General features: G+C 34.1%; 10 protein-coding genes and 3 long non-coding RNA genes across 17 annotated transcripts; 3 read left to right on the top strand and 10 right to left on the bottom strand.

Annotated features, from left to right (window-relative positions):
• The first annotated feature begins 9,507 nt into the window (after positions 1–9,507).
• Positions 9,508–25,615, top strand: LOC138699923 (uncharacterized). 4 transcript variants are annotated; one of them, XM_069826122.1, is made up of 4 exons: positions 9,508–9,661; positions 18,083–18,392; positions 23,277–23,365; positions 24,641–25,615. In XM_069826122.1, exons 1-3 carry the CDS (start codon positions 9,649–9,651, stop codon positions 23,326–23,328), a joined length of 375 nt encoding a protein of 124 aa, XP_069682223.1. In that variant the 5' UTR covers positions 9,508–9,648; the 3' UTR covers positions 23,329–23,365; positions 24,641–25,615. The 4 variants fall into 4 exon arrangements, 2 of the variants coding, with proteins under 2 accessions (XP_069682223.1, XP_069682224.1); XM_069826123.1 differs by having other exon boundaries at positions 23,277–23,370; XR_011332132.1 differs by lacking the exon at positions 9,508–9,661 and adding an exon at positions 10,988–13,100 and having other exon boundaries at positions 23,277–23,370.
• Positions 25,616–37,677: 12,062 nt separating this feature from the next.
• Positions 37,678–44,782, bottom strand: LOC138699922 (uncharacterized). The gene is made up of 4 exons (XM_069826121.1): positions 44,582–44,782; positions 41,409–41,550; positions 38,839–38,892; positions 37,678–37,778 (listed from the first exon to the last, which is right to left on the bottom strand). Exons 1-4 carry the CDS (start codon positions 44,692–44,694, stop codon positions 37,740–37,742), a joined length of 348 nt encoding a protein of 115 aa, XP_069682222.1. The 5' UTR covers positions 44,695–44,782; the 3' UTR covers positions 37,678–37,739.
• Positions 44,783–49,146: 4,364 nt separating this feature from the next.
• Positions 49,147–69,518, bottom strand: LOC138699921 (TPR-containing protein DDB_G0280363-like). 2 transcript variants are annotated; one of them, XM_069826118.1, is made up of 4 exons: positions 69,104–69,494; positions 68,803–68,884; positions 59,337–59,473; positions 49,147–55,104 (listed from the first exon to the last, which is right to left on the bottom strand). In XM_069826118.1, the coding sequence occupies exons 1-4, from the start codon at positions 69,147–69,149 to the stop codon at positions 54,866–54,868; spliced, it is 504 nt and encodes a 167-aa protein (XP_069682219.1). In that variant the 5' UTR covers positions 69,150–69,494; the 3' UTR covers positions 49,147–54,865. The 2 variants fall into 2 exon arrangements, with proteins under 2 accessions (XP_069682219.1, XP_069682220.1); XM_069826119.1 differs by lacking the exon at positions 68,803–68,884 and having other exon boundaries at positions 69,104–69,518.
• Positions 69,519–72,338: 2,820 nt separating this feature from the next.
• LOC138699920 (uncharacterized) lies at positions 72,339–92,588 on the bottom strand. The gene is made up of 4 exons (XM_069826117.1): positions 92,444–92,588; positions 92,185–92,284; positions 75,675–75,811; positions 72,339–72,757 (listed from the first exon to the last, which is right to left on the bottom strand). Exons 1-4 carry the CDS (start codon positions 92,487–92,489, stop codon positions 72,486–72,488), a joined length of 555 nt encoding a protein of 184 aa, XP_069682218.1. The 5' UTR covers positions 92,490–92,588; the 3' UTR covers positions 72,339–72,485.
• Positions 92,589–104,963: 12,375 nt separating this feature from the next.
• On the bottom strand, positions 104,964–113,239 carry LOC138699919 (uncharacterized). The gene is made up of 2 exons (XM_069826115.1): positions 113,108–113,239; positions 104,964–106,919 (listed from the first exon to the last, which is right to left on the bottom strand). Exons 1-2 carry the CDS (start codon positions 113,116–113,118, stop codon positions 106,628–106,630), a joined length of 303 nt encoding a protein of 100 aa, XP_069682216.1. The 5' UTR covers positions 113,119–113,239; the 3' UTR covers positions 104,964–106,627.
• An 8,008-nt stretch (positions 113,240–121,247) lies between these two features.
• On the bottom strand, positions 121,248–136,072 carry LOC138699918 (uncharacterized). Its single transcript, XM_069826114.1, has 3 exons — positions 135,929–136,072; positions 133,217–133,329; positions 121,248–127,322 (listed from the first exon to the last, which is right to left on the bottom strand). Exons 1-3 carry the CDS (start codon positions 135,982–135,984, stop codon positions 127,126–127,128), a joined length of 366 nt encoding a protein of 121 aa, XP_069682215.1. The 5' UTR covers positions 135,985–136,072; the 3' UTR covers positions 121,248–127,125.
• Positions 136,073–138,942: 2,870 nt separating this feature from the next.
• Positions 138,943–152,754, top strand: LOC138699926 (uncharacterized). The gene is made up of 2 exons (XR_011332133.1): positions 138,943–139,079; positions 151,285–152,754. It is a non-coding gene; the product is annotated as an uncharacterized lncRNA (long non-coding RNA).
• A 4,830-nt stretch (positions 152,755–157,584) lies between these two features.
• LOC138699917 (cancer/testis antigen family 47 member C1-like) lies at positions 157,585–159,627 on the bottom strand. The gene is made up of 2 exons (XM_069826113.1): positions 159,468–159,627; positions 157,585–158,385 (listed from the first exon to the last, which is right to left on the bottom strand). Exons 1-2 carry the CDS (start codon positions 159,579–159,581, stop codon positions 157,726–157,728), a joined length of 774 nt encoding a protein of 257 aa, XP_069682214.1. The 5' UTR covers positions 159,582–159,627; the 3' UTR covers positions 157,585–157,725.
• Positions 159,628–163,127: 3,500 nt separating this feature from the next.
• LOC138699916 (uncharacterized) lies at positions 163,128–199,988 on the top strand. Its single transcript, XR_011332130.1, has 3 exons — positions 163,128–163,442; positions 189,142–189,357; positions 199,855–199,988. It is a non-coding gene; the product is annotated as an uncharacterized lncRNA (long non-coding RNA).
• On the bottom strand, positions 172,104–178,636 carry LOC138699914 (uncharacterized). Its single transcript, XM_069826110.1, has 2 exons — positions 178,537–178,636; positions 172,104–173,660 (listed from the first exon to the last, which is right to left on the bottom strand). The coding sequence occupies exons 1-2, from the start codon at positions 178,549–178,551 to the stop codon at positions 173,319–173,321; spliced, it is 357 nt and encodes a 118-aa protein (XP_069682211.1). The 5' UTR covers positions 178,552–178,636; the 3' UTR covers positions 172,104–173,318.
• On the bottom strand, positions 194,574–201,546 carry LOC138699915 (uncharacterized). Its single transcript, XM_069826111.1, has 2 exons — positions 201,397–201,546; positions 194,574–196,684 (listed from the first exon to the last, which is right to left on the bottom strand). Exons 1-2 carry the CDS (start codon positions 201,529–201,531, stop codon positions 196,379–196,381), a joined length of 441 nt encoding a protein of 146 aa, XP_069682212.1. The 5' UTR covers positions 201,532–201,546; the 3' UTR covers positions 194,574–196,378.
• A 46,694-nt stretch (positions 201,547–248,240) lies between these two features.
• On the bottom strand, positions 248,241–252,783 carry LOC138699913 (uncharacterized). Its single transcript, XM_069826109.1, has 2 exons — positions 252,624–252,783; positions 248,241–249,161 (listed from the first exon to the last, which is right to left on the bottom strand). Exons 1-2 carry the CDS (start codon positions 252,636–252,638, stop codon positions 248,829–248,831), a joined length of 348 nt encoding a protein of 115 aa, XP_069682210.1. The 5' UTR covers positions 252,639–252,783; the 3' UTR covers positions 248,241–248,828.
• Positions 252,784–266,769: 13,986 nt separating this feature from the next.
• On the bottom strand, positions 266,770–278,480 carry LOC138699912 (uncharacterized). The gene is made up of 2 exons (XR_011332129.1): positions 278,366–278,480; positions 266,770–267,638 (listed from the first exon to the last, which is right to left on the bottom strand). It is a non-coding gene; the product is annotated as an uncharacterized lncRNA (long non-coding RNA).
• Positions 278,481–279,461: the final 981 nt, after the last annotated feature.

Raw genomic sequence — 279,461 nt, 5'->3', positions numbered from 1 at the left:
GAATTTCGACACTAGTTATTCTGTCTACATGACTGGTTTACATAATCTCAAAGATTTATTTCGAAATTATAGTGAAATATGTCTGTATTGTCCTAACAAGAGAAAAACCTGAATTCATACTAAAAATTTGTATTAATTGTGTTAGAATATCTCTCATAATCATTTGAAATCACATTGAAATAGTTAATTTTACACCTTACTGTTCTGGATTATTCTAGTATAGTAGGAAATAAAGCAAATGAAGTAAAGTAAAATATATTAAGCAAACGCTGACTGACATGTTTACGAACTTGAGTTCGAAATTTTACTAGAAATTCTTCGTATATAGTTATGTAATTGGTATGAATATACGAAGTGAGTGTTGTGTCACAGCTGTGCTTTGTCAAGACAATATTTTGATAAAATATTTGTAAAGAAGCAATTAATAGACTACTAAAACATTACTGATTGGATCTAGTTCTTGAAATAATTTAGAAATAAAGAAAAAGAAAAAAATAGAGGATAACAAGAAGAAACAAGATATAATACCACCTGCTACTTGTCTTTGCCTCTCTCCATGGTTTGATGATGTGTATACATATGTGTAGATAGATATATATTTTATGATGAATGATCAGTGAAGCGGAGAAAAATTCTCTCCGGCACCGGGATTCGAACCCGGGTTTTCAGCTGTACGTGCTAACGCTCTACCCACTAAGCCACACCGGATTCCAATTCCGATGCCGGATTGAATCCTCTCAGTTTGAACTCCACCTCTTAGTTTCCCTTTAGTGACCAACCCTCATGCTCTGTGTCACAGATGTGTGACAGTGGCACAATGTCCAACACACTAAGGTGCAGACGTGCACTCATTACGAGTGACTAAGTGGCCAGGATCGGATGGAATGAGCGCCGTCTTAAATCACTAAGTGATTATTTACGCATATCATTATTATTGAGATGTACCGAAGTACGTATGACGTTTCCGTGCAGGAATTCTGCGTTATCATATGATGAAGGCTCCACCGATCTTTCATCATGTGATAACGCAGAATTCCTGCACGGAAATATCATAAGTACTTCGGTACATCGCAGTAATATATATTTTATGCTGGCGACATTAAAAAACTGTACAGCAACGTCAAAACAAAAGGTACTACCAATTATACCATGCGTGTGTGTTTGTGTGTGTATGTGTGCATGCATATATGTATATATGCATGTATGCATAGTTTGAAGTAATAAAATCGTATTTCATCATTTGCTTGCAGTAGCATTTTTGTGTCATGATTCTTATCAACGCAGTATAAAATAATAATCTTGACGTATTCTTACGACCTTTGCTTACTATTTATTCTATATTATGAATGACAATACATTATATTATCTGAAGTAGCTTTTCAGAGCTAGAAAGGCAATTGTGAGGAACTGAAGATACAGTTAAAGCATTTTCAGTTCATTGTAATACATTTTACATAGGCTGTAGATAATTTCGGATGCATAGGATACAGAGAAAAATCAATCAGTCACAACTCTCTTAAGGGTGATGTCATCATCTAATTCGGTATATTACTGCAAAATTTATTGCAGTTTTTAATGAAAAAGTAGGAAAGGATGATTGTATCCGTGTTGATAATTATTATTCTCTTTTGTCAGTTTTCATAACAAGAACACAAAAATGTTGCAGTAATATGATACTGAATTAGATGATGTCATCACCCTTATGAGAACTGTTACTCTGATTTTTTTTCTCTGTACTCTTAAATTATTTCATGATCAGTAACTATAAGAACTTGTGTAAGATAGTTAGGTTGGTCAGGAATAAATTAAGTAATAAAAATACAAGAAATGACTAATGATACAGTACGTATGAAAAGTAATATATAGCTTACAAAGACTCGTTTTAAAGTACTGGTATTTAGAGTTTTAAGAGTTGTGAGAAAATATTTGTCCTCTAGATATTTATCTACATAATTATAACGTTAACGAAGTAAATTTCATATAAGAATTTTGTATTCGGCATCCTGAATTAAATAAATACATTTTAGATAAATAAATATTTGACAACATAAACCAATTTTAAGTTTCTAAGGGACGATGAATTTGTAATGTATAGCAGAAACATTTTTATGTATACAATCTGAAACTTTCAAGAGCTCTGGCAATGTTTAGAATGCTTTAAAAGACGTGTAAAATAATATATAAATCAAGTTTCTCTATTTAATAAGAAAATATTATGTACTGTGAACATATTCACTTCTTCCTCACAATTTTTTCAGTTCTGGATATCGAGAAGTATACATTTAGCTTATATTAGGCTACTAAATGTTAGGTTGAAAAATGTAATGTTTAGAAATAAGGCATATTCACATGTCTGATCAGTATAGCTCATTGTACGTGGCTGTAATTTTACTAGAATTAAGTATGATACTGGTCAGAAAGTGTCATCAGTATCTCTTAATACTCACCTTGTTTCAGATGAAATAGATAATATGTCGTTAGATTGCTAGAAGCTTTCATTGATTAATTATTTCTGTTCAATAGTATTACAGTTGAGATATTGTATTTATATAAAGATAATACCTGTGACTTCGTTTTTTATTTCTCTCATTATCTTATCATGTATTATTTCAGATACATAATTTAGATTTTAATTCAGTTAATTTCCATTTAGTCTTATGATGATTCATCTTCAAATATTTCATTCTGACATCTTAAAATAAATTTAGTGTGAATTGTCTGTTCCAAGAATGCTAAGATTCAGTATAAGAGGAGGTATTTATACATTCGTAGCCTAACATAGAAAAGTCGTGTCTTTAAACAAATTTTTATTTATTCAACATTATCAATTCATTGTGGGCTAAAGCAAGGAGATGTACTATCACCTTTACTTTTTAACTTCGCTCTGGAATATGCCATTAGGAAAGTTCAGGATAATAGAGAGGGTTTGGAATTGAACGGGTTACATCAGCTTCTTGTCTATGCCGATGACGTGAATATGTTAGCTCGATGTAGCTCAGTCGGCAGACTCGCTGGGCTGCTGATCCGTAGCTGCGATCGGGCTTGGATTGGATCCCCCTTTGGTCTCATTGAATGGTTTCTTCAGAGATTTTCCCCAGGCGTGGGACTGAAGCCGGATGGTTTATGGCGAGTCCTCGGCATAACTTCATTTCACCCCTTTGATTTGTTTACCTGGTTGGGTTTTTTCCGAGGTTTTCCCCAACCAAAAGGCAAAGGCTGGGTAATCTTTTGGCGAATCACCTCACCTCATCTCACTACATCTCGCCAAAATATTGTAAAAAATTGCAGAAAATTACTAAATTGTAAAACTGTAAAATTTGTAAAATATTGTAAAAATTTGTAAAATTTGTAATTGTAATATTGTAAAATTTTGACTTTTTCCACATCTTAAAGCTTCATTGCTCATGTAAGATCTATGGAATATAATAAATGAATGAATGAATGAATGAGAAAATCCACAAACGATTAGGAAAACCACGGAAATTTTACTTGAAGCAAGTAAAGCGATAGGTTTGAAAGTAAACCCCGAAAAGACGAAGTATATGATTATGTCTCATGACCAGAATATTCTACGAAATGGAAATATAAAAATTGGAGATTTATCTTTCGAAGGAGTGGAAAAATTCAAATATCTTGGAACAACAGTAACAAATATAAATGACACTCGGGGGGAAATTAAACACAGAATAAATATGGGAAATGCGTGTTATTATTCGGATGAGAAGCTTTTGTCATCTAGTCTGCTGTCAAAAAATATGAAAGTTAGAATTTATAAAACAGTTATATTACGGGTTCTTCTGTATGATTGTGAAACTTGGACTCTCACTTTGAGAGAGGAACAGAGATTAAGAGTGTTTGAAAATAAGGTTCTTAGGAAAATATTTGGGACTAAGAGGGATGAAGTTACAGGAGAATGGAGAAAGTTACACAGCGCAGAACTGCACACATTGTATTCTTCACCTGACGTAATTAGGAACATTAAATCCAGACGTTTGAGATGGGCAGGGCATGTAGCACGTATGGGCGAATCCAGAAATGCATATAGAGTGTTAGTTGAGAGGCGGGAGGGAAAAAGACCTTTGGGGAGGCCGAGACGTAGATGGGAGGACAATATTAAAATGGATTTGAGGGAGTTGGGATATGATGATAGAGACTGGATTAATCTTGCACAGGATAGGGACCGATGGCGGGCTTATATGAGGGCGGCAATGAACCTCCGGGTTCCTTAAAAGCCATTTATAAGTAAGTATTCAACATTATCATCCTTTAACTCTGCATTTAGTAGAACGGTCGTAAAGAAATTCCAAATTATTTAAAAATATTTTTGTGGTCTATAAACCACGTTTTCACAATAGTTATTGTTTCATTCGATTGAAATTTATTTCCTTTCGATATTTTTTTTTGTTTCGGAAATAGGCTAAGTCTGGGTAATATGGAGGATGATGAATTAATTCAAAGTCAACTTCATTAATATTGTGCAATGCAATCAGGGACTTGTGAATGGGTGTATTATTGACTTCGTTTTTTATCTCATTATCTTATCACATATTATTGCAGACATATAATTTAGATTTCAATTCAGTTAATTTCCGTTTAGTCTTGATGATTGACCTTCAAACATTTCATTCTGACATCTTAAAATAAATTTAGTGTGAATGGTCTGTTCTGAGAATACTAAGATTAAGTATAAGAGGTGGTATTGATAAATTCTTAGTCTAACATGGAAAAGTTGTGTCTTTAAACAAATTTTTATTTATTCAACATTATCATCCTTTAACTCTGCATTTAGTAGAACGGCCGTAAATGAATTCTAAACCTCTTAAAAATAGTTTTTGTAGTGTATAAACCACGTTTCCGCAATACTTATTGCTTCATTCGATGAAAATTAGTTTTCTTTATAATTTTTTTTTTGTTTCGAAAGTAGGCTAAGACTGGGGAATTTGGAGGATGATGAATTAATTCAACGTCAACTTCATTAATATTGTACAATGCAATCAGGGACTAGTGAATGGGTGTAATATCTTGCAAGAACAGAAGCCTTTGAAAATATTACCATGACTATTACACTTTTACTACGTCACACTACTTTCGACCAATAAAACGGTACGAAAGGACGTCTTTCAACCAATCATGGCCGCTTATCGCACAATTTTATCGCGTCCCTAGCATTTGTTTAATTTTATCGCGTCCCTAGCATTGGTTTATTTTTATCACTACCCTAGCATTTGTTTCTTTGTTTGCCAACATTTCAAACTGCACTGGTCTGGCCGTCAAAAAATAGAAAATTACAAACCACTCCAGGCGATGCACATCACTTTCAAATATGACTCGCATTTTGGCATTCAAGAACAAGAATTAATAAAGATCACTGGTCATATATGAAGAGCACCATTCGGAAATCCTGAACGAGTTGAGGGATACACCATGTACACCAACGAGTTCACTTCTTTTACGCACACGTCCAATATAACATCAACTGAACCACCAACCACCAAAACATTCAAATTTGAAAATTGTACTTTCAAGAATTGTTTCTATTAAAATTATCCATGTTTATTTTTTATTTCATCATCGTTAATTAAAACGTTTCTTGTTTATTTCATCATCCCTAATTAAAACTTTTCTAACACTTGTTTATATTATTTAGGTTATGTTTGTTATAGCTTCTGCTATATATTATGGATAGTCACGTATCAGAGATTGTTTAATACTAAGATTTATTGAAAATCATCTGTCAAGTGACGTTGATTACTGGGATCCGGATGATTGAAATGGAATGCAAATGTTTTAATAAAAATGAAACTGAATCAACAAAGCCTTCTTGACTAGTAAGAGTCCACAGAGTTCAATGATGATTCCATAGTTGGCACAACTGATACCGGTAACAAGAAAACATCATAAAACACCTCTGCCATCTAGCGTAATGTTGAGATGGTACAATAATACATTTGAAGACAGTTGTATTTTCGTAAGCCAATTAATATTTTATTGTACACGTTGTTACTTCTAATCTTTATATAGCCTACTTTCTTCTAATCGTGTAATAGTCAATTAAATCCCACTCGAGTTTTGATTTTCTCTAGATAAATCAAAACCTCTAGTGAGATTACTGTTGATAATATTTCTCCGCAACTTTTCTCGAGGTTTAGTTAATAATGAAGAATAATACTCTTCCGTCACAGTTTGACTTTGTTCTAAGTTGTATATATCATGATTATTCAGTCTTTGTCCCAAGAAACTGATGTGTTTACTTTTCATTTCAATTTCTGAATGCAACGTTTCTTTGGGCGGAGGAAACCAGTGTTTCCACTCTCTTCATTTTTATTTTATTTCTGAACCGTAATTATGGATCAATGTTTCGTCCATAGTTACAATATCATTCAAAACTTTAGACGAATCATAATATTCAAAACGGCGGCAAAGCGACTTGAAAATTGTCACTCTGTGTCATTTCTAATCAGCGTTTAGGCATTTAGGAATCCATTTAGCAGATAATTTTTTCATATCTAAGCTATGATGTACCATGTGAAAGATACGTTGATATAAAATTGTTAAAGTGTTTGATATAGGCTACATTTGAGTCCTATTCCTTTATTGTCTAAATCATATCATCTACGGCAATAATATTTTCTGGAGTAGTTATGCCTTCTAATATGGTGTTCATTTTTGATCTCCGTTCTTCCTTCCTTAAATTACATACTCAATTTTTATGGTATAGTACAAAGAGAAATGGTCCCTTGACACTTTGAGGCATAGTGGCTTAAAGTGAAGCTATCTTCCAATTTGTATGCAAATTTATGAAAGCACAAATTGTTTGCAAATTTCATTTCTATTTTATGAATTTAATTTAATTTGACCAATATCCACCTCAAATTTGTTAATTAAGAATTTTGTGCCCCAAAGTGTTAATATATCCACCATATTCGCATAAATTCCCTTGCCAGTAAGGATTTACAAATAGATACTTCATTACTGACCTATAATTTTATAAAATTGGAATTCTTATCTGACACAATTTCTTTAAAAATTCGCAGTGTATAATCATATTAGATCTTTATCAGCAAATATGGAGTAATATTTACCAAATAACATGTTCTGTTCCACAGTAACCGCTTTCGCTTTTGTTTATTACGAAGATCTATGGTTAACTGCATACCAATACTTTTTAGTATTTTTACCAGTTATATTAGTCAGTGCTATTCTGATTTTGTAGTTCATGAAGTATTTTTTTCAAGATAGGTTTCCCCCACATTCCCTACTTTTCCTGATAACTAAGCCAAAAAATAGCTCCGAAATGTTGGATGTCTCTGCATCTAAAACGCGGTGTAAATATCCAATCGATGGTGAAGAATGGAAACTTCCTATGTCAAAAATCGTTAGTTTTCAGGAGAGCGAAAAAAACATTTTCTAAACATGCAAATATATCAATAAAATTAATTATAATTAAATTCTTTTTAAAAATTAATAATTTTGGAAGTGTGATATGACACAGGAAATTACCGCATCCGATCCGTGAATATTTTATGAATTGTTTGGTATCATAACCCAGGAATAGCAAAATTTGAAATAGAAGGTTTCCATTCTTCACCATCGCAATATTCTTTCACCACGTTGAACACTGTGGAAGACTCTAATTGTATCTAATTTTTTAACTCAACAGGATGCCTAGTTTGTCATAACTTTAATGAAGAACAATTGTCACAAAAATATCGATTGTTCACATGTAATAGTAAAGATCGAACCAGGTTAGTACGCACAATGGAAGCTGGCCAAAAAGAAAATTCACCCCAAAAATTAATCCAGCAATATTCGCCCAAAGTGATTACACCCAACGATTTTCATTCTCACACTCATTCACGGAAAATTCACCCATTGCGATAAAGTTTAGTTCATTTCATAGTAAATATATTTTTAGCAATTCGTTTCCGTGGTAACATTTGTATTCCGAAATGTGTAAGTGTATATGAATATCTATTTCATTTTCAACAATAAAGTGCATAAGATTTGTTGATATGGCGTTGTTAGAAGACTAAGAGACGATACTAAGGAACATGCCACTGGAGCTAAACGACATCTGTAAGAAGTATGGGATGAAGATAAATGCAAACAAGACTAAAACCATGGTCATAAGAAGAAAAATAAAGAAGGTAAAGGTACGAATTCTAAACGAGGCAGTAGAACATTGGACAGCTTCAAATCTCGACTTTGATCTAGGACAAAGAATAAAAGAACTAAAAGACGAAAATATAAAAGCTTATATATAAGGCTGCAAAATATTTTACAAAGGTATGATGAATTCAAAGACGAAGGACGTGTCGTTGAATATTTGCGTGGCTGTGGTTACAACATTCAAATCTGAAGAAATACATCCAAGACTCGGTTTCTGCAATAAAATAGGCCTACAGTTTTTCTTGAGATACGTAAACCATTCAAAACTTTGTTCCACCTAAATTATTGCATTATCAACTAAGAAAATTAATATATGTGAATTTTATTTGTTCTAATTTTCTCTTGGATCAATTTATTTGGGTGCATTCCCCGATGCGTCAATCGTCCATGTGTCAAATTTCATTTGGGTGAATATTCTTTGTGTGAACTACCACCGAACCAGTAAAGATGAAACTATACTACATACTTACTTGCTTTTAAGGAACCCGGAGGTTCATTGCCGCCTTCATATAAGCCCGCCGTCGGTCCCTATCCATTCTCCATCATCATATCCCAACTCCCTTAAATCCATTTTAATATTATCTTCCCATCTACGTCTCGGCCTCCCTAGAGGTCTTTTTCCCCTCCGGCCTCCCAACTAACACTCTATATGCATTTCTGGATTCGCCCATACATGCTACATGCCCTGCCCATCTCAAACGTCTGGATTTAATGTTCCTAATTATGTCAGGTGAAGAATACAATGCGTGCATTTCTTTGTTGTGTAACTTTCTCCATTCTCCTGTAACTTCATCCCTCCTAGCCCCAAAAATTTTCCTGAGAACCTTATTCTCAAAAACCCCTAACCTATGTTCCAAAGATAAAACTATACATCCGAAAGTTCATTGTAACGCTGTAAAAATTACATAAAACAATGGCTGCAAATTATATGCATATATACAGTTTAAATACTAACAGATTTATAATGGTTTCTACATGCGTTTTCTTAAATGTCACCTTAAGGAAGACATTCCCGAAGCACAGGTTTCCTTACTATCGAATGTAGCGAGCCAAATGATTCTGCTTATGCTGAAGAAATTGTGGAAGATGGTGCTTCACAATATTTTTTTGCAGAATACAATCCGCTTAAAATAAAAAAAATCTGCTGTTAATGTCAGCGAAATTGAAGAAAGAAAGCTTTTTTTTTTAGGAAAAGTTGCAGACTTAGGAATTTCCAATAGGCTACTTGTATCTGTTTGGTGCATAATCCCTATCTTGTTGGAAGGACCCAATTAACGAAGATTGATGGAGATGACAGATACTGTTTTAAAACAAATACATTTTCAGTGCACTTGAGATAAGAGATATGTATGTAGGTGTGCGGACAAGTGAAGCTACTCTTATCCAGTGCCATGGTTCATATGGTTGTATCGCAAACTCCGAGACAGTCGAAACAAAAGCTAGCGTGCAGTGCAGTTAATTCGTCGAGGGATCTGAAGAATGAGACAGCTGAGTGAGTGTGACCCCTAGGATCCGTGAAACGGTCCGCATAGTTTTTCAATTGAAGTTAATTAATTAAGATTACGTAACGCTGAAGTTAATTAATGTGTGAGGTATGGCATTTCATCGAATTACTTGAAAGTGTAATAAATCTTTACGGAGTGAATCAAACATGTATTTAAACAACCTAATTATATTTTGGATTTTTTATTTATACATTTGAAGTTATTTTAAAAATAGGAACAAAAACATTCAGGTAACCTTCACCTTCAATGCTGAAGTCACTTCTATAAACTAGTTGTGATACGAACACACAACTCCTGAGCAACAAGTTCGATTGAAAGTCTCTCTGAAAAAAACTAGGTAGCTCCAGTTTTACAAAGTTGCGGAAAATCACAAAAAAAAAACATGATAAAAATTCAAATTTTGACTCGGCTTCTTTCCTTTTTCAGAGTATTCCTAGGTACCTAGGAGTTTCACATCATCACTCACTAATTTATTACAATCAACAATTTAGGGATGTAAAATATAAACAAATAATGGTGCTACCCCGCTTTTGCAATAAAATTGGATATAATTAGCCACATTTTACACACATTAACTGTACGAATATCATAAACTATAACACGAGATAGCGCTTATTTAGGCTAAAATGTTTCGGGAAAAAAATTGTGTGAAACATTTCATACCGTGTTTTAGGAGAGTCACTGTCTTAATTCCTAATATGCTCAGTCAATTTAAGACAACAGTGTATTATTATAATACGTGATTGAAAAAATTTTATTTTTGTTCTTCGAATGTGCAGAAATTTGATCCGAACAAATGTAACATTTTAAAATTTCTTTGCAGAAAGAAAAGTTACATTTGTTCGGATGAAATTTCTACACATTTTAAGGGCAAAACTAAAATCTATTTCAATCACATATTATCATAATACACACTCTCTTATATTGACTGAACAGTCGCCCTCGGTAGCGTAGTTGGTATAGCGCTCGCCTTCTATGCTCAAGGTTGCGGGTTCGATCCCGGCCGAGGTCGATGACATTTAAGTGTGTTCAAATGCGACAGGTTCATGTCAGTAGTTTTACTGGCATGTAAAAGAACTCCTGCTTGTACAAAATTCCGGTACACCGGCGACGCTGATATAACCTCTGCAGTTGCGAGCGTCGTTAAATAAACCATAATTTATTATTATTATTATTATTATTATTATTATTATTAGACTGAACATATTGGGACTTTCCCAAAAGAAGCTTGAAATGTTTCATATAAAACAATGTTTATCTCGAAAAGGAAGCACAAGTGAGCAAAATTGTATTAAATTTTTGTTTGAAATATCTCAAAGAATAAAGGTAAAGGTATCCCCGTAACATGCCATGAAGGCACTTGGGGGGCATGGAGGTAGAGCTCCATGCTTTCCATGACCTCGGCACTAGAATGAGGTGGTGTGGTCGGCACCACGCTCTGACCGCCTTTTACCCCCGGGAAAGACCCGGTACTCAATTTTATAGGAGGCTGAGTTAACCTCGGAGCCGTTCTGAAAGTTTGGCAACAAGAAAAAATCCTGTCACCACCTGGGATCGAACCCCGGACCTTCCAGTCCGTAGCCAGCTGCTCTAGCAACTGAGCTACCCGGCCGCCATCTCAAAGAATAACTCCCTGAAATTACTGACATTACTTACGGTTCACTCTGTATATAGCTCCTGGAGCTCCCTCCTGTTTGCAACGAAACGATCGACAACTCAGCTCCAATTCCACTGTACCTTACTACCATATGCTCGGGATCTCACCGTTCTTGCACTAAAAGATCAGGCATATTTATAAAAAAACAAGCAAAACATTAATTTTACCAAAAAGTGGAGCCAACTCCTTTTTCAATTTCATAGATACGTCTTAAATTTTCGGTTGGTTAACATCTAAGGTTCAGCTTGTTATCAAAACCTGACAACTAAAAATTATTGGCCTCAAATTTCGTCGAAATGTTAAGAAAATCTGAATGTGCCTATGTCATAGCAAATAAAGCATGGCAACATTCTCTGCAATTACTCTATCTTTCTTATGCTGGGCTATCTGAAAAGCTGTAATATTAAAGAAATGGTCGGCATTTCGTGACTCGCGAGTCAACCCCTTAACACACAAGCAGGGCGGAGAGGTAAGGCATGATCTCCTTCCCTCGTCCATTCAACATTAAGCAGCCTGGGTATCATTCCCCTTTTACCTTTGCTGTGTATTGCAGGTTGCATTTTAAATTACGTAATCTTTGCCTACCACTGAACTAGGGTTATGCTGCACTGAAAGAGTAATTTTCGACATATTCTGCGGTAACTATTGTATTTTGAGGATGAAGTTTATTTTCAACTATCGTTCCATGTTTGCGCCAATGACTCTTCATTGTTTTGCGTGAATGAGCTAGTACTCGGCATTTTTGGTCATCGAAATCCCCTCGAAAAACACATTGAACTTGTACAATTCGTAGGTGTGCGGACAAAAGGGTATACGGGTATACGTCACATTTGAGTCAAAATTGAATTAAGTGAGCATTTCGGTAGACAAATGTGAGAAGAACATTGCGTAGAATACGTTAAGTAATAGCTTTGACATTAAAGATGAAAGAGAATTGTGCGTATTGAGTTAAAGAGTTTCAGCGATCTTACATATTTCGTCAAAGTGTTTTTTGCAAACATCTCAAAACTTAGTTTTGGTGACTTGTTCCCTTTTGTCCGTGCACCCACGAATTGAAGAGTTTGATCCCAAAACTCACTCAGTACATTTGGCAATTTTTATTAATATGTGATTGTTTGAGACCTCTGTCAATCCTTGTCTAGAAGTTTGTGTTATTGTGCTTGTCACTTGAAAACTCGCTCAGTCCGTAGACCGGTGGATAAGAAAATTAGCGTAGTCCTTTAAAAAAAATGGACTTAACACGTTTTGGGATCACACTCTTCAATTGATTCTGTTTTTATAAACTGTTCCACAAACAAAAAAACGGTTGTGGAATTTGCCAACGCACCATTGTAAAGCGAAATTCAAAATTATGAAACAATTCCAGCTTTCTGAACACCTGTTTCTAAAAATTAAAGAAAAATATTACAATTCTCTGGAATAAGAGATTTTAATTTATTGCGGAGATGCTATTAATCTTTTTAGGCGCTTCGTCTCTGTGATACAGATTTCTTCGTCATATACCTACACGAGGTTGGATGTTGAAAGGTTAGACTTTTCCCAATTGGGTGATTTATTTTTAAATTATTGAATAATAAACATATTGGATTTTGAGTGAATGCTGTACTACTTTCAAGATGTTTTCATTATTATATTTACGTCTATGAATATTTGAAACTCCAGATACACGTCATGGACAGTATGGTCCGCCGAAGTGGTGTGCAATTTGAAAATTGGCCTCAGTCCTGTCATCTATCCACAATATGCGGAACCTGAATCACACAAGTGAAGTGAGTAGGCAATGGATACACACGCATATTTGAAACTTTTTTTTATTCCCGCCAAATATGAAATAAAAAGAAAGCAAATTAAAAAAAAAGTTCCTCACCTGCACTGATTGGTCCAGGTTTAACACGCAGTCATTACATTTAACGTGACGAGAAGGAAAAGCTGGAAATTGGCAAATTCCTTTGCATGGCAATGTTGTCGTAAATAGCTTCATTTAGCACAATGTGTTATAAGTAGAATACAAATGGTGGGTACCAGTGGTGGTAGGCTGGTGGTATGGTGGTAGGGGGTTCCATGTGACGTCATTGTGGGCGTGGCCAAAGTATTACGTCATAGTGGGCGTGGCCAAATTATTGCGTCATGGGCGGGGCTTAAGTTATGACGTCACGGAGGGGGTGGGGGGCTTAAATTATGACGTAGGAAAGGGGCGTAACGTCATAAATGGCAATCTAAGAGTTCAAGGTTAAAGTGATGACGTAGGAAAGGGGCGTAACGTAATAAATGGCAATCTAAGAGTTCAAGGTTAAAGTGTGACGTAATGCGGGTATGTAATGGCATGACATGTTTATCTCCTCAATGTGGAAATTATGACGTAGGAAAGGGGCGTAACTTAAATTACGTCAAGGTTAAAGTGTGACGTCATGCAGGTATGATGTTTATCTCCTCAATGTGGAAATTATGACGTAAGAAAGGGGCGTAACGTCATAAATGGTAATCTAAGAGTTCAAGGTTAAAGTGTGACGTGCAGGTATGTTGTGGCATGACAAGTTCATACATGTTTATCTCATCAATGTCGCTATGTGTTGCTGAGTCATATCCGGCAATTGTTCTAGTTCATACATGTTTGAAAACTGCTATGTGTGCAAATATTATACATCCGGCGAAGAATTAATCTATCACACTTAAACACATACATTCTTTTTCTTAAGATTCTAATGTAATGGTAATTTAATTGATTGGGGAATGGGTGTTGGAATGTGGGACATAAATGGATAAAAAATTAATCTAGCACACTTGTAAATTAAACAGGATGTGGCTGAAGTGACGTTATAAATTTGTAATTAGAATTTTATCAAATCTCCCCCCCCATTTCCAACTTCAATTACTCCAACTTCAATTACATATTTATAACGTCGCACTTTAATCTTCTTTATGACGAATAATAATAATAATGAGAAGAAGAAGAAGCAATTACTATATTACGAACTGCTTCGGTAATAATGTATAACTTAAAATAAATCCAATAAATGTTACTTCAAAATGTATTAAATTATTAATCAATCCAATAAATGTTACTTCAAAATGTATTAAATTGGAATCATAATAATAATAATAATAATAATAATAATAATAATAATAATAATAATAATAATAATAATAATAATAATAATAATAATAATAAGGTGGCCATTATTCAGCACTTGCGTCTTCACCGGATGTGAATTAACAGCTTGCATATTATTTGCATCATGCCATATTTGTGTAATATGACACGTTGCAGGTGCTTAAAGAACATGCTTTTATCATTACTCAGCAATTGCATTGTCGCCGGAAGTAATTCAGCAAGCTTGCATAATATTTGCACACTTCAACATATACATCTACATTGATTTATCTGCTACAATTACTGCTCTAAATCATAATAATGTCACATTCTGAATGTTGGTAATAATGTACTAAATACGCTAAACAAACCACTCAAAATGTATTACATTGGAATAATATGAGAAGAATGTATGTGTTTAATTTACAAGTGTGCTAGATTAATTTTTTTGTCAATTGGCTTAAAGTACAACCATTTACGCCATCAATAATTCCTCCATTCCAATTTCAATTAACACTTGCAAATTTCCCTTACCCATTACTATTTATCAATTAAATTACTATTACATTAGAATTTTATCAAATTCCACCCCATTTCCAACTTCAATTACAAATTTATAACATCACACTTTAAGTTATGCCGTATGTATTTCAAATTATAAACAGCCCTCACCCATTTCCAACTTCAATTACAAATTTATAACGTCACACTTTAATCTTCTTTATGACGAATAATAATAATAATGAGAAGAAGAAGCAATTACTATATTACGAAGTGCTTCGATAATAATATATGGCTTAAAATAAATCCAATAAATGTTACTTCAAAATGTATTAAATTATTAATCAATCCAATAAATGTTACTTCAAAATGTATTAAATTGGAATCATAATAATAATAATAATAATAATAATAATAATAATAATAATAATAATAATAATAATAATAATAATAAGGTGGCCATTATTCAGCACTTGCGTCTTCACCGGATGTGAATTAACAGCTTGCATATTATTTGCATCATGCAATATTTGTGTAATATGACGCGTTGCAGGTGCTTAAAGAACATGCTTTTATCATTACTCAGCAATTGCATCGTTGCCGGAAGTGATTCAGCAAGCTTGCATAATATTTGCACACTTATGCATTACACAACATATACATCTACATTAAATGTATTACATTGGAATAATAATAATATGAGAAGAATGTATGTGTTTAATTTACAAGTGTGCTAGATTAATTTTTTTTTATAAATTGGCTTAAAGTACAACCATTTACGCCATCAATAATTCCCACATTCCAATTTCCATTTCCCATTACTATTTATCAATGTCAATTACCAGTACATTAGAATCTTAATATTTTTTATCAATTACTCAACAATTGGCTTAAAGTACATTTTTGCCCCCCCTCCCCCATTTCCAACTTCAATTACAAATTTATAACGTCACTTCAGCCACATCCTGTTTAATTTACAAGTGTGCTAGATTAATTTTTTATCCATTTATGTCCCACATTCCAACACCCATTCCCCAATCAATTAAATTACCATTACATTAGAATCTTAAGAAAAAGAATGTATGTGTTTAAGTGTGATAGATTAATTCTTCGCCGGATGTATAATATTTGCACACATAGCAGTTTTCAAACATGTATGAACTAGAACAATTGCCGGATATGACTCAGCAACACATAGCGACATTGATGAGATAAACATGTATGAACTTGTCATGCCACAACATACCTGCACGTCACACTTTAACCTTGAACTCTTAGATTACCATTTATGACGTTACGCCCCTTTCTTACGTCATAATTTCCACATTGAGGAGATAAACATCATACCTGCATGACGTCACACTTTAACCTTGACGTAATTTAAGTTACGCCCCTTTCCTACGTCATAATTTCCACATTGAGGAGATAAACATGTCATGCCATTACATACCCGCATTACGTCACACTTTAACCTTGAACTCTTAGATTGCCAATTATTACGTTACGCCCCTTTCCTACGTCATCACTTTAACCTTGAACTCTTAGATTGCCATTTATGACGTTACGCCCCTTTCCTACGTCATAATTTAAGCCCCCCACCCCCTCCGTGACGTCATAACTTAAGCCCCGCCCATGACGCAATAATTTGGCCACTCCCACTATGACGTAATACTTTGGCCACGCCCACAATGACGTCACATAGAACCCCCTACCACCATACCACCAGCCTACCACCACTGGTATCCACCATTTGTATTCTACTGTTATACTTTACGTTAACAGTTTAGTAATCCCGGCTTTAGTCTTATTTCTGATTTAGTAGCCAATACGTTTATTCATTTTGGCACCTTGGTATGTGCATTCTGTGAAGTTCATAGGGATAGCTGCGAATTTATGACTTTACTCTTGGGATCTAGAGATGAACAACGATGGAGAAAGCAAGACTAACATCGCCCGCAAAGCCGAAAACCCGCAAGACAATGTTGTATATGTCGCGTCGTTGACGTAAAGATTGCTTGTGAGTGTTTCGAGACGTCGAGATTGATCACTCCCGAAGTCCCGAACGTCAAGCAGCATTGAATTGCCACAGTTGTTTATATCTGACTGAACTTTTATCTACTTTGGCAACTGTTATATATGTATAAACAATCAAGTAGCCTATTTGAAACATCATCTCTACCTTTCAGTGTATAATAATCCGTTCCCCAGTCTTTATTTAATTATTAAAAGGCTAGGAATTTTCTTTTCATATGTTTGAGATCAAGTGTGCAATCTCAAGTAAAAAAGATATTAACGTTATGTTTTATATTTCTTAGAAATGCAAATTTATTTGAGAATTGTTTTTTTTTTCTATTTAGCCTATATAACCATAGGTAATATATAATAGAACCAGAACGTTTTGATAACTAAGATACTGTTCTGTTTTGTCTTTTTGTTTCATTTAAAGATTTATGTTATTTATTTCAATGATGTAAGTTATTCAAAGTTACGAAATGAGGGGTTGTGGGCAAGAACATGGTAACCCACATGAAGACGAAGTTTGAACTAACATGGCGATAATATGTTAGGGGACATGCTCTATCTAGTGACGAAGTAGTTTGCGTCTATCCCCAAGAGATGGCTTGTTATACTTGTTTCGATAACCCATATTTCTCTTCTTTGGAATATATAACACAGTTACTTTTCCTCATTTTTCTCAAAACCAATAAATTGTGGGTTACCATGTTCTTGCCCACAATCCCTCAAATCTTTCCACGCCGACCAAATGCTATTTCGAGAATGATGAGCGAGACTCGAAGCGCACGAGAATGACGAGACGAGACTCGAAAGACAAATGCAACGAACACAGCGAGCGAGAGCGACAGTTAGTTTTATTCATCTTTAGTGGGATCTGTTGTACCGAGATATCACTCAGGCAAATTCGCATCGCTCCTTCGTTTTCCGTATACTAGAGTGCGTCACAAAGTAGTTCTGTAGCGCCAATGAAAATTGAAAACAATACAGAATAAATATGCTTGATTGGCTGAGGCAATCATGTGAGTCGCGAAGTCAACGTACAGTACTCGAAACTGGCGTGAAGAACACATTATGTAGACGTAAGTAACTACGATTTACAGAGGGGCATCGTTAAAAATTGTGGAGTGCTGGCTGGATTTACAGGGACTGTGTGTCGGCAAGAGCAGCTGGGCGCCAGTGTGTACCTGCAGTGCCCGCCCCCCGATCAGCCCAAACTGGGTTATTGCTGCGACGATAACGGGAAGATCGAATGCTGCTCGTGGGACGATTACATGCACCGCACAGAGGGCCAGTCCAACGAGGCTATCACGTGGCTCATTGCTGCAGGATGCGCCACCGTCGCCGTCGTCGTCTTCCTCTGTTTCCTGCGCAATTTCAGGCGCCCCAAAGCGGCCCCACCGCCGCCGACGCCTGTGTCTGTCATTGTATCACCTCCAGCTAGTCAGCAACAGAGGTTAGTATATTTATACTTCCTAATGCAATAACATGATTTAGATTTGATGATCCGTACGTAAGTTGATCACCATCTACTTGTGAAGGGAAGAAAGAAGGAAATAAGGAATCTCAGAACTACAGTCTACGAAGTTGGTGCTTAAGGTGATAAAAGAGTGGCAAAATACACAGAAACAATTATTTGAGTGTTCAGGCAGTAACAGTAACTATCAAAATAATCGGAGGGAAAATGTATGAACGAATAAGTAGATTAGTGCCCAGAGAAACAATAGATGATAAAGAAGGTGAGCCACCAGGGTGGCTCAGTCGGTTAAGGCGCTTGTCTGCCGGCCTGAAGTTGCGCTCGGGCGCGGGTTCGATCCCCGCTTGGGCTGATTACCTGGTTGGGGTTTTCCGAGGTTTTCCCCAACCATAAGGTCGTAAGGTGAATGTCAGGTAATCTATGACGAACCCTTGGCCTCATCTCGCCAAGTACCATCTCGCTATCACCAATCTCATCGAAGCTAAATAAGCTCGTAGTGATACAGCTTCGTTAAATAACCAACTAAAATAAAAATTAAAGGAGGTGACTAGAGAAAATTATAAGTGTTTGTTAATAAGGATTGGTAGTGAAATGTTAGTAATATTGGAAGTGTCGACTAAGTTAGTGTACAATAGTGGCAAAAAAAAAAAACCGGACCGACCCTTGTAGCTTATTTCAGAGCCTTGTTCACTCCAGAGCACGATAGACTGGTAACTAAGACCTTCGTGGTTTGAAATTTGAATAAGGAAAAAAAATGTTCCATCCCAGGCAGGATTCGAACCAAGAAATTCTTAGTTACCAGTCTATCGTGCTCTGGAGTGAACAAGGCTCTGAAATCAGCTACAAGGGTCGGTCCGGTTTTTTTGCCACTACTGTACAATCAGAGAAATTGAAATGATAGGAAGAGAGGAATTATTTCAATGTAAGTTTACAAATGAAGGTTGAGTTGAGCATTGACTTACAAAAATAGTGCCTCACGAAAAATTTATCGGGATGAAAGTGAACAAATAAACATGTGATACAGTGACTAATGGAGAAATAGGGAATAAAGTGATGACAGAAGTGAGGAGAGGTAGAAGTGATTGTAAAGTAGAGATGAAAGTGAATGATTATGATTAAATAGTGTTAGTAAAAGTTAGTTTACAAGTTAGGGAAATTTTATACGATAGGAAGTACTTCAATATAAGTAAACAATAAGAGTGGTGAGGTGTTCACAAAATGGAAGGGAAAATTTCTAAGGTGAGAAATTAGAGAGAAAAATTGAGGGTATGTATTATAGTAATAGGAGTAGATGACTGCACACGTCGATGACAGTTTGTATGTGTTATTGTAATTAGAAGGTATTGGGGAGCACGAATACAGAGATGTGGTGGCGATACTAGATAAGAGCTGTAGAAATAAATATATTATATATCATGTTGATCTATGACAGGGATGGGCACAATGTTCCCGCACTGGCACTGTATACACCCCTTCATTTCTCCCTCCACATATATTCTACTTGTCTGCGTGTACGTCCAGCAAGGAGAGGTTTAAACTCGTACAGCTCATACATTTTGTCAAGACACTTGCGATGCGCAGTACGGGAACAACGTCTCTGTGAAGAGGGTAGGAGTAGAAGGAGAGGTTGGGCGTGGTTCTACCGAGTTCAAGGCAAAGGTTAACCCATTCTCCTATAATTCGTAAGTAGACTCATCCGATCTCGTGCGCAGCTCTGTAGGAAAAATTCATGAGCTGCACCATAGCATTCTAATCATGGATGTGTGAAGTGATGGAATATGGTGAATAATTGTAGGTTTCGTTTTAATTTACAAGAAACATGGGAACAAGATTTATGTTATTATGAATAAAGATAAAATTCAATGCTTCAACTGTTCAGTTGAGATTTATATAAAACATAATATCAGACGGCACTTCTATCTCGAACATAAGAAGGATTTTGGCGAATATAAACCTATAGGTAAGATTTACGTCTGGAGAATATTCCAGGAAATATTCAATATTCCCGATGGCAAAGTTCTGAGGAATTTGCCCATCACTAGTTAAAAGCGACGAGAAGGAAAAACAAATGACTTAATGGCCTTATTTATTGCTTATTTACGTGGCATCAATATATCTAACAACGGTCAAATATCGAATGTCTCGGTGCGATTCGGACCAACATTCGAGATTTTCAAGCAGTATTGACGCTTTTCCTTAACCACTGAGTGTACTGCGGGGGACACCAAATATTTTTCAAACCCCTCCCCCCACGTCTCCTTCAGAAAAGAAAAAGAAAAGGTACACGACCTGGCACTATGCTCCGACCGCCTTTAACCCCCGGGAAACACCCGGTACTCAATTTGACATGAGACTGAGTGGGCGTGAAGGCTGTTCTGAGAATTTTGTCGAAGAGAAAAATTCCGCCACCACTCGGGTTTAAACCTGTGATCTTCCAGTCAGTAGCTAGTTACTCTATCAGTTGAGAGTAATTTAGAATCATTTTAATTTTGGTATTTGTTTAGTGGAGACAGGCAGTTATGTGTTTAGTTCGTGATATACACCGTGTCCCATTTAGAGGGATCGAGAAATAAAGTGATAATTTCAAGTGTAAATAATGGTTTATTAACATAACTTTTTACATAACTTGATGTAAAAACTCTCCGAGTTTCTCATAATGCTGAATGCAACTCGATGTGTGCGCCTTGAGTTGCCCTGCAGACATCTAAACGACGGTATTCAACCTTCCGCCAATTGTTCTGTGGCATTTGTGGAGTCACTAGCGCACCTGCATTTGTGATGCATTGTCTCAGTTTCTCCAAAGTGTTGGCTCTACCTCTTTGGTACACAGTATCCTTCATAAAGCCTCGGAAAAAATTCCAAGGGGGGTCAGATCGGGTGACCTGATTGGCCAGGCAATGGGTCCTCTTCTTCCGATCCACCTATCCATGTACGACGAACACGGCATTGAACTCGCGTAACAGATTTTCCTTCTGCTAGCCATAGCACACACTGAAATTTCTGTTGTGGTGTCCACATGTTGACCATGACGTGTTCTCCTACAAAATGACGCCAGGTTTGTTTTAGCAACAAACAAACGAAAGCTACGCATGCATCTGTTTTCAGACTTTGTTTCGTAAACTTGGACATTTTCTCTATCTTGTCAGATGTAAATATCAACTATATCTTTATCTGGTTTTAAGTGGTGAGCATTTATTTCTCGATCCCTCTAAGCGGGACATGGTGTAAGGCCTCCCCAAACAGACGCGATATGGAATGCGTTACGATAGCGTTACGATTTCGCGATAACGCAATATCGCACTATCGCGAAGAGGTGCCCAAACTGACGCGTCCGCGATATACGATATTCTAACGTCCCCAGCCAATCAGATTATCGTAATGGGTGACCACATATGCAGACTTTAGTTTTCCAGCCACAGCGCAAAGACCAGTTACCTTCAGCAGGTGTATATCACTTTTCTCACAGATTGCGATTTCGGATTACTTGTAAACGAACGTGGAATTTTTTATTGAGTTCGTAAAGGAAAATCCGTGGCATGGAAAAGAGAAGAAATGGGAGGAGATAGCTTCAAAGTTAGATGTAAACAATAAGTGCAATTATTTATTTATAATTTGATGTCATACTGGCTTGGAGACTGGCGCGGGGTTCAAGCTAGAAAATAAATAACTGTCGCACAAATGCACAAATGAAAAAAAAATTATTTGTGCAAATTGGAAAATGCTTGTACAATATTATAAATAATTGTGCAGAAATATAAAATTAATAAAGTATGTGGAAACAAAAAAGTTATGTAATTTGTTTGTCGGAGTTTTATTATTTTCAATATCTTACCACACTCTAGATATACTTATGTAAGTAAATCATTAGACGTAGGTATGTTTAGAATAAATTACTACTGAATTTACTTCACATTAAAATTCGTTATTTTATGGGTACTCTAAACATAGAAATTATTTACTAGTAGGCTCTTCAAGGTTAGCAGAGTGCTAAGGTTAGTTGTTGAACTAAGGTATAAAATTAATCTTTTTCTTCCCTTGTGGCATTTAACTCGTGAATCCACAACCTCCTGCAACAAAAAGAGCAAATTAAAAAAAAATAAAGTTTATAATCGGGTAGGCGTACTTGTTATTTATTTCACGTTCTTGGCAAAGAAAAGCTAAATCATCACTTTATACCTTTTTATATTGTTTATCTTAACCATACATGACTACCATGGACTTACCTGCACCTGCTTTGCCTGCGACGATTCTCATCCAAGAAAGAGAAGTTCCTCTTCCTTTGAAGATGGATCCATAAATGACACACTTCAACCCAGCATCAAAATAAACGCGTGGCGTTCTCGCGATCTACATCTCCGGGAGAATAGAACGCAAAATCGTCGCGTTCTACTTGCTGCGATAATAACGCATATTGCGATAATCGCGTGTGTGTGAACACAATCATTGAACGCAATGAAAACATTTATCGCAAAATCGTAACGCTATCGTAACGCATTCCGTATCGCGTCTGTTTGGGGGAGCCTGTATAGTGGAATTAAAACAACTGACTTGTGACATTTGAAGGTGCCAAGGGTTTCCGTGAAAATATCCCTTGCCATGCCTTTGTGGCTAATACGCTACTGCTGTTTCTTCTCTTGTTTAGATTGTTGGTGAAGGGAAGCGGACGAGGTAGTGCTGAGAGAGAGAGAGAGAGAGAGAGAGAGAGAGAGAGAGAGAGAGAGAGAGAGAGAGAGAGAGAGAGAGAGAGAAGGGAATGGATGTTGCCATAAAAATACTTCGACGTATTAAAAGTCACAAGTCGGTTATTGTTTTAAGTACACTATAGTTCTCCCTCTCACTCATTTATGCTGTTATTGCTTCTAGCCACTACGCTCGGGCTTTGCAGGCAGTCTTAAACGAGGATGAACGCCACTGAACAATGCTGAACAGTTCCTGAACAAGATTGTCTTCGGGTAATGTAATTATTTTGATATGTTAAACTTGGTTCTTAGTTTTTTTTAATATAGTATCCATCAGGTCTGATAAAAGCTGATCTCTAACCAAATAGTTTGACAAGTAGGGAGAGAAGGTTAGGTCAAAAGAATGGTGAAAACCTCATATTTGGTTATAACCGGACAGCGGATTTTTGGTCCCTATCCAGCGACAAGACATGACGTCTTTGGTGTACGGAGGCAGCTCAGTAATGAGTTCAATGACCTCCCGGCAACTGCCGTATCCTAACGTCAGATCGGGACCGAAAATCCGCTCTCGAATAAATTGTACACCTTCATTGAAGGACAACCGCGTTATATTCAGAAAAAAAATGATTTTGTAATTTATACATGTAAAGCAAATAAAATTGTTACTCTTTCATTTATTTTGTTTTGTGTTTATCCTGATTTTCCTAGAAAATATGTTGTTAGATGTATCGCTAAAATAGGATGAATATAGCTTTAATTATATTTTGAGGACATATTCCGTTTTATTAGATACTGTTTAATTCACTTTATTAATTTCATCTTACAACACTTACCTCTTTTTGGTGAACTATCAAGTTTTGATTTCTCCGCTCTTGCTTACAATTTTTTTCTCTTACGTTCTCAATACTTTTTTAGTTTTTCTTCGATAGAAATTTCTGTATCATAGGGCCTACATATATAATTATGTGAAATAACTTGTTAGCATAACGTTAAGGCTATATATTTTTCTTCTCTCTGAGAGAAAGAAAAAAAGAAACTCTAGTAATTTTATAGTACTTTAAGTTCTCCCCAAAAACTTGGTAGAAATGATAAGTGAAAAAATAATGTTACACATACTCTTCGCCACGTCGCATCTAAAGCCATTTTAGCCATTTACTGAACAGTAAAACAATCAAACAGGGAAAAGCAATATACAAAAGAGTCATGTGATAACGTTCCTCTTTTAAAATTACTCCCACACTTGTGGCGAGGAGAAAATATTAGTCATTCTCTGTCATATTTAACTATTTCCGATTGTTTCGTGGGTTTAAACTCTTCGGGTGAAACAATTAAAACTGGCCTTCGTAACACTAGAAAATACTATAACTGCATTAGATGAGCAGAAAGGTTTTCATATAGGCTGGCTTGGAACTGTGCAGCGACTGAGAAAAATTAAAAAAAAAAAAAAAGGAAAATATTATTTAAAAAATATGTCCATTAACAGTGATAGATATTTTGTAGTCCATTGACTTTTTGTGCCCACTCTCTTACTTTTTACTTTGTTTTCAGCTTTGTCCGTCAGGCGCGTTTGCAGTGTTGCCAGACCTTGTGCTGCAGAGAAGCCTGTAGATTAATGGAGACATTCACTCTCAAATAACACCTATCTTCGAAGCAAAGAACTCCAGACGAGGAACAGATGGCTGGTAAATTTTGCCTGGAACCCTGTCAGTCAGTCGCAGCTCTACTATGTGCACCGTAATTGCAACACGCTGGATTTTATTTCCGTTTAGAAAAGAGCCATGTTAAGAATTTTTACCATCTTACAGAATTCTCGTTCATCGTTCCCTGCAGGGTTTTGTCTTGCGAGTTTCGGAGCTACTGGCATACATCGAGGATGTGACAAGAACAGCGAATACGCTTTCTTTCACTACTCAGATAATATGAAATGTTGGCCGTCTCTGTGGCTCAAGTGGTCTTCCACTTAGGTGCCACGGGATCGATCCCCGGCTAGGTCGTAATTGGTGGGGAAAAAGCAGAAATTTTAGAAAAGTTTTTGGGGATATTCTCATTTTACTGTATCAACACTCCTTCACCTTGCCCTTATTTTGTCTATCATTTGCAGTAGTTAAACAATAGGTTGGGATAGAGTCTTGGAGGTAGTACTGGTTTCTGTTGCTGATATAGGAATGGCTGGAGGCTGCGAGCCCCTGGGGTTATCAGGTATTCATCTGAATATGGGATTAGGCTCTGTCGGGGCTGTGACAGGATGACCCACATGTCATCATCAGATTAATGCCACGCAGGCCATCTGTCGGATTTCGACAATCATCGCCTATATATATATAGGTCGCACAATGGGCCAATGTTTTCAAAAATTGATTCCAGCCCTCAAGCCAAGCCAACATGAAAGTGTTTCTGTTCATCTAGTACAGATTGTTTCCAGTTCTGTATTCAAAAGACGTGTTTGAACTTATTATTTTATGTCATTATTTCTGGATTACAATTGTAATTATCCATTTGTGGAAAATAAATATTTTTATTATTTATATTTGTTTTATTTATCGATGGAAGTAGAAATGCAATTTAATACATTTTAAGATAAATTTTGATTTGACGTGTCTGATTGAAGACGAAATGCAGAGAGAGACAACAAAAAGTTACCACACAGTGCAGGGGACATCGGGGAACAGATTGCCCACAATTCGTTGCTCGATTCACAGATAAGCTGTAACAGCGCGGGCGGGCGTTCAGTTTCATCACGGTAGGCCTAAAATTTCCGAGTGGTGGGGATGGAGTTCACGGAAAGCGAGGAGCGTATGGAGTGTTTAGTTGACGAGTGGAGTCACAACATAAATAATGTTCAATAAGAAATGTAGTAGTGTAATAACATGCGCTCAACAAACACGTTCCCTGCATAGTGCAGTAACTTTTCGCTGCCTCTCTCTGTATATAAAACGCGAAATTTTTAAAATGAATGAACGAATATTAGGTGATCATAATATGAGTAGAAAAATGAATTGAAATCGTTCTTTATAAATTGTGGTGGTCTCTTGCTAGTATTAAAGTGCTGCGCTGCAGGCCGTAAAGTCGCGGATTTGATTTCCGATGGGGTCATGGATTTTCTTTATTGATATGCTAAAATACTTCTGGCCTCACAATTGTCCTTAGGTTTACTCTGCTCTAAGAGAAATGAGTATCAGGGGTATGTCCTTGGGGACAGGGACGAGAATCATGTACGACTGACATCCCTACTGCTAATAATGCTGATTGTCTAGAAAAGTTGAGAGCCTTAACACTTAAAATTTATATTGTAACAGCCGTTTTAAACGATAAAATTCGACCGATCTTTCTCTTCCTCACTATCATTTTAATCCTGAGATAGATTTGATAGATTCGGCCTTCGAAACGTCGTATTTTAATAAGCAATAGAAATAATTAATTGCAGTCTTTCTTGTGACGTGTCCAGATCAAGATGAAAACTCAGTATTGGGCATCATCTCCAAGGGAATGCTGAATTATCAGAGTAGAATGTACAAAACTAAACTTGTAAAATGACTGGTAACAGCTGAATAGAGAACAATTTAATGTAAAATAAACCCTCTTCATGTAACTGAATTAAGAACTTTACATGAGTGTAAAATTCTATTAGGTAAAATAAACGAAGTAATTTTTATTTTTTAGAGTTTATCCACTGTCGCGGCCCTGTAAGGCCCGTGTGGCGTGGGTCGTATAAATGAACCTAAAAAAAAAGGAAGAGGTTAAACTAAGGTAAAGAAAGAAAGTTTTTCCACTCTTCAGAGATTATCTGTATTCCACTCCACCATACTTCACTTTCCCGCCAATCCTCCTCCTGTAGACATCAGGTAAGCAGCATTCGTGCTGTTCTTGCTCTGTGTTGTCCTAGGCCGTCCACATATTCTCCTTCCTGGTGGCGATCACTCCAGAACTGTGCTGGGCCATCTCTGCTCCTCCATTATTCTCACATGGCCGTACCACTATAGAGCTCGCTTCTAAGTCCTATTAATTACTGATTCTTTGATAAACATGCCCTCATTTCTTCTCACCTTATCCAGCCTCGACATCCTAGCTCCTCTTCTTAGGCCCATGCCATCCATTTCTATATAGTCCTACCGAGTGTGTAAAAAGTTACGCCCGATTTTGAATGCAAGAAATACTATTTATTTATTTGTTTCAACACCATGATTGCCTGAAACGAACTATAACCATATCACTATAACTCTACTTAAGGCTAGTCCACAATAAACCGGGAATGAAAACGACAACGAGAACGAGAACGGAAATATTGTTAAAATAAATGTATTTAAATGTGAACATTCACAATTAACTATTATAAATGCTCACATGTAAATACATTTATTTTAACATTATTTCTGTTCTCGTTCTCGTTCTCGTTCTTGTTGTCGTTTCCGTTCCCGATTTATTGTGAACTAGCCTTTACACTCAACATCAGCTTCACAAAATAATAAAAGTAATTAATCATATAGGCTACACGGGGTTTACTTGCATGAATAAAAATCAGGCGTAACTTTGTGCACATCCGGTATATTAAATGAGGCATTCAGAAGCAAAGTAATATAAGTGACATTTTTTTAAAAAGTGAGATAAGTATATATTCTAAATCTTTAACGTCACTTCTGCTCAGAGAAAAAGTAATATAAGTGCAGTTCCAGTCATTGCTGCGCCATGTTGGCCTTACACTTATATTACAATGCATACAGAGTTTTGACTGAGAGGCAAACTAATACAAGTGCGTTGTTTGCATATTGTTGTTGCGTTTCTTCTGTGTATGACTAATTCATTTGCCATAATGGAGAGAGGTAATAAATTGCATATTCGAAACATCTACGTGGAAGGCCTGCACACATTGAGCTGGACCAACTATACAGTGATCCAATAAGGATAACTTTTGCTAAGTGGAGCAACTTGCAATAGCTAAAGAAATTCATCCCACTCATACACCACTCTTTCTTTGATGACCTTAAGCATTAGGATGGGCCTATAATAAGGACTGTAGGACGTGGAAAAGTGTGTGAAAGAGGAAGTTGAAGGAATATTCGCGGTAGGAGCACTACAGATGCACTTCATGACAGAAACATAGATGTTTCAGCAGAGAGAGATATGACTTCATTAGATGAGCCTAGTGACGTAATGAATAGCGACTAAGGCTGAATTTCATCTAAAATTTGAAATTTTCTTAGCCCTCTCTTTTCGGAGTACCAAAAACCACATCAAATGTTGCCCTAGAAATTTAATATAATATTCAACCAATAAGACACTATGTATTAAAAAAGGATCTAAAAATACATTTAAAATTGCAAGCCTCATCCAGATCTCAGATGTTCTTCAAACTGTCAGATAATATCCTATGTAATTTCTACAAAATAAACAAAGAAGAAATACCAGTCTATATCACAGACACACTCATTGCTAAAACTCCAGTTGTAAATGAAATTCCTCCATGAAAATGGATAATTCCAGAACATTTCCTACAAATTCCACGAAATCATTTCAAAAATGATCCTTCATACAATCTTAAGTTAGATGCCATGGAACTACTCTGCAGCTCATATAAGGATTACCTTCAAATTTATACAGGTGAATCTCTAAACCCTGATGATGGAACATCAGGAGCAGGGTATTATATTCGAAAATATCAAGAAAATTACTTCATACCATGTTCAGCCTCCTCCAGTCTTGACACTGAATTGCTAGCTATTGATGCTGCTCTTTAGTATGTTACTCAAATTTCTGAAAGATCTATTTGAATACTTATCGACTCCAAGGGGGCTATATTTAATATAATTAAATATGTACCACACCTATACGCACATAGAATTATTCCAATTCAGAAACAACTAAGTGAACTAAAAAAACTCCAAAAGAAAATAAAATTTCAATGGATACCTAGTCATTGTGGTCTACCTGGAAACTAGAAAGTCGATAACGTTGCGAAACAGGCAACATATTTGCAACCAAGACCTCTTCAAGTGATATCTCTATCCAATGCCTTTACTTCAGTAAAGTTTCATTTTATAAACTTATGGATCAACAATTGGCTCTCTTCTGACAAAGGAAAAATTTTACAGTCCGTTAAAAAGAAGCCGAATGACCTGTAAATTTACAAAAACTTGCCCAGACATGTTCAAACATTTTTAACAAGAGTCAGAACAGATCACATTGTCACATAATTGTACATACACCGATTTCACCTTTCTGATACTCCTACTTGTATGTGGTGTAATAATCATGATGAAGATCTGGAACACATTCTTCTATACTGTCCATTCTTAAACCACAAAAGAAGTCAATTAAAATCATCAGTATCAGTTGCAGAAGATACATCTCTGCAGTATATATTGACTACACCCTACTTCTGGCTAGTAGCAACAGGCGTCTATAATGAACACCGATCAAAATACCCCTAATTTACTACGAAAAAGAAGAACTGAAAATACTATAGTGGACTATAGTTGACTTTATGTTGTCTGCAAACAACTGGACACATTAAGAAGATTGATTGATTTATTCTTTCGGTTATACAGACATATGTATTGTTATATTATGATAATAAGAAAGCTCAAGTGCTGTTAAGACAGAAATGTTTCAATGTTGTAAGCAATGTCCTTGTTCTTATTTTAAATAATATAAAAATACCGAAAACCCTTGCACTTATATTACTTTTCCACAAAAATATTTTCGTGGCAAAATAATACAAGTGACTTTAGGATCCTATTTTACCTAAACAGTTTTAGAATAGATAATTTATATTTAGAAGTTAAAAAATATAGTTACCAACATATACAACTGTAAATTTATAGCAACGTAGTCCTGTAACTGATTTTTTAATTTCCGTTTCAACTTCAAAGTCACTTATCTCAAAACTTACTAAATGTCACTTGTATCACTTTGCTTCTGAGTGCCTCAAATAACATAATGTGATACAGGATTTATAGGATCTCTATAATAATTACGGAGTGAAGTTAATGATCTCGGTTGAGTGTTATTTTGATATTTAAATTGTTAAGGAACTGTCTTACTTATAAGGTTGTGGATGTGATTGAGTGTGAAATAAATTTAACATGATTTATGTGTTGTATTATGAAATGATTATTTTCATTTATTTCTTTAATGAATATGTATCATATATCTGTACAACTGTTTACAATGGAATAACTGCGTTTCTTCTGAATTGAATTGTTAGGACGCTGTTAGTATGGTTTATAAGAGAACTATGAAATATAATTCATGCAAGAAAGTAAGACCTACGTATATCTCTAGCAAACACCATATCAATGCAAGAGTCTGATCCGTTGCTAAGCAAGTGACATCAGAAGAATGTGACATAATTCAATGTCATTGCTAAGAAAGTGAATGTCAGATGTTGAAACTCTGTGATATTTTATTCATTTTAAAATGAATTGAAGAATGTGAGTCCAAAGCTCGCTCAGTTCATTTGATCATTTGTGTGATTTATACACACACATACACACGCACGCACGCGCGCACACACACATACATATATGGTTATGTTTGAGCCTTCTATCATTATATTTCAAAGACGTTTTCTTTCAAAATAATGCCAATCCTTGTCTAAAATGTTGTGTTATTGTGTATGTCACTTGATTTTCCCTAAGAGTTTGTGGAAAAATCTCTAACATATTCACGTCATCCGCATAAAGAAGTAGCTGATGTAACCCGTTGAATTCCAAACCCTCTCTGTTATGTTGGACTTTCCTAATGGCATATTCTAGAACAAAGTTGAAACGTAAAGGTGATAGTGCATCTCTTTGCTTTAGCCCGCAGTGAATGGAAGAGCATCAGATAGAAACTAGCCTATACGGACTCTGCTGTATGTTTTACCGAGACACATTTTAATCAATCGAACTAGTTTCTTGGGAATACCAAATTCAATAAGAATATCATATAAAACATCCCTCTTAACCGAGTCATATGGCTTTTTGAAATCTATGAATAACTTATGTATTGTGTGCTTATAGTCCCATATTTCCTCCAGTATCTGTCAGTATAAAAAATCTGATCAGTAGTCGATCTATTACACCTAAAACCATATTGTGAATTTATTCTAAGAAATAAAAGTTGATAACAGATGCTGTAGTCAATAATTCACAATAGTATGTTCATTTTATAACTCTTATATAAGGCGGTTGGTAGTAGAACTCTTCTGTACTCTCTCGTTTTTCTGTCACCATAACGTAGTTCCCTTGCAAATCTTTAGACGGCTTCCAATGCACACCTGAGATTGAAATATTAGCGATCATTTCTAGTACACGATAATTATCACCTTATCTGTAGATGATAGAACTGAACAAACAGATATGATAAACTTGGAGAGTTCTTATCCGTTTTGCAATTTAATACAAGTGCCCTGCGATCTAGATTCAAGGCCAACACACAAAGAAACAGATAGATATTTTTTCACTATAAGTATAAGCTAATGTGATATTTTTTTTTGTTAGAATTGTTAAAGTCACTCGCTGATTGAGATAAGTATCGCGTATCTTGATCAAAAATAACAAGTACTTTCAAAATATGTGTATGCGATTATTATGACTGTGTTGTACGTTCTGTGTTATTGACATAATATTGATAATTGCGTAGTTAATAAGCTTTAGCAGCCATTGAAGTATTTTACTGTTAAACATTATTTGGTCATATTCTTAAACAATATCAGAAAATCGTAAAACTGTAAATAGAGTGTTCTTTGTGAGGCATCTTCTTCTGTAGGCTATATTTTATTTAGAATTATCTTTTTACTTCTCTGCCTAACTCTTGTTACGTATTCATCGTACCGTTGCTCTGATGTGTACTTAGGTTTTAAAATTGTTATGTCAGCGAATCTCGAGAACTCAACAGATTGTGCGGAAGAATAATTTTAAATGCAGTAATGAAGTTTTAAATTACATAAATTTGCTGCTGAATCCCTGCACTCAGTGTCCGTTACCCCGGTAAAGAGAATGCACTTGTACGAAAAAGATATAGAGCATTGTGCGCATGCTGACTGTTCAAAGAAAACTTCGAGTTCTTTTCTGAATGGATGGTAATCACTAATCAATCTCGAATTAAAATCTTGTTTTAAGGGGAGGCAGAGGTGAAATTTTGAACAAAACTGAAGAAAATTCGTTTTTTTCCATTTTTATTATCTTTGTACACTATATTTTCATATTCCGATGTTAGTTTTTGATTTTGTGCCCTTTAAAGTATGAAATTAAAACAAAGATAACTGTATTACTATATTATTCCCATAATAAACTAGTACTTATCATTATTTATATACCTTCTCTGAACATATAAATAAAAAGGAATATTGAAAATTTGTTACAATATGGTGCATGGAGCATTTTATATCAAACGATATAAAGTTTAATAAAATTATTAATATTTACAGAACTATTGTACTTAGAAAGTTGAAAATTAGTATGTCCATTACTAATAACATACTTAGTATCCATGATCAATTTCAAACAAATCGGATAAATTTTGTGGATTTTGAAATATTCACCTCTGCCTCCCCTTAATAGCCTATCGTTAATGTAATTCTTATCAGTCAGTCAGTCAGTCAGTCAGTCAGTCAGTCAGTCAGTCAGTCAGTCAGTCAGTCAGTCAGTCAGTCAGTCAGTCAGTCTGTGTTCATTTCTTCCACCGTAACTCTCAAAATATTTCCAGCATGTTGGAAGTTTAACATAAATATATCGATCGTCCAATTCAAAAGTGCGATAACTCAAAAATTGCCATTTTTTAGTTATTTTTACTACTGAAAGCCCCTTTCGGAGCTCTTTCAGCTTCAGTATTGAGATAAGTCATATTTACAACCAAAAAGAATAAAACTAAATAAACTGCTTTAGAAATAATTATAACTATGGACTTTACCAATTCACTATTAGTAGGCCTACATTTCGAAATGTATTAATAATGAACTGGAAGATCGTGATATACTCGTCCTGAATACTGATTCATTTCTAATTGTCGTGGTTATGAACCAGAACTCTGTTCCTTTCTAAGTGATTTATTTGAAAGTTTCAACTGAAGATATCTCAAAACTTGTTTTTTTTTTTTAGTTGTCGCACTTTTGAACTGGACGAACGATATATAGGCCTAGATGTGCGCAGAAATTATTGTTTTCGCTATGATTTAATACAGTAAGCATGTTTTTTTCTTACTACTAAAGATCTGCAAAATACTGCTTCGGACATTTTGTCTCAGTCAGGACGGTTTTGTCTCGGACCGACCGATGTGACGGTGATTACACACAATCTTATAAGGCTAAACAAAAAATGGTGAAATAAAAAATTCAAATGTTAAAAAAATGCTGTAATGTATTAAATCACACAATAAAACCGAGAGAAATTCTTAATAATTGATGGGGTGGGAAGGATATAGTCCTAAGCCACACAGACAAAATGTTTACAGAAGTGCGTGTTAAAGGTTTAAAATCCAATGATATTAGGTGCGGTACCATAATTTCTTCGACGTATACTTATGTCATTTGTTGAGTAATTTTTATAATATTTTATTAGTATCTTTCTTATCTGTGTAAGAAATGAACATTTTTGTTAAGAGTGTGGCTTTGGACTATCTCATTCTCACCCCTTCATTTGTCTAAGTTTTTAGACTACTGTCCAAATTGCAGTACAAAAAGCAAAATTGCAACGTAAGGAGAATTAATGAAACAGTTAATAAATAAGAATATGTTTGACCTTTGAAGTTCAAATTTGGTGTGATAGCATGTGTGTGAATATATGTTAAACATTTCAAAAAACGTTTTCTTAAAAATAAAGAAGTTTCTAATCCCCTTTAAGAGTGAACCATTGCTCAGTATGCAGCGGATTATAAATTAGTGGTTAACTAAAGTGCTGGATGTTCTTGAAAAGGGAGGGAAAGTGATGTATGTTCCTATTGTCAGCGCATTTCGAACTGGCAGATCAAGGTCAAGCAATAGACTACATTTGCCACGCGTGCTTATCCCATTCCTGGACCATTCTCCTCAAGTAAAGTCAGCTGGGACAGCCGGGATTATCTGTGCTTCAGTTCACAGTTTTCAGTTCAGTGACCTTGATCGGCCAGTTCGAAATGCGCTCAGTATAGTGAGAGGGACTGACCTTAAAAGTGAATCATTAGAAAGGAAGTACAAGAAGGAGAAGAGAATGATGGGAATGAGGATTATTTTTAATTTGAAATTTTAGGCTTTTACAGTAATTGTATTCATTATTAGACTTCTGAGTATTCCACCGTGTCTTGGAACTTAACATCTCCTAGGGGTACACGGGGGTAGGCATCCTACTAACTAGGTATGCAAATATGCTGACATAATTATTTCATTATACTTGTTGATAATTATGATTGCAGTTTGTATATTTTCCAGGCCGGATAAAATTGTTTTACCCGCCCTGTATTTTCTTTTACAATACCAACTCTTGTTTTTCCTTACTTCAGTAACATTTTACACAATTCATTAGGAAACAAGATCATCACACTTTTAGACAAGTATAATCTGAATTTTATCAAACTGACTGATCTCTTTTTTGGTTTACGTGGTCCCATTCCTAAATTTTTTGTTGACTAGAGGAGAACTTATGAATTAGAGAAGTTTTTATAGAAGAATATTGTAACATGTATTACAAAGCACTCAGTTGCTATTTTAAGACACTATTTCTATGATATTCAAGATTCTTAGGCACAACTTGAGAGGAGAAATTTATTAAGTATTTCATAATTTATATTTAAAAAAATCAAAATTTGTGAATTATTCTGTCCCGTAATTTTATATGAATTCAAAAATTGTGTTATTCTGCATCAAATGGCAAGTCCGATTTGGGCCAGACTAAATAAATAAAAATTGCATCAATAACTATTGTATGTATAATAATAATAATAATAAAAATAATAATAATAATAATAATAATATTTTTTTTCCATATAACATCAATTATATCTTTTGTTATTTCTTATATAATTGTAATGCAGTTTCTGGATATGGATAATATTAATTTATTATTATAAAGCTATTATGATAATTGGAAACATTTCTTGCTGGTTATATTATGATTAAAAGATGGGAGTTTCCATATATGGCAATCAACAATGCATTATCTGAAAGGACAAATGAAAATCTTAGATGATTAAAATGGCTACTACAAATCAACAGCGGGCTCAATGTGTTCTTTAATATGCTAAATTTGAGAGTATTAAAAGAGTTCAAAGGGAATTTCTACTTGAGTATGGTGTGCATAATGTACCTAAATACGATTTCCTAATGTCGTGGTATCGACCATTTGTAGAAACATGTTCTGTGTTAAAAAAAAAAAAAATATATATATATATATGCAGGAGGTCGCAGGCGAAACCCAGTACGAGAAGCAGCTATCTCTTGGCTTAGTCCCCAAACTCCCAGATTTAACCCCTCCTAACTTCTTCGTGTAGGGTTTTGTTAAAGACATTATCTATTCACAGAAACCCAGGAACATTGATGATCTGAGAGTAAAAATTACTCAAGCTTTTCAACAAATCACCCCCCTTATGTTACAACGGACATGGGCTGAATTGCATCACCGTTATGAATTGTGCAGGGTGCGCAATGGAGAACATGTTGAGCTCTGAGGAATCTTCCATCTTTCAATGTTGTATGCACAAAGCTTCAACAAATGGAGTTCAGAGTAAATGTTTTACGGTGTTTTATTTTATCTGTACCAAAACGGGTCACCCTATATTTTGGGAGTACGCTAGCAAAAAAGATTGAATACTACTGCTCTAAACAACTAGTCCTGATGAGGAAACTTGTAAAGAGTTCCAAAACGTTGGAGATGTTAAGTTGCGGAACACTATGGAATACCCAAAGTCTGCTTCTGAATTATTTTTGTTTCATAATATCTTTACAAGAGTTCAGAACATTTTTTCAAAGAATATTTTAAATCTCGCGAAATTAGATGGAACTGTGTTGAAGTCTGTACGCTCACATAGATGTGAATTTCGGTATGCTTTGATGAAACTCGTGTCCCCTCTGACGGAATGTATTTAATTTATAGTCTTAAGAAGTCACAATATTGAAAGTGTGGCATGTATTATTCAACCCTACAAGAAGATAGCGTTGCCAGCATTTCTTTTAGTCGTCCAGTTGATTCTTGCAATCTGACAGTAAGTCAGAAGAAACGTAAGAACGTCGGTATGCAGAGGATACTCATAAATCGTAAATAAATGCCAAGTTGTAGGCAAGTACAAGAAATCTTAAAACGCTTGAAAAGGGGGACCATTTAAACAGCTCACTGACCTCCTCTTCTTGCACACCGAACGAACAAACTTTCACAGTGGTATGTACCCAATATTATGCTCATTGCTTCCAATAGGACTAAAGTACTCACAGCGCACTTAATCTGTAAATAAATTGTACAGTGACATCATTTTATTTTTACTTCAATTTTTATTGTACTTGAGTTTTTGAATGTACTTCAGTCTCACCTCTTCTACTAATGAAGTTCAACCGTCCTCCACACAGATCCAAGACCTCATATACAGTCATAGTATTCTTACGGTCATAGTAAACAGTACGTTCCAAAAATATGTTCGCGTTTTCCAGTGACGAAAGAGCTTTCAATATTGAATCATTTTCGCACAGGTACTGTCGTCCATTTGCCTACGTAGCATCCCTGTTTCCCCCACCTGCTTCTATTCTCCTCTCTGTAAAGGCTAGTGGCTGGGCTTCTTAACTTTTTTCTGAGAACATTAATTTCTGTTAGGAATTGGACGTCTACGTAATATTATACAACTGTTTAAAATAACTTAAACAGAAGGGCCTCGTTAAGTAATTAACTGTCACGTGATTTCCTCCCTTTCTACGACCCTGCGACATAGCCACTTGGACGGACAGTAGATAGCATGTCTGAGTAATTTTATCTCTTCGGATCGGGCAGAAGTGAAGATTGAATTTACAGTACATAAGGTACTATTTTATATATTAGGTACAGAATTATTTCAACATGAGTTACTGGTACGAAGGACGAAACTGGTAATTGGAATTAGGTACAATAGAGTATAGTGCGATAATATGCACAAAAGAACTGAAGTCTGTATCGAAATGAACGGCCACCATTTTAAAAAATGTGTTTAAATATCCATATTATGATTATTTTTCAATTTAACTTCAGTCTATATAGTGTACACTAATGTGCTGTAGTCAGTATAATATACACTACATAATGAATACGTCCGCATGGACAGCTCAGTTCGTGAGTAAAAACACACATTGTTAATGCTGTACTGTATTTTAATTAAACAAAAACCTAATGAAAATTATCAAACTCAAAGCGTGATATTTCGTAGTTTAGTAAATGGATGAACTACTTTTCTTCCCTCCTATACCTAGTAAAGTGATTTGTTTGTATTTTACGCCAGCATCATCGAACTCCAGTCGTGGAAGGGGGTAGTAAACGGTGTTTCCGGGTCTCAATCATTGAACCAAAGGTATAGCCAGGTTAATATTAAAAATGTTAGTAAAAATAAAATTATGTCCCTGTACTTTCCATAATGCATTTGTCATTCTTGCTCCCACATCATAATCTGAATTGAATAAGGAGTTATTGTGACATAATGATTTATTTATTTATGAGTGTAATATTTACATAAATGCGGTAGCAGACTAGTAACGTTGCTTTGGCTCGTCAGCTCTGACGTGTACCTGAAATGAAAGAAGATCATTACTATGCTGCTACAGTCTCTTACTCTGTATTCAGCTTAAGTCTATGGTTATGTATGGCTCCTGTGCAATGTTCCGTCTGACTAGGAAGACGAGCACTTCCTCAAGAGCTGTGATAAGGAATTTATGATGAGGGATTGCTGAAATTGTTAAAAATTCTTAAGAACTGTAACAAACCATCGACTTCTTTTGCCAGTGATCAGGCTTGTTCTGATTCCTAATCAACATTAGTCATAATCAAGCAGCGAGACTCTATGATTATGTGTAGGCTTCGCATTTTTGTCACGCTGAATTTATCGAGGAATAGGCCTATAGCCTTGTACGGAGGGAGTTCAGTCTGGCCAGGATGGCCAGATTTGGCGATATTTCGCCGTTTGGGATACATAAATAGGTATATAGAGACCTATTTTTAAGGAATTTGGACGATATTCGTCCCGAAAAACGTGATTTTTGGGCGACAATGCGATCTGTACTTTGAACATAATGTACTAGAGACACGATTTCTTCCACAACAACCGGCAGGTCTTTGATGCCTCGACAAATTAAACTATCAATGTTATGTTAATACATCCGGTACATACTTACTGTTTCTATGTGCAGATGTTATTGTCAATATTATGTGCACGCACTCATCTAATCTAAGATTTCCACCGTATATAGTCCATACTACAGAACTTCCTATGATAAAACGTCCATATTGTCAAAATGTCCATATTGTCAAAATGTCCATACAGTGAAAATGTCCATGTACTAAATGTCCATACGATAGAAAGCGTCGGTTGCTGGAACTGACGTTTCGACCATCTTGCTGTGGATGTCCTCAGAGCTCTGAGGACGGCCACGTTTCGACCATCTTGCTGTGGATGTCCTCAGAGCTCTGAGGACGGCCACAGCAAGATGGTCGAAATGTCAGCCCCAGCAACCGAGACGATGCGGCAGAAACCCGGAGACCATCAATCCATTCAAATGAATTTACTTTGCGTATTTATTTTTTAGTATTAAACATTAGTGTGACCTAGTAAAATTCAATTTCGACACTCACTTCAGGTATAATGATGCCAGGTTCAATTCTGGGATACCTTTTCTCTTGATCTTCCTGCAACAAACATTTTTAATTACATAGGTTACCATCACTTTCGACACCATTGTGATATAATTTTGATATAGGCTATTTAATACATATATATATATATATACATAAGTCAATAAAATTAATATTTATCAATTAATTTTCTACCCTTGTGTATGTGTGAGATGTGCGCAGACGCGAAAGTATATATATATATATATATATATATATATATATATATATATATATATACAGGATGATTCATGAGGATTTACCGTCCCTTTACGGAGCTTATTTTCTAAGACATTCTGAGCAGAAAAGTCATATAAACATTTGTCCTAATCTCAATACTTTCAAAGTTACACTAATTTGAAGTTGTTTGTAAAATACCTTTTTTCTTTAGTTTTGAGGGTAAAAGAATATTACAAATAGAGAATGAACTATTCAGAAGTATATCATTTCTTTAATTGGCTAGTGTTCTGAAGCTAAAAATGTGTTGTCAGTTGCTTTGTACAGATTTTGTTTTTCAATTTTTAACTAAAAATGAAATCATTCTTACCCACTTGTCACAAAAATTGTTACAAATCATACAACTTTAGGAACATCATAATGCATCATAATGTACAGTCTTGAAGAACTACAAGAGTGGCATGATTTGTAACAATTGTTGTGATAAATGCGTAAGAAAATGTAATTTTGCATTTAAAAATCGAAAAAAATTCTGTACGAAGCAACTATGGAATTCACAACACATTTTTAGCTTCAGAATATTAGCTAATTAAAGAAATGATGCTCCTGAATAGTTCATTCTTTATCTGTAATATTCTTTTACCTTTAAAACTCAAGAATAATGGTATTTTACAATGTACATTATGCAACGAGCCTATAATGATAGTGATTAAGACGCAAGTATGTTTGTTTATGAAACGAGCGCAAACGAGTTTCATAATTTTCATACGAGCGTCTTAATTACCATATAGGCAAGTTTCATACGACTTTTTATGCTCGACCATATTTCTAACTTGAAATTATTCAGAAGTATCATTTTATTTGTATCTGACTCAAGATCGGAAGTGACCTTGTGTATAGCTCGTGTGAGATGTGCGCAGACGCGAAAGTATTGATTTTTTCCGAGGAACAATAATGTCATTGACCTTGATGTAGAGAATAACATGAACTAATTTTGGTATAACCTGGAAATTGATTTAGAATTGAAAAACGAGATGACAAATTGAATTTATTTGAATATTATTTACAATTAACGCTAATTGTTATAGTAACGGAACATAACCTTCTGCGACAGTATTGGATTTCCAGCCTCCGTGACGTTTCCCTCGTTATCTTTCGATTGCATATCCGAGAATAATCGAAAACCTGAACTTTAATGAATAGGTGTACTTTAATGACATGCATTAAAGTACCGCTACCAGGTGTATAATTATTACATTTCGGCATGGTCGAGCATAAACAATTTTAAATTAGTGTAACTCGGAAAAACTTGAGATTCGGACAAATGTTTATATGACTTTTCTGCTCAGAATGTCTTAGGAAATAAGCTCCGTAAAGGGACGGTAAATCCTCGTGAATCACTCTGTAGGAAATAAATAAATAAATAAATAAATAAATAAATAAATAAATAAATAAATAAATAAATAAATAAATAAATAGGTAAATAGGTAAATAGGTAGATACGTAAATACGTAGATAGGTAGATAAATAAATACTAAATAAATAAATAAATAAATAAGTAAATAAATAAATGAATAAATAAATGAATAAAATAATAAATAAATGAATAAATGAATAAATAAATAAATAAATAAAATAATAAATAAATAAATAAAATAATAAATAAGTATATATATATTATTGAGCCTGATTTCATACTCGACGAGTAAATAGAGATTTATCCTCCATACGGACTTGATGTATAACCCCTTGACTTCGTTCTGCGCTCTCTTATGATATGGTCAATCACCAATCTACCAGCTATTTATGTCTGTCTTGTGATAGGTTAAAATTTTCACTATAGAGACAACAAAGACAAAAGAGCCCAATGTTCGAAATTGATGATGATTTTGGTTTTTATAGTTATCATAATGGTGATGGTGATGGCGACGTTATGATAGAGAAATATAAATCCAAGTTGTACGATCTCCAACTTGCTATTGCAGGCAGACTAGGTTTAGATCTCCACCGTCCGTGGGAGAAAGAGATTATAGCATTACTTAATACTTCGAATAGGCCTACGTAATTACGTAATAAAGTTTATTTTAAGCTTTGATATGATATGAAGGGTTTAGAGCCATAGTGGGCCAAGCGCCATTTATTAAAAATGGGAAAAGTAAGGGTTAAAGTTACGTGAATACCATAGTTTAATGAAGATTGACGTATCATTTACTTTTAATGTGCATACTTTATATTACTTGCTATATGTTTCATCCAATTATGGTAGTAAATTTTAATCTTTGTTTCCTCCGTTTTTAGTATATGGCACTTGGCCCATTATGGCTCTGAACTCTTCGTTTGATTATAAAACTAACCTGGTCGAGGAAACTGGTCTTCTTCTTCCTGTGCGCCCTGCGTTGCTGATGAAGAGGGCAGCCGGCTGTCTTTAAGCACACTAGCGCCGTTGCGCTCACCACTAGAACCACCAGAATTACAGCTCCCACTATTGTGAATAACCTGAGAAATGACAATAGCTATGTAAGTAAGGACTGGAAGGAAATTTAAGGTATGTTTTAGCTGTTGATAAACGATGTCTGTTAGGCAATCTTATTAACTTCAATTAACCCTAGCACTACTGACGTGCGAATGTATAAGGAAGGGGGCAAAAATTGCCAGCCTTTTGTTTTGAGTTTTTAATGAACTAGGAATACTTTGCAATGTTACTAAACTTCAGTCTTTTCTATATTAAGTAATCAACAAAAACATTATATTGCAAATCACAAATAGCAAAACTGAAAAACAAAGTCATAAATTGCTTAATTCTCAATAGCTTTCTTTTTCCACTTACTTTCACTTTCACAATTTGTGCATATGTCTAAAGAGGTTAAAAATTACCTGCACTATAAATAAAGAATATAGGGAGATTTAAATTATTCATAAAAATTATAAATCCATGTCATGTGTTTGAGATATTAATCTACAACTATCTAAAATCTTGCTTCTTCAGTTCAACAATTACACATATTACACAAATACGAGTAAAACCAATATTGCAGGCAATTTTTTCCGCACCTTTGGCAGTCCTAGGATTAATATTGTACTGTATAGGAAAATCTGTCAGAACTGAATATCGTCAATAAATTGGCATAAACGAAAATGCAAACGTCTTTTGAAGGCTTTTGTTGTAGTGGCAAATGATCACCACCACCACCACCACCACCACCACCACCACCACCACCACCACCACCACCACCACCACCACCACCACCACCACCACCGTCGTCATCAATCTACATGATCATCGTCATCATCATCAATTATAGCCTAATTATAATACAGACTTTCTATTGACTTGAATAATATATTTCAGTATCGCATTTTGAGATTTTTGTCTGTTATGAGTCAGTTTTCTAATCCAATCTTAAGAAAAAATTAAGTGGTCGTGTCAGCTCATATTATCATCCTCATTACCAGTCTGCTTTTTGGCCTGCAATTGAAGAGTGTGATCCCAAAATTCGTACAGTCCATTTTTATGAAAAGACTGATCTAGTTTTTTTTTTATTCTCCTGTCTACGGACTGGACGAGTTTTAAAATAACATGCACAATAACACAAACTTTTAGACAAAGATTGACGTTGTTTTTGAAGAAAAGACATCTAAAAAGTCATAAATCATAGAAATGGCCAAATGGACTGAGCGAGTTCTGAGACCACACTCTTCAATTGCAAATTTCATAAATATGCTACTTTACTATTGATTTTTTAAAATTTTTTGTATTGCATTTTTTATTCATTAAAACTATTAACTACATTAAAGTAATACGACTAACACATAAAATAAAATAAAATAAAATAAAATAAAATAAAATAAAATAAAATCAATTCTCCTCTTTATGAGCAACTCTCATATTTGGGGGTTCAATATTGCATTATAGATAGGCAGAAAGAAGAACAAAATAAACGATGAAGTAATAAAATAAAAATAGTATAGAGTAGAAACAACATGTGATAAAATAAATAATTACAATGGAAAGGGTTTTTATACATAAGTCAATAAAATTAATATTTATCAATTAATTTTCTACCCTTGTGTTAATTTTCTTAATAATGACCTTAATTGTAAGCTTAAATTTTACTATATTCATATTTTTCCGCTCAGGGTATTGAGAAATTAAATGATTATATAGTTATAAGCCATAGTTGAAGCCATATTTCATACCAGCATACAACTCTGTGAAATGAAATAATATGTACTGAGGCTTGTATTCTAATAAGATGCATCTGAACCCAAATCAAGACCTTAAATGTATTGCTATGACATTTTGGAAAACGTATTATATATCATTCAAGTGTTAAAATTTATGTTACCTTGATAACATGTTTCGGCCTGCTATCGGCCATCATCAGAACTGGTCGTTGCTAGTCTTGGCGACTTTTGTTTTGTTTCCTGTGGGGGTGTGTTTGTGTAATGTGAAGTGAAAGAGTGTGTGTGTTCTGAAATTGAGTTGTTTGTTGAGAATTTCATTTGGATGTGATTTTGTATGTGTTTGTATATTTCGTATTGCTTTAGCCGATAGCAGGCCGAAACATGTTAACAAGGTAACATAAAATTTAACACGTAAATGATATATAATACGTTTTCCAAAGTGGGTGGTATAGTGTTAAAAGTTGTGTAATCAAGATGTATATATGCTATGACATTGTTTTCTTAATAAGTCTCGCTCAGATATTGTTTAATTAATAGGATCTTTGAAGCAGAATTTTATTGGGTAAAAACAATAATTATTAAGTTCTTCCAATTGGGGGCTAACCTAGAAGAAGTAAGTCGCCTTTAACCGCTGGAAAATTACGGAAAAGTGAGACATCATTTGACAATATTGGACAAAAACTAATTAAAAAATATTAAAAATTGATCTGATTTTAGGAAATATTAAAAATTATAAAATCAAATGGAGATCACATGCCCTTAGAATAACTTCTGAAGGACTGCGTTCCTGCCCAATGCTAAGTTTTCATCCACAAGGATAAAGTTATTTGTGGCGTCTGCTAAAACAGTGAAATATGAACATAATAGGTCATTAGCTCTAATATATGAAACGAGGAAGGAGAAAAACAATAATAATCTTTAACATTTCCTTTCATGAATGCTATTATAATGCATACTCTTTTCGAACACATTATATGCATGCTATTAAAATATAAATATAAAATCGAAGTAAATTATTAAAACAGTAACTGCATAATAGATTGAAATAATTGTGACATCATTATAGTCTGTACAAATATTAAAACTACTGCCTATGATATTAGTACGACATACGAGAACAAACTTTCATTAAGCATTCAAGCACTAATATAATACAGAAAAAATGTCACAAATATCTAAATTGAAACAGAGTTTTTAAGGGTAATTTACCAGTGGTGTACAAGTCTGAAGTTAATATCACTTTCTTTAGCTTTTAAATTTGTTTCTGGTTCCGGTATGCCACTGGAAATCTCCAATTCCTTAAACTATTACAAGAGAAGAATTAAAATTATAGTTTACTCACCCCTGGGGAATATGGTAGTCGTATACACTGGAGAACGGGTGGGCCGTCGACAGGTCAAATGTTGCAGATTCAGAAGCTGAACCCGCAATCACAGCAGTGATATTAGCAATCATGTGACGTCAGTCTCTTAGCGGAACGGTTCACAGGGCACAGACCTGTCGTGTTATGCTGGAGTCGAACTATGTGTTCCCATATACCACTCATTACTTAATCTAATCAATCAGTTGCTCATGATAACTTTTTAACTCGTAGCGAATCCTAAAAGCAAGGCTGCCTCTTTAGTAAAAACATTTGTTGTGAAACTATTCAGTGAGTGGGGAGAGAGAATACGATAATTATCTAATGAATGAAATTTGTACCTGTTTGTTTACCCATTTTTAACACATATATTATATTATAATAAATAATATATTATTTAAATGCTATAGGGCAGACAGTTCGTAAACTATGTTCAAAATGCTGACCGTTTACTTTAGAATGCAGTTGATAGAGCAGTTGTTTTTTTTACTTCGTTATTTAACGACTACGAGGTTAATTAACGTCGATGGAATTGGTGATAGTGAGATGATGCCGAGGATTCGCTATAAATTACCTGATATTTGGCTTACTGTTGGGGAAAACCTCGGAAAAAACCGAACCAAGTAACTAGCCCAAGCGGGAATCGAACCCACTCCCGAGCGCAACTCCATATCGGCAGGCAAGCGCGCCTTAGCTGATTGAGTTACGCGATGTCCGATAGTTCTACTGAATGGCGAGTTCTTAAAAAAGAATCTGGAATATCGTGAATATCATAAAAGCAGCAGTAATGCTGGTCTTTAACTCGTTTTCTGTATTGAATGAAATTTCATGCAGTAAGTGTTTTTTAAAAGTACCTACTAAGAAAAATCCACAGGTATTAAGTTCGGTGAACGTGCTGGCCAGGGTGTAGGTTCTCATCTACTAATCCAGTTACCAGGATACATTACGTCAAGGAAAACATTTTCCCCACGATTATAATGCGCTAGAGTTCCTACGCCCCGAAACCAGATTTTCTGACGCATTCTCGATAGAAAACCCTCCAGAAGTGACGGTAGTTATACTGTATCTGTCTGAAGAAACGTCAGCATAAAAACCAGACGACAGTGGATTATACGAGTACATTCCCTATCTCAAAATGGGTCTACTCGTATTGGTTCCCTGAATAATTTCTTAAATATTTTCGGTGTTATTCTGATTCACCCTGCAGACATGACTGAACCTATAATAATAATAATAATAATAATAATAATAATAATAATAATAATAATAATAATAATAATAATAATAGCAGTAGTAGTGGCAGTAGTAGTAAAATAACGATCTAAACATTTATTTAATTTCGTTGAAAAATTTCGTAATTTTTCATGTAAAATTTTTTACATTGGTTAATAATATAGTTTTTTAAAGCTATAATTATTAACCAATGTAAAAAAATGGACATTACGACGAAGAGAAGAGAAGCGAATAGAAGCATTTGAAATGTGGATATGAAGAAGAATGGAACGTGTGAAATGGACAGACAGAATAAGAAATGAAACTGTGTTGGAAAGAGTGGGTGAAGAAAGAATGATGCTGAAACTGATCAGGAAGAGAAAAAGGAATTGATTGGGTCACTGGCTGAGAAAAAATTGCCTACTGAAGGATGTACTGGAAGGAATGGTGATCGGGAGAAGAGTTCGGGGTAGAAGAAGATATCAGATGATAGACGACGTTAAGATACATGGATCATATGAGGAAACAAAGAGGAAGGAAGAAAATAGGAAAGACTAGAGAAAGCTGGGTTTGCAGTGAAAGACCTGCCCTTGGGCAGAACACTAAATGAATGAATGAATGAATAATTATAGATAATAAAATTTAACCAACACCTAACATGAAAATGGATCATTTCAGCCTTTTCAATATGTAGAAAGGTGTTGCATTGTTGTGATATTGTATCGTTCAGTATTCTGGTAGATGAATTTCAGTTTGAATAGTGAAGTATGAGATTCCCAGTTCGAGAAAAAGCAGACAGCAACTACTTCTGTGCGCAAAATGTATTTAAAAGGATTTAAAAAGTAAACACGTTGCTTTAAAGTTACACGATAGTCAGAGAGTGAGAGCAGGAATTGGCAATTAAGAATGGCTGCGATTTCTTGACCTTCGCTCCCACTTAATTCAGTATTCAAGTGCATGGCACTTCAAACAGTCTACGTACCTACGTATTTTATCCTCCTGTGGATTCCTCCATTTTAGTTGCGTTTAATAAGTGACACGAGACAGATTATTGATTTCATTGTCAATTTGTTCGTGCAAATTATACGATAGCTATAGACCCTACTTGACTGCGTGTCTATAGTATCCACTCTTGACACTATGGTTCAATAATCATGTTATCCTACATAAATCTTTACTTGTGATTAAGTTTTACTTTTAAATTGATTCTTTTTCATTTGTTCGTCATCTTTCACTCCTCCTTTCATATCGACTTATAACCCAGTGTACTGTAGGTGAGAACATATCTTTTGAGCAACACTAGACATGTACACTTACCACTTACCACAGTTATATTCGGCCACAGCTGACACCCGCAACGTGACAAAAAGTCTTCCACAGGAAGAAATTGTACAACAACTTGCACAACGTTTTCAGGTTGATATTCATATTTATTCATATTCATATTTATTGTCATCATACAGCTTTCAGGTAGTGGTTTCCCTCACATTTCTGCATACGGTCCACCACTACCCTTGATTACATTCCATCATATATCCTTTATATTTCTCTTATCATCTATGTCTCCCCAAATCTTCCAATTACCTAAAGTTAAACCCTATTACTGTCTATTTCTTCCTCCATCCTTTCTGATGTACAGTATTTACAACTCTTAACCTTCTTTATCTTCCCTCAATATAATTCCCGAAAGCTATGCTAAACTGTCCACCTTACTCTTATATAGAAATATTCGCGCCTACATCTACTCTCCATCTCTACTACTATTATTGTCATCTTTCATTGCTGTTATCCCTACTTTTATGTTTATCGTTAAAACCTTTTTATCTCTGTCTAGTATTCACTAATATTTCTACTATCTCATCTACTTTATCTTATTATATTATTTTTCAAGTTGATAGTCACTTCATATGTTAATTTTAATCTAATGGAAATTTTAAATTGTAACTATATTTTATTCTTGTAATTTATATATTTATTGTTTATTGATTCCTAGCCAACTATGAATTACAGTGTTCACATTTTATGTGTTTCTGTATTTGGTCTGAAGATGGCAAATATTGCCGAAAACGTTAATCTTTTAAATGTACTATAGTATTTAATAACTATATTGTACTTGATAAGCATATAGATGGCTATTACACAAAATATTAATAAATTTTAGTTGAGTTTAATACAATTTTATCCACTATTTATCGGGTCCCTGAGGGAGGTATAAATTTATTTTTAAATAATATTAAAAATCTGTTGTCTTAGGTTCTTATAATTTATCAGTAGTTCTATGTGGAGATTTTAACATAGATGTCACAGAAAATTTTACACCTTAATTGAAATTTTTAAACTTTCTTAGGTCTGTTAATTATTGTTGTACTAATTTTTCCCCTACAAGAGGAAGAGCTTGTTTAGATGATTTAATTGCTATTTAACAGAGACATTGTGTAAACACTGACGCTTTGGAAAATTTTATTTAGTGCTTTGGCTATAGATATGATTAAAATTACCTCTGATTGAGGTTATGGCTGATATTTATATCTATTATCAGGTAGTACATCTCACTTGATGATATGTGTCAGAGGAAGAACAATTGTTTGTATGCATTTGAAGTCTAATTAGTGGAATATGTAGCTAATCGGCGATGTATGCATTGGAGGGGGAAAAGAACTGGTCACCTTACCCCATTATCTCCTGGCCTAGTTGCCTCATGAGTGATGCCTTATTGGTGTTACTTATGAGGTTCAAACCTGTCTTCGGACTAAACAAACAACAACAGCATGATTAAAATAATAATAATAATCTAAGGCGTCCTCTCAATTTGAGTGTGAATAAAATATGTTTTAATGAACTCAAAATCGCCGAGGACCATGAAAACTTGTGAGATATGTATCCTACTTCATATTACACCGTCACTAGATTGTACTATTAGCAGTAGAATATAACGTAGCACATTGACGTCGTTCTTTACACTCACAGTATGTCTGTCTACTATGTCCAAGGAACTCTATGTAGTCAAGTTGTGCGTACATTGGTTGCTAAAGTGTTTCGGATCCTAAGCCTGGTGATAATGCTCGAACCATGTTTACAGTTGCAAGAAGAAAATATTAGAAGCTGTTGAAACAAGCTAAATTTGACTTCAATGTTTCATTCATAAAAAATGGTTTTAATAAATGTAGGGCTACGTGGTAAGTTATAAGTACCACTGGAAATAATAGTAATGGTAATATTATGATTAGAGAGCGGAATTTTAGACCCTAAATAGTGGAATTTTAGGCTCTTAAACTCCTTTATTTAGGCTCTATAAAATAAAAAATAGGCTTTTTTGTTAAAGAATGTCACTAATATAAGATTCAACATTTATTTAATACAAAATTATAGGATTAAAAGAAACTTCTACACATTTCACATTTTACAAGGGTACACATGTATACACAAAATGAAGACATTCTGTCTTTAAGTTAGTGTTTTTCATTCACCAATCACATTTCCATAGTTTGCTTCACAGTAGATGATCAGCACATATTATGGCTATTGTGTCGCTCACTGCTGTACTTACAAATGGTGAGAAAAAAGGAAGGGGTTGTTATCAGTCTTGGAATGTAAGAGAATGCTTATTCGGGTACAATCCAGCGAGTTTGTTAAATTGCTGACATACAGAGGAAGTTATGATGTTGATGATGATGATTAATAATAATAATAATAATAATAATAATAATAATAATAATAATGATAATTTGTCCCGCAGGAGTTCTTTTACATGCCAGTAAATCGACTGACATGCGCCTGTCGCATTTAAGCACACTCAAATGCCATTGACCTGGGCCGGAATCGAACCTGTAACCTAGAGCACAGAAGCGCTATACCGACTACTCTAGCCATGCCGACTGAAAGTTGGAATTTTAGGATTGAAAGATTGTAAGAATGACAAGGGGTGGCCCGAAGGTACTTCTCTACTGTGTTATTCACTGCTAGGAAGGAGTTGTTGTTATCCGTCTTGGAAGGTAAACGGTACAGAATGTTAAGAAAAGCAGTAAACAGTTACGAAAAATTATGCAAAAATAAAAAAAAAAAACACCTAAAATAGGCACTAATGACGAAATAGGCATTTTAGGCACTATAAAACCCCTTTATTTATACCTATATTTCCATGAAAAATGTAAACATTAAATCTCAAGCCTGTACGTATCAAGGAAAAAAAATAGGTTTTTGCCTAAATCCCTCTCTCTAATTACGATGTTTGACTAAAGGCGGAAGATTATAATCAGTATTTTATTCAATCAGTAAAGGAAATATGTATTTATTAGATCATTGTGTTAATAAAGACATGTAATTAAAAAAAATCTAAATCTCCACCATACCCATTAGAATGGAAATTAATTGCATGTTATTAACGTAGTTAATGGTCTCAAAGCTTCAAATTGCATGGATATACATGGTGAACCGTAAGTAATGTCATTAATTTTGGTGGGTTACGCTTTGAGATTGCCTTTGATTGAAGTTCTGGCTGTTATGTACTGTACATCTTTTATGAAGCCTACATCTCACTTCACAATATGTGTCAGAAGAAGGACAATTGTTTGTATGCATCTGAAGTCTAACCCATTATCTCCTAGCCTAGTTGTCTCATAAGTGGTGCCTTGTTGGTATTACCAAATAACTTACTACTACAATAGTGGAAAGTGACGATAAAAATTGGCGACATACTCCATGACTGCTACCTAGCGGTTCGATAAGATAACTAACAGCAGCGTCCATGGCAGTTGATATGTTATCACAGTCTACTATATACAGTCACGAAGCTTGAGTTTTGAGGGTGCTAGAAACAATAGACTGTGACGGTACTATTTTGCATTGCCTGTAATGAGCGATATTAGCGATCCTAGTGGTGAGCAACTATCTAATGTTTGCATATTTACTACGTATTGAGCTTCGCGTCTGTATATACTGGACTGTGATGTTATGGTAAGAACGATGTTTTTCTCTTTGTTTCTTATGTCCTGTAATTTAAGGAAGTGGCTGAAGAGGCGTTATTTGTGCCATATACGACTGTTTTAATTTCCAGATTCAAATGAACGGAAATAATTGTCAGATTTCCGAAAAATAAGAAATTGTAAGAAACATATAAAGAGGTTATGATTGATTTGAGTATTCTAGCTATAGATAAACTCTCTCATCTATTAAAGCTATTGTTGACATTCAGTACAACATGGCCCATGTAAGTTGCACTGAATTTTACAAATGTATGTGCAGTGAAAAGAAATCAATGTATCTTGTCCAAGTAAAGTGAAAAGTGGAAATAAATTGTCTTGAGATGCCTGAAATATTTGAAAAAGATTTTCACAAGTTTCTGTGAGAAAGTCTTCATGGACTTAGAAATAAAATAACCAATTGCTTTCTAAAACACAGTGTAAATGTGGAAGTGCTTAGTAATGTTTGTATGAGATTGCTGGTAGACAAGTATTTCAGTGTCCTTAAAGACGCACATGTAAAAAAAGCAAAGAATTCATTTGTGACAAAGTTAATATATTAAACAAATCGTTTCTTTCAAATGACTAGATAATCATTATTTATTTTTCTAGTAATTTTTCTTTCTCCCATTTCTTTATTAAAATTCAGATTTTATTTTACAATTCATATAGATGACAAGGGTATAGCAACAAAAAGAAAGAGCTTTGAATTTATTTAGTTATTACGTTTCTTAAATACCAAACTACTCGTAACATTTTTCTCTTTAAGTTTAAATGTAGCCTATGTATTTGTTCTCATAGCGAGTCGCTAGATGGCATTGGCGGCGCTGTCGCTAACCACATGCATATTATTAATCATTACTTTCCACTATTGTAGTAGTAAGCTATTTGGTATTACTTGTGAGGTTCAGACCTGTCTTCGGACAGTTGACTAAAGAACAATAACAGCAGCAACAACAGCAACAGCAACAGCAACAACAGCAGCAGCAGCAGCAGCAGCAGCAACAACAACAACAACAACAACAAAACAACAACAACAACAACTCTTTGAGACATTTCAAACAAGAAAGTTAAATGCGATTTTGCTCGTTTTTTTGCTTCCTTTTCGAGATAAAAATTGTTTTATGTGAAACATATAACGTATTTTGGGAAAGCCATTGATTTAATTTCGAATATGCTCAGTCAATTTGAGAGAACAGTGTAATGTGGCAATAAATGATTGAAAGAATTTTAGTTTTCTGCTTTATATATGCAGAAATTTGACACTCAACTGTAACTTTTTGTTCTGTAAAGAAATTTTACAATTTTACATTTGTTCGGATAAAATTTCTTCACATTTAAAGGACGAAAATAAAATTTTTTCATTCATTGTTAAATTTACTGAGCATATTGGGAATTAAATCAATGGCTTTCCCAAAACACTCTATGAAATCTTTCATATAAAACAATTGTTATCTCGGAAAGGATGTAAAGACGAGTAAATTTGTATTAAACTTTTTTGTTTGAAATTTTATCTCAAAGAATAATTCCCTGAAATTAATGACATTACTTACGGTTCACTCTGTATATAGGACACTAGGGTTCAATTATTAGTTAAAGGTGTAATTTATATTACAATTGAGCGTTTAACACACTGCGTTAATCTGTGCTTGCCGGAGGATAAATTTCCTCTGCCGCTTAAAATTGTGAAAACTATACCAATTCGTAAAAATGGAGATCCTGCTGCCTGTCTTAAGAATTTTACCAGTTCTTTTTTCTAAAACCACTGAAAAAAATTATACGCATCCAATTAACCGATTATTTCTAGTGGAATAATTTATTCAATATGCCTCAGTATGTTTTAGAAAGTGATTACCATACTCGATGCAATTTATAAATTAGTATCCCATGTTATTGCTGAATTTGAAAATCACAACAGCAACTTTGCTGTTTTGTGCGATATTTCAAAAGCATTTGACTGTGTTTCGCATGATATTATTTCAAAATTACGGTTTCATGATATGGATGGCAAGGAACTAGATTAGTGGTTTGCAATTTGATAATGGGTTACAGTCCTGCCATCTATCCGCAATATGCGGAACCCGAATCAAGCAAGTGAAGTGGGTAGACACTGGATACACACACATGCTAACATTGATTCGATTGATTTTGCGGGTGACATTACCTTATTTTACTCTAATGTTGACAACGATGAATTAATTTTACTATGCTCAACTCTTTTAAGGATGCCTCTTATTGGTTTCGGGCAAACTCAATACAAATAAAAAGCAACATAAATATTATTTTCATTAACAAATACTTCAATAGATGTTTCAAGCTACTTGAAATTATTATTCTTGACTATTACACTTTTGCTACGTCATTCTACTTTTGACCAATACTTGGATGATAATAATAATAATAATAATAATAATAATAATAATAATAATAATAATAATAATAATAATAATAATAATAATAATAATAATAATAATAATATATTTAATACTGTACTGCCGCTGTTATTATATATTTAGTGGTATTAAAGCATTAGAAAAGTAATGGAACATAGTTACTGTTTCACTCTAAATTTATTTTGATTACTTTTGACATTACATACTTCAAATACAGTCCCCTACCATGTCAACAATACGTTGCCAAATTCTTGGAAGATGGCGGACTCCATCTGCAGCAGCATTTCTGGATGTCTCTTTCACTGATCAATGTAAAACTCTTCAGATATCAACTCTTTGATTGAAAGTGTAAGCTTGTAGTTCAGTATGGGAGGACTTCTCTCCCATAGGCTTCTTGTGATGGCCTAAAGCACTGAGTTGCATATTCGTCTCTTGCAACTTGGATTTTTATGAAGCATCTTTGTTCGTACCTTTAGGGCTGTATTGTTTACTTCAAATTAGAAACAGCCACTGTATTTACAAAATATGGAACTCGCTTCCGAGTGATGTAAGGGGTTGTTGGACAATAACTTCATTTATGTCAAAATTACATAAATACCTACTTAACAGATTAATTACTGATTAATGTTTGTTACTTATAATGAAACTAACATCTGTCCAGTCTTATTATTACCATTAATTTCTTTACATAGAATAGCCTACAAAACCTCTAATGGGAAAATTTCATTACATTAATATTCTCATTATGTAAATATATTTTAGACTTATATTTTTTGTCCCTATAACATAGTTCTAGTAAACTTATATTAAATTAATTCTCATCATTTTAACCAACTAGCTATCTCAAATTAATTATAACTCTTTAAATATTACATATAGACTGAATGGAATTTAATTAGCTCATAAATTAAGTTATTACATTATCTTACAGGTTTATCTCAATTTAAATAAACATGTACTAGTCGTTAAAACTTAACTGAAGAATACTGCTGGAGAATCTTTTAAGTGTATTGTAAATATTCATAATTTAAATATGTATGTAACTTCTATTGATTAAGCTTGGTTGAGTGGAAGAGAAGGCCTTATGGCCTTAACTCTGCCAGCGAAAATAAAACATTCTATACTATACTACTTCGAGACCTTCAATATTGCAAATTTATGAAACAATCGCTGTTCTATTACGTAATACAAGATCTCAATGGTCACCGCTAGAAGCACTGATTTACAGCATTGTTGCCATTATTTATCGAATGACCTAGTACTAGTAAAACAAACCTTTTTAAATGTCTTATATGAATTTATTATGCCTGAATTATTATTGATTAGGCGTAATGTTTTCAGAATGGTATTTAAATTCCTAAAAAATACATACAATTTTTCTCTGGTTGAATTAAAAAAATTTTGGATCGTCTGTGTCCCTTTTTTTTAGTGTAATTGCAATGCATAATTAATTTCCGTGTTCTTATTCGCTTGCATAATTTAAAACCGATCTCGCTTATAAGAAATACATTTTAAAAGAAAGCAAGTGATGTTATGATTTTTTTGGTGTAATGATATTGGCATTAAAAACAAACACACATTAATTGTTTGATTTTACTCTTCATATAGGGTAAAATACTTCACGATCGCTGTGCACAGTTCCTCGAACCGAGGAGGGCACTCCTACAAAATTAGTAATTCAGATATTGCAGATCTGTCTTCTGTTAGCGTTGCTGATTTTGAACTTCTTGATGCTGGTGGTATTGCTGTTGAAGAAGATCTTGTTGCTGCAGATTTGTGTGATAGGGGATACTTTGCTGCTGCTCCTGCTGAAGGCTCTGGTATTGATATTCTTGGTATGGATTGTGTTGCTGCTGGTAGACGAAGCCCGGATGCGTGTAGTACGGTGGTGGAGATGGCATGCTGTGAGGACTCTGGGTCGTCACTATGGCAGGCTGCGTGTCTGCAACAAATTGAATTTATCACTAAAATTGGCATATCTTACATCATGAAGTGGCTTCCAATCATGGGGTGTTCGGTTGAAATAAAAACAGGTCCGACGCACTGTTTGGGGTTATTTTACTATTTTAAGCTACAATATTTTCGACTACCATAATTATTTTGACTATTACACTTTTACTACGTCATACTACTTTTTACCAATAAAACGGTACGAAAGGACGTATTTCAACCAATCATGGCTGCTTATCGCACAATTTTATCGCGTCCCTAGCATTTGTTTAATTTTATCGCGTCCCTAGCATTTGTTTAATTTTATCGCGTCCCTAGCATTTGTTTCTTTGTTTGCCAACATTTGAAACTGCGCTGGTCTGGACGTCAAAAAAAAAAAATATATATATATAATTACAAACCACTCCAGTCGATGCACATCAGTTTCAAATATGACTCGCATTGGCATTCAAGAACAAGAATTAATAAAAATCACTGATCATACCTATGCATCTTCTGAAATCCGATTTACAAATAAGTGAAGAGCATCATTCGGAAATCCTGAATAAGTTGAATACACCATGTAGGCCTAAATCAACGAGTTCCACTTCTATTACGCACACGTCCAATATAATATCAATTGAACCACCAACCATATTTAAATTTGAAAATTGTACATTCAATAATTATTCCTTTTAAAATTATTCATTCGGAAATTCTGAATAAGTTGAATACACCATGTAGGCCTAAATCAACGAGTTCCACTTCTATTACGCACACGTCCAATATAACATCAATTGAACCACCAACCACATTTAAATTTGAAAATTGTACATTCAATAATTATTCCTTTTAAAATTATTCATGTTTATTTTTATGTCATCGTCATTAATTAAAAACATTTCTAACACTTGTGTATATTAGTTAGGTTATGTTATAGCTTCTGCTATATGATATTATGGATAGTCACGTATTAGAGATTGTTTAATATTAAGATTTATTGAAAATCATCTGTCAAGTGACGTTGATTACTGGGATTCGGATAATTGAAGTGGAATGTTGCATTTTAATAAAAATGAAACTGAATCAACAAAGCCTTCTTGACTAGTAACATTGCCATCGTGTATAATAGATCGAGAACTTCTCGGCATTGCTCACTACTGCCATCTACATTACAAATATTACGCATCTAGCGTAATATTTGTAATGTTGAGATAGTACAATAATACATTTGAAGACAGTTGTATTTTCGTAAGTCAATTAATATTTTATTGTATTGGAGTACTTCGTTACTTCTAATCTTTATATACTTCCTTCTAATCGTGTAATAGTCAATTAAATCCCACTCGAGTTTTGATTTTCTCTAGATAAATCAAAACGTCTAGTGAATTACTGTTGATAAAAATGCGAAGTTACTACCCAGTAGGCTACTTCCCATAACATGTTTTTAACGACTGAATAAACTAAGCAAGATAGAAGGGAAGGAAGGAGAACAGAAAGGAAGAAAATAACCAAAGGATGAAACAAATATAGAAACAATAAAGACAAGACAGAAGAAAGTGAGTTAAAGAAGAAGTAAGGGAAAACGAAGCAAAGGAAATGGAAAGAAAAAGGAAGCAAATTTATATAAGAAAGAAAGAATAAGACAGAAAGGAAGATGAAAAGAAAATTATGTAGGAATAAGTTAAGTAAAGACAAAAGAGCAGTGGTCGGCATTTCTTGACTCGCGAGTCATTCCCTTAATACACTTGCAGGGCGGAGGGGTAAGGCATGATCTCCCTTCCCTTAGCCATCACTTGTTCATTCAACGTTGAGCAGTTGCGTATCCTTCCCTCCTACCTTACCTTTTGCTGTGTAATGCGGGCTACATTTTAAATGACGTATTCTTTGCCGACTACTGCAAAAGAGTGTTTCACTGATTGTGAGATGACACGGACTTTCTCATAAAATGTTATGCGTTTCGTAATAATTCAGTTCCTATCTCATGGTGCGAATTGTGTTATTCCTTTTAGTGTTCTTTTTCGTCAGCACGATATTCTGAAATTAATCTAATGATACTTTAATTTTCTTTAATGATTTTATATTTATCTAAATCTGTACATATTTTGCTGAAAATAAGTTTTAGGAGGTTCATATGTTTTTCTACTTCTTAAAAAGTGCAAACTTTTATTTATATTTTAATCTTTTTGGAACTAATATTAATTAAGAATGTAGGGTGCTATTCATAGACATTTCGCAGCACGCCCTACGAGCGTACTAAGTTAGCCCCGGCTATGCACTGATTACTAGTACAGAATTCAAATCATATCCTATCGCTAACACTAGTTTACGAATACGAAGAACGTTGATCATCCATCGGAAGCCCGCGCTAAAAATGTCTATGAATACGGCCCGTATTGTTTGTTTTATTAGACAAGTAGAGAAAACCATTTTTAGTACTTCTTGCTTAACTTCTTAAGCGTTATATCAGTTTTTTTGTCAACTAGTGGTATTTATAGTGAGGATCACGTAGGCTAAGTGTAGTTTCTAAGGGCCGTATTCATAGACATTTTTAGCGCGGGCTTTCGGTGGATTATGTTTTTCGTATTCATAAACTACTGTTAGCGATAGGATATGATTTGAATTCTGTACTAGTAACCAGTGAATAGCCGGGGCTAGCTTAGTACGCTCGTAGCGCGTGCTGCGAAATGTCTATGAATAGCACCCTAAAAGTCTAATTTGATCACAGTATAATTTGGCCGTCTCTTCGGTGTTTCCAATTAATACCAGATATCACCAAAGAGGGTAAAATCGCAATAGTACGTACTGAAATAATAATTAATAATAATAATGATAATAATAATAATAATAATAATAATAATAATAATAGTAGTAGTAAAATAATAAAATAAAATAAAATAATAATTATTAACAATAATAATGTCTTCCTTATTTACCACATCTGATCTTTATGTTGTGAGGTATTTTCGAAATAGTTCATTAATTTATGAAATAGTATACTTTCCTACTAGACTTAGTATTAGTGTGATCTAATGTTAAAGTGTATTTTGTCTGGCAACATGAAATTCATTGCTTTGACTAAACAGTGAGATCTAATCTAAAAATGTAGTTTGATCACGTGATATGATTAGTACGAATTCCGAAAACAGAACACCACTTTGAAAAGTAGACTATAGCCTACTCAAAATACTTACAAGGACTTTCTTTCTTGGAGAAGTAGCTACCATTATATTTCCTCTTTTGGACATTTTAATAAAAATCTGAACACGAAAAAAATTAATTAAAATGTGGATTATATTTACGTGTATGTTTCATACCAAGTAGGTTTATAAGATATATCTTATTTAATTACACTTCTTATCTGAATATAGAGTCTAATTGGAATCTCAACTCAACTGAACTGAATTGTGTATTGCTATTAATATCAATATTGGTATTACTAATTAATTATTAATTCACAAGCCTAGGTACTTGCATTTTCATCAGTTTCCTTTAGTACAAACCGAAATTATTGCTGCCAACATAACAGTTAGAAAATAACTGCCAGTTGTAGTATTTGTCAATACCCGAAATGCGAAACGAAGTTGTGAAAAGAAAATTCAACCTGAGAGCTAGAAAAGCACTATAATTCACTAGTATACATAGTAATAGGAGAAAAATGATTAGGTTTCACCCTTAGGGTATTAAGTAGACAGATCCGAACTATATAACGAAAGCAAATCCTTTATTGATAGTGTCTTGTGACGTCCAAAGACCATTTTTACTCTTTTTAATGTTCTTAAGAGATTAATATGAAATTTCCTCAGTAAGGTGCCTTAAACGACAAGTCAACAAGTCAATGTAAATGTTATTACCGGTATATTGCATAGTTAAATGAATTTTTGCACATATTTGTATGCATATTTCAGTATTTTTTGTATACTTTTAGCTCTCTATAACCTCTGATCACATATATAACAAATTTCTCATCCCCATGTTAAAATTGGTAGCACTTTAAAGAGAACAACCGCCAGGGTCGCCACCCGTCCGCCTTAAACGAACACGAGATGGCAGTACAGTCGCTAATGCAATTCAAATGGGAGTTATGCCGTGACTCCTTATGTAACAACTAGATGGCAGCATAGTAAACCTGAGAAAAGTTGTTACCATGAAAGAGTAATGCTGGACAATCTGTTATACATGTGATCTGGGCTATAACTCACTTAAAATTATATTCATTTTTTATCGTAAAGAAATCTCACTTACTGGAACTAAAAATGATGCCAGGGGAACTTCGTTTGTGACGCATGTAGAAGGGGCAGCCTTTGCAACACAAGCAGGAGAACACGACGATGGTGGTGACCACAAACACTCCGATCCCAACACTTACGTATATGATAATCCTGCAATAAAAACAACGAACATAATTTGATAAAACAAAGACAGGCACAAAGATTATAATACACAGATATTTGTAGGCTACTCGTAAATTAATATTAGCCTCTGAACATTTTTCAACGTTTCGCAACTGCGTACAGGTTCTTTATTTAGATTACCGGTGTCTATTACAGCAAGATATGAATAGTCACCTACACTACTGAGTCTGTTATGCCTGCTACTTCAAACGAAACAACTTGACGTACTTGGAGTAGGTAGACTAGGCTTGCAGAACTGGGCGACAATTGTGACGTTGCGTCACTCATCGAATACGTCACTCATCCTTTCCTTCCATCCACGCGTCATTGGCTTGGTAGGTTTCGTATTCAGTGTCTGTCTTATATGATTGCTTACGGGCCACAGATACGTCATTCAACGCCGATGGACTGTGGACGGGGAACCAACGCTTTCCCCATGCTTTCCACCCCTCTCTCGTCAGTTCTGTATCCCTGAGCTAGACAAACAGACCCAACAGACACTTTACGTCTAGCTATGAAAACGCTTGGGGTGGAGCTCCATGTTTTCATGACCACGGCACTATAATATGGTCGCCACCAACGACAAACTTACAGGATACCTCCAACTTAAATATAAGCCTACTATCGAGAGACTATTGAAGTTTAAGTGAATGTTATTGTCACATAGCCAGTGGTGGCAAAAACCGGAACTACATTTCAAGTTACACAGCTCGACCGGTATTGCAGACATCCATTATACCAACAATATTGCTATTATTAGTAGCATTTTTCATATTATTTCCCAAAATACAAAATAAAAAATATATATAATAATCTCAGAATGATTGTACCAAAAATCGACACAGAACTAACGTCAGAGAACTTAACGTGAATATATGCTAACAGCACTGGCAGAAAATTATCAGAACCAAAACATATTATGGTAGAATTATTCCTAGGAAATACTTTGTCTATGAGGCCAAAAAACGATAAAGGCAACATTAAAAAACAAATATGTTACTCCTTCTAAGATGGTGTGGAACAGGGTTATTTTGACATACGTACAAGAGAAAGGTAACTATTTCTGTTTCTTATGTTCTGCGGTCCTCTGGAGAAAAAACTAAGGAAGAAACTAATGAAGTCCTTTGTGTGAAGTGTAGCATTGTATGGGGCAGAAACATGGGCATTACGACGAAGTGAAGAGAAGCGAAGAGAAACGAATAGAAGCATTTGAAATGTGGATATGAGAAGGATGGAGTGTGTGACAGAATAAGAAACGAAGCTATGTTGGAAAGAATGATGTTAAAACTGTTCAGAAAGAGGAAAAGTAATGGGTTGGTTCACTGGTTGAGAAGAAACTGCCTACTGAAGGATGCACTAGAAGGAATGGTAAACGGAAGAAGAGTTTGGGGCAGAAGAAGATATCAGATGATAGACGACATTACGATATGTGGATAATATGTGGAGAAAAAGAGGAAGAGAGAAAATAGGAAAGACTGGAGAATGCTAGGTTTGCAGTGAAAGACCTACCTTTGGGCAGAACACTATGAATGAATGACAGATGCACGGTGTTAAGTGTAGAGAATTAAATAAGGAAAATTATTTCTAGAACAAAACATGACTGAAGCACAGTAATGGTATGGGGTGTATGAGTGTAGTAGAAGTGGCATCAGTGCATTTCCTCAACGGAATCACGGGTCGTCAATACTATGCTAATTTATTGAAAAGTAATATTGTCGTTAGTGCAGAAAGAATAAAAATTAGAAAGAATTCGTCTTGTTGTATGATAATGATTTAAAGGTTACTAAATGAGAATATAAAAATATGGATCTTCTATAATACAATACAATATCTGCAAAATCTTTTAGATGTGGACTACGGTATATTAAACGCTTGAGAAATTTTAGAAATCGTCACATTTCTTCTGGAAAAGGTCTAAAATAAAAGGTGAGCCAGTCAAACGGAAAGATTTGATGGGAGTATACTGTTCCTATGGAGAGGGTGAGAATGAATAGAACAGTCTCTTCTCTACCCACTTACTTTATAATTTATGACACCTTAGGCGATGACGTCACTATCTCCGCGTTCCCTAGTAACCAAGTTGTTTGTCTCTACTATGTTTTGTTAAATGGTGCTCACCGTTACTGCAAACTGCAATTAACTGATTTCAATGAAGCGTTGGACCGGGGAACAACGCGGCTACGCACTTAAAGCGTATTATCTCCTGTTTTTTTTTTGAGAATGAGGTCGGAAATGTAGTGACTGTTAATTCAGTGCGTTGTGTTGAAATGTTACTGAAATTTTTTACACCACAACTCGTCCATTTTCCAGTGAATGAAAACACACTGTTTGAACAGTTCAGACCAACAAGCGACACCGCAAGAATTTCGATGGCTGCTGTGAATGCTTTGTTCCCGGGCCGCGTCATTTCTCGGAAAGGGATATCGCTTGGCCCCCAAAGTCACCTTATTTAACGGTATATGATTTCTTCCTATGGAGACACCTCAAAACGAAGGTGTTTGGGGGCAATCCACCCAGAACAATTCCACCCCTGAAACAACGTATACGAGAAGAAGTCGCTGCGATACCTGTGAATATGCTGAGAGGGGTTATGCAACAGTACGTGGCCAGACTCGAAGAATATGTGCGTTTCAATGGAGGTCACTTGGCCGACGTAATAATTTTTAAGAATTATTATTTTTTTCTTGCTGCATACCTAATGGTTATTCATGTACTTGTTATTTCTACTCATTAAATTGATATAATAGTAACTTTTTAGTCTTTTTCTGCGCCTTGAAGGCTTTCCGTTTGACTGGCCCACCTTGTACATTAGAAAAAGAATGGCGTAATACTACTTACTGTTTACATCAGATGCAATTTAGTGAACTCGATTAGCCGATGTATGACACTGTTCTGTTGAATTCTGAACATGCGAAACATAACAGTGAACTACGAGGAGAAAGAGTTTTCTAACATTTAATTGAAAAAATACTTATTGTGTTTTAATTTTTGTTGCAATAAAATTAAATTTTTGGAAGGTTACGAACATAATAATATTCTTCAGTTTTCACTAGGATCTGGCGCAGGCACTTAAGGATATATCTGGGTTATTATATATCCATTTTTTTTTGTAAGAATCATTATCATTCTGAAGTTTTGCGCACTTGCTTTAATTCTACAAAATGTGTAGTTATTGACGTCACCATCGGACTCATTGATTACGTAATTGAGATATATTGACAAGATAGAAATATCTTCAAACACTCTTATAAGTTACTCAGAAATTATGCATTTGGAAATTTGCAGTACACAAGAATTCCATGCACATTATCTGAAATGTTTCTGGAGAGAAAGTACGATGAATCTTTACTATGTAGCGTAGGCCTATGTTCTGGAGACTGATGAAGTTTGGGTAATCCTTCGAACAATATACAGGGTAACGTCATTAATTTCAGGGGGTTATTCTTTGAGATACTTAAAACAAAAAAGTTTAATACAATTTTCCTCGTTTTTATTTTCTTTCCGAGATAAAAATTGTTTTATATGAAACATTTCACAACGTGTTTTGGGAAAGCTATTTTATTTAATCCCAATATGCTCAGTCAATTTAAGAGAGCAGTGTATTATGATAATAAATGATTGAAAGAATTTTAGTTTTATACTTTAAATGTTCAGAAATTTGATCCGAACAAATGTAATTTTTCGTTCTGGAAAGAAATTTTACAATGTTACATTTGTTCAGATCAAATTTCTGCACAGTTAAACGACGAAACTGAAATTCGTTCAATAATTTATCATAATTCACAGCTCTCTTAAACTGACTGGACATATGTCCAGAATTAAATGAATAGGTTTCCAAAACCACGCTATGAAATGTTTCATATAAAACAATTTTACCTCGAAGAGGAATCGAAAACGAGCAAAATTGTATTTAACGTTTTTTATTTGAAATATCTCAAAGAATAACACCCTGAAGTTAATGATATTACTTACGGCTCATTCTGTATATACACAAAATTCAATCAGATTTCCCACGAAAATCATCCTGAATCCCTGAGATGTCCTTGAGCTAGTGGAAAAAAGGTGACGATCAAACACCAGAGTCCGTGGATATACCTGAGTAGCGCAATCACCCAGTCGGCCGCCATTGTTATTCCTTTCCAACACGCGTGGGATAGGAATATTTAAAGTAAAACTCAGATATTTTTAATTTGAAGGGCGAAAACTTCTAAAGGATCTTCTTACAGTTTAGAACATTATTGTCAGTCAACATACCAATGTATAAAAACTCCATTTAATAATTATTATAGCATAAATACGCATTTAAGTGTTCAATACACTCCTTCATAAACATCACAGTTATAGGTATTACAACAACATGAACTTAATAAATTACAAGTAACAAATGAAAACAACAATATTGCAAATAAAATAACAATAATCTAAACATTTCCAACTGCATTCCTCGTGCAAACTCTCCGCTTCCGCATATAAGGGGACACTATACTGAAATTAGTTTTAAGAGTTTACAATAGCGGAATCAATAACTACCACACTTACGAAGCTAGATTCACCAAGTTTTGATCACTGGTATATCTGCTTAATGGTAACAAATATATAAAATTTCATCCGCCTGTGATAAGTGATTTGCATTTCATTAATATTTTATTGAAATATTGAACCGCTTTATATAAAAACTCACTTGCATTACAATTTACATTATTAACATTCACTTGTATGGATCCTTACATACATGGAATCAAAGCTTACTATAGGGTTTTGCTGTAAAATTAATCAGTAAATTACTAGAATTTTTTATTATAAAATAAAAAATAAAATTAATAGCCATAAAAATTCCTACTAATTTACCCATTCACTGTACAGAAAATTCCAATAGTAATGTTTGTTCCAATGTATATAAAGAATCATATAAGTGAATATCAATTAAAAATAATGTAAATTGTGGCGCAAGGGACTTTTTATATAAAGCAATACAATATTTTATTAAGTCATTAATAAAATGCAAACCACTTACCATAGACGGACAAAATTTTGTACATGTGTTATTATTAACCAGATATACTAGTGATAAACATTTTGTGAATTTAGCTTTAAAAATATGGAAGTTAGTAATTTCAGTACCTGTATAGACTGATGTCCCCAAGGATACACTGATGTGAGATTTGGTCAAAAAAATCGTTTCTTTGTTTTTATCTTTAAAAATATGTTTGTGGTCTAAAGATGCCCTTTTCATGGCCATACGACCGGTCTGTCAGCTGTTTAGAGTCACATTTTTGAAAGGCTGAGGGCTCTGACTTAATTTAAATGCTCCGTCCACGCCCTCCACTCTGAATTCTGCGACCGTTTTGGAAATTACGCTGCATTTCATACATTATTAATTATATTAGATTTCCGATTGATCTTCTCGACTTATTTCTTCATACTGTAGAATCCAACAGATGTTAGGCCTACTTCAAAGGCTGCTTTCCTTTGAAAGATATTCAGTTACAAAGGACAGCACAACTCTTGTCTAAAGGAAAATTGCACTTGTTGCTAATAGCCATAACAACGTGTTTTCCATGCTTGGTTTTTGTTTGTGATACAAGAAATATTTGCAAGTTTCTAACAGTTCTATTATTAGCGTTATAATACCGTCTACAGTCTATAGTGATAGTGATTTGTAAATAATATTTATCTAGTATAGCATTTTCATAAGTTTACATCGATTTTTTTTCAGTCGTCATCTTTATTTACTAATGTAGGTTAGGTGTGCACAATGGTAGTGTATATAAGGGTAAGTTCTGCATATAATATGCTAGGTCTATAGGCTAAGTTTCAAAATGCCTAGAAAATAAAAAAGACGGAGACCTGATTCATTATTATCAGCCCAAACTTTGAAGTCAATTTTCTCCACTTTAATTTTCTGTAAATTTGCATTGCTATAAATGCTACTCTTTCTACAGATTTTGACTACATGCATGATTTTTGTAAATGTTTTTGAATATGTTTTTAACAAAATTTACCATCAGGATTATACCCAACACTCATATTTTTTGTTGTTGTTTAGTCAACTGTCCGAAGACAGGTTTGAACCTCATAAGTAATACCAAAAAGGCATCACTCATGAGACAACTAGGCCAGGAAATAATGGGGTAGGGTGGCCAGTTCCTTTCTCCCTCCAATGCATACTTCGCCGATTAGCTACATATTCCAATAATCAGACTTCAGATGCATACAAAAAATTGTTCTTCCTCTGACACATATCGTCAAGTGAGATGTACTGCCTGATTTTATATATATATATATATATATATATATATATATATATATATATATATAGGCCTATAAGCCAGAATATGAATAAGAGATGTTTTTAATACTAATTGTTTTACGCTAGAGTTTATGTCTTTTTTTCTGTTTTTTACACTTCAGTGCGTCAAATATTTTTTTAAGTAAAATAAAAAGGAAAATTGTATAGTAAGTTTTGTTTCTGAAGGTCTGACACGTATCTAGACAAAAATTCTGGACAAAATGTAGTAATTTTTGAAAACCTTAATTTACACAATTTAAAATTTAAAATAAAAAAGTACAAAATTTCATAGATCTACCTAGAATAGTTTAGAAAATTGAAATTTCACGTCAGTCTAACCTTAATAGGGTTTCTAGTTTCTACGGTCTTTGTATTTTCCAATCGAGCCAAACAATACAATCTTGTCTCAAGAATGAATTTAGAACTTCACAAATATATTATGTCATTCTTGCAAATAGCAAATAGGATTAAATTCAGAAATTCTTGACTTGAAAGGGAGAAGATGGTAAAAATTTGACACTGATCCTAATTGGTACGTGATTTTCATTTGTTTCGTGTAGAAATATCATTGCTGAAGCAACTTAAATTCTAGATTATTTTTATAAAAATATTTTGGGGCCCAAATTTTGAAAAAATAAATATCAAAATACAGTCATTCATTAATCTCACAATGTATGCTCGCTTAGGTAGCGGATCGTTCCTTTTCATATTTATAGTCACTTCTTTCCTTTTTCCTTATTTCTTTCACCTTGTCACAGACAAAACAGATGTGCGCTTTTTTCATTTCTCTGTGAACAGTTCTGAACACAGCAGCACTGCATTTTTTCGCATTTAAATTACATTCTTTCCCCATACAACTGTATACTGCATAGCGCGCGCTGGACTAACAATGGCGGATTTGTCGGCATTTGCCGGCTCAAACAATTGCGGTACTCTGGATATCCACGGACTCTGTCAAACACTGACTACCAGTGACATCTGTAGGTCTAAGTTAAGGGGAATAACGTATACCGCAGCCGTTTAACTGTAAGACTAAAATTTATAGCCCCAAACTTCAGCTGAATTATTACATTTGATAATGTCTTCGTACGACCTAAGCACTAATAAAATTGAACACTTTTGTTTGTAAATGATTCCGAAATAAATATTGTTGCGTTTTCCTGTAAATCGACTTTAGAAGCTCTGGAGGGAATGAACACTATTTTTGTTGATCGTACATTCAAGGCGTGTCCTAAATTATTCAAAAAAACTTTTTACATTGCATGGTGTGACAGATAATCATTACGTAATTTTTGTGTTCTTCCTGCTTCCAGATCAACATGCGACGTCATATATTTACGCCTTCAATTAAATTAAAACAATATGTGAATCCAGTCGTTGTTCATGCTGACTTCGAAAAAGCATTCCAAAATTGAATTTCAAATGTATTCCCTAAAGCCAAGCTAAAAGGTTGTAGGTTTCATCTTGCACAATCTTGGTGGAGAAAAATTCAATCCTTAGGTTCAAGTGCGGAATTTAAAATTAAGGAATCTGAAATTGGTCAGCTTCTAAACACTATATTCGTACTGCTTTTATTGACGCCACAAGAAGTTGAAGATCGTTTTTTAATGACTTAATGGCTGTCAAACCTATAGACGATCGACTGGACCAATTCTTTGATTACCTCCTCCATACCTACTCGTATATTGCACTAACAAATTAGAATCTATCTCCAATATGGGCTAAGTTTACCTCTTCTTCAGAGCGCACAACCAATTATTGTGAATCTTTTCACAGTAAACTTAATGCTCCACACCCAAATATACAGTATATTTGCATTAGGAGATGTTCAGTGTGATACTTATATTAAGCTTAGAAGTAAAAGTAAAGGTAGGTCTAAAATAATGCAACAAAAGGTAATTTTTGTGGAAGGTTTGATGGAAAAACTTTCTGATTGCAAAATAAGTAAATATACATTCCTGCGTTACAAATTTTTACCAGTAAAGAAATAAAATGATGAAGTTATTCGACGCAGCGTGTCCGCCAAGAACAAATCATTTTTAACTTATCTACTACCGTAGACAGTAGTTGATAGTCCTAAGTCTGTATAAAATGAGAAGGGAAATGTTTCCTAGCTTGATCTAGCGCGGAAACCAAATGCAGTACAGTACACTGATGAAATCAACTGGAACCAATTCGGGTATACTTCTGCGACGAACTGGGAACCGATTCACAGATTTGGGAACCAATTGCAGCACGCCCATAAAAGAACAAGAAGTAGAAGCCGTTGAACGGTGGTTAAAGCATGACTTTGGATTCTCTGTGGACGAGAATGTTTCTATTCCGTAAGATTTCCACGTGCTGTCGCCCACACACCCTGCGTGAGATAACAAAGCCATGCTTCAACTGCGGTATAACGACTTCTAAAAGGAAAACACCGAATAGTTCATGAGACAATAAGAAAATCTTCATATGTTTTGAAATGAGGCACTGGGATGTAATAAAACTCCCTCGAAAAGAATTCCTAATCTCTCTGAGAGATTATAGACGACGGCTGATACAGTGATAACCTTTCTTGGCAAACAGTATGGGTAGAGAAACTCTAATTTTCATGTAAACTTCATCTTACGATGTTGGATGACGTATATATGTCCGTTGATGTGACATATTAATGAATTTTTAAATACTTATATAGTCACAATCATGCCATGGTATGAAAGACATCATCCAACATCGTAAGATGAAGTTTACCTTTACAATTTTCTTTCCACCCATAAGCAGTGCTGACTAGATCAGACGCTATGGACAGTACTCTATAACAGAGTCGCCAGTATGAGAGGAGAATTTCAAGCCTTTAGCGTCAGACGAGCTCGATAGCTCAGTTGGTAGAGCGCCTGACCGGAGAACAGGAAGTCGCAGGTTCGAATCCCGCTCGAGGTTGTGAAGTTTTTCTTTCATACCATGGCATGATTGTGACTATATAAGTATTTAAAAATTCATCTAATTTTCATTCCTAATTGCAGGCATTACTTCACAAGTAGACACTTACAGTCGTTCTGCGTTCTTCCTGCTGTTCTCTAAATAGGTGTGGTAGTCATCACTCCACTTGTCGTATCCAGAAACACTTCCAGCTACAATGGGCACAGAATTCAGAACTTTGTGAGGTTTATATTCTTAAAGTGAATGTAAGTTACAGATATTTACACAAGTATAGGTCACTTTTAAATGTATTTACACAAGTATACATAACTTTTAAAGGTATTTACAGACGTATGCCTAAATTTTAATTGCTTTTACAATAAATGTCGTTAATGTGTGGTATATAAAATATCCTTGAAGACAGAACTTACCTGCAATTGCTAGGAAAAGCGCCAAGAGACATGTCTGCACCGCCATATTGTCGCAACTGAAGAGAACTTATCTGCTAGGTTTACGTACGTTACGAATTTGCAATCTCCGTTGTCAGGGAGATAAGAATTTCGTTATGAATTTTCTGGGATATGAACTGATATCCGTTCTAATTCTAGTTTAGCTGTTGTTCAACTGACTCACCTAAGTACTGATTTGTGATCAATTCATTGAATTGACAGATTTTCACAAAAGGGGACCTGAGTTCGACCTGTGGAGATTATGAAAGGCTTCTGGTAAAAGAGCTTCTGTGTGACATATTTCTTTCCGTGTGTTCAGGTTTTCCCTGTCATCATTTCATCGTTGATACAGTATATCACCTCCGTATCGTTATCAATTTTATTAATACCCTCTCAATCTTGAAAATAGATTTTAAGTAAAGGAAATTCAGTGATTTTAAAATTAATACGTTGAGAAAAATATCTTCATACAGTGTAACAGTCGGAAATTATTTTGCTAATATTCTTTTTAGCACTAACCTACAGCTTGCCCATAAATATTTTAATTCAATGAACTATTCAATCATTCACTAATGGCCAGTTTCTCGAACGATTATCATTAATGATAATGAATCTGTAAGCAGATAAAGTTCGTTTCTGGAAAGTTTACTAAGCCTAACGGGTTCTCATATCGCTTAGTAACTTAATATATCGTGTTTGAGAGTGGGCACACAAAATATGCTAATGTTATTTATGAAAGAATCGCAGATTACAATATCACTTTTAAAATCTATACTAATAATAAATCTGTAGCCGAAATTTTTCTGGTAATTTTCGCTTTTCCAAAAATAATTGGTCCTAACATGTATAATTAACCATCCTGAAACCGAAAATCGCTTTTTTGAAATTTTTGTTTGTACGTCTGTCTGTCTATCTGGATGTTTGTTACCTTTTCACGCGATAATGGCTGAACCGATTTATATGAAAATTGTAATATCAATTAAGTTCGTTCTAACTTAGATTTTAGACTATATGACATTCAAAATACTTTATTTAAAGGGGGGGGGATTATAAGGTGGCTTGAATTAAATAAATCGAAATATCTCCCTTATTATTAATTTTCATGAAAAATGTTATATAACAAAAGTTTCTTTAAAAATGATTTCCGATAAGTTTTATTCTATACAAAATTTTGATAGGACTGATATGTAATAAGATAAATGAGTTTTAAAATTAAGATAACGCCATCTAAGTCGCTGTAATGAAATAAAAAAATAACTTCGTCTATAAGGGGCCTTGGACAACAACAATCGGAAGCTATTAAACATAGCCTACAGAGAATGTTTCTGTGTTTGTATGAAGTAATATCAGAAGCTAAATTAACCGATTTGTATAATTAATTATTATTTCACCATTGCAAAGTGTAGTTTCTCTAGATGGACATAATGCTATAATGTTATTACAGTAACTTCTGAGTGAATCCAGGACAGGTAAGATTAAAATACGTAGCTTCTTATGCATAGAAAACTTGATAATGAATTAATTTCCTGTATTTCTTAAAATAATATTTATGAACACATACGGTAAATTTTCATCTCAGAGAATTAACGATTGGTGTTAACATGTATAATTATTCATCCTGAGACCGAAAATGGCTTTTTTGAAATTTTTGATTGCATGTCTCTCTGTCTGTCTGGATGTTTGTTACATTTTCACGCCGAATGGCTGAACGGATTTCGATGAAAATTGGAATATAAATTAAGTTCGTTGTAAGTTAGATTTTAGGCTATATGGCATTCAAAATACTTTATTTAAAAGAGAGGTTATAAGGGGACCTGAATTAAATAAACCAAAATATCTCGCTTATTATTGATTTTTGTGAAAAATGTTACATAATAAAAGTTCCTTTAAAAATGATATCCGATACGTTTCATTCCAAGTAAAATTTTGATGGGACCAAATTGCACCAAAAACGGATGTTCTCTGAACCAAATGATCATATTTTAATTATTTGCATGTAATAACAATTAAGAAACGTGTTAAAGGAATTATCATTGCACTAAATGAGTGGTCTCTGGAGCAAAATGATCGCATTTTAATTATTTAAATACAATTTAAATTAAGTGACATATTAAACGATTTATCCTTCTATCAAACACGAATGTTCCCTGGACCAGATGTCCTATTTTAATTATGTGCGGAGAGCACGGGTACAGCTAATCTTAAATAAAAACAGGAAATCAAAATTGTAGCATTTTAAAATATAAACTGTGATATTTAAAACAATTTCAATTTTTCTTAGAAATTTTTTTGGAGTTACTGGACAGAAATATACGCGAACTTTATGGTAGGAATTTGAATTAGATACTTTTCTTTAGTTTAGCCGAGTCAGTAGTTGTAACAGAATTCCTGACTACAGATGCATATTCAAGTTTCGGTCTAACTAATTTAAAGTACTGAAAGTGAATCAGGCTTAGAGAAAGAATACACTATTTACCGTATTAGATCCAATATTCTAATGGTATGATTATATACCTATAAAATCCACACGTTTGTGAAAATAAAGATAAGTCACAATATGACGTCCAAGAGATTGACAGTCAGCATACTTTTCATTCAAAGAAAAAAGTTTAAATCGTCAACGAATAAGAAACAATATTCTCAATATTTTGAGAGGACGTAGTATTCATAAAAAAGACTAATAAATATGAGTTCTAAAACCATAATTTTTTAGTCGATTTACGTCCCTGTATTCTATTTGTTTACGACTACACGACTAATTTCGTTATTATTTGTTCCTTGCGCAATTTACAAGCAATCTCCTTTGTAGTAAATATATTTTAAAACGTGGCAAGAAGTAAAAATTGTGAACTTGGCATTGTAACAACAGCATATCTCTTAACTATAAGCTCTTTGCTAGTTTCTCTTCGGGTATGTCATATTTGCCTGTTAACTTTTTTATTTGCTGCGTTGCAATAAGAAACAAGTAAAGAGCTCACATTAGAAGCTAAGCTGCTGTTACGATATCGATTTCAAGTCCTTGTTTCTTCAAAGATATAGACATTTTATTAGTTTTTTTTTAAATATTACCTTCTCTTAAATCATTATAACCTTTTTCTTTAACTCACGTTAGAAGATAGATGTTACAATATCAGTTTCATAGTTCCTGTTTCTCCAAAGATGTTGATTTTAGGATACATGATACATATTTATTAGCAATAAAATTAAAATAAATTATATCGTTTTATTTTCTTTTTATTCCGGGTATCACTATTTACAATTCCTCGACTTGTATATTTTGGTGCCATGTTTCAACACTTACAAAGTCATTACGATTCTGCAGCATATGCAGTTAATAATTGCGATGCCGAAGATCTTTCTGGTGTTAGCGTTGCTGATATTGAACTTCTTGGTACTCAGGGCTTGGCTGAGGGTGATTATTTTGGTACTGCTGATTGTTTTGATAGTACGGACTTTGATACTGCTGTTGGTGCTGGTACTGATGAAGATTTTGATGTTGATTGTGTTGTTGCTGGTAAACGAAGCCCGGATGCGTGTAGTACGGTGGTGGGGGCTGCATGTTCGGAGGGGCAGAGCTCGGGGGAGCAGTGCTAGTCACTGCGACAGTCCGCTGCGTAGGCGGCACCCCAGACGTGTCTGCAACAAATTGAGTTTATTAGTCCTGCATCATAGATCATGAAAAGACTTTCATCCCTATATTTGTGACTTAAATAAAAATGAATCCGACGTAAAGTTTGCTGTTATTTCCCTGTTTTAAGCTAGAGGTTTCAGACAGTCTCTTTCATAGTCAGTTGTGGCTCTCACTGGAGCAGTGCTGCCCCCACAAGAGACATATCGACGGGTCAGTTAAAAAGGGAAATAAAACTTAAAATTTAAAGTTTTAAGAGAACATTTCTCCTGATGTTCGCTCACGTATGTAATTCAAATCACTTCTGCTTTGTCCATTACGGTCGCGCCCACGGAAGTGTGTGTTACCTAAACACTGCCTATCTACCAACTGATTCGGCGTAACGCTCCTGTCTGACATGACTGTTTTAAGTTATGAGTACATAGCGAGGAAAAATGACTGTCTAGAAAACTGCGTGTAATACCTAACACTGTTTAAGAAACAAGAAACCAAACAAGATGGAAAGAAAGGCAAAAAGATAGGAAGGAAAAATGAAGAGAATCAAATAATAGGCCTATAACAAAAAAGAGAAACAACAAAGAAAAGTATAATGAATTTAGAGAAAAAACAAGAAAGAAAGGAAGAACTTTATAGAGAAAAGGAAGGGTGAAAATCAGAAAGTTAGAAGGACGAAAAAAGAAGCAAAGAGGTTAATTCAGGAATAAATGAAGTAATGAAAGAAGATGACATATATTTCCTCATAGTTTTATGCGTTTAGTAACAATTCAGGCCATTTATTATGACTAAATCGCGGAACTTCATGCATTTACATATTTTTATTGATTTTGCATATTGAAAAAGTAAAATTGACTCTTTGTTGATCATGATTTTTACGTTAGAATGAAACAAACTTTATTTTGTATAAATACATATTTCAAGAATTTTCCTTTTTAAATGCATATATTAACATCTTTTCTTGTTTTTTTTCTATTTTTTAACTAATTTCAAAAATTTTCTCTGAAAAAAAATAAGAATAATTTCCAAGAAATATAAAAATTATGCGAGAAAACAAATGATTACTTAATTTCTGTTGAAGATATGAAATAACTGCGACGATAATGGATATTTCTTTCTAGTACTTACTTACTTACAAATGGCTTTTAAGGAACACGCTGATTCATTGCCGCCCTCACGTAAGCCCGCCATAGGTCCCTATCCTTTGCAAGATTAATCCATTCTCTATCATCATATCCCTCCTCCCTCAAATCCATTTTAATATTGTCCTCCCATCTACGTCTCGGCCTCCCCAAAGGTCTTTTTCCCTCCGGCCTCCCAACTAACACTCTATATGCATTTCTGGATTCGCCCATACGTGCTACATGCCTTGCCCATCTCAAACGTCTGAATTTAATGTTCCTAATTATGTCAGATGAAGAATATAAAGCGTGCAATTCTGCGTTGTGTAACTTTCTCCATTCTCCTGTAACTTCATCCCTCTTAGCCCCAAATATTTTCCTAAGAACCTTATTCTCAAACACCCTTAATCTCTGTTTCTCTCTCAAAGTGAGAGTCCAAATTTCACAAACATAAAGAACAACCGGTAATATAACTATTTTATAAATTCTGACTTTCAGAGGACCAAATTATCGTATTTTAATTATTTAAATACAATTCCAATTAAGTAACATATCAAGCGATTTATCCTTCTATCAAACACGGATGTTTCCTGGACCAAATGTCCTATTTTAATTATGTAATTATTTCATATTTATTTCTAACAATTGCAGCAAAGCTCAAGGGAATAGCTAGTTTATTAAACCCCTAATAGTTGTTGTTTATTCAACTGTTCAATATATATATATATATATATATATATATATATATATATATATATATATATATATATATATTGCATAGTTAGGCTATGTGAATTTTTTGAATATAGGCTATAGTACTGTTCAAAAGTTTAAGACTACACTGAAATATCATGTAACAACATTTAGGACTGAAACTTTTGCTTCAAGAAGGCTATGGTTTTTTCCGACCACATATCTATTAGTATATACGTCGCTAGACTTCATTGTTTTAGGCTATGTCTTGTGGAAGTAATGAACTTTTAAATGTTGGAAGATTACACCAAAACATTATCATTTTTAGATATATAATGTGCTGAGTGTTCCCAGTCGTTGAAATTATTACCACCAAAATTATTTGGTACGTTTAGTAGTAGATGAGTGTCACTGCGGTCAAAAAAGATAAAAATTCCGAGAAAAAAATACTGTCCTTTTATATATATTTAAACCTTTGTTAAACAATAGACATTTTTCTTTTCTTTCCTCACATTAGCATCACTAATGCTGAGTGCGCTCCCAAAGTCGGTCTTGGATAGCGGATTTTACGATAAACTCAAGACCAACTTCGAAGGCGCGCTCAGCAATCTCGGTGCTAATATGAGAACAATAGAAAAATGCCTATTTTAACAAAGATTTAAAAAGTATATATATGCAAAAGAATGGCAATATCCTTTAGTTTCTGAACTACTTTGACACCCATCTAGTGAACTTACCACATAATTTTGATGGTAATATTTTCGATCTCTGGGAACACTCAGCACATATTCTAAATGGCGATATTTTGGTGCCATGTTTCAACACTTAAAAAGTCATTACTTCCACAATAAGGGGCTGAAGCGACGTATATATTAATATATATAAGTGCTTAGAAAAAATATTAGTCCTCTTGCAGCAAATATTTTAGTTCATGATATTTCAGTGTGGCCTTAAACTTTTGACCGGTACCGTACTATATATGCATACCTATTTCAGTGCTTGTTGTTGTACATATATTCTGGCTCTATACATGAATATACGAGTATGAGTGTGTATATCATGTTAATCTTTCTATTAAAATTGCATTAATTTCTTATGGTAAATAAATGCCACTTACTTGAAGTATAAATAACGCCGGGGCCGCCGCGTCTGTGGCGCATGTAGAAGGGACAGCCTTTGCAACACAAGCAGGAGAACACAATGATTGTGATAACTACGAGTATGCCAAGTCCAACACACACGTAGATGATAACCCTGCAAGAAATACAACGGGCATAAGTTGATAAAAAATCAGACATGCCAAAAATTGTGAAATGAAGTCAGTGTACAAGTACGGTTGTATATGACTTCATTTGGTTTCAAAGACAGACAACTCCATGACTTAGTTTCAGAGAAGGACAACTCCACATTTTAAACTTAGATTTCGATCTGAATATTAATTTTACTCACATTTCCAGACTTAAAAAATATTTCTATGACCCATTAGAATGTTGAAAAAAATGTACATATAACAAATCAAAATTGGAGTTGTCCAAGTTTGATACCAAGCTCCTCATATATTATGTATATAATAACACACGTTTTTTTCTCAGAAGTAATATTTTTGACTTAATGTACAGTTGTCAAAAAAAAAAAAAGTGGCCGCACTCGTGAACAGCGAATATTTTCTAAGTCCACTTCGGGTCACGGTGATGTTACACGATGCATGTGCTTGTAGAAGTAGTTCCGGAACTAAGGAAGAGTTCCATATCTGTGTCTTGTAGACCATCGGTAGAATGCTTGTTTAATGATTCGAAAGTTATGGGTTCGGGCCTTGTTCAGTTTTTCATTTTATTTTTTAATCGTTCTTTAGCGAAATAAATAATATTCAAATTATCATTTATATTCTGTTACCGTTCTTTATCGATATCAAGTTATTTATATTTTGTTATCATCCTTTCAGCAATATAAATAATATTCAAGTTATAATTTTTTTTTTGTATTCTGTTATCGTTCTTTATAGATATAAATAATATTGAAGTCATCATTTGTATTCTGTTATCGTTCTTTAACGATATGAATAATATTCACGTTTGTTACATTCTGTTTTCGTTCTTTAGCGTTATAAATAATATTCAAGTTATTTATATTCTGTTATTTTTCTTCCGCGATATATCTGTATTTTATGTAAGTAATTATTATATTACAAATAACCATTTTTCTTTGTAAAATAGGTTATTTTATTTAAATAATTAAATATGTATTATATTAATTAAACAAACCGACATTTATCATTTACTGTATATTCTGTTATTGTTCTTTAGTGATACTGTATAGATAGTATTCAAGTTATGCAAATCTAGTCTTTCAGGTAAAGCTCCCTGTAAAGCAGATTTGAATAATTTCAAGGGAAAAATTGTTCCGCGACCGGGTATCGATCCCGGGACCTCTGGTTGAACGAATCAACGCTCTGCCAACTGAGCTATCCGGGAACTCCACCCGACACCGTCTCAACTTTTCCCTTTATATCCACACAACTCGCGTGGGCTGACGAAACGCCAGAGACCCACATCGAGTGCACATAATCTCTGTGTAGGTCAATTGGCATAGCGCTGGTACGTTCAACCAGAGGTCCCGGGATCGATACCCGGCCCCGGAACAATTTTTCCCTTGAAATTATTCAATATTCAAGTTATTTATATTGTTATCGTTCTTTAGCGACATAAGTAATATTGAAGTTATAATTTATATTCAGTTATCGTTGTTTAGCGATATAAATAACATAAATTTATTATTAGGTTTGGAACAATACAGTTGCATAATACTGGTGTTAGTTTTTCTTTTTATATTATTATATTATACTATCTTGAACCACAATAAAATAAAAAGGAGTGACGAGGAATTGAAACTGAGACGTTGACATCTAAATTCCGACGGTCTTCCGCTAAGCTACGAGGGCACAAGTGTGGAAAGATTTGCGGAAAAATTGGCCCAATCCCCCTGCAAGATTTTCTAGTCTAGCTAGTCTAAGATGCGGGGGGGCAAAGGCTAATTACGATTTCTCGGTCTCTGATCGGGTTAAACATCCTGATAGAACTTCTTCTTCTTCTTTCCCTTAGTTTAACCTCTCTCTTTAGGTTCTTATCCTGATAGAACTAAAATACATAAATATATTTAATACTTGCAGGGGCATGGGCGAATCCAGAAATGCATATAGAGTGTTAGTTGGGAGGCCGGAGGGAAAAAGACCTTTGGGGAGGCCGAGACGTAGATGGGAAGATAATATTAAAATGGATTTGAGGGAGGTGGGTTATGATGATAGAGACTGGATTAATCTTGCTCAGGATTGGGACCAATGGCGGGCTTATGTGAGGGCGGCAATGAACCTCCGGGTTCCTTAAAAGCCAGCAAGTAAGTAAGTAACTAAGTATCCCTTGCGGTGAATTTCTGTGAAGTCCGGAAGGCCCAATTAGTCAAATCCACTCTCCTCATCTTCACGCTTGGGCCCCCTGGGATGTAATAAGATGCGAAAGAGACAGTGGTGTGCGGAAAGTAACGGGAAGTTAACGCATTTATCCTTCCGAAGAAAAACTGCAAACATGAGCAAAGGAAGCTTTTAATAGAAAAAGGACCATCTTCTGCGGATCTCTGGAGAAAGAACTAAGGAAGAGACTAGTGAAGTTCTTTGTGTGGAGTGTTGCATTGTATGGGGAAGAAACATGGACATTACGACGAAATGAAAAGAAACGAATAGAAGCATTTGAAATGTGGATGTGGAAAAGAACGGAGCGTGTGAAGTGGACAGACAGAATAAGAAATGAAGTTGTTTTGGAAAAAGTGGGTGAAGAAAGTATGATGCTGAAACTGATCAGGAAGAGAAAAAGGAATGGGTTGAGTCTCTGGTTGAGAAGAATAATAGACGATATTAGGAGACTAAGCGGAAGGCAGAAAATAGGAAAGATTGGAGAATGCTGGGTTTGCAATGAAAGACCTGCCCATAGGCAGAACACTTATGTAGGTATGTTCAGAATGCCTGGAATGTCGTGTCTAAGAACAGTCACTATTTGCAAAGACTAGTCGATTCCATGCCCACTTGACTGCTAGATGTGATCGAGATAAGGGGAAGGTAGACTAAATATTGAACCGTGAATTTTTGTTTTGTTTTTTGAACGCTTAAGTGTTTGAATGTTCTAAGGCAGACGCCAGTAAGTTTGTTTTGTGTATGCCACGAAATATATTTTTGTTGAGAATAAAATCTTTTTTCTTTCCATTTATAGCCACAATGTTATAATGAAAAAGTCATGGCATAATACATTAATGAACCTGATGTTAATTATTGAAATAATCGTAAAAGAGAATTGATCAATTATGTATATTTTGTATATCTCTCTTAAAAACAAAACAAAAAAGAACATAAATAGCACGAGATTGTATTCGAACGTAGGACCTCACGAATGAAAACCCAGAACGCTACCATTACGCTATTAAGTAACACACAGATTACTTTAATTATAACTTTAGATATCAATCAACGTGGTCCAACAGCATGTAACATCGCCTGTTTCCGAATTGTAGCGAAGATACCCGAAGGGAACTTTGCTTCATGAGAGCGGCCACTTTTTCTTTTGACAACTGTACTTTGATTGTAAGCCGAAGCGTACTTACAAACCGAAATGAATACGTAATATATCTGTTATTAAAAATGAAAGTAATATTATGTTATTCCATCATATGCACATTCTATTAAGGCCGCAGTTTGCCACTTAATTTATTCGTTAACATTAAATGTAAAGACTGATTTATTGTGGCAAGATATAGGCGTCTTTTCCTATATTTCAATTTCAGCATGTGGATGTGAACACATTTAGCGCTATAAACCTGCGAATGCTATTATTTTGAAAATAGTGGGAATAACAGGATAAGATAATTTATATGAATTTAATATATTTATAATGTATTGTGTTATCATGCATTATTCGGAAAAAGAATGATTACTGTCATACAGCGAATCTTACGATATCTGATTATATGTAGTTTGTGTGATAATAATAGACGTACTGAAAAAAAAAAAACCGAAGCGCTATGTTCTCTTTTCGGACGGGCAAAATATGCTGGCCCGCGTTACCTTCTCAAGACCGCGAGAGAGCAGAACTCAAGTCATTTCCGTAACTATGAAAGAAAACCTCCCTTAAATGCCGCCAATAGCTTATTAGATATTTGTAGGTATATAGGTAGAGGAACGGAGAAATACTTGTACTTGAGGGTTCCAGAGAATTAATAATTATACGAATGGGCCAAAAATAGGAAGTAAAGAACGAAAATAAATTTGAAATATAGTTGGACAAATTTGTAAAATAAAACGCCAATGTATATCAGCATTTAAAGTAAGAATGATGGAGAAATTTAGTTTAAAATGTTTATAATAAGTATAAAGGACGATTGCTACTATCTACCGTTCAGGCAGAGTATCTAGAAAACGGAAGGAATACGCAATCAGTGAAGAGGTATTTGGAGTCATTAATTGGTGTGCTTGACCTAAACTTTTGTTCTACATGCCTAGAAATGTTATCGATTGCAAAGAACCTAGACTGAGAAAGATATATTTGAAGACAGTTCGTGCACTTGGCTTAAACGTATGTTCTACAAGACTCAACTTATTATCGATTGCACAGTATGTAGAATCTATGTTCGTTTCTCCTATCGGGAATATACAATGTGTGAGGATGTACTGGAGGCTCCCGACGTAAACGTGTGTTCTACAAACCAAGAAGTGTTATCGATTGCAAAGTAGAATTTTATATTTGGTTCCATTATCAAGGTAATGTCTAATACCTCCTCTTTCATTATACTATCCTATTACCCGGAGACAAATTCCATAGGAAGTCCCAACCACAAAATTTTCGAAATTACACAGACATCTATCAGAGGAACAGCAAAATGAAAACGGTAATGTAAGGAGAAACTTAATCTTCAAAATATTATTTTTAGTAAATTGTTTTTATATATGTGTATTTAATTGTGCAATTATAGGTTTTCTACACATATGAGAAGAACAGTAACAAAGTTAGCCAACTCCATTTTTTGCGATTTCAAGATATTGATTGTTTCTCATTGAATTGTATGTGCTAAATGCGATTCTGAAACTGTTTAGGTTAAAAAGCGGTCAGAACATAGCGAAAATAGCACTTAATTGTGCTCTTCAGAATCAAAATGTAGACAAATACACTGTGGCTTGGCTTCAAATTAGGACAATTTCTTCAGTAGCCAATGAGAAGCTCACATTCGTACCATCTTTTCCAATCACGCGTTGCGAATCCAACATGGCTGATTAATATTTAAATAATCGCTTTGTCGATGAATAATTAGACTACCGTTTTACGTAAATTTTCTTTGAAATCGCGTTAGATTCAAAAGTAAGTGATACCAAGCTCCTCACATATTATGTAGGCTATATAATAATACACTTCTTTTTCTCAGAAGTAATATTCTTTACTAAAGTATTTTACTAAGGTATTGTGTAATCATGGATTATTCGAAAAAAAGCGATTAATGTCATCTTACGATATGTGATTAAAATGTGTGTTATAATAGACGGACTGAAAAAACAGAAGCGTTATGTTCTCTTTTGGAAGGGGCTAAATATGCTGACAAGCGTTACCTTCCCAAGACAATGAGGAAGGAGAGCTTAACGATGAGTCTACTCATTTCTGGCAAGTGAAACCCCCCTTGACTTAGCTTAGTCCATATTTCTACGTATATAGTAAAGGAACGGAGAAATACCTGTGAGATCAAGATAATTAATAATTGTACAGATGGGCGAAAAATAGGAAGTAAAGTACGAAAATAATTTGAAATATAGATGGACAATCTTGTAAAAGAAAACGCCAATGTATATCAGCATTTAAAGTAAGAAGGATGGAGTAATTTAGTTGAAAATGTTTGTATAAGTATATAGGTTGATTGCTGCTATCTACCGTTCAGGCAGGGCATCTAGAAAACGGAAGGAATACGCAATCAGTGAAGAGACATTAATTGGTGTGCTTGACATAAACTTTTGTTCTACATGCCTAGAAATATTATCGATTGCAAAGACCCTAGACTGAAAAAAAAAAAAGTATTTTGAAGGCAGTTCGTGAATTGGCGTGAATATACGTTCTACTTGTTTGTATCAAAGCATGAGCCCAAGCTTCCGCTATCAGTTACTTATGAATTGAGTTGGTGCGGGTTTGTGCTTGTATGTACGGTTCGATCAAAGATCAGCTACTGTTTCAAACATTTCATTTCTGTTTTTCAAGATGAGTTCAAATAATGGTGCATCGCAAAGAAAATACAGTCTCTGTGAGGCTGCTATTACACTATCAAAATTCTTTGACAAAGAATATTATGCTAAAATATTACATCAAAAATCTTTGATAAAAGATAGGATTTGGGGTATATTACACTACATGAAATCTTTTCAGAAGATTTTATCAAACATGACCTAAAATTAGGAACAAATCTCTCCTAACACGTCTTGTTCCACAACAATGAACATGCGTTCCGTGGATTTGTTGATACTAATATTTACGCGTTAAGTTTACGATTTGTTTACACTTATTTACGCGTTAAGTTTATAACACCATGAATAAATATCTGGACAGGGCTTAAACCATGGATTGTAAGACGTGATAAGAGAGGTATACATCTAAACTTATTGAAAGAGCTACAATGAGAGGACTTGAAAAGTTATACAAATTATTATAAAATATTATTTACTTACAAATGACTTTTAACGAACCCGCAGGTTCATTGCCGCCCTACATAATCCCGCCATCGGTCCCTATCCTGTGCAAGATTAATCCAGTCTCTATCATCATATCCCACTTTCCTCAAATCCATTTTAATATTATCCTCCCATCTACGTCTCGGCCTCGCCAAAGATCTTTTTCCCTCCGGCCTCCCAACTAACACTCTATATGCATTTCCGGATTCGCCCTAATAATATTAATATTATATTATAAAAATTATTTATTTACATTTCATTTGCTTCATACTCCGATATCAGAATTTTTGTGGTAGCAACAATCTAGTTATATTTGCGTTCCGCCATATTTGTTTCAAGGTATAGAAATCTTTTATCAAAGATAACAAGCTGCACTTACATTTAATAAAAGATCTTTTATCAAAGGAACTTTTACAAAAGAAAACCCATTACACTGTCATATATTGTATAATAGGTATATATTTTATAAAAAGATCTTTGCAAAAAACTTTGATAGTGTAATAGCAGCCCGGAAAAACTTCATCACAGACACCGGCCGTGAAAGCATACTTTCTAAAATACAATCTCTCTAGATAAAAATTAGTGAAGGAGAAAATCGCTGCTAGAAAGTTAAAAAATACAAAGTCGGATGAAAATTTCAAAAAGTACCATAGGGACAGTTTTTAAATCTGTGTTCGACAGCAGTGGAAAATATTTTAATTTTTTACTGTGTCCTGTATGCTTATGCCACACGCCAAGCGCAAGCAGGAAAGGAGTAGAATGCAATCAACTGGTGGGATGACGTCACCGCACTGCTCAGTGCGGTGGGCTAAGCTGGGCTGCGTAACCCAGCGTGAAGGGCTACGAAGCGGCCGCGCCAAGCAGTGTTGGTCTTGGGTGGGCTGGGCTGCTTAAGCATTAGGACTGACAGTGCTGCGCTGAGGGCCAGTCTGCAGGACTCTGTATCAAAGTTAAACAACTCCATTTTTTGCGATTTCAAGATATTGTTTCTCATAGAATTTTGTGTGCTGAATGCGATTCTGGAATTGTTTAGTTTAAAAACGGACTGATCCGGAGCTGCGTTCGGGCTTGGGTTGGATTCCCCTTTGGTCTCATTAAATGGTTTCTTCCGAGGTTTTTCCCAGCCGTGGGACTGAACCCGGATGGTCTACGGCGAGTCCTCGGCATCAACCCCTTTGATTTGATTACCTGGTTGGGTTTTCCGAGGTTTTCCCCAACCAAAAGGCAAATGCCGGGTAATCTTTTGGCGAATCCTCGGACTTCACCTCATCTCACTACATCTCGCCAAAATATTGTAAAAAATTGAACAAAATTGTAAAAATTGTAGAAAATTACTAAATTGTAAAACTGTAAAAATTTGTAAAAATTGTAATTGTAAAATTGTAAAATTTTGACTTGGTCCACATTTTAAAGCTTCATTGCTCATGTAAGATCTATGGATTAAAATAAATGAATGAATGAATGAATGAATGAATGAATGAATGAATGAATGAATGAATGAATGAATGAATGAATGAATGAATGAACAGAGCGAAAGTAGCACTTAATTGTGCACTTTAGAATCAAAATGTAGACAAATCTACTGTGGCTTGGTTTCAAATTAGGACAATTCCTTCAGTAGCTAATAATAAGCACACATTGGTACAACCCTTACCTATCACGCATCGCGCTTCCAACATGAATTATTATTATTTCATCATCATCATCATCATCATCATCATCATCATCATCATCATCATCATCATCATCTTCATTTCTTGGTTTAGGCTTAGTGCCTGTTCCGTCTTCACATTTTATTCAGTTCCACCTCTTCCTAGGACGTCCGACATCTCTTTTGCCTTTAGGTTGGTACTGTTGTATCAGTGCTGGAATTCTTTCATTATCCATTCGAGATAGGTGTTCTTTCCACTTTTCTTTATAATCTTCAACTTTATCGTTTATGTTGTATATATTTAATTCTTTACGGATATCCTCATTTCTTATCAGATCCCTTCTTGTACATCCCTTTACTCTGCGAAGAAACCTAATCTCTGCAGCCTGTAATTTACTTTTATCTCGTTCTTTAATTATCCATGATTCGCTTCCATATGTGATACTTGATTATTTAGGTTGTAATATAACTTATGATATAGATAGAGATATTGACAACAAAATAAGCAAATTCCAGTGGATATTATTATTTATAGGCCTATAATCGGTTTGTCGAGGTATAAGTAGACTACTGTTTACGTAAATTTGCTTTGAAACTGAGTTAGAAGGGGCTTAGATACAAAAGTAGACAATTTAACTTTAAATATGGATTGGTATGGTTTCAAAAACAGACAACTCCACTTTAAATATAACTTATTTGATTTGAAAAACAGACAACTTCATGACTTAGTTTCAGAGATGGACAACTCAACATTTCAAACTTAGATTTCGATCTGAATACTAATTTTAATCAAATTTCGAGACTGAAAAAATATTTCTATGACCCAAGAGAATGTTTTAAAACGTATAACGATGATATTGGTTTCCAAGGATCTAGTTTTTCGCGTCTCCTGTAAAAAAATTGATACCAAGCTCCTCATATATTATGTAACTTATATAATACACGTCTTTTTCTCAGAAGAAATATTTTTGACTAAATGCACTTTGATTGTAAGCCGAGGTGTACGTAAAAACCCATATGAATGCGTAATATGTGTTATTTTTTTAGTAGGTTATTTTACGACGCTTTATCAACAGCTTAGGTTATTTAGCGTCTGAATATATGTTATTAAAGTGAAAAAGATATTATGTTATTCCATTATATGCATATTCCATTAGGGTTGCAGTTTGCCACTTGCTTTATTCGTTAACATTATATGTAAAGGCTGATTTATTGTGGTAATATATAGGGGTCTTTTCCTATATTTCAAATTTAACATGCGGATGTGAACACGTATAACACTATAAAACTGCGAATGCTATTATTTTGAAAATAGTAGGAATAACAGTATAAGATCTTTTACGTGAATTTAATATATTTATAAGGTATTGTGTTATCATGCATTATTCGGAAAAAGAATGATTAATGTCATCTTACGATATGTGATTACAATGTATGATATAATAATAGACGGAGAGAAAAAAAATCATGAGCGTTATGGTTCTCTTTTGGGAGGGAGGCGTTACCTTCCCAAGACCGTGAAGAAGGAGAGCTTGAAGTTGAGCGTACTCATTTATGTAATAATTAAGCTAGCAAAGCCCCCTTGACCGCCGCCAATAGCTTAGCTATATTTCTACGTATATAGGTAAAGGTACGGAGAAATTCTGCGAGATCCAGAGAATTAATAATTATACAAATGGGCGAAAAATAGGAAGTAAAGTACGAAAATAAATTTGAAATATAGATGGACAATCTTGTAAAAAAAGATCGCCAATGTATATCAGCATTTAAAGTAAGAAGGATGGAGTAATTTAGTTTAAAATGTTTGTAATAAGTATACAGGACGATTGTTGCTATCCACCGTTCAGACAGGGAATCTAGAAAACGGAAGGGATACGCAATCAGTGAAGAGGTATTTGGAGATATTAATTGGTGTCCTTGACTTAAACATTTGTTCTACATGCCTAGAAATGTTATCGATTGCAAAGAACCTAGACTGAGAAAAGATGTATTTGAAGACAGTTCGTGAATTGGCGTGAATATATGTTGTATAAGACTCGACTTATTTATCGATTGCAAAGTATGTAGAATCTAAGTTCGTTTTTCCTATCGGGAAGAGAGAATGCCTGAGGAGGTATTGGAGGCACTTTGTGAACTCGACGTGAACGTGTGCTACAAGCCTAGAAGTGTTATCTATTGCAAAGTAAAGTTTTATATTTGGTTCCATTATCAAGGTAATGTCTAATACCTTCTCTATCATTATACTATCCTATTACAGCGAGACAAATTACATAGGAAGTCCCAAGCACACGATTTTCGGAATTACAGAGACATCTATCAGATCAATAGCAAAATGAAAACGGTAATAAGGTGAACCATTAATGAAAAACTTGAACCTTCAAAATATTATTTTTAGTGAGTTGTTTCTATTTATGTGTATTTAGTTCTCCAATTCTAGATTTATACACATATATTATGTGTATTTCTTAGAAGTAATATTTTTGACGTAATGTACTTAATGTACTTTGAGCCGAAGCGTACTTACAAACCTATGAATACGTAATATATGTGTTATTAAAGTGAAAATGATATGTGATTGTATCAAATACATGTTCTATTAAGGCCGCAGTTTTGCATTTGATTCATTCGTTAACATTATATCTAAGGACTGATTTATTGTGGTAACATATAGTCGTCTTTGCCCATATTTCAATTTTAGCATGTAGATCACGTATAACGCTATATTAGCCAATGCCATTATTTTGAAAATAACTGGATAAGTTCATCTATATGAATTTATTATAAGGTAAGGTTGTGTTATCATGCATTATTCGGAAAAGAATGATTAATGCCATACAGCGAATCTTACGATATGTGATTGTAGTGTGTGTTGTAGTAATAGACGTATTGAAGAAGGAGAAGTGCTATGTTCTCTTTTCGGACGGACTAGGAACACTGCCTCGTATTTGCTTTTGAAAACAGTAAGAAAGGAGAATTTTAGAAGAAGAATATTCTTCCACTATGCCTCTGCAGAAAAGTTACATAACTGAGGGAAGCGAGAGTGATTAAGTGATAGGTAAAAGGTAACAATACCCTTCTCCTTGTATCGTTGTTCCAGTTTTCTTTCACACACGAGACGAAGTTTGGTTAGACATGACTTTAAACTAAAAGGCATGTGTACTCATCCCCTGCTATATAAGACCCTTGTCGCCACTGTTACAGCTGCGGTAGGGGAAGCGACATGTGTACACACCGATTATTTAGTCGTGACAGCTCGGCGACGCGAAAGAGGGGAAATAATAGGAGTAGTGGGAAGAGCTTCGGAGTAGAAATAAGGGCGAGCGGTAGGAAAAGGAATGCAGTAGAGCTTAATTGTACTAGAAACATATCGTTCTACCGCACGCATGACATCCGATCGCTCCGAAGACAAGCTAGTGACTAATCAAAACACCCCTTGGCGTAACTAAATGGACTCGCCTGACCCAAGCGCACATCGCCGGCGACTGTCAGCTGTGAGCAATGACTGGATAGAGCGAGCAAGTTGCTACAGCGAGTATTCGTTGACATAGCGCGTCTAAGGATTCATGCTTAGGACTCGCATTATGAAACGCGCTCTGGTTTGAGTCCTCATGGGAAACGAATTTTCTCATGAAATTTTGGCCAATATGAGGAGGAAGGTGCTACCCAGCATTGTGATGAATTTGGGGAGCTAATATTGATAGCAAAATCCGGTTATTAAAACCAGCTATAAGGGCTGGGGATATCATCGTGCTAACCACACGGTACCTTCGTTGTGGTTGGAGCATCGTTCACCTTTGCTGAGCCATGTGGACGTGTTGCCAGTAATCGGCTGGTCGTCTGTGTTCTTCATAGATTGTTGCGTCACGAATATTTTAAAACCCGAATCCTAGATATCATTTGTGTCCCATATAAATTTTATTAATACAAATAAACCGATCGTTAGTAATATAACATATATTTAATGGTGTAAGACTAATAGGGTAAACTAGGGTCTGTTGGACAGTCGGGCATGTTGGACACTCTGTACTTTAACGTGTTACCTCGCCACTTGTGGGCACCACATTCTGCTAGAAGTCAATGACGTAAGTAGCCACGAGTGGGGTTACTTCCGTCATTGACTTCTAGCAGAATGTGGTGTCCACAAGTGGCGAGGTAACACGTTAAAGTACAGAGTGTCCAACATGCCCGACTGTCCAACAGACCCCAGTTTACCCTATAACTTTCCCTTAAATGTACTTTAGTATGCTAATATATGCTCGTAGATGGCGCTTATAGATTATTTTCTTTTTTTCCCTCTTAGAAGTCCCTCGTATTTTCCTCGAATGAAATTTGTATTCTGAAAACCTGGCAAACCTAACAGAGAAAGAGGAAAGTGTAGGCTATATATAAAACCATAATGGGTCACAGGGCTAATTAATTACATTAGATGGAAAGAAACATACTTGTTAGACTGAATTCATTAATTTAGATCACTGTGTGACATTTTGAACATGATTTATTGTAGAACGAGTCCCTACAATATTGACGTAGAACTGAGAGCCCTTAATGCGAATGTAGAGGATGAACCGTAAGTAACGTCATTAATTTAAGGGGGTTATTCTTTGAGATATTTCAAACAAAAAAGTTTAGTTTAATTTTGCTCTTTTTGCTTCCTTTTCGAGAAAAAAATTGTTTTATATGAAACATTTTATTGCGTGTTTTGGAAAATGAACTGAGCTCTATTTATATTTATGCTGTACGAAGTATAATTTTGATCTTACATTATGTGAAATTGGGTTAGTGCTGGTCTAATACCTCAGAAATACTTGGCACGAGAGCAAAATTTGAGGTTAAATCGTGTTTACAGCGAATGATTTGTTCTGTATTCAATTGTCTTCTGTATCATGCGTAACCAAAATAATAAATATGGTACAAGAAGATAAAGAAGAGAATGCGTCCAGGAAACTAAAAAAAAGGGGGGAGGAGATTTTGATGACATAAATCAATTACATTATAGAGATTAAAGTATCACATTCCTTTATCGTCAAATAAAAGGAGGAGGTTTGGAAACAAATTGCTGCAGACTAATAATTCGAATAAAATTAAATTAAAGTGAACAGTTTTAATAGAAATTGCTGAACTGGCGACCTCCAGCAGTGATACCACAGCCTAGTATATACAGTCACGAAGCTTGAGTTGTGAGGGTGCTAGGAACAATAGACTGTGCCGGTACTATTTCGCATTGTCTGTAATGAGGCGATATTAGCGATTCTAGTGGTTAGCAACTATCTATGGATGCATATTTACTACTTATTGAGCTTCGTGACTATATACTAGACTGTGATGATACAGAGACGACATCGACGTAAATAAAGTTATCGTACTGGCATATCAAGAATAAATTCACAGTCTATGTTTATGATAAATATCTCGCTATACTAGGAAAATAGTAGAAACGCAACAATTTATTGTTAACAAATGAGTTCCGAATATAATACTAATGCAGTAACGTTCAATCATGTGATTAGTCTGTGTATTTCGCAGATTATATTAACACTAAATTATAAAAACGCTCTTCATGAGTTATTATTAGCAGTGTGGTTTCTCTCGGTCAGTAAGAACGAATGAAGTCATTCTAATACAAATTGTAACCCTATTTCTCTTTACTACTGATTTATGAGTACAAAATTGTAACTAGATTAATGTCTGGCACCATAGACATTTTACACCAGTAATCATGGGTTTCTTCTCTCAAGTTGCTTGTGTTGGACTCTTCTATACTGAGTGGAATATTTTGGTGTTGTTCATTAACACTCGGGCCCACTCTTTTACGGTCAGGCGTGCTAAGCATTACTCCACAGCGGTGGAGGGCCGTATTCATAGACATTCTTAGCGCGGGCTTCCGGTGGATGAGATCAGCGAACTAACGTTTTTCGTATTCATAAACCAGTGTTAGTGATATGATATGATATGATATGATATGATATGATATGATATGATATGATATGATATGATATGATATGATATGATATGATATGATATGATATGATATGAATTCTGTACAAGTAACCAGTCGATAGCCGGGGCTAGTTTAGCACGCTCGTAGCGCGGACTAGCGAAATGTCTATGAATGAATAGCACCCGTTTTTATTCTCGGGAAAGTTCCGGTGCTCAGTTTGACAGGAGGCTGAGTAGATCTCGTGACCGTTCTGGAAGTGTGGAAACGAGAAATATTCCGCAAAAAACCCGGGCCTGAACACGGGACCTTTGGACTCTGTAATCGATGTTCTACCATGTGAACAACCCGACCGCCGAAGGAATAATTTAGGTACTTTCTAAAGGGTATCACAAAACCAAATCATACTGAAGAGTAGAGATATGCATCAAAAGTTGTTACATTCTGAGATATCCTTAATTTGTCTTAGGCCCAGTTGTATGATGGCGGAATAAATCTTAGAATAGCAATTCATGAAATAGCGAAAATATAGAATAAATGAAGTAGCGTGTTGTATGACGTTCGTTTATTCCAAGCTTATATATTCCATAGTTAGCAGAATTGGAACAGAGGTTGGCAATAATTTCGATTTACAAAATGCATTCACAATACCAGTATTTTTAAAAATATTTCTGGACATATTATTGCTATCTTGTCTAAGAAGTTTATTATAAATAAATAAATAAATAAATAAATAAATAAATAAATAAATAAATAAATAAATAAATAAATAAATAAATAAATAAATAAATAAATAAATCGAAATTAATTATAAATCAAAACTATAAGCTAGAATATTCACTTAAGCTAGCTGACCTAATGAATAGTATAAGAACGTGCTATAAAAAACTTAAGTACGTCATGACACCTATCAAAAGGGAACAGCATGGTAGTCTGATGTTAGGTTATATGCTCACACTACTACCTACAGGAATGGAGAACGACAGAACGTGATACTGATATTATAATATTGTCTTATAAATTTGGCTAAAATGTAATTTTATTTATTAAAAAAAATGACCATTTCTTTACAACGGTGATAATGTGAACTATTTTTGCCTGTCTGTTCTGTGTTTCAAATCATTTATTCCAGCACGCTTAAAACGCTGTTTTCAGTTTAAATCTTGGCAGAAATTGTTTATCGTCGTACTCCTTTCATAGATCAAGTCTATTAGGCCTACACCTTATTTTCGTTTGTTTGTGCGTTCTCAAAAATGCATTATTTTAGCAATTCATCAACACAATCAGAAAGATTCATGTCTAATATTGCTGCCATTTTATAATTTATTCTCTAGATACGAATTTAACGAAAGCGACTGAAAGCCTGAAATAGTTTATTCGGAAGATATCCTCCGGATAATGCACTATTCCGACTTCGTACAACACATTTCTAGTGTAACCTGATTTTAAAAGGACTTTATTTCGTGTCCGTACAACTGGGCCTTAAGGCTCATTCACAATGAAAATTAAACATAACATAAACATAACACGTGTGTGGAAACAAACATACCGAATCAACAAAACTACAGAATCTATTACATAAAAATGGAGAATTGCACAATGACTGACGATGTAGCTATTCAATTTATGTTTCTAATAACTACAATGGCATCAGTATATGGCTTTCAATACTTGAAATCAAAGAAACGGAGATGTAAAATAATCAACTTTTCGTCATATGATTCCATGTTGCGCGCCTAGCTATCATCACGGCCAATAGATCAAAATATTGCCTGTAGGCAAAGCCCGTTAGATGTTAAACAAAAAGTGAAAACACGCTTTCCGCTTGTGTACTGTTTCCAAATCGCATAAACATAAGCATGAAAGTTTGGAGTTTGCAAACTTTCATGTTAACGTCTTATGATTAAGATTAAGTTTATGCTTATGTAAGTCATTGTGAATGCTTTCATTAAATAACATGGACACAAGGTTTTATGCTTACGTTATGTTTATGTTTAATTTTCATTGTGAATGGGCTTTTAGTCTTTCAGATTTTGTGATGTATGTGAAAAGGACAGGAAATTCTCCTAACGGAAAACACTTCACGTTTCGTGAGACACTGAGAAAAACTTCACTTGTATTAAAACAAAGCCTTGAAATATGATGGAAGCGCCCTCAGAATGCATCACTAATCCCTGTAGAGATTAAAGGCGACACATCATAAAGGTTACCGTAAACTAACTAGAGAGCTTCCAGTTACACCTAGACACTCTTAATAATTATTCTTCATTTTAAGCATTACATTATACGTAGATACTTACAATGTTTCTGCTCTCTTTCTAGCGTTTTCTGCATGTTCGTAGAAATCATCATCGTAATCATCATCCCATGATTTTTTGTCTTTTCCAAAAGCACTTCCAGCTGTAACAATGGACATAGAATTAAGAACGTTCAGAGGTTCATATCCTTGGAATTAATGTAAAGCTGTTTACAGAAGTTTACTATATATCACTTTTAGTCCCTTTAACAATTAGTTAGTTTCTATGTGGTATATAAGATATCCTTGAAGTCAGAATTTACCTATAATTGCTAGGAAAAGCGCCAAGAGACATGTCCGCACTGCCATATTCTCGCAACTGAGGAGGACTTATCAGATAAATTTACGTAGGCCTACGTAGCGGATTTGCAATCACAACTGTCAGGGAGATAAGAATCAAGTCAACGACGTATGTGTTATCTGGAATGTGAACTGACGTCCATTTTATTTCTATTTTATCGATTGTTTATCCGACTCTTCGTAAGTATTAATTTATGATTACTTAATGGGATTGGCAAATTAGCACAAAATTGGACCTGAGTTTGATCGTGGAAGAGCTTCTGTGTGACATATATAGGGTGTTTAAAAAATACGGGGCATAATTTCAGGTATGTATTTCCCACATGTATACAATCAAAATAGTTCACTACAACATGTGTCCGGAAATGCTTTATTTCCGAGTTATAGCCTTCACAACATTGAAATTCACCGGAACATTTTTCTTTCCGCAGGTCGTTGCCGTCAAAGGAGACATTAAGAGGGCACTCTGACAGTTCATTCCGAGGCGAAGGTTACATTCAGTGTTGTGTAGGCGTTAGACTGTGCGACATGTATTCAAATCAAGAGCTGGCAGAGATACACTTCATGTACGGTAAGGCGGACGGCAATGCTGCGCTGGCTCGTCGTTTGTACCAGGATAGGTACCCACAGCGACAATGTCCAGATCGGAAGACATTTGTACGTCTCCATTACCGTCTGTGCGAGTATGGAAAATTTAACTCTCCTGGTTTGGGAAGGGGACGACCAAGATCTATAACTCCAGAAGTACAGGAGGAGATTCTGGAGGCTGTGAACATGACTCCTTCTATCAGCACACGAAGGGTAGCGTTGCAAGTTAATGTTCCTCATACGACTGTCTGGAGACTGTTGAAAGAGTATCAATTGTATCCTTATCATTTGCAACGTGTACAGGCCCTGCACGAGTTAGGTTCTGTCAGTGGTTCTTGCAGCAGTGTGGTGTAATTCCGAACTTTCCTGCCTTAGTATTATTTACAGATGAAGCACAGTTCACACGAGATGGCATAACAAATTTCCACAATCAGCATGTATGGGGATATGAAAACCCACGTACAACTGTTCCATCTCATCACCAGGTGCGGTTCTCCCTCAACATGTGGGCCGGTATCATTGGTGATCGATTAGTTGGACCCCATGTACTTGTAAACAGACTTACGGGGCAAGCGTACACAAACTTCCTGTAAAACACCATACCTCATGTTTTAGAAGACACTCCACTGGTCAATCGTCAACACATTCACTTCTTGCATGATGGCGCTCCTGCACACTTCAGTCGTACGGCTCGCCGGTACTTGGATCGAAGGTTTCCTGATCGATGGATAGGTAGAGGTGGCCCAATTGCTTGGCCTCCACGCTCACCTGATCTGAACCCTCTCGATTTCTACTTGTGGGGATATTTAAAAGCATTGGTTTATTCGTCTCCGGTGCCTGATTTGGAATCCCTTCGGAATCGAATTGTGGCATGTTCTGAGGACATACGCAATACAACTGGAGTTTGGGATCGTGTTGGCACGTCAATGAGACATCAATGTGAGGTCTGTATTCAAGCAGGAGGTGGACATTTTGAACATCTTCTGTAATGACAACGACCTGCGGAAAGAAAAACGTTCCGGTGAATTTCAATGTTGTGAAGGCCATAACTCGGAAATGAAGCATGTCCGGACACATGTTGTAATGAACTATTTTGATTGTCTACACGTGGGAAATACATACCTGAAATTATGCCCCGTATTTTTAAACCCCCTGTATATCTCCGTGTGTTTAGTTATTTCCTGTCATCATTTCATCGTTTGTGTAGGCTAAATATCTCGTATCGAACAGCACTGTGGAGTAACGGTTAGCATGCGTGACCGTGAAACAAGTTGGTTCGGGTTAAAATCCTGGTTGGGAAAATTTACTTTGTTGAGGTTTTTTCCAGGGTTTTCCCTGAGCCCATTGATTTTCGGCGCTGGACCTTGAACTCATTTCGCTGACGTTATCATCTTCATGTTATTCAGGCGCTAGATAACCGTACCAGTTGATAAAGAATGGTAAAAAATCTTCGTAACATATCGTCATCTAGTTGTCTGCTAACACCCTCTGCATTTGAAGATATATTTTTAAATGTGGAGAAACCCAGAGGTTTGAAGACTAGTATGAGTCGAGTAAACATAATCATACTCGTACATTGTAACAACCAAAAATTAATTTTGTAATAGTCTTTTTAACACAACGCTTAAACTTTCTTACGAATAGAATTGAATTTGATGAAGTATTTAGGCGTTTACTAAGTAAGGCATATTTTAGATGTTATGTAATATTTCTCTAACAATGAATTTTACTTTTAAATTGCCTCTCATTTATAAAATTGCGTACCGTCGTCATCGTCAACATCGTCAGTACCATCAGCATTATCATTTTCTTCATTATCGCCGTTATCAATATCTTTAATGTGAAATAAAATAAATTCTGATCCCGCAAATCATCTGCACATCTTTCTCAACGCTCTACATAATTATAGTACCTACATTCCACAACGTAGATCAATGTAGATCATTCCTTAACAACTTTCAATTACAATCATTTTGTTCCGTATGTCTTCGTTCCTTGTTAGCTCAAGATTTAGATTACGTATTTTATTCTCCCGTCTTATATTGCGCATTTAACGTCTTAAGACATAATGTGCAACTCATCTTACACACTTCATTTCTGTCAATATATTTCCTTATTATGTATTGTTACCTTTGATTGAGGTTTGTCTGAAATGTACCTCTATTATCAGGCAGTACATCTCACTTGATATGCGTCAGAGGAAGAACAATTGAGACGAAGAATGCAATAACAGCTTAAGTTGAAAACCTATGTTTTGAGAAACAATATCAAAGTTTTAGAACAATGTAGAAATTTTATTGATATATGTTCTCGTATCATTTGTTTTGTTTAATATTTTAGGCTGTATAAATTATTCAAATATAATTTAAACACAACCCATTTTGAAAAATTTAGAAATAAAGTATGGAAAACTTAAGTTGTTGTTGCTAGAAAGTCTGACAAGGTACATTCGCCTGACTGATAATGGTATAAAATCAAATAGAATGGAAAGTTCAGCTGTAATCAATGTTTATGGTATCAATTGTAGCTGCCCATAGTGGTAATTATGCAATGTTTATGAGCCTAGATAGATATTGCTATAATAATGATTACGGAAGGAAACTCGGCTATAAATAATAATTGAATCGTTTCATAAAGAAAGGGCTTCAGTCCAGTCTAGCTAAGTTGTGGGAAATGAAGAAAAACTGTCCGGACCGATGCCTCTTCCTTTACAATACGCTCACATTCCGAACACAATATCACGATGAAAGAAATGTTGGGCTGGTTTCTTTTCTTGATAAAATGATGTGTTGAGCATTCAAGATGGGAAATTCAATGTTAACTCAATTTCGAAAGAAATGTGACTGATGCCCTTCCTTTATGAAGAGATTCAATTATTCTACTAATTTTAGCTGTCCTTACATATACTTAAACATGTTTGTGGAAGTTGATGTAGAAATCCGTTAAGTACAATTGTTGTAAACGACAATAAGCACATTGGATGAATGATGCATTTCTGGAGTTGGGACTTTTTCTCTTTCTAATCAGTTTCAGCATCATTCTTTCTTCACACACTCTTTCCAACACAGTTTCGTTTCTTACTCTGTCTGTCCATTTCATACGCTCCATTCTTCTCCATATTCACATTTAAAATGCTAATCGCTTTTCTTCACTTCGTCGTCCATGTTTCTGCCCCATACAATGCTAAACTTCACACAAATCTCTTCACCATTCTCTTTCTCAGTTCTTTCTCCAGAGATCCGCAGAAGATGCTCCTTTTTCTATTAAAAGCTTCTTTTGCCATTACTATCATCTTTTGAATTCCTGGCTACAATTCATGTTACTGCTTATAGTACATCCCAGGTATTTGAAGCTGTTCACTTGCTCTACTGCCTCATTTAGAATTCGCAAGTATATTGAGGGATTATTGTCCTTTATAGTCCTGCATTTGGGTTACAGAATTTAAGAGAGAAAGAACGGAGATCGATGCCGTGTATGATATGATTTTAGAGAATCAACGAATTGGACTCAAGCGTATTCAGAGTCTTTGAGAAGTTTCTATGAAAGTGTCTTTCACATAGTACATCATGATTTGGATATGTGAAAGTGATATATTAAATGAACCCCTAAATGAACGCTAATCAGGGTGACAGCTTTCAAATTGGTTTGCCGCTGTTTTGAAGAGGATTCTTCTAACTTTTTGGATCGTATTGCAGCTATGGACGGAATAGGGATCCATCATTACGATTCAGAAGCAAAAGAACAATAAAAATAATGTAAACACTTCCAAAGAAATTTCTCTTTCAAAGCTCGGCAGTAAAATTCTTCACAGTTTTTAGTACAGAGAGAATAATTGCAACAGACTACTTAGTAAGACCAGATAGAACTGTGACGGAAGCGTATTATTCTTCATTATCAACTAAGCTTTGCATAAACATTATGAAGAAACGTAGTGGTAAAATTTCCAAATATGTTCTATTCTTTTAAGACAATGCAACGACCCACATAGTCTAATTGTTTCCCTCAGATTGTCAACTATTTCCGAAACTAAAAGAAATCATTGATAGGAAAGTTTTCGTCGAATGAAGCAACAGTAAATACTGTGGAATAATGGTTTCTAGACCAATACAAACAATTTTTTAATTCTTAGAATTGAATTTTAATCGTTGCATTAGATATATAGAGTTAAAAAGTTGATCGTGTTGATAAATAACAACTTGTTTTGAGATACTTACAGCAGCTTTTTCATGTTAGGCTAAGAACTTATCAATGTCACTACCGTTACTACATTACCATTTATATTTTGGCATTGATGATTGTATTGGGTTTGCATTTCTCTGGATGTTTTACTAAACAATTCCTGTATTTAATCTTTTTGTCTTTCTAAATTATTCTGTAGTGCTTTTATTCTGGATCTTTATGGTCATCCTCATTGAGGGCAGATTATTTTGTTAAAAATAGTTGTTTGTATATTAGGCATATCTTGTAATACAGTAAATAGATACAAGTTACAGAGTTTTTTTTTTTAGTTAATGGTGCCGACCACCACATCATCATCTCATCATTCTACGAGTAGTACCGAGGTCATGAGAACTTAAAGTTGTACTTTAATGCGACGTCATGCGCCTTCATGTCGTGATATAGCTCATCTTTATCTTTCTATTGCATTTTTGAACTTCCATCCGTTCTGCGTCCTACCGTCTCTCCTTCACTTATTATCAGTGCAGGCAATCTGTTTCCTTAGGTCCTCTTCGTACACTTCTACCTAAGACAACAAAACTTATTACACTGGCAATGGAGTAATGGAGAGTCCACGCTTCACAACCATACAGAACAATCGATAATGTAATTGTTTTATAAATTCTAACAATGTTGCATCAATTTTATTGTATACCATTACTAAAACTAAATTTACTTTATTATAACCAAACAAAAAAGTTTCAAAGTACATAGAAACCAAGTGCTCCTACCGGTCGGACTTGAATGAGTGATAAGTCATTTTTTGTATTGAGTCAATTGAAGAGAGTGGATCTGCTCCTGTGAAGTACGCTTTACTCTAGTGTAATAGACATAGCATTGTTCTATTCCTACTACCTTACAGTATTTCAGAATAGTTTTATTGCAATGTGTAAAATGGCCTGCTTCTCTGCCACGCCTGGTGTGATCGTTTAGTGGATGTCAAAGGATGACATCATACGAAACTCAAGAACGGTAAACTGTGTTTCGTCTGTTGCCACACTATATTACATAAAATATTTAAAAAAACTGGAAGCGTCACGGCATGTGTCACGTTTTCATGTCCTGTTTCGTTGCGTAAAATCCTGCTTTTTCAAATAAAATACCCTGCTTTTCACTTTTTTTCATCTGGCAACCCTCATTTTGCGTCACGTGTAAATTTCACACGATTGCCTCTTTAATGTCTCTCGTCATCCGTTTTGTGACGTGAGTGGAGGAGCAATGGCTTGGGAACGCCTCGCTGAGTCAGATAAATTCTTTATCTATTGGCACTATTGATAAGCACAATGAAATGTCTTTGTAGATTCAAATGAAGATAAAGACACGTCGCAGCGCAATGCTGCCAACTTCAACGCCAATGGAACAAAATTCTTAAAGTGGTACAATTTCATCGTTGCAACATGTCATAAGCATAATGACTATTAAATGTGATGATGTATGTTTTTCAATGCAGAGAAAGTATTTAATAAATAAGTGATAGGGGCTATAATTGAACGGAAATTTATGTTATAGGTAGGCTGTTATTATGATATTTAAGTTTTTAATGAATTGGTTATTATCAGGGAACGGATTTATATGGACTAAAAATATATGAAATATGTAAATATATATGTAGTTATTTTTACCAAAATATGGAATTAAATATGGATTTTTACCAAAATATGGAATTAAATATGGACTTAAAATTATAAAAAAATGACTATGTACGTTAAATATTGGTACATTTTAATCAAACTAAACAAAAAATATAATGGACGTACCTTATCTTCCAATGTAGTTTCAACAAAACACAATTTTTATTGTCTGTTACCATAACAATAGGTTACAAACATTTCTTTCAAGTGCTGAAAAGTGAATCTTCTTCTATTGTCTCTGAGGATAGATTTATACTGACTAAAAGAGCGTTCGACGTCACAAGAAGTAACTGGTACATAATTCAATTTCACAATGTCTGCTGGGGATAAGTCCAAGTTAATCTTCACTGTTGATTCACCACTCATCACAGCAACAACCTTTTGTAGTTCTTCATATCCAGGGTTTTTTGAAAGTACAGTGTTCACCTTAGCTCTTACTGCATCTGCAACTTTACCTCTACCACGATTCAGTTGTTCCACAGTATTATTTATAATTTCAAAACTTTCAGATAGTGAAAGGTGCCTATTTTGGAGACTTTTGAGCGTTTTTATGATGCATGAAAATGTATGCTGAATGTGAGCTAAGTCATTCTTCACACTTATGTCACAGGTAACTGTTTTCGCAGTATCAATTGAGACTGCATCTTCAGAGTCCAATGCAAGGAGAACATTGTTAATAGAGTCTATATGTTCGGCATAATATTCAACTGCTTCTAGCCATGTACCCCATCTAGTTAAAATTGGCTTTGGTGGCAATGGAATTTCAGGGTACATTTCTTTCAACACGTTAACTCTACTGGGAGCTTTGAGAAATACTTTTTTCACTGATGAAATCAACAAATCTACTTTAGGGAAATTGTCTCTGACCACTTCTGCCACACGATGAAATGCATGCGCCACACAAGTAAAATGAGTCAATTTAGGATATACAACAGATAATGCTTGTCCAGCTTTGACCATATAAGGGGCAGCATCGCTAATAAAAAATAACACATTATCGTACATAATACCCTTTGGCCACAGGATACCCATAGCTTCGTTGAACAGTTTAACTATAGTTTTGTTATTGCACTTTTCTAGAACATCACAATGTAAAAGAATTCGTTCAGAATATTGTTCACTTAACAAACCGATAACTACATTACCAACAAGTCTACCTTCTTTGTCGGGAGTCTCATCAATGGAAACCCAAATTGAACTATCTTTAATTTCATCTCTTATCTTCTGTATTGTCTCATCGTAGATGGATGGAGCATACGTCTTCCTAAGTGTTGACTCATCCGGGATTGTATGTTGAGTATATTTTTCAAGGAATTCCCTGAAGACCTTATTCTTTAGTTTGTAGAGAGGAATATCAGCAGAGATGAGAGAACGGCACAGGTCGATGTTAAACTCAGATCTTACATTCGATGTTGTTGGTTGTGTTAAAAACAATTGTCTCTGCTTGGAATTTAGTTGTTTGTTGGCCTGATGTTTACTAGTTGTAATGTGTTGTTGCACCAGGAACTTTTGTGTAGATGATACTGCACACTGACACAAATTACAAAATAATATTTTATTGTCAGTTGATAAACCATCTTCTTTAAATTCTGAAATGTAACTTGTTAGTTTTGATTTTAAATTGACTGAATGACGTACTTTTGGCATATTTACCGTCTTTATAGTATGATTTACAAAACTGAACCTATGTGTACTCTGACTGGCATTTAACTGTTGAGCTGCACAACTGAAGTCTGTTAAAAATTTTAAATTAAATTAATACAGTTTTGTAACTTACTTTCCCATTGTTGATAGGACTGCTAATTTTCAAATAACTCTGATGTTAAAGGGATTACTGAACATGTGTTTAAATCTCTATTGTTGAAATGTATTTTTAAAAGTTAATGGAATTTTGTTTTGTTTTATTGTTAAACCTAATATAATATGGACTGTTTTATATGAAATATGGAAAATATATGGAAATTAACGAAAATATGTACTAAACTCTAAAATATGGAAAAATATGGAAAATAAAAGTAGGATTTTTCAACCCTACACATTGTGAAACATAAAGATAATGCAAAATATAAATTATATTAGCTTTATAAGTAAATATGTATTTACATATAAATCCTTTCCCTGGTTATTATTTATAAGGACTCTGAATGTGATTTAGATTAAAATAAATAAATTTGTGTAATTTATGCAATGTACGCGCATTAATTTTCCTTTATTTCTTCATTGAATATATATTGTATACCATATACTGTATATAATATACAGTCTAGGGTAAATTAGGGTCTATTGGACAGTCGAGCATGTTGGACACTTTGTACTTTAACATGTTACCTCGCCACTTGTGGGTATCACATTCTGCTAGAAGTCAATGACGGAAGTAGCCCCACTCGTGGCTATTCCGTCATTGACTTCTAGCAGAATGGGTGCTCACAAGTGGCGAGGTTACACGTTAAAGTACAAAGTGTCCAACATGCCCGACTGTCCAACCCTAATTTACCGTATGTGCAAGTATTTGCAATGTAATTTCTGTGGTTTATCTGAATGATCCCTTACTGTGCACGTGACGTCAGGATAGTTTGATGACGTAACTCATTGCCGTTGTTAAGCAAGTGACGTCGAATGTTGAGATTTTCTTAACATTTTGTTCAGTAATCATTTACACTTGAGCATTAACGTTTCACGTAAAAAAATGCGTAAAGGTTCGAAAAGATAGTAAGGTCCATTTGAAAATTAATAATTTGTGCTAGAAAGTATATTTCGTTAATAATGCCCACCTTTATATGACCGTTCTAGATATCCGCCGATGAATATTCATTAACCAATTATGAAGAACTGGTGGAATGATATCACAGAAATCTGAGGTATCCTGAGAAACCTCCTACAGTACTATACTTGCAAACTACTATTTCACTTGAACGTCCGGGTTTTGAATAGGTTCTCCAGTATGTCAAACAAACTCTCCAGTTGTTCGACAAAACATTTCAGCCTCTTCATTAAAGCAACATTATATAGAATCTTATTATTTGTATAGTAACGGCACGAGATATTCTAAAACAATTGAGGCGGTCAGAAACAAAAGATTGTAAGTGCACTTACGTTATTTTTTCATAAAATGTGATTAAAAATTACTAAACATTCGTAAATTCCGTGAAGTCTTAATTTTAAATGTTAATGTACAATGAGGTTAAGGATATACCCCTTTACTACTGAAATTTTAAATGCTTTAGTTTACCCTAGACGCACTCAAATCACTTTTTTAGAAATGTCACTTACACCCCTTTGCTTCTAACTGCCTCAATTGATAGGTAAATTAACAATATTAGCACTGTTTGACGGTAAGGTGTATAGTAAATAAAAATAAATTACAGAATAACCTCAAGTTCACTGATATAGCAAAGAAGAACTATGAAGGAAGTATATCCCTATTTTTTAAATTAAAATTGCTAGCACGGTCTATTATGGAAATCGAAATTCATTCACGTTATTTTAATTGATTAGTAATTTATTCAGTTCCTCGTCTGTTCGTTAATTTATCAATAATTCAATTCAGGGACATTAAACCATTTTTCCCATCGTGCCTCTAGTTATGAATTCATTCAACCATTATAATAGTGATATTTCCTATTTCTTTCCATAAAATTATTCCGTAGCAACATGTTATAGAGATATAAGCTAGTGGAATAGAGATAAGAGAGTTTGAGGAGCAGGAAGAACGTGATCGATAAAGTTTCAATATAAAGTTATACCTTGTTTTCAGCGATAAAACATACAACACAGTGACAATATTAGCATCACACGTGTACCAACCGTAACATCACGCAGAAAGTAGAGAGGATTCTATCCCCGGGATATGAAATAGTGGATACAGGTGCAAAAATTATTTGGTTTCTTTTCTTCATAACTCTTTTTATCGAAATTAACTTTACCGCCTGTTTGTTGTATTGAAAGGTTGTCTTATGTTAGTTGTTATGTAACCTACACGAAATTAACAATATCATCAGTTTACACATATTTTCTCGTTGTGCATGCTATGCCACAATTCAAATGACACTCATTTTAAGTAAAGATAAGTTGATTTATTCATAATCACATTCTTACAGAGTTCTTTATTTGGAACGTCACAACTTCGTGTTAATGGAGTTCCATGTTGGTTTAATACGTAGTTTAAGGATATGATAACAAAGGGTAGGCCTACCTCTTCAAAGGCATGACGTTTCCCTCCTCAACATTTTGGTTTACTGTCACCCACGTAGCTAGTGTATAATTTTATAATGGAATTTATTACTTTTAACGAAAAGCATTTGACTACATGCTTTATACATTTTTTGTCTTTTTATTTTATGAAAGAGGAGTGCCACGAAGATGAGGCACATATGTACTCAATGTAGGTATGGTTAACGCGTTTTAACACCATTATCATGTTGCGAATGATATTACTGGTTATAGTTTATTTTCTTAAACTTTCATCAAAAGACTTAGCCTACTTAAATAATTTATTAACGCCAGAATAAGAAGGGACACTTCCTTCTACTGAATTACTTACTTACTTACTTACTGGCTTTTAAGGAACCCGGAGGTTCATTGCCGCCCTCACATAAGCCCGCCATTATTCCCTATCCTGAGCAAGATTAATCCATTCTCTATCATCATATCCCACCTCCCTCAAATCTATTTTAATATTATCTTCCCATCTACGTCTCGGCCTCCCTAAAGGTCTTTTTCCCTCCGGTCTCCCAACTAACACTCTATATGCATTTCTGGATTCGCCCATACGTGCTACATGCCCTCCCCATCTCTAACGTCTGGGTTTAATGTTTCTAATTATGTCGGGTGAAGAATACAATGCGTGCAGTTCTGTGTTGTGTAACTTTCTCCATTCTCCTGTAACTTCATCCTTCTTAGCCCCAAATATTTTCCTAAGCACCTTATTCTCAAACACCCTTAATCTCTGTTCCTCTCTCAAAGTGAGAGTCCAAGTTTCACAACCATACAGAACAACCGGTAATATAACTGTTTTATAAATTCTAACTTTCAGATTTTTCGACATCAGACTGGATGATAAAAGTTTCTCAATCGAATAATAACAGGCATTTCCCATATTTATTCTGTGTTTAATTTCCTCCCGAGTAGCATATCATTTATATTTGTTACTGTTGCTCCAAGATATTTGAACTTCTCCACCTCTTCAAAAGATAAATTTCCAATTTTTATATTTCCATTTCGTACAATATTCTCGTCACGAGACATAATCATATACTTTGTCTTTTCGGGATTTACTTCCAAACCTATCTCTTTACTTGCTTCCAGTAAAATTCCCGTCTTTTCCCTAATCGTTTGTGGTTTTCCTCCTAACATATCCACGTCATCCGCATAGAAAAGCAGCTGATATAACCCGTTCAATTCCATCACCGTAAAAAGCAGCTTGTTACGACTCCTTCAAATAAGCCTCGGAATGGGACTGATTCTCTTCTCTACTGAATTACATAGAGAAAAAATGTATTATAATTCCAAAATATAAGATGTTTCTGTTAATTTATAAATTTATTGTTGGTTTGAGATATGTAAACAATGCTATCATTCAGATAGATCTTTGGAAATTCATCTGCCTATAAGATGGGATTTTACGAGAAGTGACCATAAACCCTTCAAGAAAGAAAGAGGTTAGTATTGGGCTTAGCTGGCCATATTAAAATGAATTATAAAAAAATTCCTTCCAGTAGTTTAGGATAAAAGACTGTGAAGAGATGGACAGAAAGGAGCAAATATTTCTATATTAAGAATAGCCTACTAAATTCCTTCCAGTAGTTTAGGATAAAAGACTGTGAAGAGATGGACAGAAAGGAGCAAATATTTCTATATCAAGAATAGCCTACTGAAAATACTGTATGATTTTTGTAGAAACATCAAAATCGTTTCTAAAATCTCATAAAATGTTCTTTATATTCTATATAATGAGGATTAAAAACTTTGGATATTAACAATGGAACATATCACATTTGAATAAATTATTTATATTTCTTAAGATAATAATAGCTCTAATAATATTTTTTAGAACAGCCTTTATTATAAATCTTAAAAGAATAGATATTATTAGCATAAAATGAATGTTTATGTACAGATATGCTACATACCATTTAAATCACATCAGATATATTCTGTCACAGTCTACAGACATAGTTTTTCAACTGTGTTGTTTAGAATCATAGTTACAAAAATCTAAATTTGTTCACCTAGTGTCATGGTTTTGTATTTTGCATAACAAAATTTCTTATGCCTTTATTATTTACAGAGATTTTTAGATTTACACTAATATAATATCATTCTTATTTTAATAAATGTAACAATTCTATGACAAATATATTTGTAATTCTTAAAATAATTTATGCTTTTATATACATATTCCATTGTCATGCATGTTTTCAGAAATGTTATTACTTATTACCAAGTCATTAATAACATTTTGTTTACGATTTCTAATCTAATGTCACATGTTTTCCTTCTCAACATTGAAATCCAACACATTTGAAACAAACAAGAATTGCATCTGGCGTAATGGCCCTTAAAATTCAGCCAGTAACTAATTGCAAGTTCTGTCACTCACTTACAGAACTGTTTGAACACTAGAACATGTTGGCCTGACATATTTGAAACATCCATGAACTATATAAGGATGATACTTCAGATGGAAACAGTATTTTCCAAATGTTGGAAATTATTTTAATATATTTGAAACATCTACGTAAGAACTATACAAGCATAACGTCCCTCAAGTTGGAACCAGTATTTAGTTTAGCTAAGGACATGTAATTCATTTTGCTGCATTCGTGAATGCGCAACGGATTGATATAATAATAATAATAATAATAATAATAATAATAATAATAATAATAATAATAATAATAATAATAATAATAATAATAATGATGATAATAATAAAAATAATAATAATAATAATAATAATAATAATAATAATAATAATAATAATAATAATAATAATAATAATATCTAAGGCACACTTTTCAGTGTGTTTCACTTTCAGAGGTTGTCTCTATCTTATCAGTGGTATTTCCACATAGTTTATATTCAATTCTCGTGTATGTGGTATATATTTGGCCATATATTACTGTCTGTTTTGATCATAAAATTGACGTATTATTAATATTCATATTTCTATATTTTACTTTGTATATTCAACATTTAAAACTGTTGGTTTCTTTATTTCTGGAACCAAATGGCAGTTACAAAACTCAGTTGAAGATAATTCATTTTTGCTATAGGTACATCCACAGCTTGAGCAATTAAACAATCATATCAGTTCCGGTACGTTGGAAACTCTTTATTTCAACAAAAATTTGAAGCATGAGAAAGTATCGCGCACGATATATCCCAGTAAGTGGTTCAAATATCTTTGAAAACGTCCTACTTCAATACACTTTTGAAACTCCTAAGAAGTACCAAGTACAAGATCTTCAACTGGAACCAGTAAAAGGTTCTGTTTCAGCATACAGTTGAAATAACTAAGAAAAAAAAATATATGTTCTTGAGAATGGAATCAGTACGTAGTTCTGAAATGTTGGAAATATCTTATTTACAACAAACTACAATATTTCTATCCACAGCTTTCGAAGCGGGTGATCAGATCTTTTCTGATATATTATGCTCAGGCGTTTGAGGACACTAACACTTCCTTAATTTGCACTACAACAAATAACTTCACACTCTCATTCGCTGGGTCGCCATTCTCAACCGTCTTTGCTGCCGCCGCTCTTCTCTCGCGATGGACGCATAGGACGGGGGCGGCTCGTCAGGGAACACCGGGGGCGGCACCTGCGGCATGGGCTGGACGCTTTCGTACAGCATCTCCTCTGCAGTGATGTCTACAACTGCGATTCCACTACGTTGGCTGGCCTGAGAGCCCCGGACCACAGCGCACCACCGGTAACAGGCTGTCAGCAGCAGTAAGAGGGTGAGACCGGACGCTGCAACTAGTACCACAGCCATGGCGCTGAAAATACAGAGTGGAAGTGAAATAACCCTGTAGATTTTCAGAGCAAATAGCTCATATTGTATGTAACAAAAAAGAGTAATAGCATATTGGTGGAAAGTACATAGTTTTGTTAGAAAAATGTTTTTTCCCTAATGTTTAACACCCTCTTATTCGGTAACTATTCCGAGTAGGATCGTAATTTTTATCCCTATCGAGAGAAAATCTAATAAAGAATCATATATTTCTTTAGCGTATTTCAATAGCGTGAATTGTTTTCGTGTAAATTTAATTTAAAAACCACCGAACGATGCGAACAGATTAAACGTTGTAGACAAAGAGGGAGCTGAAAAGTAGGGAAACGGACCTGAGTTCGTTGACCTCTTACTTTTGTATTACGAGAAGAAAGAGCAGTGTGTTAGTGGCGATTTGCCAGACTGCTGGAACTTTCATTTTAATTTTCTAATTAACCGTGCATATAATTGTAATTTTATTTGTAATTGTAATTGTAAATTTAATACTAATTGTAATTTTATTCTTCATACTATAGTTGGAATCTCCTGGTAAAGGGGCAGAGAAGGCCTGACGGCCTTATCTCTACCAGGTTAAATAAATACTAAATACTAAAATAATCACAAAACGTAATATAGGTTTTCTATTCATTTAAGTGTACCCTATCTCCCTTTTCATTTCCATCCTGTATAGTGCCGCAGTGCTAGGGTTGCCATGAGAAGAAATTCTATAGGACATGGCATCTAAAATAAGAGGACATTGCTGAAGAAAGGAGGACTTTTTAAAAATTGGTATGAAGAAAATTAAAGATAAAAACAATGGCTCACCTTAGTTCTCTCACTAGTTGCTGGATCAGTATTACATCTGTACCCTACTTATCGGTGGAGCCCACTTTGTGTACAAGAGCCAGAAGGGACCAACTTATATCGTGTAAGAAATAAATAACTATGTAACTGTTCACAGGACATACCCATGAAATTATATTTCACCATGACTCTCTCCGTTAGCACGCGATTTCGTTCTTTATTTATTTAGTAGATATCACGGAAAATACTCTCTCAGCACTTCCATTGTGACTTGGGATAAATAAATAGAATTGACATATTTTTAAGAGTTCTGAGAAAGTTTCAGTGCTCGCAGAACTATTGAAATTGAAGAATTTGCACCATTTTTAACTAAAGTTAAATCATTGTCGAAATTAACTTGATTGGCATATTTTTGTACATTGCAGAATAAAATTGATAAAATAGCTTAGAATCATGAATAGTGACATTTTTAGAGTGTAAGAATTCAGTGCATGTCAATAGGTCATCATATTTTATGTTTTTATGTGCTCCAGCTTCAACCATTGAAAGCAGTTAAATTCTTTCATAGGTTTTCATCATTTGTTTAGATATTCTATGCATAATATCGCACATTATTCAATATTAATATTAATTCTAGTTGAAATGCGAAATGCCGGACATTTCAATTTTTTTTAAATGCCTGCCGGATAGGATAAAATGATTAAAAGAAAGGGCATGTCCTCCTTTTGCCGGGCGGATGTAACCCTACGCAGTGCGAACTTTCGATCATTCATACTACTTATCATAATATGGAAATACTGTAAGTGGTAAAGTCAAATATTTCATGGACCGGCGAACTAAGTACTATGATGCTGTACAGTTGTGCATTTTATTTCACAACTAGCCGTACCCGTGCGCTCCGCTGCACCTGTTAGAAATAAATATAAAGTAATTACATAATTAAAATAGGACGTTTGATCCAGGGAACAACTTTTACAACAGCGCAAGATAATCTGCTTCGCTCATTACCCAATTTTTTTTGCATTGCATTTATTGCATATATATTTTATGTATTTTAACACGATTCAATTGAGCATAGTTAAAATTTGAATTATAAAATAATGGATTGCTAAGCTAACGTACTATTACTGCATACTAAATCAATACACTCTCGTTGTTCGTTAATTCTCTGAGATTAAAATGAGTGTACATAAATATTATTTTAAGAAATACAGAAAACGAATGTACAAAATAGCCTATCAAATTTTCTGTGCATAAGAAGCTATTTTAATCTTACCTGTCCTCGATTTACTCAGACGTTACTGTAATAACATTATAGCATTATGTCCATCTAGAGAAAGTACACTTTCCAATGATGAAATAATAATTAATTATACAAATCGGTTAATTTAGCTTCTGATATTACTTCATACAAACACAGAAACATTGCCTGTAGGCTATGTTTAATAGCTTTCGATTGTTGATGTCCAAGGCCCCTGTTTCGATTGTTGTTGTCCAAGGCCTCTTATAGACGAAGTCATTTGTTCTTAATTCATTGCACCGTCTTAGATGGCGTTATTTTAATTTTAAAACTCATTTATCTCATTAAATATCAGTCCTATCAAACTTTTGTAAAGAATAAAACTTATCGGAAATAATGTTTAAAGAAACTTTTGTTATGTAACATTTTTCACAAAAATTAATAATAAGCGAGATATTTCGATTTATTTAATTCAGGCCTCCTTATAACCCCCCTTTCAAATAAAGTATTTTGAATGCCATATAGCCTAAAGTCTAAGTTACAACGAACTTAATTTATATTCCAATTTTCATATAAATCGGTTCAGCCATTATCGCGTGAAAAGATAACAAACATACAGACAGAGATACAAACAAAAATGTCAAAAATGCGATTTTCGGTTTCAGGGTGGTTAATTATATATGTTAGGACCAATTATTTTTGGAAAATCGAAAATTACCAGAAAAATTTCGGCTACAGATTTATTATTAGTATAGATATATTTTACTGTTTGAGATTTAGTAGGTCTAGAGCGATCCTGAAAAGAATTTGGAATAGTGGCTCTGTAAAATCACCCAATTCGCTGTTACGAGTGAAAGGAAGTTTCTATTACTATGTTACCAGTAACGAAAATATCACAAAGCAGTGAAACTACTAGCTGCACAATAACGAAAAATTGCTGACCTATTAAATTAATATGTTTGTTCGTACTACGCAACTCTGAGCGATGAACCATCAAAATCATACTTCCTCTACCCAGACTGAGAAGAGTGGTTGTTGCAACCCCAAATTTATCCAGCATCCAGACTAGCAGATATCAGTCATACTTGACAGTGTCACATGTTCAGCGACGGAAAGCGTTTAGTATTTTGTCGTTTAATTCCTAAAAGTCTGCAGTGGAATATAGAAACAAAATAAGATAAAAAGGTAACCGCCAAAATGGCTCATTCCTAGAACGCTGAGCTAATAAACCCAGGGGGGACTGGATTCAAATTCCGCTTTACTTTGAATTTATAACTTGTGTTGGGAAAGCCCGTGGTTCAGGGAACACAAGGGTTTTCTCCAGTTCCCCTCTGACATCCGAACAATTCTCAATCATCATTATTCGTTAAAAGTGTAATGTGGATAAAATTTTATACATCGCCTTTGATGCACTCTGGGTCTTCTCTGACGAACTAAGTGCAGTAGTGGCATCTAGAGCCCGCTCGTGAAGTCGAGGAGAATAATGACAAGTTCGTGGGAGGGGGGGACGGCACGTTTGGCTTCTTCCATATTATTTTTACAGTTCACAGAATATTTAATTACAAACGCATGACGTATTCGCGCCTAAAATGTTATACAATTCCTGTAGTCATGACTAGGGACTATATTCTGTCCCAGGGCGTACGGAGATAATGTTAGTTGTTCATAGACTATATTGCCGTGACGTCACAAGTATGTATAATACTTTCTATCGGAGAACACACATTTGCTTTGCAGTTGATGTTCTATTCATGGTTAAAAACTGTACCTCGCAGACTCTTCACAATGCATTCTTGTGATAGACTGGTTCTACGATGAACATAGGCGGAGAGAGAACCATTTCCTTGGGGGGGGGGGGCGAAGCAAAACCATAGAATCCCCATTTAACGAGGTTATGGGGAACATCATTTACTTCCTTTCCCCCGTTACAGCTTGATCGTGGCACAGTATATCGGAATATGATTATTTAATAAAGGTATTTTCGGGGGCATGTTTCTTACAGTGTTACATTCACACCCGCGATGTTTCGGACCGACTTGTATAAGGCTGCAATTTTAGGTTTATTACAAATTATAATAGGGCATAACTTAAAACAATCTCGCTCTTTTTTTCCCCTCGTACAGAAACACATACATATATCAATAAAACTATGTAACAGTGCTAACAGAAACTGTTTTATATAAAGTTTTCCCTCCTGAAGATATAATTATGAAATGCAAACTATAATTATTTTACTTAATCTCGTCTTTAAGTTTACACATTATACCGGGATCACTTTTCTTTTTTCTGCATTATTGTGCAGTATGTTATTCATATTTCTCCAAGTGGCGGCGTGAACACCTGCAGACTTATACAGGCTGTTACAAAAGAAACATTACAGTGCTTCCATTCCTCAAATGAGGTATAGAAATTCTTACAGAACCAGAAATTTAAAATAAATATTATAGTCCAGATATTGTACATGATCTGAAGACATTGATTAATCAATTTAAGAACAGAAACTTAAACATAAACAAAATAAAAAAAAGATCTTTTGAATTCAATATTTTCTAACATTAGTAGGAAAAAACTTCAGACAAGTTTGGGGGGCAGAGCTCCCCCACGCCCTCCCATAACTCCGCCTATGACGATGACTTTTCCTACAATTTAAATTATTTATTCAATTGATTTATTTTTACTGACAGAGTTAAGGCCATAAGGCTTTCTCTTGCACTTAACCAGTATAAAAATACAGAGCAAATATAAATAGCAACAATACAGAAAACAATGCAATAATATAATATAATATAATATAATATAATATAATATAATATAATATAATATAATATAATATAATATAATATAATATAATATAATATAATATAATATAATATAATATAATATAATATAATATAATATAATATAATATATTATAATATAATATAATATAATATAATATAATATAATATAATATAATATAATATAATATAATATAATATAATATAATATAATATAATATAATATAATAATAGTAGGAGCAAAATTTATATTTTTTGTTATAATGTAATTCTAGGAGTTGAACAAATAGGCCTACAATTTAAAGTTTAATAAAATAATTTGGACTAAAGGAATGAGTAACATAATGAAAGAAAATTGTTATATGAAAATAAAATTCATATTCTAAAAATGTAGTCTAATATTTGAAGACAAATCATATTTAGAAACGAAAAGCAGTCTTTTGGACAATCGGCGTTTTGAAAGTAGTCAATGTCTGAGAGTCTCTTTACATTATGTACACTAGAATATGCTAGATTTATATTGATCAAACATATTTACACTATTGTACACTATTTACTGTATTATGAAATAAAGTATCTTTTATTACAATGCACAACACTATTCATAATAGTGTAAACAATGTTGTCAAGAGCAATGTAGGCTTAAATTTTTTTTATGATAGTGTAACTAGTAAACATAGCGAATTCCAGTGTACAAAATGTAAATAATTTAAATTGTAAATATTAGTGTAATTGTTAACTGGTCCATATTTTGTTATGTCCAACTTGACCAAACAGGAATCGCATAAGCAATCAGTCAAGTACTTCGCTTGAGAGATACACGCTCGTCGTCTGCTTAAAAACTCCAGTAATACTTACTTTTGTAGTCTCGCGGGACAAAATACGGTCACTAGCCATGACACTCATATGAATAAATTTATTTCTTGCTAAAAATCTGCAGTGCCTGGGAAAAGTGACATAAGTCAGTTTCCACAAACCTTTTTTGATAATTTATTGACAACTTACACTGGTTTATGTCGATTTGATTTTTTTCTGTATGAATTATTGTAATGGGGGAAATACTTATGTCTCTTTTTCCAAGCGAGCAAATGTTCCTCAAGTTATCAATAAATTATCAAAAAAGGTTTGTGAAAACTGACTTATGTCACTTTTCCCAGGCACTGCAGAAATTATATTACTGGTATGAATTAATTTAATTTAATATGAAAATTAGTTTCGAGATGAATTGTTGGAAAGCTTTAAAATTTTACTGACAGGATGAGAAAATAAAGCCGAACATGGAACTTTCACATTTTGCATCGGTATCGAAAATCGAGAAATCCTTGCTACATCCCACACAGTGACCCAGTGTATTTAGAGAAAGCAGAAACTCACCTGAGAGCCATGTCGATGCTTTCCCTTGACAGTCGTCTGCTGATTGTTGCTATCGAACCGATAACATCTTGGTATCAGTAGATAAAGTGACGTCATAACTTAGGTGGGAGCTCTTAGAGGCCGCCTTCAATTAACAGAAGGCGACATACTGTAATCCTATACAATATGAATGATGACGCCGAACTTTAAGTACGTTTGTATAGCCCCCTGAGTGCTGAGATATTTGTTGTTTTTTTAAGTTCAATATAATTGTGCACTTAAAAAAGTCACAGATACGAGGAAAAATGCTGAAAAATTCTGCACGTTATAGTTATGGCACAAATGCAGGTATATTATATTATACTATAAAACATTAAAGCTATAACAATTATGTATGCTGATGACACTACATTCTTATGTACTAGTTCTGCGCTGAATGAATTACATGCTCCAACCAAGGATATTCTATCACAGATGGCTTTATATTTGAATCTAATGGTTTTTTGCTTAATCAAGTAAAGACTATCAACATAACTTTTAGCGTAAATCATCTAAGAAAAAAGAACAACATACAAAACTATACCAAATTTGTAGGACTTTATATAGACTCCAGTTTAACATGGGAATATATATGCACAAAGTTATCAAGAGTTATATATTTATTAAAGAAATTAATGACTTGCGTTTCTCAAAATTATTTAATATGTATCTACTTTTCGTTCTTTCAGTCGATAATTCGGTACGATTTAATTTTCCAACTAATAGTTTCAAAACTAGATTTTATAATTGGCTTTTAATTAATCATTTCTACTCTGTAGATGATTTTCTTAACATAAATTCATACGAAATTGTTTTTTAATAAATAAAATTGTTTACATTTAGTTAAAATAATACATTAAGAGTGAAGTGTTTTCATTAATTTTAGAGTTTCAAAATGTTTTGTGTTTTCATTCTAATTAAGCTTTACTGTTTTCAATTAGGGTAAACTAGGGTCTGTTGGACAGTCGGGCATGTTGGCCACTTTGTACTTTAACGTGTTACCTCGCCACTTGTGGGCACCACATTCTGCTAGAAGTCAATGACGGAAGTAGCCCCACTCGTGGCTACTTCCGTCATTGACTTCTAGCAGAATATGGTGCCCACTCGTGGCTACTTCCGTCATTGACTTCTAGCAGAATATGGTGCCCACAAGTGGCGAGGTAACACGTTAAAGTACAAAGTGTCCAACATACCCTATGTGCATTTTCAAATGTATGCTTTTTTCCTTCTGTATTTGTGACGAAGCCTATCACTATATGTTTAATGGCTTAATAAATTGAATTGAATTGAATATACTTCTCTCCATATACATCTTGAATTGAATTGAATATACTTCTCTCCATATACATCTTATATCATAGCCATGACATATGAAGTATGGTATAGTATACTATACTCTCAGGACTCAGGAGGATATACTTGGATAAATTATACAGTGCACTTATTCAAGTCCGCAGAATGATGAGAATAAGAATAGATTTTCTAAGAAGATTCCAAGCAAAACAGCTGAGTTCAAATGACAATGGGTACCGCCACCATACCTCATCCCTAGAAGGCCTACCGGTACTCTAGACGCACGCCAGGACAATCTCGAGGACTTGCTCCTGGCGGATATGGACTGTCAGATCAAACGTTTGTATTATTATTGTATTGAATTATAATGCATTAGTAGCATCTTCCTGTGCCTATAATCTACATTCTTATCTTCTGTTCTCAGTCATCTCTATCTTCCCATTTCCGTTCATGTAACCTCTTTTCATACTTTTTTAGTATTTTGTCAACAGTACCTGCCCATTATATTGTCTGTCTTCACATAGAGCAATGGCGAGCATTCTTGGGGCATTTCCGCAGTGATGTCAGACCTCAGCGAAGCATCAAACGTACCCCCTACCTTCCTCTTCCCCCGCTCCATGAAAATACTGCGCGTGTACGTGGCGGATTATACTGGATTGCTGTACTTCGGAGCTTCATTAGTGATACAATGTCTTTCGCAGAATCATATGAATCGAGAGGATATCACACTTACAAGAAAGGCGGTTTTTTCATTTCTCATGTTTAGGATCGGTTAGAAATATTCAGGACGCGAACTTAAATATGTACATTCTTAAAATAGATCACCTGTTATACGAGTTGAAAGAATACAGATTCAGTGATTTTCAAAGGATGGAGAAAGATTTCAATATTTTTGCCACTCCTTTTCATGTTTAAATTGAAAATGTTATCCCAGAATTGCAGTTAGAGGTACTGGATTTGCAGAATGATGGCTTCTTGAAAGCAGAATGTGAAGGTCTACTGGGGGCTAAAATTTGTTAAAAGATGTCCAGTACTACATATCCACTGCTTAGACAGTTTGCGTCATAAATAATGAGTACCGTCACTTCCCATAACTATGGTCCTGGAACATAATTATTTTCCACGATACAACTATTCAAATTTTGTACTCCATAACGTAGTATCTCGTTGATCTATATTCTTGCTGTACTGTAGTTTGAATTCAAGTCACTGCAGCTGTCAACGAACGGTCTAAGTTACTTCTACAATGATCTTTGAATGGTTGTATCGTGGACCATAGTTGTGTTCCAGGAAATGACGGTATGCATTCATCAACCTACCAGTGCAAACAGCTGTTTTCTAAAATGAAATTTATAAAGTCCAGCCACAGATCCCGCTTAAGCGATGCTGATCTCCTTGCGCAACTGAAAATAGCATGCACAGATATAAATCCCAATTTCCAAGGAATTGCTTTGAAAAATTATTAATTAAATATCACGTGAATGGACTATTCTACTTACATATTGTAGGTAGGAGTGCAGTTGCGCAACTGGCTGTAAATCCGTCACTGCGCTGTAGAGTGCAACCCCTCCCACAGCATGTAGTTGCCATTTAAATCCTGTCTTGTGGGTTGCGTTCATTTTGCCCATCACTGACATAGAGATATCTGAAACTTCCTTAAAAGCTTAAATTTATCTTGAGACTCGTAAGAGAATTACTCTCCTATTTTAGGCTAATAGTATTATTTTCTACTTCCTACAGGCACAAAAATCTTATGGCTAGAGTCCTGCGTTTCGTTACTTTGAGTACAAGTTACATGGACATGGATCATACTAGTTTCGTTCACAAAGGAGAGCTCTGACTCGTCTTTCCGCTCCGTTTCGTGTGTTTACATGTGCTTATTCGTGGTAAAGGGTAAGCGATCGACAAGTCCTGTATTCTCTTATTTCAAATTCTGCGCACCGCTATCCCAATCGACTTGGGTTTTGTTTTCAAAATTTATCCGCATATCATCAGCTAAGTATCTGGTCTCATCATAACAATTTACTCATTATACCTTACCACAAGAAATCTTTATATTCTTCATCCTATACAGTTTCAGTTGCTAGAAATTAGAACTGGCTTCCGAGTGATGTAAGGGGTTGTTGGACAGTAACTTCATTTAGGTCAAAATTACATAAATTCTTGCTTAACAGATTAGTTACTGATTAATATTTGTTGCATATAATGAAACTAATATCTGTCTATTCTTATTATTACCATTATTTTCTCTAAATAGAATACAAAACCTTTAATGGCAAAATCTCAATACATTAATGTTATTCTCATTATTTCAATATATTTTAGATTTATATTTCGCTCCATATAACATAGTTCTAGTAAACTTCTATTAAAATAATTCTCATTATTTAACCAACTAGCTATTTCAATTTAGTTATAATTCTTTACATATTGCATATGGACTGAATTGAATTACATTAGCTCATAAATTAAGTTATTACTTTTTCGTGAATAAATAAATAAATAAATAAATAAATAAATAAATAAATAAATAAATAAATAAATAAATAAGTAAATAAGTAAATAAATAAATAAATAAATAATTGAGTGAGTGAGTGAGTGAGTGAGTGAGTAACTAAATAAGTAAACTGATGAATTAATGAAGACAGGAAGAAAGAGATAAAGAGATAAAGAATGATTAAAGAATCTAGATTATACTATTCACGTCATAATCAGAAAGATCTACGAGTGGAAACGTACTGTGGAAGATCTCAGAACAGAACTTGAGAGCAAGGAAGATGATAATAAATTCTACCTTCGACTTTTCAGGAGAGCCCAAGATACATGCAATTATCAGGATGCTATGTAGGCAATTGTAAGAAAGTATAGCAGATCTGACCGATTTGTTACATTTACTTACAATCTTGTCCGCCCTGAGATCGTGAATGCATTGGAAGGAAAGCAACAACTTGAACACCAACCAAGTATACTGTAACTGCGCGAGGATTCAAAATAAATCTTGCAAAACTGCTTGACGACAGTCTCAAGAGAAAACTTTTTGGTACTGTGATAGCCTTCATCTAAGAGACAGAGTTCCAGAAACATGAAATACCACATTCACATGATACTCCTCACTTTGTATACAGATTCTAAAACACCTACTTTGGACTCAGGAACAGTTCTCTGAGAAGAACGAGATTGTTAATTGTGTTTACTATTAAATATATTAATTAAGAATAAAATGTGCTCCATATTTACTTTCATTCATTCATTTAGTGTTCTACCCAAGGGCAGGTCTTTCACTGCAAACCCAGCTTTCTACAATCTTTCCTATTTTCTGCCTTCCTTTTCATTTTCTCATATGATCCATATATCTTAGTGTCATCTATGATATGATATCTTCTTCTACCCCGAACTCTTCTTCCGTTCACCATTTCTTCCAGTGTATCCTTCAGTAGGCAGTTTCTTCTCAGCCAGTGACTCAACCAATTCCTTTTCCTCTTCTTGATCAGTTTCAGTATCATTCTTTCTTCACGCACTCTTTCCAACACAGCTTCATTTCTTACTCTCTCTGTTCACTTCCACTCTCCATTCTTCTCCATATCCACATTTCAAATGCTTCTATTCGCTTCTCTTCACTTCGTCGTAATGTCCATGTTTCTGCCCCATACAATGCCACACTCCACACTCCACACAAAACACTTCACTAGTCTCTTCCTTAGTTCTTTTTTCCAGAGGTCCGCAAAAAATGTTCTTTTTTCTATTAAAAGGTTCCTTTGCCATTGCTATCCTCCTTTTGACTTCCTGGCAGCAGCTCATGTTACTGCTTATAGTACATCCCAAGTATTTGAAGCTGTCCACTTGCCCTACTGCCTCATTTAGAATTCGCAAGTTTATCTTCTGTATTTTTCTTACAATGACCATGGTATTCGTCTTATTTGAATTTATCTTCATCCCATACTGCTCACAGCTGTCATTTAGCTCCAGTAGCATATCCTTGAGTATCATTTCCTCTTCTGCTAACAAAGCCATTTCGTCAGCAAATCTTATGCACTTTATTCTTCTTCCTCCTACTATTACTTCTCCCATGTTCTGAAAATAGTTCTTTAGTAAATCCTCCAAGTAGATGTTGAACAGGATAGGTGATAAAGGACATTCTTGACGTACTCCTCTCCCAATTTCAGATATTTATTTAATACCGTTTAATATCTGGTAGAACGACGATGTTACTCTGGGAATAACTTAATAATAATCTTTTAGAGCTAGAATACTCATTGTTTTTATTTTATGGTCTCTCTGTGTGTGTATTACTACTTACTATTAATAATGAAAAGTATAAACGTAACAAATTCAGACTCGGTTGTATGTTAGCATTAAGAGCATAGACTTAAATCTGATGCCAAACACACGTCATCTCCTCTTCGATTAGATTACGAGGAGATTAGATTAGTTTAATACTGTACATAATGTCAGAGGCGATATTCAACATAATATCTTAAAGCTGCCAATTTTTGCATCATTAGGCGAACTTTTGAGCTGTCGAATCTTCACGCTGAATGTCCACATTCTAATCCCGGTGGAATCTGTGAAGGAGAGAGGCTTTGTTTGGGCAAGTTTTCAAGAGACATTCCTCTTTTTCTGTCACCATTTTAACTTCTAACTAATAATCATGTTTGTTAATAATACAACTGGGACATATTGCATCATACAGTCTTCCCAGAACACCAATTCCACAGAATGTTCTATAGAGCAAGCAACCACAGACAATCTTTGAACTGGCGCCGATGCTTCAATGTTTATGTATTGCAAATACAAGCAGAAACTTCTACTTTAACATCTATTGTTTCCCTCCACTTGCATTCTACTATGAAAAATAATTATTTTCCTGAGTCAGCTTTTTTTCAAGGATTTTTCAGGAGCTTTTCTTCTAAATTTAATTATAGAAGGTTAAATTTCCAAAGACTATATCAACGCCTTTTAAGATAAAGACAGAGTCCATTTTCCCTTCTCATTGTATAATTTGCAAATTGTATCTTCTTTGAAGATGTGACTTATATGCGAGTTCGTCAGAGTGTAATTTCCCACTTTTAGACCTGCTATTGGCCTGAATTGAAATGTGACAAATTGAATATACAAAATAATTGGTAAGGAAAAAACTTCCATCATAAATTTTCTGCGGTGATAATCTTTTATATGAGTATAATATGTTTAGTATACAGATCTATGTCGCAGGAAATTTTTTTTCTCGGTTATACTGAAAGAAAATTAAAATATAATAATAAACTTGTATGAAATGAAAAATATTACAATCTAACGAAAACAGCGGGGTATGTAATAGAACAGTCACATAAACCGAATAGAAGACAATAATTGTAAACGGAAACGTAATTCTACGAAAGATGGATTCAAACATTCTTTTTATCTACCGAAGCATTTTAACAGAATTGTTACACTTTGCTTTTTAATACATAATATTTTTAGATTTGTTTTCCTTCGTCAGTTGTGCTAGTGGTTACTATACGGTACTTGCCATTCGATCCAGAATTCGAGGAATTTAAACTCCACCTAGGGCAATGAATTTTTATGGGCATTAACAAATTTGGACATCTTCCTTCCGGGTCCTTGGGGTATAATTGCGAGACGTACAAGAATAAAGTAGGGGGAGTGAGGTTTTCGTACGCAGTGGGTGATGGTTCGCACCTAAGCTTTAGGATATGGCAGCACTCTATGGCCATGTGGGCCGATGTGAGTTAGTTTAGCGGCAACATCAGTAACGTCAATCGAGTCGAGTGTTAGCGCAGTACTGTTGATTCAAAGGCTCCAGTATGCCAGTCGATTTGTTTGCAGTTTTCTTATAATTTTGTAGCTTCATTGTGTTTGAGATAAATAATATGTTTCTGAGTGATCTGGATTTTTTGTAATGTATCCTAAAAGTACAACTAATTACCTGTAATTCGAGTATAAAGATCTTCTGTTACTCGTACTTTGCTTTCATGACCATTCACAGCTAAACTATCCTAATGGCGATTCTTGGGGTATTCGCACACGGTTGTGCTTCCCAATATCTCTCCTGCATTTCGACATTCAATCAGAAAAAAAAATGAATCTAACAGTAAGTGCCTGTTTTGTGGTGAATTCGGTAAAGACAATGAACTCTGGTATCGATGTGTCCTGTGTTCAGGATGGGTTCACTCAGATAACAGTGCTTCTGAAACTCCTCAAAATTTCATTTGTGACGTTTGCTAATCCACATGAAGGAAAATTTAGTGTTAGGTTTCTCTAATTTTTGCACATTATTGCTGAATGTTGATTATACACCTATTAATACATATTCCAATTGCATTTGTATGTACGTACTACTACCCCCATCTGCCTGCGTTCCATTTCCCAGTTGGTAAGTCAAAGGCACGCATTAAAACTTTTTCATATGTCATCACTAGAAAATAATGTTGTTTAAGAATACATTTTGTAAGTTGTAAATGTTATTAGAACCTTAATTGTTTTATTGTCTCTGAAAGTTTCTAGCAGATTTTGGAGACGCAGCGACGAAATGACTGTCATTTCATTGTTCAAGTTACCTCCTGATAGATATCTCTGTAGCTTCTTTGAGATGGCAATAATCTAAATGAAAATCTTGAAATTACAGAAAGCAGATCATAACATTGTTTGGAAAGTTCTGAACACTTTTACAGTGTTGTTAAAGGAAATGTTAATTAAACTCTGTCCACTGGTTGTGAAATATAATTACAAAATTCCAAAGCTTATACTTATGATCATATTTAGGAAAAGGAAACATGTTTAGGACAAATACCTTCTTTGTTAAGGTCATTATAAATGACTAAATCCAATATCCTGATGATAAATCGGTATACATTTTGTAAAAGAGCTGTACTGCTTAAAAATGTTAGGTATCTGTTGTCATAGGAACAAGATATAATGTATCCATCGAAATGCTCTCGGTTTAATTAATCCTCTTACATGTACAATCTACTAATTCCGGGTGAGCAAATTATCTCTCGTTCGAAAAACGGCAAATTGGCTATAGGCAGACATGTTTCGACACGCTAGATAAGGAACCAGCGTAATATCGGTGATTCGACAAACCAGAAACTATATATGTAAAATGTTATTAAATATGAGAATTTAAAATGTTATTTATTCATCGAAATAAATACATGATATCCTGAAACTGCCTGTCTTTTTGTTTCAAACAATTTGGCACATACTTAAGAAATGAAGAATAACTTATACAGTTCCTTTTGAGAAATGGAGGCATTGTGTCCCAGGATGCTATTTATTATTTATTCCAGATTGTGTGCACTGTTTTTAATACACTTAACCTTTTAAAGTTTCTCAGAGATAAAAGTCACACAGACAAATACACTTTATTTCTCAATTTGGATGAGTAAATGACATTCGAAATACTTATATTTAGTAACATTTTACATGAATGATTTTGGTTTGTCGAATCACTGCTAATACGTTGTCTCCTTACCAGAGTGTAGGGGCGTTCCCATCCATAGCCAAAGCCGCCACTTTACTGGCGGCAAATAAATTGCTCACCAAGTACATGAAGTTCATTGATCACTTAGAAGCAATAATTTGTAATATCACAATTATAGACAAGGGACCCTCCATTAATCGCAAAGGTTAATTTGACATTATCAACTGTGTCTTGACATTTATTGTCTCCAACGTTTCGTAACTACATGGAGGAGTTTTCTACTGGAGTAATTCTGAACAGCAATTGAATCGAAACTGAATTGTAGTTGTAGTTTCATTGCGTTGAAGATTCAGGTCTGTTCGCACCAGAGCAACTTTGAGATTAGTGGCTACAAATTCGATATCATCTTTAGCTTGTGAGTACGCCATTATGTAAATGCAAACAGCAATTGTCAACTGCTGTCACCAAAATTCACAATACACCCAGTTTCTATTAACTCAGTTGACTAACAAAATCGAAGTTGAATTGAGATTGAAAAAGTGAGAACGTATGAATCTTATTCCCATTGCTGTATTAACATCAACTGTAGTTGCATTGAAGTAGCGGTTTAGAGTTGCTTCAGTGAAAAACCTCTCTTACAGGTTACAACATCAGAGTCGCATTACCCAAGATCTGATGACTCATATACTCTGTTCGGTCCATTATGTATAGCTCGAACGGAACCTGGTAAAGCTTGATCTTCATGGCGAAACCAGTTCTACGGGCGGTTAGGAGTGGAGGGGTTAATGCTTGTTCAGTCTCGCTTGCATCTCGATTCTCGTCCCTGTAATATCAGCCGGTAGCCGACTCCTCATCACACTACTGCTTTCTCCCTCCAAGCTTCACCAGGTTCCGCACAAGCTATACGTCGAGTTGCTTGGGCTAGCCAGACGTAACGGACCCACCAATCTTTACCGATTTTATGTAATACGACTCTGTCGCTACAACTATTAAGAAGTTCCAACACATCATCATCATCATCATCATCATCATCATCATCATCATCATCATCATCATCATCATCATCATCATCATCATCATGTAATTTTCAAGGAGTTGGGCGATATTGGCACGTTCCGGTCTCGTATCAGAGGTCGAGAAGTCTCTTCAGTGGTCTCCGAGGTGTAATTTTTTAGTAATTAATGGAGACAAATCTCTGTTGATAATGCAAATATCCTTCACAAGCGAATCATTATATAAGTATAACATTATTTCTTCGATTAATATTTACTTTTCACCACACATTCTGAACATACATGCACGTTTCACAATCTTTACACTTTTACGTAATTCACAAAAAGCTGCTCTCATAACATGAATCATGTTTCCCGGCTTAACACAGCACAGTCTTGTAATCTTCACTCCGTGAAGAAATTAAAAAAAAATGCACTCATATATTACACACATTCTTCTCGCTATTCACTTCGTTTATTTGTGTCTAACTGCATTGTTTTGTAATATCAAATAGTTATCACTTCAGAGACTCTGAATGTAAGAGTTGACGTAAAGTGGCCATGCTCGCTTACTGGGAACGATAAAACAAAACCACATCACTTGCATTTCGTAATGTGCACAGGATATGTTGCATAGATCACCCTTACAGGTAAAACATTCTTCTGAGCAATTTGATTATGTACAAAGTCACATCCTTAGTCCGCGTATCTTACATGACAAAGCACTTAAATCACTTATCAGGCACGTTCACACATTTGTTGGATCAAATACTTTTTGTTTTGTCTGAAACTTTAGAGAGAGTTAACGAAACAAAATTGTTATTATAGACCTATATTGCACCGTCTTATATAAGCTATTACATTACTTAATTATAATTTTCAATTATAATATAAAACTTAGAAGTACTGATAGCAGAAAGGTTGGAGTATCGGCTTTTACAATACAGACCAAACTTAAAATATCTTAGAGACAAAAGACAGTTTTTCTCGAAGTACTCAACTTCTGCCACAGTTTTGCCACTTCTCCTTAACTCAAATTCAGTCATCTTAATAACAAAATAGTGAATACGACTTGTGACTAACTTCATAGAAACTGACGGTGGATGTTCCACGTAGCAAGTAAACGCTTTTATTCACACGACATAATGATGATAAATATGTATAACTATCAAAATTATTAATTATCTTTCTCACTCTCTGGTATTTTGGACAAGTTAATGTTATCGGAAGATTGGTCTATGTACGTATGATAAGGAAAGTAGTGTCTTTCCATATAGAATATACCTATATATCACATAGTGTTTGTCAGGAACAAATTTCGCTCAAATAAATTCCGTTGACCTTTTATTGCTATAGATCGAACACATCTGCGGAGGAAATAGTATATACATTTCCCCTGTACCGAGCGTGCGAAGGCTTTGTGAATACATTACCCGACAATAGTATATATTTTCTTTATTTTATTAATTATTATTTGTTATTTTGTTTGCGAAATAGTCTTATTAAATATTATGCAAGTTAATAAATTCACTCACATCTAAACCTTTTATGATATTACAGATGATAATTAATTGTTATAAAAGAGACAGACCTCAAGTATGTTTCTATAAAACAGAGAACAATTGAAATACATTTTTCTGTTATTGTTTCTCTTCCATAATATGAACATTTTTGCAGCAAGAAATTTGTGGTGGACAAAACAGATGTTGCAGAAGGTTTTCTCGGGATATTCCCGTTTTCTCTTCCATTCCATCAACATTTTCCACCTCATTCATCTATCACCTACAATAGTTAAAAATAAGTTAGGATGAAGTCGTACGACGCTCGTATAGAAAAGATCTGGAGCTCAGTACCCTTGAGCTTATTTATTTTTTTTAGAAAGATGTGGTTTTATACAGAAATTATACGTATAAATGCATTATACTATCCGAATTTGCCTTTAAATCCATTGCACGGGTCTTCTGACCGTACGTGATTTGTAAACCAGGTCCTGCACCTTGGGTTTCTTAGGTACTCGTCTGAGAATGGGACCTGGCTCTGTCGGGCTGAAGCAGAATGTCCTACCTGTCAGCGTTGGAATCACGAATGACACCAAGGCGACCTGTCGGACTTTGGACAATCATCGCATACATATGGCGCGCAATGAACCAATGTAAGCCTAAATGCAAGTATCCGTTCCGAATTCAGCCCTGGAAAAGCAAAGCCAAGCCGAATCTGCATGTGTAGCAGAGTCCATTAAAAGGAAGTGTAACAATGTTTTTTATAACTGTAATATTTTCTGAATGTATAAAGTAGGCCTAGTTCTTTAATATGCTACATTTTTGTAAAATTGAACAAGAACGTTGGGTTTAAGAATTTCATCTGAGCAAGGCCAAGGAACATGAACCAATAGACAACATCAGCAGCATTAAACTGCAAAAATTAATGAGTAACATTGAGTTTGCCGCTTGAATTTGTTTAAGAAACTCATTTGGGCAAGGCCGGGACATGAACCAATAGGCAACAATACCGGCAACATTAAACAACAGATATCAATCAACAATTGAGTGTCGCTTGAATTCTGCTTACAAACTCGCTTGGGCAAGGTCACGGAATATGAACTAGTACGCAACAATACCGGCAGTATTAATCAGCAGATATCAGCCCATTAATGAGAGTATGTTACCTGAAATTTGGTGATATACGAACAGAGTTTCCATGATTAAAGTGTAGGTGTAGAGAAAGTTGAACATAGAGATCTGAAAACAGCTGAATCAAATGACACGCCAGTAGAGATGAAATGTTTACAAATCTTTCATTATATCTCTGCGTATGTGCAACCTCACAGTTCACGGTGAGGCAGAAGAGAGATAGCAAAAGGTTTGTACTAATTAATCTGAGAGAAACAGTATGTCTACAGTCTCAGGCAAGCAGTGACGAGAGGATCGAAATGAAGGAAACCAAACACCTTTCGTTTTGCTCCTTAGTACTCTGACGTCCAAGACCAAAACCAGCCACTTGAGACTCAACGGTCAGTGATCGGGAGAGATAAAATGCACCCTCTTTACCCGGCGAAAAGAGCGTTGAGGTTCTCCAAATACAGCTGTTTCATACGGTGATTCTCACCATTTTGTCGAGGTTTTTCGTATTGCGTAGTCGCCATAGTCAATGTCAATACTAAAATAACTAGTATTGAATTAACCGATCGAGGAACATCCACTAGTATGTCGTATAGAAAATAGGACCCTAAATTCGTCTGGCACGTTCTTATGAGTCAAGAAAGATGGCTGAATGTTATACAACACAGGATGGCACCTGGACGACGCAAGAGAGATAGGCATACAATAGGCAGCAGTTGATTCTGACGAATTTCAGCATGCTGTTCTAAAGTGATTTTAAGGTTTAGAAAATATCAAAATAATACAGGATATGACAATACAATTTATTGACATGTCATTATTTTTTGAAAATGGTACATTTCAAGTGAACTATCGGTATCTAATGTTTTTTGCAATCACACCCGAAAATTGTTCGTGTTGGGTTGCAATAAAACTGGAGTTTAGTTGATTTCTTGGACTTCTGTCTGTATCCTGTCTTTTAGATCCTGGATACAATGTGGCCACGTTTAAATATCCTTTTTTGAGGGATCATCACAGATAATATCAGCAGTTCTAACGTATGGGGATCGTGCCGGCAAGTCGAAATCGCCAAACTGAGAAATTAAGCGTCCAAGGAAAAGATTTCTCAAAGCCGCAGTGTGTGTCTGGTAGTATGGACCTAGCCCCGTCTCCTTGAAACAAATTCCATCACTGTTTAGCGTGTCTCTGAATAATGTCTGTAACATTTGCGATACCTTTCATCATTCACTGTAATAACTCTCTTATTTTAATTTTGAAAAAAAGTAGGGACCAATGATGACTAGCAGAAACAGCATGCCTTACAGTTGCCTCTTCACAACTGTTTATGCAATGCCTAGACAACATTTAATTGTTACTGCTCTCATTTCATTTTAAAGTTCCTCCAAACTTGTCAGAATCAACGTGCCATGAACAATTTCCCATAACAAACCATACCGAGAGCGTCACTTGAAATGTGTCATTTTCAAAAAAAAAATGGCATGCAATAAATTGTATTGTTCAAACCATATGTTGTTTTATTTTGATATATCAAGACCTTACCGTCACAGGAACATTGTGCTGAAATTCGTCTGAACCAACTGCCGGAATCTGTTTTAATAAAGTTAATTATATATAATTTGCCTAGAAAAGTCATGCGCTTAAATGCGAACGAACGTGACTGATGATTTAAGTTGGTCATGATGTGCTTTCCTGATTGTTGTTGTCAATAACGATGCCCAGGGTCATGCCATCGATCACAAGTGACGAGTACGGAGGTGGTGGCTCCTCGACGACACTGTTGTATGAAGGCGGGTCTTCCGAACATCGAGGACAGGACATTGGCTCCGGCGCTGCGGAATCGATGATGGCGATGGTCGACAAACTGCGCGCCGCTGAAAAGTTGAAATTGAAATTGTAATTTTGTGGTGATTTAGTCAACTGTCCGAAGACAGGTTTGAACCTCATAACTGACACCAATAAGGCATCGCTCATGCGGCAAGTAAGTCAGGAGATAAAGGGGTAGGATGGCCAGTTCCTTTCTTCTCCATTGCATACATTTCTGACTAGCTACATATTTCACTAATCAGACTTCAGATGTATATAAACAAATGTTCTTTCTGTAACAAATGTCAAGTGAGATGTACTGCCTGATAATAATGTACATATCAGCCAGAATCTCAATCAGAGATAGGTCTAATTGTCATTTTAAATTACAAAATATCAACCAATCATTCAATTAAACAATTAATCAATCAGTGAGACTGCCTGCAGAAGTGCCTGCCCATCCATCCATCCATCCATCCATCCATCCATCCATCCATCCATCCATCCATCCATCCATCCATCCATCCATCCATTCATCCATCCATCCATCTACCCATTCATTTTTCATCCCTTTGTCTACTTCTATGTCCGTCTACCCAATTATCTAACCATTCATTCATTCCCAGTTTTTGGGACTTGCATGGATTAGACAATGAAACTCAGGGAACGGATTTAAATGTATAAAATATGTAATTTATATTTATTTTGTCTGCATTTCGTCGCTTAAGGTGCAAATATTCGTTAGCTTCAAAATTTTTGAAATTGAATTTAGGTATCGTTGAATTCGTCTAAGTGATGCGCATCTGCCTGCAAAATCTCGTAAGCCGCATTTTAATATTAATAGCGAAAAAATTAAAAATGTCAGTACCATGTAAGCCCGCAATTAATGGTGACAAAAACAGTTTCTTCATTCTTCTGTAAAATTTTGATTTTGTGGGATGCGAGCATTTGCACCTTAAGCGACGATATGCAATTAAATAGTCTATGTACTTAAAAGTTATGAAAAATTACAGTTTTCACTTCTATATTTTACTTATAATACATTACTATTGTTTTGTACCCCAGCATTGTAAATAGTCTTTATCATTTGTGAAAATCGTGCATAATATGCCACATTATTTTAACAGAGCCGTAAAATATTACCATGCCAACTAAAACGTCTTGACTTATATTATGACGACATAACTTGTGCCATAACGTTAACATTATGAAACGATTTTTCATATTATCTACATCACTGTTACTGTTACCATAGCAACCTCTTTCTTCATAGACTATGATATCAAACTACCCATCATTACAAATCTCATGTTATTTCTTTATTAATATTGATTTGTAATGCTGTCGTACGAAAAAATAACATATGAAACATGTTTATAATGTTAAACATTTATTGTACTCGTAAAAATTATTAAATTCGCTTCGCTCGTTCCCTAAACATTGACTCGTGCCATAACGTATAGCAATATGAACTTAAAATAATACACAGTTACCAATACAATGGTTTACGAAGTAAATACCCGTATTTAGTTATTTTTACCTGAATATGTAATAGTTAAAAATTACAAAAACGACAATTTCTACTTAATCGTTTAAAGTATATAATGTTATACTTCTCGTTCATTAAATATGAAATTCAAATATCACATAATCTTTTATTCCTTGCTTCCAAAACAAAAAAAAAATATTTCAAATGATGGGTCCGGTCATGCGGGCAGAGGCGATACGACCAAGTGGACAATACTCAGTTTAAAATAATGCAAAGGATAAAAATTCGAAAGCATCGAACAAATCCGTTCCGGTTTGTGAGCTATTCCTTCATACTTTCGTTTGTCTACCCATTAATGTCCAAAGTACGAATATTAAATTGGCAATGACAGGGTTTTGGGACCCATACTAGTAGTGTATTTATAAAAAGTTTTGTACCCGGTATTTATTTTCGTCCATAGAATATGTTCTTACTATTGGCACCTATTCCAGATTCACTCTCTAAAGGAATAAGATTGGTTCTTTTATATGATTCGTTAAATAGAGAGAGGAAAATTCCTGATAACTGTTTATGAAATATAATTAGTTTCTGATCTACTACATAGATCTGAGAACTGAATAATAAGGAGGGACGATAATGCAAACTTTAAGCAAGTGAAGTGATATGCTCAACAGAAATCTGGAAGAAAAGTAGTGTATGAAAATAATATGATCTTGCAAAAGTTACTATAAAATGTAAATAATTATGAATATTGTTAATTGGAGTCACTTTGCTCTATTTTTCTGATATTTTCATTAAAATAGACTTAGAAAATGACATGCTTACGGAATTATTTTTTTGATAATTTTTTAACTAATTTGAGTTAAATAGAAGGTATTGGTATTACTATGTTCAACAAGAAATATTTTGGTTTCTCCTATTACATTTTTTAAAAAGTGGGACAAAGTTACCTATATGATGGAAAAGCTTTGCACCAGCCTTCAAATCTAACACTTAAGAAATGGAATATTTGTTATGGAGCATTGTATATCTTCTGTTAAGATTAAATATACAGTATTTGTCAAAATGGAAACAAATTTTAATACAGAAAAATGGTAAAATATTCTTATTTATGTCAGAATATTCATACATGTTTAGAATGATATTCCATAGTGATACATCAGTTGATTTGAAACCTAGACACCGATGAAACTTTTTATTTAAGTGGAGCAGTGTATGATCTCCAAGAAACAAAGTAACCCTAAGTTACGGTATTATAATATTTAAGGCTAATATAACATCACTGTATTGGGAAAAAATGTGATTTGCTTTTTATAAAACATTGGGAATAAGTTCGCCGTTCTCTTGTTCAACAAACACTATTCTTTCGGCGATATCATGCACACGATTGTCAGGCAATTTCTTGGAATATTCCGAATTTCTTGCAAGTTAGTATCTTTCAATTGCTGTAGAATTGTTGGCTGTACCGCGAAAACTAAAAAATCGGCCGAATTCAGATCTGGAGATCGTGGAGGCCATATTGTTGGAAAATGCCTACTATGACACGACCACTAAATATATAGTCATGTACTTGTTTTGCAGGGTTTAGGTATAGGGCTGTGCGCCATCTTGCATGCAGATTATGTTTTCCAGGTCATGATTCTTCGGGTTAGGGGTGACGAAGTTCTATAGCAGACTGTAGTAGCGCTCCCCGTTTACTGTGACAGTTTCTTTATTCCATTGTTGTTTCTTCGAAGAAATTTGGACCAATGATGAATTACCAAGTGAAGGCATAGGCCTACTGTACAGTGATTTTAAAATCATGAAAACCTTGTTGAATTAAAACCTGGGGGTCATTTTCAGAGCCAACTCTGAAATTACGTGTGCCATCTTCTCCATTAAGAAGGAAGTGTGTTTCGTCTGTGTAGAAAACTTTGTTTAGCCAACGATTGTTAAATTGGATCTCTGCTAGCTGCAATATATCTTTTCTGCTTGTCAATTTCTTCTAGAGCAAACTCTGGTTTTAGTTTATTTGGATATGGAATAAAATGTTTTCTTCAAAAGTGCTACAACTCATTTGAAATTGCCTGGACACCTGACTAACACTAGGCCTACTAATTCCGTAATAATTATTTCTACTTATTTAATTACTTGTCTGAAGCATTTCAGCAACAATGACATCATTCATACATGAAAAGCATGGGAACTCCATTTTTTTTTTCAAAATTACTAGAATTACCTATAAAAAGAAGACGCACACTTGAACACACGATGTGAACTTTGTGTTTGCTATAATCTCACCTGTCCACCACACATAAATATTTTCCTTTTACATTGTAATTCTACAAATCGAGATAGACTGCAACATCATCTTGCGCTATCAATTTTTCGGCGCTACCAGTGTATGCAGAGGATATGCCACAACACGAATACGCATTGTACAAGCGTAATGGGTATTATATTTTGTTGCAAGGGAAACATTCGTCTTTTACGAAAGCTTTTTCGTATTCTTGGTCAAGGGAATACTTTTCTTTTTTACGAATGCACTTTCGTATTTTTGTTTGGTCTGAAACTTGTCTTTTACGAAAGAACTTTCGCTCTTTCCATCTTTCAATTGTTGCCACCACTGGTATTTGGTTCGCCAGCGACCCTGGTGCAATATTCTGCAACTCGTGTGAAAAAGACAACATGGCTTTCTACGAATATAATATAAACTTAACATTTGTGTTTAATATTCAACATTTCCTTTCTTATGATCGTTAGTGACAAAGTTAATTAAGATAATGAAACAAAGTGCCTTCTTTAACCTTCTTTAATGTTATTACAGATGTTATATGTGATTTGTGTGCTGTAAAGGTGATATTGTGGTGATATTAAGTCTTGATGCATTCTCATAGCCATTTGAAATTTCTTCCCCAAGCTTGACAATTAATCCTTCGGTCTTCCAGATGTCTTTTTATCAGCAACACAACCAGTTTTCTCAAACCTCCTGATTAAATCCCCATAATTACGTATGGACATTTTGGTATTATATGTTGTAAATTTTCTCAGGCATTCAGAAAGACTTCTATTTCTTTCTTTACAGCATTGCGCCAAAATAATTCTTCTAGCAGTAGGCCCACCAGTAAAATCGATAATGTTTTAATCAACAAAATGGTAACTACGGAAATGCAAAAAAATAACAAATGAAAACGCCGTTGTTTGCTCAACATAGTGATGTTAATATTTAAAATATTATGCTTTAGAGTTTGAAATGACTTTTGACTGAACTTACAAATTGCAATAATATTATGTAAGAATTAGGATTATTGAGGAAATTTTATGATATATAAATTCTAAATTATAGACATCAGCTCAAAGAATTTGAGTGACCACAAGGGTCCTGAATACAATAAACATGTACAATATAATGTGATGTGATACGTTAAAGAAAAAAGAAAGTTAATTGTTCAAGGCAAATATAAGTGGATTAATTGAAATGCAGATGATGATGTAATATTTGAAGAGAATCCTTGATAATATTTATAAGGACAGCCATTACATACAGTAATCAAAAGGAATGTGAAGTTTCTTAAGATAATTCCATGTGAATTTGGAAATAGAACCTCTACTGCCAAACAGCAAACCAATGACAGACCATTGTTAAGATGGACGTTGTACTTTTGAGAAAGATAAGGCAGACAAGGTTCATATATGGACTTCTTCTCAATATCAACTTCGGTGGCCTGATTTAGGTTTCTTTCGAAACGGATAGTAGGGTCAAGAACAAGAGCCCGTTTTAAGTGTCCGTTAATAGCAATAATGTCTGCCCGTTGAAAGAACCATCTGATGATACACAATGTACTTCCTCATGAATTTCCCAATTTAAAGTTTTTAACGATGTCGCTAAAGCATGTCGTACACGATGATGTCTAGCATTGATCAGCAGCTCGCCTTTAGGGCATTGTCCAAGCACGTGTCCAAGTGTTTCAAGCTCACTACAGTCTGGATGACGGCAGCGGGTTATGCTTAGAGTTCTGCCCGGTATTGCGCGAACTGCCGAAATATTGCTTGACATTTTTAAAGCATTGGTCCATTCTGAGGAAGACAGGCCCTTTCGATTGCTTACCCATGAGTTAGCCTTGGGGAGATCACTATAAACAATAACCCCTCTACCACGCAAGGTATGGATTGTCAAAGTTTGGAATGCGTCATTTCTTAAGTGTTTACGAATTTTACGATCTGACCAGTTGATAGCATCAATAGTTGTGATATTCAATTTTGACACATTGATACAACATTGTATCCTGGGAATGACGGGATAGAAACCAAAGCCAAACAAATGTCTTGAGAACTGCATTAATATCTAAAAATAATAACGTAACGAAATATGAAACTTTCATAAACCAGTTAAAATACGAAAATAGGTGAACATAGGCAAATTTGAGTAACATGAATGTAACATAATATGCAGAGAAGGGAAATGGAAGAAGTGGGATTATTATTTGTACTTACGAGTATCACTGTTTGCTCTATTCTGTTCTGCACACCAGGAGCAGCATTTGAAGAGGAAGGCCACCACTATGATCCCCACGATTAGCCACACCCACATCTGTACCATATCTATGCTAAACACATTGAGTTTGAAATATATTAACATACTTTTTTTTTTGTTAATTATTGTATAACACACACAAAAAATGTCTTTTGATTTTAGTTTACCAGGTTATCTGTCCTGTCCATTAATACCTTCTCGGTTCTACATCTATTTTTATTTATTTTTATTTCTGTTTACTTATAAATCCTTACGTACATACACAGCAACAACATCAATAATAATAATAATAATAATAATAATAATAATAATAATAATAATAATAATAGCTATTAGTTTCGGGTTTCAAATAACCCGGAGGTTCTTTGATGCCCTCACATAAACCAGCCATCTGTTCCTATCCTGAGCAAGATTAATCCAGTCTCTACAATCATATCCCACCTCTTTCAAATTTATTTTGTTATCCTTCCATCTACGTCTCGACCTCTCCAAAGGTCTTTTCCCTCCGGCCTTTCAACTAATACGCCAGATGCATTTCTGGATTCTCCCATACGTGCTACATGCCCTGTCCATCTCAAACGTCTGGATGTAATGTTCCTAATTATGTCAGGTGAAGAATACAAATCGTGCAGTTCTGCGTTGTGTAACTTTCGTCATTCTCCTGTAACTTCATCCCTCTTAGCTCCAAATATTTTCCCAAGCACCTTATTCTTAAACATCCTTAATCTCTATTCCTCTCTCAAGGGGAGAGTTCAAGTTTCATAACCATACAGAATAACCGGTAATATAACTGTTTTATAAATTCTAACTTTCAGCATTTTTTGACAGCAGACTGGATTACAAAAGCTTCTCAACCGAATAATAACAGGCATTTCCCATATATATTCAATAATAATAATAATAATAATAATAATAATAATAATAATAATAATAATAATAATAATAATAATAATAATAGTAATGAAACAGAATCGTAGTATTAAACACATTGAACAAATATTTTTTTTATTCTGGAGTGACAGTAAAGTTAATGAACTTAAATTGCATAGGTAGACAACTTTATTTATTTTCATTTCTTTCAGTATTTTGCATAAGATTCTGACCAATATACTCTCAAAATAAACACAAAGAAGATCAATTAATTCTGACTCCATATGGAGAAGCATTTTCTTCGTGTATGTGTATACATTTTCAGTTGCCTGTAAACTTTCAACCCTTCTTTTCTTATCCGTAGGAGCGTTGTAAGCAATATATATAATAAAATACAGTACTTTGAAGGCAAAGTTTTATTTTTTATGAAACAATCAAAGTGTAATATAAATTAAACTAAGTAAAATGAGAATAATAATTTCCTTTGCCGCATGTTCCTAACGTAGTTATAGAAATATAGCTATTAAACTTTTACCATTCAGATAAAATGCCTGTATGACACAAGAAAAACAATAACAGATAGTGTTGAAAGTATGAATTTGCATAGAGCATGAATTACATGGATACATGGATAGAAAAAAAATGTTATGTTTTATTTAACGACGCTCGCAACTGCAGAGGTTATATCAGCATCGCCGGATGTGCCGGAATTTCGTCCCGCAGGAGTTCTTTTACATGCCAGTAAATCTACTGACATGAGCCTGTCGCATTTAAGCACACTTAAATGCCATCGTCCTGGCCCGGGATCGAACCGCAACCTTGGGCATAGAAAGCCAGCGCTATACCAACTCGCCAACCAGGTCGACTACATGGATAGATGTATACATAATAGTACAATGCATACTTAGTGGGCTGCAGAATACAAAATTTAGGACGTTTTTGTCGTTCCTGTAGACAGCTTATAATAAAATTATTACGTTTAGTCTATACAGTAGCAATACCTGGGCATGATGAGCGTTTCAGTTTGTGAATTAACACTGTCTGACTCTGAAATTTGGATGTACACGTATTTAATTAATATTTAGCGATTTCTTACGTTTTACGTCTATGGCCAATTCCTACAATTTAATGAGGCTTTTTCTCCAAAGTTCTGGAGTTCTTTCTAATGTATATTCCATGGAGAATTAATATAAAAAGTCGTATCTCTGTGTTACCCAGCATTCTGCCTATATGGAAATTCCATTAAAATATTCGCACTTTCATCCACTTGATTATATCTTGTATGATGTTTTATTCCTTATCTCGTCACTTTTTACTTTATCGCATATTTCACCGTGAATTTCTGTTAGACATCTCTACATATTTATATATGTCTAAAGATGTCTGCATAAATTACATTTGTTATTGTTTACAACCCTTCTGCTCGAATTAAGCATTGAAACACATTTTTAAAAGCTTTGCACTGAATATTATCAATTTATTTTTACTAATTCGGCGAGAACCCATGCTAGCCATATAGTAGCCTACATATGGAATGGAAAAAAGTTATTTATTAAATATAAAAGTGTACTTTTTACATTTTTGACATAATTATGTTATTATTTTTAGATTATTAATTATGTAATAATTACACTTCGATATATATATGATAAGCGTGTCCATGTATAACAAATGAAAGTAGTTATGTATCGACATTTTAAAAATCAGTCAATCCAAATGCAATGCTATGGTCTAGTTGGGACTTGTAAAGCAGACTATTTCTGTAACCAACCTTGACATACAGCTCAGACTGGGCGAGTTACCTCTTAGCGTCATCCGAGTCTTCACCCGGCGTCTCTGCAGTGGTGTGCTGGTGCATGCTGGTGGACGTGATCCTTCCTTCGTTCTTCTTGCTAGTGCCTGGTCAGTGAGCTGTGTGCTATTCTGTGGTTTATCGGTCTTATCTCTATCAGTTCCGCGAGGCAGATAATTGCAGATATGACTGATTGCGTGCTGCCTTCTTGCGCATCAGATTATCATTGTTGTGTTTCTGCTGTCTCCATTCTACCTTTTATTTTTCTTTGATCTCGTTGCCTTGCTTCTTCTTTCAGCTGTTAATCGATAGCTACTGACTGACGTTTCCAACGACAACAAAACGAAACTTCAACGTGTTCATAATTTGTGTGTACGATTTGTAGGTATAAGCAATGTTCGCAAATATGATCATATTACTCCATCCCTGGAAGCAATAGGTTGGCTTAAATTAGATAAGAAAAGAAATTTACATTCACTTCTCCATCTCATCGAAATCATGAACTCTTCTATTCCTTCGTACCTGTCGTCTCACTTCACTTACCTTTCTTCCCACCATAATCTGAACACACGCTCTCGCCATGAAACAATACTAACAATTATACCAACAGGAAACGGAAGTATAAACTCTTATCTACATAAATATAAAATTATAGATAATCCATTACGTCCATGTAACAATGATGAACAAACGATAGGTCATTTGTTATACAATTGTAAATTACTTCAGAGAGAAAGAGACATTCTGAAAGCGGCAGTTTTCAAGACTGAAAACTGGCCAGTGAATAAAGACAAACTAGTGCAAAAATACCATAAGAACTTGATCAAGTTATACAATTTGACAAATTACAATGAAAGAAAAGTACAAAATTCATCCATCTATATTGTCTACAACATATCTCTTATAATATTATAAAGTAATTATACAGTACATACATAGTTTAAGATAAACCAATGCATGTGATATTACTCCACAGTAATGGAGCATGCAGGCTGTAAATATAAAAACAACATCGCACCTCCTCATACTCATCCTCTTTCACAATAGCCCTGCCAAGACTCTGGAATTCGCTTCCTGCTAGCATCAGGGACTGTCAAAATAAAATTGAATTCAAACGCAAACTCACTAGGCACTTTGTCAGTAATTGATACTCGCTCAGACATGGTTTCTTGTAAGTAGTTATCTTAATCTATCACAAAATATTTCAATATCCGGTCATTTCATCACTATACAATTTTGTTATTGTAGGTTTAATTTGTAATTCAGTAAATACAAAAAAAAATATTATCTTTCTTTTTAACTTATATAATAAATTGTCTAGCTTTCATTAATCAGGTAATCTTTTCGTACTCTGATTTTTATTGTAATTTTAATTGTAAATTTAGTATTAAATGTAATTTTATTCTTCATATTGTAGTTGTAATCCCCTGGTAGGGAGGCAGAGAAGGCCTGACGGCCTTAGCTCTACCAGGTTAAATAAATGAATACTAATATTTATTATCTGATTATGATTAATTAAATTTCTTGTTATGGTGAATAGTGTTCTATTTTACCCTCACTTACTAAAGAGACATTTCGAAAGGTCATTACTGAAAGATTCACGGGAGTCCTAAATAAGACGGGCAGGCCCGCAGGCTGTACAGTCTGCCGACTAAACACACAACATAATAATGATAGTGATTAATATTCATCGCCAAGCCTCGGATTCTTAGGTTCGAACCTATTCTCTTGCTATCTCGTTGCTCTTGAAATATCACTTTTCTTTTTCGTTTTATGTACCAACGAATAACATACTTAAATTTTATAGGACCTATAAGACCTAATTCGTAGGTTAGGACATAAAATGAACTATTTTTCTTACCAGAACCTAAAAAAACCTAATTCGTTGTATTTAACCTACACGTCTATATTTTATTTATTTGAAAGCAACTGTGGAATTCGCTGAAATAGGACTGTCTTTAATTACAGCTTAAATATCTTATTGTAGGCTGCTTTCATTGAAAGGAAAGCTCTACCAATGCGGCGACAATATATAAAGAAGACAACAGTCTGTAGAAACGTCTAGCAATCAGTAGTGAACTAGTGATGCATATTTCCTTTTACTAATGGCAGGTACTTGTCAGTTTGTCATTCACCCATATGAAGTAGTTTTGTAAACCAATTTACCGACAGAGACATTGTCCATTTAACATTGTTATTCGGATAATATAATTCGATTTGCTTAATTAAAGAAATCATCATCATAAATTCTCAAGAACTGATCTACTGCGAGAGTGGATTGCAACCGACAAGTACTTTTCTGCAGATGGGAAAGTTATGTTCTGTCGAGCATATGAAAAACAAGTAAGGATTATTTTGTTGCTTGTATATATAGGCCTATATATCCCTTCCCCTTACATCTTTGCGCGTTTTAAATTTTGGTATGCAACTTAAACTTGTCCGTAGTGGAATAGTCTCTGGACCCAAAGTTATCAGGGTCAGACATTAAATAACAGGTGAGCTTGAAGGTTGAATTCTCGTCTCTTTTACCATCTGTTTCATTATTATGAAAACGCAGACTGAAAAGCTTCTAAAGTTTTTGATATTCCGTTTAGTCGTCTTGATCCGATCATACATGTTGTAGAGTACATGGAGGAGGCTTATCTCTGTAGAGTTATCATAATTTATTCGATCTCCCGTCTTGAAAAATGGGTTGAATTAGGGCTTCTTTCTATTTTATTGATCTTGTACGTGTCATCCAACAGATATTTAAAATTTAGAGTCACATCAATTTTAGTTCATGTGATCCACATTTCAGATTCTCAATATTTATGTCCTCAGTACCTGGGTATATTTTATTTCTGTTCGTTTCTAGTGCTCTTTCTAATTCTTCCACTGCCACAAACACAGATACATTTAAGTCCCTCTTTTTCTTTCTCGGTACATTGATGCACGATAAAAATTACGATACTTACACATTTGGTTTAGTTCTTGGAACAATGATAAACTGTGGTCATTGAGGTCTCGTGTCATGTCCGGATCATAAAGGAGATGACAAAACAACCGCAACACTTGATCGGCATCACAGGAGATAAATAGCACGCGCTGTATGGAGAGATACAATTCATTGTCTACCTGTCTTTGTGAAAGTGTGGCTAGCACTCAGCACCGTTTCCAACATGGTGAGTATTTAAACACTAGTAATATATTTCGCTATACCACATAAATCAATTTACAGGAACTCTACGCGATCGCGGCATAAATTTGAGACTTTATTTAAAATATTTCACCTGATTAAAAGAACTTAATAATTATACAGGGTAAACCTAAGTAATGTCATTAATTTCAGGGGATTATTATTTGAGATATTTCAAACAAAAAAGTTTAATACAATTTTGCTCGGCTTTGCTTCGTTTTCGAGATAAATATTGTTTTATATGAAACATTTCATAAGTGTTTTGGGGAAGCCATTGATTTAATGCTAAATATGCGTAGTCAATTTAATAGAGCAGGATATTATGAGAATATATGATTGAAAGAATTTTAGTTTAGTCTTTTAATGTGCAGAAATTTGATCCGAACAAATATAACATTTTAAAATTCATTTTCTGTCTTAAATGTTTGTGTTGTATCGGAAGCGGCCTTGGCATAGAGCTGATCCCTCATCTGGGGAGGCCCTCCATGTCCTTGTGTGGTCAAAAAAGTATCTATGTGATCCATAGCTTAATTCCTCTCCCGACAGGTCGCGGCCCTGTAAGGCCCGGATGGCGTGGGTCGTGTAAATGTACCAAGAAGGGAGAGGTTAAACTGAGAGAGAGAAAGAAAGAAAGAAAGAAAGAAAATTCATTTTCAAAATGAAATGTTACATTCGTTCAGATCAAATTTCTGCACATTTAAAGGACAAAACTAAAATTATTTCAGTCGTTTAGTATCATAATGCACTGCTCTCTTAAATTGCTTTATTATATTAGGAATTAATTCAATAATTTTCGCAAAATACGCTATGACATGTTTAATGTAAATATTTTTTTTCTCGAAAGGAATAAACGAGCAAAATTATATTAAACCTTTTTTGTTTGAAATATCTCAAAGAATAACCCTTTGAAATTAATGACATTACGGTTCACTCTGTTTATGTCAAGTAGTTGAAAGAATGTGTAAACATTTGCTAGTAAAAATTGAGCAAAATTCAAAATTCAGTTTACATATCATGAATTAATTTTTAGAACTCAAAGAAATGTATGTAAACAAACTTCCCCTAAAATAGGGGTTACCCTGAAGGACAAAGTATACCAAATATACTAGCATTAATAAATGCGTACAATTTTATGAAAATGTTTTCGTGAGAAATATAATTATTATTACGGTATGTTATTGATTTACTTTATATATGTGATTTCTCAGAAGATAGATTGAATATTTTAGAGATATCAAAGAAACAGTTTTGACCAAAGAGGGTTCAAGATTGAGCTCTTTGAAGAAATTAATATATATATATATATATATATATATATATATATATATATATATTACTGTTAAGGGTAATTATGTTCTTAAATTGGAGGTGCAATTTGTGCAAGGAAAATTGGTTTCGCTGATGTCTAATACAATTTTGAATATTTCTTCTCTACTTTATTTTATACATAATGAGTATGTTAATAAATTTTGCCATTAACTATAGAAATAAGAAATATTTTTTGATATTTGTGTAAAATTTAATTATTTTTATATGCATAACTTTTAATGAAAAATAACTTGAAATGACAAAGCAGTGTCTGTTCTCAGGTATGAAATACACTTAGGGCCTACATGCAGAATTTTGTGAATTTACCTAAAAAATGAATTTATGAGGAAAGCTAATTTTGAAAACGTGTCAGCCATGAGAAATGAGCTTCAAATTTACAGAAGATGAAAAGTTTTGTCCATATTTAAATAGCCAATCAATTGACACAGTCTCATGTTTTTCGGCGTAACTCGGAAAGTATTAGTGGGTAGTTTATACTTCATATTTACAATAGAAGAAGAAATATATTTTTTTATAAACATGCGAGAATGTTATGTTCGTCTAATTCTTTTTAAAATTTTAACAAAATTATTTCAAAATAAATATTAATAATTAATTACTAATGTCATATTTAAACATTTTTTCACGATGCTATTGAGGGAAGTACACTAAAAAAATTGCCTCACCAAAGAAAATAAGTATTATGAGCCTTTTTCAGTGAAGATGATAATACGACTGTACCTTATTGTGTCACTAACACGCTTCCTCCTTGTAGTGAATTATATAGCGGATAGGATTATAAATGTCGAAGTGAAACGAATTCAGTAGGATTTGGTAGCTTGATTTAAGGGCTTCAACATTTTTGATTACCTGTATTTTTGCTTAAGTTTTTCACGAGAAAAATACTATTAGTTCTTATGATCGAGGCAAGTAAATTCAGGTAAAAGGTAAACAACTAAAATATTAAGGAAGTGCGTAAGAACTACACAGTTTACATTTAACTAATCCTCGCTGATTACGTTGGTAGCGCTGTAAACAGAGATGGTGTGATAAAGGCAGACGTCAGGAATAGTTTTCAAAAGCTAGTAAGTCCATCTCTCGAGTGGGCACTTCTATTTATAAAGTGAGTAAATTTGTTATGAATTTAATGTTTTTATTTTCCTTTGAAAATTGAAAGTCCTAGATCTTTGCTTCTCTATTGCTGCAGAAATCGTAGTGAGAATTTGTGTTGTTCAGTGCGAAAGCTTAAAACAGCAAGTTGAAATAACCTAAGACAGGTCACTCCTGTGCATAAAATTGGCCAGTTCGTATATATTTTTACACACATCCTTTTTTTAATATTTGACACGATAGATCAAGTGTGTGGCACATAGTATCATACTTGTGTCAGGAATATGTAAAGATAAATTCATCTTCATTTTAGGCCATGGTAGCCCACAGAGGAGGTTAACGTTCTCACTGTAGCGACGTTCGGTATTGATATGATATAATTATATTTACGTCACAGCACTTCTTTACATGTAATGGTGTACCTCACATATTTTGTATCCTATGCCACTATTAACACATTATTTATTTATTTATTTATTTTGCTAATAATTGTGACATAAAATATAATATATACAGAAAAACTGTAGCTCGCCCCTGAAAGAGTAGAACTCGTGCTCACGGGCGGATTTTTGAATTGAAATTAAGAAGTATATAATACAATGTGTCTTATGTCTACTACGCAATAAGAATATATCGATTTAAATTTACAATTTTTAAATTTTTATAAAATCCATACAAAACTTTTTAAATTTAATACTAGAACTATTAGAATTATTACATTAACACATTCTTTGCAGTACACGTCTAAACAGATAACTCTAATTTACATTATGTATCTTTTTATTATTCGGACCAATCTTCCATTCAATATTTATCATATATTTTCTTTGCTATTCTTTATTTATTCACTAATCCTAATCTTTAATATTATATACTACTTTCAATTCCACTTTTTTCTAACCGATATTCAATAAATTCTCAATTTTACTTTTTATTATTTATTATCATTTTTATTATTTACCCTATTTTATCCATTGACATTTCCTCTTATATTTCTCATATATTCATTTACTAGTCTAATGTTCAAATGTTAGTACTACTTTTTTGCTGTCATTTATTCAATTCTCTTAACACTTTTTCACTATTATTATTCACTTTTCCAATTTGCGCTCACTTTCACTTTCTCATTACTCCACTTACACCAATTCCTTTCTCTCCGTTCTCACTCCCTGTAAATACTTCACTCTTTCTCTACACATTTGACTATTCATTTCCTCTCTCCCTGATACTTTTCGATCTTTTTCCAGTTCCACTTTAGTTGCACTTTTTAATCACATCCCCACTTTTTTAATCATATCTAATACCTCTGAAATTTTAATATCCAAATCCTTCTAACCTTTCTTTACTGTTCATCTCAGTCTTATTTTTATCTCTGTATTTCTTCCTATCTATTTCTTATTTTCTTTCAATTTCATTACTTCTAAAACTCACTGAATCTAGAAATGGGCTATCTATGCTGGTACTGTTTTGAGACTCGGTATTATTGGCAGTAGGGTTGTCAGACATGTGCCCGCCTCCATCACCCTCAAGGAATAACAGACATATGATCATTGTTGTCTGAAGGATATAGCCATCATCAATGTCCAAAATATCTGTGTGAAAGAAACAAATCAAAATATAAAGAGAAGGGTTCTCTTGAAAGAATTGATATTTTTCACACGAAACTGCAACTCGTGGAAAGAGTTAGAATTCTTTCACTTTCTGTTAATGTCAGATACAACACTTCTCCAGAAATACAAAGAACCTCCAGTTGAGGAATTTTGAAAGCCGATTAGAAAAGTGAAAGATCGGTGTATGACATGAAGATGCGTAGGTAAACTTCAGCCACAGTACGGTGCTAATCGTGTCAATGTTTTGTGTGAAATATTTATGTGTAAACAACGTAAATTATGCGACAAGTGTCGAATAGTTTCTGAGGTGAGGAAGACAAATGACTTTCCAGGTTTCGAAGAAGTGGACATGTAACTGATGACAAATCAATATAATGTGTAATTGTATGTGGTGATTAAAGTGCATTCATTATAAAATGTATGCATTTCATTGGATGTTACTTAAGCTCATGGTTACAGCTCTGGAAATATTAATTTCAACCATGAAAACACAGTTATTCCTAGACGTGAACATAGTGCGCAGTGCTCCCATAGATATGTAGAAAGGAGCAAAGCCCCTCCATAAGTTCAAAATGTAAAACATGAATGCACTTTATTTCCATGGAAAGCAGATTCATTTATGATATAATCTCAAATTATGTCTATACGCGACAATTTTCGAAAATTTGTTGTTTGTTGTTTGATACCGATTAAAGTAAAAATAGAACATGAAAGTTTAATGTTTCGTGACTCGAGAAAACAATGTAATAGGTAATCAAATACATCATATTTACTACCACTTTTTCCGAATAAAGCGGGATGAAACTTTTCAGATCTTCGTAGTTGTCTGTTTTCTATCTGTTGCATAAATTTATTATGGCATCAGTTCCTACTGAAAAACTGCACACGAATAAATCTTATTACATATAAGTTGTGTCAGTATAAAAAATACATCTCTCTCATCAATTGTGATCACATTACTGTTTTTTCTTTTCTAGTAAACTGGTGTTCAAAGATAATTGAGCCCTACTAATCGATAGTAATTCATAATTTGTTCGTGTAATTATGGCTTCATTAATTATTACTTCTACGAATAGATGCCGCACATGATCCCATATGCCCAAAAAATGGGCTCTCGGGCGATTTTGTAATATAACTATAGAGTTTATAACATCAGGTGGAATAATGAAGATGCATATGGATGTTACACTTCTTGAAACATCTCCAACCATTTATTTCTCAGTATTTAGTAGAGTTTGTCATGGATAAATAAACAGTGCAACTTTATCTTTTGTTACCACTCTATTATTTTATGTATTTGAATATTTTATAATTTCAGAAATCTATTATTTAAAGAATAAGTTCTGATTTTTAAATTTGGTTTAGGGGTAAATATCTATTTCAGAGGTTAGTTTCCTTTAACATAAAGCTATGACAGCTGAGTGTATGATAAGTGTCATCCATTGAGAACTAACGGAATTATTTCAAAGTTTGTCTATTTGTTATATTCTTTGGTTCTGTCTTATCCCGTGGTTAGTAAGTTATAGAGACCTGTAAAACTGCGCACACAACCGGTTTAGATTCGACCGGCTGGAGCTCAACCGGCTACGATGAACATCGGGCCGAATAACTCAGTTGTCGAGCGATTACGCCTGATGTATTGCAGAGTAGATAGAACATCAGGCGCATTTACATGAAAATAACGTTTTTCGAGTACACAATCGGAGTACAGGAAATTTACGTTGTCTTATTGAAAAAAAAAAAGTGTTTGCAAGTATTCTTACAGTTCATTCGACACTATAACACACATATTTTCTTTATTATTCTGAACTTGCAGTAACTTTATAAGTATCGTTTATATTTTAAACTTTTAGGGTTTTACTAATGAAAGTTGTTTATAGATATGTTAAACAATGTTATAGTTTTTCACAGAACAAGACGTGCACAAGCCATGTATATTTTTCTTACCAATAAACGCTATATAGCTGGCGTTTTTCTATACCAGTGTTAAACAGTATACGTCATAACTTCATCATTTGATTACGTCGTAACTCTTTCTCGTCACATATTAACTGAATGTTATTCGATTTGTATAACCCAATGATCGATATTACATAAGTTCATGTAAGATCGCGAATTATTTAGAACACAAATCTCACACAGAAATAAATGGTAAGGAGGAAGAAAATACGATCTCCAAATAACACCAGGTACATTTCACCATACAATAACTCTTTAACATTTTCTCAGTAGGCTATACAAACAGAGTAATAATATTGAAGGATATTTATTTTGTTTAATTACAAAAATATGTTTGATTCAAATAGGAATACAAATAATTTGACACTTTAATACATTTATTTTTGTATTTTGAACTTGCAGTAATTTGACTAGTAACAAATAAATGAACAATGGACACAGAGACATCGAAGGAAATAGACGTAATGTATAATGTGAAATATCATAATGTAAACATATTCAAAAATATGATTACAATTCATTATGAAACTAAATAGATAATAAGTACATAAGTCCATTATGACGTTTGTACTTTAAACTAAAAAAAATGTATAGGCCTACATCTAAAACAATAGTTGCATGCTTTTTAATTATTCTAATCATTTGCAATATTATTTATTAAGAAATCAATTTAAAAAGAGAAACAGTAATGTTATTTTCAACAATACGATTACTTTGGCTCCCAATGGTTGTTGTTCTGTACAAAATAAGTATAATTTACACATTTCTAAACTACGAATAACAAAAGAATAGCAAGATTTAGAAAAAATCATTCTGTACATAAAAGATCTACTTCAGAGAAAACAAGTGTCATTCAAAGAACTATTTTATTACACACGTGCTAATATCAACTATTTGATGTTCACAATTATTATTAGGGTCCATTATCATAGACTACATGATCAGAGTTAACTTCTTGTGTTTATGTATTAATAAATCTCTTTTACTAGTCTGAAGTTATTCTCGGTGGAAATACTTGTTCATGGAATGGCCAATATTCGTTTCACAAGTGTTGCTAGAAAGGCTAGAGTTGTTTGGTGATCTTTCCATCAATTTAGTATGTAGAAAATGAAATTAGCATAATGTATAATGTGAGATAAAATAAGTAAATAAATCCAAAACAGAATTACAATTAATTACAAAACATACAATTAAATAATTATTAACTCTAAATGCATTCCTCCAAAACAGTAGCTATTCATATACAGGGTAGAAGTGAAATAACCCTGCAGATTGTACGGGGCGATAAGGTTCACTTAAATGGATGGAAAACCTATATTACGTTTAATTCTCTAGTCATAGTAAACATACTAAAAGCATTGGTTGTAGTAGGTTTCAAAAGATATAAAGTTATTTTTGTTTTAGTTTTACTATTGATCGATTTTCCTGTTTTTTAAGTGTGTCATTATTGTAATATTATAATTCAGTTTTCTAGTGTAAGCAAAAATTACAACCTTGGTAATTTGTGGATACCCAAAGTTTTTTTCTACAATTTACGCTTTACAACGTCTGTAGTTTCACGCTGCATGCTGTGTGTTCCTCTTGATGATCCGCAGCTATAATATCTGCATGGTTCACTGTGATCTTCATTTTATACGCCAGAGCCGTCCACTCACAGAGAGATCGGATCAACTCGAATACACGTTAAACCGAATACTCAGGCAGTACGCAAGCAGATGTACTTCGCATACTGCCTATAAAGCCAGGCGTTCAGTAGCGTTATGCAAGTTTGTTGGGCTTTCAACCGGTTTTGCAGGACTCTAGTAAGTTAGCTTACACGATCAGAAAACTGTAGATCAGTTATCATTGAACGCCAATATATAACGAACAATATTGAACATAGCAAATAGTATAACCAGACAGTTTAAATCGAAGAATGGCCAAATGTAACTTGATTTATCTGCATAAAAGTGAAATTGTGTTTCATGTTACCCTAGATCATATATACCCAGATTGCTCGGCCTTATAGGCTTTGACGGTAACAACTTTTGTCAGGTTTCCTATGCTGCCATCTAGTTGTTACATGAGGGGTCACGTCATAACTCCTATTTTAATTGCATTTGCGACTGTACTGCCATCTCGTGTTCGTTTACGGCGGGCGAGTGGCGATCCTGGCGGTTGTTCACTTCAAAGTGCTGCGGATTTTAACATAGGGATGAGCAATCTGTTATTATATATGATCTAGGATGTCACGTCACATCCGTTTATTAATCCCTCACGGAAAGAAGCAAAATGCATTATTATTTGCATAAAAATATAAATGACTAAACTACATATTTTTTTTCTTTCTAAGGACCGAAGAATACTGTATATTAAATAATAAGTCAAATTGAGTGCTGGGTTCTTCCTGGGGGTAAAAAGGCGGTCGGAGCGTGGTGCCGGTCACACCACCTCTTCTAATGCCAAGGTCTCAAAAGCATAGAGTTCTGTCTCCAGACCTTTATGCGCCTTCAAAGCTTATAAAGGAATACATATTTTATTAGCTGATAAAGTGAAGTTTCCCATTGTATCCTATCTGGAGAAGTACTCATAATGGAACAAAACAAAACGAATACGAAATCTGTGTTCTTCTGTACCTTGAATTGTGGTAGGTAACTATCTCAATAAACAACAGCACTTCATTATTAACATAATATAGCCAGAAAAGATAAGATATGAACTGTGACTGCACACAAATGATCGAGCATAATCTGAGAAGACCAGAAGTGGCAATAAAGAAAATAGTACTGCACGTAAGTCCGCAGGGAACTAAAGGAAGAGGGACACCAGAAACGGGGATGACTTTTCTGTAGATAAGTTAAGCAAATATCTACGGATTCCATCCTACGAAGAAATTTGGAGGAAACCAAGCCCAATGTTCTACGGAGAAACTGAAATAAATTAATAGGATTTTAAATAGTATACCCAGGTAGAGGAAGCTCTCATCTTAGAACGTAATTTTACGTGTAAAGGAATTGTTTAAAAATAAGTTTGAAGTGAATGCAATTTTGAAATATAATCAATGAGAAGGATATGAGTTACGTTTTAGGCCCCTCCAAAATTGGTGTAATGTATAGGGTTATTCAAAAGTCACGAAAGATGTGAAACCTCATTAATTTTGTTAAAAAATTACTTCACGAAAAGAAAATAATAAAATGTTGTTCATAAAAGTTGGGGTACATAGAGAAGTCGGGATGGATTTGAAAGTGCTCTAATATCTTTTAAGAATTAAGTTTGTACAAAAATAGTAAAACGGGTTTGTTCATAATAGGATGAGGTTTATTCCGGTGTAAATCAATTTCAAAACAAAACAATTGCCGCATTCACATCATTTTCTACGAACTTAGGTTTACCACAATGTTTTTTTTATGTACTACTGAAACTGTCCCTTCAATTTTTTTTTTTACAAACTTCCATAATGACGAATAATTGCAAGATTCATACCTTAATCTATTTACAATTTGTAATATTCTTAATGCCTTCAGCAAATTATATTACATTCATAGTAACAGAATAAGGCTAATTTGAATTTTATGATGCATTACCATTATTTTCTGGTATGAATTTGAAAGAAAAAAAACATCAGCTTATGCCTGAATAACCTGAGTTGCTGTATAATTATTGTGTTTGTCACAGAAACAATTCAGACAAAAGTTTATGTGAAAATAAAACCTAACATTTAATGAAAAATAACCGTATTTTTAATAAACTTACTTCTTAACAAAGTCGGTGAATTTGAATACTACTATGTTACTATAATTAAATAAGGTCTAAACTGAATGCTATGGAAATAAGAAAATAATATTTAAATTAAATTGCTTAACAAAATATTAAATAATAAAACTAAGATTAATTAATTTAACGTGTGTAATGTTGTTATATGTATTCGATATTCTTCAGGAACACAATGGAAGTCCCGTCTCGAGGCAACGGTCAAGAACACGTTTGATGTTTGAAACATTTCATGCGGCCATCAAGTACACAGAAACAAATGTGCGATATAAAATTATTATACATAATAGTAAGTGTGCAATATAAATTTTATTATGATACATAGAAATAAATGTGTAATATAAATTTAATATGATGCATAGAAATAAATTTGCAATATGAATTACGATACATAGAAACAAATGTGCAATGTAAATAATGATACATCATGGAAATAAATGTACATAAATGTACAATATAAATTATGATACATAAAAACAAATGTGCAATATAAATTATGATACATAAAAACAAATGTGCAATATAAATTATGATACATAGAAAAATGTGCAATATAGTTTATATTGCAGATTTGTTTCTATGTATTCTATGGTCGGATGAAATGTTTCAAACTTCAATCTTCTTGACCGTTGCCTCCAGATAGAGATTTTCATCGAGTTTCTGAAGAATATAAATCGAACACTTCATTCTCATAATTAACTATAGATGGCAGAACATACCAGATAGAGCCAAGGTCGCTAGATGTCTCTGACGAACAGCTGTTAGTCGACTTAGACTTATCGACGGACCTTGGATAGAGCTAGCAATGATATATGTTACCCGCAATACGGATGTGATGGAGAAGTTGCCGCAGTAGCACGGCACTCTCTACATTATTATTCTCATACATAAAAATGACACGTACAATACATGTAATTCAGACTGCGATGTATTTAGGAGTAACTCATATCTATTAAGCATTTCGTTATGTAAGTATTGGTTCACATACCTTTTAAAAACTATAAGTATAAAGATGGCAACCAAATTTTAACTGAAAAACTAAAAAAATAATTTTTGTATTACGTTACTGTTCTGCGTCATATGAGAAGAGAAGATGAATGTGCAATAAAACATATTATAAGTAAGCGCTTTTTTCAATATAGTAAGGTCCAGGTTAATTATTTTCGACATATTTCTAATAAGATCAGAAATCTTGATCGTTGTGTTTTGAGAAAGAAATATATGTTGAAATTAAAAACCCAGAGAGTTCACTTATGAAATAATTATACCAATTATTGGTAATGGCAAGGAAATTAATACGTGAAAATACTTTTCTCGAGAAAACCTCCCCTTCATTATTGCTTTAATTGTCCTTTAGTACGTCATTATAACGCGACAAAAGTAATTTCGCGACTTTAGCACATCAGACTTTCATCCGCCATGCGATATCCCATGTAGGGTCAAGGTCTATTACCCGACTGCTGGCCTCACGTCCATATACCTCGGCAAGGATGAACTATCATTCAACCAGTACGGCAGTAATATAAGGTTAGCATGATGATTTCCCAACCGTTACAGTTGGCTTGTGATATAGAATTTTGCTACTCAATGTAACTTCTCAAATTTATCACATTGCTGGGTAAACATCTAATAAATAAATTGGCAGAATCTTCATGACAAAATTTCAAATTTGATCCCTGCTTTTGTATTAATTCACACACGCGTAACAATTATAGTTTTGAAGTAGTACATTAAAAAATGAATGGAATACAAAAGTCTTTTCTCTATAAAATAGGTATATTATAAACGCCGTTAGTCTTAATTAAATGAATGATATACAAAATGGCTTTTCTCCATAAAATAACAATGTTCTTCAACGCTGTTAGTCTAAATTAAATTAATGGAGTATAAAATATCTTTTCTCTATAAAAGAGGTGCATTATTAAACGCTGTTAGTCTAAATTAAATGAATGGAATGCAACATGTCTTTTCTCTATAAAATAGGTGCATTCTTAAACATTGTTAGTCTAAATTAAATGAATAAAATACAATATGTTTTTCCTCTGAATAATAATTTAATATAATGGTAACAACATATTACCGTAAAAACAGCTTGTTACGAAATCACACAATAAAATCTTGCACAGAATAGGGACCGATGACGGGCTTATGTGATGGTGGCAATGAACCTCCGGGTTCCTTAAAAGCCGTAAGAAAGTATGTAAATAAGTAAGTAAGTAAATAAAATGCCAAGTTTTTGAGAAAAAAATGCATTTATGTATTTTTTTTAACTAAATATGGCATTTCAGAAATTATGTCAATTTCCTTTGGTGTAATTCTTAAGATATTAGTCGCAAATCATATAATATTGCAAATGTAATATAATATTGCAAACTTTCCATTTTCTTGATGAAGTCCGACTTGTAGTTCGCATAATGGGCATACGTCTAAGAGTTCACATTTTCTTGTTTACAGATGAAGACCTTCTTATTCTTCGCTCTGCTTCTGGTTTGCGTTGTTGCATGGGATGATCTCAGCTACTGGAACTACGGCCGAGGATATGGTCATGGATACTATGGTGCTCCGAACTACAACTACTGGGATATGTACCGTGGATACGGCCGGTACGATCCCTGCGAATATCACGACTGCGGCGACGGCCTGGACATCGAAATCGAATCCTACTGACTTCAAACCGTTAGCATTAGCATCGTGCTAACATAATAAAACTCCTGGTGGAGATGGAGAGAAAGAGTTACCAACACTTCATAAAATTCGGAACAGTTTTGTCATTATTGTCAGTTGTTTTATAAAGATGCTCAAGGAAAATGACAAGATAGTATAAAATTGAACAATTAATAATACTATGGATAAAAGTTACAATTATTTCTTTTCACATTATTATTATGCCTATTTCATAAACCTTCTACTTTTTCTTTACAAATTGTGAATAATGTGATAATTTCTGTCACCTTCTTGGCAAGCTTTTCTCCAAAAATTCAAACTTCTTGTTTGTATCAACTTCGGTCATATACTCCTTCTTCTGTGGTTTATATCGAAGTCTATTTCTTCATCTGTAGGACTATATAGCCTGAGTTTTAGATTTACCCGGTGGTTAGCCTGTTTCTTTATTATCCTTTTGTTGGCCAGTATCAAATATTCTGTAATTTACAATACTGTTACCGCAACTAAAGAATCGACTTCTATCTTCTATGGAGAAGCATGAGGAAATAACCAGCGTACGGCTTTGCAGTTAGAAGTATTCTCTTCCCCACCCCAGAAGCAGACAGCATGCAGGAAGGCAGACAAAGATTTTGTGTTCCATACTGGTAGCTGAGCTAAGGATCTATGAAGAAAAGTCTTCTTCTCTTGCCTTATAGCTCAGGAAAAGCAAGGGACGAATCCAATTAGCTAGCCGATGAGTTTAGCACATAGAAGAGTTGTTATGTTAGAAGTCGGTTCTTTGTTGCAAGGATTTAATAGCTAATACTTTCCTTTATTTTTCTATCTATAAGCGTTTTCATCTCAAGATAAACCAATAATTTTGAACTTTTAACTTATATTTGTAAATCTCAGTTATAATTTGTTTATATCTTGCAAAATAGCCTTCCAAATTTGAGATTTATAACGACAGGACTACTGGATATTACACGGAGGAACTTTGGTTAAAATATTGTCTAGCCTAAGTGAAATACTAGATAGACAAAGACAAGATTGTCTTCATATAATCCCACTACTCTGTCATTATTACTCTAATTATTTTTATTAATAAAACAAACAAACAAACAAAAGCAAAGAATGAAAATAACTGGACAGTCTCTTTGTACGTACATGTAATAAAATGACAATTATATCAGTGTCCAATAATTTTGACTGGTTTAAAAATTATATTACATTATATTGTATTCTTTGTCAACATAAATAAAATATAATTTACAATTGAAAGTTTTCATGCATTTTTAGTATGTATTTCCAAGCATAATTTTAGCAGAGATGTCGCCATGTAATTTGTCCCCGACGCAGAAATCAATTTCTGGTCAGTCACTTCTACCTTCAAATCATGTGACGGGAGTTTTGCCTTTTCTACACTCCTCTCCCCAATACTGCTCCCAGCCGCTCAGACACGCTCAGTTCGCATGCGGTAGATCAGGCTGTAAGCTCCACCCTCCCAACTGCCCGCCTCCCCGCCACCATCTGCGCATTTCGCGGGCAAATTACATGGCGACATCTCTACAAGAAATTCTTAAAGATTGAGGTAATATGAGATATTTTTAATTGCGATGTATTCTCTCACATCTAGGCCAATATAGTGTTAATTATCGAAAATGAAGGAATATGCATTCTTAGAAATCTTAACATTTTAGCCTACTTATAGTTAAAGATGATAAATCAACATATCTATCGTTTTAGTTTTCCCATAAAAGTTAATATCTTCCTTCTACAGAACCTAGTTAACCACATGTATGATATCACCATGGACAGGTGCGACTGAACGTTTTCTTTCTTCGAGTAATTAGGTTCGAAAGGAAGAATGGAGTAAAAAGTCTTCGAGATGGGATTCTTATACAGACTCAGCTGATTATGGTAATGATGATATTTGCGAAGATTTAGTGAATATAATATATCGAGAGCATCATACCAGAAGAGTGTATCAACAAATGTTGTGTTACTGAAATATTTTAATGTAACACATTACAGTTTGAAAACAATCGTTTGGGAATTACAATGGACATGACTCCAAGAAAATACCTTGTTATGTATACAAGGATATGAGAAGACATTCCATATTTATACTGGGTATTCATTTCAAAGTGTGTCATGACGTCACTGTTGGTGAGTCAGCGATTTGAAGCGAGTTTCAGCTTTTATGTCAGAGAAGTTGCCTATTAATCAAGGCGTTCAATCTGAACTTGAGAACGCGTACGATATAACTTGAACGTTGTAGCAACAGATGGCGGTCTGTACGGTCTTTGTGCTACCATAACCTCTTTGGAACTGTGTTTTGCGCGGGCAAGTCGTAAGCAGGGTATTTGTTATCATCGGTTGCGTACCGCAACATTCCACAACACAAAACAAATACTCCGTGTCCATGTTGACCGTCGAAGTTAATGTCAACAAATACTGTACGTAAGTAATCGTCTTAACCCTCTCCCCATATCCCGACAGTAAGAAAAAACTCACCTCAGTACGTGTTTCCAATCAGTTCACATTCCTGCGACTACCGGCGTTACGGTACGTATCGGTAAGTACTCTTCTGAATGAACGCAGTACTTGCTAGACAACTTCTCTGGCACATAGGTAATACGCCTCTGCGGAAGTGTAGAAAGATTGTATTCTCTAGGCTCATCGGCTAGCCACATGACGACATACAGCGAGCCGTGATACACTTTGAACTGAACACCCAGTATTTCTATAAAGTAAACTTGCAGTTTTCATTACACATCTTTCTGACATGATGCCTTCGATATTACGTTATATACATTTTATATCTTAGATTTTGAATTATTCTACATCGACTTAAAAATTGCACAATAGTTTTTATATTCTCCTCAGCTTTGTGCATAAACTATGTCTTCTGATATGGTTATTAATTCTACACAATAATATTCTAATAATTGAAATGGTATTTTTATACATCCAGATCTGGAATAATATTAAATCTGAATTTTCTTTCCTTAGAAATATTTGCTCACTTCAGTTTTCCTTCTAACTCTGTATTTTACTTTCCACAGTTTTATCTCTTTCTTTTTCAGTAAGGACTGAACTTCGGAACGCACTATAGATATAACTTTACTATTGATAAACCATGAAAGTATTCCTTTGTTGTTGACAATATGGTACACGTCATTGGTTTAAAGTTACTTAACATGTTTTCAATCCATTGCAGTGTCCTCAAATCTATCGTTCTCGTATACCGTTAGAAGACTTTGCCCAATACAACATTTGAGAAAGGCACGTGATAGGGGACAAGCACATGGGTATATCTCGTCTTAAAATAAAATATCCTTCCTTTGGATTTAAGTGAAAAGAAAAACGTTTACTTGTCTTGAACAAAGTTTATTCAAAACGTTTAAAATAGTCACTCAGCGGACGAGCTTACGTAAAGTTTTCTATTTCACTCTCATGATCAATGTCACTACATGACTCTTCTTAACGGGAGTTTTACGTCAGGCATCTTTCAAGTACACGTACGTACGTTTTTAGAGTAATGAGATAAGCTAACACTACATTTAACAAGAAAATGACGTCAGGAAGGACGTATGTCCTCTTAACTATGACGTAGGCTATAACTTATGTTACAGTTACTGCAAATATTTGTGTATTTCATCATGTAAAAAAGAATAAAATATATTAATAAGAAATATATATATATATATATATATAATTAATAAAAATTAATATAAGGTTATTTATATGAATGAAAATTTGTGAAGTACTTCTTTTATACATTTCTATGATTTCTGAAAAGAGTACACAAGCAATAATGTATTCAATACGTATTACAGATAATGACGAAAACACAATTCTTACTGAGGTACTAGTTGTATTGTATTCTTCAAAATTTACTTAGAAGAGGTACGTGTTATTCATTTCAAGAAATTTATTTTAGCGCTTAAGTTTAACGCGAACTACATGTCTGAAATGCCTTTCAGTTCATAACCAATACGTATGATTTCAGATAAAAGAATTAAAATTATTGTTACATTGTACGTGAAGCTTCCTATTATGACTCCGTACTGTAGTATGTACTCTATATGTACCTGAAATCAAGTAAACACACATATTTTATATATATATATAAGTTATATACATTATTATTATTATTATTATTATTATTATTATTATTATTATTATTATTATTATTATTATTATTTTGCTTAATGTTCTGTTACATATTACCTTTTTTGAAATCAAAGAGGTGAAGTAATTCTAGTTTATACCGTAAATTATCAAAAAATATTTATAGATGGAAGTTTTACATAAAATTTCACTAAAATCAGTAATTTGTGTTAAAGTTGAATGACGTTATTATTCGAGGGTTAGCTGAAAGGGGTATATTTTTGCGTAATACTGACGCGACTCTGCTTTGGATGCTATTAACTTAATATTTTTGGCGTTCTTATAGAAATATGATTTAGATGAAGGACTGAAGACTTATCTGTCTAAAATGATGCTTATTTTATTTCCAGAATAATATTTTACGTACATTGTTTAAATACTAATCCAAAATCACTTAATTCTATTCAAAATTTTACAGACTTTCAATCGCTTGGTACGGCTAAACCGTAAAAGATGGATCTTGACTCATTGTGAGCGTAATGCATTAATAATGCGACCTTATCACAAATGCAAAACATTTTGATCCATCTCGTACGGTTTAGTCCGAGTATTTAGGGTCATTTTTGTTTGCCATTACGCAAAAGCTACGCTGAAAGCATGACGCAGTAACTTTACAACGGACAGAGTATGACGTCACACACAACTCAACATGTCTACAGGAAAGAGTCGCCGTGAATATATGACATTTTATAGGGAAAGAAAATGTGAAGATTAAATAATTCCTCCATCTTACGATGTTTGGTGACGTATACACGCCCGTTGATGTATTTAAATTCATAAAATAATTCCTAATCAAATAATAATGTATCCAGACGAAGAAAGACTAAAGCTGAATAAATACTTAAGTATAAACAACGTAAAACTGAATCAATGACATTACAAATGTCTGCGTCAATCATACCTATGTGATTTTAATGCCAAGATAAAGTTGTTTTAATGCAAAATCTAATATTTAAAGTTATTCAATGTTAATCCTGAATGCAGGTTCCCTAAGCATTATTTCCCTCTTATATTTGTCGAAAAATGTAATTGAATTAATGTTTATAGATTACTGTTTTATGTAACTATATCTTGTACTGAATCTAAAATGTTTAATTGCAAGAAATATGAAATGTTGAAGTACTTTCGACGTACGAATATTATTACTCGTTATGGTACTGTTTATGCACATGTTTGGATACGCCAGTTGTTTTGCCTTGAAGCTTTGTATCATTGACCATGTATTCGTCGTCTTGGTGTGAAGCTGCCTTCTTTCTTGTTTTCAGTGCCAAGTTAATTAAGTATTCCTTCCTAATATGTTGGTTAATCCTGTTTATTCCATTTCCAGGCACCAATAAACCATATTTGTTGGAGATGCAAGTGTAAACAAGTTTCAGATAGAATTTTAACAGCGCAATATCTTGCTAACATTGATAAAATAAAGCAGTGATTTAAAATGTTACTAAAATCATTTCATCTGAAAGACTGCTTATTATGCATCAACGCAAGTTGAACAATTCGTTCATACACGTTAAAGTGTACATAGATTCAGAAGTTTCAATTAAAATAAGGAAGCATCACAGTTTAGCTTCTATAAAATCGTGAATAGAAGCGGGACCTGGACAATAATAGGAAAATAATTGAATGTAATAAAGGCAAAGGAATTAAGGTTTTTAGGAAGCATAAAAATTTGCATAATACGAGGTAGAGTTGCGATTGTTGGGAATGAAGATACAATAAATTATCTTAACGTATTTCAAATGCATTTTAACACAGTGCAAAGAAAGTGATATCTTTAGGATAGCCTATATGTATAAATGGATAACCAGTTTTAAATAGGGAGCAAAGGAGAGAGAATTAAAAGTCATACATCAATGCGGCAGAAAATGTAAGGCGGAAACAGATATAATATTTTTACTGTTCAGTACGATGCCGAAATATGAAAAATGCTTTGAATACATTATATACAAAAATAAAACTTTATTACTGAATATATTCATACAAAACAAGTGAAAATATAAAAATAAATAATTATAAAAAATTAATGTATTATAAAAGGCATGATCATGAAAACAACTCAAAGTATATTACTGTCCCTTAGTCATAATCATAATCGTACGTGGGAATGGACCTAGATACGTCTCTGGAGGACCTTCGACGAGCAGCGCTGTCATGCCTGTAGCTGAAGAGTGGCCTGAAGATAATCGTCTCAGCCACTGCCATCTTTTCGTCCTGATCTTCCTCTACTTTTTCGTCATAAACTTTCTCGTCGTACTGTGCAATTTGTCGTTTGACGACTTCCTGTTGAGCAGCTTCCATTGTCGTGGCTGGATCCTCACTTGATGGTACTTTCCTGACAGCATATACCACATCGTCATCACCTCGGAGCTTGAGAATTCGTATCAGGAACACCAATTCTTCTTCTTCTGGGGCTTCCTCGGTTGTGGATGGTTCTTCAGAAGATGTTTCTTCTGGCACTTCACTGGAAGATTCTTCTAGTGTGTTCTCTGTTGTGGCTGGTTTCCCAGATGGTTTGTCTGGTATTTCGTTGGAAGATTCGTCTGTGCTTTCCATATTCAGTGATGGATCGGTTGTTACTGAACGTGGTTGCCTGTTTGGATTGAGGGCCTCCATATCTTGTGGAAGTTTCAAAACTTCAACGAAAATTCCCATCTTCTCTCGTTGTGGTGTCTCGATAATATCCAGTGGAAGGGCACATGCCAAAGAAGCCATTGTTAAGGCTGCAACAACTGCGATCTGTAAGCAAGATGAAACGAAACATAAGTAATTGTATTGCAAGCAGCAACATGATTTACCTACTAAGTTACACTTATGTGAAATGAATTAAAAATTGATGACCAATTTAGAAACTTTTTAAATAAAATATTTAAAGTAAACATTTCATCTAAGACTGAGTATGTCAGTCCTAGTCAATTCCAAGTTCATAAAGAATACGTAGATTATAGGGGGAGCTAATATTTCGAGTACAAAAAAGCTAATTAAGATATTTCATATTTATTCTTGACGAATGGTAGATATACGACTATAACACCAGCAAACAGTGTATATTTATTTTCAACCCTAACATAAAGTCTAACATGAATAAAACTGTAGCGAGTTATTTCACAAAAGAGACTAAAAAAGAGAATTTAAGACAAGAACAATATTGGTGTAGAAGAATTGTAGCGATAGTAAAGAGTAAAGCAGTTTATTGAACAATAATTGGTAATAATTTTGCTATTATGTGTACTTCCTCCTGAATAAAAACCAGAAAAATAGCATAATATTGCTCAAGTTACTCCTCATCACTTTGAATTATGTATTTATATTATATAAATTAATAGATTATAAGTATTTTGTCACAGAAAATATATGTTCAACGTATAAGATGAATACCTGAAGTTAAGTGAACAGTTTTAGAGTTAAGTGCTGCGTTATATCTGTTGTGTAGTATTGGTTCTAATATTCTCATTACAAATTGGATTATTTCAATAGTAGAGCAGCAGTTAATAGATCTCATAAATTACATTTATGTTTCTCTTAGTGAGCTGAAACAGTTCAATTTTCTTAAGTGATATGAAAAATTTTAACATGGGGAAGTGTAAGTATCGAACACAACTTTCTCATTTAAAGTGAAGTTAAAAAAATGAAATTTGCAACGCCCGCCCTGCACAAATCCGGACTACATGAGAGATTTCTATAACTGGGAGAAGCAAGATCTGCGCACCTAGTAGCTATAGAAACCACTCAGTACCTCTCGTGTAGTCCGCATTTGTGCGAGGCAGCGTCGGTTCAGAAAAACAAAGTCTCTACGGATTCTTGCTCCGCAAAGTACTCACCGAGTATCGGGCCATGCTGTAGTAGTAGCTAGCTTGTTCTCTGTGACTGGTTGAGTCTGTATGCGAAGAAGCTCTGATGCCCTGCAATGGCTCAGTCTCATATTTATACGACATCACCACAAATTAGTGCAATCATTCTGCATTAGCACCTTAACTCATATGACGTATGTTGCAATCACTGAACGCAATTGCCTGACAAGCACAGGTGATAATTACTACGGAAGCATATATCTGGAATAATGTTGCTCAAAAATATCCAAATATTGTCACAAGATGTTGCAAAAGTTGTTGATGTTTCCCATTTATCTTAATTAATTTAAATATTGCGTTTTTCCCTCAGCATATTGTCAATCCACTTGTGCCTCTGAAATGGCCTTAACGTAAGATCCAAGCTACGAGTACATTCGATGTACATATTTAGTTCGGCTATACTCGGCTTCCTGTGCTAAGAACATAAACAAGTTGACGTCGGAAATGAGTTGGAGGTGTGAACATTTGCACTGAAAAATATTTATTTATCTGTACTACCTGTAAGAATCATCATGTAGATCCCGAAGTTGTTATTACGGTTCACTCAGGAAATTTCTCGAAATCTCTAAACACCCAAACGTACTGTTTTCTATATTGTATTTCATTGTCTGACAGGCGTCGTAAGCATTGCAGGCAGGGAAAAGGAGAAGGATAATTGTTCATCAACCAGTGGCAGAGGTCAAATACCAGGCTTATCTTGAATTTGGACGGAGGTAGAACGCTACAGACCAACCAACACGTTCCCGACCAAATTGTCGAATCCATTTTTCAGGACCGTAAATCCGCAGAATTAACATTTTTCCGATTCGGTTATCCCGAATCTAGTTTTCTGAATGGATATTTTTCCGAATCGGTTATTCCGAATCTACTTTGTATTATTTATTAAAAAATAAGTATTTAAATTTCTATAGTAGGATAATAAATAAATAATATCTTAACGTTGCTACGCATTTAACAAAATTAATATTTCAAAATCTTGAAGTAAACGTGACACAGTACTAAAAGTTGAAATGGTCAATGAATCTAGATTATAACCTACTGAAAACCAGCTCTAAGTTATTATTAAATGGTTACATTTGTTATAAAAGTAGGAAAGGGACAGAAGGAAAAACTCGCTAGGTTTGTAACAAACTGTGTCAGAGGAAGTGCAATGCGAGAACCGTTACAGTAAGCTATGGTACAAGAGTAAGAGTTATTGAAGGCGATGTGGACTGTTTCACGCACCCAATGGAGAAGAGACTGATGCTGAAATTGTAAAAGCAAACCTGAAACGTATGGCAGACGAAAATTCTGAATTAAATCCTTGACAAATTTTGAGAAATAAATTACACGAAGTTCCTTCACGTGTTTTAACATTGCTACTGGAATGTGAAAATTTGAAGATAGTTATTACTCGTATAACGAGGGTGAGACGAAAAGATCTAACAAGTTAATCCAATATCGTTGACACAATGAGACACATTGGATATAATTTCTCGTTGTAGATGTCCTCTTTTATATAAAAATAGCAATAACATTCTTTTCATTTTTTTTTTCGGGAAATTTGATTTCGGACAAAATCATTCGGGAGGGAGTCTTTCGGAAGAATGGGTATTTGGAAAAAATGGAATCGGGAAAATGTCCTGAAATCCGTCCAACATCAAGACAAGCCTGGAATGTGACCTCTGCCATTGGTTTATTAGCAATTCCTTGTCCCTTCTTCGCCTGTCAACATTATGGATCGCAGTATAGGCAGCGGTCTTTGGCTGTTTGGTGGAATCTGTTTTCCAGTCCTGTTGTTCGTTTTCCTTCATTCTTTATCCTGTGGGATACAGCTCAGAATTAATGTTTAGGCTTTTTTCGTTTATCACAAGTTGAACATGTTCGTACCATGCAATTAAACAATGATTTTAATAAATAAAAGAATAACTTTTTTATTTTGCTGCACGCGAAGATTGAGTCGAATTTTCGACGCAGTAAAAACCCACAATACCTGATAAGAATTGTTCCGAAACATTTAGCAATTCTCTGTAGTTTATGAGATGATTTTTATTTTTGTCAGGAGGAATCCTAGAGTCGTGTAGTTCTCGCGTTACTAGAGTAGTGGGTGAGTAGATAAAACATGAAATAGATTTATAGTCGAATGGTTAGGTGAAAGTAGATAGGCTACATAGAATAAAATAAAATATAAATAATGTAATCAGTAGGGAGATAAGAAGTGCAGTGAACAACTAACATAAACTAAGCTTGAAAGATAAATGGATAATATAATGGAATGAAACAAAAACAGAATAAAATTAGCACATAGAAAAGTCTAAATAAAATATAATCAAAGGGACAGATAGAACGTTTTAGTTAAACAAATACGCATAGGACTATGGGTATAATAATTTAAAACAGTAGACAACTGAAGTAAGTGATAGACTATTATTACTCGACCAAGGCCAGTGGAGTCCTGCAGCTCGGAGCGGTGGCGCTATTGCTCCTGCGTTCGCAATACCGCATTGCGACAGGTCACATTACGCCCGCGGCTCCACTTACCTTAGTCGAGTAATAAATATATCGATATACAAAATTGAATAGAATAAACTATAATTAACACGAGACTAGCTGAAAGAAAAAAGTTTAAATATATTCAATTAATTATAAGAATATACAATTTGCACAAGAGAGTAGCTAGATAAAAGAAAATAAATTATGTCGATAAATAGAATGAAATATAATAAAAAATTAATGAATTCAAGAGAATAGGATATAGATAAAGATGGGATAGATAAAGGTATGAGATTAAGTATGTCGATAAATTCAATTAAATAAGGTAAAATAGAATGAATGAGTATAGATAAAATTGTAGTAACCTTTTGAAAGAGGATGAAGGAACATAAATAAGGAAAGTATCTAACTGCGTTTCATCCTTAGATTCGAACAGAAGTGCAGATGCAAATCTAGTCTTTCAGATAAAGCTCCCTGTGAAGCAGATTTGAATAATTTCAAGGGCTCCGGAACAATTTTTCCCTTGAAATTATTCAGAAGTGCAGATGTTGTAGCCATCCACAGGACTCAATCTAAGGGAATAGTTCTTGATCCCATAATCCGTTTTGAGAGGGATGCCCTGCAGGCGCAGCACGTTGATGAGGAGAAGAGATCCTTTTATGAGTCCTGCATCCCGTACCTAAATGAGAAATACATAACATTCCCACTAGTCAGTGGAGTGTTTCTGGTCTTTTATTTGGTGTACGTAGCATACTTCCTAAATTCATATGGAATATTTTAAAAGCGCTCGGTCTCCGATTTTTAAATTCAAAAAAGTTTTATTGAACATTCTTACGGATTCAATCAAAATATTACATTACCATTTATATTTTGGCCAATAATTCTATTGAATTTGCATTTCTCTGGATCGTTTTACTTAATTCCTGTATTTAATCTTTTTTGTCTTTCTAATCATTCTGCAGTGCTTTTATTATGGATCTTTATGGTCATCCTTATTGAGGGCAGATTATTTTGTTAAAAAATAAACCCCCTAATAACATCGATTAAATAGAATAGGTAACAGCGATACCAATATTTATGTTTAGGAGAAATAAATTTTCTTTCACTAGGAAAATTTCATGTTACTTTAATATGTTGGCCAGTAATGTTGTGTTGGTCAACCTGTAAGAAGAATCAAAATGGCGATAAAAGTTTGTTTTGTTCCGAATGAGTGAATTACACGAAGAGTAATCGAAAACAAGATTTACATTTGTTAAACAAAGTGCAAAAGTGAGTATACAGTATATATACATGATGTGCGATAAAATGTTTTAAGTAAACTTGAAATGAACAGTATGATGTACATGTAAATCGATGTTGTCGGTGGGTGAACAAGGAAGCTTCGGTTTGACAGTTACACCGAGTGTTGTTAATGCACTGGTATCTGAGAAAAGATCAACTACAATACGAAAATGATCACAGCCCAACAATAAGGTAGGACAAGCGATTTATTCCTGTGACTTTATTATTGTTGTTCTACTTGTTCCTACCTAACCTATCACATGGCACGAAGACCACCGGTATAACTTTCTGTTGGTAAGAACGTTTGCCTACTGATTCGGAACTTTGCTCGGCGAATGTTAAATTAGGGTACACCATTTTGTAGCATGCATGAAATCATTGGGATAACTTAGGGGCTACGTACCACAGACTTTGGGACTATATGTCACAGATATCGAGGCTATGTTTCACAGACATCTGGAATATCTGTAACAATTCCTGTGACTTTATTATTGTTGTTCTACGTTCCTACCTAACCTAACACATGGCACGAAGACAACCACCGGTATAGCTCTCTGTCGGTAAGAGCATTTGCCTACTGATCCGGAACTTTGCTCGGGGAGTGTTAAATTAGGGTACATCAACTTGTACAAAGTACTACAGTCCAAGATGACTTACCATATAGTTCCCACAAGCAACATTAATCAATTCTATCAAGCATGTTCTGATGAGTCAGATTAAAAGACAGTACACTAATACTGTGGTTATTAAAAACTTGGTCCTTTCTACATCAAGTAAGATGGACGAAGTAGAGAAGTTTGGTTAAATACAGTATTGTTACCTTTGTTTGTAGACCCACAATCCCACACAACTCAAACACCAACAACAATCTCAACTCTCTCATTCATTCATTGCTGCATTAAGATTTTGTTGCAAGACAATGGTTATAGTATTATACATAAACCCAAACGCTGAGATGAATAAACTGTTCAACTCAATAATTATTACTGGAGATGAGATTTAACTGGACATAAAATACTTAATTACTTTTCCTCGTCCCTCCTTGTCATAACAAGGTATCATAGAGACAGAATACAGTAATGAGTTCACCCCTACAAAGAGCTGTATGAAAAGTAAACTGAACAATCGAAAAAAAAATACACAGCTCTTCGTCAGACTGAGCCTTGTTAATTCAAGACCGTATAATGATTATTTAGTTTGTCCTTACTCCAAGCCATTTCCTTGTTGGAAACTTTCTGTTAGAGCTCCTACTCAGAACCTAGTCCCAAGCACTTGTCTATGGCAGTATGTACAACAAATCGTTCAGCAGTTACAGAAAAATAATGTTCTCAGACTCTCTTTATAAGCTGCAGCAGACACATAAGTAGAATACATTCCAAGCTCAATTGCCGTAACATCATAAAGAAGATGTTCCCCCTTCACCCCCCCAAACCACCACACCCCCAACTGTTGAAGTGCTAATGGATTAGTGACTAAACAAACCAAACAATAGAAAACTACTAAACAATAAGAAAAATACAATTAAAAACTTTAAAACAAAAAGATAAACAAACCACAGACATAATCATATTATAACTTCATTATAACATAGTGGTTCTTTATCATTTTAACAAAATTTCTTCTACATAATTATTGAAACACTAGTGATATTCACATTTATTCATTAAGTTCACATGTTTGTTTGAATACTGAATTGTGTTAATTTTACCAGTTAAAATATTATTTACAGTCACAGGTACTAAAAGTAACTGCAGTAACAATAAGTGTTATTCATGATATTAATTAAGTGGGTGGGGTGTTCAAGAGAGGTAATGGAATAGAAGAAATGAAATATACTATATTATAGGTACAATAGGTTAAAATTGTTATGAATAGCTGTACATGCATAGTATCCAACAGATTAGTTTATCTATATAGGTAGAATGTAATGTAAATTGTGTCATTTGAAGGAATAGAATGATGAAATTACATAGGTAGTTGAATATAGAAAATAAAATGAAAAATGATAATGTTTTTGCAGAATTGAGTAAAGAGAGAATATAATAAATAAATAGATGGATAGACAAGCAGACGGACGGACAGACAGAAAGACAGACAGATATAGATACAGACAGGCAACGCAGAAAAAAACAGACAGATAAATAAATAAATAGGTAAACAACAGAAAAAGATAGATAGATAGATAGATAGATAGATAGATAGATAGATAGATAGATAGATAGATAGATAGATAGATAGATAGATAGATAGATAGATAGATAGATAGATAGATAGATAGATAGATAGATAGATAGATAGATAGATAGATAGATAGATAGATAGATAGATAGATAGATAGATAGATAGATAGATAGATAGATAGATAGATAGATAGATAGATAGATAGATAGATAGATAGATAGATAGATAGATAGATAGATAGATAGATAGATAGATAGATAGATAGATAGATAGATAGATAGATAGATAGATAGATAGATAGATAGATAGATAGATAGATAGATAGATAGATAGATAGATAGATAGATAGATAGATAGATAGATAGATAGATAGATAGATAGATAGATAGATAGATAGATAGATAGATAGATAGATAGATAGATAGATAGATAGATAGATAGATAGATAGATAGATAGATAGATAGATAGATAGATAGATAGATAGATAGATAGATAGATAGATAGATAGATAGATAGATAGATAGATAGATAGATAGATAGATAGATAGATAGATAGATAGATAGATAGATAGATAGATAGATAGATAGATAGATAGATAGATAGATAGATAGATAGATAGATAGATAGATAGATAGATAGATAGATAGATAGATAGATAGATAGATAGATAGATAGATAGATAGATAGATAGATAGATAGATAGATAGATAGATAGATAGATAGATAGATAGATAGATAGATAGATAGATAGATAGATAGATAGATAGATAGATAGATAGATAGATAGATAGATAGATAGATAGATAGATAGATAGATAGATAGATAGATAGATAGGCAGAGAGATGGATGGATAGGTACATGGGTAGATAGATAGGCAGATAGGTGGGTGGGTGGGTGGATGAATGGATGGATGGATTAGTAGACAGACAGACAAACTAGAATAGGACTGATAGAATAATGGAGCAGGAAAGATACAAGTTGGCCCGAGGGGTGTGTGTGTGTGTGTGTGTGCGCGTGCGTGCGTGCGTTCGATTCCTTAGCATAGTCGATGGTTATGTTATTATCAACATTGCTCATTATCTTAGTTTTATTGAGATTCTTACTGATTATGAGATCTACTTACTTCCTAGCACTGATGTTATGGTCTGCTCTTTTCTATGTCTTTATATGTCCTGCTCTCAAATTTATATTTATCTTTTTATATATCTACTATGCATCAAACATGATAGACTATAATGGAATAAATAGAGTGAAGAGAATGAAATGGAGAGATAAATGGAATACGATAGGTAAATATAAGAGAAGAATGCAAAGGTGCGCAAGTGAAAGGTGGCAGTAATGACGAAGAGGATATGGTGATGTTCATGATTAGAGTACTGCAGTGAAACTTCATTTAATTAACCTTTTAATATTTCACTGCTAATTGTAATTGATAATACGATAAACTGAAGGATATATAAAAATAATATAGTGAGAATTACATAAGAAATCAAAGCAATTGGAGAGAACCGACATCCACGTCTTTCCACCACCAACTTCGCTGTTTACTTGTAAGAAACAGTCACCTAACATAAGCTACAACGCTGTTGAAATAAAATTAGATCTAGAAGCTGCGTGTTGTTTCTTATGTAACCTACTAATTACACAAGAGACAAAGAGTATCACCATTCATATTTACGTTCAAGGTTATCCGTATACAAAGTAAACAAGTCAGAAATTTGTTTATCCATAGAATTAATCTAAATTCTGACATAATATAGGGATATATTGGTAGTTTGACTTGCACGGTATATTTGATACTATTATTAGTTTAATTTTAGGGAAAACAATTGGGAACAGAAAACACCTCTTTCTCAAATACGAGCAATTGAAGAGCGCCTTGTGGTCACGTCATCTTCCAGCGTGATATGTTAATTAAACAATCGTGACGTTATTTCTGTCGTAGTGATGAGTTTAATACACGTGACTTTGTCGTAAGAAGATCCATGGAAAGAGTCTAAAGTGAGACGCTTTTGTGACGTGAAAATGATGTAAACAAGCGAGTCACATTTAATGACATAGGCCTAACAAAAATGTGTTCTTACTACTTTTAATGTATGTTTAAGTATGTTTAGTCAACAGTCCGAAGACTGATTGGAACCACATACGTGACACCAATAAGGCATTACTCATGAGGCAACTAAGCTAGGAGATAATGGAGTAGAGTGGCCAATTCTTTTCCTCCTCCATTGCATACATCGCTGACTAGTATTATACACTAATGAGACTTCAGATGTATACAAACAATATATCGTCAAGATTCCCGTACATTTTTTGCAATCTGTAATTCCCAATGACAATTTTTCTCAATGTCTTTTTCCCAAAGATATTTTTCCCAAACTGCAATTTCCCAAGACTAAAGTTCCAAATTCTTAAATTGGCCACTTTTCCTCAAAGTAATTTGCATTTGCATTCCCAAAAAATTCAAACAACACATATTTTTCCAAAATTGTTTACTTATAAATGAAAGATGATCAGTTACAAATAGAAGTCGTGGCCAATGTGGATCTTAGATAATTTAGAGTTCTGCTGTTTTCTTTGTACTGATTGTAATCAAGCACAATATTTCTTACGATGAAAGAGTAATGGAACGGAGAAAAAATTTCTCCGGCACTGGGATTTGAACCCGGGTTTTCAGCTCTACGTGCTGATGCTTTATCCACTAAGCCACACCGGTTCCAACTCTTGCGTTCCCTCTAGTAGCCGCCCTCTGCACTACATCATATATGTCTATGAACGTAGGACTAAAGTCCACACATGTGCTGAGGTGCACTCGTTATGAGTGACTAGTTGGCTGGGATCCGAGTTCAAATCCCGGTGCCAGAGAGAATTTTTCTCCGTTCAATTACTCTTTCATTGTATGATGACGCAGAATATCTGCATGGAAATATAATATATGTACTTCGGTACATTAAAATATATACAATATTTCTTATTCTTTCGTTCATACGAACCCACTTTTGCTTAGGCTTTGTTTTAACAGACTGACCCGGTGACAGTTGAGCAATGAATGCTTCGGTGTCTGCCTGTTCCTTTTGAAACTCACTAGCTTGTGTCATCTCATTTCAGTTTGGGATTTCCTCTAAATCTTCCAAATTAATTGGTTCTGTAGGCAGTTCCCTTTTCCTAAGACGCCGTAAAGTTTTCTTGAGATTTTCTCTATCTGGGAGCTGGTATAAAATTCCCCATTCAACTCTTGTAAGTTCTTACGAAGAATTTCTGCAGGAGGTTTTTCCGGGTGTTTAGTTGCAATTCTTTTTATTTGTTGAGCCACTAATTCTGCATTGATCTATTTTTTGTTTGGGGCATGAGAACGAATACTTTCTTTCAGTATGGTAATTTGTTCTCCAATCAGTAGCTCTTCATTCCTGTCTTCGATATCAATATCCTTAATCTTTGTTAATTTTTTAGTATATTCTATAGTATATGTATCCATTAAGTAGTAATTTCTTTCCTCCTGCAGGTGAAATTATAATCTGCACCATAAATTATACTAGAATTTTGTATTACACTACACCTAAATAGTATTGCCATGGATACTCGCTACAATATGTAGGCCTACTTGAAAAAATGGATTGGCAGAAATAGCCATTGGGATAATTTAACAGTGGGAATATTAGATTGGGAAAACTGTTCTAGGTGCAAATGTTTTGAGAGAAATGGCCATTGGGATAATTTAACAGTGGGAATATTAGATTGGGAAAACTGTTCTAGGCGCAAATGTTTTGAGAGAAATGGTCATTGGGATAATTTAACAGTGGGAATATTAGATTGGGAAAACTGTTCTAGGTGCAAATGTTTTGGGAGAAATGGGCATTGGGATAATTTAACAGTGGGAATATTAGATTGGGAAAACTGTTCTTGGTGCAAATGTTTTGGGAGAAATGGCCATTGGGATAATTTAACAGTGGGAATATTAGATTGGGAAAACTGCTCTTGGTGCAAATGTTTTGGGAGAAATGGTCATTGGGATAATTTAACAGTGGGAATATTAGATTGGGAAAAGTGTTCTAGGTGCAAATGTTTTGGGAGAAATGGTCATTGGGATAATTTAACAGTGGGAATATTAGATTGGGAAAACTGTTCTAGGTGCAAATGTTTTGAGAGAAATGGTCATTGGGATAATTTAACAGTGGTAATATTAGATTGGGAAAACTGTTCTAGGTGCAAATGTTTTGAGAGAAATGGTCATTGGGATAATTTAACAGTGGGAATATTAGATTGGGAAAACTGTTCTAGGTGCAAATGTTTTGAGAGAAATGGTCATTGAGATAATTTAACAGTGGGAATATTAGATTGGGAAAACTGTTCTAGGTGCAAATGTTTTGAGAGAAATGGTCATTGGGATAATTTAACAGTGGGGATATTAGATTGGGAAAACTGTTCTTGGTGCAAATGTCTTGGGAGAAATGGCCATTGGGATAATTTAACAGTGGGAATATTAGATTGGGAAAACTGTTCTAGGTGCAAATGTTTTGGGAGAAATGGCTATTGGGATAATTTAACAGTGGGGATATTAGATTGGGAAAACTGTTCTTGGTGCAAATCTTTTGGGAGAAATGGTCATTGGGATAATTTAACAGTGGGAATATTAGATTGGGAAAACTATTCTTGGTGCAAATGTTTTGGGAGAAATGGTCATTGGGATAATTTAACAGTGGGAATATTAGATCGGGAAAACTGTTCTTGGTGCAAATGTTTTCGGAGAAATGGGCATTGGGATAATGCATAACTGGGACTATCAGATTGGGAAAAATGGTTTGGGAAAACTGTCCGGGAACGTATTGTCACATATCACATATCAAGTGAGATGTAGGCCTACATATCAGCCAGAACCTCAGTCAGAGGTACTCTATTTAACTACTATTTATCTTGAATATTAATTAAATTTTTATTTTTATGTATGAATACAATTACACAATATTACAAAGCATATAAAGTTGTAAAATAAATGTAATAACTACCTATAGTAACATTATATGACAGACATAATGTATTAAAATGTCACAACAGAAATTTCTTGCAAATGAATAGCGACAATGTTTTCTTACATTTGTATGTCAATTTGAAATAATAATTAGCATAACTGTGACAATATTTTCAGATCAGTTTCTCTTACATTGATGTATGAATAACAGAATATAGTAAAGTTTATAAAGTTACAAATTGATGGAATTAATTATAAATTCTCATCAGTAATTTAATTAGGCTACTAATACAGCTTTTCTCTTTCAGACTTCTTTAGTTATTGTGTTTTAAAATCTCCATAAGATTATAAGTTTACATCTCTGTTTTAACTGCCTTTCAGAAGTCAATTTGTAACAAATAAGCTTACATTTAGTAAGTTACCGTACTCCACAAAATTATGTATGTAAGTCTGCCTGTGAAATCCCACCTTAAGTAGAAAATATCAATTTTCTGTTTTTAATTTATTGGAAAGAAGAGAAATTGCTGAACATTAAAAAAAATCATGTTTCTAGGGCAAAAATTACATTTTTTATTGAATTCTGAAAACTTTACTTTTCAAATAAGCATTTTGAGTAAATTACATTTAAAGTTGGACTTACAAAATTGGACGCTAATATAATATGTTTCCACATCGTTGGCAGCCTTGGAGCTGTATTTTATATGTAGTTCATGAAGCAAGCTAACAGATGGCATCAAGATCTCAAAATCGATTTTTTTTGTCCTGTTTGGCTTTATTATGCTCTAATGACGTAAGGTGGGATTTTCCAGGCAGTCTCACATGTATACATATTTAAAGTTTCAATTTAGAAAATTTAACTGGGAATTGAAATGACAGAACGTAGTTTCAGGCTACTCTATTGATTTATAAATAAAAAAATACAGATTATGAAACGAAAGAGAGAGCATCTTAAAATATCACCGAAAGCTATTAATCAATCCCAAAACACTTTGAAACGTCACAAAACCTTAATCAAGCGTATTGTAAAACATTTGGCAGTAATTATTTCTTTCCCCGAAACAATAAATGTAAGGAAATAAATTCAAAATACCATGTTCATAAATTTTATCAAAGTTAAAGGTAAAATAAGTACAGGGTAGAAGTGAAATAACCCTACGAATTTTTAGAGCGAATAGCTCATGTTGTATATAACAAAAAACTATAATACAATATTGGTGGAAAGTTGGTAGTTTTTCAGAAAAAATGTTTTTTTTTCTTCTCCAAATGTTTAATACCCTCTCGGTAACTATTGCGCATTAGATAGTGACTTTTGTCCATATCGATAGAAAATTTAATAAAGAATAATTTATCCCTCTGTCGTATTTCAATAACGTGGGCGGTTTTCATGTAAATTTAGTTTATAGACTTCTAATATCAAAGCACTGAACGATAAAATCCATATCGCAACGTTATAGCTAGAGATTTAGAGAAGGGAGCGCGAGGCAGTACACGTACGTTGAGTTCGTTGACCTCTTACATCTGTATTGCGATACGAAAGGAGACTTTTAGCGGCGAGGTTGCCAGACTGCTGGAACTTCCAACTAAATTTTCTAATTAACCGTGCATTTAATCACAAAACGTAACATAGGTTTTCTATCCATTCAAGCGTACCCTATCGTTCCTTTCAACTTGCAAGACTATTTCACTTCCACTCTGTAGGCCTATATCGTATATATATCTACACACCTGGCATATAATCTCGAAAGATGTAATCAAAATCAATATATTATTTAGTGTCTTCTGTCCAGCCCTTGATTTGCTGTTTACGACATTTACTATTTTGTTTTTTTCTGCCAGAGCTCTCTAAAGTCTACAGGACAGATTTTGCAGAAATATTAGGTTTCAATCACGTCAAAAAATAGGATAAGAACAGAAGAAAATAAGATGGTTTCTATTGGTTCAGAGCAATTTAAGGAATGTAATGAGTTTAAATACTTGGGTTCAGTGGTTACATGGAGCAATGATTGCAGTTAAGATATAAAAGCTAGAATTTCAGCAGGAAATAGATGTTATTATGCCTTAGGCAAAGTCATGAGAAGAAGGTATATTTCTAAGCAGACAAAATTACTATTAAACGGAACAATAATTAAACCCATAGTGGTTTATGGGTGTGAATCATGGATCATGACTGAACAGAAACAACAACAACTTAGAAGATGGGGAAGGAAAATGCTGACAAAGATTTATGGCCCTGTTAAAGAACAAAATAATTGGAGAATTCGCAGTAACTTGGAATTAGAACAAGTATATAAGAAACCTAATATAGTAACTTCGATAAAAATTAGAAGACTTGAATGGGTAGGCCAATTAATTAAAATGGAGGACGAAAGAATGGAGAAGATGATCTTCACTGGAATACTGGAGGGAAAGAGAGATAGGGGTCGTCCCAGATTGAGATGGTTAGACTGTATTGAGGAAGATTTGAGGAAAGTGGGAATAAGGAGATGGAGGAAGAGGGCAGAGAACAGAAGTGATTAGGCTATTGTTTTAAAGGAGGCTTTAGCTAAACTATAAGAGCTGTATGCTAAAAGAAGAAGAAGAAGATGATGAGGTTTCAATAGGAATTTTGGCCTGCAGAGCAGTGAAATAACGAAATAGCTGGCTGGTGAATTTAGTTGGGGGCTTCTCATTGTAAGGCAAGAAGATTACGTCGAGTAAATATGTCATGGACTTACGGGTTCACTTCTCATACTCCATTTAGTAATATTAGTAAACAATCAAGCAGTCAAATATAAGATTTGTCATTTAAATGCATTTTTAGTGTAAAGATTTGGTAGACCAATGTTAAACTATTGTTGCTGAGGATTCTGCTTTTACAAACAGATTTAGGTCTCACGCCTAGTGCTTAGGATCGAAATGATGATGCCCACAATCTGACGTCAATATTGTCGGTATGGATAATATGGGTAGCCGAGAGCTCGACGTCGAGCGAGATTTCTTTGTTGATTTCGTCGACGCGCAGCCTGAACTCTCCTGTAGCTGAAGAGTGGTCTGAAAACCAGTACCTCGGCAGTCTCCAAGTCATCGTCGTCAGCATCCATTGGCTCGTCTAGATCTTCTTCGGAGGCCTCTAGATCGTATTCCTGTAAGGCATTTCGACCACCATCAAAAGTGTTGTCAGTTGGTGTTTGCTTATTGTTGTCCAAGGATTCTCCACCAACAGGCAGGGTCGGGAGGGACAAGGCTGCAGTTACCAGGACGAGACACAGCAGTGTTACCACCTGATTAAACAGAAAATATGATATGAAAACCATGAAGTATAATTGCAAAGTATATTCAAGATTATATTCAAACTGCAATGTGTGTCTATTGACGTTAAAACAGAAAATGTGAGACACGCAATACTTTATTTAAAGACATTTCTATCTAAGAGAGCCTAATTACATTCATTGCCATTACCAGTATGGAAGAAACATACATAAAAGTGTCTAAATCAGAGGCTCTTATTCCGCTGTGCATGCACTCCTGGGATGCGTTTTAAATCTGCGCTGTATCAAGGGATAGACTGACACACAGAATACACTGCTCCGCCGATTTAGTAGAATGCGTTTGAGTATAAAGAAAGAAGGAGAACAGTACAACGTGGTCTGTTGTTTTGACGAGAATTCAAGCCTCCGCATACAGTAAGATATCATGTCACAAGCACGTTCACGTCTGAGTATTTCTTACACAGTAAAATGGCGCAAATATTAAGGATATTGCTAGAGAGTTTAAGGTAAACCTTCTTTCTTTCTTTCTTTCTTTCTTTCTTTCTTTCTTTCTTTCTCTCATTCATTCATTCATTCATTCATTCATTCATTCATTCATTCATTCATTCATTCATTCATTCATTCATTCATTCATTCATTCATTCATTCATTCATTCATCCATCCATCCATCCATCTTTCCATCCATCCATCCATCCATCCATCGATCGATCGATCCATTCATTCATTCATTCATTCATTCATTCATTCATTCATTCATTCATTCATTCATTCATTCATTCATTCATTCATTCATTCATTCATTCATTCATTCATTCATTATAATTTTATTCATTCATTCATTAGTGGTTGATTTATTAATTTATTATTGTATTTTATAGATATATTGTTGGAACTAAAATTAATTTGTACGAGAAAGTTGTATCAGATTCACTTTTTTTTTTAAATTTATTTATTTATTTATTCTTTTGCTAATAATTTTAACATAAAATATAATATATACAGAAAAACTTTAGCTCGCCCCTGAAAGAGTAGAACTCGTGCTCAGGGGGCGGATTCCTGAATTGAAATAAAAATGAATTGACAATTCTTAAATACCCATTCCCTTTTGATCGACTTTTTACTGTCCATAATATTCCTGGATTTTCAAGTTGTACCCAACCATGATGCTTGTCGATTGCAGAGGACTTGCTCTGCGTGTTATATCTAAGTGAATGAATGAATGAATGAATGAATGAATGAATGAATGAATGAATGAATGAATGAATGAAGTGGATTTATTCATATACAATTATACAAACTCATGTACACAAGATTCTTCGCACGAGCCTGTACGGCCATTCGTGCTGTTATATCTAAGTGGTAGACATTGACTTTCTTCTATATCGACGGAGCAGTGCACATCGCTCAGTTTCGGGAATGAAACTACAGTTGTGTTGGTTTGAATGTTCTATTTTTTTTTTCGGTTTACAAATAATCGATATTTTAGGGAAATGTTAGGAAAGAACACAGAAAAATAGTGGGTTTTGAATGGCGAGTGACATACGCAATAGTCTGATGAAATAAGAAGAAATATCAGACAATAGGAATTTTATTATTCTCATGTATCAGGTGATACTGAAAGAAGTTTCTCGCGATATAAAATCATTTTAAGTGATATCTATAGAAAGTTCAAGTTCCGTAACTTGTGAATGCACATTATTATTCACTGCAAAGATCACGAGGGAAATGGAGATCAATCAGGGCTCTACCATGAGTTTATATGTAATATAGTTGTTACATAGCTCCAATTGATCACGCTTTATTTCATAGTTGGTCAGAACTTTTCAACAGCGCTCCACTATATTGGGAGTTGACTATCCTCCACGAACACGAAGCAACGACCTGTTTGTTTCTATCTTTATCTGTTGCATTACCTGTGTTCGAAGTACTGTATACCTAATGTGTCTTTAACTTCAGTCTTTAGTTAGCGGGAATACTAAGCCTAGAATTTAATTAAGGATACTCAATATATTTTCTCTTCATATGAAGGAACATTTCGAAATTAGTGCCAGCTCACAACTATGGTTCATTCAAAGTGTACTTATTAGTACTTTAATATCATAGAGCTCGCCATTACGAATCGAATGAGTGGTGACACAATTCTGTAGCTGCTCTCAATGCCGAGATATTAGTGATTACGAAAATTTAACGCCCTCATACCTTTAGCAAGAAGAGGTGGCGTCATTGCGTGTGGTTACACAAGTTACATTGGTTCATGACCTAACTATTTATAACATTGGCATTCAGCTATGGCTTACACCAGGCATGTCAATTGATGCCCACAGGAGCAAGCGCGCGCTTTAGAGTCCAGGAGAGCCTGAGCGCTTTACATAGGAAAGGAAAGAGACAGACGAAAGAGGTGGTATATGCCGCTAGGTCGAGCTATATTCAGGGATGGCCAGCACTGATTCAATAGATAAAGAGAAGAGAACTTATTAAAACTGTATCCATGTTAATTTTTAGATTTGCCTGAGAAGTATAAGTGCATTATAAGAATGTAAGTTTTAATTTTAATGCTCATTTTTCACAAGTTTAATTTTTTTATTCTAAAGAAATATTTTCTCAGCTTCTTTTTTTATAGAAAAGTGAAATTTTCAGATATAGGCCTGTTTATTTAGTAGCCTTACAGAATGTTTTCGTGAATCTAACGTACCGTAAATACGTATTACTGAAGATAGTGTATTGAAAATTTTGAAAATATATGCATGGAAATTGCTTGTAAGGAAATGAATTAACAAAGCAACTACTGTTACATCATAAGCAAAAGATACGTGCCCATGTGTTGTAAAAATGTCAGCTCTATAGCTTCAGCACATTTCGAGAAAATAATTTAATATTCTGATGATAGGAAGTTGCTCACAAATCTCACCTTAAAAGCATAATGCGATAAGAGTTTTGTTATGTAATATTAGTTACACTTAAAACAAATACAGTACCTAGGTAACTTTGCTTTGTACTGTAATATTGTTTTGATTAGTTTATTGATTACTTTTGTAAGGCTAAAGATACCATCAATATAAATTCCAACTTATCATGTCATACTCAATCTCTTTCTTTGGAATATCACTTTCTTTATGAATGATGTGTCTCATCCACTTAATACAGTATAATATTATACTACTATGGGATTTAAGTGAATATTCCTTCTTAACTCTCTATTATGTTATTAAGATTTAAAACACAAGTGCAATATTAAGACATTAGTGTTAGTACTTTTGTTTTACAGACAATATAGATAATATTAAACAGAAAGAAGCCATATAAAAATAACGACATAAAATTTCACGTTCCGTTTGAAGTTTGTGCACCACTGTTTTCTTAATCCAACAGGTTGCTTATTCATATACATAACCCTTCCTCTTTCCATACTTAGCGCTTGCTGCCCGCGCAAGACGTCAAGGTCAGAAAAATGCGCTTGCTTTGACATCACTGGCTTATACTGTTGTTACAGTAACCATTTGAAATTCTGCAATTTTTTGTTTCATAATGAATCAGGGAAATAACAATTCGTATGTCTAAGAAGAAATGAAAAGTAAATTACTATTTCTTCCTTTCCACCAAGAATAGCCCACTTTGGTCACTTTTTTACATTAAGTGCGATTCTCATTTTGGGTAGATTATAAAAATAGTAGACCTAAAGCGGAATCTTAAAAATGATGAAGCACGCTCCACTCTCTATTGAATAAAAGTAGATAATATAACCTAGAGTTTGAGAGTCATTGTTGTAAGTTTTGAAGAAACTCAATTTATTAATAAAAAATTATGTTTTATTTAACGACGCTCGCAACTGCCGAAGTTATATCGCCGTCGCCGGTGTGCCGGTATTTTGTCACGAAGGAGTTCTTCTACATGCCAGTAAATCTACGGACATGAGCCTGTCGCATTTAAGCACACTTAAGGCCAGCACTGTACTGACTGTGCCACCCAGGCAGACTGAACTTACTAATAAACATATAAAGAATATACAGAAAAATTTGATCTTAATTCCGAAAAAATCACCTCCAAAGCCCAGAAATTAGTCACACTAGAAATTTGTATTATTATTGTTTGTGCTATGTCGAACATATATAAATTATATATGTGGAATAAGTTGCTTCAATTGCCCTTTCGAATTCTGAATACTACACATAGAAATTCCAAGGAATTATTATTATTATTATTATTATTATTATTATTATTATTATTATTATTAATCTACCTCTCCGGTCTCCAGATGTATTAAACATGCTAACTTACATTTCGATCCATTCAATGTATAGAAGTATTAGAATATGGCAATGTCATTCCTAATATTATTTGCATAATCCCTATACACAAATTGGTAGTAAGAATCAACTCCTTTCCCTAATATTTTTTAGTATTAATTCTTGTAAATTAATTATTTTAATCTATATTCTTTATTTTGTTGTTAACTCAAGTATTTAATTTGTATCATAGTTGTTCATTTTTATGTATTAATTGTATCACTGTGCTGGACTTTTATTGGCCAATGGCTGTTGTCCAGCACATAAATATCAATAAATATCAAATATTACTATTATTATTATTATTATTATTATTATTATTATTATTATTATTATTTACTCAAATAAATTTTGAAGTCAGGGCAAACCGACTTATATTATGAGGTAGTCTCATTATGGTGACAATGATGATGATGATGCTGGTGGTGGTTATGATGATGATGGTGATGGGTTTCAAAATGGGTAGAAAATGTCGTAGCCTATTAGGCCTACTTAATGAAGATCCATTACAAAGTTTCTGTTCATTCAAATACGTCTGGCTCGATCCATGCATTTACAGATTACTTTCTGAAAAGTTTACTATCTATTATTCTGAAATACTTACACTAAAGTTCTTCATGTTGACGATGTTTTCCCGTTCCTCTGCCAGTTGCTTATCAGTCTCTGGACTTGTAGAGATTTGATTCGCTCATGGCGGACTCCACATATTTATACAAATACGAGAAACAGGAAGCATTATTCAAAATGGTGCAAGAGGTCGGAATTCACAATCCTGACCATTCATCAGGAAATGATTCCCCTGTTTTCCGGCGAAGACACACTTACGCACTAGAATTTTGTGGAATCCCCTGAACAATAGTGCTAATTGTCAAATCACTCGTCTTTAGTTCTTAAGAGCTTCGATTCTCGTCATGGAAGTGCAACCACAAAGAAGTGTTAATTTGTATTAATTATACAGTACAAGGTAGAAAAGGTTCATTGTATTGCTTCTGGCGCCTACTGAAACTAAAGATCCGATAGAATTATGAGTGTCTTGTATATAAAACTATAAACAGACAGCGGATTTTCGATCCCTACACAGCAACAAGACGTCACGTCCCTTGGTGTAAGGAGGGAGATTAGCATTGAGTTCAGTGACCTCCCCGCATCTGACATACACCTGACGTTCAGTATCGGGACCCAAAATCCGCTGTTTGGTTATAATAAGATTCTGATATCAAGCAAACAATAAGTAGGTCCAATGAACGAAGTTTAAATATGATTGTAAGAATGTAGTGAATTATTAATGCACATATGCATAAAAATTCATAACATTTGCTCTCATTCATTCATAGTTTTTCGATCCAAGAGCAGGTCTTTCACTGCAAACCCAACATTCTCCAATGTTTCCTTTTATCTGCATTCTTCTTAGTCTCCAAATATGATCCAAATATATTAATGCCGTCGATCATGTGACATTTTCCTCTACCCCAACTTTTCTCCCCTTGACCATTCCTTCTAGTACACCCTTCAGTAGGCAGTTTCTTCTTAGCCAGGGACTCAACTAATTTATTTTTCTCTTCCTGATCAGTTTCAGCATCATTCTTCCTTCAGCCGCTCTTTCCAACACAGCTTCATTTCTTATTCTGTCTGTCCATTTCACACGCTCCATTCTTCTCCATATCCACATTTCAAATGCTTCTATTCGCTTCTCTTTACTTCCTCGTAATGTCCATGTATCTGCCCTATACAATGCCATACAAACATTTCACTAGTCTCTTCTTTAGTACTTTTAGCAGAGGTCTGCAGAAGATACTTCTTTTTTATTAAAAGCTTCCTTTGTCATTGCTGTATTCCTTTTGACTTCCTGGCAACAGCTAATGTTACTGCTTGTAGTACATCCAAGTATTTGAAACCGTTCACTTGCTCTACTGCCTCATTTAGGACTCGCATGTTTACCTTCTTTATTTTTCATCCGATAACCATAGTCTTCGTCTTGTTTACATTGATCTTCATCCCATAGTACTCACAGATGTTATTTAGCTCCAGTAGCAAATCCCTTAGTATTGTCTGCTCTTCTGCTAACAACGCCAAACACTTTATTCTTCTTCCTCCTACTATTACCCCTCCTATGTTCTGATTTGCTCTATCAATATGAAATATTACAATTATTTTATTCGTGATAATAAAACTGAAGTCCTTGAGTTCTGTTTCGCTATCAATATGAAATTGCAATCAATGTACTAATTAAAATAAAAATTTAAGTGCATGAGATCTGTTACACTATTTCTTCTTCTTCTCCTTTCCTTCTCGTTTTACTAGGCTCCAAGCCTGTTTCAACCAGAAATGAGGAGATTTTCTATCTTTTTTTTCTGTCTTCCAGGTAATTTCTTTCCTCCCTCTAGGATGTTATCCCGTGCCACTCGTAGAATCCTATTCTAATGCCATACGAGGTATAGGTTGGAGGTTAAAATGTCCATTTCAATACGTCCGCAAAGAGAAGTGTCCATTAGCAAAATATCCTCTTACATAATTGTCCATAAAATTAAATGTCCATAAAATTAAATGTCCACTTAGTTAAATGTCCATAAATGTAAAATGTCCTATACATGAAATCATAATTTTTTATGTATAAACACACAGAAATCTTCGATTTACGATGAATTTTTTTATGTAAAATGTCCTATGCATGAGACCATCATTTTTAATGTATAAACACACAGAAATCTCCAATTTATATTGAATTATTTTATTCCATCTCTTGATCTTGACCTTCCTCTTCTGGCTGTCCATGCATTTTTAAGTGATAAGATGTTGCACGAAGGTAGCGCTTTATATCATTCCTGTCTTTGAATTCATGATATCTCCAGACGATTGCCTCTATTCATTGTTGGTTTCTTTGGTATGCTTATTAACTGGAGGCTTAATATTTCGATGACGTACACGAATTTGGTGTATGAGAGTTTCATTCTCATGTTCTTAATCATTGATGTTTTGAATTAACCTCCAAATACTCACATGATGACCAGCGACCATCTTTTGAAATTTACTATGAAATGCTTCCACTGCATTATGTTATTTTGTGTATTCTTAGATACTTATGCTTACGGTGATGAATAGGGACCGAATTTTTATGCAATATCAAGGTGTGAAATATGTACATATTTATGTAAGAAAAATAAGCTGAATATGTACCAAAATATGTAAAATCATGAAAATATTTAATATCAATATATGGCAGGTATAGGATATGTAAGACTCTCCAGTTGTGATTTCATAGAGCACCCAATTTTTTACCGCACACTTGACACATTATTATTTTTCCATCTGTAGTGAAAGCTTCGTCCATCGCGATCCATGATTTTATTTTTGTCGTTAGGGTTTGTAGATACAGGGGCCATTTTAGCTAGTTAAAAGCAGTAGATAAACTCACTTGCACTTTATACTGTAAGTACTAAAACTAGAGAACTGAGTGAAATGAATGACACAACAGAACTGCAAGTACTGTTTCGCTTTACTGGATTACGAGAAAATGAGATGCATTTTAGCTGCTCCCTTTAAGAAACAAAGTACCTACTAAAACCTCAAACTATAGGCATTTACAAACTGTTTGAAAAGTGACATTCCTGTCTCAATCAGAAGGGTAGGATTATTCCAGCCGAGAACTATACTTTCTAATTGCTCGGAAAATCCCATTTCCGTATAGGTCTACTAAATTTAAAGTAAAGAGGTCAAGCAATAACCTGATCTTTCAACATATTTCCAGTTTGTTCCTTTACTCCAGCTTCTTTTCAAAATTTGGCTACTTTATTGCGGCTCATGTCAGACTTGACACGGGTTTTCCCTGGAAGGATTAGGAAGAGGGTGGGTAAGCTTGCAAATTGCATGGAAACGGCTTGTTAAGACGTATGCAGAACAATATTATATCCCTTCTTGGGTAAGTGAAAAGGTTTTTTTAAATCGTTGTATTTCAAATTGTAAACTTCCCCAGCAGAAGTTTTTTTTTCTCCTTTTAGAGAAGTAAAAATGAATAAAACCCCTAAATATGTAGATTTATGTAATACCAAGTCATAATATGTAATGTGGGGTAAATATGTAAAAATATGTAGTATAAAATTTTAATATATTAATGGTAATTACAAGATTCGCAAAGATTTGTTATATATATATATATATATATATATATATATATATATATATATATATATATATATATATATATATAAATTTAGACCGGCCAGAGGCCGTTTACCAAAGTTATCTTTGTTTTATGTTTTCCATTTGTTTCCTTTGTTTTACTTATACTAATACAAACACAACGCCCAAGGCGAGACTCAATCCACAACCCTTCCATATTCTGTTAGGTTGAAAGGAATATAATATGTAATTACATAAAAATCCGTTCCCTAGTAATGAATATAATTTGCTTGGTTTTTATAGTAAAATATTTTGAAGAATTCTGTGAAAGAGTAAGCATTTATTTAACTTTGTATTAAAATTATTGTTATACTATACACGCATTTGTCTACGTTTAGATAATGTAAATTTACAGAGATCTGTGTCTTATTCTTGTATAAAATTGTAGCAAGTGGTAACTATTGGCTGTGAAGAAAATTTATCAATTAAAAAGAGTGACACGTGACTAATCGAATTCCTGTAATTTCGCAAAACGCTTATACTGTTCGCGATTGTTACTGTGAACATGGTTTGAATTGCAATGATATTTGGGACTTGAAATAACATTTTGAAAATTCTTTTCCATTCTGTCTTTATTCTCCCCGTGTCTGAACTTAACACGACGGAGCCTTCTCGTTGATTACTTCGTAATTTCTTCCTCAGTACTTTCGGCCTAATCTAGAGACAACAATGCAGTTCATAGCTGAATATAATGTCACTGAGTTGTTTGAAATTTTAATGAATATTAATATGTCATTGTCATTTCAGAGAATTGGATTAATTTGGAAGTTAAGACCACAGTTAAGTACCGTACTTTAGAATTAGACTTTGTTAAATTAAGTATTTCTGTTTTTATACCCCCTGCATTTATTAATCAAACCTATTTGTTTCGAATAATATATATGTATATATAATTAAATTTAAATTGAATACTTAGTTGAGTTTTTGCACATTAAAAATGAGTTCATTATGATGTCACATTCCTTTGTTTTCCTTTTATGTTTTATCTACTTTAAGGGGATAGGTACAGTTTACAGCAATAAAATTTAGGAAATATTCAACATTTTTTCCTCCATTACTGTATCTTGTACAATAATGAAAATTGGTATGTGTGATGCATTGTCCTTCTGCTATATGTAAAAAAATATTTTCACGATTAAAAAAAAAATATTTACATTTTTTTTTTCAAAATTCAGTCCACTGTGCAGTGATAAAGCGTTTCCCACATAACTCAAAAACGATACAACATTCTGCGATGAAATTTTTTGTGTGTATTTATGCGTGTCATATCTACAATATGATACAAGATCACTTCTCTATCTTTGATAGATTGTCTGATAAAATATAAATTCATTTAAAAATGGTCAAATATCAGTATTTTCTTCTAATACAAAATAAAAAAAAAATATTATTTATCAAGGAATGTAGTAGAAAGAGCATGATATTGTAAACATGAGTTTCAACAATAAAATAAAAGAGAGAGAACATAAAAATTTAACAAGTTCATGAGTTATGAGGGAAACGCTTCATCACTGCACAGTGAACTGCCACCATTTTGAATTAAAAAAAGAATATAAATAATTTTTTTTAATCGTAAAAATAATTTTGCATACTATAGCAGAAGGACAGTGTATTACACATCAATTTTCATTATTGTACAATATACAGTAATGGAGGAAACAAATGTTGAATATTTCCAAAAATTTTACTGCTGTAAGCTATATCTAACCTCTTAAATACATTATAATTTCAGTCAGCCAAGACAACCGAAATTAATGACGTCACTGTATTAACAAAAAGTGTGACTAGATTTTTCGAATGCCAATTGCATAAAGGTTTCACGTTAAACCTTGCAGCGATGTAGCATAAGCAAATTCCCAGATTAAATATGTTTAGAAGATGCATTCGAATTTGAATGGATGTGCAAATAAAACTTAACATTTTTCTGACAACAGAACCTTTACGAAGTTTAAGTAATGATTAATGAAATCAGCTTCAAAGTCATCCTAAAATATGTTGTATAAATCATTGCGTAAGGTGTTAGAAATGACTATTAACACCACATCAATTAGCAGGAATAGGATAGGTTGTGCCTTTCCGGAGAGTGAGTGAATCATTATCAAAGATTCTGGTGAGAACCAGTTTAGTCTTCAACTGTAAACAGAAAACTCCAGAATTATTACAAAGAATAGTTTGGTTTCCAGTAAATCAATGTTATTATGTTGACTTAATATACGCAGTTTTAACACTGCATTGGAATGTTAGTCGTGTCTTCGACTTTCGTTTCAAAGGTGGGCCTAGCGAGCAATGATAAGCTCTTTTTTTAATTATTGTGCAGAATGATGTAAATAAGATTAAGAGTTAATTAGTTGCAAGTCTCTTCGTCAGGACATAAAGATGCTGTAGGTTTCAGATGCCTGTTTCTAAATTCTTCTTAAAAAAAAGGAAACCTTCTTCCTCACTGAATGAAGTTCTAGAACACTCACGACAGCATTACTGCGAACGTTGCCGAATGTATAGTATGTACAACCTATTCTCATCTCTGGTCAATGACATCTGCTTTTCTATATCAACAGAAGTACAATCTGTTTCAAGAAAGTAGTCATCACTCCCCCCCCCCCTCAAACATAAGATAACGTTATAACATTAGCAGCCATTGCGGACAACTGGGAATTCCAATGAAAAAATATTTTTCAGATATATTTGTTTATTATTAGTGTAAGACATAGATGAGGTTCTAAATTTAAATATTCAAATTTTTTATTTTTAAAAGGAAAATATTTTACAAATTTCATGGGCATTGAGTCTCATTTGTCTTGGCTCTTTTCTTTCCCTAAAGTTTGCAGCACTTAGGGGAGAGTCGGGTAGTATCGGACATCGGGTAATATCGGACAGTGCGTTTCTTTCATCTATCACCATATGGTAGTACCTGAATGACATGGTTACGTTTCTCTATGCGACATCACAGAAACGTAACCATGTCAATCAGGTACTATCATCGTGTGGTAGAAGAAAGAAACTCACTGTCTGATATTACCTGATGTCCGATACTACCCGACTCTCCCCTACTGATAGAGAGATCAGCTGTTAATATATGTTTTTCAAGGAGCTATTGTTGAAGAAATATTTTGAGAGTCTGCACTGTTAATTCCAGAGATCCAGGATCAAGGAACTTTTTACTCTCTACTGTATTATTTCTGCCACTTATATTCAATAGTTTGGGTTAATAACAATTAATCTTGCAGTTCAAGTGAATATTTTGGCTTAGAAATGTCACAGTTGTTTTGATACTGGAATAGTGAAGAACATTAACTCATCTGTTACAACCGTGACAAAATGTGTATAACATCCGTGACATGGAAGAAACAGTTATAAAATATTTATCAATTATGTTTTTGTAAAGTAATTGGATGCTATGAGATTTGCATAGCTTTCACATGGACAATATCAAAATGAATCTCTTTTTGCTTCAGGCAGAGACCTGAGTTTTGCAATTTTTTTAATAAGGTGTGATGTGAGTTCAGAAATTTGTAACATTCGTGACGGAACCTTTTCTTTATTTTCTGCAATAGTAATAAATTTTATTCAACAACATTTTTTTCTGTAAAATGATGCCGATCTTCTAAATTGACTCTAGTAATAAAAGTTGACAGAAGTCATTTCATTTTCAATATATAGAGTTTGAAAAGAGTAAAAATTTAACATCCGTGACAACTGGAATGGCTATTAGCAAGTAACTAAATTTATACACAACCTCGTACGCGTCCTTCGTTTTACACACTGAAATTTCGTTACTTGTTTTTTGAATGAACTACTTTTATGAAGAAGAGCGATTCAAGAAAAACTGTAACGAAATCATCCTCTTAAGTTGTAACAAAATGTTACGCTGATTTCAATGCAAGGAACAAAAACATGCAGCCAGGCTTTATAATATGAAACGGAAACATCTATTTCTAGCCGAAAATATAACCTCAAACATTTTAGAATGACGCATTCATTTATCTTACAATAGAATTCTTCCCAGTCGGATGATGGCTTCTTACCAAAGGAAACCCAGATTTGATTCTGAATATGTTTTTGTGATTCATGGTAGATAATTCTGCTTTAATCCGAATACTTACACTCTAATCTCATTTCACCATTATATCTTCAAAGTTGCATCATCGTGATATTACCTGCAAATAGTTTTTGTGTTAAAAAGAGTACAAATTTTAATTGGCATGCGAATTCATCCGGCGTAATCTCCCTGCCAAAAATACTTCTTCATGCGTTCCCACAATCATGTTATATAATCATTGCGGTCCAGGGAGAACATAGTAAGCCCCCTAACACAAACACATCTCCGTATTTTGACATGAAATTAGCACTGCAGCTGCCACAAGTCTCTGCAGCTCTGTCACGCCGATGTTTACACATCCCAAACCTGGCCTTCACTTCTCTCCTCATTATCAGGGACACACAGTACAAATAGCTTCAAGTACATAGAGACCGTACTTGTAGGTACACGTTAAAATTTTAGTTGTTAACTATCAATATTTCTATGCTGTGACTCATGATATAGCGCTTTTATCGACAACCCCTTGCAAAATTCAAGATCTATTCTCCTTCTACAGGGACTAGGGTGTTTCCTATTTGTGCTCATGTATTATCTTGAGATATCGTTGTCAGTAATGTGCATGGCCTGGTAGTAAATAATAGTAATAATAATAATAATAACAATAATAATAATAATAATAATAATAATAATAATAATAATAATAGTAATAACAATAACAATAATAAAAATAAAGTGTTGAATTTAGGTGAGTGCAAAAATAGACTGCAATTTATGTATCAGAATTGTAAGGGCAATAAAGGATTGGACTTCATACCTGACTAGTTCAAACAGAGCGCAGATTTAAAACTCAACATACGGTTGTAAAATTCCTATTTTAGCCACAGTTACCGTGAAAGTCTGAAATATTATGTAACTGAACAAATAACTGATTAATTTCCATCGCTCATAATGTTTTTATTTTCTGGTTATTCAGCGCCATCTTTCGCTCTATTCTATGCTCAAGAAAATTATACAAGGTGGAAGTATGACTGTAGGCCTATAGATTTTAAAAGCTTATTCCTTGTATAGAGTGTAGGCTTACAACAAAAATTCTAATAACATATTAGTCTCAAATGAATACTTTCCTAAAAAAATAATAATAATTTTGCCTTAAATGTTAACACTGCTTTACTCGCTAATTACTATCCGTATGATTCTGATTTTTATTCATATCATTAGAGAAACTAACAAGGAATGACTTATTCTTTTAACATTTTTTTAAATGAAATGGACGGGTTTCTTGTAAATTGAATAAAATGATTATAGGAAGTCTGGCAACCCTACTGCGGTGACTAGGGACGGAATGCTGTTATTCAGACCGTGCGTGTGTGTTTTCGTACGTGAGCTGGCAGTGCGATGTTGCCTAACTACGCAGACTTTCAGCCTAATTTTCTAATAAATCGTGTACTTAATTACAAAACGCATAATAGGTTTTTAAATATATTTTAATGTATTCTATTACCCCTTCGAGTCAGCCTGGGTAGCGCTGGTCTTCTGTGCTCGAGGTTACGGGTTCGATCCCGGCCAGGTCGCTGGAATTTAAGTGTCCTTAAATGCGACAGGCTCATGTCAGCAAATTTACTGGACTGTAAAAGAACTCCTGCGGGACAAAATTCTGGCACACCGGCGACGCTGATATAACCTCGGCAGTTGCGAGCGTCGTAAAATAAACCATAATTAATTTTTTTTTACTTCTTCGATCTGTACACTTCAACCTGTAAATTGAGTCTATCCGTTGTATCCTCTACACAGTTTTATTATTTTTTTTTATTGGTCCTCATATTTTTCTCTTCATTAATCTCACATTTCACGACCACTTCGTTTCATGTCGAGCACTCTAAACGTAATTAAAAAAAAATGTAGGTAGGATAAAGGTTGATAATATTGTGATATGAGTAATACTGTGATAGTTCTTTTTGAAACTTTTTTACAATTTTACTGAGCGAGAGGAAGATAGTTTTTTTACGTCAACGTATTAATGGAATGTTCATGGACAAGTTTCTGCACAAAGCCGATCCTTCTCTCGCTCAGTAAAACTGTAATAAATTCTCAAAAATAACTATCACAATATTACTCGTATCACAATATTATAAACCTTTACCCTATGTAATAAATTGTCTATACAGTACGTTGTTGTTCATGGTTTTGAAATACCTGAATGACAACGGCTCGTCAGCAGCTAGCTTCCCTTGTTGTGTTGTGACTGTCCACTCACTGTTCAGGACTCAACATGATCTCTTCTTCAACCCTCAATCAATATCAATAAAATTATCTCAAAATAATAATGGCCCCCCCTTCAGCTCTCAATAACTTTAAAGAATGAACGAAACAAAACAGAAAGTAACCGTAATATTGTTGTTTATAATGTCCTACTTCACGATTAATTCACAAAAGATAAATACACACAGAAGACCAGTCATAATTCATTCCATTTGGTAAGTGGCTTTTGTGTCACACAGTATAGTATTGACTAAGATATGGAAATCTATTTTAAATGCTCTTAAAACACACAGCGAAAGAAACCTAACATGAATTAAAAAATAACTTGTAACTTAGTAACCTGATAAACTCCAATCATTCAGAATATCTTTAGTTTAACAGTAACTCTATTATTATTAATGTATCCTCTTCACTGTTACTGCAACGACTTTTTGCCATAGTGATTTCCACTGCAGTTCTGGTCACTGATTGTCTCATGGGTACTACTAAGCTGATAATAATAATCCTCAATCTTGTTTCCGAGACTTGAAACCGAACAGGTAGGCCTGTGAAGCTTTTTTTATAAACCAATGGGGATAATCTTTGCAGAGCAGTAAAGCTGTTGCACACTCATGAGGCCGATTATACGTGAATGATAGTGAAGTAATGATGGAATTAATTAGCAGGATTAACTGTACCATACGTAGAAAACCTACTTCAGACCTGGTCATAGGAGCTAATAATTTTTATACTTCTTAGGGACAGAATACGGAGGACCGGCATAAAGAAGGACGGTCATTGCTGACGTGGTGACGGCAGCACAATGACAACAGTGGAAGTGGGGCAGACTTCATCCCGACGAGGTGGGCACCGACAACAACATGGGACCCGAGGTTAGGAAAGAGGAACATCGGCAGACCACGCGGCGTTGAGCGGACATCTTCAGGAAGAAGGCAGGACAGTGGACCTGAGCAGGTAAATGCAGTATGGTACATCTTGAAGACTATTGGAAGAAAGACGGACAGCTTAAAATACAGTATGTTAGAAGTCACAAAAATACTGAGGAGACTTACAGACTTAGTTGAAGAAAAGTGAATAAGTCTGATTTTTGCTAGGAGTAGCTTCCCTGGCAATTACCAAAGAAAGCTAGTCCTGCGCATGCATGAGGTCTTTGACCTAAAGGGATACTATGGGTTTATCTTTATTTTTAATTTTTCGAATTTTGTCTTCTCTGTGCCAACAATATTATCAATTACTTTTATTAATCTCAAGAAAATTATTTATTTTTATATTTTATGTTTTTTGGGACCAGTACTTATTAGCCGACTCTGTAGTCATGTGTGGAGTTGCAGGTTACTGCGTATGACTGGCTATTCGCTGTAACATTCTCTTGCTAATGTTACGGTTACATTTCGACTTTTCTTTCTACAAAGCTTACTTAAGTCCCATAACTGGAACGATGTAATCGAAGTGCGAAAGGTGCCTTTAGACTAGAAGCTCACATAAATGTACATTTTCTTGTATAATTCTTATGCATGTATGGTGTTTATTTAATATTCATTTTCTTGTATAAATCATATGCATGTAAGGTGTGTATTTAATTCATGTTATTGCATTCGTACAAGTATTATGCATATGTGCTTATGTAATGCATTATTTTGTATAATTCTTATGGTAGTGCTCTCATTTACAAAAGTATTTATAACTTAATTTGTTTATCTTACCCTCATTCATCACTGCTTCATAATTTACCGGTATCTCAATAATTAAATTTCAATTCTTCACGATTCAGAAGTGTGAAACGTCATTGATTTCTTTTTTTAAGGTTGTACCACTGTTATAATTTACAATTATTTGTTGGCGTACTAATTCTATTTACTTTAAGAAGTCTAGAACAAGAAGAAAAACAACATAGACATTTGTGGATATTTATATTTTACTATCTAGTTGATTTAAAATTTCACATATTGAAAAAAGGGAGATAAAATCAGTGCTTTTCAATTTATGGATTTAAGGTTTTGAAAAACATTTCAGTAATTATATAGGGGAGACTGTTGTACCTTTAAACAATTTTCACACTTCATTTTTTTTTTTTAATTTTGGGAAATGAAATTTTTTAATCAAAAAAATGCTTGAAATAATTATTGAAGATTCCTTTTCAACTGCCTGTATCTATGTTCCTGTTTTACATATATATTAAGGATGGAAAAAATAAAATGAAGGGATATGTAATGTGTTCAAAGATACAACAGGATCATGTACCTTGGAACATACCCTCTTATAAGTTGGAACACATGGAATATAGGAGGGAATATAGCTGCAAAAACTGACAATCATATTTAAAATGTATTTGCAATCATAAACCAGAGCAGGCTTCTCTGATTTAGATTTTATTTCCTGGAGAAGGAATAACTGCTTCAACAGCTTTCTTCAAGGCATCCGAATCAATTGGGGACCTCTTTAATTCCAGACTTACTTCGTGACATGACCTTAAATAAAAGAAAAACAAAAACCGATAGTATCGTGTAATTTGGAACATGTTCCATGGTACAAGATATTTTGTGTTCAAAGGTACAAGAGGGTGCACGTTTAAACAAATATGGCTCCGAAAACTAAGAGAGTAAAATAAATCATGGAAATTAAAATATGTTATTATTCACCAGATGATAGGGAACACACCGTACTTGAAAGATATTAGCAAATGCAATCTCGTTTTTTGTTAGAAAACATACATCAATGAACGAAATGTTTACATTTGGTACTAAAAAACTTCTTTTGTCTACGGAACTCACACTTTGCAATAAATCAAACTGAAACTACGACCAGAGGTACTTAGCGGCTTTCTCTACAATCTACTTCATTTTGAGTCCTCTAGGTAGCAGCAAAAATTAAAAAACAAAAAATGTTCAAAGGTACACTATGCTAAAGGTACAACAGTCTCCACTAATATATAGGCTCTACAGTACTTATACTGATATATATATATATATATATATATATATATGCATTATTTGAATAGTAAATAATAATAGCATGCAAATCTCTAATAAAATATTAATTTGGAATGTATACAAAATTATAATATGATATTGAAGGGAAATGATAAAGTTTAATAGAACAATATTATTTTCATGTCATTACAACAAAATGTATTGCAATGTTTTATGTAGAAAATTTAGATGTACAAAAGCAATACAACACATTTACAGAGATATATTATGCAAGTTGAAAGAGATAAATAAATTTAATATAACAGCAATATTATTTTCAAGTCAGGAAGGTAAAAATTGAAGATCTCCCCGGAATAAGGATGTAACCAACAGAACTGTAATCCATGTTTCAGGAGAAAGGAAAATAATTTCATAGGTATATTTAATTTGCCCTAAATTTATTATCACAACCATTTGACGAACAAAGATACAAGTTTACTCGGCCATTGAATGTAACAATTTATTGTTACAAATAAATGCTTTAAAATTACTTTTTCTACCTACATCACATATTTCAAGAATCTGATGTTACATCTTTTTTCAGAGAGGTCTTCAATTATAAAGTTATATTGCAATGTTTTCCACGTAAAACCTAAATATACAAAATCAATAAAATATTAGAATGCGCTAAATATACAGATTTACGATACGAAATTTAAAAGAAATAAACAGATTTAATAGCTCAACAATGTTTATTTTCAAGTCAGCACAATAAAAATAAAATGATGAAGTTATCTTGCAATGTTTCCAATGAAAAGCATAAACTAAATTTACAGAGTTGCAATGTGAAAGTTAAAAGGAATAAGCAAGTTTAGTACAATACAATTTATAAAATCATATTGCAGGTCTTCAGTGAAAAATCTAACTCTACAAAATCAGCTCAATAAATTAAAAAAAAAATCGATTTGTTGTAAGAAAAGGAAATTTAACCAAATTGAACTGCTGCATTAACACAAACATATTGCATTCTGAAAATAATTTTTAAAATTATACATTTCAATAGATAAGCTATTAAAGTATATCTTTACAATTAATTACATTTTTAACGTCTTTTCTTACATAATTAGAAATTAACTTATAACATATTCTACACTAATGAAGGCAACAAAACGATGAAACTATTGTTTGAGGAAGTGATAAAATATTTATTTTCACAGGTTTGCTGCCTTTCCAGGGGAAAAAGATTGAATTGATTTTCTTACTTATTACAGCGGAAAACTAACATATTTCAAATGGGATGATCTGGAAAAATTGATATAGAAAATAACATTACTTTCATGGTACCCTCTCAGAATATTTATATTTCATATTTTTAACATGCAAGTGAACTACTAACTAAAAATCTAGTATGAACACATTTCGCATTTATACATTAAAATTACTTAATATGCAATAAAGGGTTGTAATTGGTTACCCGTCTTCATATATTTTCCTATCGTGCTAATGATATAGAAATCCGAATGTACAGAAATAATTAATTTTTTCAGTTACAGGAAACAGTACTTTGCAAATGAAAAAAAAAATTTGAAAAGTAATCAAGTCCATTTGGCCACGTCCATGATTATCTCTTATGTATGGATAATTGCGTCTGCCATTGGCTTTCTGATCCATGATAACATCAGATGGTAGCACGACGTCGCACATCTGTTTTATTACCAATGATTTTGAAAGAATAAATATGGAATGAAGTCAAATAGGAACAACCAGAAAAACCTGCTTGAGCCTCATCTTAATCTACCACAAATTTCAATTCAACTTATCGTAGTTTGAACTCTGGTCTCCGGCGCAAAAAACGTATGCTGTAGAAGTCTGAATGACGGCGGTCAAATCATAGAAGTACTATAATTTTAATAATAAATTAATCAATTATAAACCAGTCATGTGACTTATCACAACAAATGTAATACTATAATGGTTTACATTACATACACTTATTGGATATTACGATATCATAAGAATTAAAAAGTTGCATAAATGTACACTGGAACATATGGTATGCGTGATGAAGTTATAAAACTAAACTATATTGTGTAATATAGTTACAAATTAATCACAAATGTTCATTGTCAAACTGCATAAAATACATATATAAAATACACTTAAATATGAACTATATTTTTAAGTTATAAAAATGATCGATGTGTGTATACATATAACATATTGCGTAACTTAAATTGATTACATGAATTGTTAGATTATTTCATGATTATGTGGTTCTTGCTATATCGAACATGTTCAAATTATTACTGACATTGAAATTGAACTGAATTAACATATGGTTCACAAAGATACAAATATGAAGGTATACATGTTATGTTATGATGCAAACAGAATTGCAACATACTAAATATGTGTATGCTAACAACTATGATCAATATTTGAATTGATTTTTATGTGAATAATTGATGTTAATGACTCAAACATGTATTTAACAGTTTTTTGCACAAGAATAATTATCAGCTATAATATTAATGATTCAATATCGAATGTATTTGACGTGCTTGTAATTATGCTTTGTGTAATATTAGTAATATAATAATCCGTGGCGCTACAGCCCGTGAAGGACCTAGACCGACCAGCCAGCTGCTGGCCTCACGCCCACATGCCGAAGCAGAGGTGGACGATCATCCAACCAGAATGGAGGTATCGTGTGGTTAGCACGATGATCCTCCCAGCCGTTAAAGCTGATTTTCGCAACCGGATTTCGCTACCTATCGTAGCTCCCCAAGTGCAACACGATGCTGGGTGGCCACCGTTCCCATACACTGGCCGAAATTTCATGAGAAAATTTCTTCCTCCATGAGAACTCGAACCAGCGTGCATTCCGCAACGCGAGTCCTAGACAGGTTGCCTTAGACCACGACGCCACGGCGCGGGACTTGTGTAAATAGTATCATCATTAATAATGCTATGGATGCTTGCTATACAATCGACAAAGGCGAAAACGCTTATACAATAAATGTATGTAATGTAAACTATTAAAGTATTACATTTATTATGATAAATCACATAACTGGTTAATTATTGTATTATTAAAATTATAAATTGGCTTATCGGATTCTCTCAAATATGAATTGCAAACATAGTTTATGTTGTAACTGCGGTTCAAATTAATATGTCTTGGGATTATTCATATGGAATTTATTTTACAAGTAACACTGATAATTCGCTATTTTTCTGTAATAATAATAATAATAATAATAATAATAATAATAATAATAATAATAATAATGATAATAATAATAATAATAATAATAATAATAATAATACTGTATAAATGCCTGTTGGCTTGTTTTAACCTGACATATATTCTGTAAATATAGCCTAAAGTATCTAGGAATCAGATATCAGATGTAGCGCGAAGTATTCGAAAGCTGGAGAGCTTTTCCATACAGTATGAAGTACTCAAAATTGTTCATAAATAGCACTTGTTGTGAATTTAATTTCTCAACAAAGCCAGCAAATCATCAATGTACACAAGAGAGATGAAAATGAGTTAAATATACAACATTGGGCACCGCATTAAAACACTATTTATGACGTGGGATCTTACAGTCTATAGGTTTGCCTTGTGCCTCAGTTATTATATTATAATATATGCCATATAGATATATGCCGTAAGTATGTTACATCGTGTGGCACGAAAATCACTACACTTTACATTAAGTTACACTTTTATTTTCTGTGATAATTAATTTCTCTTACTTTTGTGTTCAAATTCAGTGTTGTTCTTCTGCATTAACACACAATTGAAGAGGTGGATTCCAAACTGGCCTAAGTCCAAATGAAAACTTATGAGAAAAATGTCAAAAATTGATAAAAAATCAATTTGACGCTCTTAGATCCCTTTGAAAAAAAAATATATGCAGACACTAAGCCATGGCATAGAGAGTCTATTAAATAAAATTACACAGTTATATATACGCTTGAAAAGGATAAAATAAAACGTGAATGAAGCACGTTAAAATCTTAAGAAGAGGACTTATGACACTTTGGAATCCACCTCTTTAATTATTATTGGAGTCTGTGTGGGGAACACTGACACACAGGAAAAAACAGCTCAGTATTCCTGTACAAAACTCAATGTAACTCTACAGCTGTTCAAGAGTTTCTGGTTTCTTTTCGTACACTGAGTCTTTCACCACATACAAACGCACGCACGCACACACACACAGGTAGAAGTCCATTGCGGTGAGATCAGGTGAACTTGGTGTCATTTCAATGGTTGCACACAGTCTTATCACTCCAAGGTTGAAAACGACTCAAGTATACACGAAAGCGTAGGGAGGAATCCTATTATGCTGCAAGTAGAGTTCATCATAATTGTCCACATTCATCATGAGTCCTGATACCACTTGTAAACAAACCGATAGTATTAATCTTATACTACGCTCGGCGTTTGTTTTGTTTGTTTTTTTTTGTTTCATTACCATCCTGCAAAACTTCGATTATTTGTAATACCGACCTTAAAAGCCAGTAGTAAATTACTGATGCCAAATTACATGTATTGTTTTCATGATATTATTACACTCACTACTAAGATTGTAAAGTGACTTCTGCGCCACTCTATATTTCGGTAGAAAAAACGTGATACATTATTTCATTGTCTATAATCATACCTACAATTGAACTATACTGCGTTCCATATCTGACAGGCGGCGTAAACATTGCCGGCAGAGAATTGCTAATCAACCAATGGTTTAGGTCACATTCTAGGCTTATCTTGAAGTTGGGAGGAGGTAGAACATTTCAGTCCGCCAAACTCAAGAAAAGCCTGGACCTCTGCCATTGGTTGATTAGCATTTTTAATTCTTCCTTTCTCTGACGGCAATGTTTACGTCGTCTGTCACATTATGGCACGCAGTATAAGTAAAGCTGGTGGACAGTAACGAGTAGACCAATTTAATAATACATTTATAAGATGTTTTGGTATTAATGAAGAGATCAGAATTTGCTCACTCCTAGGTGACCATCTATAGCTCACAGTTCTGTGGATTAGATCACTGTTATCGTCCCTGATAGTATGGATAGTACAACCGCTGTCGTATGTAGTGTCTTCTCTTGGCCTTGTCTTCTCTGTACCTAAAATAAGGTCTGAAAACCAGGATCTCTGCCACCTCCAGATCATCGTCATCAGACACAACTGGTTCATCCGAGCCCTCAGTAAATTTCACTTCCTGTTCTGTCGACAAAACTTCGTACATAGGCTCTAACAAGTTCTTGTAATTGAAAGTGATGTCATCATCGTCACCTGTCCCCGTCGGAAGGGACAGTACTATATTTTTCAAGACTAAACAAGCAAGTGCCACCAGCTGAAAAAGAGAAAATAGGCTTTTGAATATATTTTTGTGAAGTAAAGTAATACTTTGTAAGAAATGAATATTGAAAGCAAAATTATACATTTATGCATTATATCAACATGAAGCATGTACAGTGGCATTTCACAACATGATTCTTGATTTAAGAAATCAAGACACTTTCTATTTACTTAAATTCTAAATATTGCATATTTTCTCAGAACTATGGATTAAAATTGAGGGCATTGTGATACTATTCAGTGATTAACTTTATATAATTTCTTTACTGTGTTAACATTAGAAAATTACCTGGGTGACTAGTTTCGGAGTGATATTCTTCATTGTCCGAAGCCTAGTGAAGGTCCCGCTCTATCTTCTGGTTTCTTGTTGTGGTGGGGTGTGTTCATGATAGTGTCGGAGAGAGTGTGTGTTTTGAAATTCAGTTGAGTGCTCAAGATGTGATGTGGGTGTATTTTTGTATGTCTGTAAATTTCTAGAGTATCAAGCTTCTGTTCTTTTTTTGCTGGATGTGTAGTATTTTCATGTCACTGTCTATGTTGCTGTAGTTGTGATTGGAATTTGTGATGTGTTCTGCGTAGGTTGAATTGTTGTGTGGTTTGGTTATGGCTGTGATATTATCTTTGTATCGTGTTTGAAATGATCTTCCAGTCCGTCCAATGTACAAGTCGTTGAAACTACGTATTGCATGATAGATTGTACACACCTGTTAAGTTGTTTTTATTTATGTGTCTTGTCTGCGTGTTAAGATGTTTTTGTAGTGTGTACTGTGTTCTATATGTAATATTGTATTTTAGTTTCTTGACACACCCACAGTACATCCTGAACACTCAACTGAATTTCAAAACATACTCTTTTCGACACACTCATGAATACACTCACCACAACAGAAAACCAGAAGATAGCGCGAAACCTTCACTAGGCTTCTGACAATGAAGAAAACCATTTCGAAACTAGTGAGCCAGGTAATCTTCTAATGTCAATACAGCAAAGAAGTTATAAATTTAATCAGTGATTATATAAGTGTTAAAAGTGTGTATCCAACATTAAAGAACTAAATATTCTTTATTGATGCTCCTTCCAGAAGCGGCGCTGTTTTGGATAAATGATTGACATCTTGGCTCGCACAGTATTTTCATGTCTTTAGTTTTAACCCATTTTGTTGATAAAAACATGCAATGTTGGGAATTTATGTAGGCTAAATAAAAAATATGACAAAGTACAGTCAACTCTGGATAGAGTGAACTCGATTATAGTGAACATTCGGCTATAGTGAGCCTAAATCGTTGGTTCCGACCCGCATACATTAAAAAGTACATTAATATTTCCGTTTATAGTGAACCCTCGCTTCGATTACAGTGAACCTTGTGTCCTGACAAATACTTATTTGAAGTCAGACATTCTTGTATAAAATTGAAAGAATGTGTTGAGAACAACATTCTAAGTTTCTTACTACTTTAGTCAAAGGACAAAAGTAGGATTAGTGATTCGTAGACAATGAGCTGTACCGTAAATGCAGGCAACGCGTGACGACCCTGCCTCACTCCACCGTCGAAGGTTTGACATTCTGTTCTCAGGCACTCTACTCTACTGTTATTTCTAATGCTCCACCGTCAAAGGGATTTTCTTTTGTTCTCAGAAACATTTCCATTATTACAGATAGCATCGAAGCAACGGAAAATGAAATTGGCTTCTTTAATTAAATGGGGACGGACAATATGTCCAGAGCATAAATGAAGGTAAGATTTCGATGACTTTCAAATTCCATCAACCCTCTCCCAGTTTCCATTAAGTGACCCGGGAAATTCCAAGGCTCAGTAAGCAGGCACACAATAACAGCATTTGTCGTTTCTACCTGATCTAGTGTTCCAACTATGAATGTACTGTATAAAAATGTCGAAGTGTAAAGTGTTTTCTTTGAAAGATAAGGCGAATATTATAAGTGATATTGAACGTGGTCTTTCGCAAGCGGACATGGGTCGACAGCATAGTTTAAGTAAATCAACTGTGAGTAACAGTATACAGTGTAACCATTCCACAAAAATGAAATATTTTATTTTCTTGTTCACAACTTCATTCATTTCCGTCATTTAAGGTTAGGGGAGAGACACTTCGGACATAGTGAACGAAATATTCAAGTCCGCAGAGGTTCACTATATCCAGAGTTGACTGTATATATAAAAACTTCCAGGTTGTGTGAAGTGTCTTTATTCTTAATGCCATTTTTAGGTTAGATAATGATGGATTTATTGATTAAAATAAGCACTACTACAGGCAGAATCGTATATGATTAAATAAATACAAACACAGAAGAAGTATACCCTATTCAATAATTAGATAATGAAGCGAGGCGGACCGTTTGTAATGGCGCAGTAAAGAGGGGGAAATGGGAGGCTTAATAATTAAAAGATAGGTACATTCTCAATCCCAACTCTTGCAAGGCAATTTGGGGCTCTCCAAGCCTCTTTGCCACTTGTGTCAGTCCGTGTTTCACAGTTCAGTTGAAGGAACTTCAGAGAATTTTGAAGTGAAAAGTCGAGAGTGTAAAAATTTGGTGAATACCGAAGTTCGTGTGGGTGGAAATGTAGTTTCTTGGCATATTCATTTTAGGGCAAATCTTGATATTTGTCTTACCACCTTAGGAAACCCACAGGCATGATGAAGCCGAAAGTGAACGTAACCTAATAGTTACCACATGAGAAAGAGGGCCGTGTGGAAAACATCGAGGCACAGAGTTCATCTTACACTTCCCTTTCCAGGGTACCATAAGTTTATATGGAAGCTATTGGGTTACGTCCATGTTCGGTTTTCTCCTTCCAAATTCTCCAGAGTTCATTCAGTGGAGCGGCAAAACTCGGAGTGAGATAAGTGACCAACAGGATTGGAGCTCACATATTCAGATCCCCTCAGCCCCAAACTCCCTTGCAAGGATGCTAGGACGCATTTTCGCGTACTTTTCGCGTATCTTTTAATGTCTCACTCACTCACTCACTCACTCACTCACTCACTCACTCACTCACTCACTCACTCACTCACTCACTCACTCACTCACTCACTCACTCACTCACTCACTCACTCACTCACTCACTCACTCAGTACCACAAGTGAAGTCACAGTAAATAAATCTTTCATATGAGACTGAACGTTCCATTTTTCTCTCTTTGCAGGTAGAAAATAATAAAAGCAGATCAGTGCATGGGGAGTCACATTTTACTGAAGATGTTGGAGCTGGTCGTCTCATGGTGATAGTGATGAGAAGGGGGATATGAGCACGTCATGCGTCTGTCAACTTGAACACTGCAGAGATTTGTGAAACTGTCGTGAGTTTGAAATTACTACATTGTCATAAGTTTCATTAAACATATTTTGTATAGCTCAGTGATTCATTACAGAATTGTTCTCGAAATGCAAGGTGTTCCGTATAAAAATTTAGAAACAAAACTGAAAACCTGAACTGACAAACATACCAAGTCCATTGAAGTAAATCCTGGAGGACAGCAAGAAAAGTACATAGGCCTGCCATATGCGAGTATTTAAATAAATATTTGCATGAATAAAACATATGGGCTTAGAGTCGGACTTGGGATATTCATTTTTACAGGATGGTAGCCTATGTAAAATACAACTTATTATGTCAAGTCAAAAGTCAAAGTCGGTAAATTTTGGACTTGGGATATTATTTGTCAAATCAGATCTTCAATTGTAGTGTCACAGCAAAACCAACCAACTTCGTCCTTGTCACAGCAAAAACAGGTCAACTCCAAACATTTTTATTTGATATCCACGAAACTATACATAACTACACATAACCACGTCTCATTTAAAAAAGGATCAAACTAACATATGAAACGGGACGGATGCAAAAGTTTATTTGCGTTTTTCTCAAAATTGATTACGATGGAGATGACCGATTTTTCTATGACGCTACTCTTACACATTTCACTTGAAAAGTGTTCATATTTTTCGCTAAAAGAATCGTAGTGTCTGCAAATTTCTTTTTCCTCCTGGTATATTATATAGAAGCAAACGAGAAACTTTATAAAGACTGTTTTACACTCATATTTCACAATTGCATTAGTGAATATTTATTGGCATATTTTAAGGTTTGGAATAATAAATATTGCTCTAATTTTTCAATGCGAAATATATTGCATTTGCCATTTTAAAAATATGATCGTGCAAAGAATGTTGTACAATACGCGCTTGTGAAGTGTGTTACAAAATCTTGGAAATTGAAAAAAAACTCACTCTACACGTTAGACAAAGTTAGGTGACGTTCAAATCTGAATATAAACAAACTGAGTCCAGTAGTTTAGGAAAAATCACTGTATACAGATACAAAGATTCGGACATACACACGAAATGCTCAAACTACTTTTCGGTGCATACAGAAAATGCGTATTTTTACAATAATTTCGAAATCGCTTTTTTTTACACTGAAATAATAATTTCTATTTACATTTCGTGTTATGAAAAATTGAAATAAGTCGTAACAAAAATCAACTGAAATTCGAATACATTGACAGAGGACATAATTCGTGTCTGAAAAGTACAAAATTTCCAGTTCGCATATGTCTCTTCTCCACTATAAGTGCATTGCACTATTATAACAACACTTTCACTTACCTTATATCACTAGCTGTTATAGTTTAAAGTGGCGTTAAATAAACAATTTATAAAGATTTAAATAAAAAGAGGATGGTACTTACAGTGTAAGAATTCATAATGATGTTAAAGAAATCCTCCTTCAATTGTGATGGATGTTGACTAGGCACTTGTTGTTGCTTGGAGCTACGTAAGTGATTTGAGCCTTCTGCGATGAATGCATAATATTTATACTGCATGTTGGAGTTGCTTAATCTGATTAAAGAAGAGCCCCTCCTCGAGAAACAGCTTCTAGCAAGCAAATAGAGGAGAGCACGCGGTACGTCCAAAACCAGAGCGGCCGGCATTTAGGATTGCAGGGCTCCAGAATTACCAGCTACACCTAAAATTTTTCTCCTTTTGTTTTATAATACATATATATGTATTAATTGTTATAATACGATAAAAATAATTTCTAAGAAGAGCACGTGTGTCTGCACATCTGAAACCAATAATACCGGGCGCTCTGTTCATATCTGGTAAAGATTCCAGCAAACTAAACAGTCTTGACGGCGGTCCGGATGTTAACTTAAGTCTATGTTTTAATTCTGAGTGTATAAACAAATAAACAGTCCAGTTTCTGGCGATAAGAGATTTAAAAGAGAATTGCCATAAGTAAATATAAATAATTTTTGCTTTGTTCAGCAAATGGAGAATTCTCCGTGACAGGAAAGCTACAACGATGAACAATCTCCATAATATATATTTAAAAATTAATTAACTAAACAGAACAATAGACTAAAACTGTGAAAATGGATCTTACTGAATTATTTATTTGCAGACTGAACTGAAGTATAATCGAAAACAATTAAGAGAGCACTTACAGTTGACAGAAAAAAGATTGACCGATAGATCGACAGATAGACAGACAGACAGATAGTCAGACAGATAGATAAGATGGATGGATGGAAGGACGGACAGACAGACAGACAGACATACATCTTATCCTTTCACGACTACATTAATACGTGAACGAATTGAAATTCAGTTGGACTTGACATTTAGTGATACGATGGATTCTTATTGTTTTCACTTAATATGACATCAATAGTCACAATTTATGACATTGTCGCTCCCATTATGGCAGTATTTAATAACTTTTAACAAATTTTAATTAAACAACGATCATTCACAATTTAATGCAATGTTATCGCACATAGACAAATCATTCTTAAAATCAAATTGAGGATATGATGGTAACAAACCACTCTTAAGTTTATTTTCGAATTCGCAATTGTATAATACACATTTTCATATGCACAAAAATGTTAATATTTTATATTTTGTATTGTAATGTATTGTCCGATGATGCCTCAGTTGGATGAAAAAGTTGGCATTTATAATTTAATTTAGAACGAATGTTATAAAATATAACTTGTTTTTTATATTTATTGTATGGAAAGTCATGAAGATTGATTTTTTTAAAACTTGATACAAGTATATATATGTATATTGGCTTATCTGAAAATCATCATGAATTGTAAATTATCCTTTCTTTAATTTCCCTGTACCCTCTCTCCACTCTTTGCTCACTATATCTATCCTATCTATCATCTCTATCATCTCTGTCCTTTCTCTATCCTCTCTTTCTGCTCACTATTCTCACTATGCTCTCTATCCTCATTGTGTCCTATCCTTTCTGTGTTCTCTTTATCCTCGCTATTCTCTATGTCTTCTCTCTGATCTTTGTTCTCTGTCTTTTTCCTATCCTGTCTTCACTCTATCCTTTCCATCTTCTTTGTCCTCTGTATAACCTCTCTATCCTAGCTGCATTCTCTCTATTCTCTCTATCCACTCTTTCCGCTGTCTATTCTCTATAACCATTTTATCCTCTTTATTCTCTCTATTCGCTGTACTCTTTCTAAAATTTCTGCCTCTCTGTCCTCTCTCTATCCTATCTGCCCTTTCTTTATCTTCTAGTCTCGCAATCCCACATATGTTCCCTCTACCTTCCATATTCTCTTTATCCTCTCTATCCTCCTCTCACTATCCTTTCTGTCGTCACTCTATCCCCTAAATCTTCCCTACGCTATCATCTCCTTCCTTCCTGTCCTCTATCCACTCTATCCTCTCTGCCCTGTCTCTGTCCTCCCTATACCCTATATTCCCTATGTTTTCTATAATCTCTATCTCCTCTTTGACCTTTCTCTCTCTGTCCTCCCTCTATACACGCCCGCTCATGGAATTCGCTGCCGCTGGAAATCAGGGGTAGTCTTAGTCCCCAGTTGTTTAAAATTAGGTTGTTTAGAAATATTTTAAATGGACAGAACTAGTTTTTAGGTATAATTTTTATTTATTATTATTATTATTATTATTATTATTATTATTATTATTATTATTATTTTACACAGTCATTACTTTATTTTTCCATTAACACTAATATCTAGGTAATTGTCATTGTCTCAATGTAACACGTGCTGTGCTGATCATACTAATTGTACTATTCCTTTAGTTGTGAGATTATATTCATATGTACAATTTTTTTTTCTTTTAACTTAATACTTGTATACTAGAATGTATTTTTCTGTTTGTGATTATGTATTCAGTCTCTTTTTTTTATTACATATATATTTTTTATTATTGTTATTTCAAAGTTAATACTGATTGTGTATATGTATTCAATCTCTCTTTTCTACTTAATTATGTTTATTATTATTTTTAAGTTCATATTTGTATACCGGTATGTATTTTTTCTGTATGTGATTTGATCCTGGTTGAGTGGAAGAAAAGGCCTGATGGCCTTAACTCTGCCAGGGAAAATAAAACTATTATTATTATCATTATTATTATTATTATTATTATTATTATTATTATTATTATTATTATTACACTCTGTCACCTCTATCCTTTCTATCCTCTCTTTCCATTCCATATTCTACGTCTTCTCCCTATCCTCTCTGTCCTCCCTATCGTTACTATTCCGTATATTCCTTCCATTATGTCTAGCCTCTCTGTCCTTTCTCTGTGCTCTATTCTCTCTCTCTCTCCAGTCTATTTTCTCTCTACGTTCCATATCCCCTTTATCCTCTCTATCATCTCTCCATGCTTACTAACCTCTGTATCCCTTTATGCTGCCTTTCCTATCTCTACCCCCTCTATCTAAACCATCCTTCCTGTCTTCTCTCTACCCTCTATTCCCACTCTCCATTCTCTCTATCCTCCATCTATCCACTCTATCCTCTCTATTTCCTTTATTCTCTCTGTCTTCCCTCTATCCTCTTTCTGCCCATTCTGTGTTCCCTATCCTCGCTATACTTTGTCTATCCTCTCTATGCTCTCTATTTTTCTTTTCTCTCTCTATCCTCTCTGACTTCTCTTTATTCAATCTATACTCTCCGTCTTCTCTATCCTTTCGATTTTCACTATCCAATCGGTCCTCTCCATCCTCTCTATTATCCCCACTATTCTCTCTGTCCTCTCTACATCCTCTCTGTACGCTAACCTCTCTACTGTCTCTGTTCTCTCTCTATATTCTTTATCCTCTCTGCCTTCCCTCTGTCCTCTTTGTTTTCTTCATGATTCTGTCCTCTAATCTCGTATCCTATCCATCCTCTCCATTATCTGTCCTTTCTTTATATCCTCTATCCTCTCTATCCTTCTGTCTTCACTATATCCTCTCTATCATCCCTCTTTCCTCTCTATCAACTCTATCCTCTCTGTCTTCTCTATGCACTCTCTATCCTCCGTATCATCTCTATCTCTGTGTACTCTGTCTCTCTTCTATATGAGGAGTTCTCAACCTTTAGAAAAATGTGAGCACCGCCCACATGTAATACTAAATGAGCGAGCATCGTGAAATCTAATGCGTTTAATAGGTCTATGTCAATATATAAATAAAATAAATAAACAAAGAAATATATTTGCTAAACACTTACCTCGATAATGATAACCTTGAACTTGAAATGTTACTTTGAATTTCAATGAAGCCCAAAGAGAAGTTGCTTGTAGATACAACAGTCCTGCTAAGTATATGTGAATTAGTTAATCGTGGTCGGGCTTTGTTCGCGAGGTATTTCATAAGTGAGAAAGTTTTTTTGGCATAGGTAGTTGTCCAGAACGTATTTGAGAGAAAAACTATGAATTATTTGGAGTCTTATCGTATCTTTTGCTCCCCAGGGGCAATGGATTTCTCCTTTCAAAATGAATATTTCAGCGCTAAGTAAGACTGGAGATCTGTCAAGTGAAGTTTCGCACGAGCAGCTATATTATTCTCTTGAATAATCTTGATTTTACTTATTAAAGTCACCCTGAATTGAAAGGGGTTACATACTTTGAAATACGAGAATGCCTATGAGGTGTGTAACATATTACAATGGATGGATATGAACATATTATTTGTCTCAGCTCATACAACGTTTCAAATGAAAAAAAAAAGACCTCAGTAACGTTCGTGCTCACGACCACTTTTTTACTCGCATGACGAGAACACCAAATGTCATTAAAAGATCACTACGGTGCTCGCGAGCACCAGGTTGAGAACGCCTGCTCTATATTCTCAGTTTGCTCTCTATCCTTTCTTTCCTCTCTATTCTGTCTATCCTCTCTCTATTCTTTCTCCCCTTTCTATTCTGTTAACCTCTGTTTTCTATCCTCTCTTTCCTCTCCTTCCTCTCTATTCTCTCTATTCTCTCTCCTTTCTATTCTATCTATCCTCTCTAATCTCTGTCATCCTTCTATCCTGTATATTCTCTCTAGCACTCTATTCTCTTACCCCTCTATCCTCTCTGTCCTCCATCTGTCTTTACTGTCCTCTCTGTATCTTCTCTATTCTCTCTATCCTCTTCCTATCCACTCAATTTTCTCGATACTCTTTGTCCACTCTTAATCCTCTTCATCCTCTCTTTCTTTTATATTCTCTCTGTCCTCTCTCTGTCGTCTATATTCTCTCTATCCTCTGTTTTCTTTCTCTATCCACTCTCGCCTCTCTTTATTCTCTCCATTCTTTCTATCCTCTCAATCTTACCTATCACCCTTATCCACTTTCTATCCGCTATACCCTCTCCAACCTCTCTGACCTCTCTATTCTCCCTATTCTCTCTGCTTCTCTCTATACCTTTATCCACTCTATCATCTCTCTCTTTTCTGTCTTCTCTAGCATTTCTATTCTCGCTATCCTCTCTTTACTCTCCTCTCTATCCTCCCTAACCTCTCTATTCTCCCTATCCAGTTTGTCCTCTCTCCATACTATCTCTTCTATCTCCCTCCTCTCCATCCTCTATTTTTATCCACTCTGCCCTCTCTAACCCCTTAATACACTCTATACTTGCTATCCTCTCTATCCTTCCTGTGCTCCCTGTAACCATTCTGTCCCCTCTGTTCTCTCTATACTTCGAATCTTCTCTATTCTTTCAATCCTCTCTATTCACTCTATTATCTCTATGCTCACTGTCCTCATTCTATCCACTCTTTCACCTCTATTCTTTCTGTCTTCAGTCTGTCCTCTATGTCCTCTCTTTTCTCTCTCTATGCTCTGACCTCGCTCTAACCTCTCTTTCCACTCTTAATTATCTCTATTCTCCCTATCCTCTCTGTCCTTTCTCAATATCCTCTTTATCCTCTTTCCTCCCTGTTCTCCCTCTATCTTCACTATCCCCTCTACTCTCTGTCTTCTCTCTACACTCTCTATTCTGTCTGTCCCATCTTTGTCGTCAATATCCTTTCTATCCTATATATACTCTATATACTCTGTCCTCTTTCTACCTCCTATCCTCCCTGTCCTCTATATACTCTCTATCCTATTTGTTCTCTCTGTCCTTTTTCCTCTCTATCCTCTGTATTACTTCTATCCTCTCTGTCCTCTCTCTGTTAACTCTGTCTACTTTCCTTCTAGTTTTCCTTCTATTTTCCCTTTGTGCTTTTCTCTAGTTCTATATTTTCTCCTCTACAATTAGCCTCTATTTTCCCTGTATTTCCTATTATTTTTCACCTGTATTTTCTCTCTTTTTCCCTATCTTCTTTCCTCAATTTTCTTCACTACTTTCTCTTCCACTTTCTATCTATTTTCCTCACTATATTCCCCGAATTATCCCCTCTATTTTCTCTTCTACTTTCCCTCTATTTTCTGCTCTATTAAGCTCTCTTTTTTCTCTTCTATATTTTTCCTGCATATTGTCCTCTATTTTCCCTGGATTTTTACTTCTATTATTGCTCTATTTTCCCTCTAGTTTCTCTATTTTTTCCCTTACTTTCACCTCTAATTTCCCCTCTACTTTCTATCAATTTTCTTCTCTACTTTCCCAACTATATTTTTCTCATTCTCTCCTCTGTTTTCCCCTTTGTTTTCCTCTATTAACACCTCTACTTTTTGCCTCTACTTTTCTCTCTATTTTCCCCTAATTATGTTCTCTATCTTCTCTGTATTTTCTCTAGTTCATCCTTTACTTCCGCTCTATTTCCCTGCTTTATTCTGCTTTATTTTCCCCTCCATTATTCTCTCTATTTTCTGTGCTATTTTCTCCTTTATATTCTCTTCTATCTTCCCTCAATTTTCCCCTATATTTCTCCTCTATTATCCCCTTTATTTCTTCTCGATTTCCCTATATTTTCTTCTCTTGTTTCTCATCTATTTAATTCTATATTCTCTTTTATAATCCCCCTAACTTTCCTCCATTCTGCCTTCTATTTTACCCTACAATTTTCGTCTATATCCTGCTCTATTATCCTTTCTATTTTCCCATGTATTTTCTCCTCTTTTTTCTATTTAATTTCCCCTCCGCTTTCTTCTCTACTTTACGTCTATTTTATCCTCTATTTTCCTATGTACTTGCCCTCTACTTTCCACTTTATTTTGATCTCTGTATTCTCTTCTACTTTTTCCCTGTACGTTTCCTTCTATTTTCTTCTGTATTTTGCATTCGATTTTATCCCCTATATTCCCCTCTAATTTCTTCTCTAATTTTTCTGCTCTTTTCTCCTCTATTTTCCCATTTATTATCCCTACATTTTCCCATAATATTCCTTAATTTTCCTTGGTCTTTCTCCTATATTTTGAATCTATTTTTTCCCACAATTTCCCCTTTATATCCCATTTTGTACTCTATTATCCCTTTTATTTGTTCGTGATTTTCCCATGTATATTCCTCTCTATGATTCTCTGCACTTTCCTCTCTATTTCTTCCTCTATTCTCCCTCTATTTTCTACTCTATTTCTTCCTATATTATCTCTACTTTCCCTAAACTTTCCCTCTATTTTCTGTTGTTATTTCCCTCCTTTTTACACTCTACTGGTTGAGGTTTTTCCGGGGTTTTCCCTCAACCCAATACGAGCAAATGTTGGGTAACTTTCGGTGCTGGACCCCGGACTCATTTCATTCAGACGCTACATAATCTGAGATGTTGATACAGCGTCGTAAAATAACTCTTAATATACTCTCTACTTTCTCCACTAATTTCTCTTGTATTTTCACTTTATTTTCCCCTCTAGTCCCTTTTCTATTTTCCATTAATTTTCCCTATACTTTCTTTCTGTTTCCCCTAATTTATTCTCTATTTTCCTTCTAGTTTCTATCCAATTATCCCTCTATTTTCATTTCTATTTTCTCTCTATTTTCCCTGTATTTTCTCTTCTATTTTCCCTTCATGTTTTTCTATTTTATCTTCTATTTTTCCACCATGTTTTCCTATTCTCTCTTCTATTTTCCCTCTATTTCCTCTTCTGTTTTCCCTCTTGATCCCGTGCATTTTCTATTTTATTTTCGCACTATTTATTTTCTCCACTAATTTCCCTTCATTTTCTCTTCTATTTCCCTCTATTATCTCCACTACTTTTTATTATTTTCTCTTCTATTGTACCTCTGTTTCCTCTTCTATCTCCTCTATTACAATCTATTTTCTCCTCTAATTTTCCTGCATATTCTCGTCTATTATCTCTCAATTTTCGATTTTATTTTCCGTTTATTTTCTACTCTATTTTATCTTTAGTTTTCCCTATACCTCTGCTTCTATTTTCCTTCTGATTTCTATTCCATTTTCTTTTCTATTTTCGAGCAATTTTCAGTTCATTTTTCTCCTCTACTTTCCCTCCATTTTCTGATCTGTATCCCCCTCTTTTTCTCATCTTTTTTCCATCTATTTTCTCCTCTTCTATCGGTATATTATCATATATTTTTATTCTATTTTCTCTCAAATTACTCCTCTAATTTACAACTATATTCACTTTTATTTTCTCTCTGTTTTCTGTTCAATTTATCTTCAATTTTCCCTACATTTTCTCCTCTAGTTCCCTATATTTTCTCCTCTATTTTCCCTCAAGTCTCTCTTCTATTTTCCCTCTATTTTCTCTTCTATTTTTCCTGTACTTTCTACTCTCTTCTCTTCTAATTCCTCCACTATATTCCATCTATTTTCTCCTCCATTTCCTATATATTTGCTCCTCTATTTACCCTATATTTTCTCTTATTTTTTCCTCTTATTCTTTCTATTCTTCCTTTATATTCCCCTCAATTTTCCCTCTAACGTCTTTTCCAGTTTCGCTCTATTTTCTTCTATATATTCACTCTATTCTCCTCTATTTTCTCTCTAATTTCACCTTATTTTCTTCTCTATTTTTAATCAATTTCCTTTTCTATATTCCCTCTACTTTTGCCATTAATTTCTATTTCATTTTACGTCTATTTTATTTTTCTTTTCCCCCTGTGTTCTATATTTCCTCCCTATATTCTTCTCTATTTTGCCTCTAATTTCCGCTCTATTTTGCCTTTTCACTCTCTTCTATTTTTCATATATTTTCTGTCTATTTACCCTCTATTTTGTCTTCTATTTTGCTTATAGTCTCTCCTCTATTTTCCCTCTATTTACTCCTCTACTTTTTCTTTTATTTTCTCCTCTATTTTCCCTATTTCTCTGCCATTTTCCCTCTGTTTTCTCCTTATTTTCCATCCATTTCTTCACCATTTTCTCTTCTATTTGCCTCTATTTTCTTCAAAAATTTTCCTCAATTTTCTCTTCTATTTTCCCTCTATTTTCACGATATTTTCCAGTTATTTTAACCATTTTCTCTTCTAATTTGCCTCTTTTTCTCCTGTATTTTTCCTCAATTTTCTCCCCTAATTTCTTCTTCATTTCCTCTTCTATTTTCCCTAAATTTTCTCTTATAATTCACCTCAATTTTCTCGTCTATTTTCCCCTCCATATTCTCTCTGTTTTCTGTTCTATTTTCCCTCTAATTTTTTCTCTGTCTTCCCTCTGTTTTCCGTCCACTTCTCTTCTATTTTCCATCTATTTTCTCCTCTGACTTTTATTTAATTTCTCTTCTATTTCCCTCTATATTCTCCTCTATTTTCAAGTCTATTATTTTCTCTATTTTCCCTCCTCTTTCTGCACTATTTTCCCTCTAATTTCTCTTCTACTTTCGCTGTTTTTTCTCCTCAATTTACCATCTATTTTCCGTCTATCTTCTCTTATATTTTTTTCTCATTTGTCCTCTATTTTACCTTTGTATTCCCCTCTTTCCCCCCTATATTTCCCTTTAATTTCCGTCTATTTTCTCTCTTATTTTACCTATTATTTCTCCTCTTGTTTCGTCTACTTTATCTTCCATTTTCCCTCTATTATTTATTCTATTTTCCCTCAATTTCTCCTCCATCTACCCTCTACTTTCTCCTCCGTTTGTGCTCTATTTTCCTTCTATTTTCACCTCCATTTTCCGTCTTTTTTCTCTATCGCTTTTCCTCCTTTTTCTCCTCTATTTTCACTCTTTTTCTATATTTTCCATGTACTTTACCTCTACATTCTTATCTATTTCCTTCTCTATTTTGCTTCTATTTCTCTTCTCTTTCCAGTCTTTATTCCCCTATATTTTCCTTCCATTTTCTCCTCTATTTTCTCTTCTGTTTTTCCTCATTTCTCGCCTCTATTTTCCCTGTATTTTCTCCTATGTTCCCCTTTATTTTCTACCTTATTTTCACTATATTTTGCCATTATTTTCGCCTTATTTTGTCCTTTGCATTTTTGTTACTCTTTTATTCCTAACTTTGCCACAATTTCGCCTCTATTTTCTTCTCTACTTTCTGTTTATTTTCTCTCCCTTTATCCATTATTTTCTCTTCTATTTTCCCTCTACCTTCTCCTCTATTTTCACTCCATTTTATCCTTTATTTTCCTCTATTTTCTCAATTTTCACTCAAATCTCCCTACTATATTCTCAACTGTTTCCCTCTATTTTCTCTTTTATTTTTCCTCAATTTCTTCTTTATCTTCTATTGATTTTTATCGCCTATTTCACCTCTATTCACATTATTCATTGATGTTCTCCATAGGAGTCTTGTAAACACTTATTTAAACAATTATTATACTGTATATATTAAGTCTTCCTAGTTTATATATATATATATATATATATATATATATATATATATATATATATATATTTGGATGTGTAAAATATGTACATTTGAATAATTTGATGTACTAAAGAACTGAAGATATACATAATTATAACACAAGAACTAGAATTAACTTGGCAATTCCTACTTGCAGATTAACTAAAACACATGATAGTTTTGTTTTTTTTTTTGGTTGTTAAATTTTATAACAAATTACCAAGACACTTAAAAGAAGCTATTAATTTTAATAAATCTGTTAGGACTTTTCTAATTGAAAGTAGTTTTTATAATATAAATGAGTTTCTTAATACATAATGATTGTATGTTTGACGAAGCCTATTATAAATTATTGTATTGTACAATGGCTAATAAAGATTATTATTATTATTATTATTATTATTATTATTATTATTATTTCTTCTCTATTTTATCCTCCATTTTCCACCATTTTCACCACAATTTTGCCTCTATTTTTTCATTTCGTATATTTTCCTTTCTATTTTCCCACTAAATACTCTTCTATTTTGCCCCAATTTTCTCCATTTTAACTCTATTTCCTCTTCCATTCTTTCCTTTATTTTATATACTATTTTCACTATACTGTCCCCTAATTTTCGCCTATATATTCCCTTTATTTCCTTCTCTACTTTGCTATAATTTATCCTCTCTCTTCCCTTTATTTTTTCCTCTTTCTTCCCTCTAGTTTCCATAAATTTTCTGTTATATTTTACCTCTACTTTCGTTCTATTTTGTCTTCTATTTTCCTCTATTTTATCTTCTATTTTCCCTCTATTTTGTCTTCTATTTTCCCTCCACATTCCTCTGCTTCCTCTCCTAATTTCTCACTAAATATTCCTCTGTTTTCTCTCTATTTCCAGTCTAATTTTCTCTTCTATTTTCCATTTATTTTCTTCTCTATTTTCCTCTTAATTTCTCTTCTATTTTTCCTCTGCATTCTCCTTTACTCTTCATCCTATTATTTCCTATATTTTCCCTTCATTTTATACACTATTTTCCCTCTAATTTCTGTTCTAATTTCATTCTATTTCTCCTCAACTTATCCCCTATTTTCGTCTATCTAAGTCTTCTATTTTTTTCTCTCATTTCTCCCCTACTTTCACTATAATTCTCGTCTTCTTTACTCCTATTTTGTTCTGTAATTTCAATATATTTTCTCCCCTAATTTCCCACTTTTGTTTCCACATTTTCATTCCAAGTTTAGCTCTATAATCCCTCATATAGGATAGAATATGATGGAATAGGATAATAGTATAGGATAGAATAGGATAGATAGAATAGGATAGAATTGAGTATATAGAATAGGGTAAATAGAATAAGATAGAATAGGATAGATAGGATACAATAGATAGAATAGGATAAATAGGATAGGTTGGATAGAATATTATAGATAGAATAGAATAAGATTGATAGGTAGGTAGGTAGGTAGGTAGGTAGATAGATAGATAGATAGATTATACGGATAGTTGGATAGATTAAATGGATAGATAGGTTGGATAAATAGACAGGTGTATAGATAGAGAGATGGATAGAGTAGACAGATGGATAGATTGAATAAACGGATAGATTCGTTAGATGGATTGATTGAATAGATGGATAGATTGGATAGGTAGATGGATGGATGGATGGATAGATAGATAGATAGATAGATAGATAGATAGATAGATAGATAGATAGATAGATAGATAGATAGATAGATAGATAGATAGATAGATAGATAGATAGATAGATAGATAGATAGATAGATAGATAGATAGATAGATAGATAGATAGATAGATAGATAGATAGATAGATAGATAGATAGATAGATAGATAGATAGATAGATAGATAGATAGATAGATAGATAGATAGATAGATAGATAGATAGATAGATAGATAGATAGATAGATAGATAGATAGATAGATAGATAGATAGATAGATAGATAGATAGATAGATAGATAGATAGATAGATAGATAGATAGATAGATAGATAGATAGATAGATAGATAGATAGATAGATAGATAGATAGATAGATAGATAGATAGATAGATAGATAGATAGATAGATAGATAGATAGATAGATAGATAGATAGATAGATAGATAGATAGATAGATAGATAGATAGATAGATAGATAGATAGATAGATAGATAGATAGATAGATAGATAGATAGATAGATAGATAGATAGATAGATAGATAGATAGATAGATAGATAGATAGATAGATAGATAGATAGATAGATAGATAGATAGATAGATAGATAGATAGATAGATAGATAGATAGATAGATAGATAGATAGATAGATAGATAGATAGATAGATAGATAGATAGATAGATAGATAGATAGATAGATAGATAGATAGATAGATAGATAGATAGATAGATAGATAGATAGATAGATAGATAGATAGATAGATAGATAGATAGATAGATAGATAGATAGATAGATAGATAGATAGATAGATAGATAGATAGATAGATAGATAGATAGATAGATAGATAGATAGATAGATAGATAGATAGATAGATAGATAGATAGATAGATAGATAGATAGATAGATAGATAGATAGATAGATAGATAGATAGATAGATAGATAGATAGATAGATAGATAGATAGATAGATAGATAGATAGATAGATAGATAGATAGATAGATAGATAGATAGATAGATAGATAGATAGATAGATAGATAGATAGATAGATAGATAGATAGATAGATAGATAGATAGATAGATAGATGGGTAGACAGATTGGATAAATGGATAAATTGGATAGCTGGATAGAGTAGACAGTTGGGTAGATCGGCTAATATATGGATAAATTCGATAGATGCATTGACTGAATAGAGAGATGGATTGGATATTTGGATAGATTAGATGGATAAATGGATAAATTAGATGTATAGATAGATTTGATGGATAGATAGATTTGATGGATAGATAGATAGATTGAAATATAGATAGGGGAATGTAGACTGAAAATATAGGAGGAAATAGAAGCAAAATAGAGAAGGAAGTAGATGGGAATATAGAGGTAAAATACATGGAAAATAGAGAAAAAAGCGAAAACAGAAGAGAAAACGAGGAAATGCGACAGAGAAGAAAGACGGAAAATGGAGGCGAAAATATATGGAAAATTCAGTACAAACGGAGAAGAAATTGGGAGGTAAATGGATGAGAAAATTGAGAGAAAATAGAATAAAGAATAGTGGGCAAATAGAGCTGTATTAGAAGGGAAGTTGAAAGAGACAGTAGACGGAAGAATAGGAGAAATAAGAAGTAAAATAAGAGAGAAAATAGAATGAAAGTAGAGGGAAAAGCAGGGGAAAAAAGAGGAGAATATAGAGGTAAAATAGAGGAGAAATGTGAAAAAAAAATATAAGAGGAGATAGGCGGTGAATAGACGGTAAATTGAGGAGAAAATATAGCGAAAGTAGAAGAGAAATTAGAGGGAAAATAGAGCAGAAAGACGACGGAAAATAGAGAAAATAACAAAGTTGAAAATAGAGGAGAACATAGAGGGAAAGTAGAGGAGTAATTAAAGCAAAGTTATAGGAGTAAATAGATGGAAAATAGAAGAGAAAGAAGACGGGAAACAGAGAGAATACAGAGCAAAATGTAGAGGGAAAATAGAACAGAAATCAGAAGGAATATGGAGGGAAATAGGCGATATAATTGAGGTGAAATGTAAGAGAAAATTTAGGGAATAGAAGAGGAAATGAAGAAGAAATTAGGGGAGAAAATAGAGGGAAAATGCAGGAGAAATAGTAGCAAATTAGAGGAGAAATGTGTAAAATATTTGGGAAATAACGTGGAAATGTTGGGAAAATGGAAGAGCTAATATAGGGAAAATAGGAAGGAGAATAGACAAAAAATAGAAGATAAAATAAGGGGTAAATATAGGTCAAAATGGAAGGAAAATTGAGTATAAAGTAGAGGTAAAATGTAGTAGAAAATAAAGGAAGGATGAAAGAGAATGTAGAGGGAAAGTACAGGAGACATTGGAGAGAAAATGATGTAAAATATAGTATAAATTGAGGAGAAAATACAGGAGAAAATATATGTAAAATAGAGGGAAAGTATAAGAGAAAAGAGGTAAAATGGAGGATAAAATAGAAATTGGACGAGAAAATAAACAATAGAGAGAAAATGGAGGAGGAATTAGAGGGAAATATAGGAGAAAAGGAGGGAAAATAGAAGAAAAAAGTGAAAAAAAAATAGGAATAATTGAAAAAATTGGAGGAAAAATAGGGGGAAATTGGAGGGTACATAGAAGAAAAAACAGAAAGGGAAATAGAGAGAGCATAAGGAAAATAGAGGAGAAATAGAGGCAACGTAGAGGAGAAAATCATAACAGGAGTATAGAGGAAAATATAAGGTGAAAATAGTGGGAAAATATAGTGAGTGAAATGTAGAGAAAATATAAGAGAAAGTAGAGGGAAAATATAAGAGATAATAGAGGTAAACAGAGAGAAATGAGGGAAAATGAAGGACAAAATGGACGGAAAATAAAGAAGAATATAGAGTGAAAAGAGAGAGGAAATAGTGAGAAAATGAAGAAGAAAATAGATTAGAATGTAGATGTAAATGGAGGAAAAATAAATGTAAATTAGAGGAGAAAAAGGGGAAAAATTTAATATAAAATGGAAGAGGAAATAGGTGAAAAATATAAAGAAAATTAAACGGTGGATGAACGAGAAAATAGGGATAAAATAGAGAAGAAAATAGTGAAAAAGAACGAAAAAGTAGAGAGAAAATAGAGAAGAAAATTGAGGGAAAAAAGAGTGGAAAATAGAACAGAAAGTAATGGGAAAATTGAGCTGAATTTGAAGGCAAAATGTAAGAGAAAATGGACGGAAAATAGAGAAGAAAAAGGAGGGTAATTAGGGGAGAAAATAGAAGACAAAGTAGGCGGAAAAAAGGTATAATGTGGAGCGAAAATAGAAGGGAATAAGAGGGAAAAAAGAAAGACAATAAAGACGGAAAATAGAGGGTAAATTGAGGAGAAAAGAGTGAAAATAGAAAAGAAATTAAAGGGAAAATAGAAAATATGAGGGAAAATAGAGGAAATAATAGAGTGGAAAGTAAAGGGGAATGCAGCAGGAAAATACAAGAGAAATTAAAGAAAAACTAGAGTATAAAATAAAAATAGACGGGGAATATTAATATTGATATTGATAGCCATAAACACAAAGTATACAGGCACAGTCAAACATACATATTAAAATTTATATTTAAAATATCATTAACATTATACAAACATTCGCTTGTTGGAATAGACTTACTTTTAAACACATTATCAGGCAAGCATCTCACATTAAGAGGTAAACTATTATAAAATTTAACTCGCATTAAATAGCAATTCTTTTGAGACATAATAAAATGGTAATATTTATGTCTTATAATCTTCATTTTTTCTGGTATAATGACTATGATGAGTATTATTTATTAAGAATTTATCTTTGTATTTCCTTACAATTAAAAGTAAATAAAATATATGAACACTTGGGAAGTCATTACTCCCAAGTTTAAGAACAACAGCTTGCAGTGAGTTAGAAAGTTTATTTAAGAGTTTCTTTTTGTTGTAATTTATATATTTCATCACAATATGAACTATTGCCTCATAAAGGGATACCATAACAAATTAAACTGTGTAGCTGTGTATTTTTGCTGCACAACACCATTCAATCTACGTAACATAAATAATTCTTTAGTCATTTTCTTAGCTATATATTGTATATGGACGTCCCAACTTAACCTTAAGTCAATACAAATACCAAGAAACTTTAAAGAAATATTAACATCGATCTTTTCTCGAACAACAGTAAATAAAATTTCACAAGTATTATCCTTATTTAATGATTTATTAGAGGAACACCAGCCTGTAATATTGTACTATAATTATACAACTGTTTTAAATTTATTAAAGTGTTACAAGAAACCTTTAATCCAACGTCATCAGCAAATAAACAGACTAACTATGACTGCTAATATTAGCAATGTTATATGTTAAATCATTTATTTTACGTATTGAAAAGAATTGACCCCAATATAGAACACTGGAGCACTCCAAATTTAACTGATTTACATTTACAGAAATATCCACTTAAATAAACAAATTGTGTTCTACACTGTAAAAAGGATTCTAGAAGATTTACAGCAACATCCTCAAATCCATAAAATGTAAGTCTGTTAAATTATATCGTGTACTTAATAGTATCAAAAACTTTTGATATATCATATGATCGAAAACAAACAAGTAAACCCTCCTCTAAATCATCAATAACATTATCAACAAAGTCATATACAGCACCACATGTACTTCGTTTGGGTCTGAATCCAAATTGTTTTTCTGAAAATAATGAATTTGTTTCAAAATATATGGATATTTATGCATGTAATAATGTCTAAAATTTTAGGAAATACAGGAACTATAGAGATAGGTCTACAGTTATATTCTATATTCCTGCTACCACAGGGAAAATAGTGGATAAATTGGAGAGAAAATAGAAGATACAACAGAGGGAATGTGAAGGGAAAGTAGAAGAGAAAATAGAGCCAAAAGGTCAAAATAGAAGAGCAAATTTAGGTAAAATAGAGAGAAGAAAGGGGTGAAAATTGAGGTAAAGTACCGGAGAAATTATACAAAGTAAAGGAGAAATAAGGGGAATATAGAGGAGAAATTTTGAGGAAAGTGTAGTGAAAATAGAAGAGCGAATATAGGGTAAAATAGGAGAGGAAATAGAGAAGAAAATTGTGCCGAAATAGAAGAGAATATGGAGAGGAAATAGAAAGGAAGAAATAGAAAAATGGAGGATAAATTGAGGAAAAATAGAGGAGAAAATCGATAGAAATTAGAAGAGAAATAGGAGAAGAAATTGGGGAAAGATGAAAGAGTAAATTGAGGGAAAACATTTGAGAATATAGTAGAGAAATTTGATTGAAAATAGAGGAAAAATAAAGGAGAAAATACAGAGAAAATAAAAGATAATGGAGAGGAAAAATAGAAGAGAAAAAAAGAGGGTAAATGGAGGAAAAATAGAAGACAAAATAGAGATGAAAATGGAGGAGAGAATAAAAGGAAAATAGAGGCGAAATTGTGGCAGAGTAGGGGAGAAAAGAATAACAGGAATGCAGAAGACACAATAAGGCGAAAATATTGAAAAAATATAGTGAAAATAAGGGTGAAAATAGAGCGAAAATATAAGAGAAAATTGAAAGAAAATAGACGCTAGGAATGAGGCAAAATTGAAGAGGAAATAGAGGGAAAGTATTAGAGATGAAGGAGGGGAAAAAGAGGAGAAAATAGAGGTGCAAATATAAGACAAAATATAGAAGAAAATAGAGGAGAAAATGGAGGAATATAGAGACAAAATAGAAAAGAAGTTAGAGGGAAAGTACAAAGGGAAATAAACGGAAAATAGATTAGGAGTTAGAGCGATATTAGAAGATAAAATAGGGAAAGATAGTGGGGATAATCGAGGGAACTAGACGAGAATATAGAGGGAAAATAGAGGAGAAATGAGGGGGAAAATAGATGGGGTAATTAAAGGAAAATAGAAGACGAAATAGGGGCAAAATAGAGGAGAATATAGAAAAATAGAAGAGAAAAAGAAGGGAATATAGAGGAGAAAGAAAATCAATGAGAAAATAGAAAATAAGGAGAACAGAAAGAAAAATAGACGAAAACTGAGAAGAAAATAATGGGGAAATAAAAGAGGATACAGAGAGAAAACAGAAGAGAAAATAGATGTAAAATAGATAAGAAAGAGCGCGAAATTGAAGATAAAATAGGAGAGAAAATATAAGGAAAATGCATAGAAAATAGAAGTAAAAATAGAGAGATCAATGGAGAGAAACTAGAGGGAAAATAGAGGAGAAATTAGGGGGAAAATGGAAAATAGAATAAAAAGTACAGAGGTAAATAGAGCAGAAAATTAAGTGAAAATAGAAGAGAAATTAGAGGGGAAAGTAGAGTGTAAACAGACGAGAAATAAGAGAAAATAGAAGAGAATATAGAGGGGAAAAAGAATAGACTAATGAGAGAAATAGGAGAGAAAATTCAGGGAATATTGGGGAGAAAATATAGGGAACTTTTAGGAGTAAATAAAGTGAAAATAGAAAAGAAAATAGGGAAAATAGAGAAGAGTGTACAGGGAAAACAGACCAGGAAATAGGGGATGGTAGAGGGAAAGTAGGTGAGAAAATAGTGGAAATTTAGATTATAAAATAGAGGGGAAATGGAAGAGAAAATACGGGGATAGTAATGGAGAAACTACAGGTAAATTAGTATAGATTTTCTTCTTCTTGATTATTTAACGACGCTGTATCAACTACGAGGTTATTTAGCGTGGATGGGAGATGGCATTAGGCGAGATGATGCCGAGGATTCACCATAGGTTACTTGATATTTGCTTTACGGTTCGGGAAAACCTCGGAAAAAACTCAATCAGGTAATCAACCCAAGTGGGAATCGAAGCCGCTCCCGAACGCAACTCCGAATCGACAAGCAAGCGCCTTAGAAGACAGAGCTACGCCGGTGGCTAAATTAGTATAGAAAATTGATGTAAAATGGAAGGAAATTAAATGAGAAGTAATGGAGAAAGGAATAATAGGAGAAAATAGTTCTGGATATAGAGGAAAATGTAGAGAAAATAGATTAGAAAATATAGGGAAAATAGAGAAGCAAATACAGGTAAGCTCGAGGAAAAATAGAAAGAAAATATATGAAAATAGAATAGGAAATAGAGGAAAAATATAACAGAAAATAAAAGAAAATTAGGAGAGAACATAGAGACAAAATAGAGGAGTAAATATATGCAATATAGGGGAGAGAGTAGAGAGAATACAGTGGAGAATATTGAGGGAAAATAGAAGCGAAAGTAGAAGAGAAATTATTGTAACAATAAAAGAGAAAATAGAGGGAATTTAGAAGAGAAGTTCGAGGGAAAATTCAGGAGAAAATAGAGGGATAATAGAACAGAAAAAAGAGTAATATAGGTAACAAAATAGAAGGAAAAGAAAAGCGAAAATAGAGGCAAATAGAAGAGAAAATGGAGAAGAAATGGATGGAAAATGCAGGAGAAAACAGAAGAAAAATGGCAGAGAAATAGGGAAAGTAGAGGAGAAAATAAAAGAGAAAGTAGAGGAGTAAATAGAGGGAAAATAGAGGAGAGACTGTAAGCAAAATAGAAGACAAAATAGAGGGTAAATAGACAGAAAATAGATGAAAAATAGAAGAGAGTGAAAAGGGAAAATAGGGCAGAAAATAGAGGGAATATAGAAGAGAAAATATGGTTAAGATTGTGGAGAAAATAGGGAAAAAATAGAAGAGAAAGTAGGTGGAAAATAGTGGAGAAGATAGAGGAAAAGTAAAAGGGAATATAGCGGGAAAATAGAGGAGATAATGGAGTGAGAATAGAGAGGAAATAAAACGAAATTAGAGTGAAAATAGAAGAGAAAATAGACTAAAAATTACACTAGAAGAGAGGATAATATAGAGGAAAAATATAGGAGGAAGCAGAGGAAAATAGAGAAGAAAACAGAAGGAAAATAATAGAAAATGAAAGAATATATACATGGAAAATAGAGGAGAAAATAGGAAAAGAAAGAATTGAAAATGGAGAAGTTAGAAGGAAAATAGAGGAGAAAATAGTCCAAAAAAGGAATTTAAATTTTGCGAAAATAGAGTAACATGTAGAGGTAAAATAAAGCGGAAGGTAGAGGCAAAATAGAGGAGAAAGCAGAGAACAAAACGAAAGAGAAAAATAGAGAGAAAATATAAGAGAAATTAGAGGGAAAATAGAAGAGAAAATAGATGCAAATTTTCTCCCCTAATTTTTTCTCCATTTTCTCTTCTATTTTCCCTAAATTTTCTCTTAAATTTCACTTCAATTGTCTCGCCTATTTTTCCTCCGTATTTCGTCTGCTTATGTTCTATTTCCCCTTCAAATTTTCCTCTGTATTCCCTCTGTTTCCCGTCTACTTTTTCTTCTTTTTTCCATCTATTTTTTCCTCTAACTTTTCTCTAATTTCTCTTCTATTTTCCCCTCTACATTCTCCTCTACTTTCATCTCTATTATTTTCTCTATTTTTCTCCTCTTTCTGCTATATTTTCCCTCTATTTTTTTCTTCTGCTTTCGCTATATTTTCTCCTCAATTTACCATCTATCTTCCGTCTATATACTCTTAAATTTTTTCTCAATTGCCCTCTATTTTACCTCTATATTCTCCTCTTTTTCCCCCAACTTTTTCCTCTACTTTCCGTCTATTTTCAATCTTATTTATCTCTTATTTCTCCTCTTGTTTCGACTACTATCTCTTCCATTTTCCCTTCAAATTGAGCTCTATTTTCCCCTCTATTATTTATTCTATATTCCCTCAATTTTTCCCTCCATTTACCTTCTACTTTCCCCTCAGTTCGCACTCTATTTTCCATCTATTTCCGCCTCCATTTTCCGTCTTTTTTCTCTGTCGCATTTCCTCTTATTTCTTGTTTTCCCAATATTTCTCTATTTTCCATGTATTTTACCTCTACATTCTCATCTATTTCCTTCTCTATTTTGCTTCTATTTTCTCCTCTCTTTTCAGTCTCTATTTCCCTATATTTTGCTTTCATTTTCTCCTCTATTTTCTCTTTTGTTTTGTCCTCATTTCTTGCCTCTATTTTCCCTCTATTTTGCCATTATTTTCGCCTTATTTTGTCGTTTACATTTTTGTTACTTTTTTCTTCTCAACTTTGCCACAATTTCTCCTCTATTTTCTTTTCTACTTTCTGTTTAATTTTCTTTCCATTTACGCATTATTTTCTCTTCTATTTTCCCTTTACCTTCTCCTCTATTTTCACTCCATTTTATCCTTTATTTTCGCTCTATAGGGGGAAATGGAGGAAAATGGGGAAGATTGAAAGAGAGAAAGAGGAGGGAAAATAGAGGGAAAGAGGGAAAATAGTGGAAAAGAGAGGGAAAATAGAGGGAAAGATGAGGGAAAATAGTGAGAAGGGGGAAAAGATGAGAGAAAATATAATAAAAATCAGAAGAGTGAAAACACAAGAGAAAGTACAGGAATAATAGAAGGGAAAATAGAGAAAATACAGGGAAGATAGAGGAGAAAATAGAGTGAAAATAGAAGTGTAAATAGATTGAAGATGAGAGGAGAAAATTGACTGGAAATGGAAGAGAAATTTGAGGGAAAAAAGGAGAAAGTAGAGGGTATAATAGGACAACATAGAACAGAAAATAGATGAAATATAGAAGAGAATATAGAGGTAAAATAGAACGAAAATTTAAGACTAATTTAGGGAAAGTACAGGAGAAAATGGAGGGAAAGAGGATAAGAAAATAGTGGGATATTGGATTAGAAAATAGAGGGAAAATACAAGAGAAAATAAGGATATATAGGGGAGAATATAAAGGTAAAATAGTAGAGAAAATTGACATACAATGGAAGATAATTGAGAGGGTAAATAGTGGATATATTGGAAGGAACAATGAGGGAAAATTGTGGTGAAAATTGAGGAAAAATAATAGAGAAATTACAGGGAAAATAGATGAGAAATTAGAGGATAAATAGACGAGAAAATAAAAGAAAAGTATAGGAGAATATAGAGGAGAAAATAAAGGAGAAGGTATAGGAGAAATCGAGGAGGAAATAGAGACAAAATGAAGAAGAAAATAGTGGGGAAATAGTGGAAAAAATAGTGGAAAGTAGAAAAGAAATTAAGGAACATATAATGGAAAACAGGAAAAATAGAGGGAAAGTGGAGGGAAAATAGAACAGAAAATACAGGTGAAAATAGATGAAAATTAGAGGAGAAAATGTAGGGAATATAGAGATGGAAATATAGGGAAAACAGATGAGAATGTTGGGAGTAAAATCTAAGAGAAATTAGGGAAGAAAGTAGAGTGACAATAGAAGAGGAAATAGAGCGAAATCTTGAGAGAAATTAGGGGGAAAATAGAGAAAACAGAAAAATAGGAGAGAAACAGGGTGAAATAAAGGGAAAATAAAAAAGAAAATAGAGACAAAAAAGAAGAGAATATAAAGAGAAAATAGGAAAAAATAAGAGAAAATGGAGATAATATAAAAAAGAAATAGATGGGAAATAGAGGAGAAAATGGAGGGAATATAGAAGAGAAATAGGGTAAAAATAGTGAAGAAAATAGAGGTAAAGCAGAAAAGAATATAGAGGGAAAATAGAGGAGAATTAGATACAATATGGAGGAGAAAATAGAAGGAAAGGAAAGGAAAAATAGGGACAAAATAGAGGAGAAAATAGAGGAAAAATAGATAATAAAGTGGAAGTAACATAGAAGAGAAAATAAAGAGGAATATAGACGAAAAAGAAGCAAATAGGAGAAGTAGAGAAAAAATAGGGGACAAAAAAGAGGATAAATAGAGGAGAAAATAGAGAATAAAATAGAAGAGAAAATTGAGAGAAAATATGTGAGAAATTAGAATTGAAATTAGAGGGAAAATAGTAGAGAAAGTATTGGGAAAATAGATGAGAAAATAGAGGAAAATTGGAGGAGAATATATATGGATATTAGAGAAGAAATTAGAGTAAAATACGGGGAAATAGAGAATATATTGGGAAATACAAAGAAAATAAAGGTAAAACAGAATAGAAATTAGAGGCGAAAATAGAGCAAAAACAGAAGGGAAAATTGATTGAATATAGAGGAAAAAATTGGGCTGAAAGTAGAAGAGAAAACAAAGGGAAAATAGAGGGGGAAAAGAGTGAATATAGGAAAGAAAATAGAGGGAAAATAGTGTTAAAAAGGAGGGAAACTAGAAGAGAAAACAGAGGGAAAATGGAGGAGAAATTAAAGCAAAAATAGAGGAGAAATAGATAGAAAATAGACCAGAAAACAGACGGGAAATAGACGGAAAACAGAGAAAAATTAGAGCAAAAATATAAGAGAAAATAGAGGGAATATGGAGGGAAATTAGACGAGAAAATAGAGTGAAAATAGAAAATAAAGAAAAAATTTTGGGAGAAATTGGAGGCAAAGTAGAGGGGAAAATGAGTGGATTATAGAGGAGAAAATGGAGAAAATTCTTGCAGAATATCGTGAAAACAGAGGAGAAAATAGAGGGGAAAACAGAATGGGAAACTGAGGAAAATGGAGAACCAAGTAGAGACAATATAGAGGAGAAAATAAAGTGAAAATAGACAAAAATTAGTAGATAATATAGAGGATAAATTAGAGGAAAAATAAGGTATCAATTAGAGGGATATTTGGGTATAAAGTAGAGTGAAAATGTAATAGAAAATAGAGGAAAGTTAAAAGACAATGTAGAGGAAATTTATAGGAGAAATTAGAGAGATAATGATGTAAATGATAGGGTAAATTGAGGAGAAAATACAGCAGAAAATAAATTGAAAATAGAGGAACGTAGAGGAGAGAAAGAGGTAAAATGAAGGAGAAAATGGATAGAAATTGGACGAGAAATACACAGGAAATAGAGCAAAAACAGAGGAGAAATTAGAGGGAAGTAGAAGAGAAAACAGATTGTAAAATAGAGACAATAGAAAAAATGGAGAAAATAGACTAAATGTAGAGAAGAAAATAATAACAAAAATAAAGGGGGCAATATACGGCGGAAATAGTGGAAAAATAGTGAAAATAAGGGTAAAATGGAGGAAATACATAAGAGAAAGTAGAGAGAAAATAAAGGCAAAATAGAGAGAAAATAGAGACAAATAGAGAAAATAGAGGAGAAAATATATGAGAATGTAGAGGTTAATAGAGGAAAAGTAAATATAAAATAGAGGAGAAAAAGAGGAGTAATAAAATAGAAAATGGAAAATGAATTAGATGAAAAATACAAAGGAAAATAAAAGGCGGACGAACGAGAAAATAGAGGGAAAATAAAATGAAGAATAATGAGAAAGTAGAGGGAAAATAGAGGAGAAAATTGAGGGAAAATAGAGCTGAATTTGGAATGAGAATGTAGAGAGAAAAGTGGGAAATTAGAGGAGAAAATATATTGAAATTACAGGACAAAATAGAAGTAAAGAAGACGAGAATTTAGAGTGAAAATAGAGGAGAAATGAGAGAAAATAGAAGATTAAATAGACTAAAATAGAAGATAAGTTGAGGAGAAAGAGTGAAATTAGAACAGAAATTAGAGGGAAAATAGAGTAGAAATGAAGGGAAAATATAGGAAATAATAGGGTGGAGAGTAAAGGCGAATGTAGAGGAAAAATAGAAGAGAAATTAAGGGAAAAATAGAGAAAAAATAGATGGAAAATAGAAGAGAAACTAGACGGGAAATAGAGACAAAACAGAGGAAAAGTTAGAAAGAAATTAGAAGAGAAAACTGAGGGAATGTGGAGCGAAAATAGAAGATAAAATAGAGGGAAAATAGAATACAAAACAGAACGAAAATAGAGATAAGATATAACAGAAAATTTATGGAAACTAGTGGGAAGAAAGAGGAAAAAGTAAAGGGAAGAAAGCGAAAAAATTATAGTAACATAGAGGAGAAAATAAGGGAAATATAAAGGAGAAAATTAGGGGAAAGTACAGTGAAAATAGTATAGAAAATAAAGGAAAGAATAGAAGACAAAATAGAGGTAAAAATGGAGAAAATTGGGGAAAGTAGAAGCGTATTTAGTGGGAAAATAGAAAGGAAATAGAAAGGAGGCAAAATTGTGGTGAAAATGGAGGATAAAATAGGGAAGAAATAGATGAGAAAATAATAATAATAATAATAATAATAATAATAATAATAATAATAATAATAATAATAATAATAATATTTATTAGCCATTGAACAATACAATTATAATAGGCTTCGTCAAACATACAATCATTATATATTAAGAAACTCATTTATATTAAAAAAACTACTTTGAATTAGAAAAGTCCTAACAGATTTATTAAAATTAATTGCTTCTTTTAAGTGTCTTGGTAATTTGTTATAAAATTTTACACCCAAAAAAAAAAAAACTATCTTGTGTTTTAGTTAATCTGCAAGCAGGAATTGCCAAGTTAATTCTAGTTCTTGTGATATAATTATGACGTATATTTTCAGTTCTTTGGTACATCAAATTATTCAAATGTACATATTTTACACATCCAAATATATATAAACTAGGAAGAGTTAATATGTGTATAATTGTTTAAATAAGTGTTTACAAGACTCCTATGGAGATCATCCAAGAATAATGTGAATAGAGGTAAAATAGGCGATAAAAATCGATAGAAGATAGAGAAGAAATTGAGGAAAAATAAAAGAGAAAATAGAGGGAAATAGTTGAGAATATAGTAGGGATATTTGAGTAAAAATTGAGAAAAAAGAGGGAAAACAAAGGATAAAATGGAATGAAAATAGAGGAGAAGGGAGAGGGAAAATAGAGGCGAAATTGTGGCAAAGTAGAGAAGAAAAAATAACAGGAATGCAGAAGACACAATAAGGCGAAAATATTGGAAAAAATATAGTGAAAATAAGGGAGAAAATAGAGCGAAAATATAAGAGTAAATTGAAAGAAAATAGAGGCTAGAAATGGGGCAAAATTGAAGAAAAATAGTAGAGATGAAAGAGGGAAAAGAGAGGAGAAAATAGAGGTGCAAATATAAGACAAAATATAGAAGAAAATAGAGGTTAAAAAGGGTAGCAAATACAAGAGAAAATGGAGGAATGTAGAGAGAAAATAGAAAAGACGTTAGAGGGAAAATAGAAAGGGACATAAACGGAAAATAGATTAGGAGTTAGAGGGATATTAGAAGATAAAATAGGGAAATAGTGAGGATAATACAGGGAACGTAGAAGAGAATATAGAGGGAAAATAGAGGAGAAATAAGGGGGAAATAGATGAGGAAATTGAAGAAAATATAAGGGGAAGTAGGGGCAAAATAGAGGAGAAAATAGAAGAGAAAAGTTGAGGGGAAATGGAGGAGGAACTGGAAAGAAAATATAAGAGAAAATAGAAAAGAATATAGAGAGAAAAGGAATAGAATAATGAGAGAAATAGGAGAGACAATACTGGGAATATTGGGGAGAAAATATAGGGAACTTGTAGGAGTAAATAAAGTGAAAATAGAAAAGAAAATAGGGGAAAATAGAGAAGAGTGTACAGGGAAAATAGAACAGGAAAAGGGGGAAATACAGGAGATGGTAGAGGGAAAATAATAGAGAAACTAGAGGTAAATTAGTATACATTTTTACTTGATTATTTAATGACGATGCATCAACGATGGGAGATGGTATTTGGCGAGATGAGGCCGAGGATTCGCCGTAGAATACTTGACATTTGCTTTACGATTCGGGAAAACCTTGGAAAAAAAACCCAATCAGTAATCAGCCCAAGCGGGAATCGAACCCGCTCCCGAACGCAACTCCGAATGGACAAGGAAGCGCCTTAGCCGACAGAGGTAGCTATATTAGTATAGAAAATTGACGTAAAATAGGAGGAAATTAAATAGGAAGTAGTGGAGAAAGGAATAATAGGAGGAAATAGTTGTGGATATAGAGGAAAAAGTAGAGAAGATAGATTAGAAAATATAGGTAAAATAGAGGAGCAAATACTGGTAAGCTCGAGGATGAATTTGGGGCCAAATTAAGAAGATTATAGAGGGGAAATATAGGAGAACAGCGACTAATGGAAAGAAAATATATGAAAATGGAATAGGAAATAGAGGAAAGAATAGAACAGAAAATAAAAGGAAGTTAGGGGAGTACATAGAGGCAAAATAGAGGAGTAAATATGGGCAATATAGAGGAGAGAGTAGAGAAAATACAGTGGAGAACATTGAGGGAAAATAGAAGAGAAAGTAGAAGAGAAATTATTATGACAATAGAGGAGAAAAGAGAGGGAAAATAGAACAGAAAAAGAGTAAAATAGGTAACAGAATAGAAGGAAAAGAAAAGCGAAAATAGAGGCAAATAAAAGAGAAAATGGAGAAGAAATGGATAGAAAATGCAGGAGAAAACAGACGGAAAATGGCAGAGAAATAGGGAAAGTAGGGAAGAAAATAAAAGAGAAAGTAGAGGAGTAGAGTAAATAGAGGGAAAATAGAGGAGAGACTGTAAGCAAAATCGAAGACAAAATAGAGGGTAAATAGACAGAAAATAGATGAAAAGTAGAAGAGAGTGAAAAGGGAAAATAGGGCAGAAAATAGAGGGACTATAGAAGAGAAAATATGGTTGAAGATTATGGAGAAAATAGAGAAAAATTAGAAGATAAAATATGTGGAAAGTAATGGAGAAGATAGAGGGCAAGTAAAAGGGAATATAGCGGGGAAAATAGAGGAGATAATGGAGTGAGAATAGAGAAGAAATAAAACGAAATTAGAGTGCAAAATAGAAGAGAAAAGAGACTAAAAATTAGACTAAAAGGAAGGATAATATAGAGGTAAAATATAGGAGGAACTAGAGGAAAATAGAGAAGAAAAGAGAAGGAGAAATGGAAGAGAAAATGGACGGAAGATAGAGAAGGAATTAGACGGAAGGGAGAGTAGAAAATACAGGAAAAATAGAAGAGAAAATAGAGGGAAAATAGAAGAGAGAGTAGAGGGAAAATAGAGGAGAAAATATAGGGAAAGTAGAGGATAAAATGTAGGGAAAATTGAAGATGAATTGAAGAGAAAATAGAGAGAAAATAAAAGTGAATATAGATGTAAATTAGAGGAGTAATTTGAGAGAAAATAGATGATAATATAGCGATAGAAGAGGAGAAAATAGATGAGAAAAAAGAGGGGGATACAGGTGAGAAAATGGAAGGAAAGTAGAGGAGAAATAAAAGAGAAAATAGAGGGAAAAATAGAGTAGAAAATTGCGCGAAAATGGAAGAGAAAGTAGAATAGAAATTAGAAGGAACATAGAAGAAAATATATAGGGAAAACTGAAGAGGAAATAGAGAGAAAATAGAGTAGGAAATAAACGGAAAATAAAATCGAAAATTGAGAGATAATAGACGAGAATATGGAGCAAAATTAGAGGAGAAAATAGACGGCAATAGAAGAGGTAGAAGAGGAAATAGAGGTACAATATAAGAGAAAATGGAACAAAAGTAGTGGAGATAATAGAGGGAAATAGAAGAGAAATTGGAGGGAAATTAGTGGAGAAAATAAATAGTGGGAAAATAAAAGAGAAAATGCAAGGGATTATTATTATTATTATTATTATTATTATTATTATTATTATTATTATTATTATTGTTGTTGTTGTTGTTGTATCTCCAATGGGGGTTAGCCCTATTTTACATATGTATGTCAGGGCTATAGTTTTACACAAAGAAGATAACCATAAAGAGAAATGGAAAAGAGAATTAAATTAGCTTACGCGATGTAAATAAAACGTAAACAATCCGTAAATTAGGCATTGCGATTGCAAAACAAACATCAGGCATCAATTTGAGACATACAAAAACATTTACAACACACATACGTAACACTTCTATAACACAAATATGCAGCTTTCCGTACCATACATCATAAATTAATACAAAATAGTCACACAAACACAATGAAACTATAATTACGACATTGCGACGACATCAAGCATCCCATAACTATGACTCACATACATAACAAATCAAGCATCCGTTACAACACATACACTTTAACATAGTAACCACACTTTTAAAAGTTACAAATTTGGCTCCAAGAATAATAAATAGGACAATGTTACTAATTACTATTCTTCTACAATGTCTTAAATACATCTGTAGTAAATCTGTGAAATTCCTTTAAGCAACATTGCTTGAGAAAAACTTTTGTTAATGATGGTAAGAAAGTTGTATCGCACATGCTAAGATGGGTTTCTAGCCGGTATCTCTTGCGTTCTTGTAGCGGACACTCGAATAACAGATGGTCGACTATTTGTGTGGGGTGTTCACAGGAACACGAAGAGCCGTTTGGGTTGTCAATTTTGAAACGTTCGAAATATGAATTAAATTTTCCGTGTCCAGTCATAAATTGCGTGGATATGTATGATGGTTCATAATTCTTTGCGGTTAGTCTATCTTTAACTGTGGGATTAAGAGGGAAAACAGAGGAGAAAATAGAGGAAAAATAGAAGATAAAATAGAAAACATGGAGGGAAAATGGAAGAGAAACTATAGGGAAAATAGAGAGCAAATAGAAATGAAAACGGAGTGATAATTAGAGAGAAACTAGAAGGAAAATAGAGGAGAAATTAGGGCAAAATAGAAGGAAAGTATACGGAAAAATTATGGAAAATATAAAAAAGACTAGAGGGGAAAATAGAGGAGAAAATAAAGTGAAAATACAAGAGAAATTAGTGGAGAAAGAAGAGTGTATTTTTAAGTGAGTTATTTTACTACGCTGTATCAACATCTCAGGTTATGTAGCGTCTGAATGAAATGAAGGTGATAATGCCGGTAAAATGAGTCCGGGGTCCAGCACCGAAAGTTACTCAGAATTTGCTCGTATTGGGTTGAGGGAAAACCCCGGAAAAACATCAACTAGTAAAGTGTCAATAGGAGAGAAATAACAACAGATGATAGAGGGAAACTATAGGGAAAGTGGAGAGAATATAGTAAGAAATAGAGTAGAAAATAGAGGGAGAATAGAAGAAAAATAGAGGGGAAAGTACAGAGGATCATAGAGAGGAATATACATGGGAAAAACAAGAAGAAATAAAAGGGATAATAGGGTAAACATTGGTAATTTCGTGATAATTTCATGAAAATCAATTTAAAATGCAAATGTACAAATATATCCTTATTCCGATTTTTTCATCTGAAAGACGATAATTTCTGTACAAATCTGGAGACATAAAAGATTAGACACGTTCTTGAACAAGTGCCAAATATCACTTTTACAACTTAAGCTAAAAGGTTGGTTATTTCATGATAACCTTGGTAATTTCGTGATATTACATTGATAATTTCGTGAGAGGTAGGAGAATTGTGGAAAAATTCATTAAAGTCAAATGAAATTCTCATTTATTGTTACAAGACTTTAAACATAGTAATTCCGTCTAATATTCATAGCAAGAAAACATAGAAATACATATCAACACATAATAAGAATGAAATCAAAGTAAACATTGAAATTGAAAAGGGATCTTCTTTGCCCTGAAAGGATGAACACTTTTATTATGATTTTACTATAGCCTATATTACTAGGGTAACTCCAATAGTAATGCATAACATTTGTTTAAATATTATATTTTTATCCTACAGCTTTGCTATTTTCATAGAATGTAGATACCTCCTTTAGGAACAAAATGTCACTTTTCCACATAATCCCCGTCCCTTTCAACTGCCTTACGTAACATAGGAACGAGGGCCTGTAGACCAGCACGGTAAAAGTCTGGACCAACACGTCTGAGGCACTCTTTAGCAGCGTGCACAAGGGAGTCATCTTCTAACCTCGTTCCGCGAAGGGATCCTTCAGTTTACCAAAGAGATGGTAATCGCACGGTGCTAGTTCAGGACTGTAAGGCGGATGTTTCAGTGTTGTCTATCCGAATTTTCTGATCTGGTCTGTGGTCTTGTGACTGACATATGGCTGTGCGTTGTCGTGCAATAGTATAACATCCTGCTTCTCCCGATGTCGTCGAACACGATTCAGTCGAGCTTGAAATTTCTTGAGAGTTGCCACATACGCGTCAGAATTAATGGTGGTTCCATGTGGCATGATGTCCACAAGCAAGAGTCCTTCTGAATCGAAAAACACAGTAGCCATAACTTATCCTGCCGAAGGTGCACTTTTTAATTTCTATTTCTTTGGTGAATTTGCATGATGCCTCTCCACTGTCTGCCCCTGTCTCCGGTCCAAAATGGTGGAGCCATGTTTCATCTTCTGTCACAATTCTTGCAAGTAAGTCATCTAGCACTTATAATTGGCACTTAGCATGATAACAAATCAAACAGAAGCTACAATGAACCCATTGCGTCCCCTTTTTCTTTTTTTTTGTTATCACATCTTATCTTCAGTTTTCTAAAATTCGTATTGTAATACAATTTTTAAAATAGTATAAAATGTAACGCTTAATACTCAACAAAATTTCGTCTCAAACAGCTAAGATGTCTATCAGTAAAGCTAAGCCTATATGGCGACTACAGCTGTATCTAAAATTCCAAAAACATTTCCTAAAATTTCATGAAGATATAATAAATCATTGTACCAAATATCATATGCTTATCTTTAGTAATAAACCTGTAATGTAATTACAAACATCCACAAAATTTGTACGCCTGAGAAGTCGACGCTAACTTGCTCTCTCCAAACATAAAAGCTCATTGAAACAGCTACAATAGTCACACAAAGCGTAGCTGTATGTTTCTGGAAACTGGACAACATATGCAATCCCTTGGTGGAAATTTGAATTTCGTAACACCGTTGGTTAGTTCACGAAAGAGCAAAGAAAAAGTATCACGAAATAACCACTGCCACGAAATTACCAATGTTTACCCTATAGTACAAAAGGGGAAAATTAAGGAATATTATATGGGAAAATATAGGGATAATAAATGGGAAAATAGAGGAGAAAAAAGCAAAAAAATTAGACAAGAAATTAGAGGGGAATATAGGGGATAAAATCGAATGCAAAATACAGAAGAAAATAGAAGGAAACGTACAGGAAAAAGTAGAAGAGAATACAGAGAGCAAAATAAGGTAGAAAATAGAGGGCAAATACATAGGAAAATAGAGGACAAAATAGACGTAAAGTAGAGAAGAAAACGGAGAGGAAATTAAATAGAAAAAAGGAAGAGAAAATACGTGGGAAAATAGAAAGGATAATAGAGCAGGATATAGAGGAAAATTGTAGGGGAAAATAGAAGGCAGAATAGAGGAAAATTAGAGGGATTATAAAGGAGAAAATATAATTAAATAGATGAGAAACAAGAGAAGAAATTATAGGGAAATAGAGAGGAAATAAACGGATAATAGAGGAGAAATATAAGGGGAAAATTAAAGGAAGATAGAAGAGAATATAAAGGAGAAAATAGAAGAGAAAATAGAGTGAATATGGAGAGAAAATAAAGGAGAATAAAGAAGGAAATAGAGCGGAAGTAAAAGATGAAATAGAGAAAATACAGAGAAGATAGAGAACATAATTAGGGGAAAATAGAGAGAAAAGTAGAGGTGTTAATAGAGGAAAACAAAGGGGAAAATAGAGGAGAAGAATGAAAAAAATACAGTTGGGAAAGTAGAGAATAAAATTGATAGAAAATAGAGAATAATTTAGAGGTGAAAATAAGGGAAAATAGGGAGAAGTTAGAGGAAAAATAGTGTGATAATAGAAGTAAAAATCCAGGGAAAATAGAGGACAATATGCAGGAAAAATATAGAAGGGAAAAAAGAGGGCTTAATAGAGCAGAAAATAGAGGGGATAATTCGGAGAATATAGTGAGGAAAATAGATAGAATGTTGAAGAGAAAGTAGTGGAGAAAATTGAGGAAAAACATAGGGAAAAGAGGAGAAAGTACAGGTGAAAAATAATGGAAAAAACAGGGACAATAGAGGTTAATGTAGAGGAGAAATATAGGAGGAACTAGAGAAGAGCACAAAGGAGACAGAGGGGATAGGAGGAATACAGAGTATAGAGAAGGAAAAAGGACAGAGAGTAAAATAGGATAGAGAGTATATAGGGGACAGGGAGGATAGAAGGCAGAAAGAGGACAGAGTATATAGAGTATATATAGGATAGAAAGGATATTGACGACAAATAGGGGACAGAGAGAATATAGATTGTAGAGGGAAGAAAGATAGTAGAGGGGATAGAGAAGATAGAGGGAGAACAGGGAGGAAAGAGGATAGAGAGGATATTGAGAGAGGAGAGAGAGGATTGGGAGAATAGAAATAATAAAGAGTGGAAAGAGAGGTTAGAGCGAGATCAGAGAGCATAGAGAAAGAATAGAGAGAGAACAGAGAGGACATAGAGGACAGACTAAAGACAGAAGGAATAGAGATGAAAGAGTGGGTAGAATGAGGACAATGAGCATAGAGATAATAGAGTGAATAGAGAAGATTGAAAGAATAGGGAAGATTCGAAGTATAGAGAGAATAGAGGGGACAGAGTGGTTACAGGTAGGACAGAAAGGATAGAGAGGATAGCAAGTATAGAGTGTATTAAGGGGTTAGAGAGGACAGAGTGGATAAAAATAGAGGATGGAGAGGAGAGAGATAGAAGAGATATTATGGAGAGAGAACAAACTGGATAGGGAGAATAAAGAGGAGATGAAGAGAGAGGTTAGGGAGGATAGAGAGGAGAGTAAAAAGAGGATAGCGAGAATAGATATCCTAGAAAAGACAGAAAATAGAGAGATGATAGAGAGAAGACAGAGTGGATAAAGGCATAGAGAAAAGCAAAGAGAATAGGGAGAATAGAGAGGTCACAGATGCTGGAGAGTGTAGAGCGGATAGAAAGTGGATAAGGGTGACAGGTAAGATTGAGAGGACAGAAAGAATGGAGAGAATAAAGAGAGGGGAGAGTGGATAGAGAAAGAAAACAGAGGATAGAAAGAATATAGACGACAGAGGGAGGACAGAGAGAATATAAAAAAGAGAGGATGAAGAGGATTAAGAGTGGACAGGGAGTATCGAGAAAATTGAGTGGATAGGAAGAGGATAGAGAGAATAGAAAAGATACAGAGAGGACAGCAAAGACAGAGGGAGGACAGAGAGGATTGAGGGGAAAGAGAATAGAGTGGATAGAGAGAATATACAGGATAGAAAGAGGAGAGAGATTAGAGAGGATAGATAGAATAGAAAGGAGAGATAATAGAGAGAGGATAGAGAGTATAGAGAGGAAGGAGAAGAAAGAGAGGATAGAGAACAGAGAGGTTAGACAGAATAGAGAGGGGAGAAAGAATAGAGAGAAGATAGACAGAATGGAGAGAAAAGAAAGGATAGAGAGCAAAGAGAGAATATAGTGCAGGCGTTCTCAACCTGGTGCTCGCGAGCACCATAGTAATCTTTTAATGACATTTGGTGTTCTCGTCATGCGAGTAAAAAAGTGGTCGTGAGCACGAACGTTACTGAGGTCTTTTTTTTAATTCAAACGTTGTATGACCTGGAAGAAATAATATGTTCATATCTATCAATTGTAATATGTTACACACCTCATAGGCCTTCTCGTATTTCATAGTGTGTAACCCCTTTCAATTCGGGGTGACTTTAATAAGTAAAATCAAGATTATTCAAGAGAATAATATAGCTGCTCGTGCGAAACTTCACTTGACAGATCTCCAGTCTTACTTAGCGCTGAAATATTCATTTTGAAAGGAGAAATCCATTGCCCCTGGGGAGCAAAAGATACGATAAGACTCCAAATAATTCATAGTTTTTCTCTCAAATACGTTTTGGACAACTACCTATGCCAAAAAAACTTTCTCACTTATGAAATACCTCGCGAACAAAGCCCGACCACGATTAACTAATTCACATATACTTTGCAGGACTGTTGTATCTACAAGGAACTTCTCTTTGGGCATCATTGAAATTCAGAGTAACATTTCAAGTTCAAGGTTATCATTATCGAGGTAAGTGTTTAGCAAATATATTTCTTTGTTTATTTATTTTATTTATATATTGACACAGACCTATTAAACGCATTAGATTTCACGATGCTCGCTCATTTAGTATTACATGTGGGCGGTGCTCACATTTTTCAAAAGGTTGAGAACTCCTGATATAGAGGATAGAGAGAGAGAGAGAGTACACAGAGATAGAAATGATACGGAGGATAGAGAGTGCACAAAGAAGACAGAGAGGATGGAGTGGATAGAGAGGATATAGTGAAGACAGAAGGATATAGAGGATAGAGGGTATAAAGAAAGGACAGATAATGGAGAGGATGGATAGGACAGGAGAATAGAGTGAGGACAGAATCATGAAGAAGACAAAGAGGACAGAGGGAAGGCAGAGAGGATAAAGAATATAGAGAGAGAACAGAGACAGTAGAGAGGTTAGCGTACAGAGAGGATATAGAGAGGACAGAGGGAATAGTGGGATAATGGAGAGGATGGAGAGGACCGAATGGATAGTGAAAATCGAAAGGATAGAGAAGACGGAGAGTATGTATGGGTAGTATAGTGGATTTACTAGTTTGTTTTGCTTGTGGTGGGTTAGCGAAAGCTCGTATTGTAGTCCTGAACCACCGGACTCCCCAAACCACCGGACTCCCCTATAACCACCGGACTCCCCATAGATAGAATAAAGAGAAGTCAGAGAGGATAGAGAGAGAAAAGAAAAATAGAGAGGATAGAGAGGATAGACAAACGATAGCGAGGATAGGGAGCACAGGGTGGGCACAGAGAGGCTAGAGAGAAGACAGAGAGAATAAAGAAAATAGAGGATAGAGTGGATAGATGGAGGATAGAGAGAATGGAAAGTGGGAATAGAGGGTAGAGAGAAGACAGAAGATAGAGATGATAGAGAGCATAGAAAATATATAGAGGGTAGAGAGAAGACAGGAAGAATGGTTTAGATAGAGAGGGTACAGATAGGAAAGGCACCATAAAGGAGATACAGAGGTTAGAAAGTATGGAGAGATGATAGAGAGGATAAAGAGGATATGGAACGTAGAGAGAAAATAGACTGGAGAGAGGGAATAGAGCACAGAGATAGGATAAAGAGGACAGAGATAATAGAAGGAATATATGGAATAGTAACGATAGGGAGGACAGAGAGGATAGGGAGAAGACGTAGAATATGGAATGGAAAGAGAGGATAGAAAGGATAGAGGTGACAGAGTGTATAGAGAGAGGACAGAGAGAGAAAGGTCAAAGAGGAGATAGAGATTATAGAAAACATAGGGAATATAGGGTATAGGGAGGACAGAGACGGGGCAGAGAGGATAGAGTGGATAGAGGACAGGAAGGATGGAGATGATAGCGTAGGGAAGATTTAGGGGATAGAGTGATGACAGAAAGGATAGTGAGAGGAGGATAGAGAGGATAAAGAGAATATGGAAGGTAGAGGGAACATAGGTGGGATTGCGAGAATAGAAGATAAAGGAATGGCAGAGAGGATAGAGAGAATAAAGATGATAAAATGGCTATAGGGGATAGACAGAGGAAAGAGCGGATAGAGAGAATAGAGAGAATGCAGCTAGGATAGAGAGATTATACAGAGGACAAAGAAGATGGAAAGGATAGAGTGAAGACAGAGAGGATAGGAAAAAGACAGAGAGAACAGAGAGCACAGAGAAGACATAGAGAACAGGGAGAATAAAGAGAACACAGAAAGGATAGGGCACAGTGAGGATAGAGAGCATGGTGAGAATAGTGAGCAGAAAGTGAGGATAGAAAGGTAGAGGGAGAACAAAGATGATAGAAATGATATAGTGAGCAAAGAGTGGATAGAGAGTATAGGAAAATCAAAGAAAGGATAATTTACAATTCATGTTGATTTTCAGATAATCCAATATATATATATATATATATATATATATATATATATATATATATATATATATATACTTATATCAAGTTTTCAAAATATCAATCTTCATGTCTTTCCACACAATAAATATAAAAAAACAAGTTATATTTTATAACATTCGTTCTAAATTAAATTATAAATCCAAACTTTTTCATCCAACTGAGGCATCATCGGACAATATATTACAATACAAAATATAAAATATTAACATTACTGTGCATATGAAAATGTGTATTATACAATTGCGAATTCGAAAATAAACTTAAGAGTGGTTTGTTACCATCATATCCTCAATTTTATTTTAAGGATGACTTGCCTATGTGCGATAACATTGCATTAAATTGTAAAAGATCATTGTTTAATTAAAATTTGTTAAAAGTCATTAAATACTGCCATAATGGGAGCGACATTATTTTAAAACTGCCATAAATTGTGACTATTGATGTCATATTTGTAAAAACAATAAGAATCCATCGTATCACTAAATGTCAAGTCCAACTGTATTTCAATTCGATCACGTATTAATGTTGTCGTGAGAAGATAAGATATCCATCCATCCATCCATCCATCCACCCATCCACCCATCCATCCATCCATCCATCCATCCACCCATCCACCCACCCATCCATCCATCCATCCATCCATCCATCCATATATCCATCCACCCACCCACTCACCCTTATACTGTAAGCACCATCCTCTTTTTATTTAAATCTTTGTAAATTGTTTATTTAACGACGCTTTAAACTATAACAGCTAGTGATATAAGGTAAGTGGCAGTGTTGTTATAATAGTGCAATGCACTTATAGTGGAGAAGATACATATGCGAACTGGAAATTTTGTACTTTTCAGACACGAATTATGTCCTCTGTCAATGTATTCGAATTTCAGTTAATTTTTGTTACGGTGTATTTCAATTTTTCATAACGCAAAATGTAAATGGAAATTATTATTTCACTGTAAAAAAAAAAGCGATTTCGAAAATAATGTAAAAATACGCATTTTCTGTATGCAGTATTTTACACCGAAGTGTAGTTTTGAGAGTTGCTATGTATGTCCCAATCTTTGTATCTGTATACAGTGATTTTTCCTAAACTACTGGACTCAGTTTGTTTATACTCAGATTTGAACGTCATCTAACTTTGTCTAAGGAGTAGAGTGACTTTTTTGAATTTCCAAGATTTTGTAATACACTTCACAAACGTGTATTGTACAACATTTTTTGCACGATCATATTTTTAAAATGGCAAATGCAATATATTTCGCATTGAAAATTTAGAGCAATATTCATTATTCCAAACCTTAAAATATGCCAATAAATATGCACTAATACAGTTGTGAAATGTGAGTGTAAGAAGTCTTTATAAAGTTTCTCGTTTGTTTCTACATAATATAGCAGGTGGAAAAAGAAATTTGTAGACACTGCGATTCTTTTAGAGAAAAATATGAATATTTTTCAAGTGAAATGTATAAGAGTAGAGTCATAGCAAATAATCAATTTTGAGAAAAACGCAAATAATCTTGTATGTCATTTCCGTTTCATATGTCAGTTTGGTCCTTTTTTAAATGAGAGGTGGTTACGTATAGTTATGTAGAGTTTCGTGGATATCAAAAAAAAAAAAATATTTCGAGTTGGCCTGTTTTTGCTGTGACAAGGGCGGAGTTGGTTGGTTTTGCTGTGACACTACAATTGAAGATCTGATTTGACAAATAATAATAATAATAATAATAATAATAAAAATAATAATAATAACAATAATAATGGCTTTATTTAACCTGGAAGAGTTAAGGCCGTAAGGCCTTCTCTTACACTCAACCAGGATTACACCTTGCTTACATAGTTGAACATACAACTGGATCGGAATTAAGTAATTACATACTGATACAATTTAGGTACATTATGAGATCAAAAGAGGTAGTTACATAAAAATTTACCTAATAAAATAAAAATAAACATAGTGGAATACATATTAATATTGTTAGAATCAAATATGAATCACATAAAAACAGAAGCCGATAATTCAATAAAAAATGTATACAGTAAAAATAAAAATAAAGACATTAGTATTTATACATATTAGTATTAGATTACAATTAAGTAGGATTCACATAATTAAACCAGAAACCGACAATTGAACAAGTCCAAAATTTACCGTCTTTGAATTTTGACTTGACATAATATGTTGTATTTTACATAGGCTACCATCCTGTAAAAAGGAATATCCCAAGGTCGACTCTAAGCCCGTATGTTTTATTCATGCAAATATTTATTTAAATACTCGTATATGGCAAGCCTATTTACTTTTCTTGCTGTCCTCCAGGATTTACTTCAATGGACTTGGTATGTTTGTCAGTTCAGGCTTCAGTTTTGTTTCTAAATTTTTATACGGAACACCTTGCATTTCGACAACAATTCTGTAATTAATCACTGAGCTATACAAAATATGTTTAATGAAACTTATGACAATGTAATAATTTCAAAATCACGACAGTTTCACAAATCTCTGCTGTGTTCAAGTTGACAGACGCATGACGTGCTCAGATCCTCGTTCCCGTACGCGAAAATGTGTCCTTGCATCCTTGCAAGAGAGTTTGGGGCTGAGAGGAACTGAATATGTGAGCTCCAGTCCTGTTGGTCACTTATCTCACTCCGAGTTTTGCCGTTCCACTGAATGAACTCTGGAGAATTTTGAAGGAGAAAGCCGAAAATGGACGTAACCTAATAGCTTCCACATAAACTTATGGTACCCTGCAAAGGGAAGTGTAAGATAAACTCTGTGCCTCGATGTTTTCCACACGGCCCTCTTTCTCATGTGGTAACTATTAGGTTATATTCGCTTTCGGCTTCATCATGCCTGTGGGTTTCCTAAGGTGGTAAGGCAAATATCAAGATTTGCCCTAAAATGAATGTGCCACGAACCTACATTTCCACCCACACGAATTTCGGCATTCACCAAATTTTTACACTTTCGAGTTTTCACTTCGAAATTCTCTGAAGTACCTTTAACTGAACTGTGAAACACGGACTGACACAAGTGGAAAAGAGGCTTGGAGAGCCCCAAATTGCCTTGCAAAAGTTGGGATTGAGCATCTACCTATCTTTTAATTATTAAGCCTCCCATTTCCCCCTCTTTACTGCGTCATTCCAAACGATCCGCCTCGCTTCAATATCTAATTATTGGATAGGGTATACTTCTTCTGTGTTAGTATTTATTTAATCGTATACTGATTCTGCCTGTGGTAGTGCTTATTTTAATCAATAAATCCATCATTACCTAACCTAAAAATGGCATTAAGAATAAAGATGTTTCACACAACCTGGAAGATTTTATATATACTCTGTCACATTTTTTATTTAGCCTATATAAATTTCCTACATTGCATGTTTTTATCAACAAAATGGGTTAAAACTAAAGATATGAAATGCTGTGCGAGCCAAGATGTCAATCATTTACCCGAACAGCGCCGCTTCTGGAAGGAGCATCAATAAAGAATATTTAGTTCTTCATTGTTCGATACACAATTTTAACACGTATATAATCACTGATTAAATTTATAACTTCTTTGCTGTATTGATATTAGAAAATTACATATCTCACTAGTTTCAAAGTGGTATTCTTCATTGTCAGAAGCCTAGTGAAGGTTTCCGAGCTATCTTCTGGTTTTCTGTTGAGGTGAGCGTATCGGAAAGAGTGTGTGTTTTGAACTTCACTTGAGTATTCAGAATGTGCTGTGGGTGTGTCAAGAAACTAAAATATAACATTACATATAAAACACAGTACACACTACAAAAACATCTTAACACACAGACAAGACACATAAATAAATACAACTTAACAGGTGTGTACAATCTATCATGCAATACGTAGTTGCAACGACTCGTACATTGGACGGACTGGAAGATCATTTCAAACACGTTACAGGGATATCATCACAGCCATAACCAAACCACACAACAATTCAACCTACGCAGAACAAATCACAAATTCCAATCACAACTACAGCAACATAGACAATGATATAAAAATACTACACATCCAGCAAAAAAAAAAAAAAAAAAAAAAAAAAAAAAAAAAAAAAAAAACTTGACACTCTAGAAATTTACAGACATACAACAATACACCCACATCACATCTTGAGCACTCAACTGAATTTCACACTTTTCGACACTATCATGAACACACCCCACCACAACAAGAAACCAGAAGATAGACTCCGAATAATGAAGAATATCACTTCGAAAATAGTCATCCAAGTAATTTCCTAATGTTAACACAGTAAAGAAGTTATATAAAGTTAATCACTGAATAGTATCACAATGCCCTCAATTTTAATCCATTGTTCTGAGAAAATATGTAATATTTAGAATTTAAATAAATAGAAAGTGTCTTGATTTCTTAAATCAAGAATCATGTTGTGAAATGCCACTGTACATGCTTCATGTTGATATAATGCATAAATGTATAATTTTGCTTTCAATATTCATTTTTTACAAAGTATTACTTTACTTCACAAAAATATATTCAAAAGCCTATTTTCTCTTTTTCAGCTGGTGGCACTTGCTTGTTTAGTCTTGAAAAATATAGTACTGTCCCTTCCGACGGGGACAGGTGACGATGATGACATCACTTTCAATTACAAGAACTTGTTAGAGCCTATGTACGAAGTTTTGTCCACAGAATAGGAAGTGATATTTACTGAGGGCTCGGATGAACAAGTTGTGTCTGATGACGATGATATGGAGGTGGCAGAGATCCTGATTTTCGGACCGTATTATAGGTACAGAGAAGACAAGGCCAAGAGAAGACACCAGGTACGACAGCGGTTGTACTCCGGATATCTTTACTATCCATACTATCAGGGACGATAGCAGTGACCTAATCCACAGAACTGTGAGCTATAGATGGTCACCTAGGAGTGAACAAGTCTGATCTCTTCATTAATACCAAAACATCTTATAAATGTATTATTAAATCGGTCTACTCGGTAGTGTCCACCAGCTTTACTTATACTGCGTGCCATAATGTGACAGACGACGCAAACATTGCCGTCAGAAGAAGGAAGAATTAAAATTGCTAATCAACCAATGGCAGAGGTCCAGGCTTTTCTTGACAACCCTCTGTCTCCAGCAATATGTACAGCAGAGGCCGGCAAATTAAAAAAAAAAATCGTCATTTTGACTTCCCAAAACAGACAATTAACAGAATTTTCTCTATACAAGGAGAACGAAGGGGCTCAGAGACACGCCCTTTTCACTGGAGTATCACCGCAGTAATAGTAGTAATCACACGTAAAATCGAGCAAATCCATTGCACCCCTTTTCTAGACTTTTTTCTGACTACCTAAAACGTTTCAGTCTCTAATCTCCGGAAATAATGAAGATATCGAGGAACGGATTGCGGTGCTGTATTCCACCTTGCCTAACCTCTCTCATGATAGCATCAAATTGGGAATCATGAACACAAGCTGACTTTCATGAAAAAAAAATACCGCCAATATTCTCGCCGCCATAACTCCGCCGTATGTGTAGTGAGGAAAAGGGTGATATTTGAGGCGAATAGAACTCCTCGAACTCTATCTGTGGTGCAAAGGACAACACTCTGCCCCCAGCTAAATGGACAGTAGAGGCCGGCAAATTTAAAAAAAAAAAAATCGTCATTTTGACTTTCCAACACAGACAATTACCAGAATTTTCTCTATACAAGTACAACGAAGGGGCTCAGAAATACGCCCTTTTCACTGTAGCATCACCGCATGTTAACTAGTAATCACACGTAAAATCGAGCAATTCCGTTGCATTTTTTTTAGACATTTTTCTGACTACCTAAAATGTTTCAGTCTGTAATCTCCGGAAATAATGATGATATCGAGGAACGGATTGCGGTGTTGTATTCCACCTTGCCTTACCTGTCTCACGATAGCATCAAATTGTGAATACGGAACACAAACTGATTTTCCAAAAAAAAAAAAAAATACCAAGGCTTTAAACCACTATTCCGCCAACATTCTCGCTGCCATAACTCCGCCGTATGTGTAGTGAGAAAAACGTTGATAAGTGAGGTGAATAGAGCTCCTCGAACTCTATCTCTCGTGCAAAGGACAACCATCTGCCCCCAGCCATATGGACGGTAGAGGCCGGCAAATTAAAAAAAATGGTCATTTTGAATTTACAAAACAGACAATTATGAGAATTTTCTCTATACAAGGAGAACGAAGGGGCTCAGAGATACGCCCTTTTCACTGTAGTATCACTGCATGTTAACTAGTAATCACACTTAAAATCGAGCAAATCCATTGCACCTTTTTTCTAGACTTTTTTCTCACTACCTAAAATGTTTCAGTATCTAATCTCCGGAAATAATGACGATATCGAGGAACGGATTGCTGTGTTGTATTCCACTTTGCCTTACCTCTCTTACGATAGCATCAAATTGGGAATCGGGAACACAAGCTGATTTTCCAGAAAAATAAGATATTTCCAACATTCTCGCCGCCATAACTCCGCCGTATGTGTAGTGAGAAAAAAAAGTGATAGGTGGGGCGAATAGAGCTCCTCGAACTCTGTCTGTAGTGCAAAGGACAAGCCTCTGCCGCCAGGCATATAGACGGTAGAAGCCGGCAAATTAAAAAAAAAATGGTCATTTTGACTTTCCAAAACAGGCTTTTCTCTACACAAGGAGAACGAAGGGGCTCAGTGACCCACCCTTTTCACTGTAGCATCCCCGCATGTTTGCTAGTAATTAGGGGAGACTGGGGAAAGTGGTCTCCTTAAGAAAATAAATTTTCACTATGTAAATTTACTTTGTTTTTCTCTCACAAACTTTGCTACTGAAAAAACGTTTCCTTGCTGTTTTCATGCAATCATTATCAATTGTTTACTAATTCAATTTTTTTGCAGTCATCAATTTTTTGTTTGTCTGTACATTGACCACTTTACCCCAGTCCCTGGGTAATATGGTCCCCCAAAAATAAAGATACTTCTGAATGAATAATTACATTTATATTATGAATTTATTCGACAATAAATGCATATCAAGCGTTTTTGTCAAATAGTGCATCATTAGTTCACATTGCAAAGTGACAGAAACAAAATATAGTATTGAAAGTAGAAAATAGCATAATGAAAAAAGGGACTCTGTCAACATTCATACACAAAACCTGTCTTAGGTGTAAAAAAATAATTTAGCACTGAAAGTAGAATTAGGATAATAACAAAGTCACTGTAAACATTTCTAAACTAGTCTTAGCGCGAGAGAATAATTTTAAGTTATTTTTTAAGTTTCTTTACACAGAAATCACATTTGAAATCGTCGCTGGCATCATCTTCAAAGCCAGCACATTCCTCGTTAGCCCATTCTAAGCATGATGAACAACGTATCCAGCCTTCACCTCCGGTTGACCTCAGATGTGTCCTTACAGAAAATGCTCTCCGCATCATCATCATCATCATCATCATCATCATCATCATCACCACCACCACCACCACCACTTCCTCCTTCGCTGCTTGTTTCTTCAAGAAGTGTGACCTTCGTCGTTTTCTGTTGCTGTTTCTTAGTTTCTATGTGATTTTTTTCTTAATATTTCTCCGCACTCCCTTTATTGCGGACCGTTTGTTGTTCTTAGCTTTTTCTTTGGTTGCTTTGTCCTCTCTCTCTCTCTTTCTCTCTCTCTCTCTTGAGCCAGTTGGTTTTTATATGGACTACTGGTCAGAATTTGAGCTGAACCTGTTTTTCTCTTTTGAGAACGAGCAATAGTGGATTTGGGTGAACGACTGATACCTTCTGAATTTACTGTGAAGGATGAACGAAGTTGGGGAGAACTTGCTGTGGGAATAATGATAGTGGAACCATCATTAGCCGTATCGGAAGATGTGGATGGATCTGGGTCAACAGGCAAGGTTTCTGAATCGTCAGAAGTGTCTACAGGATTGCGAGGTCTATAAGTAGGCAACGATGGACCGAAATCTGTATAATCAAAAACATCCTATTCAAGAAGATATAATCCACATTTTTTGAAGCCATTTATTGCAATTGTAGGCGTGCTTCTGCGTTGTTGGGAATGTTTAATTGTGAAAGAGCTTCTTGTTTTTCAGTTTCAAGATTCCTGCAGAAATGGAGGACAGATGAAATTTGAGACGATACAAAAAATTAATAAATTGAGGTAAGAAATTTCCAGAGACGCAAAGATGATGAAGGTTATGATTATTCTATGCATAAAGTGCGTAATTTAATTCCGTTTGTTTATCAAACTCCCACTTCCAGAATATTTTACACTGACGACACCAGTTTCTATTACTACGATATGACGTAATGTGAAAGCATGGAGTAAGTTGTTTCAAACATAAAGTTTTAAAGATTGAGAAAATAATAAATAAAAATCATACGTTGCAGCTTACGAATAAAATATTTTACCAAGATTTTGTAAATATGCTGTAAAATTAGGTAAAATATTTTTAAACAATAAAACTTTTTATTTATTTTAAAAGTATACATATTTACAATATGAAAAGTAAAAATAGATACATAACTTCAAAAAAAAAAACAATTACACTATTTTTTAATTAATGCAGTAAAAATCAAATTACAATGTTCCTTAACAAAATAATATCGTACAATAATCGTACAATAAATTGATTTATCACAAGAGCAGGGAAATCACAAAAATGAATTGTTTGATAATACAAATTTACATTGTATCAGCTTTACAATAGGTACGTATTCGAGTATGATAGAACTTTACTAATTTTTCGTACATAATATAAGATAAATAATTAACAACATAATAATCTTATGATCTTATTTATAACAACCAGTGGAAGTAACAAAAACAGTTATAAGAAATCTTATTTTAAAAGTCAACGAGCACAGCTAGATATTTCCTCTGGTTTTAAGTCTTCCTGGGAAAATCATTTAATTAAGTCTTTTATTCATTACAGTGTAAACGTTTATAGAAGATAGGTGTGTAGAATACATTGTATGACACTCGCTCATATTATTCTAAACTTATAAATTAGCCACTAACTAATGTTCATGAACGCATTTAGCGCTTAAATGTTTAAATTACTTAGTACACTTACAATTAAGAAAAAATAAATTACTAGCCTGGATACATTTTCTACCAGATCGGTAAAATAAATGGCCGGATGTACAAAAGTCGAAAATTTTATATCGTTCTTATTTGACTCTCTACTTATTTATATAAAAAATGTAATCGAAATATATTAATGCCTTTAAAAGTAAATTTGTGACTTATCCAGCATCCATTATTCTAAACCCATGAACACATTTAATATATCATCTATTGATAATCAGATCTGTGGGCTTGTCGTAGTGGCAATATGTATTTTCTTATATTATGGGTGACTTTAATGTAGGAATAGAGAAGAGATGGCAGTAGAAATGGGGTGCACCGACAAATTAACTAGATTTATCGAAATTTATATTCGGGTTTCCGTCATATTTCTGCGCTCTAGGGCACTCTAGTATTGGTTATTATTTCATTTTGTACGCTATAAGTGTACATTATATCGTCGCCTGAAATAATTTTTCTTCCAGAAAAAGACATGATACGAATTTTACTATCTATAATCATACCTACAATTGAAGAGCTGAGAATGATAAGTGGATAAAGATAATTTTTTTATGAAATTGAGATTTTAATGTGAAACGTAACTATAGATCTTACTCCAAGTACTGGTGTGAAATGTCAGTCAAATACTTCATACAATGAGAACTAAACAGCTCTGAATATGGGTATTATCATTTTTTATCATTTTTTGGATTTTCGCTTTTGTTGAGAAGAAGTGGACAAAGACCAAACTTATCCCTTTCTAACTCTCAGCGTGACACACACATGCTCGTCCCTGATGCTTTTGTTGCTATGAAGAAAGGAGTGCATGTGGATGAAATTAATTTGGATTTAGCTTTAAATCTGTACGATTCGCCATTGCTAATAAGTCAGAAAAAGCTGGGTGATATTTTTAAGCTTGAGGAGTTCATTCCTCCAGTATGTAAGCAGTGGTATGATCGTATTCATGAAGTAGGGATGGATATTAATGAAAAGGACACAGATATGGACTCAGAGTGACAATACCAGCATATGAATATGATATGTTTCCTGACAGCAGACATTAATATTTTGGTAAATAGTATTTATACACTCACACACACACACACACATATTGTCTTGAAATAATCTGAGTTATTTCTTTGAGTGTGAGAACTGGATACGTTTATTGCTTATATTTGTTAAAAATAATATAAGGGAATTAGTTAATATTTACTACAATGCCATGAAATGATTATTTTCTTTGCACAAAAACACATTTTAATTAAACTTATTAAGGTAGATAGTGTTTTAAGTTCACATATTTGTCATTTTGTAGGCCTATCGAAAGAAATTCAGAATTTTGATTAAGAGTGAGAACTGGTAACTCTATTGCCATTTTTATTAATAATTTATTGGAGATTCAATTGATATTTACTTTAATGCTATAAAATGTTAAGAAACTATCCGACATATTTCAGTGACTATTATGACATTTGCAGATGATGAAAGAAAATTATAAAAATAGTTTTCCTCGATTATCTCAAAAGTACTGTCTTGGTCTTTATCCACTTATCATTATCAGGTCTTCAATTGAGATAGTCTAATTAACGTCGGTAGAGAGGGACTATTAGACTAGATTAATAAAAGTAATAAATAATATTAAATATATAAGATGTTTTGTCAGTAATAAAGAGATCAGAGAGATTCATTCAGGCATCCATCTGCATGCGGTTCACAGCTCTATGTTGTAAGTCACTGTCTGGTTGGGTAGTAGTAGTAGGGGTAGTACGGATATTCAGGGTATCTCTGCCTTCGTGCCTGGTTACGCCGCCTCTCGACCTTGTCGTGCCTGTACCTGAACAGAGGTCTGAAAACCAGGACCTCTGCCGTCTCCATATCCTCATCGTCAGGTACAACAGGTTCATCCGGATTCTCAGTGAAGTTCAGTTCCCCTCCTGTCGACAATTCGTTGGTGACAGGCGCTGACAAATCCTCAGCACCGAGAGTGTTCTCTTCACCTGTTCCAGTCGGAAGAGACAGAACTGAGGTTGCCAAGGCTAGGCAAACTAGTGATAGTGCTACCAGCTGAAAATAAATACAAAAACATACGAACTGACTTTTATATACTCTTGTTACATTGGACATAAGCCTTAAGTAAAATTATATGCAAAAACAGGAATAGTAGTAATAGTATTATTTATTTATTTAACGTGGTAGAGATAGGGCCGTCAGGCCTTCTCTTCCCCTCTACCAGGGGATTACAACTATAATATGAAGAGTAAAATTACAATTAATATTAAATTTACAATTACAATTACAATAAAAATTAAAGTACGACAAGATTACCTGGTTAATGAAAGCTAGAGAATTTATCATAGTAGTTACGAACAAAGAATATTTTTGTATTTACTGAATTACAAATTAAACCTAGATAACAAAATTCTATAGTGATGAAATTACTTGATATTGAAATATTTTGTGACAGATTAAGAGAACTATTTACAAGAAACCATGTCTGAACGAGTCTCAATTACTGACCAAGTGCCTAGTAAGTTTGCGTTTGAATTCAATTTCATTTCGACAGTCCCTGATGCTAGCAGGTAACGAATTCCAGAGGAGGTGCGATGGGATGGTATTTTTAGTATTGTTTCATGGCGAGAGCGTGTGTTCAGATTGTGGTGGGAAGAAAGGTAAGTGAAGCGAGACGACAGGTACGAAGAAATAGAAGAGTTCAAGATTTCGAAGAGAAGCAGAAGTGAATGTAAATTTATTTTCTTATCTAGTTTAAGCCAACCTATTGTTTCCTGGGATGGGGTAATATAATCATATTGCAAGCCCCCCCACAGACTTATAATAAATTAAAAGTAAACAGGACGACTGAGAACAAATGAAATTTGAAGCCTGAATTGGAATGGCAAGGTCCTCTATTCCATAACGTGGTGAGTTTAACAACTGTTATGCTACAAAGGATATTCACAATCATTGAAAGTTTTACAATCAATCTATAAATTTAACAAGACCTGGATTCGATTCGTGTCTATAGCCTCTTGAGTCCTGAGAGTACAGTATAGGGTAAAGTTGCCTATTTCCGTGATACCCCTAATCCCGTGATACTTTTTTAAAATTGAATGTCAGTCAAAGCTTAATTGTTCGATCATAGCGCCAGACATCTTTCTCAAAAGAGTGCATCTTTCGCCTACTTTTGAGATATCGATGAACTTCATAGCAAGATACCCAATCCCGTGACATTCAGTGAAGAAAACCTATCACGGAATTAGGAGTACCACGGAATTAGGCAACTTTACCCTACTATAGCCTACTATACTTCATACATGATTATGATGTAAGATGTATGAGAAGAGAACCGAAATATAGTATAATATACCTGCATTTGCACTCTAATTGTAACCTGCAGAATATTTTCAGCATTTTCCCTCATATCAGTGACTTTCTTTTAAGTATAGAATTATATTGAACTTCAAAAATAAAACAAGTGTCTCAGGACTCAGGAGACAGCTTGTATTTTTCCTGCCGTGTCTTGAACCGTGACCTAGCGACATACTAATTAACAGGTATTTTTACTAGTTCTGAATATCTTGTGTTATTAAGAAGTATTATTAAATACATTAAACAGAAATAAGTTAGTAAAAGCTTGATAGATTTAATGATTATGATGATGATAATAATAATAATAATAATAATAATAATAATAACAATAAACGAATTAGCTACAATAGTAAGTCTCAGTTATAGTTCAACAGTTTAGGGCGCCTAGGCCAACTGTCTTTCGGGTACGCATTCTGAATTCGAGGTACGGTTATGCTTGAAATATTTCATTGTAAAATCAATAAGTGACACTTGTGGCGGACAGGATCTCGGTGGGAGTTTTTCTTGACGTTCTCCCGTTTTCCCTTGTTAGGCATTAATATTATCCGAGCTCCATTTAATGTTAATTCCATAATATTCCCCGAGCACAGTCTGAGATGGCCTAGGGACGAGCAGGGTTATTTGCTTCGAAAGTTGGATGCATAGCGAACTTTAGCGTATTCACCTGGTGTGGGTTGGAAGCGCACCTAGCTGAAATATTAGCTCAAAAGATATACAATTGCAGTGCTGGATCGTAGTGATCTCCTCCAATAGTATCAGTATTAGCAATAATAGTAATAAAATTGAAATTTTACGTAACATGTTGAGAGTTAAACTTTATTCAATCAGTTTATCAGTTAGTCTGATTATTTAGTTGTTTTTTGTGCTGTGAGCTTGTATTCATTTATGTGGAGGCCATGAATTTACGTATATTACTGAACTCTGCAAGTCTAGCAATGTTTAAAATTTTGTTTATGAATTGATGGCACATAAGAGGGTAAATTAATTCGATAGGATAAAGGCCATAATGTTGAGTAGTTGAGTTTAACTTTGACGCTCACGAGAGATTATAGGTAAATTTTGTCTAATACCGTTCTTTAATCTGTGACATTGTTGTCTTTGGGTGGCTTTGAACTAGCGAATCTAAAATAAAATTAAAAATTGTGCATACATACTGAATTAAAATAAATGACATAATATAATAGTACCAGGTCTATGCACCGGGTATTGTCATAACAAATTTGACAAAATTAAACACCCTACTTTTAAGGATGATCAGTAATCATTACCAATTCAGAAGCTAATCTACAAAGACAAACATTTTCAATAGACAATACAGCAAAATATTTTGGGATGGAAATATCTAGCACAAAAATCCAAAACGTGTCATTTCTCGGACAGAATTCAATGGTATACACAATGGTATATCTCTGTGTCAGCAACACACAAGGCTTCACAATCTTTTGTTAAGGCAGATACAAAAGAGAGTAGAAATTATGAGGCTGATAAAATAAGCTAATACTTATACTAGATCCGGACCTAAGTGGAGAAAGTGCATTCAAAAAAGAATTAAAATAATTTCTGTACAGGGATCGCGGAAAATCTCCTACCCTGAGAAAGATTTCGATTTCTGAAAGCGGACTTCCGGCAGGAAAGGACTGGTATGAACCTGAAAACAAATCCTTCACACGGCTGAAATTAAAAACATCCGCTCATTGTCGCTGTTAGACTCATTTACTTCTATGAAATATAGGAATACCATAGACATCGGTGAGTAGTCGATGTTTTCAGTTTTAACATACACGCATAACAATCCGTGCTACAATAGCTATTGTTATCTCCTCCTTATCTCGCCTTAAGTTCTCTGTGATGTAGGCCAGGCTCCAAGATATCTGGCGTTCACCGTAGAGGGGACGGTTATTTTCTCAATATCAAAATTGAAAAATTTTAAAAATATTTCATCGCTAAACAGACAACTCTGTGGCATAATGGTGAAATTCGAATCCAATTACAGAAGATAGGCTACATTTCTTTTCTGAATATATCAATTTTCTCTATTTCTGTTCCCCCATTGCTCCATTATAAATATATCACTAGCTAAGGATGAATAACCTTTGTCGTTTAAACTATAGTAAAATTAACAACTTTGAGTGATATAATTAAAGAGAAGAGCGTACTTACGATGTGGGTATTCATGATGAACGTGTTGAAGATGTCCTTGTTCTCTTCAGATATATATTGTCGTGTCACTTGCTGTTCCTTGGAGCTACGGAAGTGATCTGAACCTTCAGCGACAAATGCATAATATTTATACTACGTGTTGGAGTTGCTAATGCTGATGAAAGAATGCAGATGACCGGAGATGACTGGGGTTTTCTGGAAGCTACTACGCTCACTCAAATTCTGTGGAATCCACGAGCCACGTGATAGTAACTCATTCATATCTAGTGATGATGACGGTTCCTACAGTTTCAACAGACTCTTCGGCGCTCTGAGTGTTAATTGAAGTTATTAGCAACCTCTGTGAAGAATTCCAATTTCGCGGTTCGAATTTTCTCGGAAATGAATCTGAATCATACTTTTCATACATGAAAGCAAGGTACTACATTTTCCTGCTTGTGTTATTGCAACACTTAAAATTCGTATGTGGAATTTTTCGAGGCTTGTCATAATATTTTCACAGATGAATGCTGGGAGTCTCGTGATTTGACGACAAAACGACGCCGGTCCCGCACAAAATAAAATCATACATTACCAAAACACTTACATGCCGTACACCTTATTAGTTGTGTACATAGCGACCGGACTACAAACCGTCCTGACCGAATTGTTTATTCCAAAGTAGATTAAAGCAAATTGGACTTAATGGGAGACCAGAGGCTATACAAATTACGTAACAGAAAAATTGTTTGTGTGGCCATGTAAAGGATTCCGGAAGATTATTTCAAAAGAAAACTGATCACGGTACATTTAAAACAGACTTAGTTTAAAAAGTAAGAAATTGACATGAGTGTCCCAAATTATGAAAGACAGATGTAAATGCATAGACAATACTGTTCCTGTGACACTGGAAGTCGACATGTGTTACCAAAGAGAATGTAGGCAAACTGATGCATCTTTAGATGAAATTGATGGACACATTGTTTATATTAGGCAAAAATAGAAAGCACTAAATTGGATGGATTATCAGTTTATCAGATGGTTTAAAAGATAAATAGATGTCAAATTTACTAATCACTACACAATTCATTTTGGAAAACTGGTACATCTTTAAGTAAATTTGATAAAATAGATAGATACAGCAATAAATTAGACTGGCTGATAGATTATCAGTTTACCACTAGGCAGATGATTTAAAAGACAGACACATACATAAAAAGAAGTAGAATTTACAAATCATTATGCAATTCATGTAGGCAAACTGATACAACTTTAAGTAAATTTGATAAAAAAAGATACAGTAATAAATTAGACTGCATGATATATTATCAGTTTAACACTAGACAGATGGTTTAAAAGAGACACACGTAGATAAATAGAAGTATAATTTACTAATCATTATACAATTCATGTAGGCAAACTGATACAATTGTAAGTAAATTTGATGAAATAGATCAGTATAGCAGTAAATTAGACTACACTAGGCACAAATTTGATAAAATAGATAGATATAGCAAATAAATTAGATTGCCTGATAGATTATCGGTTTAACACTAGGCAGATGGTTTAAAAGACAGACACGTAGATAAAAAGAAATAGAATTTACTAATCTCTATATAATTCATGTAGGCAAACTGATACAATTGTAAGTAAATTTGATAAAATAGATCTGTATAGCAGTAAATTAGACTACCTAATAGATTATCACTTTAACACTAGGCAGAAATTTGATAAAAATAGGTCGATATAGCAATAAATTAGACTATCTGATAGATGATTACTTTAATAATAGGCAGAAATTTGGTAAAATAGATAGATACAGCAATAAATTAGATTACCTGATTGAGTATCACTTTAACACTAGGCAGAAATTTGATAAAGTAGATAGGTATAGCAATAAATTAGACTACCTGATAGATTATCACTTTAACACTAGGCAGATGGTTTAAAAGACAGGCACGTAGGTAAAAAGAAATAGAATTTACTAATCTCTATATAATTCATGTAGGCAAACTCATACAACTTTAAGTAAATTTGATAATATAGATCGATATAGCAATAAATTAGACTACCTGATAGATTATCACTTTAACACTAGGCAGAAATTTGATAAAATTGATAGATATAACAATAAATTTGACTGCGTGATAGATTATCAGTTTAACACTAGGCAGATGGTTTAAAAGACAGACACGTAGATAAACAGAAGTAGAATTTATTAATCACTATACAATTCATGTAGGCAAACTGATACAACTTTAAGTAAATTTGATAAAATAGATAGATACAACAACAAATTAGACTGGCAGCTAAATTATCAGTATAACACTAGGCAGATGATTTAAAAGAGACACACACACATAAGAAGAAATAGAATTTACTAATCATTGTACAATTCACGTAGGCAAACTGATGCAACTTTAAGTAAATTTGATAAAATAGATAGATACAGGAATAAATTAGACTAGGTGATAGATTATCAGTTTACCAATAGGCAGATGATTTAAAAGACAGACACATGCATAAAAAGAAGTAGAATTTACTAATCATTATACAATTCATGTAGGCAAACTGATGCAACTTTAAGTAAATTTGATAAAAAAGATACAGTAATAAATTAGACTGTATGATATATTATCAGTTTAACACTAGACAGATGGTTTAAAAGAGACACACGTAGATAAATAGAAGTATAATTTACTAATCATTATACAATTCATGTAGGCAAACTGATACAACTTTAAGTAAATTTGATAAAATAGATAGATGCGGCAATAGATTAGACTAGCTGATAGATTATCAGTTTAACAATAGGCCGATGGTTTAAAAGAGAGACACGTAGACAAACAGAAGTAGAATTTAGTATTCACTATACAATTCATATTATAATCAGTCAGTTTTCGTAACGTGGGAATGCGAAAAGTTCCAAAACTATGTGGGTTAGTTATGTTTGTCCATTGGTTTTGCTAGTGATGTATCATCGGAATAACCTGGGAACGCTGAGTGTGTGCCTGCTTGGCGTGACACTAAGTCAGTTGAAATTTGCATCCAGTTTGTTCTTAACTTATTGTGTATGTAGTGATTGATTTCAAAATGTTTCTATTAAATTTTTACTGTAATACACTATTATTTTATATCTAGTATTTTTTTAAGTATTAGAATTTAGAATAGGTAAACTAATGGTTTGAAAAGTAAAAGAAACAATTATTTCTGGATAAAATTTGAGTGTATAATTCACTCTTAACTCCCAGCCTTATCTTATAAAAACACAATATATGTGATTACTAGGGGACGAAACCAAGGCTTCGCTAAAGGATTACCTAATATTCGCTACGTCTATCTCACTATTACCAAGTCAATCAATTTATGATAAGCTTGTAGTTGATAAAGAGTAGTCAAATAACCTACTGAAAAGTATAATTTTAAATAACATACGATCGGGTAGTAGTTCTATGAACGAAAGTTATAGCTAGAGGCGTTATGAGTACAGCGCTTACACTCAGATGAAGAATGGAAGAATTCACTACAAAATGTCGACTGCAACATGTTCTTAAAGACATTGGGACAAAATTTATTTCACCGATCACGTGAATTTAATGTTGCTTTGAGGACCACAATAAAAGTAGGCTACCTCAAAGATACTCATGGTGCTGAAGAACATTAATCTTGAGTTACTACATAACAATTGAATCTCAACTAGAGCTAGCGATATACGTTGCTCCGATTTAGTCTTTTCAAAGTGTAGCATGTTTGTACTTATCGTGAACCAATTCTTGTCTTCTTTAGAACATGCCGATCGTAAGAAATTGTCGTAGGCCACTTGAAAACTTTTAAAAGCACACTGATGGCCTTCAACTTAAAGTAATACAACTTCCGAAACTGCTTTCTTCTAAGATACATCTTAACTTTTCACATTTTTAAGGGATGTTGACGAAAAATATTTACTTGAAATATATTAATCCAGTGCCTACCATCATATCCCACTTCCCTCGAATATTATCTCCCCATCTACGTCTTGGCCACTCCAAAGGTCTTTTTCCCTCCGGCCTCCCAACTAACACACTATATGCATTTCTGGATTCGCCCATACGTGCTACATGCCCTGCCCATCTCAAACGTCTGGATTTAATGTTCCTAATTATGTCAGATGAAGAATTGAATACGTGCAGTTCTGTATTGTGTAACTTTCTCCAAGAAAGGAGTTGTAAAAGTGTCAATTTTGAATTATATAATTACGTCGTTAGGTTTTAAAGATGGGAATACTGATCACTTTACATGGGGACAAAAGGAAGAATAGTGAATGAGTGTAAGAGAAAGAGGAGGATACAATAATGAGGGAATATAAGTAAGAGGTATGAATCTAAATTAGAAGAGCGTCTACAAAAGGTATATCTGTAATGAATGTAATTGTGGCACCGGATACAAAATTGTGAGGTCCACATTACATGGATATATCATATCATATCATATCATATCATATCATATCATATCATATCATATCATATCATATCATATCATATCATATCATATCATATCATATCATATCATATCATATCATATATCATATCATATCATATCATATCATATCATATCATATCATATCATATCATATCATATCATATCATATCATATCATATATCATATCATATCATATCATACCATACCATACCATATCATATATCGTATCGTATCGTATCGTATCGTATCGTATCGTATCGTATCGTATCATATCATATCATATCATATCATATCATATCATTTACTTATAACAGAAAGTATGTCAGACATTTATCATTCATCCAGACTAATACTCTATCGCTATAAAATGCGAAAAATTCGAAGTCAGTGAAGAAAAACCTCTAACACACGACTTGTTTCTCAATGATGGAGAATGAGTCGTAATCCGGCTATTTATGACCACTTAAAGTCATAAAAATGCACTAAGAGTATCGTTAATGAAGGAATTTCTACCCTACATTGTAGTAAATGGCCAAAAATTGGTTAACTTTATCGACGGACCTCCTAGTACTAACTCAGCACGTAATTCCATATATACTCCCTTCGTCCTTCTCTATCCAGTAGAGTCGGGCAGACTGCCTCATATTATCGCCCGTTCTCGGTTGCGTAATCACCGCAGTCTCGCCCAGTGCGCGAGTACCTAACGTAGCCAAATGACTCATTGATAGAGAACACGAGATTCTCTTGCTCCCGAGATTACCGATACTAGGTCATTCCCGACAGTCTCGGATGTCTATTCGGGACTGTAGTAATGATAAGAAAGCAGTATCGCTCGGGCCATGCTTCTATAGGAAGCATTGGCTTATACACTTCCCGATTCTTTAAATATATATCATGTCGTAGCTCCTATAATACTTAATCAATCGCGCCGTAATTTTTTGGATTGATAGCTCAATGTCTAAGGAAAGCATAGAAAAACAAATCGAACTGAAAATCTTTTTTGGAAAGTGAAAAAAATATATATATTAACTTCGATGGAGATTGATCTGTTCAGACTTCACCGCTGGTAAGCGGCAAACTTTTTTGTTTTTCACGTTAGATGGGGGGTCAAAGCGAGAGAAATGGTGAGAAAGGATGGAAATTACTTTTAAAAGTGATGGCAACTCAAAATTTTTACTGGTTCTCGAATAACGGCGAGTTAACCTGTTAGCGCGGGACTCATGACTCAAACGTTTGTTCCGTAAAATTTGTACGGAACCCTTCAACGCTTGAAAACTCGTTATTGTACGGATGGTATTAAATGGTATTTTAATACAGGTAGTTGAAAATGTGGCTATACTCGTATAGTCCAAGATGGTTTACACTTTACAGTAATTAGGCTATCTTTTATAACAACTAAATAAAAAAATAGTTTGTAACACAATGATATGAAACATGAAAATATCAAAAGCTGGTTCACAATAAACCGAGAACGGAAACGGCAACGAGAACTAGAACGGAAATATTGTTAAAATAAATGTATTTAAAGGTAAGCATTCACAATTAACTATTCTGAATGCTCACATTTAAATACTGTACATTTATTTTAACATTATTTCCGGTCTCTTTTCCGTTCCCGGTTTATTGTGAACCAGCCTATACTATAGAAAACTACACTTTCTATTGGTGTGCACGTTATACTCGTAAATTATTGTTACAGAACAATCATTATTGTATTCTAGCCATGTTACAATATAAAATTATATAGGCCTATATGGTTTATAATAATTATCCTATATGTTATAGGAACGAGAATAACAAATTAAGAATTAATCAGATTTCTAATACTTGTACCGGTACCTAATGATAACTTAAAGACAGCAATAAATAATAACCATCATAATAATCCTGATAATCATAATCTTAATCATCCTAATGATTACGATAATGATGATGATGATAACAGTACTAATAATAATAATAATAATGGTATAATGATAATAATAATAATAATAATAATAATAGTAATAATAATAATCGCTGTAGAGTAACGGTTAGCACACCTGACTGTGAAACGATCGGCTTCCGGTTCGAATCTTGGTTGGGACAAGTTAAGACTGGTTCACAATAAACCGAGAACGGAAACGACAACGATAACGGAAATATTGTTAAAATAAATACATTTCAATGTGAGCATTCACAATTAACTTTCACGTTCCCGTTTCCGGGCTCCGGCAATCTTCTCGTTAATTGTGAATGTTCACATTTAAATATATTTATTTTAACATTATTTCTCGTTGTCATTTCCGTTCCCGGTTTATTGTGAACCAGTCTTTACCTGGCTGAGGTTTCTCGCCTCAACCCATTGAGAGCAAATGCTGGGTAACTTTCGGCGCTGGACCCTGGACTCATTTCGCTGGCATTATCATCTCATTCAGACGCTAGATAGCTATAGCAGTTCATAAAGCGTCATAAAGTAACTAGGTAATTTAATAATAATAATAATAATAATAATAATAATAATAATAATAATAATAATAATAATAATAATAATAATAACCCTCTTTTATTCTCTGTTGTTATGATAAAGCAAATATAAATGACACTCAGGAAGAAACGCAGAATAAATAAGGGGGGGGGGAATGCCTGTTATTATTCGGTTGAGAAGCTTTTGTCATCCAGCCTGCTCTCAAAAAACTTGAAAGTTAGAATTTATAAAACAGTTATATTACCGATTGTTCTGTATGGTTGTGAAATTTGGACTCTCACTTTGAGGAACAGAGGTTAAGGGTGTTCGAGAATAAGATTCTTAGGAAGATATTTGGGACTAAGAGGGATGGAGAATGGAGGAAGTTGCACAACGTAGAACTGCACGCATTGTACCCTTCACCTGACATAATTAGGAATATTAAATTCAGAGGTTTGAAATGGGCAGAACATCTAGCATGTATGGGCGAATCCAGAAATGGATATAGAGTGTTAGTTGGATGGCCGGAGGGAAAGGACGTTTGGAGAGGCAGAGACGTAGATGGGAAGCTAATATAAAAATGGATATGATGGTAGAGACTGAATTAATCTTGCTCAGGATAGAGACCGATGGCGGGCTTATGTGTGAGCGGCAATGAACCTCCGGGTTCCTTAAAACGCATTTGTAAGTAATTATGATCAATTTGTGAAAGGATCTACTCTATTTCGTAAAGCTGTCCTTCCCCTTGCAAAAGTGTTCCCATTTCACATTCAGCATTTTATCAGTTGGGAAACAAAAATATCTTTTGTCAGAGCCTCTGGTCCTTTATAATAATATAAATAAGTATTATTTTATTTCGTCCTTACACAGCGCAATAATTACCCATGCTGATGAAGATGCCCTTGCATTACAACGAAACATCCAGATGTGAACGCGCAATATAATAATAATACAGACGTGTGATATCCATTACTATAGCGTATACAAAACACTATCGAATGATTAAATATGGAATGTCAACAAAATGCTGATAGCGAGAAAGTATATCATAGCTCCAACCATAACTTGTTATTGTTTTAGACTAGCTTAGGATTAGGTAACGGCTGAAAGTGCTGCATTATTTTGCTTCTCCGGAAAGGCAATAAATAGTTCATTAAAATAGTGTGCCTTCTGTAAGAATGTCGACAATCATAATGTGCTTATTATTGCATACCACACTGCTGTGCCTTCTTAAATTACTTTATGAACATTAATATTTCAGAAAGAGTCACGAATTGCAGTGATGAGCGGCAATTAAGCCGGCAGTCAGTGTACGCATTTCATAACGATAAGTCGGCCGTGCGATAACAGGCCGGGACCCGGTATTCCTCGTTCCCGAGTGCCAATCTCGAGAATACGATTCTCGGAACTGGCGTTATCGGCCAGCTAGTCTCGCCTACGAGAACGAGCGGGAGTAAGAGGCTGTTTGCCCGACTCTACAGTATCCAGGTCGAAGGCATTTAAGTGTGCTTAAATGCGACAGGTTCATGTCAGTAGCTTTACTGGCATGTAAAAGAACTCCTACGGGACAAAATTCCGGCACACCGGCGACGTTGATATAACCTCGGCAGTTACGAGCATCGTTAATTAAAACATAACATAACGTAACAACCTTCTCTATCCAAGAGTGAGACGATGTTATGATATGAAGTTGTCTTCCTCTCTGACAAAAATATTTATTACTCTCTACTTAGAATAACACATATACTGACAACAGATAAACATCTACGACCTAGACGGCGTTCCGAGTTACTACAGAGATTTCCAAACAGAGCAGTCGATACAGAAGTTTCTTTCAGGTGGTTTGTTAATTTCCAATAATTACTACAGGGATTTCCAAACAGAGTTTATTACACTGCAGTCGATGCAGAAGTTTCTTTAAGGTGGTTCGTTAATTTCCAATAATTACTACAGAGATTTCCAAACAGAGTTTATTACACTGCAGTCGATGCAAAAGTTTCTTTAAGGTGGTTCGTTAATTTCCAATACGTCCAGATAGTTCAAGTTATTTTTAGAATTCTGTTACTCTGTGGCAGAATTCAGTTACACTTATCACTTATGAAGTAGCTACACTTCTAAGGTATAATTCACTATCTCTTATAGTGAGATGCTAGGCATAAACATTGAATAGATGAGACATTTTACATAATACCGTACTCAGACATTAGAAATTTATTACCGGTATAGTCAATTACAAATAATCCAGGTCTGTTTATGAACGACTCAGAGGATGTTGAGAATTTCTTCTTCTTTCTTCTTCATGAACCAGAAAACACAGATAGATAACAGAAACTTCTGTGTTGTCAGCAGACGAGCCCAAGGAGATGGTCAACAGCTGAAAAAGAAAGATGAGTCAAGGAAAGAAGATAAGGGAAAAAACGGAGGGGCAGTGAAAAGAAGGGGAAGTATAGAGAATGTGAATAGAACAGGTAGCGAGGAACGAGAGAGTTGTAGTAAAAAACCCCAATACATAATCTAAGGAAATGGTGTGTCAGTGGGAGAAAAAAAAATAGCAGAGATATCTGTATAGAGAAAAGATGAAGAGCAGTGATTGAGTAATAGTAGTAGATAATGGTGTTTATATTTCATAAGGCAAAGAATAGTGCATACTGTAATGAATTAAAGGGTAAGGGGGCTAGAAATAGGAGCTAGCTAGGATATGTCAGTAGGGAATAGAAAGTAATGAAGAAAGAAGGAAGTCAATGGGGAATAGGGAACATGAAAATTAATCAATTTATATCGTAAGAGTAATACAAGGAAGAGTTAGTAATGAAAATGAAAAGGTATTGTAAAGAAAATAGGAACTGAATTAAATACTAAAGAAAACTGTTAGAAATAAGCAAAATAGAATAAGATAGTAATATGATAATGATTGATAGTTATTAAATTACGAAATATAGAGAATAATAAGTGAAATGAATAGACACGGAAGGACACAGTTGATGATTAAAGAAAATGAAGAGCATGCGTCAGTCACGTAGGGTGCTATGCATAGACATTTCGCTAGCCCGTGCTACGAGCGTGCTAAACTAGCTCCGGTTATCGATTGATTACTTGTACAGGATTCATATCATGTCATGTCATGTCATGTCATGTCATGTCATGTCATGTCATGTCATGTCATATCATGTATCATATATCATATCATATCATATCATATCATATCATATCATATCATATCATATCATATCATATATCATATCATATCATATCATATCATATCATATCATAATACGTGGTACATTCATTAAGTTCTGAGACTGAGGGCATAGTGGCGGTGTGGTGCACTAAAACGGATAGGTGGCGCCGTGATATGGTACCTTGTCAGTTAGTCTCTCGTCCCAGCATCATACAGTTACGTGCATATAGTGTAAGCAGAACTACGGTCTTTGTTGTGACGGTGATTTGAATGCGCGGGTCGGAACTCGAGTATGTTGCAGTTTGAGCAACGGGCAAACGTCACGTTCTGTCAGAAATTAGGCGAAACTGCTGTAACCGATCATAACTGGAGACGAAACATGGTGTTTCCTTTACGATCCGCAACTGAAGCGACAATCCGCCACCTGGAAAACGCCATTATTTACACGAGAGAAAAATCCGCAACAAGACAGGTCAAAAGGCAAGGTGATGCTTTAACAGTTTCTTTTATTCAAATGGAATTGTTCATATAGAATTCATCCCACAAGGTGCAACTGTAGACAAGATCCTCTACAAAGAGATTCTTGGCCGTTTACGCAATTCAATTCGTCGTAAGCGTCCTGAGCTTTGGCATAGGAAGAATTGGCTGTTGCTACACGACAATGCCCCTGCACATCGCTCCATCCTTGTCCAAGAGGAAATTGCAAGGCAATAGGTCGCTGTTTTGCCACACCCTCCGTACTCACCTGATCTCGCACCATGCGTTTTTTTTTCTTTCCCCCCTCATGAAATCAATCCTACGTGGGCGTAATTTTTATGCTGCCGAAAAGGTCATGACTGCCACAAGAGAAGCCGTACGGCATCTTCCTGCCAACATCTTTCAGCGGTGCTTCTAGCAGCTACACCAACGTTGGCAGACGTGCATAGCGGCCAACGGCGACTATATTGAGGGAGGATGTCGATCTGTTTAAGTGTACGCCGTATCACGCGGCATCTTCTGAGACATCCAGATTCTTGTGGGTGCCTACCCTTCAGGCGTCAGTGTCAGAATTTAATGACTGTACCATGTATATCATATACCATATCATATCATATCATTATATCATACCATACCATATCATATATCATATTATATATATATATATCATATCATATCATTATATCATACCATATCATATATCATATTATATATAATATCATATATCATATCATATCATATCATATCATATCATATCATATCATATCATATCATATCATAGCATATCATTATATCATACCATACTATACCATATCATATATCATATTATATATAATATCACATAACATATCATTATATCATACCATACCATATGATATATCATATTATATATCATATCATATCATATCATATCATATCATATCATATCATATCATATCATATCATATCATATCATATATATCATATCATATCATATCGCTAATACTGGTTTGTGAATACGAAAAACGTTAGTTCGCTAATCATCCACCGGAAGCCCACGCTAAGAATGTCTATGAATATGGGCCTTAATGTCTTAATGTAAAAATGTTGCAAGTAGTGCAAGAACGGGACTGGTATGGTGGCCCGAATACAGGAATGTGAAGGACCGGCAGGACCGAATATGTTGGGTGGTGATAAATCATATTCATATTCTTCTTTCTTCACTTCCAAGGTTCAGGCCTTCTAGCCTCTTAAACCCTCTAGAGAAGCACTCTTCCCCTCTTCATTTCCGGTAGTCCTACATCTCTGGTTCCTACTGGTCTGTATCTCAGAGGTCGTTTGAGAAATCGTCATTAATTCTTTTCACATCTTTTTTCCTTTCCTGTTTGTTTTGAAATGTTTATACATCTGTGGAGAAAATATTGTTTTAGGATTTAGAGGACGTATAAGTCATGGGCCAACATTACTCTGTGAAATATTTTTACTGTTTTTAATTATTATTGTAATTATTTTCCTTTCCTTTTACCATTAACACCGTATGAATAGTGGGGGTCCGGGGTCCGGATCCGGAGTTCTCCATTTGAAGATCTCTGCTGGTAGTACAATGTTTGAGGTTTACGAAATTTGTGTTATTAATTTTATAATAAAATATCAAAATAATGGTTCTTACAGGTCAAACACATTGCAGTACAAGAGTAGTAATCAAGTCAGTAACAGGCAGAACAATTCTCCACATTTAATTACCTAGGATGTCACATAGTTTCAAAAACTTGGGGTGTACTATAAGCAGTAATATGAGCTGCTGCCAGGAAGTCAAGAGGAAGATAGCAATGGCAAAGAAAGCTTTTAATAGGAAAAGGAGCATAGTCTACGGACCTCTGGAAAAATAACTAAGGAAGAGACTAGTGAATTGCTTTGTGTGGAGTATGACATTTAATGGGGCAGAAACATGGACATTACGACGAAGTGAAGAAGCAAATAATAGTAATATGCGTTACAAGAGCGGTATGTTGAAGTTTTCATGTTCGAGGAAAAGTTTGAAAAAGCGAAACGTAGTTGAGCTTTTTAATTTCCGAGAATTGAAAGAAAACATACCGCTCTTGTATCGTACATTATTTTGTGCGAAGATCGTTTATTACATACCTGAAAGAGGAATTTCTAATTAGTTGCAATGAAATCTCCATCTTGGTTTCTGTTCAATGACGGCAATTTTGGAAAACAAAAATATCTATCTTCAACATTGTTGCTTTAAAATGTTTTCTGTGTTTACTATACTCCAGCAGGCCGTGATATACGTCTGTCTTTTTTTTCCCCCAGTCTATAAATGCGAACTTAAAACAAACGTAGATAAATACAATATAATATTTGTTACTCAGTCAAATGACAAATCAATGTAAAATAATGACTTATATTATATGGTCATTACGTTTGCATAAATTACATATTGCAAACGTTTTCGCCCATTCAGGCATCTTCAGGCATAATTATACAATATCTCAATATCAAACTGTGATTATTTTAATTTTATGACCTGTAACATTACATTTTAATTATGGAGATGTTGTACATAATTAATTTTAAACAGTTTATCTACCATCAATGTAATGACTATACAGTTTGATATTGAGATGTTGTATAATTATGCCTGAAGATGCCTGAATGGGCGAAAACGTTTGCAATATGTAATTTATGTGTTCAAAACTTAATGAACATATAATATAAGTCATTTTACATTGATTTGTCATTTGACTGAGTAACAAATATTATATTGTATTTATCTATATTAATTGACAATCTGAACAACTTTCATCATGCTCTCTAAGTTAAAACAAACGGCTTCCTTAATGTTACATGCATCAAGAAATACAGTAACTTTAGTGGAGTTGTAGAGTTTACTTAATTTTTGCAAATATTTAAAAACAATAATTAACAGTGCAATTTAGGTGAAATTGCAGTGGTAAGTTTCCAATTTATAATTATTACTATATTGAACGTCTCTAGAAATAATATGTTAAAAGCCTAAAGCAGTAAAATCAATATGTCACTTAAGCGGTAAGAAGAGGGAAATTGTTATGTGTGTTCGGTTGGGAATACTGAATGTGGAATTTTAGACTTACTGCGGGTTAGTTTTGTGCAGAAACAAAGCAAATACGCACAAAAGCATTTGAAATGTGGATATGGAGAAGAATAGAGCGAGTGAAGTGGACTGACAATAAGAAAAGAAGCTGCGTTGGAAAGATTGGATGAAGAAAGAATGATGCTGAAAGTGATCAGGAAGAGGAAAAGGAATTGGTTGGGTCACTGGCTGAGAAGAAACTGCCTACAGAAGGATGCATTAGAAGAAATGGTGTACTGGAGAAGAGTTCAGTGTAGAAGAAGATATCAGATGATAGACGACATTAAGATATATGGATCATATGAGGAAATAAAGAGGAAAGCAAAAAATAGGAAAGACTGGAGAAAGCTGTGTTTGCAGTGAAAGATCTGTCCTTGGGCAGAACACTAAATGAATGAATGATGTCACATCTCTCAATTAAAGGAAATAATATCGATTTTAAATTAACGAAATCAGGACAAGGACTGTAACAACAAAAGGATGTTAAAACATAAGAAAAATAAGAGAATTCAACTTAAATGTGATAAGTGACTGGCAATCCCAGTAATGAATTTATTACAGTAAAACCTGGGCAAATACAAAAGCATAAAATTAAAACTTCAGAGTTGAACATTTCTAAGACATTTGACCGGACATTATCACATGAATTTGGATTGTATCCTTTAATCTTCTTGAGATAGTGAGGGTAACCCATAGGCGACTTTTTCTTTTACCGTCAATGTTATGTAAGTCCACCGGTAATATAATTAATTACATTTGTTATGAAAATACACTCTCAAGACAGAGTATAAACAAGGTGAAAACTTATTTTGTCCTTAGAAAATATATTAAATAGAATAAATAATGACACACAAAAGTATAGGACATCTACTCAAGAGACATCACGGCAAGAGTAAATTAATAATAATAATTATTAGGCCTATTGAATGGAAAGTAGGGCGGGCAAGGGTAACATGGTCTGTGGTACGACGATCGCCTGTTGGGATTCTGTTTCTTGTATAAACGTCGATTTATGCCGTTTTTCGTGCGGTACCGGAACAGAGGTCTGAAGATGAGAGTGTCCGCCATCTCCATGACCTCGTCGTCCTCCTCCGACGAGTCGACTTCCTTGTCCTCGAGATCGAATTCGTCGTCGACGTTTGCCAAGGACCTGGACGTCAATCCAGCCCCGGTCTGGTCAGGAATCAGTAGTAACAGATCCGCCTGAACCTTAACTGCAGCAGATTGTAACGTGCTGTTGGTTATATTAGGTTGTTGTGTGCTGGAGGATTGCTGTGCGGTTGTTTCAGGTGTGTTGGAGTCTTCTTGTTTAATTTTTGTAGGCGATGTTCTTGTTGGCACGGACAACACTGACGCTACCGTCATCAGGCATAACAGAGTCACCTGAGTGAATGAAAAATATCTTATTAGGTACTAATATCTAGATGTAGCTAATTCAGCTGATATCTTACAAGTAGACCCCTCCAGTTCACCTGTGACTTTCGAGAATGAAACATATACTGACACATAGTATGCATTGCTAGAGTTTATTGATATACCTTTTAGCTGCTAATGGTAATGGGAAATGGAGTTACAAATTCGTTGCTTATTCATAAACAGTTTAAAATTATATGTTACTTATTTATGTTTGATCCAGGGTGTGAATTAAGATTTCGGATGAGGGGAGAGATAGAATCCTAGATACAGAATACCATACATAAAATTATTATTATCCTCATTCGATAAGGCTCAACGCTTGGTTGCACTGAGTTGCTTGTCTTGCATCTTGATTATAATAATAATAATTATATCCATGAAAAAGCTTAAGATAAGATGTGTAATTCCTAAGAATTCCTAAGTTATTGATTGTTGTCAGCTTGCCGGTGATGATAATACATCAATATTATTTTTTTGCTGACTTTATACTGGACTTTATAAAGTATACTTGTATTAAAAGAATTATATTCTGTGAGGGGGGGATAGAAATTATTCCTGGCAGGGATGTAAATATAAATTTATGAGAGGGGGATAACTTTCCAACAGGGAGGAAATGCCTCCCATCCCTCCCGTTAATTCGTACCATGGTTTGATCTTCCTGCAGTTGTGTTTCAATAGCTTCTTTATATTAAGTTCATAATTTGAATGTGTTGTAGTTACGTAATACAGATCAAATATTGACTTCCCTAATTGTAGGTAAGATAGGTAAGTTATAGCCAAGTCTCCATTTCTGCTGCTGTTCGTAAGCCGAAATCGTGGTAAATTAATCGCATTATTGGGTTCTATGGAATGCTTAGAATCTAAATTATCCTTAATATCATGATTTAATAGTACTATATAACAACTTTCGACATTGACATTTCAACTCCTGAATGGCGACGAAATAGCGAACTAGGTTATTAAATCTGTTTACAAATGGCAGTGTATGATGTTACTGCAACATGAACATACCGACGAATGTAACTTCGGCTTGGCCAGGGGCAGGTAATTATGGAGATTAATTTTATAATTTGTGTTTTTTAATGTTGGTGTCAGTGGAGATTGTTGGAGATCGACTTGTACTGTTGGCGGAGATTAATAGAAATTTTAGAAAATATAAATATTTTGGAATTGGAGTATTAACTCAGTATGAATATTACTTTCCAAATAATTAATATTAAAGGTTCGTTGGATTCTCGTAAAGGCGCGGTATGGCCAGTAGACAATACTGTATTTGTTGGATTGAGACCGTATTTAATACACATTCATTAAAATCGGAAAAAAAACTTGCAACCCTCAATTTAACACTTTCAAATTATGAGTGATATGTTGAATTCTCCGTCTTTTGAGTTCACTAATGTAATCAGAACACCTGGAATATCATGTAATGTGGCCTACTTGCATATACCTATAACAAATTCAAGTGAAAAAATTTCCGAAAAAAAAAAGCTCAGAATATGAAATTCGCTATAAAACGAGGCAATAGTAATAATTCGCGAATGTGTTCATATTTCGCTATCAGAACTCTATTTCGCGATTTGTCGCGATTGTTTTATCCTCATATTATTAATCAGAATCACTTAATTCGTAAAGATTAGTAAAAATCCTTTGTATATCTATTATGCCGTGATTTTCGCGATCTCCATAAATACCCGCCTTGGGCATGACCAAGTTATACAAAAAATATATTGGATTTGTTATTTAAATACTTAATGTATTATTTTAAAATAATATTTATTATTTATATACCTATCTTGTTAATGTTATTATATATTATTATATTCGTGAAAACATAGACTAGGCCTAAACAAATATCACGAGTACTGTTCATTCGTTTAGGAAAAATTCACGAGAATTTGGAAGAGAATTCGTTTTAATAGCTACGAAAATCCCATAATTAACATTTTTTGCAGCATCACAATTTGTTACCTTCAGAATGTATGTAAATATGAAATGAGAAAACGCAGAAATATAGGCTATATAACAGGAAGAAGAAAAAATAAGAATATAGTGTAAAAGATAAGACTAAGAAGGAAAAAAGAAAGATGAAGTGGAGATGGAACTGATGAAGAAAAAGAATTAATGAAGAACATGCTAAGTCACTTTTCTTACATTTATAGGGGAGCATTCCTTAAATTTAATGCACTGATAAGATATCATTAGTTTACATGTAATTCCGTTTAAGTTATAGATGTTAGAATGCAGGAGTTTCGTCATTCTGATTTACTGCAGCTCGATTCAACGTTATTGGCCTCTGTCCTTGGTTCTTTGGCTAGTGAGCGAGCTGTGTGTTGCGTCATAAGAAAGAAATTTAATCACAAATGTGCATAGGAGAGGAAGAGGGAAGAGGAAGAATGAAAATAATATCTATGCTAGTAGCTGAGGGACACTCATGTCAAGGAAATATGTCATCATGACATTGTTTAGTAAACAGACATAGTGGTTAGTAATGAAATGTGTGAACGAATATTGTGTTTTAAGACAGAATGTATCGCGACATGATAAGAAGGAATTGTTAGGTGTTATGACTGTTCGGCCTGTGTGACCCAGCCAGCGTTGCCAACACGGTGGTTTTCCCACTAAATCTAGTTTTTTTCTCTCTCTGTCGGTGGGGAAAAATTATAGAACGGTGGGCAGTGGGAAATCTATTTTTTTTTTCGCGCTCACATAAGTGGGAATTTATTTTCTCTTTAAACAACTAAACTCGACTTTGCCCCGTGTTAACATTCCTCTCGTCTGTAGTGAAGGGGAAGACCCGAATCATACGTAACACGTGGAGACACCGCACCATGTTTTAACAGCGGTTTTTGGTGTGTCCCTGGTCAAATGCAGAAATAGAAAGGCTATTTAGCCAGATTAATATAATTAAAACCAAAATTAGAAATAGAATGGGGACAAAGATATCACTGTGAATTTTGACAGTTAAGGCTGCACTAACACGGTGTGGTAAATGTTACCATGATTTTGACTTGTCTGAACACATTGTTCAAAAATCGGAACAATGAAGACATACCGACCAGAAACTGCAGATGCTTCAACTGTCAAAACTACGGCTGAAATTGAAAAAGAAGAAGAAGAAGATGATGATGATGATGATGATGATGATGTTGATAATGATGATGATAATGATGATGTAGAATCTCTTCTTTTGTAGTTTTGGTAAGTGTTTAATAATTATTCATATCCTATTACTAGTATTTTTAAATATGTAATATACATCTAAAAATCTAGTGGGTTTTATGCCATATTTAGCGGGATTTTTTAAGCGTTTAGTGTATTTCTGCAAACTGGAGTTGGCAACGCTGGACCCAGCCCATCAGTAGTGATGAGTAGAGCCCGGATTTTTATGTCATATCAAATTGAGAAATATGTACATAAATATGTAGTAAAATATACTGAAATATATACGTAAATATGTAATATTGAATAAATATGTAATATGAAATAAATATGTAATTAATAATCAATAATTATTAATTGGTAATTCTTTCTCCAAGAAAGAGCGATATTCTGGTACTTGCAGTTTGTACCACGGTATATCTGCAGTTATCATCACAGTACAAATGTCTTAAAAAAAAATCGAAGCAGTAGGCTCATGCCGCATTTGCGTCAATAGAATTGCTTTCTAGAAGAATGACACTGTTTGTTTCTTTGGTGTAATGAACTTCGTATATGTTGTTCCAGTTGCAACTTCATTGAACAGCGTATCTTTTTCTCACATGCTTGGCATACTAGAATTTTACCGTCGGTCCTTATCCCTCGTCCATCGCAACCCACGCTTTTAATTTTTGGCTAGTGAAGATGCTATTGGTACCATTATAGAATCACTTTCACTTGAAGTAGAAATTAAGACGAAGCTTCTCTGGTCTACAATGCACAACAGACGACTTCTCAGAGAAATCTAAATAAAGTAATTATTTCAGAACACATGTGCAGTCTTCTCAATGTTAAAACAAGGTAGCGCACCGGTATAATTGCGTCGCTATCATCAGAGACATTCAGCGATCAAAGACGACCTACAGGCCTTTTAAGTTCTCCTGCGCCAATCACATTGTTTTCAAATGGTCAAAGTTTAATTATATATGTTACCGACAATTTCATTTCATCTCAATTGTCGCCCATGATAGCGACGCAATTGCGACATATCAACAATCAACAGAAACAAGAAGTGACTGACCTCAAAGGACCCCGAAATAGCGAAGTGGTCATCATGCTTCCTAAACTGCAAGGCACAATTACTGTATCACTTGGATACTTTGACAAAGCGTACCGACAATAATATCAGTTAATATCAAGTAACATGTCACAGCTATGCAATATCAACAACCTTCACTTTATTTCAATACTGAAGGGCGAAAAAATAGGTATACATTAATTTATAGAAAGAAAAAAAGAAAGAAAGAAAAGGAAAAAATAAAAAGTTGAGCACAAAATGGCAAAATATTTATTTTTATGTAATATTGTGCGAAATATTTAAGATAGATAATTTGTAGAAACAAAAGCCGCCCTAAATAAGGGTTCGATAGATCGGCCTACTAATCAATTCATAAAGAATAATAAGTAAACACAACAATTTTGTGACACTTGGAAAGAAAAAGAAAAAACATTAAGATAAGAAAACGTAGGAAATCATTTACAATAAAAATTTTGTTGGGTACAAATGATTACTAATTATAGCTAAGGATGATTTTAACACGTGAGATCCTATGGCATCAATCGTTGCATCAGAAATTTTATATTGTTTAAGTTGATTTAAAGTTTCTCGTGGGATCGTGCCACGGGCACCGAACATGAGCCCAAACACTGTCCAATGTGTGATGTGGTATTGTGCTCCAAGATGCTGACAACAAGGCTCATATATGACTTGTTTTTCACGACACACCTCTTGTGGATGTTGCTCATGCATCTCAAAACGGATTGTGGGATCAAGAATGACACCCTTATCCTTCTGCCGATCAATTATGATGATATCAGCCCGTCTAGTAAATATGTAAAAATATGTAAAATGAAACTTCAATATCGCTTCAATTCATAAACATTTTCTGTTTCTGTGTGTCTACACATAAAGGAATAGAACATGTAAATTACATAAAAATCCGGTCTCTAGTGATGAGTAACTCGCTCTTAGTCTATCTACTTACTTTTTGCAGGGGGCAAAATCCCTGAATCAAGCTGTACAAAGATAGTTCACTTTATGAGCTAGCAGATGGAACCAAAAATAAATAAATAAATAAACAAAAAGTGACTTAGCTTGTCCTTTCCGTGGACACTTAAAATGAAAAAGAAGTAAGAGAATATTATGAATTTGGATTATGAGAAAAATAAAAGGAAAGGAGACAGATGAAGGAAAGAATAACAGAGAGCAGGAGAAGGAGGGGGAAGAAGGAAGAAAACAAGGACGTACGGAATGCAAATCAAAGAGGACAGAAAATGTTTATTCTGCCTGAAGGGCAAGCATATTGCACAAGTTTCAATTAACTCACGCTTCCTTCGAATCTGTTGTTTTGTTTACATTTCACTTTCCGATTATTCAAAGTTATGACATTTTATCCATTTTTCAGTGATGACTCTGCAATTAAGTTTGATTTGAGTTTATCAACATATTCCGCGAAAAATTGACACATGTTTGTTTCCTGTAACGGTCCAGAGATGAGTAAGATCAAATAGAAAATTGCGTGACGACTCAGAGATCTTACTGTAAATTCTTCGAACAGACAATATAGTGCAACCATCATGTGGCTTTCCTTAACAGCAAGTTCAATTCGCGGGCTCCTGCAACTAACTACTGTAAACCGACCTGGGAAATTCTATTTCCTCTATTCGTGAAACTGGATTTGCTCTCCAATCTTGCACAAAGGCCTCGAGACGCACTTGTTTATTACATCTACTCGTGTATGTTCCTCGTTAGAACTTCTCACATGTCAATAACTTAACAGAAGAGCAACATGTCTAGAGCAAATTAGTGTGTTATTTTCATGCTTGTTTATACAAGGAAAATAAGCATCTAAATGTGGTTGTAGCAATGCGAAATAGATGTCAAATATTAGTTCGGCTGTCATTCGAGTAAACACTGTAATATTCCGCGATTATTGAAAGATAAATGTTAAAATGCCAACTGATGTAACGTGACGCACATACATGAGAAATACATACTTTACTATATATGGAGTTTTAGTCCAGATTATTACCTGAATAGAATAAAATTTTACTATATTAAATCTTTGAAACAACTTTCTATTAGTCTAAGTTTCGACTCATATTTACAACAGATAGTTTTATATCTGTTAATTTTGTTTATTGGCCTCACTAGCGTAAGACTGACGAAATCAGTTGCATACCGCATATGAGGTGAACCACACACATTAAGCAATAACTATTTTTTTAAATTAAACGTAATAAATCAAAACCTTTAAGATGTTCACCACATAGTATAATATGATAAGTTACTAAAGGCTTTTTAAAGTTCTTGGACATAAACTTACTGGAAATAAATTTAGAGATCTAAAAGTACATGTAAAAGTCACTTCAGTAAAACATCATCCCGACGAAGTGCATACCACAATTATCTATTATTCAATATGGTGTTATTGTTTGGGGTGGAAATATAAAAATAAATCTTATCCCATTAAATTTACTATAAGAACAAATAATTAAATTTTGTGTAAAGAAACATTCTAATCATCCAACTAAATTAATTTATTCTGAATTTAATGTACAGTAGTGGCAAAAACAAAACCGGACCGACCCTTGTAGCTGATTTCAGAGTCACAGATTCAAATTTTGCTAGCCACAAAACACATCCATCTTCTATAATTAATTGTAACAAAAAATTTATTGCATTTGTTCGATTCTTACCGTCTTTTGTTTTCTTCAGTGCCTCAAACTTACAGACGAGAAAACTTTGAGAGTTTTATTTTCATCTGAAATCAATATTACATTTCTACCTCTATTCGGCAAAGATAACTGCGTATTTTTACATTAAATAGCAGTACATACCTCTGGCTTCACTATCCATATTGAAATTACCACAGTTTCACACAATACACAGCACAGGATTCTTTTGTATCAGCTACAAGGATCGGTCCGGTTTTTTTTTTTTGCCACTACTGTACAGTCTTAGGAAAAGGTTTTGTCGCACAGTTACTTTATAAGGAGCAGAAAGTGGGCAGTGCTCATAATCAGACATACAACCAAACAAAACTAATTTTATTACCTCAACTGATCTTTTTCTTGTGAATCAGGTCGCTCGTCCTCTGATCATGCGCACTATCTCCTTTCTGGGACATAAAATATCTGCGCGACAATTTTTTTTTTAAAGACTGTACTTAAGACTGAACAAATTTATAAATATACGCTGTCAAAAAATTTGTTGTTATTATTTAGGGTAGAAGTACCAAAATTAATCTTAACCCATTAAATTTACTACAAAACCGAATAATTAAAATTTGTGTAAATAAAGGTTTCGAATATCCAACTAAATTAATTTATTCTGAATTTAATGTACTTAAAATTAAACAAATTTATAAATATACGCTGTTAAACAATATGATGTTATTGTTTGGAGTGGAAGCACAAAAATTAATCTTAGCCTATTAAATTTACTACAAAAACGAATAATTAAAATTTGTGTAAAGAAACGTTTTGATTATCCAACTAAATTAATTTATTCTGAATTTAATGTGCTTAAAATTGAACAAATTAATAAATACACGCTGTTAAAATTTTATCTTCAAAGTTGGCATTGCTATTTCTGATCGCTATTTTTTTTCTGAATCGTAATGATGGATCCATGTTTCAGCCAAAAGTTAGAAAGATTCTCTCTAAAACGACTGCAGAGCAACTTAAACAGTAAATATTGTCACTGTAAGGACCGATTTCGGCAAACATATTTAACTTATATTGTCACTTAAAGTATCTTTGACACTTAATGGGAAAATGCATTTCACCAACACAATTTGGGCTTTAAGCTCTCATTAAACTACCTTTAAGTTAATTGGTCAATATTTGTTCATTTAAATAAATTAATCTTGCATTAACGACGATATAATTTTCATCATGGCGAGGAAAAAAATAGACTTTATATTTAAAGATGCTGATTACATGTTTGAAGATGATTTTTTACCAAGGTGAGCGAGGATAATTTCCATGAGAGAAGATTATTTAGTACAATAGACGAGAAAGATTTCCAAATGCGGTCTAGGTTAAGCAAAATATCAATATGGGTTGTTTTGAATAGTATAGAAGGTGATTTAGAATTTCCAGCTGATAGATAAGTACTTCATATTTAAATGATATAACTATTGAAGAAACGTTGAATCAATCTTTGGTTACGTCAAACACAGCAACCAATGTAACATGGATAACAAAAAGTATAATATTATATTTTAAGGCGTTAGAATAGTAATTCATATACACTGCATGGAACTAGCCTTTATTTAATTGTTTCAAAATTCATCATCTATCATTTCACCGCATGTAATGCATAGGATATGAAAGTAATGCTGAACACAACCGATTGAAGTCAAAACCATTTAACATTTTTTTATGATGGGTTAGTTCATCTTAGGTTATGCCTACGTTGCAAAGCTACAAACACTCAAGTAAATAAATGTTTCTCAGTTTATTATATTTTATTGTTGTATAAATGAACTATAAAGACCAGTGTTTACATTGACAGGGCATACGAGCTTCAGAATTACGATTTTACTATGATTCAGAAGGCTGTGATGACTTAATTGGAAATGAAATTAATTGTATTTATTTTAATTTTGTATTAGTTTTGTGTAATTCAAACGAATTAAATATGATTTAACTTCAGTGTTTAAGTTAAATTATAATTAGTTAATTGTGGATTAGTAACATGTTCATGAAAGTAGTTTATGATTAGCGTTCAGGTATTTAGGGATCCATGTACCATGTAAATTTTTCATACCCAAATCATGATTTACGATATGGAAAACACGTTTATAGGAAATTTTCTAAGTTTCTGATAAGTTACACGTATGAGCCCAATATCTCGATCTTCTAATATTATGCTGGTGGTTTTGCATTAATATATGGCATCGATGTTTTCTATAGTAATCATAGAAATACATCTTCCTACACGGTGTTCAGCTTTGATCTCCGTTCTTCTCTCTGAAATTCCGTACCGTTAACCCTATTTTTACAGTGGTGTACGAAGGACAACGATTCCTCAATATACTCACCAATTTCGCATAAATTGCCTCGCCAAACAACCTTTTCAAAACTGGATACCTCATCAAAGACCGATATTCAGTTTCATGGAAATTCATATTTTTAATGCGACAATTCTTTCTTTAATTTACAAATCAGAACTGGCTAAACACTTTATTTTTGCTTATAATGAAAATTCAAGGAAACTATAAAGATCTATATCGCTTAGTATAAAGACATTTCTGACAACTGAATCAGCACTGCTTCCGGTTTTTAAAGGAGATATATTTTCGTCTGCTAAAGCTCCAAAGAACATAGTTGGTCCTACATATGCCACAACGGGGACATAATTTAAAATCTTGAAGTGCTGAGGAAGAATATATTATTGATAGAGGTGTGTTGCAGCAGATTTCCCTGGGTTACTCCCAAGTTTAAGGGGGCTCATACAGTAGCGATGTTGCAGATTGTAAACCATTCACGAAATTTTAAACAACTTGCAGATACTTCAGTCGATCTTTCTCATTTTTGTATAAAAACAAGTGGCATTTGAGCCTTTCATTTGGCATCAACAAATTTATAATTATCTTAATAGTTCATTATTTTTATTTATAAAGTTTAAAGGAAATAATTTGCTGCTATTTTTCAAACTAAAAGCAAGATATCTCTTGAACTAATTGTAAAAATTGTTTAAAATTTTCAGGAAAGATATGTAGCCGTTAAAACTATAGAGGAATAACCACTTTCATAGAGATGTAATCATAATTTCACAAATTTTAAGTAAATAATGTAAAATAAAACTGACTTTTTTCCTTACGACAAAATAAAAAAAATAATGTAATTCAAAAACCTTGTAACGTAGAAAGTTCACTGTAGTCCATCCTCTAACACTGCATTTCTGGAGTCAGAAATGAAAAAGAAAATTAAAATCTGACAAATGGTTGGGAAGATACTAGCCTATGTTTTTCCTCTTATTTTCAAATTATTTCCTTTAAATTGTGCAAATAAAAATTAAAAAAAAAGATTTGATAAATATAAATTTGTTGATGCCAAATGAGAGGCCCAAATACCACTTATTTGTGTACAAAAATGAGAAAAATCCACTGAATTATCTCCGAGATATGTAAGATTTTGTGAAAGGTTTATAATCTGCAGCACTTCTACTGTATGAGCCCCCTTAATCCTTCCACTATTCAATGTGTCCATAATTATTCGGAACCAATCTTATCATAGATGCACTAGCAATGGGAAGCTAGTGGACCCCACCATCTTTCCAGGTAACGAAATCATGGAACCAGTACGGAAAAACGTTCTAGAAGTAATAAGCAATCTAGGTACTCCTATGAGTTAGCTCTTTGTTTCGCTAGATTAGACAAAGAGACTAAAAAATCCTTGTTAAAATTATTCGAACATGGAGAAAAGATAAATACAGAATAATGCCTTAGCAGTTACAATAAAATTTGGCTTAAAAGGTAGATATTTACCGTATTTTTCCTCATGATCCCAGTGTCTTCTCTCGTGGTGCAGGCGATGTCAGTTGTGTCGCTGACTTTTGGGTCTTTATACTACGTTGAACTGGAGCAAGACTTGTTAGCACTTCAACAATGTTTACCGGAAATTGTTCTTACTAACGGACCCAGCCCGACCGTTACAGGGCCCAAATTATATATGTTTGCCATGCAAATACAACACAAATGCAAAACTGTGCAGGAGAAAGAAATCATGTCCATCCTTAAATACAGGGGTGGGCAAAAGTAGGTACACAGTTGTCTTGTTTGCATTTGTCTTCAGTTCATACCACTCACAACTGTAATATAGCTCCAGTAGCATATCTCTTGGTATTGTCTCGTCTTCTGCTAACAACGCCATATCATCAGCAAATCATGCACTTTATTCGTCTTCCTCCTACTATCACTCTTCCCATGTTCTGAAAACAGTTTTTCACTATATCCTCCAAGTAGATGTTGAACACGGTAGGTGATAAAGGACATCCTTGACGTACTCCTCTCCCTATTTCGCTTCCTTCTGACATTTCTTCTCTTATCCTGAATTTGACTCGTTTTATATAAAGTTTACTGAACAGCCTCCTCTCTTTCCAATCCACACCAATTATCTTTAGAATCCCCAACAGTTTATTCCAATCTACTCTGCCAAACGCCTTTTCTAAATCCACAAATACTATACACACTTTTTATTCTTCTTTAGGTATCTTTAGCCGATTGTTCGTAGCAGTTCAATTACATCTATCGTGCCTTTACCCTTTCTGAATCGAACGCTGCTATTCTTCCATCTTTGAACACAAACGTCGATTCAGTATTAGCAGTAAAATCTTCGATGAGTGTGATAACAGACTGATAGTCCTGAACTCGTTACATTTCTTGACTATACAACTTTTATCTACTTTTTCCCATCTCTGTACATGTGAATGTATTCGAAGTACATTGGAGATTCATTCAGACACTGAAGGAACTAAGTAATTGACGATTAATAACTACCTCAAGAATAGAAAATATGGCGAGGAAGTTACGTGAAAGGGTTTAAATGCAAACTATACCAGTATGGTCCTAACAACAGTTTCAC

This window comes from Periplaneta americana, chromosome 5 (genome assembly GCF_040183065.1).
Source record: "Periplaneta americana isolate PAMFEO1 chromosome 5, P.americana_PAMFEO1_priV1, whole genome shotgun sequence".
NCBI classification, from domain to species: domain Eukaryota; kingdom Metazoa; phylum Arthropoda; class Insecta; order Blattodea; family Blattidae; genus Periplaneta; species Periplaneta americana.
The sequence above is the reverse complement of the archived record's forward strand: the minus strand, read 5'-3'. Positions and strand labels throughout refer to the sequence as shown.

Coding starts and splice junctions, on each gene's coding strand:
- LOC138699920 (XM_069826117.1), bottom strand. CDS start 92,489: ATGGCAGTGCGGACATGTCTCTTGGCGCTTTTCCTAGCAATTATAG. Junction 75,812..92,184: donor AGAAAGAGAGCAGAAACATT/GTAAGTATCTAC, acceptor TATTTCTTGCAG/GGTTATCATCTACGTGTGTG. Junction 72,758..75,674: donor CGGCGTTATTTATACTTCAA/GTAAGTGGCATT, acceptor AATTTGTTGCAG/ACACGTCTGGGGTGCCGCCT.
- LOC138699923 (XM_069826122.1), top strand. Junction 18,393..23,276: donor CCAGCTAGTCAGCAACAGAG/GTTAGTATATTT, acceptor TATTGCTTCTAG/CCACTACGCTCGGGCTTTGC.
- LOC138699922 (XM_069826121.1), bottom strand. CDS start 44,694: ATGATTGCTAATATCACTGCTGTGATTGCGGGTTCAGCTTCTGAATCT. Junction 41,551..44,581: donor GACTACCATATTCCCCAGGG/GTGAGTAAACTA, acceptor GTCATTTCTCAG/GTTATTCACAATAGTGGGAG. Junction 37,779..38,838: donor CTGGCATCATTATACCTGAA/GTGAGTGTCGAA, acceptor CTTTCATTTCAG/GTACACGTCAGAGCTGACGA.
- LOC138699915 (XM_069826111.1), bottom strand. CDS start 201,531: ATGCAGTATAAATATTATGCATTCATCGCAGAAGGCTCAAATCACTTA. Junction 196,685..201,396: donor TCATTATGAATTCTTACACT/GTAAGTACCATC, acceptor TCTCTTTTTCAG/CTGGTGGCACTTGCTTGTTT.
- LOC138699918 (XM_069826114.1), bottom strand. CDS start 135,984: ATGCACCAGCACACCACTGCAGAGACGCCGGGTGAAGACTCGGATGAC. Junction 133,330..135,928: donor GACTCGGATGACGCTAAGAG/GTAACTCGCCCA, acceptor CAATGTGTTTAG/CATAGATATGGTACAGATGT. Junction 127,323..133,216: donor TAGAGCAAACAGTGATACTC/GTAAGTACAAAT, acceptor TCAACTTTTCAG/CGGCGCGCAGTTTGTCGACC.
- LOC138699921 (XM_069826118.1), bottom strand. CDS start 69,149: ATGGCGGTGCAGACATGTCTCTTGGCGCTTTTCCTAGCAATTGCAG. Junction 59,474..68,802: donor AGGAAGAACGCAGAACGACT/GTAAGTGTCTAC, acceptor TTTTTATTGCAG/GATTATCATATACGTAAGTG. Junction 55,105..59,336: donor TGGCATCATTTTTAGTTCCA/GTAAGTGAGATT, acceptor AATTTGTTGCAG/ACACGCAGCCTGCCATAGTG.
- LOC138699917 (XM_069826113.1), bottom strand. CDS start 159,581: ATGTCGTATAAATATGAGACTGAGCCATTGCAGGGCATCAGAGCTTCT. Junction 158,386..159,467: donor ACAGCATGGCCCGATACTCG/GTGAGTACTTTG, acceptor TCTTGCTTACAG/ATCGCAGTTGTTGCAGCCTT.